Source organism: Mytilus californianus, unplaced genomic scaffold (genome assembly GCF_021869535.1).
Source record: "Mytilus californianus isolate M0D057914Y unplaced genomic scaffold, xbMytCali1.0.p SCAF_1, whole genome shotgun sequence".
Classification (NCBI taxonomy): Eukaryota; Metazoa; Mollusca; class Bivalvia; order Mytilida; family Mytilidae; genus Mytilus; species Mytilus californianus.
The window spans coordinates 128,552,939-128,833,293 of NW_026262581.1; the positions used below are offsets into that span (position 1 = coordinate 128,552,939).

Sequence of the window (280,355 nt, forward strand, 5' to 3'; positions counted from 1 at the left end):
GAACGGTAGAACGAACAAACACAATAAGGAATAAAAGCACAGACCGGAAAATGAAAAGTCCCCACAATCGTTTAAAACTTAACTGATAAGTATACGGAACCAAAAGCGAACTTAATGATGATGTACTAGTGTAACATACACAAATCAAACGTAGTGATAGCCCTGCTAGTAAAAAACGAGCTGTAATATTTTTACTTTGATGTATAAGATAAATCAAATAGAGTTCATTATAAATCTGATTAAAACAAAAAGTCTTCAGAAAGAAGTATATACAATGGAATGATTTACTTTTGTTGAATTAAAGGTATAGTTTTTCCAACAGATAGTTGGCAATCAAAGTGCACCAATTATTTACCGCTCTTTGCAGATTAAGCATCCATCACCTTACAAAAAAGTAAGAACAATGCTTCAACCATAAATGGACGAACGACAGACAAAATAAAAAAAACGAAGAAACAAACAACAGTTCGCAAAACACAACACTGAAAATTAATATTTAGCAATACGACCCGTCAAAAGGCGGAGATGAATTCATGTGCCCTGGAAGAGTAGTCAGTTCCTGTTCAGCTAATGTAAGGTCTCCATCATGGGTTAGTTGATCGTTGCCCCGTGATTCTTTGGTCTCATTGTAGCATGCTAGCCAAATAGCGAGAGGTAGTTGGTCAAACCAACAACTGTACAATTTGTATTTGTTCTTTGTCCACTTGTCCACCTTAAGAATTCGGACTCAGCGTGGTTTTCTATATGTATCCAAAAAAATAGGTATATTCCAATGGCATTAAGGCGCCCATAAATGCGTGTCCTATTTGTTACTAGGTACTTCTGATACCGAATTTGGTCAACACTAGGCAATATAATCGATATGGGACAGGATATCTTTGCCCTGTCTAAATTATGTTTTCCTCGTTATATTCTTTTTTCACTCTTTCTATTCATAGCCTCATCTATAATTTTGTTCTTTCAGTTGTTTTGCCTTGTTTAAAGGGTTGTATCTGTTTTCCTTTTTACCACAGTAGTTTTCATTTTAGGCCCATAATACCGAGTAAACTAGTCTCAGTGCGTTTAAGTGTATGCCATGATGACGACTGCTATCATTTCTATTATTGTATGTTTATAACTGAACTGAACGATTTTTGAACTGACTCACATTTTGCATTCCACTGAGACCGAAAACACGATTTATCGATGACAAAATCAACATTATTCTAAAGAAATAACACAATGATAGCTGAAGCATTATTACCTAAATGTAATGAAAAAGGCATTTTGAAGAAAGATCGCCAAAAGTCCCAAATGAAAAAGAGTAAATATCATTGAAAAGTAATCAAGGACAATATTACGCAAATTTAACATCATCATTGCTGATTAATTATGACATTAAATGCGACGAGTTCTGCAAAACGAGCGGTACCTAGAAAAATGCTGTTAGATAAAATACAGAAGATCTGTTGACTTTATTGCTTGTCGGAAATCTTTTTCCTGTACGTTTACAATATTCGACTGTTCATCAAAAACCTTTAACGAAACAGTATAGGACCATTTTACCTTCATATGATTCCAATATGCACTGTAGTTACAGAAACAAAGCGTCAAGGTTAAGTCGACTGTAAAAACAAACAATATGATTTTTTCTGAGCAAAACATGTGTATATGTAATGCAAAACAAAGGACATGAAGTACTAGTATTCAAATTCATGACACAAAATGCCTCCACAATCTTGACAAAACCAAATGCAAATATGAACAGCACTTTAATTGCTGTCCTTCCTTTTAAATCACAGTGAGGCCTTCAGAACGGGAAAAAAACTCACACTATTGGATATTTAAGACGATCCCTTACTCTGGTTTGAGTTGTATTCTTATCCAAAGGTCAACCAAGCTACAAAATATATGTTATGTAACTTCGCAGGAAAATATAAATAGTGCAACTGTTTTAGGTGGGCTACATAACAATTTCGATAAACAAACTGGCAGAAAGAAAGAAGAACGTACTGCACAACCTAGAATCATAAAGAGACCCATATTCTGCTAATTTGATAGAAATACATGCACTTGACGATACCAAACGTAAATGAACAGCGCTATTATTATTGTTCTTCATCTCAGTCAAATCACAGCGGGGACTTTAACATGGGACAATAATTCAAACTTCACTGCAAGTTTTGGATGGTTTCTAGTATCCATTTGAGTAGATTTATTTGCAAAATGTCGATCACACATTGAAGAAAACAGATTGGCGTGGAATCTTCAAAATATTAACTATATTGGGCAATAAAAATCTAACAAATACTATCATGAATCTTACAACAAAAAACATAGTCACAACACAAAAACACTACAAACACAAGGCACATCAAATATCTTGTCGACAACTCTGGAAATTAGGAAATGAAATGAAAAAAGTATTTAGAAGTGCTTTTCTGAATTTCTCTTCATTAGGACCGCTCTACCCAACAAAGTCAATGATGTATAAGTACTCGAATGAGTGATGACCAACAGTGTCGCAAAGAATAGCTAAATCCATCTAACCTCAGATTCTTTTCATAATTTCTAATTCTAAGAAGGGTATGATATAAATCAGGAAATAATGTATGAATAGAGAACATGATTCGAGTGAAATGCAAAACATTATCCACTGGTCGAAATAAAAAAAAATTAAGTAGTGCACAAAAAGAGAAGTTATCTGAAGAATAGATACGCACTAACTGTAAAAATATATGAGCATACATTAAGCGCGGGAAAGAAATTTACTGCCTCGACAAAGCATGAAAGACAATTTCTTTTTAATATATTTGGTGGTGTATAAATTCACGAAAAAGATAAAATAATTCCTACAGTGTAGAGAACAGCCAAATACTTCTAAGGTCGACTTTGTGTGAGGGAGTTGCAACATTAGTTGACGCACAATTACAAACATTTATGAACTGAAAATTTACAAACAAAATGTACTAAGCTTATCATACCAATAATGAAGAACTGCCTGATGGGCAGACGCTACCATTAAAGAGACGGAAACTTAACCAGTCGCGTACCAACTCAGTAGAAAACCATTGGCACAGGGCCTGTTTCTAGAATAAACATCATTAGGTTCGCTCGTGACCAAAATTTTGGAAAGTTTGCTTTTTCCTGAATCCTTTAATTCCTGGTTATAACAATTTCTGCATACAAGCATATAGGAAATATGTATTTCTTCAAATACTTGATTATTCAAATTCGTGGTTGAACTATATCAGCGAAGTTCATAAAATTAGTACACCAAAATGATACGGCATCCACAGATATAATAAATCTACATGATCACTGGAGTTTCAGTTTTGATCAAGCCAATATCTTGTTGTTATGGCAGACCTCTAGAATTGTACTTTCGTCTGGAACAAATATTTGATAAAGCAGGGTATACAACATATTTTGTAAGAATTTTACTAATGACAATAAATTCTGACAGCATAAATATAAAATTCCAATTGTAAACTAATCCGTCAGAATCGAGTAAACGTAAATTCTGACCACATCACAAAAAATAAACGTAGGTGATAAATATTTAAGATAACTATCAATCCGTGAATGATAAATATTTGAGAACAGTATCCACCCTGAGTACAAGATACAAGCTGGACGATGTTGACGTACATACAGGTGTTTTGGATATACAACATTTTAAATGGAATAATATTGACATTAGCATTTTGGGGTAGGTAGTTTAACTATGGTAATAGGTAGAAAATGTTACAAGGAACACACGTGTTTGATACAAAAATAAATAACTACAAAATAAAAAAATAAACTCATTTCATAAATTTTTCACATAAGTTAATACATTTCAAATAACTATGCAATAAACATGGAAAATAGTTTTTGTCTATAACTAAACAAATTAAATTAACCTACACAGCATCAAAGCATAAATATAACATGAGAAAAAAAGATTTTTATATGAATATACATATTGAAAATAATATTTTTTTACAGGAAATACTAAACCAAAGACAATGTACTCAGCAATTTCTGAGAATAAAACATGGGAAGAGGCTGACAATTTTTGCGGAACTCACTTTGATCAAGGACGACTTGTTCACATCAAACAGTACAATGTCAATGACATGTTTGCTGGATTTACAGAAGGCCCATACTGAATAGGACTGAAATCTAAAAATAATAAATGGTCATGGATTAATGGTAGGGTAACAAATATAATTTATTTGTATATTTTTACAGCTTTTACATATTGGTATATATGTTTTTACATATTTGTTCACATACATACCTAAGCTTCAAAGAATGTCTACCTAATCTGTATTTCTAAGTCTTGATCAAGAATATGCTGATAAAACACGTGAAAAGCCAGAAAAATATGAGCTGATAAATTGATTGAAAGCTGCTTACCCAAAGAAAGAAGCTTTTCTTGACAATGTTGCATTTGATATCAACCCTTTTGTCGAAACTTCCTTAACTATGTTTTCATTTTAATTTTGTTTATTTGTATGTCTTTTTTTCTTTAGCCATGGATGTGTCTCTTTTCGACTTGTATGTTTTAAAGTTTATTTCTAACCGTGTTATGTATTGCATGACTTTGTTAATTTATAGTTTCCGATTTTCGATATATGTTTTGGTTTTTCATGAAAATTACATACTGTAGAAACCGGATTTTTAAATTTCAACTTTCTCAGACAAAGTTCATCTCAGAGGGCTTTGGTGGTTTGTTTAGTTACTTTTTATTTTTTTAAATATGCTCCCAAATTTTACACAATATTTGGCTTATCAGACTTATAACGAGCGTACGAAATAAAGGTTATTACAGAAACAAGTATTGATTTCAAATTTTATCTGAAGTTGAGGACTGGACATACCATAGCCTACATACAGCGGTTTTCGGCTAAATTATACTGATTAACAATCATTCGTTTATCCTTTTGTACATAAATCAGTGCATTTGTTTTCGTTTTTTGATTCTTGGGTTGGATCAGCTCGGTTTACCCTCAATTTCGAAAGGGATTTGTGACGTTCAAATTTTTACGTTCATGTGTTATTTTTCCGATAGCCTTTTGACTAATATTAAGTTTTTCTTAACTGCTTAAAACCTTCTTTTATTTATTTTCTACCATCAGCTTTCAAATATTTTAAAAGACATTGCTTTGTAGTTATCGCGTTATTATTAATTTATTTTAGGTGAACCCTTTGTTGATGGAAGTTACGGGTGGAAAAGAGTTACGAATCGAAAACTGAACAGTGACGGGTGCATAGCATATGTCAGTTCAGATCAATGGAGTATATCTGCGTGTAACTCTTGTCAACATTTTATTTGTCAACACAGTAAGTTAACAATTTAGGCATATCCCAAACAGTTTCAAAGTTACTTTTTTTTCGATATTCATATGCAATTGTTCATGCTTTAGTTTCATGCAAAACAATAAATACGTGAGATCACTCATTTACTTAGATGTTACTTTGAAATGTAAAACTTGAAGAAAAAAAACAAATACTGACATATTCCATAGATTTCCAAAAGTATGTCCAATAGTACAATAATAGTCATGTTAACAACTTATATTAATGTTCTGACAACAGTATCTATGTACGGCAAGTTTGGATTGACACTTAAATTTACAAAAAAACTATTCTTGAACGCGTTAAAAAACACGCCATTATATCATCAGCATGTCGGCACAATTTCAAATGTCCTGGAAATAAAAACTTCGTGAAACATTGACCTCTGATGCATTATAAATATGAATAAGACCAAAGCAACATCATTCGAAAACCAAGGATATTTATAGGGAAAGGAAGTTGAATTTAAAAAAAATATATGCAATAAACTTTTTTCACAGAAATTAAATTTCCTCCATCTTCATTTCAGCTTAAGTTTAAATGTTTTTTCCAGCCAATACTTCATTAACTTTCACAGGCAAGCCTACACCAAGTTCCCACAAGACATTAGAATTAACGACTGTACAGAAAATGAATACTGTACAGATGTCACACAGGTCAGTTGGCCAAGAATTAACAGCAAAGTCCATTAACCAGCAGTCATCAATCAAATTTTCGACTTCTTCAATCCAGCGAACACAACAAAATTCGAAAGTAACAGTTGCTCAGTCTTCTCAGAAATACACTTCATCAGTCGGAACAACAATACATTCATCGACAAAAGGATCAAACATTTCGACGACTATTTTAAATTCAACGTCTGGTTTTAGAACAACCATTTCTACTACTCCAACACGACCTTGTATAAAGTCTCACTCTCAAAATTTTACATTGTCGCAGAATTTAAAGACGCATTTAGCAAGGAATATAACGGAAAGCCAATCAACAATTCAAGGAAAACAAACAAAGATAAAGCCTGCACAAACATTAACTAAAACATCGACAAATCCATTGGCTTCTGTCGTTGTTACGACGACATTAAAAACCACGCAAACATCGAAAAATTCCTATACATTAACAATCATTCAAAGAATTAATAATCTATTGAAAACCAGAAACGTTACCATGAATCGAGTTTTATCGACTGTCAATAGTACACAATCTGTCAAAGGAACTAAGACTTATGGAGTATGGTTAAAAACGTCTAGAAAAACGGTACACACAACAAACATTAGACCAGCTGTAACAGAAGCTCCTACAGGTACAAATCAAGGTAACCGCCTTACAATATTTCTGTTCTAATGTTTACATACGTTTTTCCACTATATCTGAAGCTACAGTGAGAAAATGTATACTTGCAAGTTTTAATTTTAGATCGTTCTTTTTTTTTCCCTATTTATTCTGTTGTCATGTATGTTCCAACTTTACACGCGCAACCAATTTCTAAGATAATGTTTATAAACTAAATGACCACATGTCTGTCAAGGAATGTCTGAAAAAGCCACTGGAATGGTTATTCCAATACGTTATAGGACTAATCGGAATTAGAAAATATTTGATTTTGACTCAACGTTTCATGCGACTACACACATACGCATATGTTTTTTACAGTAGGAGTCATCTTGGAATTAAAATTGAAACAAATAGATATTCAGATTAAACATAGAAAAATAGACTAAATTTTATACATATATAAAGTCCCTTGTTTCCAATATTTTACTGTTACGCTACGCTAATTGCTATTCTATCTCACGCCTTGTCAGCGTATTATTTTAATATGAATTCGGTTAGAATCATCGGTATAGGGTTATTTCGTCTTCAGTCATAGGTATATATAGTTATATATGGTTTAAATTTGGATACGTTATGAAGAGCTATGCACGTACTTTATTTTTTTCCTTTTTTTTAACACTCAAGTTGATTATTACACATCTTGCTGTTTAACCATAAAACTTGTTGTTCAGCATTCCATCAAGTACACCTGTTAAATTTACCACTAAATATCCAGGGAAACGCAATTTCTTCAAACATTCGACTTGAAAAATCCGGTTGAACACATTACACTTATCTTTTGACAAGCCTCATTCATACAACCGGAAAACATTTGTATTTGATCTCCCCTGACATTTGTATTTGTATTTGATCTCCCCTGACATTTGTATTTGATCTCCCCTGACATTTGTATTTGATCTCCCCTGACATTTGCTTTCTATATAGATATGATGGTAATTAAATGTTTTATAAATTGCTATGCAAGTCTATGACCTTTTTCAGATGCGGACCTCGTTCTGATATTGGTCCTTGTCTTGACCTTACCACTTTTTGTTCTGTGTTGTATAACACTAATTTATTGCTTATTAAGGTAAGAGTTTAGTTTAGTTTGTAATAATTAATTTTTTTTAACTTAATATAAAGGGATTTTCGGAAAAACGGACTTTAATAAAGTTTTAAATACACTTTAATCAAATTGTTTCTTCTTGTCTACTTGAAACTGGACAAAAAGAAAGTAGATCTGAATAATTATAACAACACTTGTAATCTTATATTAATCATATTTCTGTTTTCATACGTGTCTCAAAATATTACCATATTTCTGTTTTTGAACCATAACAATTGTGAAACATTTTCAGAACAAAAAATCGACGTCGTTGGAGTAAGAAGAATGACAGAAAATGCACTCGTTCTTATAAGTCCGAAGAACCTTCCAAATTTGATAACAAACAAAGCAACAGATCCTGGATTACCCATTGGTTAGCGCACACAAATTCATCATTCCAATCGGATCCCTCAAATATAAGCCTGCCACCAGATTATGCTACTGCTAAGAAAATTTCTAAAGAAGCATATGATATTCCGAGGGCTTCTCTTCACGGAAGCATGGATAAATTATCGCTTTATTCTGAATCATCACGCACAATAATTGAACCAACTACAGACTTCCTCGACCCGTATGTACACAGCTCCCGATTTAACAAAAATACTAGTGGCATCGTATTTATTCCATTGCGCGATTATCCACGTTAAATGCAGTGTATTGAAGGATGCTTTAAAATGATCTGATTTATAACTTTTAACTTTGCATAATATGTTCACTCTACAACCAAGAGCATTTTAATAATAACCTTTTGTTCCATGCATTGCGTGGGCTTACTAAGTAACTTAAGAGTTTCAAGTAGCTTCTACATGATACAATACTGTACTCTCAAGAATCAGGTCCTAGTAGTTAACAATAGAAAATATGGAAAGTGGAATATCAAATTTATAACCATGCAATATTGAAACGGCTTTTGTGCAAGTCGTTGAAACTATTTTTAACAATTATAAATGCTGGTCAAGGATTTATTATAAGATACTATACAAATCACTTGCTGGTATAATTTGTTTAATAAATGTATCATTATTACTTCTTCAATGGGTTAGTAAATGTAATTTCGAGCATCTTGTCTGATATTTATACACGGTTATTTATACAGAATGTGTTTTTGAAGCATTATATTTTGTCTTTATACCTATCTAACTTCGTAATAAATAGCAAACATTACAACATGAATCCTGTGAGGTTATCCGTCGTTCAAGACCGTATGGTGGCATCAGCATGTTTAGGTGAGCTTGTTTTTCAGGGAGTTTGTTTCATTGACTTTTATTCCAAATCACATTTTACTGAGTGTTATCCAAAACCAAATTTTACTGAGTATTTAATTGGCCTATCAACTGTTTTAATTCGAGTGCCACTGATGAGTCTTGTGACGACACGCGCGTCTGGCGTACAAAATTAGAAGCTCTGTATCTTTGACGAATTTTAAAACCCATTGTGTCGATGCCACATCTTGTGTGTGTTTCGTCTCGACGGTTTCTCCAGCCCAGTAGTCAGCACTTTTGTGTTGACATGAAACCTCATTGATATGGTAATTTTCTGTAAATGTACTGTACATAAAATGTTAAATTATTCGAAACACTCCGGTTCTTCTACCCCCAGGTATAGGGTATAGTTTGCCTTACTGTATTTTCGATTTCTTTTTTATTTAAAGCTCTACAACTTCGTATTTAAATTGGCCAACCAACTGTTTTAATTCGAGTGCCACCACTGGTCAGTCTTATGTAGACGAAACACGCATCTGGCGTACAAAATTATAAGCCTGGTATCTTTGATGAGTTTTACTGATATTGTAATAAAAACATACGTCTTGAGATTCTAAAATCTTTTACTTTGTTAACTAAATAATAAGGGATCAGTTAAATTCATAACCTTCGTCAATTGCATTTGGTTATATGTTGGTTACTTAACGCCCAAGGTCATGGAGTCGGAAAAATAGAAAATACAGAAAATGATATCAAAGGTATTTAGTCGGGTACACTTCCATCGGAAAAGAAACCAAATAGCCCACTTAACATTTCATCGAAGACTTGAGCAGCATGAACTCATTAAAAAACCAAGGGTGAACTCGGGTGCTTTGTCACTAATCACAACAATCGAATGCCCATGATATGTAAAAATCTTTAAAAAAAAAGACACAACAAAGAATCAAGATCGGGGTGTGGTAACGACAACTTTAATTTTTAAATATCATGTATTTGTAACAGTCAACCAAGTGGTATGCTAGAGTCGGTAACACTTTCGAAGAAATAACATTTTATAATTTGTGTTCAGTAGAGTGAAGGTAGGTCCAGTTGTTCAACAATAAATGTATCATGTGAAATCCGAACAAAACAGGCCAATCATTGCCTAAAATTTCTTGTTTATTGAGTATCGGTTGGTTTTATTGTAAATTTCCAATAGCTTACTATTCTATCAAGCATGTTAGACAACATTAAATACAATAATAAGTCGGTCTGAAAAGTAAGGGCACAGGCAAAAGAGCAGAAGAGATCGAGTAGGAAGAAAGTGCCGCCAGCGTTTTCCAAAATTGATAATTTGCATATAATTGCATGAACAAAATTCATATTTCATAAAATCTGGAACATAATTCATTGTTTGATCAACTGCTTGAGTATATGTGTCTCTTTTATGATTGCCAAACTTGAACGTCAAGAACCACAGAATGAGGGGCTGGTTTCTGCTATACACCAGACGAATATCTCAAGAAAGCACATCCAATGTGAACCATTACTGGAAAGTGTTTTGAAATTCCAACAAGCAAATCGACATTGAGAGATTTGAAACTAATAAATGGACAACGCCAAAAATATAACAAAAATACCGAACCCCAAGGTAAATTCAAAAAGGGGAAGTCTATAAAAATTAACAAAATCAAACGTTAGACTTTATCAACCATCAGAACGAATGGAAAACAATTGTCATATTCCTGATTTGGCACAGGCATTTTATGAAGAAAATGGTGGGTTTAACCTGGTTTTATAGCTAGCTAAACCTCCCACTTGTATAACAGTTGTTTATAGTTTCGTTAAATTAACAAATTGGGTGAGAAACTCAAACAGACATAATAGGTTAATGTAACACTAATTGGGCTCCAGGAGCCAAAACTGTGTCAATATGTGCATCTAGACTATTATAACACATATACATTATAGTAGTCTCAAATGTGCATAATGAAACGCTATACTACTTAGAAAGTGCAATATAGTATGTTAAAATCGGCAGTGCCATAAAGGACAATCATTGGCCTTTATTAACAACACAAGATATACTTTTAATGTGTCTCATTCATTGTCTTCTTTAAAACTGACCATGTTTTTAATCCAAAAAAAAAACAATAAAAAACACAAAATCAAAAATATAACTTCTCCAAAACCATTCATTTTACCTGATCAGTTTGAAATTATAGTATCTTTTTAAAACTTTTGTAGTCCAGCAATATGAAAATGTGATTTATAACACTGTGCAGATATTTATAAAGCATCAGATATCAGTACATTTTTTTTAATTTCATCTTCATATTTGCTTTCGGTCGTCTTTCTTATTTAAAAGAAACACTACAATATGTCTTTTTTCAAAGGTGTCAATTTCAGTAAAAATTTTCCGTTTCCCCATAAATATGTGTAACATCATTTGAGTAAAATAAATTGCTTCGCCGAGCGCAGCTGGATACGACCGCAGAGGTCCAACCCTGAACAGTTGGGGCAAAAATGGACGCAATATTCGCGCTTGATACAGGTCTGAATTTGGATTGTAATTAAATATTTGACACATAAAAGGTTTCTGACACAGAATAACTGTAGTCAAAGACTAGAATTGGTTATGATTTGAATTTATATTCAATTTTTTGCTTTTGTGCAATACACTTTGCTGTTGCGAATTGACCCCCCTCCCCCCACAAATAAAAATAAAAAAATTACCCCCCTTTTTTTTTGCTTTTGTGCAATACACTATGCTGTTGCGTATTACCCCCCCTCAAACCACCACACACACACTTTTTTTTTGCAAAAAAAATAATATTTGAAGAATTTTTCTTTTTAATTTCTGAAATCTGAAATGAGAAAAAATTGACCCCCACAATTTCTTTTTACCAACCCCCCCTTTTCCCCCCAAAAAAATCATTCCCTCAAGATATGGTCATAATCTCAATTCAAATTTCCAATGAAGTTTGCAACCATAATTACCCATTTGAATTTACCATAGTGCTAACTTAATCTATTTTATAATAGAATTTAAAATATGGTTTCAAATCTTTCATATGGATTTTTTTGTAAAAAAAAAAGATGCAACATTTGCAGATATTTATACTGGTCTTCCTTTATAAATATGCATTTCCTTAAACATAATTTAAAAGCAGTGTAAGGAGGTAATCAAAACGTTGTATTTTGATTACCTCCCTTACACTGCTTTTAAATTGTCTTAATTGTTCATTAACCATTACTTTATACATGATTTAAAAGCAGTGTAAGGGAGGTAATTCAAATGATGTATTTGAATTACCTCCCTTACACTGCTTTAAATTATGTTTTGCACTAATGTATTTGTCCATTAACCAGGACACTCTTGTTTTTCCCCCTAATTCCTAAACGGTTTAAGCCATAACCCCCCAAAGCAAATCCTAACCATCCCTTTGTGGTAAGGAAACTTGTGGTATAATTTCAGAGAGAACAATACACCGTTCCACAAGTTATTGTCTGGAAACTAGAAAAATGCTTATTTTTGGCCCCTAATTCCTTAACTGTTGGTACCATAACACCCAAAATCAATCCCAACCTTCCTTTTGTGGTATTGAACCTTATGGTCAAATTTCATAGAGATCCATTCACTTAAACAAGTTATTGTGCGAAAATCAATGTGTCTTCGGACGACGACGACATACCAATATACGACCGCAAAAATTGTTTGCTGTCGTATAAAAATTGATTATGATGTCACATTGACATCCCAATTATTTCTTAGACAAAATACTATTTGTCAATTTCATGGAGACAAACAGGGGTCTTACCATATCTCCTCATTTATATCTTCAATATACCTTTGAAAGAAGTAGATGAAGCCCTAATAAACTGCTTCGCTGAGCGCAGCTGGATACGCCCGCAGAGGTCCAACCCTGAACAGTTGGGGCAAAAATGGACACAATATTCAAGCTTGATACAGGTCTGAATTTGGATTGTATTAAATATTTGACATATTATAGGTTTCTGAATAACTGTAGTCAAAGAACTTGAAATTGGTTATATGAATTGAATTTATATTCAATTAAAGATTTCTTGCTGTTGTGCAATACACTGTGCTGTTGCGCAATACTTAGTAAATCTGTTGTCAGACTATAAACAAATAAAGTTCAATTAATTCTCAATGTCATATTAGAAATTTATGAAAATCAAAAGGGAGCTTACGTCAATAGATATAAACAATTAACCAAAGTTTCATGAGAATTGCTGACAGCATTTTTGAGTTATTGTCCGAAAACTGGAAAATCCCCCTTTTTTTAATGAATAAAACCCCATAACTCAGAAATGTAAAATGTAAAATTAATAAAATTCTAAACGGAGCTTACATCAATAGATATAAACAATTCACCAAAGTTTCATAAGAACTGCTGAAAGCATTTTTTGAGTTTTTGTCTGAAAACTGGAAAATCCCCCTTTTTTTAATGAATAAAACCCTGTATCTCGGAAACGTAAAATCTAAAATTTATAAAAATCGAAAGGGAGCTCATGTCAATAGATATAAACAATTCAGCACAATTTCTTGCAAGTTGGTGAAAGCATTCTTAACTTATTGTCCGAAAACTGGAAAATCCCCCTTTTTTTAATGAATAAAACCCCATAGCTCGGAAACGTAAATTCTAAAATTTATAAAAAACGAAAGGGAGCTCACGTCAATAGATATAAACAATTCACCAAAGTTTTATGCAAATTGGTTAAAGCGTTTTTGAGTTAATGTCCGACATGTTGACGACGGACGGACAGACGGACGGACAGACGGACAACGGTATACCATAATACGTCCCGTAAACGGGCGTATAAAAACACTAGAAATACAGCAAAGTGGGCATGATTGTTTCACTCTCAGGGTCAAAATCTCTAAGTTGTCAAATCGTTCTGTAATTTGGATTTTAAGAGTCTATAGCATACTGTTAATTCAGAAATTATTAAGTGTTTTTTTTTTTATCTGAATAATGCGACTGTGTGAGTATCGCGATAATAAGAATGCGCATTCTGATATCTGATACATATATCTGACTGTATTCAGATTTTCCTTAAATCGCAATAATTAATCTCACATTTTAGTCCCTTCTTTAAAAATAGCAATAATTAAAGGGTCATTAGCTGTCAAATTCATGATCACCAATTTGACTCAAATTCTAATATTTGATTTATAACCTACTAAAACGTATATCAAACTTACAAAAAGTCTAAAATAAACAAATAATCCATTGACTCGATAATATGTATCAACATTTCGTGTGTATTTTTGTATAAACGCAATCTAATTAACGATCGATGTGACCTCCTAAGACTGCCGACAGTCATATAACCCGATATAAACATAAAGATATAAATATATAGTGAAGCAGAACACGTGCAATAGGATTTTCCAGGTCTGTTTGATTTCATTTTATAGGTTAAACAAATATGTTAATCATCGTTTTTACCTGTATAAGAATGAGTTTTTGTGGATCGAATCAGTCAACAAATGGTTTACCCTTGTTTCACTTTCAATGTTGACATTGAAGATTCTTTTCTTTTTAATAGCTTACAAGTGAATAATTCATCAGCGGTGTTTCTTAGCTTATTTTGACAAAATTGAACCAAACTGGCTGCTAAAAGCAAATTATTATTTCACTATTTCACTTTCATTTATGATTGAACTTTTTATATCTCGTAGCTTAAAATGCAATATTGTTATCTCCATTCTAAGGAAACTGACAGAAAACAACATCATACATTTAAAATCTGTCATACGTCGTCTGCGCTTAAGCATACGTTTTTATAGCATGAATTGTGAATTGATGCCATGAAAATTGGTGACGTTATCCAATCAAAATGAACGTTACAAACGATGTTGCATTAGAATGTCCCTTTAATGCATGCAATAATTTCTGAATATACAGTATATACATAAAATATATTTCTACAATTTAACAATTTTTCTGTTAAATCAAATATCATTCACCGCTACACGGAGCTGTTGAATGCATTTTTTACGCAAAATTGCAAATTTTATCTATTTTTGGAAAATTTTGCATATAAAAAATCTAACCAACAATAGATAACTTGCATCCCAAAGACAATATATAGCTTTACTGCTAACAGAATTTATGTTTTTTTTCTACATTTTTTGGATATAAAATAAGACTTTTTGAAATGCATGGCCCTTGTGTGAAATCAATTTTTGGGAAATTGGTCCCGCCTCTTCTTTTGACACTTAAAAAATTAATTTATAAAATAAAAAAATATAAATTGTGTAGCTGTCCTTCATCCATTGAAATAACTTTAGTAGTGATATTGATTGATTGAAGGTTGCTTAATGTGCAGTGACAAATTTTACATGCATATCGGGGAAAATAACATCTTAATGAAATATAAATATACCTTACTTTGTACTAGGCTAACACTCTGAGCCAGATTGTTTACATTCTAGTTCACAGAGTAACAGTCAACAGGAAGACAAATCACGTACTCAGATATATTATTTTAGCATAGCCACCCAGCCTCTACTCTTATTCCTTAATGTAATTTGCTAAAGAAGCAGAAAAATAGTAATTTTAAGGTCTATACTAAGCTTATCTATTAAGTGATTAAACCAACAACGTCCAGCTCTTGAGGTGAGCATGCTACCATGAAACCAATGAGACAAATGTAGTGGGAATCTATGTGATTTTTTTAGTTTCTTTAATTACCGGTATGTTTTATTACCTGATGGGGACCACAAAGGGAATCTCTGGTCTATATCAAAGTCATCACTCACTCATCGTGGTGAGTGACGACTTTACCTCAGTTTAGTTTGTGGCCTTGATTTGTATTTTCTTGATTTATGGTTTTGAACCTTGTAAACTACTGCTGCCTCAATTCATCAGAACAATATTGTAATGTTTGTTTTTACTGTGATTTTACTTTTTAGAATTTCACTCCACCATAAAATTTGTTACACAACTGAAATATCTTTCAACAATTGGTATGTTAAGAAATTCAGCTGAATATTTAATTGTAAAGATGAAGAGGAATTGATATCTGATGGGATGCCTAATTATTCTTTCTTTTTGCACTTGCACTACTAACATTAATGACTTGACTGTAGTTCTCCTAGTGCAGTTTGGTAAAATTTTCGCATAATTGTACACTATGATTTATTGGATTGAATTGTAATTGTGTCAGAACTCTAAATGAAATGTAATAAGTCAATCACAATAATAATTTGGTTTTGGGAAGAAATTTTAAAATCCTTCAAATCATATAAACCTACCTCTGGCCTTTATATTCTTTCATCTTATTGGAATAACATTGCAATTTTCACATCTGACCAATGAGGAAAAACAATGAAAATTATAAAAATTGAAGAATGCTGAGGCAATGGAGGAATGAAAACACAATGAGATGATAACAGACAGGGGAAGTAATATTTAAATGATTTTTTAATAGTTAAAATTCAATTCTGTTCATAGCTGTAACCTGCTGCTATTCCTTTACTTCCCTCGACTGCATCACTAACTTCTGTTTGACCCAGATTCTGTTCTAATCCTTTCCATGAACGTGATGAGAAGAACTCCTCTACAAAGATATTAATATATTGCAATCGTAAGATTCAGGAAAATTGGTAATAGATTATGACAAATAATTACATCAATGAATTTTGAAGATACAAATCATTTCGTAATCACTTGGGCAAATAAGATTCAAATTGACACCCTTGTATCTGTGATGCAAGATAAGTATATATGTTTAACAATGAAATATGCTGAGGACCTTTAATAACCTTTGATAAATAGGAGATTATGGGAGATTTGATAGCCCACTCCCAGATAAAATAAATCGCCTAGATTAAACAAAAATGTCCTGACTCATTCATAAAACACGGATCCTAATGGTCAGTATTATAAACAAATTGTATCATGAACAATTTATATTTATGATAAGTCCATATGTAACTATAACTTGTTAACCTTTACCAAAAGAGAAAGTTTGATAAGATTATTTATCACAGTTCAATTCTTCAACCCTTTCAAAGTTATAAACATATAAATTATGGATTTAATCTACAGTCTGGTCACTTAAGTGCTGCCATGTCATTAGTGATATGTGTGACATCATAACATGTTATAACTGAAATATTTGTTTTAAAATTGCATATTTACTTTAAGTTTTTGATAAAAAAAATTGAATGAGATAGATTCTTACCCCAAAGGATATTTTCTGTGTATAAGAAACTTATAGCAAAAGATCTTTTTAGGTAAAGCTGTTGCTCTTATCTATTTTTTTTTAAATTATGGACAAGATCTCGCAAGAGTGCAAATGCTGAAATGTTTAGTACAATGTATTACTTAATTTTAGTTGAAATATGTCAAGATAACGATCATATTACAGGTATCACAAAAGACTAACATTATCAAAATAAAATTCAGATGAACCTAGTCTTTGTCAGATGGAAATGTACAACTTAAAATGATTATTTACAAGAATATAGTTAACCTATAACTTCATTATAGTATCTGAAAAACTGACCTAATCACTAAACCTTAAAATTGATTATTGAACCATGAAAATGAGGACAAGTTATAAGCCTATAAGACAGACATGCACAGCCTTCACGATAAACTTTTGAGTCCACAAGTCCGAAGCTCAATTTTTTGAAAATTTTAGTTGTTTTCTGTTGGCTTGTAGAGAAGAATTTTACAAGCCTGAAAGCAATTTTACAAGCCATGGCCGTAGTACTTGTGGTTAAGCGTGAAGACTGCATGCACCCCTTTAAATCATTCTAATATCCTACAAACAAATGTATGGTGAACATATGAAGGATATATTTGATAAATATATAAAAAAAAATTATTTTCAAATTCATACGGTAAAAAAAGTGACCATATCATACTTTCTCGTTCATTTGATAAGGTCAAATATAAGAAAAGAATTGACTTTAGTATAATAGGAACTATTCAGCTTATTTTCAAAATTATCATAAGATTAAAAACCAGTTTAATTTGTGATTTTACTGTATACATTGTCCTTCTACAGAATCCTTCAAAAATTTGAAAAAACAACAACGAATTATCAGTAAAAAAATCAAATATATTTTTCACAAAGATTCCATAAAAAAAAAGGAAAGAAGTAAAGTTTGATGGTAATTTATAACACATATCAAAAAAGCTGTTCATTAGTAGTCTAAAATTTATTACATTTAAATACATTTTTTGTTTAAATCTGTGTCAATGACTAAAACCAAGGTCAACATTATGATTTATTTTGCTGCTTAAAGATATTGATCTTTCATGAGGTAAATATTAAACCTAATTAATATATTTTTTTCAAACTGGCTTGGCGTTCACGGTGTATTCAAGCCCAAATCATTATTTCTTTCCCTTTCATAATGAAATTTGAAGAGTTTGAATAAGATCAAGATCTTAGATAGTTCCAGGTACCAAGTTATATTTTTATATCCATCAAAAAAATATATGTCAATACACCTATACCTGATTGAAATAATGATTAAAAGCATTTGGAAACAACACAATCAACTAAGCCTTTCTCATATATACTGAATGAAAAAGATTACTTCCAAATGTGAAAATATAGAATACGGAGTTCCTTTGCCTATCTATACCTGATTTGTTTAGGTATTTTGTAAAATCGCATCTGAACAAAAAAAAATTTCTACATTGTCAAGAAACATAAATGTGAAAATGCCAATTTCCATTGCCCACTAACAACATTATAGCATTTCAAATAATTTTGTCACACCTGGATTATAAAGTAAAACAATTTCTTGCATATGGTTAGAAAAAGGTAAAACATGGATCTCTGAAAACTTGATGATTCAAACCATTTCCAACTGATTTTTACAGTTTGTTCTTTTGTTGTCCGGGTCACTGTCCCAGGTAAGGGGAGGGATGAGCATTTACAAGTTTAAACCCGCCACATTTATGTCCTTGATTCAAAATCAGGAATCTACAATTCAGTTGGAATTGTTGGTTGCTGTCTGTTTATTTGTTTTTGGTTTATTGTTGTGTCAAAAAACAAGTTGTTGGTTTTCTTGTTTGAATTGCTTTGCTTTCACAACTGACTAAACAGTATGGGTTTTGCTCATTGCTGAAGGCTGTACAGTGACATGAGTAATTTACATCCATATATTTTGGACAATGGTGGATAGGTGTCTCATTGGCAATCATACCACATTTCCTTATTTTCGTATTAGTACCAGGTCACCAGTTACAAGTTTTGTATTAATGTGAATTTCTTTTGCTCATGTTTTAAAATCAAAATATTAAAATAATTTCAGAATACACTGTTGTTAAAATAACTAAAGTAATTTTCAGATTTTGAATACCGGTATTTTATCTAGACAAATTATTGATATAGTCTTCAACTTTTAAGGCTGTCCCTTTAAGAGTTGGGAATTGGTCCCATAATTGAAGTGGTCACTGATGAGTTGAATTAAAAAGATATTACAACTCTCCAATACACAGATATATGTCTTACACTAGAGCAGTCTCTCAAAAAATAAATCTCTTGAGATGTTTAAAACCATATATCAATTTCATATTACTGACAGAGGTGCATAATCTGGTTTGGTGTGTGTTTTTTTTAACTTAAATCATCACATCCGTACTGGTCTATGTTAAAACGTAGAACATTTGTAGGTGGAACCAAAAAATTGTCAATTTTTATAATATGAGAGATTTAATTTAATCTTGATCCCATTCACAGAAAATCAATTATTCAACAATTTATCAAGTTATATCTCTATCGAGATAAATATTCAAATTTGGTCAATAAAAACACATTTTACAATCATAATTCTTTTTTGTCACTGTGCAGACTTTAAAGCATAATCTAAATATTTACATCCTCTTCATGATAACTTTATTTTCAAAAAATGTGTATACTGATGGGGAGGGGGGTTTCAGATGGTATCCAAAGTATGGTTGCTTATTGGTGTCTTATAATAATATGTCAATAATTGTAACTGTTTTCATTTGTATTATGTAATAAGTGAACATAAATCTGTAAGATTTTTTTCTTTTCACAGCTTTTAAATGAGGTGAATATGAACAATTGGGGATGTCAAGTAAACATCAATGAGACAGCAACCCAACTACACAAAAACACTAAACAATAGAATAGAGAATGGAAACGGGGAATGTGTAAAAGGGTCAACAACCTGACCAAAGAGCAGAAAACAGCCAAAGGCCACCCATGGGTCTTCAACGCAGCGAGAAAAAATCAAGTCAACTAAACCTGGCTGAATTTACCTGCATTTTCTGCCTTTACAGTTGTAACAGCCATTGCTTCGTTTCTGGTGACGATTGATGTTGATGTAACCTCTGGTTGTGTCACATGACCTATAGTCCTCAGTTTGCCTGTGATTAATGATACGTCAGTAGTACCTTCCATGTCAGAATCTCCAAGGGGAATATAGTCTGACCCATCTGAAACAGAAGATTTTGCATCATTAATATTATAAAATGTATAGAGAAGTAAACATTGATGAGGTCAAGCCTAATTTTAAAGAGGCAATATCTACAGTTTTCACAATTTTCAAGTAGCCTATAATAAACTGTCCCCTTTCATGCCTCAATTCAAATACTGACCTGAAATTAGTGTTATTTTTACTTTTAGTAACTCTCGTAACGTGAGTAATCATTTTTGCATAATCAATGAGCTCCTTATATATTGTGAAGTATTATGTGTATGATGGTCATTTCTATTTGTCTTATCAGTTGTTATGTAAGGTGATTTCCTCAGTTTTTTTTTTTCAACTTTTGCTTTTTGATACTATCTTGAAGTTAGTTTCCTTTCCTTTATCTTAGTGTATTGATCATGATAGGGGTCTTCCTAACATTATGACATAATGTTGCTGTTCATCCTCATTATCATCATCAGACGATTTTTTTTTTTTACTCATCATGAGTCCTGAAAATTACACAAATCACATTTTTTCATTGATATCTATAAAGTTACCACTTTTTCACAGCTTCTCAGTTTTATGACTTCCGTTGATATTTCATTTTTAAAGACATTTAATGCTTAAAAGCTTGCATTACATCTTATTTTCATAAATTCAGGCCAGGCAATGTGTTGCCTAAAATTTCATTGAGACCCCAGACATCCAGAATTCATCTGTTCAGTGACTTTTGGCATTCTTATTTGAAGGTAATCTATTGCACTCCCCTTACTGTCCCTCCTTGAGTTTATGTCCACTTTCATTGGTGACATAATAACGGTATTCAATTTTCAAATAACAAGATAGAATAAGAATAATAAGAATAAGAATTTTATTAGTTTAAAATCCAAACAATAAATTGTTACTAAAGAAAAAACATATAAATAACAAAACGATAGACAGAAAACAATACAAACATGTAGCATTAAAAAAAATAATAAAATGCTTCGCTGGGGCGCAGCTTGATACGACCGCAGAGGTCGAACCCTGAACAGTTGGGGCAAGTATGGACACAACATTCAAGCTTGATACAGCTCTGAATTTGGATTGTTATTAAATATTTGACACAGCATAGGTTTCTGACACAGAAAGAATGTGGTCTAAGAACTTGAATTTTTTTAATTTACCTATTATGGTCCAATGTCCAAAATCAAAATACATGGTTAGATTCAGCATATCAAAGAACCCCATATATTCAATTTTTGTTAAAATCAAACAAAGTTTAATTTTGGACCCCAACTTGGACAAACTTGAAAACTGGGCCCATAATCAAAAATCTAAACACATGTTTAGATTCAGCATATCAAATAACCCCAAGAATTCAATTTTTGCTAAAATCAAACTAAGTTTAATTTTGGACCCTTTGGACCTTAATGTAGACCAATTTAAAAAAAACGGGACTTAAAATTAAAAATCTAAATACACGGTTAGATTTGGAATATCAAAGAACCCCAATAATTAAATTTTTGATGAAATCAAACAAAGTTTAATTTTGGACCCTTTTGACCTCAATATGAACCAATTTGATAGCGGGGCCCACAAATAAAAAATCTAAATTCATGGTTAGATTCAGCATATCAAAGAACCCCATATATTCAATTTTTGTTGAAATCAAAAAAAGTTTAATTTTGGACCCCAACTTGGACCAACTTGAAAACTGTGCCCATAATAAAAAATCTAAACACATGTTTAGATTCAGCATATCAAAGAACCCCAAGAATTCAATTTTTGTTAAAATCAAACTAAGTTTAATTTTGGACCCTTTGGACCTCAATGAAGACCAATTTAAAAAACGGGACCCAAATTAAAAATCTAAAAATACGGTTAGATTTGGCATATCAAAGAACCCCAATAACTCAATTTTTGATGAAATCAAACAAAGTTTAATTTTGGACCCTTTTGACCTCAATATGAACCAATTTGATAGCGGGCCTACAAATAAAAAATCTAAATACATGGTTAGATTCAGCATATCAAAGAACCTCATATATTCAATTTTTGTTGAAATCAAACAAAGTTTAATTTTGGACCCCAATTTGGACCAACTTGAAAACTTGGCCCATAATCAAAAATCTAAATTCATGGTTAGATTCAGCATATCAAAGAACCCCATATATTCAATTTTTGTTGAAATCAAACAAAGTTTAAAGACTAGACCCTATCTTGGACCAACTTGAAAACTGGGCCCATAATCAAAAATCTAAACACATGTTTAGATTCAGCATATCAACAAACCCCAAGAATTCAATTTTTGTTAAAATCAAACTAAGTTTAATTTTGGACCCTTTGGACCTTAACGTAGACCAATTTAAAAAACAGGACCCAAAATTAAAAATCTAAATACACGGTTAGATTTGGAATATCAAAGAACCCCAATAATTCAATTTTAGATGAAATCAAACAAAGTTTAATTTTGGACCCTTTTGACCTCAATATGAACCAATTTGATAACGGGGTCCACAAATAAAAAATCTAAATACATGGTTAGATTCAGCATATCAAGGAACCCCATATATTCATTTTTTGTTGAAATCAAACAAAGTTTAATTTTGGACCCCAATTTGGACCAACTTGAAAACTGGGCCAAAAATCAAAAATCTAAATACATGTTTAGATTCAGCATATCAAGGAACCCCATATATTCAATTTTTGTTGAAATCAAACAAAGTTTAATTTTGGACCCTTTGGACCTTAATGTAGACCAATTTGAAAACTGGACCCAACATTAAAAATCTAAATACACTGTTGGATTCGGCATAACAAATAAATAAATGTGATCAAAGATTTTACAAATCTAATGCGCCATACTGTGCTTTTAAAGATTTCTTCTTGAAATTTTTCAATATTTGAAATTAGAAAAAAAAATAATATTTGAGGATAATTTTTTTAATTTCTGAAATCTGAAATGAGAAAAAATTGACACCCCATAATTTCTTTTTATCCCCCCCCCCCCTTTTTTCCCCAAAAAAAATTCTTTCCCTCAAGATATGGTCATAATCTCAATTCAAATTTCCAATGGAGTTGGCAACCATAATTACCCATTTAAATTTACCATAGTGCTAACTTAATCTATTTTATAATAGAATTAAAAAATATAGTGTCAAATCTTTCATATGGATTTTTTTGTAAAAAAAAAGATGCAACATTTGCAGATATTTTTACTGGTCTTCCTTTATAAATATGCATTTCTTTAAACATGATTTAAAAGCAGTGTAAGGGAAGTAACCAAAACGTTGTATTTGGATTACCTCCCTTACACTGTTTTAAATTATCTTTATTGTTCATTAACCATTACTTTATACATAATTTAAAAGTAGTGTAAGGGAGATAATTTCAATGATGTATTTGATTTATCTCCCTTACACTGCTTTAAATTATGTTTTGTACTAAAGTATTTATCCATTAACCAGGACAACCTTGTTTTTCCCCCTTTTTTGCCCCTAATTCCTAAACGGTTTGAGCCATAAACCCCCAAAACAAATCCTAACCATCCCTTTGTGGTATGGAAACTTGTAGTATAATTTCAGAGAGATCCATACACCGTTCCACAGTTATTGTCTGGAAACTAGAAAATGCTTATTTTTGGCCCCTTTTTGGCCCCTAATTCCTTAACTGTTGGTACCATAACCCCCAAAATCAATCCCAACCTTCCTTTTGTGGTATTTAACCTTATGGTCAAATTTCAAAAAGATCCATTTACTTAAACTAAAGTTAGAGTGCGAAAACCAATGTGTCTTCGGACGACGACAACGACGACGCCAACGTCATACCAATATACGACCACAAAATTTTTTTGCGGTCGTATAAAAAGTGTTAATACTTATTACAATACTATTTTTGACAACATGCTTCCTCTATAAAGTTATCATTTCAAATATCTTGATTATATATTATATTATAACATTAGTCATGAATCATACACAGTTCATATATTGGCATTATTGTTGTTTCTCTCATTATACTTTTCACTTATACTGTTAACAATGATAATTAATATACATGTATCACATTCTTCACAAGAAAATATAAAATCAAATTTGTTTTGATTACTCATTGAATTAAAACAGGGGACAATATTAGAAATTTCATTAAACATTTTGATCCTAGGTTTATAAAGTTCTGTACATGTTATGATAAAATGGAATTCATCTTCTATCTCTTTATGACATAAGGGACATATTCTATTTTCTAAGGCTGTTTTATTGTATCGACCACATTCAATAGCGAGCCTCCTCATGGGGTTTTTGATTATGTGATTACTTGGCCGTTTTTATTGTGATTATTTGATTACCAGAACAAATATTTCATGATTATTTGATTATTTGATAATCTAGGACTGTATTTTTGATTATTTGATTATCTTGTTTTAAAGGGGCACTAGCTATGAGATATGAAAATAAACAGCTGCGCCATGAGTGCATGATAAGCCAGTCGTCTTGTGTGTGAATTTTTATGCAATAATCATAGTTTCTGACATACAGCCTGACATGCGAAAACCCCCTTTTTTTTTACAAAAAACTCAATATCTCTAAAATAAAATTTTGAATCAAAACCAAAAAGTATACAGATCTTTAGATTAATATAACTAAGAAGTGTGTAAAATTTTAAGCAATAATCATAAATCGTTTTTGAGATACGGCGCGACATGTGAAAACCCCCCTTTTTAAAAAAAAAAAATCAATATCTCAAAAATAAAATTTTGAATCAAAACCAAAAAGTATACAGATCTTTAGATTAATATAACTAAGAAGTGTGTAAAATTTTAAGCAATAATCATAAATTGTTTTTGAGATACCGCGCGACATGTGAAAAACCCCTCCCCTTTTTTTTACAAAATACTCAATAACTCAAAAATAAAATTTTGAATCATCACCACAAAGTATACAGATCTTAAGATTAATATAACTAAGAAGTGTGTAAAGTTTTAAGCAATAATCATAAATTGTTTTTGAGATACAGCGCGACATGTGAAAAAAAACACTCACCTGTTTAGTTACTGTTTAGTTACTAAGTCCCGTAACTCAACAAGTTTTAATCTTATTTTCACCAAAATGTTTCATGAAATTTGGATAATTCGTTCTCAAGTTACGGTGCGACATGTTTACGCCAGACAGACAGACAGACAGACCGATAGACGACATTTGTATACCATAATACATCCTGTCAAAATTTTGACGGGCGTATAAAAATTAGAATATGATTTCATTTGGTTCAATCATTAATAAAAGTGAAATAATGAAATAATAATTCATTTTTAGCATCCAATTTGATATAATTTTGTCAAAATAAGCAAAGGAATATCGCTGATGAATTATTCACTTGCAAGTGAATAATTCGATCTCATTAAATCTGTATTCATGTGACCTTCAATTTAACCCATTAGCTAGAGATTGTTTTTTTAACCTATAACATGAAATCAAACAGACCTGTAAAAATCCAATTGCACGAGGTCGCAATCTATTTCTATTTATGTTTATGTTTATATCGGGTTATGTGACCGTCGGTAGTAATTCGGAGGTCATCTCGATAGTTAATTAGATGGCGTCTAGACTAAAATACACACGAAATTCTGATATATATTATAGAGTACATGCTTTCTTAACTGTTTATTTCAGACTTTTTGTAATTTTGACATAAGTTTTAGTATGTTAAAAATCAAATATGAGAATTTGAGTCAAATTGGTGAACATGAATTTGACAGCTTGTGCCCCTTTAAAAAATAATTAATGATTATGTGATTATATTTGCCAAAAAATTTTTGATAATGTGATTACTTGGACACCCCCATGAGGGGCCTCAATAGCTAGCATACATTACTTATTCTTTTTTTTGCATAATTTTTTGTAACATTTTTATCTAAATTCAATAAAAGGTACTTTTCAAGTTCATGCTTTACTTTAAATTTTCTGTAGGCGCTTAGTTTATTTCCATTTATTGAATTATCATCATTAAAGAGACTATTTTTCCAAAATATAATGTAATTTTCATTGAGCTTCTTCGTTAGGGCTGAAAATAATCCTTTTTTAGAAAAGGTACATTGATTTTCCCAAACATGAGTGAAATTCAATTTAAATAGTAGCATTTTAATTTTTGAAGCAAATCCATCATTTAACTGCTTGATAACTTTATAAACATTATATAATAATTACATTACATGTATGTTTCATTATAATACGTTATTTTGATTTGCTAACAGCAATCTTGGGTCTTCTGAAATTGACCTTTATTTCAAAATGAAATGTAACATTCATGATGACACGAACTTCTACAATAAAGTGTACAGGTTAATAAAAGACAAGAGTGCACACGCTGAAATGTCTCGCCTTCTTTACTAATCATTGATATTATGTTGATAGTCCTAATTATAAAGCTTTATTACAACTGTCACATAAACTTAACATTAACCAGGAAAACTAAACATTGACCAATAAACCATGAAAATGAGGTCAAGGTCAGTTGAACCATGCCAGGCAGACATGTACAGTTTAACAATTCTTCCATATAACAAATATAGTTGACCAATTGCTTATAGTTTAAGAATCAAAGCACGAAAGCGCTGTAAAGGCAGTTAATTACAGGTTGTGTGTATTTTAAGTCCAGTTATATCATTATCTTGCATAGTACAGTGTACTTATCAGAGGTGGCTTTCAGTATTTAAGATTTAGAGTTCTCTAATGATATTGAATAAGTTTTATGAATGTCATATTCTGAGCACTATATGAAGGCGATTGTTCTCACTTGTTTATGAACTAGTGCATTATGTCCAGTTTGTACCTTTTTTATCTATGTTTATAGTCAAATTAGTTATCAAAGGTACCAGGATTATAATTTAATACGCCAGACGTGTGTTTCGTCTACATAAGACTCATCAGTGACGTTCAGATCAAAATAGTAACAAAGCCAAACAAGTACAAAGTTGAAGAGCATTGAGGACCCAAAATTCCAAAAAGTTGTGCCAAATACGGCTAAGGTAATCTATTCCTTGGATAAGAAAATCCTTAGTTTTTTCATTGGCAATCATAACACATCTCCTTATTTATATAATGATCTATATTCAACGACCTCAGGTACAAAAAAAATGTATGTAACTAAACTATGATGGGAAACCTTTGACTTCTTTCTTTATATAAACTTTTGATTTGATACCATAGAACTATGTAGAGTAAATGTACATTGCAACATGTCAACTCTTTCAACTCCAAGCAAAATTATATTTCCAAGCATAAAGTAATTTATGAATGAAATAAAATGCTCCGCTGGGGCGCAGCTTGATACGACCGCAGAGGTCGAACCCTGAACAGTTGGGGCAAGTATGAACACAACATTCAAGCTTGATTCAGCACTGAATTTGGATTGTAATTAAATATTTGACACAGCATAGGTTTCTGACACAGAATGAAAGTGGTCTAAGATACTTAAAAAAATTTAATTTACCTATTCAAACCATATCATTATTATTTGCTTTTATATATAAATCAGAAATAACCAATTTAAAATGGAAAATTTTAAAGAAAAAAAAGAAAAAAGAATCCCCCCCAAAAATTTTTTTGAACCCCCTTATGATTCATCACCCCAAAACTCAATCCCAGCCTTCCCTTTGTGGTATGGTACCTTGCAGTACAATTTCAGAGAGATCCATACACTTGAACACAAGTTATTGTCTGGAAACTAGAAAAATGCTTGTTTTTTGGCCCCTTTTTGGTCCCAAATTCCTAAACGCTTAGGGCAATTACCCCCAAACTCAAACCCAGCTTTCTCTTTGTGATATGGAACCTTGTAGTACAATTTCATAAAGATCCATACACTTACACACAAGTTATTGCCATGAAACTAGAAAAATGCTTGTTTTTTTGCCCCTTTTTGGCCCCTAATTCCTAAAATTTGGAGGCAATTACCCCCAAAATCAATCCCAGCATTCCCTTTGTGATATGGAACCATGTGATACAATGTCAGAGAGATCCATAGACTTACACACAAGTTATTGTCATGAAACAAGAAAAATGCTTGTTTTTTGCCCCTAATTTCTAAAATTTGGAGGCAATTACCCCCAAAATCAATCCCAGCATTCCCTTTGTGGTATGGTACCTTGCAGTACAATTTCAGAGAGATCCATACACTTGAACACAAGTTATTGTCTGGAAACTAGAAAAATGCTTATTTTTGGTCCCTTATTCCTAAACTTTTTGGGCAATTACCCCCAAACTCAATTCCAGCTTTCCCTTTGTGATATGGAACCTTGTAGTACAATTTCATAAAGATCCATACACTTACACACAAGTTATTGCCATGAAACTAGAAAAATGCTTGTTTTTTGCCCCTTTTTTGCCCCTAATTCCTAAAATTTGGAGGCAATTACCCCCAAATTCAATCCCAGCATTCCCATTGTGATATGGAACCTTGTGATACAATGTCAGAGAGATCCATAGACTTGCACACAAGTTATTGTCATGAAACTAGAAAAATGCTTGTTTTTTGCCCCTTTTTGGCCCCTAATTCCTAAATTTTGGAGGCAATTACCCCCAAAAATCAATCCCAGCATTCCCTTTGTGATATGGAACCTTGTGGTACAATGTCAGAGAGATCCATACACTTACACACAAGTTATGTCTGGAAGTTACAAAAATGCTTATTTTTGGCCCCTTTTTGGCCCCTTATTCCTTAACTGTTGGTACCATAACCCCCAAAATCAATCCCCACTTTCCTTTTGTGGTATTGAACCTTATTTTAAAATTTCATTGAGATCCATTCACTTAAACTAAAGTTAGAGTGCGAAAACTAATGTGTCTTCGGACGACGACGCCAACGTCATACCAATATACGACCACAAAAAGTTTTTTGCGGTCGTATAAAAAGGAGTTCTTAATTAAGAAATAAACTGATTTGCTGAGCGCAGCTGGATACACCAGCAGAGGTACTACCCTGAACAGCTTGGGCAAAAATGGACACAATATTCAAGCTTGATACAGGTCTGAATTTGGATTGTAATTAAATATTTGACATATTATAGTTTCTGAATAAATGTAGTCAATGAACTTGAAATCGGTTATATGAATTGAATTTATATTCAATTAAAGATTTCTTGCTGTTGTGCAATACACTGTGCTGTTGTGCAATACTTAATAAATCTGTTGCCAGACTATAATCAAATAAAGTTCAATTTCTTCTCAAGGTCATATTTGAAATTTATGAAAATCAATAGGGAGATTACATCAATAGCTATAAATAATTCACCAAAGTTTCATGTGAACTGCTTAAAGCATTTTTGAGTTGTCCAAAAACTGGAAAATCCCCCCTTTTTTAATGAATTAAACCCCATAACTCAGAAATGTAAAATCTAAAATTTAGAAAATTCTAAAGGGAGCTTACGGATTGATAATTTAGTCTTAGATGCAAGATTTTGTTATCAGTTGTTAGTGGCTTTGAACTAGCTATCAGTAACTGCGAGTACTCTCAGATTTGTACTTAGTGTCTTTTTGTTGTTTGGATGTACAACTACCCGACCACGTCCACTTGTATTTGTATTTATCCATCTGATGAGTTTAGCCTCTTTCAACTGATTTTTATAGTTCTTTCTTATATTGTAGTGTTACACCACTGTCCCAGGTTAGGGGGAGGGTTGGGATACCGCTAACATGTTTAAGCCCGCCACATTCTGTATGTACATGTATATGCCTGTCCCAAGTCAGGAGCCTATAAAAGTGTAATTCAGTGGTTGTCGTTTGTTTATGTGTTGCATATTTGTTATATTTGTTCATTTTTTTACATAAAATAGGCCGTTAGTTTTCTTGTTTGAATTGTTTTACATTGTCATTTCTGGGCCTTTTATAGCTGACTGTGCGGTATGGGCTTTGCTCATTGTTGAAGGCCGTACTGTGACCTATAGCTGTTAATTTCTGTGTCATTTGGTCTCTTGTGCATGTGTGGAGAGTGGTCTCATTGGCAATCATACCACATCTTCTTTTTTATATTTACATCAACAGATATAAAAAAATTCACCAAAGTCAAGGTGAGACAACAAAACTTAGTTGTAAGATCTCTGAAATTTTTTACAGGGTACGAGTTTTTCTCATTGTTGGAGATTGTACAGTGACAGTAACACCTGTAACTGCTTAAACCCATTTCTTATGCACTTTAGTTTGATAAACTCACTGAATATCATACCACATCTCCTTATTTTTATATGCATTACAATTTACATGTGCATGTAATTGTAAATATATATATATCAGAACAAAATTCATTGCGTCACTTTTATTTATGCATCCTTTGGCACAATACAATTTCTAAAATTACACAACATAAAACAACTAAATGTTATTTCAGATGAAAGTTTTTCAGTTCCATTCATAGGATTTATTAGAATTTTGTATGTTTTGCCAAGTCCAATAATTCGCTCTATGTGACATAGAGACATAGTTGACTAAACCACCAGGTGTCGAACATTCAAGAATTTTCAGTGTTTCTGTTTTTATTTGATGAAAAGGTTGCCTGAGCTCCAGGAGCTTTAGGTTTTATCACGGGATATTCTGTGCTGTCAATAATAATCCAAGTCGTAGGAAACTTTAATTTGAAGTTGGATGGTGAAAAACACCTGACTAAACCACTAGATGGCCAAGTGTTAGCCTCACACCACTGTTTAGACATAAAAACAATCCATGTATACACAATATTCTTAACACTAGATTCAATCTAGAATCTAGACAGTTCAAAGTTGGTTGTATGATGCCTCAATTTCATCAAAGTCATAAAAAAACTGATTTTCAACTGACACCCTATCAATTTGAAAATATATGTATCTCAAACAATGTGCTGCTGGACCAAGTGTGGTAAAAACAAATAAAAATTTAGTATACAACTCTAAACCGGTATAAAAATGCATGGCTGTGTCACGTGTCTTCATTTCAAAATTCTCTGCTGAAAACATAGGCATTGATGGTGTTTGCGTAATTCCATCTGTGAAGCTCAACATTAGCTCGGCAGTTGGTGGTGGACAGTCATAAATCCTTTCTGCAGTATGAATGACTTCTTCAGGAAAACCAACTTTACAATCAAAACTTTCCTCTAGATTTCTACTACAATATTTATCAAGTTTAGTTCTTTTGTTTTCACAGGAAACTGCCCTGATTTTTCTTTTTGCGGACGATTCAGTCTCTTGCTTGGTCCAGGAAAATAGGCTGGGAATTGCAGTAGACTTAAGTCTCTGTATGGTGGGTTTGCGCCCTGAAAAAGGTTATAAAACATTAGTTTTTTTATAATTAAAAGAACTTCCATTAGCAATGTATACTTTGTACTACCTGGCGAAATATTAACTAGATTTATTCATTACAATCTGGATAAAACTATGTTTGCCTGATTCAATGTATGTTATGTAAATCCAAAGGACAAACAATGAGAGACTTATGCAACAAACGTACATTGTTTGTACCTAAATAACTATAATATAGATGAGAGCATGTCATTGTTTTGTTCCTGTTAACATTGTCATTGATATTTTTCAAGAAAGTCTATGAGGCATAGCTTATGCATTCCTGTCATTACTACATTAGCATAATTACTGCTAAAATAATTCTCAGTATGATATACCTCTTGTAAGAAATCATTATAATTGTAGCAATCACCAAAAAATCTCAAACAGATCACATTGAATCGTAATCCAAAAAATTATGACGTCTTGAATTACCCACCCCCTTTTATTCTAAAACGATAATTGCGGTTGTAAACAGACTTTGGTTTATTCGCATGGCGATTACATGTATAACTTTATATTTCACAAAGAAAATAGAGTTTTACCATGAATAGTTTCCTGCACGTAGTCTTTTTCAGTAAAACGTGCCTTGCAAACAACAGCTGATTGAGATGGACTCCACGATATCATCGTGTTCTCGTCCAATCTGCGTATGGGCCATGGCGTTGATCCAACTTTTCCTTCTTTTTAAGTCATTTGGAAATGCATGTCCTCCTCTTAAATGACATCCAGGTACACAACAACAAGTACTTGGCATCGTTAATTAAAAATATAACTGAAATAGTTGCACAGTGCAGAAACCGGAAGTAGAGGAACAGGATCCGCTACCACGGCGCCACCTATTCAGGAACGATAATTTGCTACTTTATATAACTGCGAAAATAACGTTCGACGGGTTCACGTGCATAAACAGAAATGCGCTTTAAATTGTATAATATAATTCATGTTCAGTCGACCTTTTATTATTATATCAACGACTGAAATGATTTATAAACATCTAGATTGCAGATAACACTCGAAATTAACCCGAGCTCTTTCCACACGGAATTCAAATAATTCTAGTTTGTCAATCGGTTGACTGCTTATAATGCAAAATACTAATATATCAAAAGTTTTTAAAACTAACAAAACACAATGATCGTTTCTCTATTTCCCAATGTAAATGAAATGAAACAAAAAACATTTTATATCGCAATAAGAAGAGGAGAGAATTCAACATTTCCGGATCTACTTGGAGTCTAATGACCCCCCACGTAGATAAGTTGGATACCGCGGAAGGAAGGATTAACCCGGCAACTAGAAAGGCATTAAAGCACTGCCTTTAAAAACAGACCAAAACACAAAAACTTAACACTGAGCAATGAACCATGGTGAGGTCAAGGTCATATAAAACCTGCGCGACTGACATATAGATCATAAAATATTTCCATACACCAAATATAGTTGACCTATTGCATATAGTATTAGAAAAAAAGGCCAAAACTCAAAAACTTAACTTTGACCACTGAACCATGAAAACGAGGTCAAGGTCAGATGACACCAGCCAGCTAGACATGTACACCTTACAATCATTCCATACACCAAATATAGTAGAACTATTGCATACAGTATAAGAAAAACAGACCAAAACACAAAAACTTAACTATAACCACTGAACCATGAAAATGAGGTCAAGGTCAAATGACACCTGCAAGTTGGACATGTACACCTTACAGTCCTTCCATACACCGAATATACTAGACCTATTGCTTATAGTATCTGAGATATGGACTTGACCACCAAAATTTAACCTTGTTCACTGATCCATGAAATGAGGTCGAGGTCAAGTGAAAACTGTCTGACGGGCATGAGGACCTTGCAAGGTACGCACATACCAAATATAGTTATCCTACTACTTATAATAAGAGAGAATTTAACATTACAAAAAATGTTAACTTTTTTTTCAAGTAGTCACTGAACCATGAAAATGAGGTCAAGGACATTGGACAATGTGACTGGCGGAAACTTCGTAACATGAGGCATCCATATATAAAGTATAAAGCATCCAGGTCTTCCACCTTCTAAAATATAAAGCTTTTAAGAAGTTAGCTAACGCCGCCACCGGATCACTATCCCTATGTCGAGCTTTCTGCGACAAAAGTCGCAGGCTCGACAAAAAACTGGATAGAAATCGTGTTTTCATGATCCTAGCAAAAAATGTAATTATAAGTATTGAATGCTTCTTTTAGTAATTTTATAGGGTTGTAAAAGCGATTACTGTGTGCACATTTTTAGAATGAAGCGCTTCCGCACTTCATACAAAATGTACTTCGGTCAACGCTTTTACACCCCAATAAATTTACAAAAAGCATTCAATTCTTAAATAAAAGACTCTTTTTCATTTGAGTTTAAAATCTGTAACCAAAATCCTACAAAAGACTTTAGGGCCTATATACCAATAGGGTACATTCCCAGTTCAGCTTATAAAGCTGTATTTACTGCCTTTGAATTTACGTTAAGTAGATTTTTTGCAAATTTGATTTGGAGTTTTACTGATTCCATTGATAAATATTGAGAATGAGCATTTATTCTGTATTCTGACTTTATGTATTATTACCTGGTAATATATCCCTGAAATCTGTGTGATAATCTCCAGTCCATTCTCGACTTCTGTTACATGCCATCTCCATTTCATACACTGATACAACAGGCTTATAAAACTCTGACGAGTCCAATAATGTATTTTCTGGACATGCAACTAGCACATATACATCCACTTCCAAGAAATTTGCAAGTTTAGGAACATTTAACTTTCCAACAACAAATGTATAACTTTTCTTTCCAGCTTGTTTGATTAAGCTTTTGAGTCGTTCTATAACTTTAAGATAATCAGCCACACCTAAAGTTCCCACTACGATACCAACAATGTTTGCATCTTTTGCCTTCTCCACCATGTAAAATCTTTTCATTAACATTCTGTTTACATTAGAACTTTCTTTCCTTAGTTCAAAGTTCAATGGATTATAGGTATAAAAACAGCACTTATTCAAGGTCATTATTAAATTCGTCAAGGTTAAATTTTCTTGTCCTATATAAAGCATCATTGCACTATCTAATGACTGGTTTAGAGGAATTTTAAATGATCGGTTGCATTTACATATAGATTTCTCTTGAGAAAGGTCATTTGACAAACTGTCATGGCAACTATTATTTGAATCACCATTTCCTGATGGAAAATTTAGTCCTGACACAACAAAGTTATGAAAATGATGTTTCAATTCTGTAGCAATAGCATCTGAAAGAGAATATCTAATGTATATATACCATTGTATGCCTGAAATCTATGGTATTTACCTGGAGAAAATCATTCTCACTACATTAACCAATACATGACACATAAAGAATACACAGAGAAACCTGAGAAATTTTGTGAGGAAAATTGACATTTGCTACAAGAAACCAACAAATGTATACTGAACAAGGAAAATTTTAAATGTTACAGAAAGTAAACAAGTAAAACTCAAATGTGACCTGTAACTTATAATTCTGTAAAAAGGAATAGAAAACTAATATTTTACTAAAATTACATTTGCTACAAGAAACCAACAAATGTATACTGAACAAGGAAAATTTTAAATGTTACAGAAAGAAAACAAGTAAAACTCAAATATGACCTGTAACTTATAATTCTGTAAAAAGGAAAAGAAAACTAATATTTTAATAAAATTGTCTAAGTAAAAAGACCTTATTTAAAATTTTAAATATAAGCCAGATAGACCAATATCTGTATCGATATCTTCCCTGTAACTATGTATTACACAACTTTGAATAAAAAACACTAGATAAACAGTTACAAGAAAAAGCCATAAAAACTAGCATTATTCCTGTAATAAACCTCCCCTACCAAATGTTTTAATTTAAAAAATGGTTGCAATAGATAGGTTGTTGCACTGGTGAACAAGGAATTTTGATTATGATAAAGTATGGATTCATAGCCCAGTGAGTTCAGAGGAGAAGATTTGTAAAACTTTACAGACAGACCAAAGCGACAAAGGACAGAAGATGTAAAATGATAGCAATAACTCACTCTGGCACTTTGGTTTATCCTGTGTTCCGTTGAAACAGATTTTACTATTATAGGAAATATGTTAAGAAATTTTAAATATACATGTATAAGCTATATCAATATCAGGTATTATATAGACCTATTTTACATAGCTGAAGTAGTCAGAAACCAGTTAAAGGTAGCACGGTAGTATTTGCATTCCAGAATTTAGGTTGCTCTTTTGTGTACCCTACTTAAGTCAATGTATCTGAACATTATGATTGGACAAAAAATACAGTATCAACTGAACATACTTTCCCAAACTGAGGGATGAATCAGGTGTAGAAAAATATGAAATAATTTTACATACAGATGAAAATGATTTTTTGAGAATTTTTTTAAATTTTGTATTCACTGCACGATAAAAGACCTAAAAGCACTAGTGGCCTTAGGTTCTTAAAGATAGCAAAAAAAGTAAACGGTCATGATACATATTCAAATTCATTTCTGAATAGTAAAATGAAAGTACTTCAGTAAACTGTGAATGTAGAATTTTTAGCAGTGTTAGAAAGTGGTGAAAATTCTAAAAAGGCTATCATTATCCCTTATGGGCCAGGAAATACTACCGTGCCACCTTAAGGGGGATATACATGTTTACACTAAATCAATGAAGGATTTTTTTTTACCTATGCAATTTGTAAGTTTATCAATAAAAAGTTGATTAAGGGCAACTATGATAAAAACATCCCTTAAATTCCACCCCTGGGAGTGAAAATTGCTGATTCAGCAAATGTTGGCTGATCTGTGGGTAATAAAGTAAAAATTTACCTAGAAAGTAGAACTTCATTATTTTTATGTAACTTGCAATACATTTTTAACTATAAATGCTCGCTTTAACTTTTCGCAGTGTCTGACACATGTGCAACCACTGGAATTTGAGACGCGACATATTTTATTTGCCTGTACATCCTATTATTTTCACCGAAATAAATAAATTGCATAATTTCTTATTTTTTTCCATACAAGTACAGCTTTACTAGTTTTCTTTAGGTTTAATTTGTAGTTCTGTGGTAACATGACACCAGTATGAGCTTTTTTGCAACCAGCAAGTGGTGAAGGGGTCCTTACTTATTCATTTAGCCCTCATATTTGACTGAAATAGAGATAGCAATAGGGGTTTCTTTACACTGACAAGACATTTTTTTTGACAAAGAATGTAATTATGACTGTTTATCAGCAAGATTAAATAGTTTATTCATTTTCCATGCAAATGTCATTAATTGTTTTGATTTTCTGACAATGAAAAGCAAAATAAAGGTAAAATGATTATGTAAGGGGACATAATTTAACTTAATGCATACATGAGAAATAGACAAACAGTCAACTTAGAGATATATTCTAGTACATATATTGTCAAAAAGATTTTAGAATGATAGTTAACTGCCATCTAAAGAATCTTGTTATGTTGCCTTCATAATCTGGAAATGCTTAAAGTAATGTAAGGCATGCTGTAAAATGTGGAATGGACTTTAATATCATTTTTCATGATTTGGTGCTTAAACTGTTTCTTTCAGTCAGATTAACTATAAATAGAGTTGGCAATCCAATAATTCCTCCTGAATCACCATGTTTGACTTCTGTGTTGATTTGAAACATCATATATTTGGATTTTGTTCACTCCTTAAGTAAAAATGGTAAGATGATAAAAAAATGAAAATCTGCCAGCTGGGGTAGGGGTGTAATCTTTCATTTTTTTTTGGTAAGAAATAAGTGCAGACTAGTATTCTTTATTGTAATATGTTACATAGTAAGAAGGCTATGCATCATAGGTGTCATGACTGATTTCAAGTTTGAAATGTCTTGGTTAAGGTAGCACGGTAGTATTTGCATTCCAGAATTTAGGTTGCTCTTTTGTGTACCCTACTTAAGTCAATGTATCTGAACATTATGATTGGACAAAAAATACAGTATCAACTGAACATACTTTCCCAAACTGAGGGATGAATCAGGTGTAGAAAAATATGAAATAATTTTACATACAGATGAAAATGATTTTTTGAGAATTTTTTTAAATTTTGTATTCACTGCACGATAAAAGACCTAAAAGCACTAGTGGCCTTAGGTTCTTAAAGATAGCAAAAAAAGTAAACGGTCATGATACATATTCAAATTCATTTCTGAATAGTAAAATGAAAGTACTTCAGTAAACTGTGAATGTAGAATTTTTAGCAGTGTTAGAAAGTGGTGAAAATTCTAAAAAGGCTATCATTATCCCTTATGGGCCAGGAAATACTACCGTGCCACCTTAAACTATAGACTGATACCTGGTTAAACCATGATTAGAAATCATTGAATGGGAGATAACTCTAACTACACAAAACATACAATGTATCTAACTAAAACATATAATTTTTCACAGAGTTTAATATGATTTAGGACATGCAGTTAGAAACTCCTTGTAAAAGCAATATGATTCTGATATATTTAAGTACATAATTTGCAGCTTGTATGAAGTTATGAACATGATGAAAAAATTAGAAAACATAAAAATCTCAAAACCATCTTGTGGCTGCCTCAACCACATGTAAAACAATTTCAACCAAACAAAGACAAGTTGAGCTGAAACACTTACATGTTTACCACTTCATATTTATCCTTATATATTGTGAAGTATTATGTGTATGATGGTCATTTCTATTTGTCTTATCAGTTGTTATGTAAGGTGATTTCCTCAGTTCTTTTTTTTCAACTTTGACTTTTTGATACTATCTTGAAGTTAGTTTCCTTTCCTTTATCTTAGTCTATTGATCATGATACGGTTTTTCCTAACATTATGACATAATGTTGCTGTTCATCCTCATAATCATTTTTCATTTAACTTTTGTCATCTAAGATAACCAAATTAAAAGTATTTAAAATGCATAGAATAGAAGTAGATCAACATTTAGACTATTATCTAACTTGAGTTATCACTGAATATACAGTAAAAATAAGAAGATGTGGTATGATTGCCAATGAGACAACTCTCACCAGAGACCAAATGACTTAGATGTTAGCAACTATAGGTCACCGCACAGAGTGTTCAGAGTTCCCCACTGAATTATAGAATTTATGGAAATTATTAATTCCTGTTACAATCTAGTCTTTTCTACTTAAAGTTTTCTAGTTTTATTATACAAAAAAATTGGCTAAAGCTGTTTTTAACTTATAAGGATATCTTAATATATTAAATGACTTGCAAAAAATAAACAAGTTTGTTTATATTTTTAAATATTATCCTCCTTGTGTTTAAATGTTTTCTTTAAAACTTTTTCTGTTTATAATCAACATACCTACAACATGATGATAGCAGGTATCATACAACAAAACAATAAGTTTATCTTTGTCTGTAAATATGTCCTTGACCTTTGACACAAGATCAGGAACATCTACTGGTGATTGACCAAAAACAAACTTTACAGGGATTCTACGAGTAGGGCTCATACAACTATGGCCATAGTGAATAATACAGTCTGCATTGTAATGTTCAGCAGTTATTTCGTCTACACAACAACTAAAATATAAACAAACAGCAAAAATTAAAGTTAAATTAAACTATTCTTGAGTTCAAGAGGTTCAAAACAGTTCATAAGTGTATGAATCTTCCTAATTTGTAACTTTAAAAAAAGATGAAATTGACAAAAAGATCATATGAAACTTTTTTTGTTCAAATTTATCTTCAAGGTTTTAGACAAAAAAATTAAATAAGATTTTTTGTTTTTGTTTCAAACATTTATAAAAGCAGAATATTAAAATACTATTTTGCTACTAGCAGCCATTTAGGTTCAATTTTGACAAAATAAGCTCAAAAACATGGCTTATGCATTTTTGGCTTGCATGTCAATAATTCAACCTCATTTAGATCTGTATTCATGGAACCTTTAATATGGTCCTTACCTGAAGATCAGTTACGCATGTGCTAAGCATGTTCTGTTATCAAAAAAGAAAAGAATATTAACATTGAAAAGTGAAACAAGGGAGCCACCGAGAAAAACCATTATGTTGACACATTCAGATCACAAGAATTATTCATATACAGGTAAGACGATAATTTACATATATTTTACATCTATAACATGATATCAAACAGACCTAGAAAATAAGTATCAATACTTGTGTTAAATTTGTTGTTGGGTTGCTCATTCACTCACATATACACCCATATATTCCTACAAATATTCAAAATCAAATCTAGTATTGCTTTATCAGCCACCCAAAAATTATTCCTATGTACAGTTAGAACTGGTCCAAAAGTTTAAGAGAAAAAACAAAGGTGTTATAACAGCAACAACACAGACTGGGCTTATAGGGTCAGTGGGCTAGCAGAGGAGAATAAGTGGGTTTTTATCATTAGTCTACAAACATAAGACTTGACAATTATTCATAATCAAAATTTTATTTTTATAAACAAATCAAATTGGGACCCTGATTTTTCTAATATGTATGTTTTAAAGTGTGTATAATAAGATGTTGTACATGTGGACCATGATATTCTCCATGGGTACTTAGTCAGTTATCTCATTTATCAAATTATCTAGGGGAGACAATCTTAATTTTCTCCCTTTTATCCTCAGAGGAAATGGTCTTTCCATGAAGGTCACATTAAATACATCTGTTGTGCACATGTAAATTGGTGCCAAGCAGTTTTTTTTATAATTTTCTTGAGTGTTTTGTACTTTTGTTTCATCAAATTTTTTGTCTCAAGCGAACAGGATGAAGGATATCCCAGATACACCTGTTCTGCATCGAGGAAATTGATATCAATCTTTTTTTTTTGCTGTAAGATAACTGTCATTACTGGAATCTAACTTCTATTGTCTGTGGAAAAAATTGTTTTTTGCTAGTTTTTGAAATCATGGTTTCAGTTTTAGTACATGACAATCAAGGGAAAATATATCTTTCAATGGGTATTAAAATTGTTCATAGTAAAATCTACAAAATTTTATATTACACTGATATGAGTAATACATGTACATCCACAATTCATTACTTCAATTCCAGTAAGTTACTTAAGTTTGGATAATTGGTTGAGTTCTTTTTTTTCCCAAGGGGAGATAACTTGAATGGAAAAGACATTTCTGCAGTCTTTATGTGCAAATGTTGCACCCTGCTACTGTCTTTCACCAATAATTTTGAGCAGCTAAATTGATAGGACAACAGATAAAAGAATTCTTATCATAACTTCATGAAATGACTTTGGTCCTTCAGTAAATATATGATAAGTGTAACATTACCTGCCATATGATGTGTCTCCAAGTATAAACACTTTGCCCTCTATTTGACTTTGAATTTTGTCAGCTATGGGTACAGAGTCTTTCATCAATTCATCAGGCATTTGCAATGCTATCTATGATGATATAACACAAATAAGCAAAAAAAAATGTTGACAAAATTTAAGTAATTATGTCCTTTCCAATAAAACTTGAGAACTTTGTTAAAAAAATAATTGATTAAATATTTGATTTATTATAATTATATATAATTGAAAAAATTTGACAAGAAAAATCAAAACTGTTAAGTTTTTGTCACAATAATAAAAATACATCTGCAATCAGGAAAGATTTACATATGATGTCATAATTGGTCAGCTGGAAATATTTACAATCTTAATTTTAACTGAATGAGGTAAATAAAAAATATTTATAGATAATGCTCTTCATATGTATGGACAAACATAGTATTTTTTATGATGTGTAACAGACACAGGAACATTTCCATAACAATTTGTTTTCCAAGATTGCGGTTTATTTTTCCGGAAGGAAAGACATCTTAAATTGTATTATAACAGGATACTTTACTAAAACTGAAATAACATTTTAAATCTTCAAAGATTGATTGATTGACTGTTGGTGTCAATTAAATTGGAGTCAAACATGCACGGAAATCTTCAATATAAAAATAAGGAGATGAGGTATGATTGCTAATGAGACAATTATCCACTAAAGTTCAAATAAAGTGGATGTAAGCAATTATAGGCAACTGTATAGTCGGCCATAAAAGGCTCTGACATGAAAAATATGAATCAATTCAATTCAATTGAGAAAACTAACGGCCTAATTTATAACAAAACAATTTACGTAAAGTAAATATGACAGACATGAACTAACGACAACCACTGAACTACAGGCTCCTGACTTGGGACAGGCACATAAAGAATGTGGCAGGGTTAAACATGTTTGCGAGCACTCAACTCTCCCCTAACCTGGGACAGTAGTGTTACAGCACAACATAAGAACAAACTATAACTAGAGGCTCCAAAGAGCCTGTGTCCCTCACCTTGGTCTATGTGCATATTAAACAAAGGACACAGATGGATTCATGACAAAATTGTGTTTTGGTGATGGTGATGTGTTTGTAGATCTTACTTTACTGAACATTCTTGCTGCTTACAATTATCTCTATCTATAATGAACTTGGCCCAGTTGTTACAGTGGAAAATATTTTGTAAAAATTTACAAAAATTGACTATAAAGGGCAATAACTCCTTAAGGGGTCAATTGAAAATTTTGGTCATGTTGACTTATTTGTAGATCTTACTTTGCTGTACATTATTGCTGTTTACAGTTTATCTCTATCTATAATAATATTCAAGATAATAACCAAAAGCTGCAAAATTTTCTTAAAATTACCAATTCAGGGGCAGCAACCCAACAACGTGTTGCCTGATTGGTCTGAAAATTTCAGGGCAGATAGATCTTGACCTAATGAACAATTATGTCCTTTTCAGATTTGCTCTAAATGCTTTGGTTTCAGAGATATGAGCCAAAATCTGCATTTTACGCTATGTACTATTTTTTAGCCATGTCGGCCATCTTGGTTCGCGGGCGGGGTCATCGGACACATTTTTTAAACTAGATACCCTAATGATGATTGTGGACAAGTTTGGTTAAATTTGTCTTAGTAGTATCAGAGGAGAAGATTTTTGTAAAAGATTACAAAAATTTACGAAAAATGGTTAAAAATTGACTATAAAGGGCAATAACTCCTTAAGGGGTCAACTAACCATTTTGGTCAATTCGACTTATTTGTAGATCTTAATTTGCTGAACATTATTGCTGTTTACAGTTTATCTCTATCTATAATAATACTCAAGATAATAACCAAAAACGGCAAAATTTCCTTAAAATAACCAATTCAGGGGCAGCAACCCAACAACGGGTTGTCAGATTCATCTGAAAATTTCAGGGCAGATAGATCTTGACCTGATAAACAATTTTACCCAATGTCAGATGTGCTCTAAATGCTTTGGTTTCAGAGATATAAGCCAAAATCTACATTTTACCCCTATGTTCTATTTTTAGCCATGGCGGCCATCTTGGTTGGTTGGCCGTGTCACAGGAAACATACCCCAATGATGATTATGGCCAAGTTTGGTCAAATTTGGCCCAGTAGTTTCAGAGGAGAAGATTTTTGTAAAAGTTAACGACGACGGATGACGGACGCCAAGTGATGAGAAAAGCTCACTTGGCCCTTTGGGCCAGGTGAGCTAAAAATCAGTTCAAAAAGTCTTAACTCATCAGATCGATACAAAGCAGAAAAACATCAAACATAAACACAGACTGACATGGCAGGGTATTTATCCATCACTCATCCCTAACAACAAAAAGGACACTAAGTACAGATCTGAGAGTACTCACAGTTACTGACAGCTAGTTCAAAGCCAATAACAACTAATAAAAAAATCATGTATCTTAAGACTAAAATATCAAAGATGTTCTGAAGCAAACTATAATTAGAAAAATTGACTTTTTTATAAACTTGTTTATTTGGAAAGTAAAGATTTCTTTTTGGGGTATAATATGACTCATATCAAAATTCACAACAAAAAATTAGGCTCACCTGCCTCTTTGAGCCACCTTTCTAAATTACTGTTATTCATCATTAATAATAAGGTAAGAGATGTCACAATGCCACAAGGTACACCAAATCCTGAGAGAAAACATGGAGAATTTATACATACATTACATCAAATGACAGATATTTTATAATACTCACATGTTCATATAAACCATACCTTTTTAAAATCATTTTTTTGTATCCATTTAATGCAATCTTGAATTTCGTAAAATTTCTCTAGTAAATCTTTAGACACATTTCCACCAGAATAAACATCAAGTTTTCTGCTAATTACATCTTCATCAGGAGAACTGAAGTTAGCAGTCATCTTCCTTTCTGAAATTATACCAGATATCATGTTTGTATCTGACAATGTAATAAATTTTGGATGATTAACTGAAACTATATTCATGTATACGTGTACATCTTCCTTTCTGAAATTATACCAGATATCATGTTTGTATCTGACAATGTAATAAATTTTGGATGATTAACTGAAACTATATTCATGTATACGTGTATGACAAACAACTACACAATGAAAGAATTTTTACTAGTAGTCTATAGTGGATACTGCAGTACACGACATGAGAATCTACAAATAAACTTAACAGTATAAAAAGTAATCTAAGAGTGAAAAACAGTTTTTATTGATTCCGTATTACAGGTAAAAAAAATTCTGTGTCCAGCTTGAGCAAAGGCAAATAAAAATTTACACATTGGAATATTTTGGAACTACAATGCATTTATCATGTTTATGTGGACGTAGTCACCAATAACAGTAAAAAAAATAAATAAAATGAAAAATCAATATACTAATAAACACAAAATTGTTAATTTTTTTCGTTTAACAGTTGTGCTTGAGCATTACCCTGTTCCTGTTTTGTTGACAGGTGCTGCCATGTTGTAGGTTATACAATTTCCCATGCAAATTTGTAAATCAGATTACCAAAAAGGATAATGACAAAATAAAATGAATTAAAATTCGTAATACAGCTTTCGTCTTCTTTCACAGGTAACACCTGCCTCATATTACTACTTCACTTCAGTTTTTTAAATGTCCTTATAATTATCACTTCTACTTCTCCTTCTTCCACTTGATATTGTCCACTCAGTGATACAGTTTAAATCACCAATCAGAAATGTCAGATATATCTATTGTCCCTCTATTGTCAATGTCAATCAATACAGTTCACTTCAATTAACACCTATGGGGAAGTTCTTAAACCTCTTTTCCAACTTTGTTGATTTTGGCATCTTCTGTATGAACGAAAAAAAGTGCACTGCAAATTCCAGTTTAGTTTGAACAGGAACATATATATTGTCATTATTGACATATACTGTTCCCAGGTTTGAACTTTATATATCTATGGCATGCTATGTCTTAAAACTTTTCCAGATACACAGGTTTTTTTGTACTCAGAGTAAATTTTGAGGTGAAAACACAGCCAATTTAGCCAAAGGATTCACATGAACCTTAACAATGACAGTGTAATTGTAACAGTAAATTTGGTCCGGTAGTAAAATTTGTCCGCCAGACTTTTTTTCCTAGTTAATCAAGTCCATGACCATTATTTTACTAGGAATTTAAGTCCCAGGACAAATTTTCCTAGGTAAATAAGTCCATAGCTAGTAAAATATGTCTGGTACTTATTTTCCTAGGAAAAATTGTCCTAAGACTTGTTTTTCTAGTAATTTTTATTATATTATAAAAATTATTGAAAATAAAAAAAAAAAACATATTTTTTTAGTTAAGATTGGAAAGTTTCATTAATTTTTTCCTATTTAAAATAAAGGACATGGTCGGATGTTATAACCAGATGTCTCTGTTATAACCTAGGCATGTTAATGACATGGACATGATGTCCTAGGAAAATTAGTCTGGGGACATAAATTTTATTAAAATATTAATACACAGCTCTAAAACAATATTAAAACATAACATTTAAATTTAACTTTCAAAATAAAGGGAATGGACATTTTTACCTAGGAATATTAATAGCATGGACATGATTTCCTAGGAAAATTAGTCTGGGGACATGGATTTTATTAAAATATTAATGCACAACTCTTTAACAATATTAAAACATATAAATTGAATTTCCATTGTTTACATGTAAATAAGTTGTTTCATTAAAATTTTTCTTTTAAAATAAAGGGCATGGACGCTTTTACCTAGGAATATTAATGACATGGATATGATTTCCTAGGAAAATTAGTCTGGGGACATGAATTGTATTAAAAATATAAATACACAACTCTTAAACAATATTAAAACTTAACATTTAAATTTCCAATATTGTTTAAATGTAATTGATTTGTTTCATTAATATTTTTACTATAAAAAAAGGACATGGACGTTTTTACCTAGGAATATTAATGACATGGACTTGAATTCCTAGGAAAATTAGTCTGGGGACATAAATTACTAACATCGGACTAAAAATACTAGTAAATTCTGTAACCATGGACTTTTTATACTAGTAATATGTGTCCGCCCGGACATATTTTACCAGGACAAATTTATCTCTTACATAATGACAAAATCAGTCTCGGTATTCAGCCTTTTTTTTTTAGGATTCCAAAGTGAAAAAAAATTCAGTGTTGGGCAACACAGTAAGTTATCTCTATAAGCTATTCAGATATTTGGTTTTCTCACCATATAATGTAGCCAAATATTAACTCATGGCCATTCAAATTGTTGTTCTGAATGTATTTTTTTTCTTTGTAACATGTGGTTCAGTGTAATTTTGCTTATACCTAAAATAATGTAAATTTCAATGATATAAAACGTTTAAAAGATCTTTATTTGTAAATTGAATTATAATACTTTCATAGATGTCGGGAATTACTAGCACTGTCTCCGGATAATTAAGATAGGAACCCAATAAGAAACCATTGCATGTGCACTGCGGTTAACTTATAATCCTCTTAAGATGGAAGGAAGATAAGATGAATAGAAGTTATAAATATATATATGGTGTGTACCAGCTGTAATTTGTATAAAACATGTTTTGTATTCTGAGACTTTCGTATAAGCAGAGACATATAATACAATGTCTCTGGTATAAGCCAGTTTAGTTATAATAATTGGTGACACAAGTTTGATTTCATTTTCAATAATTAACCAGCTTGATATTTTAATGGCTTTTTAAATCATAAAAATTTATAGTTATCTTAACCTATGTCATATTTACTCCAACCTATCTGTTGCAATACCCTCGCCTGCAATACAATACCGTGAAATGCCAGTAATATAATGATAAAATACACTGTTCTCTGCAGGTGGGTTGTTAACATGTTGCAGAAACGCCCCTGGAAAGGCAAAAGCTTGTGGTATATATGTAGGACACTGACTGCCATAAGAGGGGGCCGTTCCAGTTATGCTTCAGTGGTCCCAAAATAATCAACCAAATTTTTCCCACAAAGGGGGGGGGGGGGGCACCTTGGTCCCCCTAAATCCGCCTCTGAATTCATGAACGATTGTTGCCTTAATTTTGCCCTAGCCTTATATTAGTGGTGAATTCATGAATGATTGTTGCCTTAATTTTGCCCTAGCCTATTCAAAAAGTAGACTACAATGTTCGGTACAGTTACGACTGGAAATGAAAAAAAAACTTGATTGAATAAGGAGACACCAGGGGTGCTTAAACGTCATACAAATATGAGTATCCCCTTGCCTAAACCATCAAATCAAGCCGAGTTAAGTAGTAAAAAGGGAAATTCGGTTGGTTGCTAAACTGGATTATCGGAGATATTTTTTATCAAAAGGACGGCTTTTATAAACATAACATGTTTTTTAAAGGAGGCAAATGACATGCGCAATGAGATATATCTTGCATCTGATTATAAACAGTCTGGGTATTTTGTAAAATGCCCGAAAACTTTAGGCAATTTCTAAAATGCCTGTAAGATATATTGACTAATTTTTTCAGGCATTTTACAAAATGCCTGGAAATTTTGAAAGGCATTTTGTAAAATGCCTGAAGTTATTTTATAGATTGAAATATTCACACAAACCGACTAGCAATTGAAAGATTGAAAGTGTCGAACAACAGAGCAGCTTTATCTATCAGTGATACTTGCTGAATTTGAAAGCTTGCATCTTAAGTGTTTTAATAATAAAAATTAAATTCTACTGAATTATTCAAAATTCCTACAATCACCGAACTCGACAATTATTTGTTACTTCATATAATGTTTAGATGGCAGGATAAGTAACACATTTGTCCTGTTTTTTTTTGGGGGGGGGGGGGGGGGGGCCCACACATAAATATCTTTCCAACAGATTCGGCAAAGTCAAAGTCACATTAGCATGATTAGGTTGTCTGACATCTGTTTGCTTATCAGAGCAAGTTTAACGGGCTTAAGCAGACATACGCCAGTCGGGTGATGCATCCATAGCAGGAGACGATGCATCTTTATTTGTCTCTTCTGAATCGATTTTCGAGATTTTAACAACGGTTAACTATATTGTCCCATTAATGCATCCGATTGTAAAGACCCAATAATTGAATTCCCTTGGGGCAGTGAAGATGAAGATACTCATATCTTTGCATCACAACCAAACACGGCAATGTATGGCGAAACCCTTGCTATATATAGAGGGGAATCCGTTTGGTTGTGCAGGATGTATAAATTCGAGGCAACTTATCTGTCCCTATCCAACATACCTCCATTTCATGTGGCAGTCAAAATTCCTTAAATATGCATGACATATTTGCTATTATTATACTTCGTGTCAAAATGCCAGATTTTGATTGGTTAATACGAGGGAGACAATTTACTCTATCCTTCGCCTCAGTTGACCATGGTTTCTCGGGGTAACAATCTGCTCTATCACCCTCTCAGCTATGTGTTATTTATATACTGAATGCAAACAAACAACAATCAGTAAATAAAAACATGCTTCTTTTTCTTCGCTTCACATTACACACTTATGTTTTGAAACGAAAGTAGACAAACGCTTTTAAAGCATCATTTTGCAAACAGACCCAATATTTTAAAATTTCAAGATCTTATAGCAACAACCCGTCTGAACTAAACAAGTTGTGCAAATTTATACGAATAATCAATGAATGCCTAGATCCTCCTGGGTAACCACTTTATGTCTCTACTTTACATTTGTACTTAAGTTTATAATATGTATGTGAATTTATTTGTATTTGTCTCTATACCATTGTTCTTTGGATTACGAGAATAAAGATATATAGAATCTATATTTCAAAAAACAAAATCGTTTGTAAAATTTGTTCTATTGTAAGAAGAATTTGTCCTTCTGCCATTATGACTACAAGATTATAAAATTACCATCTGAAATACAGGGTAAGAACATTTAACGTAATTTCACTAAACAAAGAATTCAAACTTCCCATTTGGTTTTTGAAGAATTATTTAATTTTACAGAACCATTAGTTATTTTCTTTGCAAGATATCGTGTTTTTTGTCATATACATCTTGATTCTAATTATTCTTCTTTTAAAGCAAATTTCCTTAAACTGAACAGGCAATTTGTTGAATTTTGTTTCTAAAATTTCAGTCATTTTAGAAAATGACTAGGTATTTTTAGTCATTTCATATAATGCCTATCAATATTAGGCATTTTATAAAATGCCTGAAAATTCAGTAATTTTACAAATGCCTAAATTTAGAAAATGCCTATGACATATATATATTTGATTATATGATTATTGGTTATTATGAGAGTGTGTAATGCTATTGTTCTGTGCTGTTTTGATGCTCACCAACGTATCGTGGTAATTCACCAATAAACTATTTGAACTTGAATTTCAATCAGTTTTAAAACCAAAAGGACCAAGCAGACAACACTACACACCACGAATGACAATAAAACACATTATCAATATTTAATAAGAAAACGTATATCAGCAAACTTCAGGCAGCATTAATTGCTGGTGTCTTTTAAAAACTGACAACAAACATTGCCATTTGATATTTTCAACACTGTATATTTACTAATAGTCGTCCGACTCAAAGTAACTAAATGCTCAATGACTCAAAATCCGTGCCTGGACAAGATCTGAAAATGCGTTGAGTTATATATTTGAAAAGGGGAGTTCATGGCACTTATGGAGATTTTCAAGTGAGAATTTAAAACAAAACAAGTTAAATCGAAGGATGACCTCCGGACCACAGGAACAACCAAAGTCAAATTCAAATTCAAACTCTTTTTGTTCCTATTCACGGGGCCCTTCATACTAACCTTCATACTAACCTTTTCACTCCGCTCACTCTGATTATGTTAATCAGATACAGTACAGTAGAACATGATCATATACGTCCAATTCGTAACAAAGAGAGATAACTCTGATTGTTATAATTAACTTTTTATTTTTTTACCAAGTAGATAATCATTATAATTCAGTATGCTGTTTTCTTAAATAATTTATCTTTAAAAATTCACACAATAAACATAAAAATGTGTTGTCTTCATTTAGAATTATCCATATAAACAAGTTTTTGTACTTAGATATTTACACAGGATTTGTGTAGTGCAAATCCTTGGTTAAATTTGGGACATTGAAGTAAAAAGTGTACTCGTCCTCTGCTTGGTTTAAATCACAGAAATGACATAGCCTTTTACATCTGGGAAATGGTTCTGATTCTGATTCTAAGAAAATTTTATTTTCTCTCACGTCTTCAAGTGTCTAACCTTAGACAAAGATTACTTATTCTGAATTTAGAGAGCATTGACCGGATAATTTTATTTAGAGTTATCTTTCTTCAAACAGAAACTCTAATATATTATCGCTCACTCCTTCTGAGCCTATGTGGCAAAAGTAGTTTTTTGAAATTAAAACTCGATTAAATGCAACCATTTAAAACATGAAGAACTTATATTATATCACAAACTCTAAAATGACAGCTTTTTAACCGGCAAGAAATAGATTAAAAAACAGTTTGCAATTTTATATAATACTACAATACTTTTATGGAATCAAACTGTAAACAATTTCAGCAGACAGGCGCGTAGCTGCCTTTACGCAAAAAATCATTTGCTTGCACATTTTTTTTGTTTAAAGCCCAAATCTCTGATGTCGTCTCTAGCAGTGACTAATAAGGAACTATATATCCTTCAATATTCGCAACCTTCTCAATTCTAGTTACAATGCCAGTAACTACATCAACTACTGAACGGTCATTTAGTGCATTACGGCGACCGAAAACTTCTCCGTTCAACCATGGTACAGGACAGACTATCTTCGTTGGCGCTCATACATGTTCACAAAGAAATGGATATCAACACCGAGAGAGTTCTGCGATCATTTGCCTTGGCAAAAAATAGATATATTGACTTTCGATATTAATATACTTTAAGTCTTACATGCAGTATTAACATTTAATAATACAGGCTCAATACAATCACCTTGAAAACATCTCAGATTTATTTCCCTTACTTATAAGTCAAGACTTGAAGGTGGCCGTTAGATTTCGTATTCCTATTGTCCGTTCGTCCAAAAGACTATTAATTCACCTGGGGTATCTGTGTCCCAAATGACCTTCTACCGTTGTCGTAGAAACCTCTCCTTTGATTTGAGAATGACTTTCGTGAGAAACACTACGGGTGCCTTGCAAGAAGCAGTAACTGCTTGCCCTTCCGGAGCACCGGAGGTCGCCACATTGTTGTTTTGGGTCCGTGTTTTTTTTATCTGTATTTAGTTTTCAATGTTGAATGTTTTTGTTTCTCCTTTTGTGTCTTATCTGTTCCCGGGTTTGTCAATTGTCCATTGATTAACGCTTCGGTTGTCGACTCTTCCTGGTCTTCCCGTTTTATAAAATTTATTTTATATTTGAAAATAACCATGTTACTAATATAAGCAGCAAATTACGGAACTCACTAGACTTTTACTATCGTTTCATGAAAATATGGTATAGTAAGAAACAGATAGGGTATTTTTCATGTTCAAAGCAGTCACTGTAATTACTCATATGCCCGAAGCTTCATGGGGATTCGCTTCCCTGGACCACCGTATACGATGCTGCCCTGGATCCCCGACTAGGGTGCTACCCTGGACCAGTTGGGGACTTTGAGCGGTCCATAGCCTTCTCCCTTGCCGAATCACTATAAAGTCCACAAGTATTCACAAAATAGGAGTTTGGGCGTGAAGGAGTGATGTGAATTTCAAAAGCATGGCATACCGGGAAAATGCCCGAAAAAAGTAATCATTTTCTCCATAAAATGGTCCAAAAAAAATTTTCGCCTCGCTTCGCTCGGCGATAGTTATGATTGCACTTTATTTAAGTCCAGCTACGCCCCTGGCAGACGTTACTTAACGCATCGTGAATAGGCGAAACACGGGGTTTTGCAAACTACATTATTATTTGTTATTGAACATGGTGCGCTTTAAATACCAGGTTATCACTGAGGGTAATCAGTAGTACCTTTCACTATCGGCCGATGAACCTCCGTGGCCGAGTGGTCTAAGTAGTCGAACTACTGTATCACTAGCCAGTCAACACTGAGTTCGAATCCCGCACGTGGTAGGTGCTCTCGACTCCAATCTTAATTGACTAGGATTGTCAGTTTTCCTACCGAAGGTCGGTGGTTCTCTACGGGCACTCCGGCTTCCTCCACCAATAAAAACTGACCGCCACGAAATAGAACAATGATGTTGAAAGTGGCGTTAAACACCAATCAATCAAATCAAATCACTATCGGTCGTTTCAGTCATATCAATATCTTGCTCTCATCCGATACCAATTTCTCTCGATTTGCTTCAATCTTATGACAATCTGTAATTTAAAAAAATCTGTTAATTTTGGGACTTTATCTTAGCGTGGGTGAAGTGTATGTACGTTCTAAACTAAAGGAAATGTACTCCTTTTCAATTCAATAGATTCAGTGAAGCTATAAATGAAAGAAATAATTTGTGTATCTAAGTGTAAGGGATACGATATAACATTGAATTCTTTCTACCCAATATTACGTAACAGAGGACAGACTCACGAATGAACAAGCACGGTTGTTTATTTTTCTGCAACAAACCATAAAATATTACATTTGTATGCCCATTACGGATCGTAAACAATTTAAAAGACGTTCTTGATTTTATAGTTACATATGCAAGACATGACACTAAGTGTTGACACAGCAAAGAAATGTTGACTTATCTGATAAGGTCAGTGAGTCAGTGTTTGTTTGTTTTGCAATTTTAATCTACTTCATTTATTATTTAATCTACATTTTTATAGAGCCTTTTTAAAATATTTTAAAATTTAACAGGTGAATTTATTAACAGTCTATCGACTTTGAACTAACCATTTTCGATTATTATCACTATAATCAAACTAGCAGAACTGATTGCCGGTAGCTTATACGTTCTCAAGGGGTAAGCATACTTTATTTTTTTATTTCTTTCTCTTTTGATATCACATTTTGCATTGTATTTTGTCTATTAATACATTCTAAATATGCATCGAGCTTAACTTACCTTTTAATCTGTTCTATTTGTGATAAATAAGGGGTCAAGTAAGGTAATGCTGTCTAAATTGCTACGTAACGGTACATGCACTAACGAATTTTTTCTTCCACAAAGGGGTGATTGTTGTTTAAATAAGATAAAATCGTTGTCAAATGCAACACTTCTTTAATATATCCAGTAGAAGATTTAACAAAAGTATTTTCTGATTGTTTGTGGTTGTAATAGGTAAGTAAGATAAATTATACAGTTTAAAGATTATGTGTGGGTGTTTAGTTGGAATAACTTCAATGTAAATGTGGTGAGTATATCTCCTAATTTTTCATTCTAAAAATTCCATTATTTTAATCCCCAAAAGCTTCTTTCGTGCTGAGATCATTGGGTGGAATATATTCTTACAAGTCCAAGTTTCAGTTGTGTTTATTTTATTTATATGCGGAAGTTTCAAAATGGGAGTGACGGTACACTGAGTATTAGGGGAAAAGGGAGTGTCAAGGGCAAAGAGATGGCATGATAACTATAAAAATAAAGCTGATCATCTAGTCTTATCTACGATATTGTAAAAACGAATAACAGATGTGGCATAAATAAAATTGAGAATGGAAATGGGGAATATGTCAAAGAGACAACAACCCGACCAAAGAGCAGACGTCCAGTAAGACAACAAATCAAAAATATGAAAATATGAGAAAACCATTAGAGATATATGAATAAAAGGAGATGTTGGATATGTATATGTCATTGAGTGAGCAACAAGGATTAACATAAGTCTTCATCAAAAGAGAAGTATCTATACCATTTCACAAGTTTTAAATGTTTACGAGGCTAAACGAGACGTAAATACATACGACAAAGATTATTCAAATCTGTACAACATCAAGATTACTTAAAGGAAAAACAGTTAAAAAAAACGAAGTTCTTTGTTTGGGACAGAAATAATCACATGTGAATACTAAACCCTTCCTTTTGTTTATAATGATCAATATAACAACAAAGGTTAACGACTTTGAGATGAAGAACAGCAAAAAGAAGCGCTGTTCCTTTGCCTTTTGTGTTTTTGTTTGGTTTTTGTTGTTGCTGTGCATGTACTGATTTTGTGTCATGGATGAATACCCCATATCCTTTATTTTTCTATTATAAGCACTTAATTGTTTGATATTGGTATGACACACGACACAAACACAGGTATAAGTAAAACAATATTAATTCATACTGTAACAAGAATGCTTCTTCTAAGAGCAAATCCAAAGAACTTATAATCTGTTGATTTAGAAATAATGCCTTCTTATATTCTCTTATACAAACAGCCGTACTTCTGCGTGTAAATTTTGTTGAAGAACACGATCTGCTCTGGAGAATTTTTAGCTAAAAACGGGATGAAGGTTTTGACATTTGGACTCTTGACTTCAAAATGTAGGTATGTAAATAACGTACGGTCAGCATGGCATCAAATTTAGCGTTCCTATTACGACTGGACATGACTGCGTATTTAAAACATGCTACTTGATTGTTTTAATTTTATGGATTGTATCAATGAGTTATTAAATTTTACTATGTGTTGCATACTTTAATATTTATTGTACTGATACCTATAAGCTGTATTGCTTTGGAATAAAGAATATAAAATAATGCATCCAGCACAGTCAAAAGGTCCTTTTTATGGGTGAGTTGTACCCTTCAGACAGAGAAACTGGGACACATTTCTTTATTCTGAAGTACCATGCATCTTCTGTAATAACCATGATAGCTGTAAAATTTCTCTACTCCGAAGTACCCTCTTGGATCATCCTGATAACAAGGTATGAATAGGACAAAGACCTCTTTTAACGTCAGTTTAGAATCAGAGTAAGATCAGGTGGTGAACAACCAGAATCAATAACAATATCTCTTGTGTCCCTATATTTTAATTACACTTTCTGAATAATGTATCGGTGTCATTTTGTTTATAAATTGTATGACTTGAACTGGAAACTAATTAAAACATTGAACAACAAATACAGGCCTTTTTATCCTTAGTCTTTCCATTAGTTCATCTGGATCAAAACATTTAAAAACCTGAATTATTAAGACAGATAGTGTCGATTGTAACTCGAAAAGGTTTTGTTGATAATATCCAACTTTGGCTTTTATGAGGTCTCGTAATAAACTGTGATTCAAACAGTAAAAGAACAGAGGGGTACATATAGTTCCTATCGGAATACCAATCACTTGACAATTGGTAAGCGCAGGTAATATTGTTGATTGGCACTAAAGAAAAGAACTTGATGGCCAGGACGATAAAAAGACCATCTGAGAAACGGAAAGAACAACATCACTTTCCAAAGTCATCACATCTCCCCAAACCAAAAACGGTATACCTATAATATAATGTACCACAACAAACTGCACCAACTACCAACAACCTGCTCGTCAAAGAAAACTATAAATACAAACAAGGACAAAGCGATGAACAAAAGAGTGGTTTGAAGCTTGAAATAGTACTGACTCAAACTATTGTTGGATTGAAATCGTCAAGCAAATACTATACCATATATCGTTAGAGTGAACAATACAACAAATAAATCCTGCACCATGCAGCTTCCAAAAATCTGTCTTCAGAAAGCACGGATTAAAAAGCAGCTGATCAACTTGTAATTACATCATCGAGGTATTACGGCGGTTTACATAATCTTTTCCTTGTTACCTTTCTGGAGTTTTTCCATGTATAACATTTAAAGATAATACATGGACTTTGTATTATTAATCGGAGGCACACACTCTGTACCAATCGGAATCTAATTAATATGGGCCAAAGTGTGTTCTGTTAAGCAAGAAAATGAATTCGATTTCTGTGCACTTCCATTAACATTGGTTATTATTTATTCTAAAAAAAGACTAATCATTATTAGTTTCGAAAGAAAGACTTATCATTATTAGTTTCTATAGAAAGACTAATCATTAGTTGCTTCTAAAAATAGACTAATCATTACTTGTTTCTAAGAAAAGACTATTTATTTAGTTCCAAACAAATACTAAACATCATTAGTTTCTCAAGAAAGACTACCAATATGAATAAGGTCTAATTTAATGGAGCGACAAGGAGATTTTCAAAAATTTTTATCATCAAATTTCAGTAACATGGATTTGTTGGTGCTATTTAAAAACTGTTAACAAACATTGCCATTTGGTATATTTAACAATGTGTTTCCACTTTTAAACTTATAGTCAGTCGCCTGGCTTACACTTTATGCTCAATTGACTCAACATACATGCCTGGACAAAATCCGAAAATACATTGAGTTATAAATGTGAAAAAGAGGAATGTATGCTCGTTTTGCAGATTTTCAAATGAGCATTAGAAAAAAAACCCAATTATAATCATGTTTAACCGAGCAGTGCAACGGACTTTTGCTTTAGAGTTATCTTTCTTAGAACAGAACTAATATTATCGCTCATTCCTTTCTCATTATCGCTGTCTAATATTCAAGTCCAGTAAAGTTTTTGAACCTCAAACTCGGTTTAGGGCAACCATTTGCAACAGAATAACTTATATTGTATCATAAAATCTAAGACGGGAGCTTCTCAAATTCATTTTTTGTAAGATTACGAGAATTGGTATAAAGTGTTCAACTTCGAAAATCATTACTGATTCCATCGTCCAGATGCACCAAGTCAAACAGATATTCAATAAAAGTAACAAACATTTACACTATTTCATAAAATGGTGAAAGGTCAGCGATGCGATAGATACAAATTAATATTAAGTTTATCTAGCATATTTACCTTTTGCATTACAGAATAAGGCTTCTTATGAGTTGCAGCAAATGAATTTGCACTCGGTTTTTTTCAAAGGACAATTCGATTAAATAAGAAAACTTATGTTTGACAAGAGTATGTGGAAGTGTAGTTTATATAGTCGACTTCATAGCTGTAAATCGAATTAAAAGGACCATCAAACACACGTATAATTTATCTAAAACATCCTTGATCTTGATCTGGATATGGTACGGTGACACGTCCGACGAACATTATTACACCGCGCATCATGTAGCGATTAGTCCAAATATCCCCTCCCTAACAATATCTGCAAGTGATCTGACTTGGTCTGTTGAAGATTCTACCTTGTTAAAAATGTCCATGATATTTAGTTCCATTCCTTTATAGTATTCGTAATGAAGCTGAATTTTAGTGAATCATTTCTAGTTGGAGACGTTAGAGAGGGGGTCTTTAGAAAAGGGTAATTATGCATGGATTTGGTGATTCGTCCAGGTTTTTTCATTGCCCTGTTGGTATATGGGCTTGATTGTTGGTTCCTTTGAGCAAAAGTATTATCCTCCTCTGTATAATTTTTGTTTTAGTGGAGATAAATTTGGGTTTTCCAGAATTGCTGTCAATAATCCAGGTTCATAATCTCTGTTATTTGATGTTTTAAACTGGGCCGCTGTCTTTTGGACATTTTCTAATTTTTCCGGGAGAAAAGATTGATGGGAATCCCAGGCACGGCACTTGAATATTCAAGGTGGTATAAGTATATAAGTAATATTGCACTTTCGACTTCATAGCTGTAAATCGAATTAAAAGGACCATCAAACACACGTATAATTTATCTAAAACATCCTTGTGGTACTCCAGATTCTACTTTCACTTTGTCAGATGTTTCTACTTGTGTTCTGTTTGTGAGAAATTTCTAAGTTCTAAAGCGTAAATAGTGTAATTTATGTTAGAGTAGACTGTAGACCACCTTGTCAGATGTTTCATCTTCGATTTACTACTACTTGTAAACATCCTAGTTGAGTCTCACAGCTATGATATTTCCTGAATGCGTGCTGTCTGTTATTGAGTATGTCTTGGAAATAAAAGAGCTGCTTAATCTTTGAATATATGAGCATAAGGTTTGAACATCCAAATAGTTCATAAATTGTTCTGGTCTATATCGGGGACATTAAAATCATCAGCAATTTTAGAAGTCACTCTTAAGTTGATCAAGTTTATTTTTGAATAGCTACTCCACTATGTTTCTATGTTTTCTATGTTTTTTTTTCAGCTGTGCAGTTTGTGGTCTATCGAGTACACAAATTGTGATAGGCCGAGCTCGGAATCACTTCCTACAGTCTTTTGTAGGTCTGGCTGTAATAGGTAGATATGATTTCATGAACGACTGGAGCCTCTTGTTGGCTTTTGTTAGTATTTGTTCTTGTCTATGGCTACCAGGTCATTTGTTGTTTTTTTAAATTTATAACACGTGATAAGTCTATATAAGCTTGTGGTAGCCTTATGTCCCATTCGGGATGAAGAGGATAAGTAAGTAAGTAACATGATAAGTCTTGCTTCTTTACGCTTTGTTTGTAAACCTTTCCACCCTAGTGATGTTCATGATGTTTCTCACATTGGATCTATTGCTATGTCTGCTGATTACGGACGTCTTTGTGTTTTTTTTTATTTTATCGATATGGTTTTGCTGATACATGCAGGTCCCATACTGTCGTGGCCAATGTGTGGTCTTACTAAGTCTTATAGGCATGATCTTTGATGGATTTGGAGCTGATGTCGAGGTTTCGGTGTAGAAAACCAAGGCTTCGACTTGGTTTACCTGTGATATTGTTTACGTGTTCTCTCCACCAATCAAGATCAATTGTTATGGTGCAGCCCAGGTACCTAGTCAATGTTCATGCTACAGAGTATAGCCATGAAGCTTGTAAATATAAAAAGAAGATGTGGTATTATTGCCAATGAGACAACTCTCCATAAGAGACCAAATGACACAGAAATTAACAACTATAGATCACCGTAAGGCCTTCAACAATAAGCAAAGCCCATACCGCATAGTCAGCTATAAAAGGCCCCGAAATGACAAATGTAAAACAATTCAAACGAGAGAACTAACGGCCTAATTTATGCACAAAATAATGAACGAAAAACAAATATGTTACACAGCAACAAACGACAACCACTGAATAACAGGCTCCTGACTTGGACAGGCACATACAGAATGTGGCGGGGTTAAACTAGTTTGAAGGCGCCAACCCTCCCCCTAACCGGTAACTCCACTTCATTATGTGTTTTTCCTTTTTTGTGATTGTGAGGATGCTGAATTTTCAAGAAGAAACTTCATTTTCCAAAGTTCTTCCCATTTTTCCAGTTTGTCCAGGTCTTCGTGGCGTTAATGGTAGTTGTTGTCTGAGTAAATGGTCAAATAAACTACTGTACATATCGTCTGAAAATAGTCTAAATGATGACTGGAGGCCTTGTGGTAAGTCTTTTATGTCAAAAAGAAATAGACTGCATGGGTCCTAAATCTGATCCTTGTGGTACTCCAGATTCTACTTTCACTTTGTCAGATGTTTCTACTTGTGTTCTGTTTGTGAGAAACATGATGATAATATATGTGTTTAGATATTTTTCTGGTTGATCTGTCATTAGTTTTTGTTTCTTTCGCAATCTCGTTACTGAAAGGACATGCAGTAGAGAAGACAGATTAGCATTGATCATTTAGTATGTTTGCTTTATTAATTGGATCTGTTTCTAATTTGCCATTTTCTTAGTAGTGCTACTCCGTTTTATCCTTTTCGTATGTTTGATAAGGTCCAGAATTTTGTTCTTAGTGATGTTTTCTTCTGGAGTTATTATGTCCTCTATATATGTCCAATAAGTTTGTCTTGATTTTCTTTGAAAACTTTCCTTAAGCTGCTTATATCTTTGATATCAAAAGGATGGTTTGGTTTATTTTATTTCGGAGGCTCAGCCTCTTTGCCTCATAAGTTATATATTTCCTGGGGATCCATTTTTCCCCCTCTCAGTGTCTTACAGGTTTGGGAAGGTATATGTTGCCGTTTGTACTGCTTTGAAGACCTTCTTTGAACATATTCCTGAGTGTATTGATATTTTTCTTTATGTTCTAATTTTCTTCTCTAATTTTAGTATACAGCAATTCATAGTCTCCTTTTGCGCTGTCCCATTTCGCACCTCTATACAGTTGGCTTTTTCTTGGTTTTTGATTGTTTGTCAATGTATTGGTGTTCATTTCTGCACACACAATATTATGGTCTGAAATTCCTGGTATAACATCTATTCTTATCATTTTACTTTGAGAATACCGCACGTGGCGGGTGCGTTCGATTCCAATCTTATTTGACTAGGATTGTCGGTGGTTGGGCACTCCGGCTTCCTCGAATAATAAAACTGACTGCCAGAAAATAGCAAATTGTGCCGTAAGTGGCGTTAAAACATCAACAATCAATTAATCAGTAGTTTGACTAATTCCATATAAAAGGTTGAAGCCACTTTCGATTGAATATTGAAACAATCAAAGATCTATCACCAACACCCTGTTTTCCAAACGAGGATCCTAACAGTATAATACAAAAATACGGAAGTAATATTAGACAACCATTTTGAGGGTTAATGATTTATATTATGAATGAATACAAGCTGCAAATCAGCCTGAACACTAATACGGAATTTATCACGTTTCCGATCGATACTGCACTCCGACCTCCGGATGACATCAGCTCATTACCATTGCATTTTGTGTAAGCCATATTTGACGACTCGGCAAGGAAAATACACATGTAACAAGTTCTAAATCTTCAAAGGAGTTCGAAAATATGTAGATATATAGGTAAGTAACTCGTGTTGTACTAGACACCACCATGTTTATTTCAGTATCGACATTGAATCACAGAACAAACAAACTCGACCGGTTTCGCGCACCTGCATATATTTGTCACATGAATGATCTACTTCAACACGTTATTTATTTTATAGGGAACGTAATGAGGAATATTCTAGTAGTTTATAATGGCACATTCCCCTGATTATTTCTTCAAAGAGTATGGATTGACTGACCAGTCTCCCCTTAGTTTGTTACAGCTCGACCCGGCAGACAGAGCTGTACTTAAAATAGCAGGTAACGTAGTCACTAATTTAATTGCTTTTATTCTGATTAATGATATTCATATTATTTATCATGTTAAATTCATAATGATATGCAAATACATAAAGTATATCTGTTATTGTTCCTGTCTATGACTATGTTTTCAGATGACATCATAGGTCACCCACGTGGTGTATATTTTGACTGGTGATATAAATAAATATATTTGTATGAAACAGGGTAGATTTAATACCTATGCTGTCAATCAAACTTATATTTATTAAATGTTTACCTTTATGTCATATGTCCTTCACCAGGGCCACTTTAAAAAACTGCTATCCTGCCAAATTTGTTTCAAGTTATCTGCTCCAGGTAAACTCACCTGAGTGATTACATGGGAAACTAAGACCTTTATATTTACCTGTATCAGACACATGTGGGGTGAATCCCATAGGACACCTTACTTTCTCTTACATCTGGTCAAAACTGCCAGGATTATCAAACTTGTAAGGAAGTGTGAAAGTTGTCATGAAATAAAAAAGTGTTGTTTGCATTGAAAATGATCAGCATGTGATTTATCTATGGATTAAAGTTTACATTAAAGGGAGGTCATTGTTAGTTTTATGATAAAGGAGTTGAGATACATACATCAAATAAAAAATGTTTAATTAGTGATAAAAATATTACAAGTGATGGAGCAATATTCTCCTACTTTTGACCCAGCGGAGGTGCCTCCCTCTCCGCGAGCCATGCTACAGTATGAACAGAACAGAAGAAAGGAAACAGGTAATAGTTGTTTACTTTATATCAGGTGCAAACATTGTAAATTTAAATATAAATATGATAAAAGACCTTTTACAAAAATTAGTCATCACTTTCGTACATATGGGTAGAATGTGGATTTCTAACAAGATTTTAATTAATATCAAATAAACATTTTTTGCAAGGGGGGGGGGGGGGGGGGGGGGACTGTACACTAGGTTATTTAGATTAAAAAGTATTGAATGAACATTTTTTCTAAAATTGAAATACTTCAGAAAAACAATGTAAGAGCAAACCATTTAATACATGCTTTAAAAGATCATTCAAAAAGTATCTGGTGTACTATTTTCAGCATGAAATAAAAGTTTAATTGATGCAAAAGATAATTGAAGATACAATGTAAGTACAAGAAGAACTTGAAGCTTGACCTTCATGTTATACATGGACCTGAATTTAATGTTAATTGAAAATATAGACTCATTGACTGAATGAGCAAGATTATCATGATTATTGGTTAGCATAAAATTTAGCTACATTGAAGAATGGAAGTTGAAAGATGAAGGAACCACATGATGCAAATAGTGGTCCACAGGACAAACAATCAATCAGAACTATATTTCCAAAGAGTGCATTTCATTTTATATTTTCAGATGTAAGAGATGCAGTCCAAAAGAAAACATTTACAAAATGGGTGAACAAACACTTGTTAAAGGTAAGACTGACAAACTGAATATAAACTTTGATGGTTTAGCGTGGTCACCATAATCATTATTGGAAGGTCTAATTTACATATGAATTTAGTATTTTACGCATAACTGCATCATATGGATAGGAATATGACTTCACATATTTCTGCTTGGATGGATTTCTATTGCTCTGTGTAGGTAATAAATTTACACATGATAAAACTCAGCAGAAAAGTGAGAAAAGTTTTCAAGATGCTCAATTATAGATTTAAAGTTTATATAAAATTCACAAAAATGTTTTATCATATGAACAGAATATAATAAACATATGATATGGTCAAGAACAGTATTGTTAAATATTAGCCGATTTAAGATTCTTCTCCTTGGGTTGGGGATTTATGACTGACTACACACACAAGTCTCCCGGGGTCAGAATGTAAGATATTCAGTGTTGTGGCTACCATGTGTACAAAGTAATTATATTTAACCACATGTACAAAATAATGTACTTAATTGATGTTACTTATTGTTTTCAAAATGCAAAGTAAAAATCTAAAAATGGTAGCATCAGATTAGTAAACATAACTTTTACTGTAAAATCTGAAAATTACAAGTTACAGTATATCTTCTGTAAGAAGTTGAAAATCAATAACAAAGTTGTCTGGAAAATATATAATACATATTGAAAGGGACAAGAGTGTCAAAGATTTTGGCTTCAGGGATAAATCTATTGTTTATTAACATATGTGAAGGGGGAAATGTTGTATTGATGAAATCAGTGTTTACAGATTTAACAATTGCATGACATATGACAAGATTTCACTGATGATGTAAAAACATGGATAACATTTTCTTGTATCTCTCTTCTGTTTTCAATACATTTTGATTTTATTTTCCTTCTTTACATTGATGGAATTATATAAAATAAGTCATCCATGTACTATGTAGATTTTATCCCAAGATTAGTTTGAATGTGGCTGATAGTTATCACTATGCCCTGAAATTATTGTCAATTATTGGTATGATCAGGGTAATCTTTATACAGTAGTAGGTAAATAGATTAAGGTATTAAATGTAATAATAGTAATTAAATGTAATAAAAAATAAACATTTTGATACATTTGATAAAACCTGACTGGATTTTAACTTCTACAAGACAAATCAATAAGTTTGATTCCAATCTAATTCCCAATTAATTACATTTTGATATGTGGTAATCATTTGTGATTTAAATACACCTTCAATATAAGTTTTTATAGGAAAATGTGTGTAAATTTATGTATTTAAATTTCCAGAGTCATTGAATACTCCAAAATGGAAAGACAGTTTCTAAATTTTTGAAGAAAAAATAATTTTTGCAATGTTCCAAGATTTGAAAGAGAGATCTGTTCCAATTTGCCCAGAATTGTTGAGGCAATTCTCTGAACAAAGTGGAAATTTAGGCATTTTTAATAAAAACATATATATGTAAGCAGAACCACAATTAGAAACTGAAAGTTACTAGAAATACAAACTAATTCTTCCTTATTTAGTTTGGTTGTCTATATTCATGGTCATTTTCTATTAAAGTAAATAAAACCGCCTTCTCTGTCAGATGAACTACCATTTTCATCTCTGCAGTTTTGTGTTATCTTTGACAATAATGATATGGAGTTTATTTTGTATAATAAGTAGCTGTTGGTTTTAGCCATAAAATGGATAAATACCAGTGTCTACTACAGTATGAAAGAGAAGGGTGGGTTATAGGTGACATCTCATGGTGTTAAAGTATGATATATGAACAGGGATAGGAGGGGTTGATATTGTCAGTCAGTAGTCATTTATAATCAGTGTCTGACCACTTTAGAAGTTCACCTTGTCCATTCTTCATTTATATCCTAAGGTATCAGTTTGGGTGGCACCTTGATTCATTGCAATAGAAAAATGTATTTTTTCACTGTAAATAGTTATGGGGACATATTTGTGTTGTGAAATGATGTTAAATGATAATTTATGCATGCACATTCCATTGGTATAATAACTACTTTATTAAACAAATTATTCTGGGTTGACTTTATGTAACTTGTGGATCTTTTGTTAATCTTTTGAGTCTTAAAGTCAATCGACACTCCAGGTTTAAAAAAGTGCGATAAACTGTCTAAAAAGGAACATCTTTGAGAATGAGTAGGAATTTTGTGTTGTGAATTAATACACCATATCATTTCTCTACTGTAAGATATACAGAGCTGTGGTAAAGATTTTTTTCAAGCACAGCAAAGTTATGGGGTGTTCTGATTAATTTTATTTTTTAAATCAGTCTAGTCTTGATCAGATAAGCATAAGTTATTCACTAATCCGTAGAAATGGTCTGTCCCAAACAAAATCATTACAATCTTGTCCGTAAGCAGTTAGGTAACTTCAAATAATTTGTATACCCTTGACTTATCTATTAATCTTTTCCACCCTAAAGAAAAACTTGACTTAAAAAAACAGTAGCTGTGAAAATGTTATCCATTTATGTAGGTGTTAAGTACCAGTTTGTCAGTACAGGTGAAAATATCAATAAAAAGATCAAAATATGAAGCAGTAATAATCTTTGAGACCTTGTGAAATTTTAGACATATAAAACTAATAAAAACTTTTCTATTCATTTTTATAAAACTAGGTGTTCCTTACAGTATAAAATGTCTGTAGGCTGTTAATGTCCTTGACCTTGAAGTAACACTTTGGATTTCAGAAAATCTCCATTTAAAGTATTGTATATCAAGGCTGTTACATAACTGTAAAGATAATAAATCTAGGAGTTTATGATGTAAAGTTATGATTAATACAGATAATTTACTATAGGATGCAACCTAAGTGGATTTTTTTCATGGGTTAGGCTAATGTAGATGGATATATATATATATATATATATATGAAAAACTATACTTTCTAATTTTTCTGACTGGTGACAAAGTTTTAGACTTTTGCATGCAAAAATGTGTAGGAAAACAATCTTATATGTGTTAAGTGTTGCAATTTTTTATTATTAATTTTCTGCCCACTAAGTAGTAATAAAGTAGATTGTTGTTGGAACTTCCGATGGGTGTAACGGATGGCAAATATTTTGTATGAGAAGTCAGTGTGTTCCTTGTTCAATGTTTAACCCATTAAGTCAGTGCAAATATTTTTAAAGGTCAAGTTGTCAATCTTCAATAAATTGTTCATTCAAAAAATTATGAAATACTGAAAAAAAATTGGTTAAATTTAAAACAGAAATGGCCTCCTAAAATACTAATTGAAAACTGAAAGTGAAATCAAACGGAAAACTTGTTTACTTTCATACAGGAAGTTTTAAATTGAGTTTGTAAAATTGGAAGAATACTGACCATATGAAATTATTATAGTGAAACAGGCCCCACTTTGAAAAATGTCTCGATTATTTTTCTACATGTATGGTTTACATGTGCTATAAATAGCTCCAAGTCTTTATTAATGACATTTTATATACAGATGAATTAATACTAATCTCATAAATATGTCATAACGTAGAAGAGATTTGTAAATACAGGTGCTAAGTCAGATCAAAGTGATGTAAACAAAACACCTGCAATATAGGACATCCCTTTTGTTTCTATTCATTGATAAAGTATATAAATATTTATGGTTAAAACTATGGATGTTCTGAAGGGTTAGGTTCAATAACATGATGATTTAATGGACAGCTGATACTATATTTTGGACAATAAAAGTGATAAGTTGTTAGTGTTATTAAACAAGCCTTGAGTAGTTTAGATTGGCATTGATTTGTATATAAACTGGACTTGATACTTTTAAGATTGGTTGAAAGTAGTTTATGTGTTGGTTCTGTCCAGGTATAAAAGATTAGCACATATTGGCATGAATTAGATTGCAAAGAGCCAAGGTTGTTAATAAGAGGGGCTAAGTGCCAGGAATACATGTACTATTTATCGTGCGTGTATTGTAATTGATAACTTCAATTATGATTCTGATTATAACTGCTATTACTTTTCTTAATTTTTGGCAGAGCCAGTTACTTTGTTACATTTCTATGGCTTTTTGGTGTTGCCTATTTCTTTTTCATTCACTTCAGCATAATTAAGGTTGTCATTTTATAATTATACCCATTCAAAATATGCAGGGAAATAAAATTGTATTTATTTAAAAAATTCTCATTCTTATCAGTACAACTGTAGGAAATGACAAGCCACTTTACTCTCTAATGATAAAGGGAAACATGGTATGTTTAAAAAATACTGGAGAGCATAGGATTTGGTCTGATACTCCTGCAATATTTAGATGATGTATGTTGAATTCTTGACAGGGAAATACACCTAGATAAGTAGACATGGATGATTTTCTCCACATCATTTTTCAAACTTTGGGGGAGGGGGGGATAGGAGTTTCCAACATTCTGACAACCCACTTGGATCAGCCTAATGTGTTGATTTTTTTACAAAGAAGGACCAGATTATAAACTCAGATGAAAACTCCCATGTTAACTAGAAATAATTTTATAAAAACATAAAAAGATACCAGGAATTTCAAGAAAATAAGAAATTACAACAGTCCAAACCAACCACCAACAACCGACTCCTTTGAGAAAATAGAGGTATAAACTAACAACACATGTTTCAGATAGCCTGATTTGTTACAGGTACAACATACACCATTATGGTCCATATAATTACTGCATCTATGAAAATGGTAGGGTATTGTCTGTGTGTTTGTTTTTTCTACATTGGCTAGAGGTATAGGTGGAGGGTTGAGATCTCACAAAACATGTTTAACCCTGCCGCATTTTTGCGCCTGTCCCAAGTCCGGAGCCTCTGGCCTTTGTTAGTCTTGTATTTTTTTTTTAGTTTTAGTTCATTTATATGTTTCGGAGTTTAGTGTGACGACCATTTCCACTGAACTAGTACACATTTTTGTTTAGGGGCCAACTGAAGCTCGCCTCCTGGTGTGGGATTTTCTCACTGTGTTGAAGACTCATTGGTGGCCTTGGGCTGTTTTCTGCTCTTTGATGGGGTTGTTGTCCCTTTGACACATTCCCAATTTCCATTCTCAATTTAAGTTGTCTAGATAATGCCTTTAAAAACCATTTTAGATGATTTGATTGACATACATCATATTTCTCTTGTATTCTCTGAAGAAGTATAAACCATGTGGTAATATCTCTTTTTACATTTTTTATTACTGAGAAGATAATTGCAAAGTGAAATTGTATAATAACAGAATATTTGACAGTGAAGTATGTAAATTTGAATGTTATGTAATATATGTGTGGGATACATTGTAGGTTTGATATATCAGTCACACCCAGGGATGTGGTTTCTTTGTGTTTCTGTATTATGATTATTTAACATTAAAGTCATCTTATAATTTATTTAATTTGTATACTATAAATAAAGGAAATTTGTCATAAACATTAAAAGAGACCCAACTATGTATATTAAAGTAAAATAAATCACAAGATTGATTTCACCATTCTGGTTTTAATGAATGAAAAAGAACCAGAGGTCTGTTTCAAGGCTTAATTTCTGACCCTTCCCAATGTACCCTTGAGACAGGCAAAATTTTAAATCATTCTCCAGCTCCACTGGCAATACAGTGTTCGCCTGAAAAAATATTGAAGGCGAATAGATAAATAATGAAATGCATTCATTTCTTTATGGGTTTCATACATGCTTGCCACTACTGTTTGGTGTAGTATGTTATATTTTAAAATATTTTTTTTTATTATTCCTGTTATCCATTTATGCATTGGAAAATTTTCACAGTAAAAAAATAAATATTTTTACTTTGTGTTCTTGTTGAGAATAAGGGGAGGGGTATCTTGAAACTGAAGATGCTAAAAATCATACATTTTGATAGGGAGGCACAACAAAATATACCATATTGATGGGCACTGGGTGCGGAATACTGCACTGGAGATTAAGGTAACCAACAATCAATCAATTAACTGTACAAATGTATTTTCTATACTTTATTCTTTTAAAAGGGTTTTTTCTATTGTATATTTTGTTCTAAGTTTTATTCTAACTTTTAGTGTTGTTGGTTTATTTGATGAGTAAATCTCTTCAGCTACTTGAACTTATCCACATATATATATTGTATTTTAAAAATATTTTAAAATTTAATCTACTTCAAAGCAATACCACCCTTTCTTTATTGACACATAAAAACCTCAGCCATCCTGGATGGTTTTTAATTAAAAAGTAAACAGTACAAAATGGGAAAATATTTGCCTGAAGATTAATATAGAAATTTCTATGATCAGTTTTACATCATTCAAATTTTTTTTGCTATATCGGACAAGAAATGATATTTGTACAATGTAAACAAATAGGGTTAATTGATAAAAAAAAGTATACACAAGAAACACTCATATTTTCTCATATATACTTGACGTTTATGATATTTAGAAAAAAAAATAATGAAATTCCATTGTTTGTTGAGAGTGTAGTTTCTGAGATACTATAGAATGTAAACTCATCAATTAGATGCTAAGTTTTGTGATCAGTAAAGAATTTCCTGTTTCCCAGTTTGTCTTTGTTACAAATTTGCAATAAAAAATTAAGATCTTTTTCAAGGTGCCAGGAAGCAAGAATACAAGTATTCGTACAAAATATGAATAAAAATGATGTGGGGTATACATCAATGAGACAGCAACCCAATGATACAAATTTACAAAAGATAATGGATTGATTGTTGTTGTTTAACACCACTTTCATCTCTATTAGTTACATCATGGTAGCCACATTTTGTTGGTAGAAGCTGGAGGACCCAAAGAGAACCACGACCTTCAGCAGGAAAACTGGCAATCCTAGTCAATTCAAGCTCACCTTGCCACAAATGGGGTTCAAACTCACAACCCCAGTGTTAACAGGCTAGTGGTCACTATAGATGGACTAATAAGACCACTCAAACACTAGAGGAATATACAAGTCATCTCAAGGTCATCAGCATTAGACTTTTGTCTGAACAATATTTCAAGCTCTGAATCTCTTTGAAATATTGGATACATAAAGTTTTTAACAAATTTAACAAAAACTGTTAAAGCTCAATCATTAACACTAAATTCTAAATAACATAAAGTTTTGGCAGAACTAAACCACTAACTAGTGGTGAAGAAAGTAGTCATGAAATATAAATATTGGTTATAGAAGATGCTTTAAAAAATGAATTTAGAAATATTTGTATGTATATATTTTTATGCCTCAGCTGCAAGGCAAAGGGGGCATTAAGTGTTACCCTTGACATTCTGTCTTTCCGTCCTTCTGTCCTTTGTGTCTGTCCCATTTCCGTTTGAAAAGTAAGCTTGAGCGGGAGGGAGGGGGGGCGCGTTCATGTCCTCAGACACATTCTTCTTTATTTTTTATATGTTTGTTATGAGGTTATAAACCATTTATATTGTCCTGATTTTCCAGTTAATTGCCTCTAAACAATATATTTATGACATTAGTAAATTAAATGTTAACCTTTGACCTTGTCAGTAGTATTATCTTGTTAAAGTATAATAGAAATTCAACTAACTGTAGGTATTTTACATTAAATTTAACCTTTAAAGTCAGTCTAACAGTGTCTATTCACAAAGCAAATATTATGTACTATGTACCAATGGTTAGTTAAACAGAAGCTCTTTGTCAACTCTGACACTTTATAACTTGTCAGAAAACCCCAGGTCATCAGTTACAGGTTTAACAGTGTCATCAGAAATATTGCACAGCAAGCAGCTTGTCTTATTATGTAGGCAATCTCTTCAAACAACTGTTATCCTTAGGATTTCTGTTTAAATATTGAATATGTCACGTTGACTCGGAATCTGCATTAGTGTGTTTAATTAAAAGCAATGTTCTTGTTGTCTTGATATTTGTTAAAACAAACTAAGGATAATGTTAGAATGTAAGTTTAGATATTTCTTCACGATTTTTCATTTTTCCGTGATACATAAACTGACAGCTTATGAACAGTAAAAGCAAAATTGTTTAATGTTATCTCAGTTTTCATGTTCTCATGAGATATCTCTTGTTTATTCATTGATATATATCTCAGTGTATGGTCAGAGTTGTCATGTTCACATATACAGTGTTATCTAAGTTGATTGTCATTTATATGTTTACAGTAGAAGTATTTTCTGTTCAAGTTCAGTGGTATGGTGTTGAGTTGACCTCTGGCATCTCAGTATATGGTCAGTGGTATGATGTTGACATGAGATCTGACATCTCAGTATATGGTCAGTAGTTTGATATTGACATGAGATCAGACATCTCAGTATATGGTCAATGGTTTGATGTTGACATGAGATCAGACATCTCTGTATATGGTCAGTGTGATGATGTTGACATGATATCTGATGTCTTAAGTATATGGTCAGTTGAATGACATTGACATGAGATCTGACATCTCAATATATGGTTAGTGTTATGATATTGACATGATATCTGCCATCTCAGTATAATGTCAGTGTTATGATGTTGACATGAGATCCGACATCTCAGTATATGGTTAGTGTTATGTTGACATGAGATCTAACATCTCAGTATAATGTCAGTGATATGATGTTGACATGAGATCTGACATCTCGGTATATGGTCAGTGTTATGATGTTGACATGAGATCTGACATCTCAGTATATGGTTAGTGTTATGATGTTGACATGAGATCTGACATCTCAGTATATGGTCAGTGTTATGATGTTGACATGCGATCTGACATCACAGTAAAATTTCAGTGATATGATGTTGACATGAGATCTGATATCTTAGCATATGGTCAGTGTTATGAGTTGTTGACATGATTTCTGATATCTCTTTGTATTATGTTGAGATGAGATGTGACATCTCTGCATATGGTCAGTTGTATGATGTTGAGATGAGATGTGACAACTGTTTATGATCCGTTGTATAATGTTGATATGAGATGAGACATATTTGGTATGTTCATGGGAAATTCTTGAAACATACAAAAAGTAACAATACAATTTTTTTTTCATTTTCCTACAGACATAAAAAGGAGTTTAAGTAATTGGATCATGTTCTTCATTAACACCTAACCAGAAAGAATCAATATAAAAAGATAGCATTCCAATGGAAAATGTTGCTAGCATCTGTTGTTCTTGTTCTTCATTGGAAAGTAGATTGTAAAATAACTATTATTATTTAGTCTAATTTTGTGAAGATGTCAAAAGTAATATTCTTATTACGTTCAGGCTATTAAAACCTGCATTTACCTTGTACAAGTATCATATCTATGAAATACATTAAAACACATACCCAAAAGTTGTTATTAGAAACATGTTTTAATATTAAACTGTAAATTTCAAACATACAATATTAGCACTGTTTGTTATACAATATATATACTGCAGAGTAACTTAAAGGCTCAGAAACTTTTGATACATTTTCGCAACACATTAGATTTGGTTTGAAGTTGTAGTCTCCGTTTGATGGAGAAAAGCATGTTCTTGGAATCTGATATAATGTTCACCAAAAATATTATTAAATGTTTAATGGTTCTTAATTTTTTTTTTCTCTGGATGAAAGATGTTTATTCTTGTGTAGTAATCTTTGACGAGTTTATGTAGAACATTTTTTAGACTTAGGACTACCTTAATACCATATTGGCACTTTACCTTTATTGTAGATCATATGGGGATCTATAGATGTTCATACACTTTTAAAAGGAGTTGGGTTGCTGTCTCATTGACATTTACCCCTCATCTTTTATTCACACTGACTACAAGAGATGAATAGATTTATTAGGAAAATACATTATGCAAAATGTAGAAGACAATTTTGTTAGTTTCTCATAATTCTAAAGGATTATTTTGTTTGTTCTTTGAGGGTTTGTTTTTCCACTAGAGGACCTGCTCAATGGTATTCTATAATAAATAAGTTGTTATGTCTTGTATATAGGTCAGTTAAGTGTGTCAGGTTGTTTTAGAAGGGCTAATGAAGTATAGTGTATGAAAGTATTATAAACATTTAAGGGTGGATAAAATATTTAAAAACTAAACATAGAGATATACCCTGCAGGTTGGATTCATAATACTTTGATCACAGATTTCTTTATGTTATACAAAGGCTATGTAAGCATTTCTAATCTACAGGGATTAAAATCTACATTCCTTTATTCTTAGCTATGAATTTCATAAATCTTTTATATATTATGAATAACTTTTTTTCAGCCTTTTTTCTACAGATGATTTAGTAAGTTTAATGTCCCAGGTGATCCATACCAGTATTTATTTTAATGAATCTGTTTTTCACGCTTTGTAAATAATAAAGAAAGGGCTTAATTTGGTTTACTGATTTTTCACCATTTTAGAAGGAGGTTCAATATTGAAGGTTTAATATCATGGGACAATGACCTTTAACATTGGTTCTATAATGGCTTGATTGTATTTTGATACTGTGAATATGATTGATTTAATTCAATGAAATTGTATACAAAGAAAAGTATAGGTACAAAACTGACCATACGTTATATATATATTTGATAACACAGACCCCTCTGACCCTACATACTTGACAACAAGTTGTCTATCTTGAGGAAGATTATGAAAACTTATATATTCTGTAATTTAGTGGGTCTGTTCTTCAAGTTTACATTTACTGTGTTAGTAACTTAAAAGGTTGATTCTACAATTTGCCAAAGGTCAATAAATATTTGCCTTTTTACCTATACCCCTTTATTGTAGCAAACAAGATATTTGGTACAGATTTTGCAATAAACCTGTCAAATAGAGAGCTTTATATGGAAATTAGCCATTCATTTTTGGGTTTGACATAGCACTCTCTTTGCCCACCTGTGGTAAGTCAGTTTAATGCAAGGGTCCCATCAGAGAGATTGAGATAGCTCTCTCCTGTTGGTGTTTCAAGTCAAAGTTTTTATGAAGGGTCAGTCAAAATTGTGTATCAATGAGCTTCATGTAGGTCAGTGTTATATAGGGGGTAAGTTGACTAGTACAAAGCAGGGAATATTCATACTTCAGTTGTATTTTATAGGCCCAACTATGCTTGTAATATTAGTTGCTGGACATTATATACCCATCAATCCATCTAGAAGAAGATATTTGAGGAATCCCATGAAGGAATACAAGCTGTTGGATACTAGGAGGTCCCAAATTAACCAAAATAACCAAATTTACAGCAAAAGATTTAATTCTACCCAATATCCTTTCCTAAACATAAGTCCACAATTTGTTACACACAATTCAAGATTATAGTGGAGTTGTTCACATAGTTGAAGATTCTATAGTTAGTCATAATTTTAAGCGATTTTGGTCTCACTTCTTTTGTTTTTACTCAATAGAAGATTATTTTTTCCTGATCTGCTGCCTATTTGAAGATTCTTAAGGATTCAACTCTGTAGTTTTCATACTGCTGAATGATTATTTTGACCTTAGTTTTTAGTTGTTCATACAGTTAAAGATTATTATGGTTGCAAGTGTTGGATTGCTCTTCACAGTTAAAGAATAGTTTAACCTTTCCTCAGCTGTTAAGGTGTGCCAATAGTTAAATTTTATTTTGGCTTCAGCTGTATATAATGTACAGCAATTGACCAAATTGGTCTGACATCTAACACACTTTTAAGACACTTGCTGAGTCTGTGGAATGGCCACAACAAGTCCCCCCCCCCCAAAAAAAAAAGGCGACCAGATGTCATTGCAATGTCAGACTAACACAGTAAGGAAATATTCTGCATGCACCTTATGTAAGGTACTTAAATAATATTCTATGCCAAAGATAAATCTGTCAGATTTACGAGGATATAAAAAAGGTTAAAAACTGTTTTAGTGTGAGATTTTTATTGACTTACACATCTTACCACCTGATAAAGGTGTTATTATAAATTTGTTACTTTCCAAGCTATCTGTATATTTTATCTATATTTGCCAATACAAAGGTTTTATAATAATCAGTCAGCATACTATTGCCAATGAATTGTTGACTGTTAAAGGTGTAAAATATAGGAGAAATAAAAACTTCTATCAAAGATAGATTATTTCTGTGATTTATCCAAATCTAATTTCCGAGGAATATGAAATTATCATTGGTTTATAGACCATCTTATGATTTATTTGAAATAACAGTGATTGAATCATCTTTTTATCATGGTTTGATCACTATTCCCAAATTGACAATTCTTTAGTTATGTAATTCTTCTATTGTTTTATTACTAGGCTGTATTACCACAATCAATAACACAGCAGACACGATCATATGTTTTAAGTCCATTAAGGTCTATCTGTATATCTTCTCTGAAATGATTTAAATACAATTTCTTCATGTAGTCTGAGGTTAATCTTATTAAATGCTTCAAATCAGAGGTTGGACTAACAGGAACAACCTCTGTATAGTCCCTGATTGTCCAGTTAGTCTTCTTTACACATCTATTTTGTTTGTATGGACAAACTTTTAGTAGTCAGTGGCGGATCCAGAAATTTTTATAAGGGGGGCCCACTGACTGCCTAAGAGGGGCCTGTTCCAGTCATGCTTCAGTGATTCCCTATACATGTATAATCAACCAAATTTTTTCCACAAAAGGGGGGCCCGGACCCCCTGAAAAACCCTCTAAATCCGCCTCTGGTAGTTGCATTTGTCACTTTACAATCAATATTTCTCCCATTAACTGGTGGCATGTTGACAGTGACTATACATTTAGAAAGATACCAGGAGAATCATTCAAGTCTGAGTTAGCTATGTGTTTTTCAGAGCATATAAATAGATTGGAAATCATTTTAATTTCATATTGTATGCCAAGAGATAAACGATTGTGATCCTATTCAGTGATAAACATATTGTCTAGAATTTAAACTGCATATAACAAATTGACACAGAGTAAACCTGCAACATATGTTGTTTGGCACAGAATCTTTGTTGGCAGTCTGCTTCAAATATTTCAAAGAGTTTATGTAATATGCAGGATTAGTTTATTTTTGGCCTCTAAAGTAATATGTTGCTGATAACCACATATTTTAGTGATCTTGGTGGTCAGGGCCAGTTGATAAGGGTTAGGGTGGTACAGGGGAGGCAGTACTGAAATAGAAAACAAAGATCCATTTGTGATTACCAGTAGCTTCATGTCAGAAATTTATGGTTCAGTGAATGCAAGTTGGTATACATGGCAAATTTCAGACCAGTGCTTAAGTCATGTTAAGTTTAGAGATTATGAACCACCATATATTCAGAATTAAAAAGTTGCAAAAACTATCAAAAGTTTGAAGATGTGAAATCATAATAAAGAATTGATATATATGTTGTCAACAGTGCAGTGTAAAATCATTGGTCCTCATCAATTGAATTTTCTATTAAACCAGATGCCTCTCTAGTAATACCCAGCAATTAGATTGAGACAGACTGCTGTATATTGAATGTTTTTGTTGATACCAATTTTTGTGGATGGAGGAACAATTGTATTTTTGTGGATACAAAATGTACTTTATTTCAAGGATTTGACATATTCTGCACACAAGTCTATAGGAAACAAATATTCATTGTTTACCGTTACCAGTGCATTCCACAAAAATAGCTTTATTGGCTGAAGAAAGAAATGATTTGGTCATATTGTACTCAGAAGTACATAAAAAAATCAAATAAAGTTCATCAAGATATCATACTTAAAATAGTACGTTGGTCATTGTTTTAGTATTAAATCACCTCAAGTCATCTGCACCTGTATGTCAACCTGTGTTGCCATGTGTTGGGACAACTTGATAGACAGGTATCAATTAAAGCTTATTAGCACTCAGACATTAGTGTCAATAATAAGGCTAAAAAGGTACTTGTAGAACTACATTTTTCTTTGCAAAGAAGGTATAAAATAATCAGATATGTATTTAACCATTGGTTAGTTTGGATGTTTTATTTGCAGTATTAGTATCCTAAAACTTTTTGATTTTTTTTTTCTAAAATGTTTTTCATACAAAAAAAATGTTACCTCTACTTCATCAGTGAATTTAGAACATTGAAATGAAAATGTAAATGGAATCAGTATATCATTCTCTGTGGATTTTTATCAGTAACATATGGTTCCAAGTCGATTTTTTAAGTTTATGCATATAGAAGAAGATATTTTTTCTGATGAATCACTGGTTCTTGATAGTAGTTGATAGCTTTTGCTGATTATTTCGCTTTTATTTCCCCAAAATTAGTCGTAATAGCTCAGATTCACAGGAGTCCTTTCCAGTGCAAATGAAACCTGAAATGTTTATAATATCGAGCAAGGCATTGAAAATTATAAAATTTCCATAAATACAAACATATATATATAACCCTATATGGGAATGTTATACTCTCTTTACAATAATGATTTCTCACATTTCAGAGTATTCCATTTAATAGTAATCATTGTAAACATGTTATGTACATAAAGTTCAGTGATCCATGTCACTATTAAATCTGGTAGTAGGTGGGGCTTGCATATGACAAAGGCCCCGATCAAGCTAATGACAGTAACTGTGAATGACTTGTAGTATAGATAGAGTTACCTTTCCTTGGCTTTAAAGCCATCTTATATTAACTATGTTTACATAATACACCATTATTTTCTTTGATAGCAACATAATAATGAACATAGTTAAGCAGTTATTCGGTATTTCAAACAAATACTTGACTGTTTATTATTTAGGGAAAAAACTGCTACAATTATTAACAAAATTATGCCACACCCATATTTGATACCAATGTTTTAAATAAGGGCATTATTGACTAACTAAGTAAGGATGCTTTATAGGATACTTGATAGTTTTGTAATAATCAATACTGTATACTGAAAAAAAGTAAAATGAACAATTACAACAGTTCGAAATCAATTGATTTTTTTACATAGATAAACAATTTTATATGGTGTAGATAAATAGAATAAATACATTGTAACATAGCCAGAAACTAAAAAAAAAGTCTGAATCATAAAATGTTGTATTGCCAGGATAAAAAGAAATGTTTGTAAATGCCAATGTGACAGCAAGACAAGTACAAAAATGTATGAACGTTTTAAGATTACCATACGTTTTTCAAAAATGGGCAAGAGATGACAGAATATGACTAAATTCAAGTTGCCTTGAGTTTATACAAGTTGTGAATAAATTACCCTTTGTCATCAACACCATATACTCATGCTACTGCATTTTCATAAATTTAAATTTCATTGCAAATATATTGAATTGTTACAAAGTCTAGATTTTTTTGTATCTTGATTTATGTTAAATTCACCAAATGTTTCAGTGGTATGATTGACAATGAGACAAATATCCATCGAAGTTCAAATATTGTGGATGTAAGCAATTATAGGCAACCTTTGTATGTATTTTATGACCCCACTTCCACCTTTACTCTATATATATAGATACCTTCCCCCTGAACTCCATATATAGACACCTTGTGACATTTCATGCTAGGGTTAAATATTAGGTATCATGAATTATTAAAGATGATTTACAAAAATAAAGGTGTCCAAATTTAAACTGTGTAAAATAAGGGGATCTGTAAAACTAGTAGTTTAAACTACATTACTGTTATTCAACTTTTGAATTGAATATTTGGGAATCGGGCAGATTCAGGCGGGGGCGTGGCGGGCGTGCGCCCCCCCCCCTAAAATTTGCAAATCATGGGTTGTCCTCATCTTGAAAAAGAATATTTCGATAATTTTACCTCAAAAAATTTAAGTTTGCGCCCCCCTAACCTAAAATCCTGGATTCGCCCCTGGGAATGTCTTATGATGTAGCCCAGTTTTACCAAAGCAGTAAACTTTATGCAGAAACAAACTTTTTTTTTCATTAATGAACATCTTAGCAATTTGGAAAACTACTCAATAATCACATCAGGGTTTTCTTGCTATGCCTGTTTGTTCTATTAAACTGAAATCCAAGAGTTGTTAAATTTGGTACAGTTTTAATATAAAATCATAGGAATAAAATTACAGACATGGTACTTTTTTGTTTAGTTTGTTGTTAAGTTTGGTACAGTTATAATATAAAATTATTAGGATAAAATTTAAACTAAACAGTATTTTATTTAGTTTAGTTCGTTGTTAAAATTTGATTGTTTTTACTCAGTGGTCTCCCCTTCCTGTCGACTACATGCAGCACTGGAGGTTTACACAGGTATATCAGCATGCAGAAATAAATTTCTTCCCTTTGTTCCCATGTGGGCAAAACTTTCCATCAAAAAGTGCATGTTTATTATGAAATATTTAGTATTTAAATTGTTGTCGTAAATTGATGTGTAAAGAATTTTTATATGTGTTGTTTTCCTTGCTGTGACCTTTTGCTTATGTCAGTGCATGATAATTTTTACCCTATACATCTCCTTCTTTGTAAAAGACATGTTTATAATGATACCTTTTTCTGCTTTGTACCTCCTGGAAATTATGTTGCATTGGTAGAGGTTTATTTGATTGTAATACCTAGTCTATGTAGATAATTTCACATGTCCTTGACATGTCATACATAAGGACCTATAACAAGAATAAGAATAAGAATATTTATTGAATCCAATTAAAGGGCCTATTTCCGAGCATATACATATATATATATATATATATGACAAACACTACTTCAATAGTTGAGGGACATGCAACCTCTATAATTCATAAGTCAATAAAATGGATGAAATACTGGTAATTCTCCAATACTGGCCAAGTTAGTGTTTTGTTCAATATAGAACTTAATTTTTTACTTTCTAGAAGACATCATTTATAATATTTTGTTAGGTCTTCAAAAACTTCATACAATCTATAGTACAAGGGCTCTTTAGACCAGGACATTGGAATGTTAAGAAAAACCAGAAAATCTTGGGCCGAAATAAAAAACAACCTAAAGAGAAACAATAGATCTCAAAATATAACACAGAAAAATAAATCTTAATTTGTACCAACATAAACATATACCTTAAAAACAGAGATGAACAGAGACAAACTAAGGATCTTCAGATTAGACAGTTTCTCCTGCTTTAATACTGGCACCTAATCATAGTAATGATTTAGGAATGTACGAAAATATGAAAAAATCAACATGCACACAGAAAGTTTCAATTAATTGTTTTTTAGTTACAAAATATATTTGATACAATTACATCACTCTTCTTGTCAAAAACCTATATTTAAAGGAAGCTTATTGTCAATTGTAATAGATGTGAAACCATATGTAGACTCAATGTTAAAAGCTTCCTTGTGCATGTATCAATGTCCATAACTTTATAAAGAACTTTTACCTTTAGTGTATTGACACATCTGTTATGATTAATATATGAATAACGTTTTCTGAATGGCATGTTGTGTTGTATCAATCAATTTTATAGTAACAAATTTATCTTCCTATGATTCTCTGTGTATGTACTGATGTTGTACTGCTGTAAAAGTTAGAATATTTTATGTTTGGTAAAAATATTTGTTTGTACTTTGTTGTGACACATCTTAGTTAAGTAGAAGTAATTTATAATGAGAAACAAATTATTTATATAGGAAATATGTCATATTTGATAAATTGCAAAGTTTTAGATATATAAATAATATCAGACATATATATAATCCTTTTATACAGTAATTCAAAGAACTTGCTTCAAGATGAGTCATACATTTTTTTTTCTTTCCATATTTTGGAGTGCATTCAAAGGACATGTACATACACTTTCAATTATGCTCATAATTTATTGCTGCAATTAATTTATTCATGTCAAATATAGAGAATCATTTATCATCATTTATTGTTCTTATGCAGTTTACGTGCAGTATTTTGCATTTTTCTTATCAACTGATTTATTTGCATAATTGCAAAATGTTTTTTCCTCAAGTGTGTATGAGAGACCATTTTGCCAACTTGCATAGTTATCATGAAAATTTATGTTGAATTGTCCTTTTCTTATTTTTTGTCATGCTGGTAACATACCTCCTAAATTTGGGTTAATTGAATTATGGTGTTTGTTGGGCTTTGATTTTATCCTTGACAAAACAGATTCTGAACATTTTTAGACTGGGATAATTGAATGTGCTATTGTTTCACCAAGAAAATTATATGAAATATGATTTGGTAGTCCATAAGAGGTCTAAGTATCTACAGTTGTCCAGAATAAATGAGAACATTTAGCAAATATGCAAGCTAGACACTAAGATTCCATCTTTCAGTCATACAGATTTCATTGTAAGGATTTTCATGTAGTTGAATTTGTCACATCTTACGTCAGCTGAGGTTAGTAAAGAAAGATGACAATAACAATATGATAAATTCCCTCACAAGTTGTGACAGATAGGACAAATTTGGATATAAGACCTATTGTTCAAATTTAAATTTAACTTTGTCAGAACAGGATTTTCCTTTATTATATTATTACAGTGACTACCATATTATTGATTGAATCAACAAGTGCAATTATGTCCTAGTACAATACTTCTTATCTCTCATATTATCTTTCAAAGTTCAGTTGTCAAAGGACAACTTATATGCTCAACACGAACTTTTCCAAGAAACATTGCATAATGAATACTTATCAGTAAACAGTCTAAAGTCTTTTTAATCTTTAAAGACGAATATAATTTTCGATGAAAACAGTATTAGGTTTTTGTACTTTTAAGTATTGAATCACTTAAGGTGATGAAAGTGGTTTATTTTCAAACATCAAATTAAATATTTGTAAAAGTGATATTGCATTCCCATTTCTCTCCAGAACATAGCCGAAAAACTACCAGCCTGACATTCATTACTCAACAATTATTAATATAATAATATGAACGGTAAATTTTAATTAGACAGTAAGACAACATCACAAAAAAGGCAAAAAAGACATCGCCATGTCAGCATACCATCTACAACAATAGGCAAGTGTCTGCACCATATGTCAAGGTCACCAGACAAGTAGTAGACAGATTAAACAGACAATATACAATCATAGATGTTTGCCTTATGTCTTCTGTCTTTCTCTCTTTTAGAATTGAAGTTAAATTTAATATTTTTCTTGTAATTTTTTCAGGCTGGCCGTAGAATAGTGGATCTATTCGAGGACCTCAGAGATGGACATAACTTGATATCATTGTTAGAAGTTCTTGCACATGAATCTTTGGTAATTAAAATTGCTGTTATACATTATTTAGGTTTTAGACAATGCATGTCAGATTAGATTCTATATCTAAATCTGAACTATAATAATATTCCCATATACAATACTTGAAATAAAATTTTACTGTATACAAATAAAATTCTGTATAAAATGCCATCAAAACACACAATTATTCTAAATGTTTATTGTACTATTATTATGCAATTCTCTTTGATGGCATATACATTGTTTCAAACATACTTTGGTTATAGCATTTTTAATACATTTGGGGGGGAAATTAATACATGCTTCCAATTAAGGTAAGGACTAAAGCTCATGGTAAGGTGTCCAAAAGTAGTAAATTGCTGAAGTATCTGTCTCCATGGTAATATTTTATAACCTGTTTGTAACTGGAATAATCAAGTGTCAATATTTTCAGTGATAGAATATATATTTAGAAACAATGTGTGCGATCAAAATGAATGCTTTTCAAAGTCACTAATAAAATTTGAAAGTCAGCCGTCTTGGCTCTCGGACATAAATCTTGACTCAGTTTTTTGGAGTACAAAACAGATTGAAACACCAAATCCAGTATTTTGATTGGTTGAATTCTGAGTCTGAGTATTCAAAATGTTTATGACCGTAAGGCCTGGTATTATTGACCACTAAGAAGTGGCTGAATTAAGATTTGTTTATTAGATAATTTCTATTACAAAACAGTTGTGAACTATGTTGTTGGCCAATAACTGTTGGTTTGATTCTTTCACAAATCTGTTGCCTTTTGGCAGTCTGTTTTGGTACAATAGATAATTCATATCAAACAAAGTATCAACCTTAAAGTCAGTTATTAATGGTAATATTAAACAGAGTATCAACCAGTCAGTTATTAATGGTAAACTGTCATGTCTTGTTTACCAACATAAATATATACAGTTGTTCATAAAGCATACAATGTCAAGCTTTTTTATATGAATAAAATATTCATTATAATATATGACAAAATGCATTGCACCTAAAAGCATTGAAATGACAAGTATCTGTAATATACATGCAATACACAATTAATCATCACTTCATTTAGGAATCTGAATAGCATGTTATGAAACTCTTTATGAAAATACAAATGATGTGAACATAGTGCATAATGAAAAACTGAAATGAAATGTCGAGTAAAATTTGTTAATAAGAAACACTAAAATTAGTGTACTGATATATGTATTTGATACATAATTAGATATTTAAGTCTGAAAGGTTTATTTTTTCACAATAGATAATTGCATAATATTTACTTTTATTTGATAAGGTATACATTTACATATATATGTACTTATTTTGTAGCCAAGAGAAAAAGGTCGTATGAAGTTTCATAAAATTCAGAATGTACAGATTGCACTAGAATTCCTGCGAAGAAAAGGGGTTAGTTAATAAAATAACAATTTTTATCCAGTTTACTTTATATACAGTTTGTTAGCAAGCTATCAAGGCAATGATAATTTCTTAAGAGCATTTACAATCAATAACTGTCCATCATCTAAACAAGTTGTTAATAAACATTACAGATGACTAAATATCTGAAAAACACACCAAATACTAAATGGTTATACATCACCAGAAACATTTAAAAGAAGATCTTTTCCTGATAAAGATGATGTCATTTGAACAAAACCTGCTGAGAATCGTCATTTTTGTCTCGCCTTGACGGAGTCAAAAAGCGAGACATAGGTATGCTGTTTCCGGTGGCGGCGGCAGCTTCAACAATGTATTAGTTTGTGATTAGGTCTAGTTCATGGTGAACCACTAGTGGTAGGTCAATGATATTTGGTATGCAGTTGTATTAGCATTGGCACATCTCATTATAATGGAGATTATTTTGCCCCACCCCCTCAGTCAAGGTCTATTGACTTTGAAACTTTGCTTAGTTTACATGTATTAGTTTGTGATTAGGTCAGTTTATGGGGAACCACTAGTGGTAGATCAATGATATTTGGTATGCAGTTATATTAGCATTGGCACATCTCATTACCATGGAGATTATTTGGCCCCGCCCCCTCAGTTTTGGTCTATTGACTTTAAAACTTTTGCTTAGTTTACATGTATTAGTTTGTGATTAGGTCAGTTTAAGGGGAACCGTTAGTGGTAGGTCAATGATAATTGGTATGCAGTTGTAGAAGCATTAGCACATCTTATTTCCATGGAGAATATTTGGTCCTTACTTCTCAGTCATGGTTTATTGACTTTGAAACTTTTGCTGAGTTTACATGTATTAGTTTGTGATTAGGTCAGTTTAAGATGAACCACTGATGTTAAGTCAATGATATTCAGTATGCAAATGTATTGGCATTTGCAAGTTTCATTTCCATGGAGATTATATAACCCAACCCCCTAATTATGGTTCATTGACTTTGAAACTTTTACATAGTTTACAAGTTAATGTTTGTGTTTAGGTTTGTTTAAAGGGAACGACTTATGAAAAGTCAATGGTATTTGGTTTGCAGTTGTATTAGCATGGGCACATCTCATTTCCATGGAGACTGTTTAGCCCTGTACATTCAGTCATGGTTCATTGACTTTGAATATTTGCATAACTTGCATGTTAAAGTATTGTAATTTTAATTTCAACATTTGCATTATCAAAATAACAAATAGGCGAGACATATCTCTGTGTTAACAGTTTATATTTAATTGCTGCATATCATTTCTTTGTCTAGTTGTAATATATTTATTTCTATTGTCCTTTAGAAATATGAAATATGATTTTATGTATCATGACTCGTTAATTTTAATTTATAATTTTTGAAGCTGCTTTTATAAAAGGGAAGTGAACATTTATTTTATTATTTTCTTTTATTAAAAATTTAGATAAAACTGGTTAACATCAGATCTGATGAAATTGTGGATGGAAACCCTAAATTAAGTCTTGGATTGATTTGGACAATCATTTTACACTATCAGGTAAGTTTCAAGAGAGATAACTCTGTAGGTCTTCTGTTTGCTGCCAAAGGGAGGTAAGTAGTATGGAACCAGATGAATTTACATGACTATTGATTACAAGATTAGTAATATAATTGATTTGTGCATTATTGTATAAAATTGTATGTATGTCATAAAATACTATACGAATAGAATATTGAATTTGAACATGATCAAAGGCATGAACTTTAGAATGTAGAGCTGACTAAGACTGGAACAGGAAATTTATGCATAGAATATCTCAGTATATAAATAAAAAGCTTGTGACAAAATCCAAGTTTGATATTAATGGAAAGTTTGCCTACCTGACTACTTAAGGTTTGGTGTACTTACTTACTATATACAGAACAAGGGACATGTACCAATCCTTCCTTATCACAGTATTTACAAAATTTACTTGGAACACTAGTTTGTGGGATATGCACTAACTGTGATCATTTAACATTCATAATGGGGACATATATACTAAATATAATCTTTTCATATCACATTAATTACAAGTTTGTTCAGAACACTAAGTCTACAGGTCATATATTAATTATAATCCTTTTGTATCACAGTATATACAAAGTTTGCCTGGAACACCAAAACTTGGTTCAAGTACTAACATTGTAAGTGTGTGGTGGTGTTTATTTTGCCTGCAGTGGATACTAATTTGGGGTAGAATGTGGATACTTTATACAAGAATAATACCATCCAAGGATTTGAGGTGGCTTTGGAATGGCTAGATATATAGGCACATTACTGGATGGGAGAGGCTCATTTAACTCATGCCTGCATTGTGTCCCATCCTTTATCATATCGTAGAGTTAATCATTAGTTTTATGTTATATATGGGGTACCTCAATTATACAATCGCTAACATGAGGTCCTGTATTATTTTGTAAAAGAGTTAAGTCTACACTTCTGGCATTCATTAATGCCAATGCCATTACTGTTCATTATTAATCCATCTTGAAAGTTGATTCAATTCTATTGATGGTGAGTATAAAGGGAGTACGTTCGTTGTGAATATCCATATAAACAGACAGATCTATGTATTTTAGACAGCCTTTCTAGATAGTCAGTTTATTGTGAAAGATATCGTGGCTCCTAAATGAACAGTATCAATTGTTCTCAGTGTTTATTATTTTACTTTGACATAAACACAAATGGAATTCAAAATTTTAAAGTTAAAAATTCCATAATGAATTATGCCAAATAGGATTATTGTACCCTGTCTTCAAGAAAATTTGAGTAAACCACAAACACTTTTTGTTTTGTTTTGTTTTAAAGATAAACAGAACAAAAGGCGTTTTCTCTTCATTATTTGTAATGATCAATAGATTAAGTATGTTTTAATATTTGAAATTTAAAAAAATGCTTATGATTTTAATCTGCAAAGGGTTCAGTGCCCCATGGTGTGCAGCTGTTGATTACAGTCAGAGGATACATGATTTATCTTACAATTGATATTAAATACATTTTATTTACTATCAATGATTGAGTCATTTGTCAGCCATTCTTTCTTATAACAAAACCATAGGATAAGTCGTAAAATTGCAAAAGAAACCTTTTTAATCAAGAAAGATAACTCTCACTAGATGAGCCTGAGGATAAGACTGTCAGATTATCAGTTGATGAGGGCTTTGAATAATGATATAGCACTTAGACTGTCATCAATTGTTTACTTTGGATGTTGATATAGTGACGTGAAGGTCAGAGAGGTCACCTTTGAAGGTGAAATAGATATTGAGTCATTGGCAAGTTAGCAGCTTATATTTTTGAAATTCAGTCTCTGCAACTAAAGAGAAAGCCTATGATTCCCTGTAAAGAAATGTTTTAAATCTGATCTTTTTTCTAATACCAGATTTAAAATTACATAATGTTTAATTGCAGTGTACTTTTCTTGTATGCATGCAGACCTGATCATTGAACTTTGCATATGCAATCTAAAAACGAAAGGCAGGAAGGATGTTTTGGTTGTATAAATAGTAGTAACATCTTTATCCAGGTGATTCATCAAAACTGTGGTCCAAATCAATTGTTTATAGTTCAGAGTTAATTGGAGGAAAAATATTTTTTGCCTCCTTTGTATGCTTTCATTACCAACTCACCTTAAAGAAGATTACATATTGACTCCTAGGGTAAACTTTCTAATCTGTGATATTTCCCCTGTAAAAAGAAACATATGTTCACACAAGTTTCAAGTTTGTTTATTATTAATGCTAAGATATTGTCTATATCATTCTTTTAATCTCACCAAAAGAAAAAAAAGTAGAAATTTTTGAAATTGTATCTGCTGCATTCAAACCAAAGCAACTGGTAACCATGCAGGCATTGGGATTTCTTAGTATAGGAGCACCAAGGCTGTAATGAGATCAGTTTATAATTACTTTGATAAAGTATTGACTCCTAGGGGGATAAATTAATGTAAGTAACAGATATTATAATCATCATAGACACACAGATTTCTATCAAATCTCAGCAATGATTCACAATTCTAAAGATAAAAGTAAAAGTATAGACATTCCTCTTAAATCAGCCACAGACATCAATTCTGTAGATATATTTTATATTAAAAATTAATAAATAGATAGTTAAGGTGGTGTCATTATGACCTTTAGTAAACCATGTTATTGGAATTAAGAAGCATTTTTGCTTTTTAAAATTGCTATTTCAAATGTTGTTTTTTTTAGTTTCTTTGTCATATGATCATAAATTAGTTTTATACACAAGTATCTAACACATCATTTCAATATCTCCTTTCACTGAAGCCATTCATACTAGAAAATTGTTTTGGGCTGTATTTTTTTGCACATATCCAAGAATGATAATAGATTCTTCTAATTATAGAAGATTTCTAACTAGTAGCATGGATAATTTTATCTTGGCTGGAGTGAAAAAATGTAGTGATGAGTTTTTGGAATGGGTGGATAAAGAAATGATGTTGGATATATTTCTTCAATGAAATTCAGCATTAAAAACAATTCACTAACCAAAAAATTAAGACACAAATGCTACCAAAAGAAATTGGGGGTTGTCTCAGATGCTCTAGAAGAGTAATCAGTTTTTTCAATCAACACTGAGGTACAGTCTGTGGGGAAAGATTTTAAACTTGAATAACTTTGTCAAATCTTCATGGAATTTTACAAAACTGGGACAGAAGCTTCTTCGTCATTAAGAGATAACAAACTGGGCAAAATTTATACTTTTTATTTATTCCTTTTGCTGTTTTCCTCCGACAAATTGACTTATTTTAATTTTATTGCAGTCAGCATTACGTTTTTACTCCGATGGCAGCAGTTACAAGGAATACAAATTTTTGTAATCCTATTTTTGTCTGTGCATCTTCACTTATGATTTTTATGTCGATCGATACATATCTTATTCCTTTTAATTGTTTTATCATATTTTTCCTTATTATGTGCAGATGTTCTTAAAATAAAAGGATTTGGGAGTTTCACTTGTGAGGTCAAATGTTCAGACCAATAATGGAAAACTACAAGTGGTCCAATTTTTTATGGCTTATGCAGTGAGGGCAATAGCCATTATTTTCAAAGGCAGCTTATGTATTGTAATGTATAGCAATCCTTTAGCATCTATAGACATACAACATCATTAAAAAAACATTGCATTTATTTTAGTCTCAGTAGTGATCCTGGCAATGACATCTTGCTTTCTGCAATACTTATGGTGGAAACGTATAATAAAATGTTGTAATTAGTCTTATGATGTTGTAATTGCAGATGGAAGATTCTTTTACCTGTTATATACTTATATCTCATTAACAATGTAGGCATTGTAAACAAACTTTCAAATTATAGAAACATGTGCCAATCATTCCCATTTAATTTTCAAATTTTGGCAGAAATAATTGGCACTTTCATCCCAACTTTGATGTTCTAGTTTGTTTTGTGTTATTTCGTAGAGCTACCTACACATAATATAAAACAACTTTTGATATGATTGGCAAATGAAAGGAACAACTACAGATCACCAAATGGTCTTTTTAAACTTCATGTGTTAAGATATTTTGCATTATTTACAAAAAAATAGACATTAATTATATGTTATTGGCATGATGTCATTAATGTTTATTTAAGTTTCTTTTTATAAACTTCTCTAGATATTGCTGAGCCATAGAAAGGTTAGAAGTTATTTGATTTTATCCAAATGAAAGTCATCCCTACATGAAAGTGACAGAATTTTGTTAATTTTCCAGATATTGTTCAACTGAAATCCTGCCTATAATTTTGTCATGCAACCCCTTTTCTTGATTATTTTGTGATATACTACTTTTCTAAACCACAGATTTTCCTCTGTCTCAGTGTTACCTATATTTTATGCATGGAGAATGATATTGTACGCAATATAGTTCCAAGAATCAGCTGATTTAATCATTGAGTATAAAACCATCTAAATATTTTAAATTTTCATGTGTGTTTGGACATTACATGTGTTTTGAAATAGCTGTATAAGTATTCACAGTGATAGAATTAGTTATTGTCCTCCGCGTGATGCAGGGGACATGGAAATACCATCTGTTCCGTCTGTCTGTCAGGTCTTGTTAGTACTATCACTTGCACAATTCTTGCAAGATTTTTATAAAACTTATATCGTAGGTTTATATCAGCAATGTCTCGGACAAGTTCAAAAATCAGTGCTGATCAACCATTTTTTATACGATCGCAAAAAATTATATATTGGTATGACGTTGGCGTTGTCGTCGTCGTCGTCCGAAAACACATTGGTTTTCGCACAATAACTTTAGTTTAAGTGAATGGATCTCTATGAAATTTTACCATAAGGTTCAATACCACAAAAGGAAGGTTGGGATTGATTTTGGGGGTTATGGTACCAACAGTTAAGGAAAAAGGGGCCAAAAATAAGCATTTTTCTAGTTTCCAGACAATAACTTGTGAAACGGTGTATGGATCCCTCTGATATTATACCACAAGTTTCCATACCACAAAGGGATGGTTAGGATTTGCTTTGGGGGGTTATGGCTCAAACCATTTAGGAATTAGGGGTAAAAAAGGGGGGAAAACAAAGGTGTCCTGGTTAATGGACAAATACTTTAGTACAAAACATAATTTAAAGCAGTGTAATGGAGGTAATTCAAATACATCATTTGAATTACCTCCCTTACACTGCTTTTGAATTATGTATAAAGTAATGGTTGATGAACAATTAAGACAATTTTAAAGCAGTGTAAGGGAGGTAATCCAAATACAACTTTTTGATTACCCCCCTTACACTGCTTTTAAATTATGTTTAAAGAAATGCATATTTATAAAGGAAGACCAGTAAAAATATCTGCAAATGTTGCATCTTTTTTTTTTTTTGTAAAATCCATATGAAAGATTTGACACCATATTTTAAATTCTATTATAAAATAGATTAAGTTAGCACTATGGTAAATTTAAATGGGTAATTATGGTTGCAAACTCACTGGAAATTTGAATTGAGATTATGACCATATCTTGAGGGAAAGAATTATTTTGGGGAAAAAAAGGGGGGGGGGGGGGGTGGTAAAAAGAAATTGTGGGGGGTCATTTTTTTCTCATTTCAGATTTCAGTAATTAAAAAGAAAAATTCTTCAATATGCAACAGCATAGTGTATTGCACAAAAGCCAAAAAAAAAGGGGAGGGGGGGGGGGGGGGGTAAATTTATTATTTTTTTGTATGGGGGGAGGGAGGGTCAATTTGCAACAGTAAAGTGTATTGCTCGAAAGCAAAAAATTGAATATAAATTCAAATCATATCACCAATTCTTAGTTCTTTGACTACAGTTATTCTGTGTCAGAAACCTTTTATGTGTCAAATATTTAATTACAATCCAAATTCAGACCTGTATCAAGCACGAATATTGCGTCCATTTTTGCCCCAACTGTTCAGGGTTGGACCTCTGCGGTCGTATCCAGCTGCGCTCGGCGAAGCAATTTATTAAAAGAGTTTTGCCCCTTTGAAATATTAATTATATGGAAAATTTCATTGTTAACGCTCTCATGTGTACAATTCTGGCCACATTTTATATGAAACTTACATCATAAGTTTATATCAGCAATGTCTTGGACAAGTTCGAAAAATCAATACCGATCAATTATTTGTAAAACCTATGAAATATTAATCATATGGAAAATTTCATTGTTACTGCTCTCATGTGTACAATTCTTGCCACATTTTATATGGAACTTATATCATAAGTTTATATCAGCTATGTCTCAAACAAGTTTGAAATTCAGTGCCAGTTAAAAAAATTAAAAGAGTTATGCCCTTGAAAATATTAATTATATGGAAAATGGCATTGTATTTGCTCTCATGTGTACAATTTTTGCCAGATTTTTATCAAATTTATATCAAAGGTCTATGTAAGCAATGTCTCTGATTAGTATGGAAATCAGTGCTGATCAAATATTTTTAAAAGAGTTATGCCCTTGGAATATTAATTATATTGGAAATTGCATTGTAATTGCTCTCAAGCCTTCATTTCCATAAGATATTTGGAAAAAGTTTTAAAGAGCAAAAAAAAGTGTTTTTTTATTGCCCTTGGCTAGATAAAATATGTGCAATGCGGGACATTGAAAATCTGTTGTGTTATTTTTTTTTCTAAAATCTGCAAGTATCCATGGAAGTATTAAGAAAACAAAAAAATGTATTATTATTTAATAGGTGGTCCATCATAAACGTCAATTTTGTTTGTTTGTTTAGTTGTACAAAATCCAAAATAATATCTCCTAAATGTTAAAGTAAAGGCACTCTTTTTCTTCATCAAATAAATTCTCATAACCTGTAACTTGCAAGTAAATGTAAACTGATTAAGAACAAAAGATGTAAAAGATTTGATAGAGAGAATTGAAGTATGGGCACAGGTTGTGATAACTAAGTTTCTTCATGTTTTTGTTAAAAAAAGTGAAAGATTAAAGAAGATAAAAAAGTTTGATGAAATGCAGATAATTTTGTTGTTTGTTGAAATTGCCTCTTTTTTGGAAAACAACAATATATATATTTCAAGGGGATTCTTGTAATTAATTGTTCTTAATAAAAATTAGGCGGCTGATTCAAAAAGTGAAGTGTGTGTATTGATATTACTGAAGATAACGAGCCTGTCGTGTTTATACAACTACAGATGGTGATGCTGTACTAACTCACATCATTGTGTAGGAGATACTTCTGATTTTTCTCTTGATTATTTTCTGCTTTTGTTAATTTGGAAATATTTTGGGTTATTTATTTATTTGTTTTTGTTTTGTTCTGTTGGATATATTATCTGCTGATTGAGATTACATTCATGGAAAAGAAAAGATTTAATTTTAAATTCACTTCCAAGTTGAAATGGAATCGGTCAAAAGAAAAGGAAGAAAAGGTACAGTAATTAAATGATACATTTATATTAAAAAGTTTATTGTTAATTAGAAACAAGTCTACCTATAAAAAAATGGTAATCATTGATTGATAATTTTCAGTGCATATTCTTGTTTTGAGCATACATAGTAGTAAATAAATTTTACAATTTGAATCCATTTAAAACCTAAAAGAATTTTTCTTTTGTCTGATAACTATGGGAAGGTGTAAAGTAGCTGGAACATAAATAATTAAAAAAAAAACAAACTGTTCTTGTTGCCAGTAAAGAGAACAATTTTATTACAAAATAGCACTGACCCTCATATATGACGTGTATAATTCATACACAAAAAATTGTAAGTTTTGGTGCAAAATATAAAAACCAAGAAGAATCATCTTTGGTTCTTTTATTACAACAGTAGCAAAGATTTTGTACTGATACATGGTTGACTTAATTACCTCCTATCCTATTAGTTTTATGTATGAGCCATTATAATTGGGAAGAACTATGTAGAAAATTAGCAGTCACCATCTTGTTGTTAGGGAAGTCAAGACAGATGTTTTTGTTTTGTGTCAGAGAACTTTGTCAAAACTAATTAGCACTGAAAGTAAACCATTGTACTGGTATTGTTTGAGGAAAGTTTTGTCAATTATTGCTTTATTATTGTTACTCTTGTTGATGATGCTTACTTCTCAGCAGTCTGTCTCAGTTTGTAATCTTTTCAAATTGGAATAAAATTATGTCTTTCAAATGAAGAGGTTGGTTTTTTATCCAATTATGTTTCATTTAATATCAAACAGCATCTCTATTCACAAAATATCTTAAGATAAACAGACCGTAAGTCATTCGCATTTCAGTATATCTTACGATAAATTTTAATTGTAAGATTTTTGTGAAAAGAAAATCAACAACCTTTATACTAGGACTCCATCTAACTATCTTGCTGGTCAAAGTTTTGACAAATTAAGTTAGCAAATAATAGCCCTAACAACGATAAATGCTCATTATACTCTATAAATTGTGAATACAATCACACTCAATATGAACAAAAGATATTGCAAACTATGATCCCAGGTACCCTGTCTAACACTTATAGGTAATCCTTGGGGTGACCTGTCCTACCAGTTATTTTTACTTTACTCCTAAAACCTGTTCTACCAGTAATCCTTTGGGTACCCTTTATCCTTTAACCTGCTCTAACAGTTGTAAGAAATCCTTAAGATAACCTGCTCTAACAGTTGTAAGAAATCCTTCAGATAACCTACTCTAACAGTTGTAAGAAATCCTTTAGATAACTTGCTCTAACAGTTGTAAGAAATCCTTAAGATAACCTGCTCTAACAGTTATAAGAAATCCTTAAGATAACCTGCTCTAATAGTTGTAAGAAATCCTTCAGATAACCTTCTCTAACAGTTGTAAGAAATCCTTAAGATAACCTGCTCTAACAGTTATAAGAAATCCTTTAGATAACCTGCTCTTACAGTTGTAAGAAATCCTTAAGATAACCTGCTCTAACAGTTATAAGAAATCCTTTAGATAACCTGCTCTAACAGTTATAAGAAATCCTTAATATAACCTGCTATAATGGTTATAGGAAATCCTTATTATAACCTGCTATAATGGTTATAGGAAATCCTTCAGATAACCTGCCCTTACAACTATAAGAAATCCTTGAGATAACCTACTCTAACAGTTGTAAGAAATCCTTTTAGATAACCTACTCTAACAGTTATTAGAAATCCTTTAGATAACCTGCTATGACAGTTATAGGAAATCCTTCAGATAACCTACTCTAACAGTTGTAAGAAATCCTTTAGATAACCTGTTCTAACAGTTATAAGAAATCCTGCTGATAACCTACTCTAACAGTTATAGGAAATCCTTCAGATTAACTGCTCTAACAGTTATAGGACACCCTTTAGATAACCTGCTCTAACAGTTGTTAGAAATCCTTTAGATAACCTGTTCTAACAGTTATAAGAAATCCTTCAGACAACCTGCTCTAACAGTTATAGGAAATCCTTCAGATAACCTGCTCTAACAGTTATAGGAAATCCTTTAGATAACCTGTTCTAACAGTTATAAGAAATTCTTCAGATAACCTGCTCTAACAATTATAATAAATCCTTTAGATAACCTGCTCTAACTGTTATAAGAAATCCTTCAGATAACCTGCTCTAACAGTTTTAAGAAATCCTTAAGATAACCTGCTCTAACAGTTATAAGAAATCCTTCAGATAACCTGCTCTTACAGTTGTAAGAAATCCTTAAGATAACTTGCTCTAACAGTTATAAGAAATCCTTTAGATAACCTGCTCTAACAGTTATAAGAAATCCTTAATATAACCTGCTATAATAGTTATAGGAAATCCTTGAGATAACCTGCCCTTACAACTATAAGAAATCCTTGAGATAACCTACTCTAACAGTTGTAAGAAATCCTTTAGATAACCTGCTCTAACAGTTATAAGAAATCCTTTAGAAAACCTGCTCTAACAGTTATAAGAAATCCTTTAGATAACCTGCTCTAACAGTTATAAGAAATCCTTTAGATAATCTGCTATAACAGTTATAGGAAATCCTTCATATAACCTACTCTAACAGTTGTAAGAAATCCTTCAGATAACCTGTTCTAACAGTTATAAGAAATCCTGCTGATAACCTGCTCTAACAGTTATAGGAAATCCTTCAGATAACCTGCTCTAACAGTTGTATGAAATCCTTTAGATAATCTGTTCTAACAGTTATAAGAAATCCTTCAGACAACCTGCTCTAACAGTTATAGGAAATCCTTCAGATAACCTGCTCTAACAGTTGTAGGAAATCCTTTAGATAACCTGTTCTAACAGTTATAAGAAATCCTTTAGATAACCTGCTCTAACAGTTATAAGAAATCCTCTAGATAATCTTTTCTTTAAGTTAAAGGTAAACCTTTAGATAACCTAGCTGTTCTTGCAGTTATAGAAAATTCTTTTGGTAACCTGTTCTTACATTTCTAGGTAATCTTTCAGGTAGCCTGTACTGACAGTTATAGCCTTATAATATAGGTAATCTTTCAGGTAACCTATCTGGTTCTATCATTATTTAGAAGACATGTGTTCCATTATTATAATGTTCAACAGCAGTGTTTGTGTTGTATTGAACATTATAAGATTCAATTACAGTGGTAAACCAATGTATTGAAATATGATCATTAAAATGGCATTACAATTAGATTGATGAAGCATGTGAAACCATGATACAGTGAGTCATGGCTCATTATAAGAGAAGTAGCTAGAAAGCTCATTTTAAGAATAGTAGCTAGATGCTTACTTTTTTATGACATTCATTATTGAATTGCTGTCCTTATGGATTTATTCCATACCTCTTATTCACAGAGGCTAACTGTTCTTAGATTCTAACTTATAACTGTTTAGTTCAAACTAGTTATTTCTTAGTAGGTATGTCAGAGAACTTGTCTTGTTCCCATCGAAGTATGGGCTTACTAACATATTTATAACAAAAGAATTTGGTAGTGTTTGTCTATAACAAATTGTTGACACAATATAGATTTTCACATAATCCAATCTGTCAAAGTTTAGCCCTTTATACTATATTATTGTCAGAAGTCAAAGGTCATTGACACCTAGAAAATGCTAGTCTGCTCCATATAGCTTAAATCACTTCTTCTCAAATATTGTATTTCTTTCAATAATGAGGTCACAGGTCAAGGTCAGGTATTACCTAAAGTGAAAAAGGTTATAGGCTAAGGCTGCTGCTTGGATCTTTTATGATCACACTTTTCACAAAGGTTTTCCAAAAGACTTGCCTTTGTATATATTTTAACACAAATATTGCTTAATGGTGATGCTGCATTTGCTCTGTCTTTAATGATTCCAGTATAAAGGGGCTGGGAATCATATTGAGATGGCCTGATATTGATTTTACACCAGTTATTTTCATACCATGTGTCATCAACCAGTCTTTATCTTGTCTTTATCAAACGAGGGAAAACTGTTTATTTTTTTTTTATTCAAGCAACATTAAGGTAGTCTATTCTTACAACCAATGGAAATGATATATTCTGATCTAATGGATTTTCTTTTAATCAGAAAAATAAGAAGATTCTTTATGATTGAATTAGTAAACATCCCATCAAGATTCATATTAATGGATAGTGTATGTTCATTAATTAATAGGGTCTTCACTTTTTAGTGTTTAAGAATCACTTCAAAAAGAAGTAAAATTGAAATGTATGTGTTACTATGGCAATCAAACATGTAGTTAATGCCATTGATAAGGATGTTAATTAAAGGTTACATTACAAGGTGGAGTATCTGTTGTTTCAGGATGTCAGAATTGCACTTTCTACAGATAAATGTCTGCATTGCAAGGAGTTGTCTGTGACACATGGCCATTGCTTTGTAATTTGAATACATGGAGGCTTTGTGTAAACTATTTACTTGTTCATTGGGTTGGCTATTGTTATCGTTTCCAATGGTCTATTTTCAATACTTTGTTTCTGTCCTGACATTTTGATATAGTTGTCATTAGAATGACATAAGTCAAGAGGATTCCAGCAATTCTGCCAACAGATAATTTTCAATAGGTCAAAGAAAATAGTCCTCTCTCTAGGAAAGTGTGATATCCTCAACCTGAAATCATCCATGAAAAACAGTTAGTATCAGTATCTTAGGGTCAGTAAGGGCAAGGTGACATACTTGTGATACATGTGTTTGCCAGAAACTAGTTAAGGTACTTGAAATGACCCCAAAATATTAGAAAATGCAAGTTGAAAGTTCTGGGTAGTATTTAAATTTCTCTTAAGGATTATTAAAAACATTATTAAAAATTAATGATATTATGACTGATTATTATGTTCCATTATGGTCCAGTTAACTGTCAGTGACCCTTCTATTAAATGGACATACAGAATATTCATTCATGCTATTTCATGCTACTTTCTATAAGTTATACTCATTTAACAGAGTATTCATTCATGTTATTTCATGCTACTTTCTATAAGTTATACTCATTTAACAGAGTATTCATTCATGCTATTTCATGCTACTTTCTATAAGTTATACTGTTAAATATTTAACAGAGTATTCATTCAAGTTATTTCATGCTACTTTCTATAAGTTATACTCATTTAACAGAGTATTCATTCATGCTATTTCATGCTACTTTCTATAAGTTATACTGTTAAATATTTAACAGAGTATTCATTCATGTTATTTCATGCTACTTTCTATAAGTTATACTCATTTAACAGAGTATTCATTCATGCTATTTCATGCTACTTTCTATAAGTTATACTGTTAAATATTTAACAGAGTATTCATTCAAGTTATTTCATGCTACTTTCTATAAGTTATACTCATTTAACAGAGTATTCATTCATGCTATTTCATGCTACTTTCTATAAGTTATACTGTTAAATATTTAACAGAGTATTCATTCATGTTATTTCATGCTACTTTCTATAAGTTATACTCATTTAACAGAGTATTCATTCATGCTATTTCATGCTACTTTCTATAAGTTATACTGTTAAATATTTAACAGAGTATTCATTCATGTTATTTCATGCTACTTTCTATAAGTTATACTCATTTAACAGAGTATTCATTCATGCTATTTCATGCTACTTTCTATAAGTTATACTGTTAAATATTTAACAGAGTATTCATTCAAGTTATTTCATGCTACTTTCTATAAGTTATACTCATTTAACAGAGTATTCATTCATGCTATTTCATGCTACTTTCTATAAGTTATACTGTTAAATATTTAACAGAGTATTCATTCAAGTTATTTCATGCTACTTTCTATAAGTTATACTCATTTAACATTCCTATTAAGCTGCTCCTCATATTGGTAAAGAAAAAAAATTGCATGAAGTGGTTCTTTTCAATGAAAATCTAAAAAAGTGAATTTTTATTAAGCCTTTGTAAATTATTTCTATCTTTTCTTTCATTTAAGTGTACTCTGTAATAGATTATGTGTTATCCATCACAACTTACATATAAGTGATCCCTTACATTGTGCTTAATGTTTATAAGTGCATAACTAATGCTTTAGGGTTTTTGGTTTGAAGTGTAACAAATTTTATGATTAAACTCAAATTAATTAGACTATGTAAATACATAATTAAAACAGATTTTATTAGATATTTTCTGTATGTGAAAATGTTTTCTCAGGTATTTATTTTCTTTGTATTTTATATTAATTTTGACAAGTTATTTAAGCTAAAGGGCCAATATGAATTATACAAATAAAAATCTTACATTTCCAAAATATTATCACAGATGTGTCATTATGATTGCATCTCAATCTAAAAAAACAGATGGTGTTTTATACACAGTAATGTGGTTATCATAGTAACAGCTTTCTTTATTAATCAGTTCTTTTTTCTTTAATAAATGCATTACAGCCCTGTGACTGTCTATTGATCTATTAATCAACAAAAGTCAGCATTTGAAATATGAATTATTCCCCTTTGATTTTTTTTTTTTATCTAATTGAAAAAAAGTTGTTTTCTTTTCTGTTCCAGAAGTTAATTAGCATTATTTCCTGTTTTATCTGATTTTTAAACCTGTTTAATTTGATTTGTGAAGACTTTGTGAAGCGTGGTTACAAACTTAAAAAAGATGTATTATGTGATGATCAAGTGATGTAATAGCATAAACACGGACAGGTGAAAGCTATAATTTGGCAATAGTTTCCGGTAAAATACATGTTCTTGTTTAATATAATTGCCTACTAATTTGTTTTAGATATAGGGTCTAATTACATCTTAAAGGAAAGTGATTCTACATGACAAATTGCATATTGTTTCAATGATTTTTAGATTAACACTTTCTAAAAAGGTGATGATGGATATTATTCACCTTGATTTACTGCAAACTACTTCTTCCAAATTGAAAATGTTCTCCAATGAGATAAGAAAACAAATCTGGTAATCTATTTTATGGCCACATTTTTTCAAAAAAGAAAAAGTTATAGGGTAATAAAAAACAAAAAATTGATATGAGTAATTTAACCAAAATTTTAGATTCTTCAATAACTCTGGTATATATTTTTCGGGTTTAAAAAACACAAGGAAGCATGCACCATCAATGTTATATAATTGGACAACTGTCCTTTACAAATTAAGATGTTTATGTTTAAAACTACATGGTAACATAAAATAAGAAAATTGCTGAATTTGAATGATTTATCAATGTATATGTATGTTTAGCTGTTCAACAACTTGTGAATAGCAAGCACTTCATAATCCAAAAACAGACAAACATAGTGTTTACACTGTATAAAACACAGTATTAGATAATATTCTATAGATAATTCATGCCCCTGAGGGCCAAATGACAATTTATGGACTGTGATATCCTGGCCTTAAAAGTATGTGGGCTATGTGTTTCTTTATTCTACATTGGCTAGAGGTATAGGGGGAGGGTTGAGATCTCACAAAACATGTTTAACCCCGCCGCATTTTTGCACCTGTCCCAAGTCAGGAGCCTCTGGCCTTTGTTAGTCTTGTATGTTTTTTAATTTTAGTTCATTTATGTTTTGGAGTTTAGTGTGACATCCATTTTCACTGAACTAGTACACAATTTTATTTAGGGGCCAGCTAAAGACCACCTCCGGCGCAGGATTTTCTCGCTGCGTTGAAGACCCATTGGTGGCCATCGGCTGTTGTCTGCTCTTTGGTCAGGTTGTTGTTTCTTTGACATATTCCCCATTTCCATTCTCAATTTTATTAATCAAAAGATCCATATAAGCCGTTAGTGACATTTTTAGTGTGTATAGAAAAATATATTCTTTGAACTATGTTATTGTTTCACAATGTTTTATGCACAAAACACTTAAATACAATCCCTATATTCTGGATTATAAAAGGGAGTAGAATGATATTTTTTTAACATTGATATATTGTTAAATTGTCAAGTTAGTTTTTATGCCCCACCTAGGAGCATTATGTTTTTCGATCTGTTCCGCTTCAGGTTAAAGTTTTTGGTCAAGGTAGTTTTTGATGAAGTTGAAGTCCAATCAACTTGAAACTTAGTACACATGTTCCCTATGATATGATCTTTCTAATTTTAATGCCAAATTAGAGTTTTGACCCCAATTTCACGGTCCACTGAACATAGAAAATGATAGTGGAGTGGGGCATCTGTGTACTTTGGAATATACTTACAGAATAAATAAAAAAACACAGAATTTTTCTCAAAACGTTTGTTTCCATATATGATGTACAAATACATTATTGTTGTTTTGATACATATGTGATAATGTTAATTAGATAATTGGGGGCAATGTTAATTAGATAATAGGGGGCAATGTCAATGGTTTAAATAATCTACAAAGAACCCTAGTTTTTTTAGATAAAGGAGAATCTGTTCAGAACATTTTGCTCTACTTCCCATACTATATTAACCATTTAGTAAGACAGCTCATATATAATTTGTGGTAAAAGTTATCCCCTTTAGATTTGACTCAATAGCTTGTGCTTAAAAGTTAATGAATGTCTGAAGTGTTTTATGTCACTAATATTTTGCAAGTATAAACAATTGATTAAATAAATTACCTGTGTCTAATGTGCTTGTACTTTTACAAAAACAGTACTGATATTTGAGAAAAGTAATGATTTATGATGTCTTCTTACAAAAACAAAACTGATATTTCAGAGAAGCAATGATTTAGGATGTCTTCTTACAAAAACAATACTGATATTTCAGAGAAGCAATGATTTAGGATGTCTTCTTACAAAAACGATACTGATATTTCAGAGAAGCAATGATTTAGGATGTCTTCTTATAAAAATCCCAAATTAATTACAGACTGAAAAAGACATTTAGAGGTCAAAATGTTTGCATAATTAATTTTTATTGCTGTTGCATTGTTTTCTCGCTTGTATGTATTTTATTTAGTACATGTTTTCACACATGTATTTGCTTTTTGTCTGTCTTATCGAGGTGTGTGTACATTTATGTTTATAGTTAGGTGATAAGATAAAAGTTATTTCTATAATTTCAAGATAATACGGCTAATTTTCATATTTATTGATAAAGTGAGGGCTATTTAATGTACTGTTGCCAAAAATATTGAATTGTTATGAACAGTCTAGAACAATACAAATATATCATCTTGGATGTATTTGGTTAAATATATCCAATATATAATTTAATAAGCTGATTAACACTATTTGTATTCACCTTATAATTAATTACCTTGCATATATGTATGACAATGTAATATTAAATATAACAATCTGCAGATCAATGCAGTTATCGTCTGTTGAATGGATTATGCAGCCATTTTCAGAAAAATATGTTCTGGGATTTTCAAGAACAATGCTGAAACATTTCAAGCTCATTTTAGAACACCGGTGTTATATTCTTGCTTTTGGATAAATGGAGAACTTTTTGTAAGATTTGATGGAGATTATGTAAAGTGTAAGACTTCTCAGACACCACTAAGAGTAAGTCATTCACTTTCATTCAATTACAAGAAATGATTAGTCGACAATCTTCTGTATGTCTCCACTGGTTTCGCAATTCTTTAATCTTTCTTTATTGATTTGTCTGTCTTTTGACTTTTAATTGGTCATTTATTATGTTCACAACACTTTGACATTTTCCCCATATTAGTAAGTTTTTCTATATTAATGTGTGTTTCATAATTCATACAACTACATATTCATCTTTTCATTGACTCATTATTGGTGACCTTATTTTATAAACAATATTTCATTCACAAATAAAAATATTTTTCTTGACATTTTTTGTTTACATCAAAAGATGCACCCTGCAGGTAAAACATACTTTCACTTACAAACAACGCCTTTTACTTATATTTTTAATATGCATCTTCAGGACCTGTATGGGCCTTCTATCATACATCATCTTTCTAAATCATACAGGTACATTTTTGTGTCCAGGTGTGTCCAGTCATTGGGTTTGGGAATCCTAGTGACCACTCAAATAATCATTATCACTAGCTTGTTAATCGGGACAGTATTTTCGCTTTTCATTTGATATCGTTCCCTATCTTGGTCAGTTATCCAAAGTTTACCTGTGCTTGAATCAGTAGATAGTTGTCGTGCAGCAGATTTCATCTATGTCATTCATATAGTTTCGATATAAGGATATGAATTAATTTAGATGTAATTAGTGATTAAATAATTAAGATGTTCTAATTAAAACACTGTCATACCTGATATTTTTACCTGGCTTATAGTATTGATTGGATTACCTGCGCATTGTTTGAAGTTTTTGTGTGTTGTCATCGTTTAAATACCTGGCGAATGTCCGAGGAATATATCATACTGGGATTTATTTAGGTAAAAGTGTGTGGACTCTGGCTAATTATTTACGATGATACAGTGGAATTAAGGGTGGAGGGTGGATAGTATAAGGTGGTGTCAAGTTGACATTTTGCAATGTTTAGCTGTTTTAAAAAAAAGAAGAAGAAAACAAAGGGAAAAGCACCATTACAAGTTCCTAGGAGTCAAACTGATGTGGCTTCAGGTTCTAATCAGGTAGGGAAAATAATGATATACAGGACATTCTCAGGTTAATTACCTGACAGAGGTTACTATCCAAAGTTCATAGATAGGACAGCTGTTAATACTTCCTGCAAAATGTCTTATTTTTTCTTATGCTTCCTTAACTTTCTTGGTTGTAATGAAGACTACATTCTAGAATTATATAAAATAAGGTATTTTTTGTCAGATATGATCGATGGCACATGATGCACTTTTATGTTTTCTTTTCATAATAAAGTTGGCAACCCACTGTGCAAAAACATTTTCAGAAATACTATTTAAATATGACATATTTGTGTTTTTTTCACCTCACATATTTCATATATATATGCTTATTGGGAAAAAAAATATTGAATCTTCATATCAATTTTATATCAGGCTTAGCTTTTTTACCAGGCTAAGAAAACAAATATTGACTGTTTTTTATTGACAAAGTTTATGATCTAAAATCTGTCCTTTTCTGTGGTAGAAAAGCTGTTTGGATCAGTGAACTTTTATTCATGTTTTTTAAACTCTCTTTGTGATTATTCCTGAGGTATTCATGTTCAGGTGTATCCTCCTTCATTGCTACCTGTATCAAAGAAAATTTGAGATTTATTTGCTGATATACATAATTTGCTTCTCTGTATGTAGATAATGACCTACATTTTAAGCAAATACATGTTAATTCATATTATTGTTGTTTACATATGTCACATAATGTGTAGAAATTAGAATTTTCTGCCTGGATAACCTCTTTGAAGTATTTACCCTCTTAAGGATAATATTGGACACAGTTTAGACAATAAGCCACCCAAGTTATATCCCCCTTGTAATTGAATAGATAAACTTAAACCAATATTGACCATCATGTTGTTTAATTTGGGTTGACATTCTATAAGGTCAACATGATAATATGAGGACTGTGATTGAAATAGGATTTGTAAGATACTCAGTTGCTGCATGCTTTAGACATTTTTGAATTGTAGTACTGTACAAATCTGTTTTGCCCTGCACATGCCGTTTTCACAATTCTGTTCTGCAATAGTATCTGGTGTCTTGTTGGTTAAGGGGCTATATGCGTAAATCTGATATATATATTATATATAGGTATTGCTGCTCTAGTTCACCTTGTTTTAGCATTCAAAATTTATATGTAGAGCAAAAATGATCCAAATAAAACATTGACCTGTAAGATTACCGTCATACCTTAAGTTAAGGAATTCTGTGACATAAATCAGCATTTAACTATCAGAATGATACAATTACACTAAGTCAAGATCAAACAAATAGGGTAGAATTGATTTGTAACTACTGTATAGATTAGTCCTGATAGTACTCACTCAATTTGTCACTAGGCCAAGGTAAAGTCTACTAGGTTGTATATGGGTGGCCTAACAACATCATGTGAATACCATTTGTCAATTCATTAATAATATATTATTATCATTACTTAAATATAGTATAGAGATAAGAACAGGTTTAACATGGGCCAAATGTTTTTACATAAGAACAGTTTTAACATGGACCAGAAGTTTTTACATGGGTCTTTAAAGTACTTTAATGAAAGTGTTTAGCAGAAAGTAGTTGTTTTCAATGTTATATTTCAAAAACAAAGGGGCAGAAGTTTCAAAAGAATTGAGAATTGAAACGGGGAATGTGTCAAAGTGACAACAATCCGACCATAGAGCAGAAATTGCCACCAATGGGTATTCAATGCAGCGAGAAAATCCCGCACCCAGAGGCTAGCTTCAGCTGACCCCTCAACAATAATTTATACTTGTTCAGCGAAATGGACCCCACACTAAATCTGAAACATATAAGACTATTTAGTAAACTAGTAAACATTGTGCAAATAATTTGTTTGGAGTCATTGCTTAGGGTATTGGGCTAATATTGAAGGTATTACATGAAGGCATACAGGGTTTTCATTTTTATATGACCGCAAAAAAATTTTGTGGTCGTATATTTTAAGTTTGTCTGAACCTTTCTTGCAGAGCTTGCTTTCTTTTACCAAAACAGTTCAGAGTGTATATTATGTCATTATAAGGAAGGAAAAAAATCAATCTTTAATGGACAGTTCTAGACTGATATTTTGTGTCGTATCTGATGCCCTTTTGACATTGATTGCGGCCAATGTTTCCTCATTAGCAGCTGTTGTATATACTTATATCTTTAATCTTATTGCAAAAGGTACATATGAGAAGACTTCATTATATTGTATTTTTTGTTCTAGTTCAGAAAATACCATTTTCAGAAAACTTGCATAATTCAGATGACAAATCATAAATATCTGATAATGTTTGAATATTTAATTATTTGAACTGCACACACATAACAATAATTTGTTTCAGTCAATAAATTCTCTATTGATCGACTACCAGCTGATGCGTACCATTTTTATTATTGAACTGTAGACAGCCTTTCTTTGTTTTTTGTTGCTGAATCATGATTTGGATTTGCACATGTCTCAATTGTATCTAATGGCATGGGTTACTTTACGTCAAGAATTTGTTGTTAGTTCAGCCCTCTACATATTTGTGAGCAGATGGCTTGTTTCCTAAGTCTATTAATCTTATAGGATTGTAACTGTATTGTGGTCATTTAAAAAACAGAACTTGTAAACAAAAGTTAAATGCCTTATACTCACCATACCATAACTCTGGTTTAATATTTATAAATATATGATCTATTACACTTTATCATGCTAATTGTTTTATTTTCTAATCTTCTTTGGTATTATTATTACCAGCAATTTTAATTTAATACTTCCAGTGTTTATATTATTACATTTAAAATATTTAGGACTGATATACTATTAAATAAACAGCCTTATGCCAGGTTGTACTAATTCAATTTAGTATTTTTTTTTCATTTTCTAGCATAACTTTGGTCAAATGTTTTATAGAGATAAATGGCAAAAAAAATGTCTGTTTTCAAATTGTCATTTTTAATAATTTTTAATAATACAAAAATTAATTAAAAAAGTTTTGTCCTTCAATGTAAATAAAAACATGGATTTATCAGTGCAATAAATATATAAATCAGGCATCATATTTTCAATGTTGAAGAGTAAAAAGGATATATTAAAAAAATATTTGTTTTTATCTTTCAAAATTTGATAGAACAAGTGACATATAAGTGGTTTGAAAATTGTATACACAGTTTATATGGAATATATTTCAGATATCATTCATACATGTAATCCATACAGAGGCCAAATTAATCTATATCCTGTGCAATAAATATTTTAAGATATGGTTGAATTTGTATACTCAATTTTTTTTTATCAATGAATTGATTTAAAGTTTTGAAAAATGTTTCTTTTTTTACAGATCTCAGAGATAGTAGTTCCAGGACAACCTGAGGACATATCCTCTAAAGAAGCTTTAAAAATTTGGGGCCAGAGAACAGTTGAGGGATATCCTGGGGTCAAAATACGCAACTTCACAAACAGCTGGAGAGATGGAAAAGCTTTCCTTGCCATCATACATAGAAACAGGTAGAAAAAAAAACTGTATAAGATGTTTACTTTTATGTGTAATAATTTTTGGTATATTAGTTGACAATTGTGTGAATTGATTGATTGATTGATTGATTGGTGTTTGCTTTACACCACCTTATTACAAAAAGGCTAGATTATGGCGAGACAATTTGTGAAGGTCTTAGGCTAGGGGTTACAGTTATGGTCATCCAATAACCTCAGGTCAAAATTTCTGATCTTACAATTTGAAACCCATGGTCTTGTGACAGTCTTGCAACCACTGCATTTTGACAAAACCTGCTGATTCACTGTATCTGAATGCCATATGGTTTAGTGGCAATAGTTATGGTCTGTTAGTTGTTTCTTAGTTTCTTTTTTGCTGCTTCAAAACTGTATCAAATACTTTATGTTTAAAATATGTGCATAACTAAGCCTAAGTACAATGTAGGATGGTTTTCTGTTGACTGCATACAGTGTGCATTATAAGCAGTTGAGGTAATTTAAGTACTGTTAGTTGTTGAAAGCATTATAAGCAGTTGAGGTAATTTTAGTACTGTTAGTTGTTGAAAGATAAAAAATTATCTTTTGTCCTTATTTATTTTCAAAATAAATATGCATAAGATTGACTGAGTTATTACTATAATACTATATAATTCTGGCCATCATTCAGCTTTAACATCTTGAAAATAACTGACTTAGGATATAAAAATTCATATTTAGTTTATTAAACTAGGTTAATCCACTCCCACAGTAGTAAGCCAAAAACAAACAAGGGAGTAACTGTACCCACCATTACACTGTTACAGTGGCATCTTATACAAATAGTTAACTTCAGTCACATTGGTGATCATTGTATGACCAGATCATTCCTTGTATCATTGTATAATAACACCAACATAGTCAAATTCTAGTTTGGTTGTTTTTACCTTCACAATAAGCTCAAATAAAACTAACATGAGAACTATCATTAAGATTGTTGGTCAGTCTCCTTGTTCGTCAACCTAGACATTTACCACCTACATACAAATTTATTTTAGACCACAAAAATGTTTGGATGTGGCTCATTCTTACCTATGCATTGATTGGTTATGTAGTTTGACTTGTACTTCTGTAAGGTCATATACATCAGGATGCCATTCAATGTAATTGGATATCCTGCATTTATCATGCTTTACCATGAAATAGAGCTGATCATAATGAACCTTCTTTATACAAAATAGAGCTGAAATGTATACATGTTATTCCTCAAGGTCACCCTATAGAGCTGATCATAATGAACCTTCTACATACAGAATAGACCTGAAATGTATACATGTTATTCCTCAAGGTCACCCTATAGAGCTGATCATAATGAACCTTCTACATACAGAATAGACCTGAAATATGTACATGTTATTCCTCAAGGTCACCCTATAGAGCTGATCATAATGAACCTTCTACATACAGAATAGACCTGAAATGCATACATATTATTCCTCAAGGTCACCCTATAGAGCTGATCATAATGAACCTTCTACATACAGAATAGACCTGAAATGTATACATGTTATTCCTCAAGGTCACCCTATAGAGCTGATCATAATGAACCTTCTACATACAGAATAGACCTGAAATATGTACATGTTATTCCTCAAGGTCACCCTATAGAGCTGATCATATTGAACCTTCTACATACAGAATAGACCTGAAATGTATACATATTATTCCTCAAGGTCACCTATAGAGCTGATCATAATGAACCTTCTACATACAGAATAGACCTGAAATATATACATGTTATACCTCAAGGTCACCCTATAGAGCTGATCATAATGAACCTTCTACATACAGAATAGACCTGAAATATATACATGTTATTCCTCAAGGTCACCCTTTAGAGCTGATCATAATGAACCTTCTACATACAGAATAGACCTGAAATATATACATGTTATTCCTCAAGGTCACCCTATAGAGCTGATCATAATGAACCTTCTACATACAGAATAGACCTGAAATGTATACATGTTATTCCTCAAGGTCACCCTATAGAGCTGATCATAATGAACCTTCTACATACAGAATAGACCTGAAATGTATACATGTTATACCTCAAGGTCACCCTATAGAGCTGATCATAATGAACCTACTACATACAGAATAGACCTGAAATATATACATGTTATTCCTCAAGGTCACCCTATAGAGCTGATCATAATGAACCTTCTACATACAGAATAGACCTGAAATATGTACATGTTATTCCTCAAGGTCACCCTATAGAGCTGATCATAATGAACCTTCTACATACAGAATAGACCTGAAATATGTACATGTTATTCCTCAAGGTCACCCTATAGAGCTGATCATATTGAACCTTCTACATACAGAATAGACCTGAAATATATACATGTTATTCCTCAAGGTCACCCTATAGAGCTGATCATAATGAACCTTCTACATACAGAATAGACCTGAAATGTATACATGTTATTCCTCAAGGTCACCCTATAGAGCTGATCATAATGAACCTTCTACATACAGAATAGACCTGAAATGTATATTACTTCATTAGACTATTTGTTAAAACAGAAATTCCATTTTACAACTTGGTCTTCTTTTTCTTTTTTATGTCTTTGTATTATTACATTCAATTTTACAGTTAATCCTTATTTGGCCACAAACTGACAGTTGAGACTTCATTTTGTAATTACCTTGGGTATTTTTACAGAGTTTGGTATTTCATTACAAAGTTTCACTTTCTTAACAAAACCTGTTAAACTCTGAATAACATCACTACCTCAAATTAATTGCCTTATTAAGTAAAAGATGAGAAATACCTTAGCTATGTTGTTACCTGTATTTAGAGAGATTTTTGTGAAAGTTTTCATTTACAATAAAAGTGATAAGGAAAATTACAAGTATTTGATGTCTGTATTTTATACAATGTAACCTGAGGATTGATATAAACATCAAACAAGATTTATGAAAGTAACACTTGTCCAGGAGCTAATTAAACATTGTTATTAAGTGATTTATCTAATGTTATGGTAGGCAATACACATTAAAAAGTTTAAGTGAGTGAAGAAAGTGTATAGTAATACTTTTATCAGATGAGAAGAGATATTTATGGTAAAACAAGATGTGATGGATTTCATTATTTATTATATAAATTGACAGATAAGAAACAAAAATTGTACTTTCCATAAAATATACAGCCCATAACATAACTACTTCTGTTTCACTTTTAAAAATTCTGCTATTCCTTACTTCTTGTTCTTTTTCTGTTGGGATTGGTTTTTGTCCATCCTAAACAATTGATGTCTGATCTTTGGTATAGTCTCTGTTGAGTTTTTTCACAACTTGATTAGACTCTGATAAAGAGATAGTACAGTATATTTTAGGGTTTATTTGATCCTGTAAATTTACCAAAAATAAAACATTGTATGATTATATTACTTATCATACTTTTAAGCATGAAAAGAAAGGCTTTCACAAATGGGAATATAACTAGACTTTGATGACATGATTTGACTGATGTTGTTGAAGTGAGATCATTAGCTCAAGCTAAAGAAGTACTTCCCTAGTGCAACTGCTTACAGCTGTCTAAGTATCTAATACTGAAGGGAAGCAAAGCAATCCCATCACACAGGAATGAATACACAGTATCCCCTCTTTTCCATTTGGTTGTTTTGTTGCTGTCTGTTGTCATTAATGCTGCTATCTGTCATTTGAATAGTTGTAATATACCATAAAGAGAGGAGACATTATTGGGTTTCCTGGGTTGTATACTTTGGTATGTTAACTGTTTTATACCTCTCTTCTTAGTACTATAAGGCTAAGTTTGTAAACGTGATATGGAGAAAACCACCAGTCGTAGTGAGCAGCTATAAATGTTATAATGTGAAGATTTTACTATAGTTGCAATCAGCTTTGATGATAAAAGATGGCTACTTAGATTTTGGTATATGTAATTAAATCAGAAATGACTTAAATCAAAATTAGGAATGGAATGGTTCTTAGATTAGTAATAAGAAAAGGAAATTGGCTTCAGTTGACATAAAACTTAAATCAGCTACAAAAATACATAATATATACTGGAAGATCAGCAAAAATGTTGAAATTATTACTAATTTATTATTGTATGATAGAAGATTTACTCAAGCCTGCTGAGATTTGTATATCTAAGAGATAGTTATGATCCATTAACTTTAATTACATTTCATCATTGCTCTACAGTTAAACCAGTTTTCATGATCTTTAGCTATTTTTACTGAAAGTTTAAACAAAAATTGTTTAATTTAGTTTTAGCGTCTAAGATCATCTTTTCTTTGGTCTGAAAGTTCATGTATTAGTTGTATGGACAATGATCCGCCATATTTTTTATCAATATATCAAGTAAAGGTCTTTTTATGAAACTAGACATGACTGTCGAAAAAAGTAAGTTATTCATCATGAATTACAGGTCAGCAGAAATAGATTGGTGCACTTGAAATTACATGAGTTTAAGAATTTTTCAGGATTCTCTGGTTTCTGTCATCCCTAAAACTAAGTATAATATACATAAATGTAAGGGGCTTCGGTGGCCAAGTGGTCTAAATAGTTCTACTACTGTATCACTAGCCTGTCAAAACTAAGGGTGATGAGTTCGAATCCTGCACATGGCAGACACAGTTGACTCCAATCTTAAGTGACAAGAATTGTCAGTTTTCCTGTTGAAGGTTCTTTCCGGGGACTCCGGCTTCCTCCATGAATAGAAACTGACCGCCAAGAAATAGCCAATTGTGCTGAGAGTGGCGTTAAACACCAATCAATCAATATATAACAAAAGAGGAACAGACATGGGATAAAGTTTTAAAAAAAAACCAGTTAAGTCAAATAACAGTGGGCCTTTTTAACCATTTTACTATAGCCATGGATATGTGTCTTCACAGAATCATATTGATATTAACTATGTTTCCTTTTCAGGCCAGATTTGATTGACATAAGCCGTACAAGACACAATAACAATCGGCAAAACTTAGAGCTAGCATTTGGTACAGCAGAAAGAGAATTAGCTGTCACAAGACTTCTTGACCCTGAAGGTTGGTATCTTATTATACATATCAGAAAGTTGGTGTGCAATATCTAGCCATATTTAAAAAATAATTTACAACTTATAAAGACTCGTTGCGATTTAGAGATTGACTCATTATTTCATCAATTATTATTGTTGAAAGGGTATGGAATTGAATTGAAAAGAAAAAAAAAACAACAGTTTATATCAGAAAATATAGTTCTTTACTGCTGTTCTTTTTTCTTGACTTATTGGGAAGTCTTCAAGTGATGTACCAACAAGCGCACGTGAAGTTTGCCCCTAGGGTTAGCTTGCATTGACTTTTCATAATGAAAGATAAGTGTGTGAAGATGAGAATTTGTTGGAGTAATCAGTGTACTGTGGATTCAGTAATGTTTGTTGAATACCTTTTTGTTGTTTTTTACTTGGAAAATTCTAGAAAAATAAGTCTTTCTGCAATGAGGACACATTCTTAAAGCAAGAGTCTTTCTGCAATGAGGACACATTCTTAAAGCAAGAGTCTTTCTGCAATGAGGACACATTCTTAAAGCAAGATCTAGATATCCTCTAAGCATCAATTGCAGTAGTACACTTTGAAACTCTCCCTTAAATGCTTTAAATGTTCTTGAAAGTTCATACATCTTTAGAAACAGCATGAATCCTAGACATTTCATGAGATACCCAAAGCAGGCCCAAAATAGTACCTATAGTTCACACATAGTGTAGATTGTCAACAGTGGTGTTTAAGTACTTTGCTGATATATGTTGATGTTGGGTTCAAGAAGTTTTGGGTTTAACTTACGAAGATCAAAGAACTTTGTAAATAAACTTGTACTTGAGAAAGAAGTGTTTAATACCCTTATTCTGTAACCTCCAGCTGTTTGTACTTACTTATTAGTGAGCTGGAAAAGTCTAAAAGTGCATGTTTCAGAACAATTTGATGAAACACCTGGTCTAAAAATATGGACAGAATTCAAAGATTTGTTAGAAAAACTGACAGGTAAAATTAACAGGTGTAAGAGATAGGTGGCTTAATAACATACTGCTCAGTTCACATCAGGAGAGAGTCTTTAATTATTCTGATTGACCGAATTTAGAACAAAACGAACAATTTCTTTTTTGTTATGACAATGAACAAAGTAACTTGTTCAGATTAATGTTTTGACACTGTATGACATACCAGAGCTATGATACCTGACTCTGGATAGACAAACATCTTTCTATTGTTAAATGAGATACCTGAATGACTCTCCTTTTATCTATTGTGGGTATAAGTTTTGTCGACCTGATTAAAATTTAAAATGCTTCGGTTATTGAATTTGTAAATACATGATATTTGTATAAAGGAGTCTTATATAGCAGTGCTCATTATATTTTTCTGGATAATTTGAAATAAATAAAGACAGGTGAAATAGTATACCTGTTCAACTTCTACCTACCTGTAAATTATCTACCTGTATTGTGTATTGACAATTTAATTGTTGAGATATTCAATAGGAATGATTTCAGTTATATCATTAAATTTAACATTTGGATGTTAATTCTTTAAACACATCGTACAAAACTATTCTTAGCTGTTAACTTGTATTATATCCGATAGATATTTAAGGAACAGGGGCAATAAATCACTTATTTCTATTAAACATTAAAACTTTTCACACATTAAAAATTTCCTCTCAGTTCATAAAGTTTCACTTATTGGATGCATTCAAAGTTTAAACGGTGATCTTAATGTTATACAAATACGATCTAGGATGGGTAACTAAAGATATTATATAAGTGATGTATTTATTTGAGATGAATTTGTGTAGAATTTTTGTACACTTGCATCAAAAATACTAAAATAAATAAAGACATCATTTGCTTCAGAGAGGAACAGACTTTGCCAAAGCTTTAATTAGCTGACTTAAGGTAGATTCATGGTATACCGCCATCTTGGATTGTACAATCTCAGTACAAAAATGGTCTAGTTATTTGCCCAAATCTGCAAATTTGGAGACAGATTTGCAATTTAATGGTTAGATTGTTTATTTATATAAAGAAAACTTGGTGATTTATTGTATTATTCAAAATATTTAAACAAATATCAAATTTTGTGTTTTTAGAATCATTTCTTTCAAATAAGCCATTTAAGGGGAGATAACTCTTTTAGTAAAAAATATATACTGGACTGATAGGGAAATTTTTAATTTTTACATGTAGCAAGAAACCAAGTTCGGTGACACCATTTTTTCTTTTTATTTTCTTAAAACATATTATAAAACCTATCTTCTTACAATTTATTTCAATATTCTATCTCATAGAATTTTTTTTATGCACACAAATGTGTTTTTTCATGAACAATCTAACCAAATTTAGGCAATTTTCAACGACTCATAGCTTGGAAAATAGCACGGTGACCCATCCTTTTTATTATATTTTTGAAAAAAGCATAGTAAAATCTTCCTTTTGGCAAAGTATAAGAAAATTCTATCTCAAAAAGTATATACTTATGATCTACCTTAACAAACAAATATTCTGAAAGATACATTTGTGTAGTATTAAAAATGTTGATATTTGTTATATGGTTTATTATCTCGTTTGCGATGAAAGTTGCAGAATGCGAGACCTAAGGATTACAGACTTACAGCCGTGACAGCGACAGCATAAACTATTTGTATAAAGTTTATATTTTAGAAAGTAGAAGAACTGGATGCTTCATACTTTGTATGCAGATATCTTATGTTGCAAAGTTGCCGTCTGTCATATGTCCAATGTCCTTGACCTCATTTTCATGGTTCAGTTACTGCTTGAAAAAAAAATATAGTTTTTTTGTCATGTGTAATACTCACTTATTATGAGTAATAGGATAATTATATTTGGTATTTGGGCTCCTTGCAAGGTCTACATGTCTGTCAGACAGGGTTCACCTGAATTTGACCTCATTTCATGGATCAGTGTTTGTAGTATGGAATGATTGTAAGGGGTACATGTCTGTTAGAACATTGATAAAGTTAAGTTTTTGTGATACTTGTAGTAAAACCTTCATACCACAGACTTCAACTTAAATTCAATGATAAGTAAAACAGGCGAGACATTTCAGCATGGGCATTCTTGGAGTATTCACCAACAAGCAAGCACCATTACAAAGATACCTGTCCTGGAAAATTAATGAACAAACCACAAAAACAACTTCTGCAAATTATTTAAGCTGTTAAAACTTTACAACTCTACATCAGTGTTTTAGTTATGTCAGCTTACAAGTCTTTTTAAATTCAATATCTGACAGTACTCGTTGCTCTTTGCTGATTATTTGTGTTCTCTTGATTTTCATAACAAAAATTTTATCTTAAATAGACTGACAAATATAAGGGCCATTTAACATTATTGAATATTAATAGATAGGGTCATTGTATTCAATAAGTAGAAATTTGAGATTTAATATTTGTTTACCTCACTGAAAATGTAGATTTTGGCTGTCAATTGTTTATATGAGGGATATCAATTACTAGGGAACTAATGGACTATAAACTTTTATTGTTGTATGGTACATACAGGATACTGTATTAAGTATCACTTTACATATTGTCATTAAGTTTTGTAATTCATGGCAAATTAATTATGATGAATTATTTATTATTTAAGTAGGTAGTGATCAGAGATCCTTAAAACAGAGTGTTAGTAGGTTGAGGACTCTAATAATTGACTGTCCTTCTGTAAAATACAGGACAAACTGACTACTGCAATTTTTATGAATTATATATACCAAAAGCCCCTTAAAGAAAGAATAAAAGTATATTTCATGATTCAGCAACTTAATTGCATGACAAAACCAGAAAAAGACATCCAGAGGTTTAACTGTAAACAAGTGCCTGTACCCTGATGTCAAGCTCAAAATCTCACCTGAGTCCTTGTCAAGTTGTGTATAGAATTAAGAGAGACTAGCAAAGAGCTGACATCAACACAACAGTTGTTTTTTTGGTTCTGCTTATGAGATCAACTTACTATCACTGTTTGTATATAGTACACAAATAAAATAGCTACGGATGTATCATGTATACATAGTTGTATTATCACAGATGTGGACCTGGTTGACATTTTAACTCTCCATAACAAAGCTAGTATAATGTTTGTTTTGTTCCTTAGATGTGGATGTGTCAGAGCCAGATGAGAAGTCTATTATTACTTATGTGTCCTCACTGTACGATGTTTTCCCAGAGGTGCCGAGTGTGGAACAAACATTACGTGATAATGTAAGTGTTTTATATGCTATATTTTTTGTTCTTAAAGGTGCAGATTATGGAATAAACATTACATAATAATGTATGTGTTTAAATGTGCTCTCTCTATGCAATGTGTTTCCTTAGCTATTTTTTGAAGTACAAACATTACATGAGAAAGGAATTCAAAAACAATGAGATTATAAAAGTATTCCTATGTGACAATGTTTGCCATGTACAGTATGTTGCCAGTAGTCTTAATGATAAATTTGTGTATCCCTCCTGTGAATAAAACACCCCAGTAGTACTTGTCTGATAATTGAATCTGACTTAATACTTTTCAATATTTTTTGCAGGAACGTCAAATAAAACAAGAAGAATACCGAGATTTAGCCAGTTCATTATGTATGTGGCTAAAGGAAGCAACCAACATTATGATGGACAAGACATTTCCAACAACACTGATAGAAATGAGAGTGAGTGTCAATGAAGGAACATAATGTGTATGGCCTATATTGTGGCATATTGATTTAATTTATACATGTCTTTCAGTCTGTAAGCACATACATCAAACATGTTGTCAGCCAGTCATTGTCATTTATCCTTGTGGCAAGGTTACAGTTTCCAGATTAGTTGTGTTACCCAGTTACTGTACATAATAGGTTTTTAATTTTTGGATATGGTCTTATGTCAGAAATAATAAAAAAGATATTTGAAATGGGAATTTATTATATGGATTACATGTGCATCTGTGATGTTTCGTTGACCTTGATCTCTGTTAAAGAGTTCAGTGCCTGGAATTAAGATTAAAACACATAGTTAAGATAGTGCAATAGATGATACAGATTTGTGTGTCAGTTCCCAACTTCTCATTGATTTAATGTTCAGTGATTTAAAAAGTAATAAAAATATTCAGGAATGAAACACATAGTAAAAAATGAATTAACTGTAGCCAAATTTTTTTTTAAAAACTTTTTGAGAAATTGATCACTTTCATTCCAGAAGTCAATATTAACATAACAAGAATCTGACATTGTTTTAATGAAATGAATAAAATCTTTTGGAAGCATATAATTTCTATATTTTATAATCTGTTATATTTTCTGTTTCAGTCTGTGCTAGCAGAATGCAAAAGATTTAGAACAGAAGACATTCCACCAAGACTTGACACCAAACAAAAACTACTACGCATATATGATGAAATACAGGTAAAAGGTCTTCTTTGGCTTCAATTACAGAGAAATTATTAAGGGATGAAATATGCATGTTTTAACATTTCTGTATCGAGATAAAACATTTTAAATTGGTTTTTAATCACCTAATATTCATTAAACAGACAATTGTTTTGGTCATCATAAAAATCATGGACCTATATACTTTACATTGCAGGGTCTGGGACCAAGCACAGGAGATATGGGTATCCCTGATGAATTCCACCCCGATAATATCAACAGACTTTGGAACAGATTTACATTTGCCCAACAAGAAAGGGACAGCCTAGTGCAGTCAGAAGTAGTCAGGTAAGAATTAAAGGAAACATTATGTATCCGGTCCTCTTAATCATATAGTCTTTCATTATTGGCCTTAAACACAGTGTCAACCAAAGTGCAATTGCAATAGTAAATATATGAATAGTGTATATATATTTGATTTTTATGCCCCCGCCGTAGTGGACGGGGCGTTAAGTGTTACCCTTGTCTGTCCTGTCCTTCTCGATCGTCCCATCCATTCCTGTCCATACGTCCCCAAAATTGGTTTCCATTCTCTAACTTAAGTTTGCCTCAACCAAATCTTGTATAACTTATACACAATGCTTATTGCCACAAAACACAGATCAGGTTCGAAATTGGGTGGCATCACATTTACCGTTCATGAGTTATGCCCTTTATAAACATAAAAATTGCTGAATTTGTCATTTCTGTTCTCTAACTTTAGTTTGCCTCCACCAAATATTATGAAACTTATACACAATGCATAATTATAATCACAAAACAGTCTTAACTACATGTATTCTGCATCTGTATGTGGAAGTTGACTTGTGCATATTTACAAGCGTGTGCATCTGTTGCCGCAAAGACACATTCTCCATTTATTTTTTTAAGTAGAAATCTGCATATTATTATACCCAACTCTAGAAGTAGGGGCTATATTGTAATCACCTTGTCCTCTCTTTACTATGATTCTCTGTCTATTGCTCTGTCCATAGGTTTGTCCAACAAATATTTTCATCACACTTTTCTCAAAAACTAGAGAATATAATGACTTTATATTTGGTCAGCAGCTTGACATTGATGAGCTGAAAAGTGTCAGCACTTTTTTTATCTGTTGGATACCTACTTCCTATTTGCAGATACTTTGAATTTTTCAATATGTTGAATGCACTTAAAATTATTTATCACACAATTCTCCATTAATTGATACACTTTTTTCTCAATTGATTATGTATAAAATTCTTGAATGGTCATTATGTATTACAATTAAAAAAGACCAACATTTAATCCAATTATCATTTGATCTTAGACTTGAAAGGTTACAAAGATTGGCAGAGAAGCTTCACCGAGACTGTAAATACCAAGAGGACAAGTTAGACGAGGTTGCAATTGGAGTGTATGAAGAACAAGGTCGAGTTGATGTTGTTCACCCACATGAAGCCAAACGTAAATGTGATGCCCTTGATGAGGCCCTTCGTAATATTGAGGAGAATGCACGCAGTATGTTTCGTGATGTACAAGCCCTCCAAGATGGAAGGTTTTCTACTGCAGAACAGCTAAGCAGAAGGTATGCTACAATGTCAATAATGATAAACACCTCTAGATTCAACAAAGATGAAAAGTACAAATGTCAAAATAAGAGACAGGGAAAGTTGTACAAAACATCAATCTTTAAAAATCACTACATTACAACTTAGACATTGTTAGGAAACTATCTAACAAATGGAGAGATTTTTTGATAAAATGACTGAAAAATCATATTGGTTTTCTCCATCAGTAATACGGTGAACCACAAAATCTTCCTATGTTTCAAATACCAAACATTACGTACCCAGTGCCATGATTTTCAAAAAATACATTAATATTTGGCAAATATTGATATTAATTACATTTTCAAGAAATTAAGGCAATTGATTTTAGAATTTTAGTTTATTTCTTTGTTATTGTTATCTTTTAAATTTTGTGTTACTAGAGTTTCCTCCATTAAGTCAAGAGTATCACAGTTAAGAACTCAGCTGTTTGGTGAAGTTGTACAGAAACTTATATCTAAGTCCTATGTCGAGGAGGGAGTGACCGTTACCAGGAGGAGAGAATATGTAACAGAAATTAGACCTACAGATATGAACCCAACATTTAAACATGTTCATGAATGTTTGTCATGGGTAGAAAATAAACAGGTAATGTACAACTGGATTTTCAATGAATCACCACCATTTGAAAAAAAAAAGGAAATAAGAAATATTAAGAAAAAAGTGCATTTTCCTATGTGTTTTAGCGAAATGGTAGTACTTTTAAAAGAAACAATACAGCATAGTAAAAGTAAACACACTAAAGGAAACTTTAAAACTGGCTCTCTTGATTTACTCTAAGCATGAGTTCAATTTATCAGTACTTAGTGAGTTATTTTAGTTCTGTCTTTTTATCAGTATTTACAATATTAAAGAGTTAAGTATTTTTTTCAATTCATTAATGAGAACTTTTATAAGATTTTGTTGTCAGGAGAATAGGAAGAAAAGAAGAGTTCAATATCTGACTTGGTAATGAAGTATAAGTGTTGTTTTGTTGTATTGCAGGCAGAGCTCGAGTCAAGAGAATACGGTACAGATTTATCTACCGTAGAAACCCTTTGTAGTTCTCATCAGTTAGAGCATCAACAAATACAAAACTTTCGCATAGAAATTGAAAAATGCATTTCAGATGGGGTGAGTTGTAACTTTGGTATCAAAGCAGGTTTTAGTAATTGGTATCATTTATAAACCAACAAAAAATATTCTGAATTGTTTGTTTAATCAATACAAGTTTTACACAAATATACAAACTGTACAGTGACTTATATCTGTTTACATCTATGACATTTGGACGCTGTCGAATAGTTGTCTTGATTATGATCTTGATTGGATACGATGTCACGTCCTTAGACATTGGCAATCACACTACATGTCCTTACTTTTTAAACAATATAAGGAAAAGAGTAATCTAAAGATTATAACCTGATGTTTTCAGAATTAGCCTATACCATAGTATATTATGTTCTTGAAAACTATATTATTTGTGACCTTTTCTAAGCTGTAAATGCACATCTCCTTCACACTGTATCTATTATATGATTGTTATCACTATGTCATTAGTAACAACAAGTTATTTTTTACAGAGAATTTTATCACCAGAAGATCAGAACTTATATGCAGAATGGTTATCTAAAGTCGAAGTGGCTTATTCTTTATTAATAGTAAGTTCTTATAGTAAGATAATTGAATTGTAATTGTCTCTGTCAGTGATGTAATAACACAAATTAAAGTGACTTCTCAAACATTATAATATTTGCCGTAATTAAGTATGTAATATGAAAAGCAATAGGAATATAATGATGTAGGAAAATTGTGTTTAATTAATAAGTAGATTCATTTATTATGTAATGAATCTGCATTGATTATGAGCAGATGTTTGCTACTTTTGTGGTAAATAGCTTTCATAAAACAGGGTTTGTATAGAAATTGCAAAAGTACTAGAAACCGAAAGTAAGAAAATGAAAGACTTGAAAGTCCTTGATAACCTAATTGTTCAATAATCCTATGCGGGATAAACGGCTTATTGACTGTTCTGGAATTAATGGTTTCAGTCCACACTAAATTACTTTTTATATGGATTGATAATAATAATAATAAAAGTCATTATCTTGTTAAATAGTTGAAAGTTGAAAAATAATGTTTTTGAGAGTCTTTGCTACACTGATTATTATCAACATATGTTTAACACAGAAGAAACAGAATTTTATAATTATTCGATTTATATGCATGAAATACTTGCCAATGGACATAAAGCAAACAATAATCAGATCAATCTTTTAAAGAATATAGATCATGAATTCATGTGCTGGTCATATAATGATTGTGTGAATATTACTTTTATTGTAAGAGCTAGAAAATTGAACAGCTGGTCCTTGAAAATTGGAAAATTATGCTATGAAATTCCTTTAAATGTCCTTCTATTTTATGATGAAAATGTGCATGAATCCTGATTTTATGTTATATGTAAATATTTATTGGTTTTAAAATGTTCCAATTCTAGAAAACCTCAACTAGACGTTCCAGAAGCTTGGATTCTTTAAGAGAATTCTTACAGACAGCCATGCAGGAACTGATCTGGTTGAATGACAAAGAAGACCAACAAGTTACAAGAGAAATAAACATGAATACAGACCCTCACACCACAGATGGTGCTTATAAGGTAATTATCATCATATAAGGCTTATATATCTTTGAATTTAAATTACACACACACATACACAAATAATGAAATAGTTGTGTAAATAAAACATATATTTCAGAATAAAAAAAAAATTAAAAACCTGAAAAAAAAGTTATATATTATTGTATAGGCAATTATAACAATCTAGCTTTCAGCATGTCATTGGTCAACTGAAAAAGTGATTGGCCAACATACACAGTTAAAGATCACTAGTCTTTCACCATTTTGCTGCCAATTATTTCACTCAAGAAAAATTTAGCAATAATTTTAACCAACAAAACATTACACATCATTATTATAATCATGAAAATTTACATATAAAAAATTAAATATCTATGTCACTATGCTTAACGTTGATTCTGAGAGTATTCCACATTATCAATGGAATTGGATGTAGGTTGTTTCCAAGGGTTACAATGAATTTAGTTACCATCCCAGGATTAGTATTAAGTTGCTTAATGAATTTGGTTTGTTGAAATTTTCAGTCACCACTTCAAAAGGTTTGAGTGTTTACATGTTAGGCATTTGTAACTAACGCTATCTTTTAGAGTGTCAACTAAAAGCATTCTTTTCCAAAAAATATTATACAAAAACTCCAAATATCAATGTCACTTCATCACCATGCATGATTTCCGTTCTATCTCAATGGTTAGTCCAATATAGGCATGATGTAATATTGCTTTTAGAACTTGCATGTTGTTAGGCCAGTAAATTGACTTTGAGAATAACAAATATTTTATTGCCCGAGTTTGACAATATAAACCAGTGTTGTTGGATGTTCTGGAATGTTAATGTACAGAAGATGATTTCTTCAGTAAGTGTCCTTCTCTCATTAGATGTTCTGTGTGAACAGCTGAACGTAATGAAACACTGTTTATAAATAGTGCTTAAAAAGAAAGCAATTATTGAATATGTTCACAAGATCACATATTTGTATTGGAAATTGGTTTTCAAAAGATTGATGGTAAAAAAAAGAATTAGGCTATCCATGATATATATGTAGAAGTACTATGTACCAGATAGCAAATTTTAGCATTTTTGTTTTTGTTTTATTTTCTTTCATTTTTTAAGGGGGGGTATTTTCACAGAGTACCCTCATTTAGCATTTGTTCATAGTTTTTTTTTTAAATTAAATAACTTTTATAAACAGTGTTATTGGCTTTTAAGCTTCTGATAGTCAACCTATATATAGCACATCACATTTGCTGACACAGAGCATGATCAAAACTTGATGATTTTACAGAAATTATTGACATACTGTACTTCAAGTCCATTTCCAATACCCACACATATTTATTTAAAATTTTTTGAAAATTCAGAAAAATAATTTCAAATTCTATGAAAATGTACATTTTTCACCTCATATCAAAATAGATTTAAATTTGTATCAAGAGTGAATATTTAAAAAAAGTTTTATTTACAAAACAAAAATATTTGATGCTACAAATAATATCATGAGGTTTAATTTGATGATTTTTATTGTTACAGAGTTTGATCCATGAATTGGAATTGAGAGAAGTTCAGTTCAACTCTGTACAGGAGCGAGGAACAGCGCTAGTTCTTGACCGACACCCAGCAGCTGATACAATAAAAGCCTACATGGAGGAGATGCAGTCACAGTGGTCATTACTGTTACAATTAACATTATGTTTGGAATCCCATGTTAAATCTATCACCACCTATCATCAGTTCTTTCAAGAGTGTCGACAGTGCGGATCTGAAATGACTCAATGTTCAGAACTTCTTAATACAATATATGGACAAGAAAATTTAAGCATTGATGATGCCAAAAGACAAATAAGTGATTTACATAAAATGCAAGAACAGTTAACAGAATTTGATAAACAAATAGCAAACTTGATCCAGACTAGTGATGAAGTTATTCCATTAGAAAAAAGAACTGAACATGTTACCTCTGAAAGTACAGTTCAATGTTTATGTACATACAGACACCAAAAGGTTTGTATAGTTCATGTTTATGTACATACAGACAGCAAAAGGTTTGTACAGTTCATGTTTATGTACATACAGACACCAAGGTTTGTATAGTTCATGTTTATGTATATACAGACACCAAAAGGTTTGTACAGTTCATGTTTATATACATACAGACACCAAAAGGTTTGTATAGTTCATGTTTATGTACATACAGCCACCAAAAGGTTTGTATAGTTCATGTTTATGTACAAACAGACACCAAAAGGTTTGTACAGTTCATGTTTATGTACATACAGACACCAAGGTTTGCAAAGTTCATGTTTATGTATATACAGACACCAAAAGGTTTGTACAGTTCATGTTTATATACATACAGACACCAAAAGGTTTGTATAGTTCATGTTTATGTTCATACAGACACCAAAAAGTTTGTATAGTTCATGTTCATCTACAGACAAATGTCCTTTATTAGAACAGTACAATTTTTTGTGGACATACAGATATCCTTAGATTAATAGAGTTTTTATATGTTTTAAATTTATGTAATAGCTTTCATGAAACCTACACACAATATTTTATTCACAAATAGGTGGGCAGTGATTAGTTGTGTGAGCAGTTTTAGGATCTGTTAGATGCCTTCTTCCTGTTTTCAGATAATTAAAAATGGGGGGAGTTTGCTTAGCAAGACAATGCATGAATTCTTGTTATACTATAAAATATTGTTTCAGGAAATATTACAGAGAGGACAAGAATATGAGTTATTAGATACTTCAAGCAGAACCAAGTGGAAGGTAATTGGTTAATTGAAATACTTGTTTAACAGGGAATATGAGTTGAATGAATTTTATATGGCGTTAAAAGTTTTGATAGCTTTTGGATGAGATTTTAAAACTAGACAATTGACAGTCAACTTAATTGATCATAAATTTGGTAAAATCAAAGACTTTAAAACTTGATACTTTCTGCTTCTCTACCAAACACTCAGCATTTAGGATTAAAATTAAGACTGATTTGCAGGCAGTCTATTAAAGTGAATAATGTGTCTGATTGAAGTGATGTTTCCTGTAACCTGTAACCTTGTGAGAGAAAATGTCAAACTTCTGACAAGGTTGTTATGGTTAACATATATACATAAGTTTTGAATAATTATAACAGAGAGAACCAAATATTTGCCATTAACACCGAATTCTAAAATTGAAAAAAAAACTATTATGCAAACAAGGACTGCTGTCCAAGTTTCTGACCTGCAAAAAGAAGACAAATGTGGGGGTAAAATTTTTGTTTTAAGTCATAAGCCACATTTCTTATCTCTGCAAAGTGCAAAGAAGAACATTATTTAGAAAACACCATTAATTTAGTAATATTGAGATTTTATAACAACAAAACACCTATAAATATCCTTTTAAAAAATTTCTTCTAGGAAAATTGCAATAGTTCTATAAATATAAGGTTGGTTAAAATTTTTTCAATATTATAGGTTGCATTGTCAAATGGTGATGAGGAATTGTTGCCATCTATATGTTTTGTCATTCCCCCGCCAAATAAAGATGCCATATCACAGGCTGAGAGGTAGGTCACACATATACAGGTATATGATACTTTTATATCTTTTTCTTAGATGACAAAACTTTTAATGTAAAACAAATGTGTAGAATTTACAGTTACCAAATAAAAATCTTACTGCCTACAAATTATGGTATATTTTGAAAGCAACTTAAATTAACAAAAAAGAATTTACTAATTTGCTGTAAGATCTTGAATGTTGAAGGCCAATCCTTTTAAAAAATCAACTGTTTTGCGCTGGTCTTCCTTGATGTTTAAATTGTGTGGTTGTTTTTTGTAGGCTTCATGTACAATTTGAACATTTACATAGTTTATGGAAAATGAGACAGAGGTCCACTAAACACAACATGATATTGAATACAGTCAGGGTCATAAAGAACTGGGATCTTAAACAGGTATTGAAGTTATTTTTAACCACTGATAGAAGATTAAAAAAGAAGTCGGACCTCCTTGCAGTGCAACTATGTTTGAACTCTAAAAAAGAAAAGGGAAAGAGATGTCTTTGAAAAATTTTCATGATGTTTAAAATGTTTTTTTAAAGGTATATTTCAATGAAACATTTCAAATTCAGTGTTCAGAATATTTTTCTCTCATCTACATAAAATTCAGTAAAACTTCAGCTTTTTTTGCATATTAAATTATATAATGCATAGATTGAGAAAACTAAATTATGTAAACAATCTTATACTAAGACACTATAAAGTAAAACAAAGATGAAAGTTAGAGAGAATAGTAAAAGCAGTAATGTACTAGCACAAAATGAAATACTTATGATGTAAATAGTTAAGTTTTGAAAAAAGGACACTTAGTTACATTTTTTTTGTTTTTTTTTAGTTTATGAGTTTAGAGCCAGGAAGGAGGGAGATGTTTTGGAGAACTGTAAATGAAGATGCTGAGAAGTTAATCACAGAAGTAGGAGAGACCACACATGAAATGAGAAAATTAAGGGGAGAATTAGCAGAATGTAACCAAATCTTTCTAAGTCTTTCAGCAACTGCTCAAGAAGAAGGTAAAGAGCTGTTTATTCTAGTTGCCAAGAAATATTTTTAATCCATAAGTCAAAAATGATTTAAAAATAATGAAAAATTATGTAAAAATAATTTGCATGTATTGTCATATTCTTCATTAATAAAAGGATTTTACCACTTTTCTTAGCTGTGTTAAGATTTTTCATTCAACGATGATTGTTACAGTTTGGGGTATTAATTCCATATGTTTTTTAGTCGTGTTTTATGTATCAGTGATTATTACATATTATACAATAAGTCTATGTATTTATTCAATATGTCATGTTAAGAATACCACATATGTTAGTTATATGTTAAAAAAACTGATAAGTTATAAAACCAAAAAAAATGGATACCACTTTGAAAAGACATATTTATGTTTAGATGCTCTTAAACTTGTGACTTATACAACTTAAATAACATAAAAGAAAAGTCAGAATGACATGTGGAGTACTAAAACTGTCATTTAAATAAAAATCATTATGTATAAAATGTTTCTTTTTTTTTTTTTTTTTAACTTATAACATTATGTTGTATATTTTGTACAGAATCACATAAGACAAAATCTCCTGATCAGAAGCTTATCCATGAAGTTGATTCATTTAATAAACGTTTCATGGACTGTGAACAGGAGTTGATGTCGAGACTCCAGGATCATCTACCTCGTGACAAACTTGGTCTTCGTCATATCGTGGAACAACAAAAGGTTCGATTAATAAACTATTAACCACATCCTCTATTTAGAAAATCGTCCTGAATATGCATGAAATATTTGCCACTGGACGTTAAGCAACCAACAATCAATCAATCTATTTAGAAAATGTTTAGCTTAAAATGTCATTTAAGATAAAACTAAAAGTATGTCAAGATACTTATTATAGATGTTGAATATAAAAAAATAGGTAAGTCTTATTTTGTTAAGTCAGCTTTCTGGTCTGAATCAAATTAATTTTTTTAATTAACAAAAAAATTAAAGTTCCATAGTAATGTTTGTTGCGTTAATTGCTACATAACCAAAATTAGATGCCAAGACTAGTAGAACTTATTATGGTTTCATTGATATGATAAAAAACAAAATGTGTAAGATATTACATCAGAATAATAAAATCTTCCTACAACATGTTTAATAAATAGAATTGAAATAAAACTTGTTTTACTTCAGGTATGGGAGGCCAATGCTAGCGAGTTAGAGAATGGAGTTGATGTCCTGAAATCTACCTATGCAAGTCTTCCTCATAAATCTCATATAGCAGAATCAAAATATCATGCTGTAGTACAACGTTGGGATCAAATAAGATCTCTCTCACGGGTTTACTTAGATAGGTAAATATCATGCTGTGGTACAACGTTGGGATCAAATAAGATCTCTCTCACGGGTTTACTTCGATAGGTAAATATTATGCTGTGGTCCTATATATAGTTTTACCTTTCCAGGGTAAAAGTCGTACTAGTAAAACACTTAAATGCAATATGACCTCTCACATAGGTCAAAATGGGGCGATACAACTAAGGTCAAATATGAATCTCAGATTGGTAATTATGTGATGGAAACCATTCCAATTTACCATAAGATATGGTTGAGCATGGTCTGTAAAATCTGATATAAATTTGAATTCTTAAAAGATTGAAAAATTCTGCATAATGTTCATTTAGACAGAAAAATGTGTCGGTTCATTATTGGAATATCCAATAAAATACCTCTTCATAGTTTACCAGTATAAAACCTCATAAGCATTTTTTCTTGTTTCAATGGTAGAAACCTCATAAGCATTTTTTCTTGTTACAATGATAGAATTTATTTGTAATGGAAGTTATTGGTTATTTTTTACAGATTAAAAGCAACAGATTCTTTATTAACTGGCATAGAGCAGATGAGACAGTTAGTAGCAGACTATGAGATAGCTCTGGTGTCACATGACAACATGTCAGCTGATCCGGATACATTTAGACAAGTTCATGAAGAACTCCAAGTATGTATCTAATACTCTTTGTTGATATTTTAAAACTGTTTTTGTTTATAATTTAACTTTAAAAAAATCTTTTGATTTACTTGAAGTTCATTTTTATTTCCATCAAAGTAACAGTAGATATAGAATTAGATTTTAGATTTTCAAATATATATTTTCTGGCTCTGTTTAAGTTTTGTGTGAAAATGATATTTCTGACATTAAAACCAATTATTGATGTTGGCAAGTAAAACATTAAATTACATGTTTTCCTTAATTTTCATTTTGAAGTCATATACTGTTATTTTTTTTATGAACACTTGGTATATTTTTGTCAAAGTCAGAAGGATGTTACAATATTGAAGCTTGTTTTCATTAACCATTGGCTAATTTTCTAGGATTTAGATTCATCTATACAACAGCAGCAGCCAAAGTTAGATAGATTATCAAAAGATGTAGAAAATCTTAGAGTTCTTCTAAAACACTGTCGACCAGGCACATCTCGTCACAATGATCTGGAGACTGTTGATAAGGAGGTTGATGGCCTCAGACAACGATGGGAACACATCATATTACAAATTGTTGAAAGGTACTTTTCCTAGAGGATAGAAATTTAAATAGAAACAATCAAGTTAATGAATTTATTGTATGTGGCTGTCACTTTTGTAACACACTGTCAACGATTTGATAGGTTTTTTTTTAATTCACACTTCTTTTATGAAATTTTGATAGGCTTTTTTTTATTAATTTTTTGTCAAGCTTAAAATTTCGCGAATGCGAGGCAGCGATCCTAGATTCTATCGGCGGCATCAATATTTAGGTTCAGTCTGTGGTTAAAGTTTTTTTGGACATCAATAACTTTGTCAAACATACATGGAATATTATGAAATTGGGACAGAAGCTTGTTTATGACCAAAATACAGTATCCAGAGCAAAATGGTTCAAAAGGAATTAAAATGAGGGAAATATATATTTGGTGAAAGGATTTAATGATCTAAAAATCATAACATTAAGAAAAGGCTGTATTATTAACACAACTCCCTGCTTATCTCAGTCAGGTTAGTTTTAAACAATGCATGGGATAAGAAAATAGTTTATCAATCACAAGCCTATTGCATTCTTCACCAAAGTGACTGCCATTGAATTTATATTGATAGAAAATGGCTTTTAACTTAATGGGAGGAGATAAACAGTTTTATTTCTTTATAGTTATAACCCATATAGAAATTTAAATAGACACAGTAGAATTTATGTTTTAACATGTGTCAATTAGATTTTTTAATTAATTGAAAATTAAAATTTGATTGTAAAATCTATATAATTACAGGAGAAGAGTATTCGAATCTTCCTCTAACTTATTATCCCTGTATACCAGTGGTGTAAAGGATGAACAACAATGGATGAAACGCCTACAGATGAAAATTAATCAATTACCTCCCCTTACAAACAATATCGAGGAAGTCCAGCAACAGATTGAACCATCTATGGTAAGGTTCAAACCACATATATGCATATGTCCATCAACTATCTTTTGTTAGGCTTGCACAATATTACATGCAACAGATTGAACCATATAAATATGATGATGCTTCATCCATATAACATACATAAAATGTCCATTATTTGGATTTTAGGTGACATAATGATATTTGGTCAAAGAATTTTAATTTATATTGTGAAAATTTTAGATTCATTGATGAATAAGAATGTACAAAATGATTGATAATGCTTTTCAGTTATATTATATAGTTTCTATTGTGAAATTAATTTATCAAAGGTATATGATAGATTTGACCTTTAAAAAAAGTGCAGCATATAAAAGATATTTTTATAGTTAATACCTGTATAGCAGCATTAAAATTCTGTCATTTCTGATCATCATTAAAACCCATGTTTTCTTATTTTCAATCTTTGAAATTAGGAACAAAAATTCTTGTAAACAGTTGTCTTGTTTTCTGCTAGTCAAAACATTTCCTGAGCTTATAGAATAAAGAATAATATTGTAATATGTTTCATTCTTTTGTCTTTTATTTGTATCCATTATTTGTTTTTAGGCAATATACAATGGTCTTGGAGAACACCAGCACCAGTTAGAGTCAGTAAACAAATATGGAGGACAATTTATCAGAGAGGCTAAGGTATACAATTAATCTAGTAGATACTAACAGTAGAATATATGTCTTGTTGGTATGCAAGTGATAAAGTGAGCGTGATCTATGTAGTATCTCTACTAATTCTCTGCCAAATTCTTTCCTTTTTTTCTCTTTGTTACTTTTTTCTGTGATAAGAGCCTTGATTTCAGGGTTTTTGCTTACAGCACAGCTTTTAATTTGGGTTTGCCTTTCTTAGCACAATTCATGCACGGCTTGACTACTTCCTTCTTCCATCGATTGATGGAGGGCAACCCTTGTCTAAGTAGTCGCTTACCAGTTGTTGGTTTCCATGTAAGTAGTCGCATACCTGTTTTGGTTACCATGGCGTCGATAGTCACCCAAACTGAAGGAGGTGAGATTTTATCTATCTAGTATGTAACATAATATGCTAAACTATAACCATGCAACTAAATATTATATTTGTACACTTTATATATGAATGCAGTGACTAAATTATATAGGCTATAAAAATGTTAATAGATTACAATTCATTGGTGTTTATAGCTACTGTATTTGCTGTTTTAAATTTCATTTAGCTATAAATAGGTCCTTAGTTCAGGGGGTATTTGAAATCATCACGATATGATTTATTTTACCAAAGTACTGACAGTTACTATGCTTATGGTTAACACCTTTTCAACTGATCAGTAGAAATACCATATTGTCTATCATAAGTTGTCAAAAGTTCAGTTTATTGATTTTTTTTTGGTGTGAAAAAATTGCTGAACAAGTTTGAATTCTGGTTTTCTTTATCTGTGAATTCTGATTAATTTGAATAAGATATTTGAAAGAAAATTAAACCATACAGTTATACAGCAAATACAGTATCATATTTTGGCATATATTTTGAAAGTCATTAGGTTATTTTTAGTAGTATGGTTGCAGATTTAACATGGCTTTGTAGTGTGCTCATGACATTGCAGTGCTTTTGCTTTTATTATATATACTAAAGTAGTGCCATATCTAAAGCATTATATGATGCTACTTTTGCTTGCATGGCTTTGTGCGTTTTAGTCTTAGCTCCTTCAGTGACAGAGAGTTTTAAGGCAAACTTGTCAGTGCTTTTCTTTTGTTAAATACAATATCATTTTATCAATGGCTAAAAGAAGTTCTGATATGGCTGTTATATCTGATGAAAGTAATTAGTGAATTACAATCATATTCTTGAAGCATTTCATCAGTAAAGGATCTGGTATGTTCCCTATAGTAAAGAGATATTGGCATACAGAAATAGGTGGGGTCATCAAAATTATGTGAAATCTTTTTGTCTGTTTTTATATAAACTATAAAATATATTCAATGATAAATGTGTATTTTATGTACAGTTTCAAACAACTTTATACATGTATATTATATCGTGCTAGAATTATTAAAATGCTAACTATGCTTGGCCTAACTAGAAGTATTTGCTTAATATACTGCTCTGTAACACTTTTGTTGAAAGTTGATATATTTTCACTCAAAGATGCTTCAAAGGAAATATTTGTTGTTGTCACCAAGGCAAGAGTATATGATGGGTAGCACTTATTGTAAGGATAGATTTTGGTGTTATGCATATAAATAATATTAAATGATAAAAAGTGTGACTAAGGGTAAATAAGGTTTATTTTGCTAATTGAATTTTAAGATTTCAATGCCTGTATTTAAAGAAGAATAAACTATAACATAAGATGTTGATTTAAAAAGAAATATGAATTATGCAAATAACAGTTATAAAAACAAACAATAAAAGTTGTTTTTGAAATTTCACAAAATATCATGCAATAGTTTTCAATAAGCAAAATTGTAAATTTGATTGTAGATTTACGACAGAAGATTACGTCAGTACAAAACTAGCTTAGAGGACATTGATGCTGCCCTTGTAGAAAGTATGACAAAGAAACAAAAACGAGAGGATGGAGCAGAGCGAGTGAAAACAGAACTTGACATAGTGAATAAACAATATATGGATATGGTGAAATGGATTAGTCACAGACTGAAGGAAATTACAAGGATTTTATCTGAATCAAATGTTAATTTGAAGGTATAGAATAGCAACTAAATACTTTTATAATATTGACTCACAAATATATTACAATAAAATGAATGTGAATTACGCAAATCAGCCAAAAATAAATTTGCCTTGAATGAAAGAAAAATACTCTTTAGGGCTATTCCATTAAAATGTATGTGGGAGGGTAGGAAGGGACTTTCAAAATATCCCTACAACCAAGAACCATTTTTTAGATAATTTTGCATAATGGTAATAGACGCATACTGAAAAAAGACCCATGACCCACATTCTATAATTAAACTTCCCTTCCTACCCTCCCACATACATTTTAATGGAATAGCCCTTAATGATGTATTGTAGCTTTGTCATTTATACTACAAACAACTGTTGGAAAATTCCAAATCACTTGTCAAAAGATTGTCCTTCAATGAAAGTTACAAAGGCAAGACATAGCAACCCTTCATTCTGTCTCCATTGTCAACATTTAGGCTCGATCTTTGGTTAAAGGTTTTTAACACTTAAATTTTTTGAAGTTTTAAAAAACTTGGAAAGAAACTTTTTCATGATCAAGAAATAAAAAAACTTTTAGCATATTTGTTTCATTTTCCCATATTTTACAGATAAATGGACTAAAATATTCCCAAAAAATTGGAATTTTGGGCTACCATAATTTCATAATCATGAAACAAAGTCTAAACAAAAAATCTTGTTGAAATTTTAGAATGAAATTTACATGAGTTCATCTGTTTCAACAAAGTTGAAATATGGGGCCAAGATAGATCCTTATACTATGTCTTTTATTAAGTCTCCCAAACGAAGTTTGGGAAGACTTATTGTTTTTGCTCAGTTCTTATTATTATTATTATTATTCTTCTTCCTCTTCCTCTTCCTCTTCCTCTTCCTCTTCCGCCGCTTTTAAATTTGAACTTGTCCGCACCCATTCTCCAAAACCGCTTGTCAGATTAACTTAGGGTTTCACAATATGTTAGACTAACATGTCTAGTGGTGCAATCAGGGTTTTGTTTGTGCAATGGGGTTTATAAAGGGGTACTTTGAGGGGCAAAAACAAAAGAGGGTTTTACTATAGAACCCTATGGGATTTTATTTTTTAAAATTTTCAAATGATTATAAATTGAAAACCTTTTGTGATAGACACAATCTTTTTAATTGAAAATGTTCTAAATGATAAAACCCATTAAATGAAATACAGGGTTAGTCCTCAGGGGTCACCCCCACCCCCTGCCATTTAAGAATGTTCTAATACCTTGTAAGTGGTCAAGATCCCCACCCCTAAACCATATATATTCTGGTTTGTCATGCTAAGATGGTTTGAATGATATACAGGATTAGTCCCCAGGGGTCACCCCCACCCCATGCCATTTGAGAAAGTTTTAATATCTTGTAAAAGGTCGAGATCCCCACCCCTAAACCATATATATTCTGGTTTGTCATGCTAAGATGGTTTAAATGATATACAGGGTTAGTCCCCAGGGGTCATCCCGACCCCCTGCCATTTGAAAAAGTTCTAATATCTTGTAAATGGTCGAGATCCCCACCCCTAAACCATATATATTCTGGTTTGTCATGATAAAGCACATGAAATAAAATACAGGATTAGTCCCCAGGGGTCACCCCCACCCCATGCCATTCAAGAAAGTTCTAATATCTTGTAAGTGGTCAAGATCCCCACCCCTAAACCATATATATTCTTGTTTGTCATGCTAAGATGGTTTGAATGATATACAGAGTTAGTCCCCAGGGGTCATCCCGACCCCCTGCCATTTGAGAAAGTTCTAATATCTTGTAAATGGTTGAGATCCCCACCCCTAAACCATATATATTCTGGTTTGTCATGATAAAGCAAATCAAATGCAATACAGGGTTAGTCCCCAGGGGTCACCCCCACCCTATGCCATTTAAGAAAGTTCTAATATCTTGTAAGTGGTCAAGATCCCCACCCCTAAACCATATATATTCTTGTTTGTCATGCTAAGATGGTTTGAATGATATACAGGATTAATCCCCAGGGGTCATCCCGACCCCCTGCCATTTGAGAAAGTTCTAATATCTTGTAAATGGTCGAGATCCCCACCCCTAAACCATATATATTCTGGTTTGTCATGCCAAGATGATTTGAATGATATACAGGGTTAGTCCCCAGGCTGGACCAAACCAATTTTCACTGGACTTTGCTCAATGTCGGGCGACTATGGGAATTACGAATTATGGGAGCTTCGTTTGGAAGACTTCGTAACAGCATCCTGTTACAATCATTTCTTGTTCCATGTACTTTTAAAAACCTACAAAAGTTTGTAAATCTTTGACAGATACTAGTCTGAGTTATAGACATGTAGACCAGAATAAACCATCACTTTGGGGTGATTTACAGGTGTTGCTGTCTTTAATGTTGTTTACACTTTTACAATTGTAAGAGTAATGATTTTCCTCCTTATCTGAAATTATCTTACAGCATTGGAATTTTTTAAACCAAACACTTCCAATTTCACTGGACAAGGCCAATATGAATAATGATGATTTTTATAAGATGCATGGATTTTCTTTCCTTCCAATAAACTGTGAAAATTCTTTCTTCTGTTGGATTCTTTATTATCTTTCTACAAGTGTTGCAAAAACCTGCCAAAAACTAAGAAATAACAGTATGCATTAAGTTTTATGATAACACACTGACTAACCTATGTTTGATCTTTTTCAGTTCCAAATGGTTATAGATGAAGAAATTCCATTATTACGTACATTCCGTGCAGAACTTGCCAAAAGATCATCCATGTTAGTTGATGAGGATATGGAAGGATATTTTCATCAGTTATCAGAATTTGAAGGATACCCAACACCAATGACAACCACCAATGGTTATGGTGGCAAATCATTTGTTAGTAAAGTGACAGCTATGGTGGATCGTCCTATCGGTACCTCTACTCCACGCATGGATAAAACTGAAAGTACCATGGACAGTATGGATGTAGATGATAGTCCACGAGTTCAAAAAAGAATGATATCACCTCCACTTTTAGCACCTAACCGATTGTCCATGAAGGTTGCTAGTATTACAAGTGTTCAGGCTTTACATCAGAGTGCTCCACCTGAAGATCATATGTCCAATACTTCACAAATATTAGTGACAGTTAAACAAGAATGTATAGCACCAAGTCAAATGACATTGTATGTGTCAGCCATTCTTAATCCTCAGACAGGAAGACAAGTTAGTTTAGTGGATGCTATTAAAACTGGATTGTTTGACTCTAGAACAGGGTTTTATGTAGACCCTTTAACAAGTAGAAGGTTATCACTACAAGAAGCATACAGTAAAGGTTATATATCAGATGGTTTACTGCAGCAGTTGAACTCACCTTGTGGACTTACAGATCCTGTTACAAATAGGCAAATTCCATTATTAGATGCCATGAAGAAAGGAATATTTGATCCTGTTAAAATGACTTACAGAGAACCCAACTCGGGCCAGAACATTCCATTACATCAGGCTGTGTCTAAGGGTCTGATCTCACAACAAACTGCAACAAACCTAGGAGGAGATGGGGTAACAGTTACCACTATCACACAGTCCCAAGCTGTGTTTGGTAGTGCTGATCTATCAGTACTAGAATCTGCATTAGGACTAGCTGATGCTATAGAAAAGGGTCTGTTTGACTCATCAACCGGAAAGATCATTGATCCATTATCAGGAAAAAGTATGACCATTTTAGAAGCAGTTGAAAAAGGACATTTGAACCCGTCAAAGAAAGAAATAAAAGATCCTGCATCAGGAGAATACATTTCACTAGTGGAAGCTGTGAGTAAAGGTCTGATTGACCCAGAATCTGGATTATACATCAATAGGTCAAATGGTCAGAAGTTACCCTTAGACCAAGCCTATCAGAGACAGTTTCTGAGTAAACCACTTTACCTACCGAAGGCGATTGTAGAAGGATCGATAACAGAGAAAGGTCACTTAATTGATCCAAACTCAGGTCGTGTGATTTCATTTTCTGATGCACTTGACAATGGAGTTCTAGATGACAGTACAAAATGTGTGATGATTCCATCATCTGGAGAGGTTTTCTCAATTAGAGAAGCAATAGAAAATGGTATCCTTGATTCACGAGGATTGTTTGTATCACCTGGTGCAGAACCTGCCCAACCTATTGCATCAGCTGTTCAGAAAGGCTACTTAAAATTGGTCAGTGAGGAAGTCCTTTTAGCAAGACCATGTGTAAAGGACTCAGTTACAAATAAAATGTTGACAGTACCAGAAGCAATGCGAAAAGGCATAATAACAAGCAATGGAGATTTTGTTGATACAAGAACTGGACGGAGAGTACTACTTAGAGCTGCAGCCAGTCAGGGGTTGGTAGATAAAGATGTGGTAGAAAAATTGACACGTGATACATCCATGAAGGATGCAAGCGGCAAAAATGTGTCCCTTCTCAAAGCGATACAGATTGGAATGTTAGATCCAGAACGAGGGGAGATAACTAATGCTAGAACAGGAAGAGTAATGACTCTGAACATGGCAGCTAAGGAAGGAATTATATCAACAGATGATGCTCAGACTGTGCTAGAGGTTCTAAGTCCAGCTATTACCTATACCTCTGTTCAAACCAAACTACAACCAGGTAATGAAGAGGTCAACTTTCGTCCAATATCTGTATCAGAAGCCCTCTCTCAGGGTTTGTTGGTGGAAAGAACCGGAACATTTCGCGATCCTCACACAGGGTCAACAATGCCTGTGGAGGAAGCAATACAGAAGGGACTTTTACGACTGTCCACAGAATGGCCGCCAACATCTCTTCAAGTGGAGAAAGACGAAGAAAGCTCTGAAGAAATAGAATTTGATTCTTTTGATTCTTTACCAGAGCCAGGAGCTTCCAAAATTCAATCCAAGATAGTTAGGAAAGGAAATGAGGGCTTCTCCTTCACATCAACAACAATTTCGAGACCTGCCATTGCTGAATCGGTGGTGAGCCAGACTCGCCATATTGAAGTACAAAGCATCACCGATCCACGTACGAAGGAGAGGATATCTCCACAAGAAGCAGTTAAAAGAGGAATATTAGATCTATCAAAAGGATGCTTTATACACCCACTGACTGGTCATAAATTTACTATTAATGAAGCCATAGCCAAAGGTCTTGCCACAGGACGAGAAACAGACAAACCACATACATCTGATACATCTGTTAAAGAAATCCGCTCATTTGCAATTACTAGTGTCATTCATCCAAGAACAAGAGAAAAAATATCTGTTACAGAAGCTGTCAATCAAGGAATTTTAGATAGAGAAAGAGGACTGTATATGACATTTGATCAACAGGGCAGAAGAGTGTCTATACCTATCAGTGAAGCTGTTGATAGTGGATGGGTTCTGGCTGAGGATATTGGCACTATGCCTGTAGCTACAGGGGACATTCTCAGAGAGACAAAAACATTCCAATTAAAAAGTGTCAAACATCCAATTACAGGAAAATTTGTCCCTGTAATTGAAGCTGTGAAAGATGGTATCTTAGATGAGGGAAATGGATTGTACATAAATACAAGAACTGGCGAGAAATTATCTGTACCAGATGCTATTGAACGAAAACTTATTGATGCTGAGCTCACATCAGTCACTTCTAATGATGAAGGGGATGGAAGCAAAATGACCACTACAAAAATGACAACACTTATGGTATCATGGGTTGTACATCCGAGAACGGGTGAAACCATATCTATACAAAAAGCTGTTGAGGAAGGAATAATTGATAATGTAAATGCTCAGTACATCAACATTGTGACTGGTGAGAGGATGTCCATTAATGATGCAATAGAAAGGAAGTTAGCTATTGCCACTTCAAACATAGAAACTGCTCAAGATCGTCATGAGATATCAAGTATACACATTACTGATGAACAAGAGACATTTGAAGCTACATTGGTAGAGGAAATTACTGCTGAAACAGTTTCTTATAGTATCAGCAGTGTTATTGACCCAAGGACAATGAACATGATCTCATATGATGATGCCGTCTTGAATGGCATATTGGATATATCAGAAGGACTTTACATTAACCCAGGTACAGGAGAAACTCTGCCAATTAACACAGCACTAAACAAAGGCCTGATCCATGCTGATGTCACAGGCAGATCAAAGGAAGAAGAATTACTACATAGTGCTTTCAGTGCTGGAAATCTGCCATTCTCATTAAAGAATGTCACTTCTGTGATCAATCCTAAAACCAGAGAGCAAATATCCGCTGTGACAGCTATAAAGAATGGTCTGATTGATGCTGAAAATGGAACATTTCTGGATACCAGAACAAACAGTAGAATACCATTGGAAGATGCATTAAAACTAGGCTTCATTAGTCTATCAAAATCAACAGATGCAGCTGATATTGAACGACTACAAAATATTTCAATGGAAGAACCTGTTCCACCTTCTATGACAGAAAATGGTATTGCCCCATCTGTGGTTGATATAAAACTAGAGCGGTCAGGAGCTAGAGATGAGGACAGGATGAAAAATGACAGTTTTGATGAGGTTCTTAATTATACCACAGACGTTGAACAGAGTTATGATGGCATTGATGGTGATAAAGGAAGGACACCACAACTTATAATGGAAACAACAGAGACAACGAGAACTAGGGGTGATGTCAAAACTCTTCAATCAGAATCTGTATCAGCACCTTCTGGATTCTCATACTCCGAGGCTCTTCATGTAGGTCTTATTGATCCAACATCAGGGAAAGTCAGAGATCCAAAAACTGGTCAACTACTTACGTTAAAAGAAGCTGTCAGTAGAGGAATTGTTGATATTGATAAACAAGCGATGATAAGTCTTACTTTAGATAGACCTGTGACTCTGAAGGAATGCTTCAATAGGGGATTAATAGACAGCAATACTGGTCGTGTCAATTATCCAAAATGTCAGCAACAAAATATCATATTGGGGTCACAGTTTAGGTCACAATTCTCAAAACCAGGCCCTTTGAATCTACTAGATGCAGAAAAAGCACAACTTATTGATGAAAGAGGACAGTTATTGGAGCCAATTTTGGGAGAGAGGATAACAATTCAGGAAGCTGTAAATCGTAATATTGTTGATGGAAATTTGGTTCTGATAGTTGATGAAGCCTCTGGAACCAAACTGCCACTGAAGACAGCTTTACGACAAGGAATTATAGATGGGAAAACTTGTGAAGTGACAAACACTGCCACTGGAGAAGTAGTGCCACTGTCATCTGCTATACAGCAAGGACTTGTTGTTGACTCACTGGATCAGAAGAGAGGAACAGTTATGGATTCATCCACTGGAGAAACTGTTCCCATTGAACAAGCAATACTTGATGGAAAGCTGCGCTCTGATGAAGTCACTATATTGGATTCAAGAACTGGTGAAATGATTTCTCTGGATTCAGCAATGAAGAAAGGACTGTTCGATAGGAAATCTGGGAAGATTAAAGATTCTAAGACTGGAGACAAAATGACTGTTCAGGATGCACTGAAATTTGGACTACTAGCCGTCGTTGGAGCACCTATTTTGGCAGGGAAAGTAGTCTATGATGCTGTAAAAAGTACAAAGACCAAGGGACCTGTTATAAAAGAAGTTACAGAAATAAAATCTAAAGGCCCAATTATAACAGATGTGACAGAACAGGAAACAAATAAGACTGAAACAATTGGAAAATTTACATTGAATGGGGAAGGTGAACCCCAAACTACTATTATATACGCTAAACCTGGAGATCGTATCAAACCTACAATGAAACTTCCTACTCTTCAGAAAAATGAACCTGATTTAAATGGACCTGAAAGTTTTGTGGTAAGTCCTGACAGAAGTAGATTTTCTCAGAGTAGTACTTCTGAGACGCTAGATATTTCTCATTCTTCGCTGCATGTAAAGCCTACTATGGGTGTTTCATTTTCTTCTGAGGTTGAGGGATCTTCTTTTTACAAGCCCTCCTACCCTTTATCCCCTCCTTCCTCATTGGTGAATGGTGACTCCAAACCTTATGGCAGCAGAGTTTCTGATAGTATTTCTGAACAGACAATAACTAATACAAGCTTTACAAGTTCTCCATTTATATCTAAGGATAATCTGACTATTGATTGGAATGCTGGAAAGGTCATCATGAGGTCAACTGGAGAAGTAATGACTGTACCTCAAGCAGTACAGAGAGGTCTTTTGGATTCTGATACAGTAGAGGAACTAGCAGAATCAGCTGATTTACAATCCAAAACACCAGCCATAGATGTTAACTGGGATGAAGGAACCATTACTCTCAAGGAAACAAGGGAAGTTATCTCAATTGATGAAGCAGTAAACAGAAAATACATTGATTTATCAACTGCGCAAACATTATCAATGGTGGTAGGAAAAATGCATGATGTTGAAACTAAACAACCAAAAATGCTTTCACAAGTAAAATTTTCTCCTGTAGAATCAAAGACTGTCTTTCATGAAACAAAAGTCACTACTGAGGAACAGAAATCAGGAAGTTTACCTAGATATAGTTCATCATCGAAAATTTTACTGAAAGGAGAAAGAGAGCCTGTATCACTAAATGAACTTGTTTCTAATGATAAAAATGTCACACTTAAAGGGAAGATTTCTGTTCCAGGAAAACATAAACCTATTACTGTTCAGAAAGCTATTGAGGAAAAGTTAATAGACATTGATAATTCTAGTGTTTTAGATCCCAAAACAGGAGATCTAATTTCATTGAATGAAGCAATCAGGTGTGGAATATTTGACCCTGAAACAGGAAAGCTGAAGCATACTGGAACCGGAGAAAAGATTACATTAAGAGAAGCCTTTTATGAAGGTCTGATACCACAACCAGGATTTAGTGTTACTACTTATCGTGAAGTTCAAAGTGAGATCGTTGATCATCACTACTCCATAAGCGATGCCATAGACCAAGGAATGGTGGATGAGAGAAGTGGTACATTCAGAGATCCAAAAACTGGAGAAGTTATGTCATTAGGTGCAGCCATATATGAAGGTTATATCAGCCCTCCAACTTCACCTCACAGAGAAGTTGATCGTGCTGAATATAAATTCACTAAAAGTTCACCTGTCAAATTACGTCCAAGATCAAAGGAAAAACCACCAAAAGAAAATCGTTTGTCATTCTCTCAAGCCTTGAACCGTGGCCTGATTGATGTGGAGAGTAGTAAATTTACTGATCCCTCTACTGGTTCTAGAATTGCTGTTCTAGATGCTATTAGGAAACAGTTGATTGACCCTGACGACGAAGTGCAGGAAACACCAGAGGGCTTCACTCTGACAGCTGCATTAGCTGAAGGTGTATTTGATGACTCGACAGGTGAATTTACTGATAGAAAAACAGGAAGAAAGCATAGTTTACAAGAAGCCATTCGTTTGGGATTTATTAGTGGGGATAGCAGTATTTATGATGTAAAATCAGGAAAAATGATGACTCTCACTGAAGCATTGAACATGGGAAGAATTGACCCCAAATCTGGAAAATTTATCAGTAAAGACTCTTGTATCAGAATTTCATTGAAGGATGCTGCTAAAATGGGTCTTGTTGCATTTGTCGGTGCTCCCATTTATGGAGCTATGAAAGTAAAAGATTACTTCACCAAAGATAAGCCTGTATCTAAAACATTATCAGTATCTCTAGACAAGTCTGTACCAATTGATGTGCAGTCTACTGTCGTAACTCGCACTGGTCCTGATAATTTAGAGATTACAGAATATAAGCACAAAAAAAACAGAGATGGAGTGGGTGACTCTGATATCTTAGAATCATCAGAAAAAGTTTCCTGTAAAGTTGATATTCGTGGTGTGAGAGATTCAGCAGGAAGGAAGGATGTCAGTCTTGATCAGGCTATTAGGTCAGGCATTATAGACATACAACATGGCACATATAAGAATTCGCTGACTGGTCAAGAAATGAGCATAAAAGAGGCTCTAGATTATGGGTTCATTGATGGAAAGGTTATGGATAGTGTGACTTTGAAAGAACAGACTTCAAAATCTGGTGTCAGTGCTGATGTCATGTTCTCAGAAAAGAAGAGAATGTCCATTGTATCAGTTATCGATCCAAATACAGGACAAGAGCTGAAGTTACATGATGCTGTTCATAAAGGGGTCATTGATCACGATGGTAAAACATACTTTGATGATGAACATGGAAGAATCATACCCATCATGGATGCTGTCAATCAAAAACTTGTCAGAGTTAAAGATGTAGATTCTGAGATGAAAAGCACAGAGCTGTATGGAGAATCCAAAGAAGATACAATTACTCAAGTGAAAACATTAAAGATAAACACAGTTGTTGACCCAGCTAGTGGTCACAGTCTCAGTCTTCAGGATGCTGTCAAGAGAAATATCATAGATCTACATGCTGGTGTAATAGTGAATTCGAATACAGGTGAAGAAATACCAATCAGTGAAGCTTTGAAAATGGGATTAGTCAGTGGAGAAAAATCTTCTAATACAGAAACATTTGAAACAACAAGTCCTGACACACTCCATCTCAAATCTGTATTTGATGCTGATCAGGGACAGTTCATTCCAGTCAAACTTGCCATAGAAATAGGCATCATCAACCCAAAAACTGGACGTTATAAAGAAAAAGATGGAAGCTCTATTCCAATAACTGAGGCTGTTCATGAAGGTAAAATAAAAGCAGATCAGAAAATGGTACGATCACCATCTTCAGCAGAAGTCATAACTGAAAGACGTACTTTTAACATTCAAACAATAGTTGACCCTAGAAGTGGACAAACCATACCAGTGCCTCAAGCTGTTCAAAGTGGAATTTTGGATTTGAAATCAGGAATAGTCACAAATACTCAAACAGGAGAAAAATTAAGCATACCTCAAGCCATTAAACGTGGGTATGTGCGAGCTGACTCTGTATCTGAAGAATTAGAAGGTCTTGATGGCAGCAAACCTATCAATAATGTCAAGTCGGTTAAAGATCCAAGGACAGGAGAGTGGCTGTCAGTAGAAGAGGCAGTTAATAGAGGTGTTTTAGATGGTGGGCTATGTAAATACCTGGACAAACATACTGGTGAAACACTGGAGCTTGAGGATGCTGCCAGGAGGGGTTATGTCCAGTTAGAACAGACATTCCCTTTTGTGACTACAGTTAAACGAGACTCCATGACAGTCAAAGCTGTCATTGATCCTAAAACTGGTACCAAGATCCCACTACAGGAGGCCATCAGGAAAGGAATATTTATTCCAGATAAAGGAATTGTTATTAATCTGAGAACAGGAGAGAGACTACCATTGTTAATGGCGGCAGAAAAAGGTCTGGTAGAAATAGCAGCTGGTAGTTCAGAAAACATTGTAACTGTAGGAGATACCATGATTACTGAAGTCAAGGATCCATTTACTGGCAGAACTATGTCACTTGATGAAGCTCTGAAACGAGGTATTGTAGACAAAGATAAACATGTCTACTATGACCCTAAGACAGGAGCATCAATGCCACTGGAGGATGCTCTAAAGATTGACCTGATTAAGGGAGAAAGTTTACAACAAAATGGAAATGTTGACAAGGAAACCAAAGATGTGAAGCAAATTAATGTCACAGGCGTGCTTGATTCATCTACAAACAGACAGCTGACAGCTGACCAAGCTATACAAAAAGGTATCATTGATGCTGATATGACAAAATATTATGATGCAAAGACCCGGACATTTATACCCATGGAACAGGCTTTACAGGCTGGTCTAGTATCTGGTGTTGTTCAGACAATTAAAACAGTGCAGACAAAAGTTAAATCAGAAAAACCAGCAATTACATACAATATATCCAAGATCATGGATACATCTCAAGGTCAAATGATTGATGTAGCTGAAGCTATAAATAGAGGAGTACTAGATGCAAAGGGTAACTACAAAGACACTCGCAGAGGAGAAACGATGCCATTATCTGATGCAATGAAGAAGGGAATGGTATTAGCCACAGAGGTTGATGGTAAAATATCAATGTCACCTGCCAAAGCTACAGAGAACTACACATTTAATGAGGCACTTAGAAGAGGTTACATAGATGAAGAAAGAGGTTTGTTTACACATCCAAAGACTGGAAAGATTTACACTGTTGATGAAGCTGTTAGAGCAGGCATGATTATTTCATCCACATCTCAGCCATATGAATATTCCAGTCCAAAAGAAGATGGGACAACTATGTCATTTCAGCAAGCTTTTCAACACGGAAACATTGATCCAAAAAACGGGCAATTCGGAGGCAGGGACAGGAGAATCCCCATGTCTATTGAAGAAGCACTTCAAAGGCAGTTCTTGTCTCCGGTAACCAGACAAAACACACAACAAGGGGGATCAGTAGTGTTATTGAAAGCAAGCCCTCACACAGCAGATAGAGGAGCTGTTGTTTACACAGACATAGTTGATACAAAGATACCAATAGATCAAACTAGTTATGATGAACAAGTTACCATGACTACCACAACTATACCTGGTAAGAGTGACGAATACAAAAATGAGCCTACATTGACTGTTAGTGAAGCCTTTAAAACTGGGAAAATTGATTTGGAAACTGGAACATACAAATACCCCAATACAGGGGAAATAATGTCTGTTGATGAAGCTGTGATTTGTGGCTTCTTGTCAATAGATAAAGCAGAAATGATTGATGAGCATATTTACCAAAGCAATGAAAAATCACCTATTTCCATATCAGATGCCATAACCCAAGGACAGATTGACTTTGATAAAGGAACCTTCAATGACTCTCAATCTGGAGATGTAATGAGTCTCCATACAGCTCTACAAGCTGGTTTCATTCAACCCAAGGTCACTTCTGATAATGAACTAATTACAACTTCAGTAGACCAGTATACAGTAGTTAAAGAAGGGTCACCATTTGCACCAAAAATGGATGTTAAAGTCATAAATGGTGAAGTGATTTCAACAACATCAACTGAAATTCAAATCACATCTGGAAGTGCTACATATGTCACTAAACCTGGATTTATGGTGGATTCTAAGGGCAAAGTCGTAAACACATCCACAGGAGATATAATGTCCTTATCTGAGGCTGCAGCTAAAGGTCTTATCTTCACAGAAAGTACTGTAAGTAAATCAGAAATAAGATTTGCTAAAGGTAAAATACCGTCCTTAGAAACTGAGCAACAGACTCAACCTGAGAGTACAACATTCTTCACAAAGCCTGAGTATAAAGTGGATTCTAAAGGCAAGGTAGTGAACACAAAAACAGGTGATATATTACCATTGTCCGAGGCACTAGCTAAAGGTTTAGTATTTACTGAATCTACTGCACTTACAACAGATTTACATGTATCTGAAGGAAAAGTCAAGCAGCCTCTTGTGAAGGCTGATGTTACATTTGTCACTAAACCTGGGTTTGTAATAGACTCTACAGGAAAGGTAACACAAACAACAACGGGTGATTCAATAACTCTACCTGAAGCAATAAAGAGGGGTTTGGTGTTTACTGAAACCACCACACCTACAAAGGATCTATTTATCTCTGAGGAAACAATGGCTCCATCTGTTGTGGAACAACAAACTGTTAAGCTACGATCTAAACCAGTTAATGGTACAGCTGTAGACCACAAAGCTGATGAATTTGATAGTGGTGTGAAAGTGACTGGTAGAAGATCTTTGGACCGTTCCACTCCTTTTGATGAGGTGAGTGTAACTAATGCATGGTTATTAATAGCTTTAAATAGTGTAATGGTGTGTATGTTGTTATATATTGGGAGGGATATATTAAGTCATAGAATTTCTGAAACTTAATTAATATATATAAGAGTAATTTTTGATAGTATACTGTGTGAGTGAGTCAAATAAGATAAGCTTTTACAAAAACCTAATTTTTTCAAGTATATTTTTTTGCATATATTTTTTATTGCCAATAAGTTCTTTTAAAACTGAAATATGTTTTGTTCGACATCTTTAAAGGTTTTTTGGTTATCCGTTCAACAAAATAAGTTAAAAAGATAAGACTAGATCATAGTAAGTCAATTATATAATACACAAATAAATGGTAACCATTTTTTACTGAAACTTGAAAACTTTTTAACCTGTAATATTGAATTGTTCATGGTTTAAGTTTGATTTTTATCAAAAGATGTGAAAACTGCATCAAGTTGATTCCTTAAGTAAAATTTAAGGTAGAAAGACGTCAGAAGAAATTTACTTGCCATGTTAAGTGTATTTGTTATTATTTATTTTTTATATAGATATATATTATATTTCGTTCTGTTTTGTTAACTACAATTATATCATAACTAGGTGTTTTGTTGATTACAATTGTATTATAATTAGTTGTTTTGTTGAAAATGATTGATATTTACATGTCTAGAAAGGTACATACTTTGTATCTGAAAAATATACAGTATCTGAAAAATATACATTTAACCTTTTAGACTGCATTGTACTGGGCATAGGAAAATTAAGTCCTTTTGATCTGAAAACTGAAATCACAATATCATTCTTTGTGTCTGGTTTGGATATAAATGAAAAAAAAATACCATATACACTTCACAAAACAGATATCATCAGTTATAAATCTCAACAAAATTACTTCTAGAGCAAAACATATTGCATATTACTGTAAATTCAGAAATTATTGCGTGCATTTATTATTGCGATTTTTCAAGAGTGGACAAAAATGCGAAATTAATTATTGCGATATCACGAAAATCTGCATACAGATATATGTAACAGACATCAGAATGCGAGTTCTTATTATTGCGATAGTCACCCAGTCGCATTATTCGCATTAATAAAAACCTCGCAATAATTTCTGAATTTACAGTATTCAGTTTTACCAGTGTCGAAATATTGGTCCAAAATCAATAACTAATTGCCCTTTCCTGTTTTAATATGAATAAAAAGAGATGTGGGGATTACGTTAATTAGACAGTAACCTAGTAATACCACTATCCAATTGGCATTTTAAGGGCAGCATACAGGTGTCTATACAATATATGAGCTGTGTCAGATAGAAGACGACCTTATGCAAATGAATATCAAAAAGTTTGACCTATTTCGGGTTGAAAAAATCTCTATGCAAAGTCTGTAAATGTTTAAAAATTGAGTTGATATAAAGACCCTTCAAAACAGACCAAAATTCATCTTTTATTTTGTATTTGATAGTTCCAAAATCAGAGTCTTATACATGTAGATCGATTTCTATCCGATGCATCTCATATCAAGCTCAACATTGTTCCAAGTCTATAAAAGTTGTAAATTAAAAAAAAAAAAAAAATTATAAAAAATTTGCCATCAACACCAAATTCTTCAAATAACACAAAAAAAACCATTTCAGAATAATTATAAGACAACCATTGAAAGGTTCATGTAAATGACAGGCACATTTATATGTAGCGGGGGGTATTTTTTTCCATAATTCACATTTTAGCTACAGCTAATTTGGCTTGCTGATTGTTAATTTATGTTTGACTTTTTGAGAATATATGCATTGGAATAGGTTTATGTTTGATTCTATTATTTGTAATAAACATTCTTATATATGTTTCTTTGTAATTTAGTTATATTTATGTTTTATAGATGTTGCCAACTTTTCTTGCTACTTTTTTGTGAATTATTCATTGATTTTATTTGTCCACAGACATTAAGATATATACTTTCTCTTCAACAAAATTTTAAAGATAAAAAATATCTGTAAATAAGTTATTGGATGCAAAGTAGATTCTGTATTAGATTCAGAGTTGAGTATACATAGATACCTTTTTACCACTGTATTCATTTTTATCAGGGAATATCATTTTGAATTCTCAGTTGAAAATTTTACCATTGTGCAGATATGGAGTTATGATAAGTATTGCTATTTTTTTTTTAATTCAGAGATATGATTTGGCTGACTTAGACATCATTTTTAAAATTTCTTTTAGAAAAATAGATTATGTTGAAGAGAAAGGGTAGTAATTTTTCTGTCAGAATATGCTCTCAATGGAGAAATTTCAGGTTGGTGCACTGGAAAATGATACATCAAAAGAACAAGGAGGAAGTCCAGTTAAAAAACAAATCTTTTCATTGGTTGAGTTATACAACAGGGGGTTGTTTGATCCAAACACAGGACTTGTTACCGATCCAGTTACAGCTTCCAACTTTTCTCTTGGGGCTGCTGTAAAACATGGACTTGTTGATGCTGTTAGCACAGAAGTAAAATTCTTAGACACAGGAGATTTTATGGATCTTGATTCTATTCTTGAATCTGGAATGCTTCAAGAGCAAAAACTTCAAGTTGATTCAAATACTGGAGAAATTTACATTGGGTCAAGTGCTGAAAAGATCATGATTAATCAGTTGAAAATGAAATGTGAAGGGAGACGTTTGAGTCAGCCAATCAGATCTTTCCTAATGAGTGAAAATCGTAAATTAGATTCAGAAACAGTAGAGGATAAAATTATAATTGACAGTGCAACAGGACATAAATTAACATTCAAACAGGCCTTAGATTGTGGAATATTAAAAGTGATAGATGAAGGATCCTTTACTAGTGGTGAAATGTCAGATCGGTGTTTTGTCCGTGATACAATAAATGAAAAATGGTGCTCATGGAGCAAAGCTTTAACTCTGAATATTGTAGTTGATAGTGATACAGAAATTGATTTGAGGAAGTTATCAAAACAAAGCAAACATGTTTCTTTTGAGGCTGATAAGCTATTGTCTAGTTCAAGTGATAATTTCTCACGTGAAAAACGTAAACATTCAATTGATGTGTGTTTAAAAGCAGATCTGCCTGTGACTTTAGATGCTGTGATTGACAGTGGATTATATGTTCCAATCAAAAATACTGTAACCAATATAGAAACAGATGAAGAGGTATCGTTTAGTGAAGCACTTGAACTTGGTCTGATTCACATAGACTCTTTAGTTCGTGATCCAGTCAGTAAGGATATATTAACTCTTGGTGAAGCTATTGACAAACGTATTATTGATCCTGTATCGGGCAGAATGATGTTATCATCAGGGCTTCCAATTGCACTTAACTTTGCCTTAAGTAAAGGTCTTGTTGTTAGATGCAAGTCACCATATCAGCTGACATTGTCAGAGGTTATAGAAGAAGGACTTTATTCTAAAGACAAGGAAAAATTCCTATCACCAGATAATGAAAATGAGCTGGCCTTTTCTGAAGCAATATTTTCTGGTATGTTAGATTCTAGCTTGATTCGTGTCAGAGATACAAAGGAAGGCACTATTCATGAGTTAGATGTAGCGCTCCAGAAAGGACTTATAAATATTACATCTGGAAGGTGTGTAGACACAGTCTCTGGGAATGTTCTCTCATTACTTGATAGTATTGAAAGAGGAATATTGATTGATTTGTCTAACCAGCCAAAGTATGGAGTTATGGATATTATTGAAGAAGACTTGATAGAGGAGGATGGGGCTTTTGTTGATCCTGGAACTGTAAACCCAGTATCATTACAAGCTGCTATAGACAGTGGTCTCATTGATAGAACCGCTTTCTTAGTTCGTAACTTGCAGTACCAAACATTGGTGACACTTGATGGTGCATTAGCAGAGAATATTATTGACCCTCACACTGGAAAATATAAGTGTTCTGATAAAAAGAGCATTACATTTACAGAAGCTGTTTCTAAGGGATATATTGTACAAAATTTAGGCAGTACTGACTTAAATCTTGTTGATGCTATACATCAAGATGTTTATAATCCTATCCAGAGGAAATTTACTGACCCAAGGACAGGAGAAATTCTCAACTTTCATGAGACCATTAAATCAAAATTAATCAAATGTGAAGATATTCTTGTCAAAAATACAGAAACAAATGAAATAGTTCCATTTAATGATGCCACTGTCTCAGGACTTGTAAACATTGAGGAGTGCATCATTCATGATATTTTAAGTGATGAGTTTTATGATTTGAAATCAGCATTGGACAAAGGCTTACTACATCAGGCAATACACTGTCCTGGACTAGGACTTGTTGAAGCTGTCAGGTGTGGTATCTATGATGTTGACTCCAAAGAAGTCATAGACAAAGTGTCAAAAATGTGTATAGATATTAAACAAGGAATAGAGTTTGGAATTATTGATTTATCACAAACGTTAGTCAAAGATGTTAAATTGGACACATTTGTACCATTGGATGTTAGCTTTAATGATACATTCTCAAGGTCAGAGAAGAGAACAATATATTCTGATGACCTTGACATAGGAGAGAAAATCAGTGGAGATCTTATAGTGGATATTCCATCTCATGGATTTACAATACCCCAAATAGTCAAAATGGGTCTATACAACAAAGATACAAAAAAGATAAGTGACCCGAGAAATAATCTAAGAATGACATTGTCTCAGGCTATTGTATGTAAATTTGTAGACGATAAAAACACTAAAGTGATTCTAATTGACAAAGGTGTAGTATCTCTGAAGGATGCTATAAAGTGTGGGGTCGTTGACCCAGAGACATGTTACTATATGGAAAACTTGTCACCTCATGATACAGTTTCAATGGGACTAATTATTGATAGTTTTGAGGATGAAATTCGACCAATTTTGTCTACAGTAGACACACTTCTGAAAGACTCAAAAATAAATCAGTATTTGGAAATGAGACAGATACTAGAAACAAGCATGTCATCACAGACTGAACAAAATAGACGCAGACATTTTACTCAGCCACAGTTTGGTATTCAGAGGGCTGTTGAACAAGGAATATTTGAAAAACATCGCTGTACCTTTCATGATCCAAGAACTAATATGTCTGTTACCCTAGGTGAAGCTTTGAAAACAGGACTGATACATAGGATAAGGTCACGAGTAAAAAACCCAGAAACTGGAAAATTTGTTTCATTGTCTGAAGCTGCGGACAAAGGAATTATTAGTGATAAAACAGCATCTATGCTGGATAGGAAACATATGAAGACATTCCCACTAGAAAAAGCCATTGAGGAACATATGGTATTAGATGTACCTTTTACAAGAGTTACATTAGATGAAGCTGTGCATTATGGACTACTGAACATGCATACTCTTCGTATGCAAAGTATGACCAGTGATGATCGTGTGCCATTATCAGAAGCTATATTATCTGGGCTAATTGACAATGAAGAAACATTGATTAAGGATCCTGTTGACAATACTATAATGATCTTGACTCAAGCTGTAGATATGGGAATATTTATCCCACAAACAGCACAATTAAAATGTGGAAATGATCAAACTATGGATTTAGTAACAGCTATAGAGAAGGGATTTATTTTGAATGGTAGAAGTCTTTGTAACATTCTGAAAGTATCTAACTTGAGACAAAGATCCTCAGAGAGCCAATCTTCCCCAAAAAATGTTCATACAGAAAGAGAAAAGATTATATCACAAATCTCTTTCAAGAAGCCAATTAAATTTGGAGAAGCACTTCGTCTTTGTTTGATAAATACTGACACTATGGACTTTACCCTACATGATGATAAATCAACTCTTCTAGAGGCCATTGATAAAGGAACTGTGGATGTAGATAATGTCTCTTTTTATGATGAAACTTCTGATGAAAGGATTCCTTTGACCTTGGCATTAAAATCAAATATGATTGGTACAGGTGATCAGTCTTTACCAGAAGGGATTAGTTTTAAAGCAGCATTAGATAAAGGACTATTGGTTGAGAGGTTGACTCCAGCCATTAGTAATGACCAATTGGAAAATGAAGAAAGTGAATGGCAGAAAACTTCAAAGGGTATCACCATAGATACACTAATAACATCGGTCTCACAAGAAAGTTGTAGAATAGGAACTCTTTCAAATGCCATTCAAAAAGGTTTGCTTGATGATATAACTGGAATGATAAAAGATCCTTTCACTGGTAAACTTCTTACAATTCAGGACAGTATACAGAACCATCTGATCAATGCTGGAGCCAAAGAAATTTTATTTGGTGACAAAGTGATATCTTTGTATGACGCTATTAGTGACGGTGTAATTGACCCTGTTCATGGGAAGTATTTAGACAATGGAATATGGAAACCTATCACATCAGAATATGTTAGCAGAAATATTATACCAGCAGCATCAGCAGATCAAGTAGATTCCAAGAGTTCGGTTGAAATTTACGTTGAAGAGATCTTATCAAGTGATCAGAACAGAATCAAGCTGAGAGAAGCGTTCTCATCTGGGATTTTAAACCAATCAAATTCCAAAGTCATTGATCCTGATACGATTCAGCCAATTACATTGCGTCGGGCAGCTAGTTTGGGGATGATTGATGTAAACACTGGAGATTTTAAAAACCCACAATCTGGTGACACAATAAGTTTAGCCGAAGCTGTGGAAAAAGGATTCATCCTTTCACCAAAAGGCTTAAGTTTGTACAGTGCTGTCAACCAGGGACTTTATGATGGTGAAAATAGAAAATTTGTTGACCCTAGCACAGGGAAGGAGCACTCCTTACGTGAAATGATTGAGATGGAAATAGTTACATCACAGTGCCAAGAAATTCGTGATTTAGCTAGAGAAGGTATTATCATTACCTTACAGAAGGCCATAGACAAAAACATTATTGAATGGAATGAGAATGTATATGTTAATCTAATGAACGACAAAGTCTATAGCTTCAATGATGCAATAGCTGCTGGTTTGATTGTTAGTAATATTCCTAGGGAAGGATTACGTGAAAGTCAGAACAGTGATGTACAGTTCCGTGGTCCTAGTCCTCACAGTTTTGAACATTCTAGATATAAATACCTGGCAGAGGCTCCTATGGGGCCATTACTTAACAGACCTCTTAATTTGGGAAATCGTTCCCGTGGAAGTAGTTCATCAGATTTATCAAATACAGATTCATCGGGAACTGACAAAGATGGATTGTCATGGTTACTGCCTCTGTCATCAGATGCTATCAGAGAGATCATAGCAACAGCAAAGAATAGAAAGGAGTCGTCCAAGAAAGATGAAAATGATGGTTTTAAAACAGAGAAAGATGAAATTGTTTCTGATGTTAAAGATGATGCTTTCGAGGAACCTGACAGTGCTGATGAGAAGCCCTTACTAGACAGTAAAGCTGGCAAACCAAAACAGAAACAGGACTTATTGAGGACTGTATTGGAGAGTAAAATGACAGCTGTACGGAAGGTAAACAAAAAGCATGGGACATAACTCTGTGTTGGCTTCAACCTTCTGTTTGAATGAAATAATTGATTCATGAATTGGATGATAAGCAGTGTGTTACCTGTTTCTGCGTTATGAATGGATTGCAATTTATATTTTTGACTACCTTTGAATGAAAACTTGTTGTATGCAAAATAACTTCTGTTCTGCTTTATAATACCATGTGTTAAGCATGTGACATTAGTTCTTATTGTTTTGCATGGTGACCAGTCAGGATTATATTTCTGTTTCAAAGCTTTTGTGAACTTGAGCTCCAGAATCCTGCATGATATGATTGAAACAATCCTTTACATAAAACTTTAGTTTTATTTTGTTACGAGTGATATATTTTATGGATGTAAATATATGAAATAATTTTGTATTAGTTTTAATATGTATAGTTTTTGAATGCATGCTCACTGCTGGACTTTCAGTTATATGAGTTAAAACACATTTTTTATTTGAATACAGGTCATTAAATTGATCAAGAAAACAAGTTAAATGGTATAAAGGCCTTAAAAAGTAAAGAATTTCAGCAGTGACTTGAAGTTTAAATGCATGATTCTTAATGCATTGGTTTGCATATCTTGACAAATCTAATGATTTCAAACAATATTGTTGCTGAGTTATTTCCCTTAGAAGAAAGTCAATCAGTTCCTGACAAGAGAAAATTTTGTACATATGACACACATGTCATCTATTTGAAATAGTAACAGTAAAATCATCTTACCTATATCAAGTTTACAGATTTTTTCTGGGGGTCAGAAACGAGTTGTTTTTCTTGAAGGGAAATAACTATTTCATATGATGTTTAAAATGTAAGTTTGAAAAATACATTGTAGATTAAAAAAAAAAGATGGTTTTGTTAAGAAGAAATATTGATTATAGACTTTATTACTGGAAAAAAAACAACATTTTTTTTCAAACCTGATTAGTATGAACTGACTGCATGTGAGAGAGTAGACTCTTCCTTGATAGAAACTATAATAATATTCTATGTAGATCTTAATCCGGATTGTGATGACTACACTAGAACAAGTGAGTCCATCATTTCTTCAGGTAATAAAGAATCTCATTTAATTTAAATTATGAACACACTTTCTGTCATTCATATTGGACTCTGCTCTGAGGATAAAAATGAAACAAAATTTGTTATGGTTTAAATTTGTTCATAAACAATGCCAAAACTAATCTTCTTTGTTTCCAGACTATTCATCACATTGGGGTTTGCTATTCATAGCAATTAAACTTTGTGATAAATTAAACTTAATATTAAAACATTCTAAATGTTTCTTTTAAAGACCATACTTTGATTTAACAATTCATGTGATACAAATTTATGATCCATCTTATTTCATTCTAGCACTGTGTGAGCTTTAAAAAAAGTTTTTGAATATGTTGTAAAATTTGCCAAATCTACAAATAAAAGTGAATAACTGAACTGCTTTAGAAGCATGTACTATAGTTATGTATGCAGTGATGCATGGTTAATATTATATTAACATTTTTTATTGGTTTGAATTTTTTTTTGAATTCCATTTTCTGTCATGTTTTATCTTTTATTGCATGTTATTGCTGCTTTAGTTTTATCATTACCAAATAATAATTTTAAGTTTTTAGCAATTAAAAGCTAAGAGTTTTAACATAATCACATACACAAATTTGATGATGCATTTTATCCTGAAGTAAATGAATTGAATTAAAAAAATAGAATTTGACCTTTTTTTATCTCTCATTTAGTGCACATTTTACTGTTTTTTTTCTTGCAAAACATCACAGATATCTGCATGCACATGTTTTATAAGAGCATATACTGTTTATTAAAAGAAATGATTGAAAAAAGAGAGATGTAGATTTAAAGTACAGCAAAACTATAGGTTTTGAATGAACAGATAGATATCTCAACAACCTTGTCTTATTTACCAAAGCATGAACACAAAAGATGATCTTGCACTTTAACCTTTCCAGTTTGCACATCGTATGTAATTGTTGTACTGTGTTTGCTGTAAATAGTGTTAAAAAGTGTATATTGATCAGATATATTTGAAGGCAGTAAACCAGAAATGGCATACTTTTTTTCTTTTTCTTATATCCAAAAGTAGAGTATTTCAATCTTGAGAAAAGAAAGAAATGATTTAAGACTTTACATAGATTTTTCATATAGAAGTATGAATATTTTGGTTAATTTCATTTAGTCATATTGGTAAAATGATTGATTTAGGAATAGGGGAAAAGACATCTATGAATTGTAAGTATTTTTACAATTGATCGTAAACTTGTTTCTGATGGAGTAAGTTACAGCAAACACAACCATTCTTTTCATTGTGATGATTTTTCTGTCTATGATGTAGTAAAATCAGCATGATAGTTATTATTGTGATTTTATTTTACTACTGCACACGTGAGAATGTAATGTATACATTTAACAATTATCTTGTTTGTTCTATTTTCAGTGACTTGGTGGTAGTCAAGCGGGTGCCTGCTGTTCCCTGCACCTCCTACCTAATTTTTAGCTTGCTCTATCTCTCTTTTTCTTTTTCTCTGCATGCGAGTTAGTAGGCTTGTGTTTATATTTGAATGTCTTACATTTATTCTTTACATATATATTGAAATTACCCCCAAAATAGTTGGCTTTTTATCTATATACAGAACACCCTTGTGTTGGTTTTCTTACTTTTTTTGATTCATTTCAAATTATTCCTTGAGTATTACATATTTAATCATATATAAAATGATGCCAGAAAAAATGTAGAAACAGTACCTGTAGTTCAGATTAAAAATATGCAATTACTTTTTATTAATAACTTATTTTTAAAATGAATGAACAATTCCAATTAACTATTAAGTATAGAGCATGTTAAGGTTTGCCATACCTAACACATAGCACTAGTGATTTCAAGATTTAAGCAGTGAAAAGAAAGTCAAATGTTCCAGCTTTGCCTGAAGTTGCTTTTTCCAAAATTCCTGCTTAATCTAAATGTTAACTGCACTGTTTGTGTTGATATATATCAACTAAAGCACTCTAGGAAATAATCCATTCAATTGTTTCAGGGTCGATTAGTGGATTCCTATGATAAACTTGGTCAGGACCTAAACAATGAACTAAATTGGCTGTCGGATGTTGAACAGCTTCTTAGAGATGATCATCCAATTAGTGATGACCTGGACAAGGTTAAAGGTCAACTACAAGCTCAAAAGGTATATTGAGTTTTGTAATAAAAAAAAAAAGTTTTAAACAGATATTCACAGAAAATAGTTAAACAACTTCATGAGATGAGACTTATTATTTATCCTTGAAAGACTTGTAAACCATAATTATATTGCTTCTTAAATTTTGTGTCTTTTCTGTAAGAGCTGATAAAAATGACTCTTTAATAAGGTATTTGTGAACTTGATTATTGTCGAGCCTTCGACTTTTGTCGAAAAAGCGAGACATAGCGATCCTACATTCCGTCGGCGTCGTCGTCGTCGCGGCGTCCACAAATATTCACTCTGTGGTTAAAGTTTTTGAAATTTTAATAACTTTCTTAAACTATCCTGGATTTCTACCAAACTTGGACAGAAGCTTGTTTATGATCATAAGATTATATTCAAAAGTAAATTTTGTAAAAAAAAAATTCCATTTTTTCCGTATTTTACTTATAAGTGGACTTAGTTTTTCTGCCAGGAAACATTACATTCACTCTGTGGTTAAAGTTTTTGAAATTTTAATAACTTTCTTAAACTATCCTGGATTTCTACAAAACTTGGAAAGAAGCTTGTTTATGATCATAAGATAGTATCCAGAAGTAAATTTTGTAAAAAAAAAAATCCATATTTTCCGTATTTTACTTATAAATGGACTTAGTTTTTCTGCCAGTTAACATTACATTCACTCTGTGGTTAAAGTTTTTAAAATTTTAACAACTTTCTTAAACTATCCTGGATTTGTCCCACACTTGGACAGAAGCTTGTTTATGATCAAAAGCTAGTATCTAGAAGGAAATTTTGATAAAATTTTGTTCCATTTTTTCTGTATTTTACTTATAAATGGACTTAGTTTTTCTTCCAGTCAACATTACATACATTCTGCAGTTTAAGTTTTTAAAACATTTATTAGATTCATAAATTATCCTGGATTTTTACCAAACTTGGACAGAAGCTACTTACAATCAAAAGATAGTATAGAGAGGAATATTTTTATTAATTTTTTTCCTCATTTTTGTTGAGCCTGCGATTAACACCAAAAGTAGGCGAGACACTGGGTTCCGCGGAACCCTTACGAATTTTTTTTCTATGGGAACTAACCCTAAAACTATATATATATGTTCAAAAGGATTTCAAAAGAATGAATACAAATTATATTTGCAGGATCTTATCTTAGACATACAACAACATCAACAACCAATAGCAGCTCTGATTTACCAGACTGAACAGCTACTAGAGAACCACGAGGAAGAGCTAACCCCAGAACAGGTCACAGAACTTCAAAATCTCACATCAAATCTCAAGTCAAACTTTGCTAAATGTCAGAAAACCTCAAGTACACGACTAAAACATCTGACCACAGCCTCTGATGAACTGGCCAAACATGAGGCAGAGCATGAAAAGTTCTTAGAATGGGTTGTCACAACAGATAATGACCTGAGAGCTCTGGAAATAGAAGCTCGCAATCTGGACAGTATAAAACAAGTTACAGACAAACAAATGGTAATATGAATTTTTGTGTAGCAGATCATTTTTAACAATGACTATGAATGTCCTTGAGTTGATAAATGAAATTGGATATGGTACTGGTGTAGTACTGTGGGTTCATTTTTATTCGTGGTATACCAATTTTCGTGGGTTTCATGGGTCACAGCGAACAACGAATTTAAGAATTCAACGAAGAATAATCCCGAGAAATGTGTATGGAGTCGGATGTTTATTTCCGGTTATGTTATGCAGTTCTAGTATAGTGTTGACTAGCAATAAACATTGTAACATAACACATGTTTTTATTGAAAGAAGATACAAGTATTTTGATTAAATCAACAATTAATATATCGAATATCAGTGATAATTTACTTTTTAAAATTGATTAAAACTGTTCATGGAAAATAACTGCAAGTTGTTAATTACCGTGTCATAGTTTGGTTTACTGGTGATTAAAAATCAATAGGATTAAGTACGGGGATATTGCCCGTAGGTAATATGACAGGAACATTTATTTTCACACCTTTTACTTATATGACTGTTTATTATATCGTGATTAGGGAACTGAGCTTTCAATCATAGAATTTTGAATGCCTTATAAAATTCCGACAAGAATCTATAAATTGTAAAACAAAAAAATAATTAGTTGTCTTTGTCCATTATTGTAATAGAAGTTTTCAATGAACACTTTAACCTAGGATGACCAAGCGAGGATTTTGACAATTCAAAACTTTTTCAATGAATTCCTTCTTTTTTGTTTGTTTTATTATTGATCAAACCAAGGAGGTTATATCATCTCCAAAATCAAAAAGAAATCCACGAATTACGTATCTGATTTTTTTTTTTTTTTTTTTGTAATCAGCGATCCACGAATTTACGTATACCAGGAAACGTCTTTTTTTCTCTATCCACAAAAATTGATACCCACAAAAATAATTTAAATTTGATAAAAGAAATGTATTCAATAAGCTGTTGGGATTTAAAAAGAATGTGAGTGTTATCTTCATAAGGTTAAACTTGCAATTACAACCTTAAAAGTTCTGATTCACCGTTATTATAAACTACATATTTTTCATTTTTCGTTGATTTCCCCTTAATTTATAAAGTTAAACAATATTGAGCTATATTTTTAATTTCTAATTATATATTTTCACAGAAAATGATGAATGACATAATATCCCACCAAGCTGACACCAGATTCTTGACAATGACAGTACAGAAATATATGGAGGAATCAAAGGTTAGTTAAATACATATGGAGTGGAAGACATATGGGCATGAGAGAAATTTCAGTGACATACATAAAAATAACAGTTTTTCATATAAATCAAACTTTTACAACTGACAGATTTAAAAGGTCTTCAAAAATATCCAGAGTCCACACCTTGCAGCAAGTTCAGATCAGCTGTAAGATGGGCAAGCCTTATTCTTAAATAATAGCTGTAAATATCTTGAGAAAGATTTATTTAAGTAACCAATAAATTACATAATATAAGAGAGAAGTCATTCTACAAAAACTGTCAGTCACATTGGCTTGATATTATTGTGACTTTGTATAATCATCATTATTCTGAGGAATAAGAAAATACTTCATTTCAGCTTTAAACAAGGAGTTATTTGAATCTGGAATAATTTTGAATTCTGGAAAATTAATAAGAAATGTATGATGAAAACTAACCAAATTTAGGAGGGTTAGCCATACATGCATGGCTAAGGGGGTTAGTTAGTTCATACTGAACTATTAGTGAAAGTAACCTGAACCTAAGCCATGTGCGCATGGCTACCCTATTTAGTTGGGTTAGTTTTCATTTTACATTTCTAACCAATTATCCAGAATTGAAAATTATTCCAGAATCAAATAATTCCTTGTTTTTAAGACTATATGATAAATCTGTTATGTCATGAAACTTAAACTTGTTTCAATTTATATTTAAAACTAGCACCTGTGTTAATGTACCTGATTATGCAAAGTTGATATTTATTTTATAGAAAAATAGAAAAATTACATATTTTTTACATCCTTCTTTTTAGCTGCATAAACTGGAAGTAGATGCCTTTAAAGCTAATCGTAGAAAGACTTCCCGTCTCAGCTGGATAGGAATGGAGGGCATGGATGCTGAAACCGTAGCTGAGAGGTTAAAGGATACAACTACAAGATATGATGAAGTAAAGTTAAGATGCAGCTCATTTGGTGACAAACTATCTTCTGTTTCTGCTAAACAGAGAGAATTCAATGACAGCACATTTAAATTGTTATCTTGGTTGACTGGTACCGAAGAAAAACTTTCAGATTTAAGACAGGAACCAGGTTCTGTTGATTCTGACAACTTTCAAAATCAGATGGAAATGATGAAATCCTTAAGTAGTGATGCAATAGCACATAAGTCACAATTAGAAGAATTAGAAAAATCTTCCCGAGAACTGATAGCTGATCTGCACAGTCTGGCAATTGAGACTTCCGATATAGATGGGCTACAAGAAATCATATCAGATATCAGTGATCGACAAGAAGAAGTTGTAGCAGAAATTCATGAAAGGACAAATAATTTACAAACCGCTCTTACAAAGTCACAAAATGTTGAAGATGCTTTGGACAATATGTTGACATGGTTACGTGACACTGAGGGTGCATTGAACAATCAAAGACGCGCAAGTCTCAGTCGTTATAACTTGAATGAACAATGTCAGAATTTAGATCTAATCAAAGCCGATATTGACAGTCACAAACCTAGTATAGAAGCTATCAGAAATGAAGCTAATGAACTGATCAAAACTTGTGAACTTGACACTGCTAAAACAATAGAGGCCAAAGTTGGCAATCTTGAAGCACAATTCCATACTGTGCAGAATAAATGTAAAACCAGAAATAAGGACTTACAAGAGCTTTCAGAAACTTTGGAAGAATTTCATGACACACTTGATAAGTGTAAACACTGGATTGCAGGAAATACTACAACATTAGAAGATCGGGAATGGAATAAAAAACCAGTAGAAACTGTTAAAGACATTGTTGAAAAAGTAACCTCTGAAAAAGAAGACAAACAAAAGATCATTGAGGAATTAAGATCTCTTGGCCAAGCTCTGGTAGAAGATTCTAGAACTGGAGAAGTTGGTGCTGTCAAGGAATCTCTGAGTGATTTAGACAGACGGTGGCATGAAATGGTGGCATTGCTATCTGAACGTGAACAAGAGACACTAGAGAAAGACAGACAAGGAAGTGAATATGAAACAATGAAAAAGAATGTAGTTGATTGGTTAACTAAGGTGGAGAACAAAGTCGATGGATTTGAACCTGTGGCTGTAGATGTTGATATAGCTGAAAACCAAATAGAAGAATTACAGGTATGTTTATCATCTTGTTTGGAGGATGTCTGTATACATAAACTAAATCATGCTTAATTCTGCAATTGTTATGGATTTATCGATATATTGTAGGCAATAACAAAATTGAATCATATGGGATTTTAAAAAAATACAAATGCTAATTCAAGAATTCAAATGTGGACATGCTTGCGTTAATTATTTCTGTTTAATGAATGATCACATGTTGAATATTTTTTTACATTTGAATTTCTTGGATTAGTAATTCTATAAATTTTACTTGTTGGATAGTATTCAGCATTAGCATGTTACAGTAAATTAAGTATAAAGTAAAAATGTGATACATGTATATTTTTTTTTAAAGATGTGTAAAAAATAGTACCGATAACAGGCTACTTGGTAAATTAATAAATGCAAACAAATTTCTTTGTTTTGTTTTAGCCTATGTTACAACAATACCAACAATATGCTGAAACTGTTGATGAAGTAAATGACCTTGGGGCAGCTTATGATAACCTTCAAAACCCAGATACTAGACCTAGTAGTCCATTCAGAAAGATTATGAGTAAGTACATTTGTATAATCTAAAAAATCAAAGTTTTACAAAACATGCTAAATATCTATTACAGTGAAACCTATCTGATCTGAACCCTTTATAAACCAGTAATCTGTCTACAATGGACTGGTGTATCAGGACATAAAAAAAGAAAATCCTTTAAAATTCTATCATTGTGTTAACTGAACACCTATTTGACATAAACAAATTATTCATCCAGCAAAGGTTTTGATTTAGACAGGTTTTACTATATCTCTAAATAAGTCAAAAGTGTGATTTAGACAGGATTTACGATATCTCTAACAAAGTCAAAAGTGTGATTTAGACAGGTTTTACTATATCTCTAAACAAGTCAAAAGTTTGATTTAGGCTGTTTTTACTATATCTTGAACAAAGTCAAAATTGTGATTTTAATCTTATTTACTTATGATATGACTTCCCTTACACAGTAGAAAGTAAAAAAACTTTTTTTAAAGAATGTTTAAAAATAAATGGATTGCTTGAAAGATAAATTATATGCCAGCATAATTCAGGAAAATATAGAAATGTTTATAAGTGTTAATCTGTGGTAATGAAGATATATCTGGATATGACAGATAACATTGGTCAATTACAAACATTTGTATTTTGTTGATTGCTGTGACTGTATATAACATGACATTTGTTCTTATTTTTAGGAGGCAGAAGATTATCCAGTCTAATGTCACCAAGAGTCCGAAGTCCATCCCCATCATTTACTTATCCATCCTCACCATCACCTAATGTAATCAGTCCTGCTAGTGATTCTAGTGGATTCAGTAGTAAAAAGAGTTCCAGTGACAACTTTAATCTAGAAGGTAAATGTTTTCCTCTGCATAAGGATTTTCATGTATTTTATTCAGAAGTAGTAAATTTAACTTGGATTGAATTGAGTATCATCTATAACATTTTATATCAGTATCTTCAATTTTTTAGTCTTTATTGTGTAAGAGACTTGTTTGCTGTTCTGTGTTTCTGACTTAACTTACTTTTTCATTTTCATCTATAAAGATCAAAATATTTATTTTATACATATTGGCACTCATATTTTTGATGATAATGGAATGTTTTTACAGATTTGACAGAAATCCAACAAGAACTGGTTGACATTAATCATCGTTATGACCTTCTTGGTGACCGACTGGCAGATCGTCACCAAGAGCTACAGAACATGTTGTCAAGTACCAAAACATTCCTACAGGATGTGAATGACCTTATGACTTGGGTTGATCTTAAGGAACTGGATGCCAGCCTGTCTCCTTCCTTACCTACAAGTGAAAGGGAGGCTAAGAAACAGTTGAAACTTCAAGAGGTAAGTTATGATATTAAAGTGACAGTAGCAGTGGGTTTTATCAGATGCATTTACTGAAAAGTACTACATGACGTTTCTACCATTATATCCTGGCACATTTCTCCACTTAATATAGCTAGCTATTTGAAAAATTAAAAAAAGGTAGATAAAATAGGTAAATTAATTGTTATAATTTATATATTCTTTATAATGGAATACTAGATTACATACACTTAATTTAGATGTTAGCCTTTCTTCATACAGCATATCTGATACACCAGATGTTTATATGTATCGAATATTTTATCCCTTTCCATCACCATTTAATAAAGAAGGAGTGGTTCATTGGTAAAGCAAAGCTCAATGTGACTTGGATCATCTGAGTGTGCAAGATTTACAATAGAAATTTGAAGTCTTGTGTGGGCTTAACCCACTGTAGAGCTTTGCATGGTTTATAAAAAATAAGTATTTGATCAGAAAAGACTTTAAATATATGCAGAATTTGAAAAGATAATGAAATAAAATAAATTAGGTAAAATAAAGCATGAAAGGTTCTTTTCATTTAAATTAAATTTAACTCATTTTCCTATTTTACACATTACCAAATGAAAATATTAATCAATGAACTTTTTTCTATACTTGCAGACTCTACATAAAGAATTACTTGAGAAAGAGGCTCTGATTGAGGACATCAGAAACAAATCTCAAGAACTGATGAAGACCAAGAAAGGTGTCCCAGGAATGGATAGGGTTCAACAACAGTTTGCAGAATTAGGTAACCGTCAGCCATGTAGAAGATTTTATGAATTTTCTTTTCATATTAAATGCAAGTTTTCAATATCCCTCTGTCAAGATTCTGTCAGTATGCACAGGAAAATAAAACTATAATGTTAATTTTTACTTATATAAATATGCAAACTCTTTTAGCCTTAATTGTAATGATAGATAGAATAAAGCAATTTTTGTCTACTTATTGTACCCTGCACGACACGTTGCAGGGGACATAGAAATACTGGGCTTCCATCTGGTTTTGTTAGCCCTCTTACGTGTACAATTCTTACAGATTTTTATAAAACTTATATCATCTGTTTATATCAGCAATGTCTTGGATAACTTCAAAAATCAGTGGCGATTAATTATTTTTTAAAGACTTGTGCCCCTTTGAAATATTAATTATATGGAAAATTGCATTGTAAGCGGTCTCGTGTACTATTCTTGCCAAATTTTTATAAAACTTATATCAAAGGTTTATAAAAGCAATGTTTCGGACAAATTCAAAATCAGTGCCAATCAAATTTTTTTTAAAGAGTTATGGCCCTTCAAAACATTAATTATATTGCCTTATTGGAAATTGCATTGTATTCGCTCTCAAGCCTTCATTTCTCTTAAGATATTTTTAAAAAGTGTTTTAAAAAAAATTTTTTTTTTAGTCATTGCCCTTGAATAGATAAGATATGTGCAGTGAGGGGGACATTGGAACTCTGTTCTTTTATTCCAGATGACAAATGGTTGGATGTAAAGGTTGCCTCAGAACAACGTAGAAAAGCCTTAGAGGGAATGGTATCAGACATCAGAGACTTCAAGGATGCTGGTGTACATCTACAGAAATGGATAGCTCAGAAAGAGAAAATGGTGGCAGTACTGGGACCAGTAGCTACAGAACCATCCCAGATCCACAACCAACAAGAACAAATTAAAATCTTGAAAGAGGAAGTGGCTGGACAGGAACCAACGTATGAACGTTTAATCCAGAGTGGACATAGCATCCTGGACAAATGTCAACCAGACTCCACAGATGCTGCTCATATCAGTGAGAAGATGGCAGTTATCAGTAAAGGGTGGGACCAGCTCAGTTCACGACTTGGTGACAGAGATAAGACACTTGTTGCAGTCGAGGGAATGAGTGCTGAATTTAATGAAACATTGCAGTCACTACATGACTGGTTGAATGACTACACGGAAAGAGTTGATGGAGTAAATACTCAACCCACCAATCCAGAGGAACACCAAAGACAGATACATAGATTACAGGTAGGTTATGTTAGCACATTTAAAATCTGACTCAGCGTGTCTGTCTAGTACAAGATAATATATCAAGTGGTGATGTAGGATTTTCCTTTCAGATACAAAAGTTTCATTAGATTATGTAAAACATGTAAAAAAAACAATTAAGATGTGATTCTAATTTCTCTTATTTTCAGTCATTGGAAGGTGAACTTGTAAATCAGCAGCCGTTACTGAGCAAACTGAAGGAGCTTGGTAAGAAGGTTGGTGACAATACCAAAGATCTTAGTACTAAATCTGAACTGAAGAACAAAATATCAGCCATAGAGAAACCAGTCACAGAAATGGAATCTATACTTGGTAGGTATAATAGGAAGGGAAAAAAGCTTTGTATAAAAACATTAAAGTAGAACAGATTTGACATTTTGTGTTGTTTTTTTTTAATCAGACAGTGACTCTATATAAGAAACGACAATTTACAAATATAATCCATTTTTAGAATATTTTCTTCATTTGAGCATGTAATTTTATACAGAAATTCACTGTGTTGACTTTATTGAATCATAAGCACTTAAAAAGGTAGTAGTTTAGATTTATTGATGAAAAAAGACTATAATTACTAGTTAAAGGTTATTGATCTCATTATTAGCTGCAAAGAAGACCAGTATAGAACAATCGAGTCAAGAAGGAGAACAGTTCCAAGAAGGTTGTCAGGAAATACTGGACTGGGTATCTGATCTCCGTGGTAAAATACAGAAACAACCACCTGTGTCTGGTAACCTTGACCTCCTGAGAGAACAATCTCTACAACAAAAGGTAGGCAATAGACTTGTACTTTGTGATGTTCTTGAGTACATGTTATTTTTTGTCTCGCCTGCAACAAAATTAAACTCTTTATATAAAGCTTTATATTTTAGAAGGTAGAAGACCTAGATGCTTCATACTTTGTATGCTTATACCTTCTGTTACAAAGTTTCTGTCTGTCATATGTCCTTGACCTAATTTTCATGGTTCGACTACTGGCTGGAAAAAAAAAATTGTTTTTTGTCATGTGAATTTCTCACTTATTATGAGTAATAGAATAACTATATTTGGTATATCGGTTCCTGTCTGCCCGACAGAGTTCACGTGACTTTCACCTCATTATATGGATCAATGATCAAGGTTAAAGCTACGTGTTAAGGTCCGTTTTACAGATACTGTAAGCAGAAGGTCAACTATATGTTGTGTATGGAATGATTGTAAGGGGTACATGTCAGTCTGGCAGGTTTCATCTGACCTTGACCTCATTTTCATGGTTCATTAGTCAATGTTAAGTTTTTGTGTTTTGATGTTTTTTTTCAATTACATAAGCAATAGGTCAACTATATTTGGTGTATGGAATGATTGTAAGGTGAACATGTCTGTCTTGTAGGATTTATCTGACCTTGAACTCATTGTTATGGATCTTTAAAAATGTTAAGTTTATGTGATGCTTGTAGTGAAACCTTTATCTTTAAGACTTTCACATAAAATCAATGGTCAGTAAAACAGGTGAGACATTTCAGCGTGTGCACTCTTGTGTTATTATACCCCACGCAACGAGTTGCGGAGGGTATAATGTTTTTGACCCGTCCATCTGTCTGTCTGTCCGTCTGTCCGTCCGTCAGTCCATCAGTCCTGTTTCTTGTCATCGCAACTCCTCTCAAACCACACAACAGAATTTCACGAAACCTTTTTAGATAATAAGGACATACTATATAGATGTGCATTTCGACAGGAAATTACAATTCAATTCTTTTTCTAGGAGTTACGCCCCTATGAACTTATTTACTTTAATGTACTACTGCAACAGTTTGTCATCGCAACTCCTCTCAAACCACACAACAGAATTTCATGAAACATTTTCAGATAATAAGGACATACTACATAGATATGCATATCGACAGGAAATTACGATTCAATTTTTTTTCCAGGAGTTACGCCCCTTTGAACTTATTTGCCCAATATACTACTGCTACCTTTTGTCATCGCAACTCTTCTCAAACCACACAACAGAATTTCATGAAACCTTTTCAGATAATAAGGACATACTACGTAGATGTGCATATCGACAGGAAATTACGATTCAATTTTTTTTCAGGAGTTACGCCCCTTTGAACTTATTTGCCCAATATACTACTGCAACCTTTTGTCATCGCAACTCCTCTCAAACCACACAACGGAATTTCATGAAACTGTGTAGATAATAAGGACATACTATGTAGATGTGCATATTGACAGGAAATTACGATTCAATTTTTTTTCCAGGAGTTACGCCCCTTTGAACTTATTTGCCCAATATACTACTGCAACCTTTTGTCATCGCAACTCCTCTCAAACCACACAACGGAATTTCATGAAACTGTGTATATAATAAGGACATACTATGTAGATGTGCATATTGACAGGAAATTATGATTCAATATTTTTTTCTTATACAATTTTTTTTTCTTACACTTATTTGATTTTTCCAATGACAATGTGGGGACGTGGGGTATGTGAGCGCACTCACTAAGGTTCATTCATTAAAGAGTCAATTAATTAAATTGTTTAGGTATATGATTTAAACAGTACTTGAAACAAAGAACAAGCAACTTGGTTATGACCATTTTTACTTTTAAGATTGCTTCATCTTTTAACAGTGAAATGTAATAATCATACAGGCAAAATACATGAAATGCTGAAGATTGTTATTGCAAATAGGGAAAAAAAAAACTGTAATTTTTAAGAGGGGTTTTTTTTTTTTTATTTAGTTGATCACACAAGATATCCAAGAGAGAGGTACTGAGGTAAGAGATATCCTTCGTAAAGGTAACAAATTACTTGACACATTGCCTCCATCCAGACATGCTAAAGAATTAGCTGAGAAGTTAGAAGACATTAAAACAGAGTGGGAGGAGTTAAACAGACAGGCCTTACAGAGATCACAGCAGATCGAGGCTAGTCAGAAACATGGCCAGAACTTCCAGGAACAGCTTGACAAGATATTGATGTGGCTGAACATTGATAATGAAAAACTTGCTAATATTGTACCAAAAAGTTTAGATAAAGATGTGGTGGCAAAGAAACTCAAGGATGCTCAGGTAATATATCTATAAGAAAGATACTCTGAAATCAATACAAAAATTAGATTTTGTTGGTCCTCAATGATAACAGTAATACTACATTAAAGTAGTATGTACTATTTAATATTATCTTTGTTCAGTCTGCTTCCAAAACTTAATCAATAAGAAAAAAGTCAAGGTTGATGTCAAGAACATTGAATTATACATTGCCAAGTTTGAGATTGAAAAAGTACTGTTTTAGCAAAAGCAAGTATAGTTCAGAAAGAGAGAGGGAGTTTGTTTTAACTTTGTTTCATCAAGATTGTGATCAGTTTTATTCTTTATGTACAGGCACTGCAGACAGATATTCTTAAACATTCCCATGACCATGACAATTTGAACAGAGAGGGCCAGTCATTGGTTGGATTAGTTGATACAGATCAAAGTCATGTTACCGACTCCTTATTTGATGCCAACAAACGATGGGAAAATCTCAGTCAAGGTAACCAGAACTATTCCTCAGATTTATCATTATATTATATGTATCTAAATACACATCTGATGCAATCCTAAAACAAGAACTTCTAATGTGATTTCACAATTTAAATGTTTTACCTTGTAAAACTGGAACTAGAATTATTTTATATTTCCTTTCAATTACAATATTTGTAGAAAAATAAGAAAATGTATTGTTTTAAGTGTTTTAATTGTTTAATGAGTTAAATTATATAGAAAAAACGTTTTGGAGGCTCTGAAAGTGACCATTAGAGGCAGGTGACCGCTGAAACAAGGTGACCATTAAGGCAGGTTTGACTGTATTTGTAGAAAAACAAGAAAATGTATTGTTTTAAGTGTGGTAGTATCAGTTAAACAGTTAGATGATTTATTCGTGTCAGTATTTTATGTTACATTTATTTAACAACACATAAGACATGCAGATTTGAATATTTATTTATTATACAGCTGTAGCAGACAAGATAGAAGAATTAGAAGACTTGTCTCAGAGACTGGAAGAATTCCATGACAACATGAGAGAATCAGAGTCTACGTTAGATAGATACAAAGATAAACTTGACAGTCATCTGAAACAGGGTAGTTCATCTAGAGATCCCAAGCACATAGATAAAATTAAGGTAAATAATACTACAGGAGTATCAGTATATTTATCTCAAATTCTCTTACCATTTATTATTCACTAAAATTCCTGCAATAAGTATAGATTATAACATGCCCTTTTCCATATTGGCCCTGGTATCGTCCCGAGACTCCCATATCGGCCTCGAGGCTTTAGCCGAGTGCCGATATGGGTCGAGTGATGATACCAGGGCCAATATGGAAAAGACATGTTATAATCTATTTATCACATATTTAAGTTCTGCAGAAAAGAGAAAAAAAATTCAATTATAACAATTTAATGAAATATAACAGGTAAAATCTTTAAAATTTTTATCACAAAAGTTTTATCACATTTTCAAATTTACTTTAGTTTTCATCATTTACTTCATAGAAATTAATTGTCACATTTCCACTTATTTTGGAATATGGCAATACACAATTGCCTAATTCTCCGGCACTTTTTAACCACTCCTAAGTCTCCTTTAGAATTTTAATGTCACTTTCAGTTTTTTCCTTGTGTTAGTGTTTTTCATTTGCTCTACAAAGTCTGTCCTATCGCTTTCCTCCACTGCGATGAAACGAGCACCGTCATTGTTCGCCATTGTCGTTAAGGACGCAATGACGTCACGTCATTTGGAATCAGGGCACAATAACCAATAACCTCTTTTTTGCCCCGGGCAATTTTGAGGTTATTACATATGCAAAACTCAACGTATTCGTAACAAATATGTGATAACACCTTTTATTGTATAGCAAATCTTGAAAACTTGTCACGGATGACATCAAAAATTCTTAGCTACATATATATCATAGAATATTTATACCCCCGCTTTAAAAAAGTGGGGGTAAACTGTTTTACCTCTGTCTGTCCATCCGTCCCATGAATATTTTTCGTTGCATTTTTCTCAGAAACTACATCATAAGGATTTCTGAATTTGGTTTCAGGGTTTATATAAGTCAGCTATACTGTGTGATGCGTTTTTCTGATTCATCACTCAACAACTTCCTGTTTACCGAACACTTACATATTTTTACACTATTAAAATTATCCACTTGCGGCGTGGGTATCATCAGTGAGCAGTAGCTTGCAGTTTCACTAATTAGTCTTATTTTAGGTATATTTGTAATTGACAAATAACCAGTGAGAATTCAGTTAAAGCAATTTAGTAATTTATTGGACTTTATCTAACACAGGCATGGCAAGAAGATGTAGATGCCATCACATCACAGATAGATTATGCTGAGGCATTGCTGGATGGGTTACAAGTCCAAGGGGATATCACTGCACCTCTTGTCACCAATCTAGAGAAAGCTAAACAAAAACACGATCAGCTCCAACAAGAACTGGCCGATTTAGTGGAGGAAATGGAGAGTGGTGCTATGGTTCTAACACAATATCAGGTAGGTCAGAGGTCAAGCTCATACCTTGTCATAAAATCCATTCATAAGTATGAAGTTAAGGTGCTCATATATCGTGGTGGCTTAATTAGAGTGGAGAATTAAAACATAATAAACAGCTTGAATATTTTATCAGGAAAACAAAGACTAAAATGTTTTATTTAATAAACATCATATATATTAATACTGTAACTTCTTTTCCATTACATAAAAACCTATTTCCAAACAAGAAACAGTTACTGGGGGTTAGTAAGTTTTTTGTCAGATTTATTAAAAGAAAATGTATTTACAGGATCTTGTCCAGAATGTAGGTTCAGAACTGGCTCATTTAGATGCAGAATTTACTTCACTTGATCCTATTGGACGTGATGAATCCATGCTTAGAGGCCAACAGAGGGAAAATGAGGTTAGTATAATTCTATTTATTTTACATTAAAAAAAAGAACATTTTAAAAAAATATTCATATAGTAAATTGTAAATTTTTTCTTGTATTTTTTTTTTATTGATATTTTACAGTAGATTAAATTTTGAGTATAGTGGTCAACATTTAGTGTATCAAATATCCCCCTTTTTTGAGAGAAAAAAAACAATCTGTTTTTAACTTTAACCCTATGAAAATGTGCCTAGAGATGAGAGTCAAACTCAACAGGTCATAAGGTTTGTTGTCTGCATGTTTGGAATAATAAATGTTGACTACATTAAGGGCAATTGCACTCCAGTTTCTTATGTTATCATGTATAATTATATTTTAAAGGACTTAGTGGTAGAAATAGAGGTATGATATTTGTTTCTGTTGCTTTGCACTTGTATGATGATAATGACCAAATGTTTGAGTGCTTTTAATTTAGATTTGTGGGATTAATCAACCAGGCAGGGACATTGTAGGCAGATTTAAGACTTGGAAAATAAAATGAATAACATCTTTATTAGTTTGATTGTTAAAAAATTATAGAGAACCTTATGTCTCTTATGTTCTTTAGGTCAAGTCAAAGTAAATGATGGTTTTCTTAATTTTAATAGATTTTAAAATATCAAAGGCCTCCAATGAATAACATTATTTACATTTTGGTGTACGAACAGTGAAATTGCCGCCAATCCTTCAGATTCTGAAATAGTAAATTGATCACCAAATGGCAAAGAATTACTTCGACTTAAACTTTAAAAAATTTTTAAAAGTACACAAATAATTTTTGAAAGAAGGATGCATAGATGTCAACTGATATGAGGGGGAGCTTCTCAATATTTATTTCCTATAAAATTTGGATACTGTCTGAAAATTGGTTAAAGGTTTTGTTTATTAATAGTTTGAATAATTTGAATTGTGGTTTTAAATTGTTTAACTGCAAAAACTAAGATTGAATAACAGAAAACAAGGCTCAACCTTTAGGAGGTTTGGAAAGTTGACACCTATGATGATATAAGTCTTAAGCCTGTCTATTAACCTCAAATGTAGTCAAACTGGCTTCAAATGCACAAAGCTGCTAGTGAAACACATTTTGAATGAGTTATTTAAAAAAAAAGTCTATTAATATTTTCTGTAATAAACTAAAACATTCTGAAGATTAGTACGTTGTTATTCTTGAATTTCTAGTCAATTTTGTATAACATTGATATTCAATGCATCATGCCATTTTACAGAATGTCTGTATCTTAGTAAGTTATACCTGTCAAATCTTTAGTTGACTGTTTGTGAAAAAGGAAATATATACACCTCAATGTTCACAGCATGAAATTAGCTTTCATTCTAGAACACTACCATTTTCTAAGTTTAGTTTGTTCAATTGAGTGTTTTCACATAGGTTCCATTGTTCTGGACTGTACTTTAGTTCAGTGAGACTAGAGAGACAATGAAAAAAAAATCAGTTTTTGTACATTTTCAAACTACTTTCAAACTCTCAAAGAAGTCTAAAAAAAATAACAAATAGAAGAAAAAAAAATATTCTTGAAATCTCAAATGAGTGGGAAAATATTGAAAAAAACTCAATTTTCTCTGATTACAAAGTTGTATTTGCTATTGTTTAAATGGCTTATGTTGCTGATGATTTTATACATTTTATGGCATAATTTTTGCCAAGCACCATTCTTATAAAGGGTTCTCACTTTGTTTAGCTTATATTTTATGTTATTGCTAGTATGGGAAAGTGAAAAATAGCTTCAAAGACACAAAACAAAATGATCCTGTCAAAAATTTATTCTAAAAAGCCTATTCATTTGGAAATAAGTTATGCTGATAATTTTATCTTGGTGATGCTACTTTATTTTTTGTGTATATAAAAATATTTTTCTGATTTGAGTATTTTTACTATGATCAACAATTAACATCTAAAAATGTGTAAAAAATATGTATAATGTAATTAAAATATATGTTATTTGTAAGATAGTGCTAGATGGTTCTCTTTTGAATTTTCTTGTGTTTGGTTAAAAGAAAGAGAACATTGATAAATTGTTAGACATCAAAATGTATAAGGCATATCATAAAGGGTAAACGTTTTAATTGTTTTCTTAAAGATATCCCTTTTCTTAAAACATAAATGAAAAAAAAAAAAATTCTGCAATACCCAGTAAAACTTAAGTAAAAACAAGCCTATAAACTCATGTATTTATTCCATTTTCAGGAGTTTGTGTCTAAGCTGTATGACATTGAGGCTAAGATAGATGACGTTAAACGTAAGACAGATGGACTCAAAGCATCGGGTTACCTTACCGATACTGGTGTTTTATCTCCTGTAAGTTTAACCTCAAATATTAATGCTTTCCTGGAGCTTAGTTTGCCTTAAAGAACTCATTTTACATGTTTATTTCAAAATGTCAAACAGATGATCTTTTTAGCATGAAGGTTCTAGGTTGCCTTGTACTTTTCTTTGTTAGATTTGTGTTCAGTTATTTTTCTGTTCCAAAATAAAATTTCAACACAATATATTTGTTGCAGATGAAACAAATTCAAAAGCAGTTTGATAACTTGAAAGACAAGGCAGAAAAACGTAAAGAAGACCTTGATCAAACATTCCTTAAAATGGAAGGTGTTGATGATAACCTACGTAGGATGAGAACTAGCATTGATAGAGCCTCAGCAGAGTTAGACATGCATGAACCAATTGGTCATGATGTAGAACCAATCAAAAGACAACAAGAGGAACTTAAGGTATTTGTATAAAATGTCATCATTTCAAAACAACAGCTATGTTGTAATATTACTGTTATTGGATTGTTTACATTAAATCAGAATATATCTTCATTTTTAGCTCACCTGGCCCAAAGGGCCAAGTGAGCTTTTTTCATCACTTGGCGTCCGGCGTCGTCCGTCGTCGGCGTTAACTTTTTACATTTTGAACTTCTTCTAGAGAACCACTGAATGGAATGAAACCAAACATGGCATGAATGTTCCTTATGAGGTGCTGACCAAGTGTTGTTACTTTGTAGCCGATCCATCATCCAAGATGGCCGCCAGCGGGGGACTTAGTTTAACATAGGACCCTATGGGAAATGCATACAAATGACTTCTTTTAGAGAACCACCGAATGGAATGAAACCAAACATGGCATGAATGTTCCTTATGAGGTGCTCACCAAGTGTTGTTACTTTGTAGCCGATCCATCATCCAAGATGGCCGCCAGCGGGGGACTTAGTTTAACATAGGACCCTATGGGAAATACATACAAATGTCTTCTTTTAGAGAACCACTGAATGGAATGAAATTAAACATGGCATGAATATTCCTTATGAGGTGCTGACCAAGTGTTGTTACTTTGTAGCCGATCCATCATCCAAGATGGCCGCCAGCAGGGGACTTAGTTTAACATAGGACCCTATGGGAAATACATAAAAATGTCTTCTTTTAGAGAACCACTGAATGGAATGGAACCAAACATGGCATGAATCTTCCTTGTGAGATGCTGACCAAGTGTTGTTACTTTGCTGTTGGTCCATCATCCAAGATGGCCGCCAGCAGGGGACTTAGTTTAACATAGGACCCTATGGGAAATACATACAAATGTCTTCTTTTAGAGAACCAATGAATGGAATGAAACCAAACATGGCATGAATGTCCCTTATGAGGTTCTGACCAAGTGTTGTTACTTTGTAGTCGATCCATCATCCAAGATGGCCGCCAGCGGGGGACTTAGTTTAACATAGGACCCTATGGGAAATACATACAAATGTCTTCTTTTAGAGAACCACTGAATAGAATGAAACCAAACATGGCATGAATGTTCCTTATGAGGTGCTGACCAAGTGTTGTTACTTTGCAGTCCGTCCATCATCCAAGATGACTTAGTTTAACAAAGGACCTATGGGAAATACATACAAATGTCTTCTTTTAGAGAACCACTGAATGGAATGAAACCAAACATGGCATGAATGTTCCTTATGAGATACTGACCAAGTGTTGTTACTTTGCAGTCGGTCCATCATCCAAGATGGCCGCCAGTGGGGGACTTAGTTTAACATAGGACCCTATGGGAAATACATACAAATGTCTTCTTTTAGAAAACCACTGAATGGAATGAAATTAAACACGGCATGAATGTTCCTTATGAGGTGCTGACCAAGTGTTGTTACTTTGTATCCGATCCATCATCCAAGATGGCCGCCAGCGGGGGACTTAGTTTAACATAGGACCCTATGGGAAATACATAAAAATGTCTTCTTTTAGAGAACCACTGAATGGAATGGAACCAAACATGGCATGAATCTTCCTTATGAGATGCTGACCAAGTGTTGTTACTTTGCAGTTGGTCCATCATCCAAGATGGCCGCCAGCAGGGGACTTAGTTTAACATAGGACCCTATGGGAAATACATACAAATGTCTTCTTTTAGAGAACCACTGAATGGAATGAAATTAAACATGGCATGAATGTCCCTTATGAGGTTCTGACCAAGTGTTGTTACTTTGTAGCCGATCCATCATCCAAGATAGCGCCAGCGGGGGACTTAGTTTAACATAGGACCCTATGGGAAATACATACAAATGTCTTCTTTTAGAGAACCACTGAATAGAATGAAACCAAACATGGCATGAATGTTCCTTATGAGGTGCTGACCAAGTGTTGTTACTTTGCAGTCGGTCCATCATCCAAGATGACTTAGTTTAACAAAGGACCTATGGGAAATACATACAAATGTCTTCTTTTAGAGAACCACTGAATGGAATGAAACCAAACATGGCATGAATGTTCCTTATGAGGTGATGACCATGTGTTGTTACTTTGTAGCCAATCCATCATCCAAGATGGCCGCCATCGGGGAACTTAGTTTAACATAGGACCCTATGGGAAATACATACAAATGTCTTCTTTTAGAAAACCACTGAATGGAATAAAATTAAACAGGGCATGAATGTTCCTTATGAGGTGCTGACCAAGTGTTGTTACTTTGTATCCAATCCATCATTCAAGATGGCCGCCAGCGGGGGACTTAGTTTAACATAGGACCCTATGGGAAATACATAAAAATGTCTTCTTTTAGAGAACCACTGAATGGAATGGAACCAAACATGGCATGAATCTTCCTTATGAGATGCTGACCAAGTGTTGTTACTTTGCAGTTGGTCCATCTTCCAAGATGGCCGCCAGCAGGGGACTTAGTTTAACATAGGACCCTATGGGAAATACATACAAATGTCTTCTTTTAGAGAACCACTGAATAGAATGAAACCAAACATGGCATGAATGTTCCTTATGAGGTGCTGACCAAGTGTTGTTACTTTGCAGTCGGTCCATCATCCAAGATGACTTAGTTTAACAAAGGACCTATGGGAAATACATACAAATGTTTTCTTTTAGAGAACCACTGAATGGAATGAAACCAAACATGGCAAGAATGTTCCTTATGAGGTACTGACCAAGTGTTGTTACTTTGCAGTCGGTCCATCATCCAAGATGGCCGACAGCAGGGGACTTAGTTTAACAAAGGACCTATGGGAAATACATACAATGGAATGAAACCAAACATGGCATGAATCTTCCTTATGAGATGCTGACCAAGTGTTGTTACTTTGTAGCCGATCCATCATCCAAGATGGCCGACAGCGGGGGACTTAGTTTAACATAGGACCCTATGGGAAATACATACAATTGTCTTCTTTTAGAGAACCACTGAATGGAATGGAACCAAACATGGCATGAATGTTCCTTATGAGTTGCTGACCAAGTGTTGTTACTTTGCAGTCGATCCATCATCCAAGATGGCCGCTTAGGGGGGGGGGGGGGGGCTTAGTTTAACATAGGACCCTATGGGAAATACATACAAATGTCTTCTTTGAGAGTACCACTGAATGGAATGAAACCAAACATGGCATGAATGTTCCTTATGAAGTGCTGACCAAGTGTTGCTACTTTGTTGCCGATTTACTGTTCAAGATGGCCACCAGGATATTTTATTAAATAACAGGACCAATATTAATCAAAATTTGGCCTCAATCATTATTTGGGTATCTGTTATGATTTTTATCTATCTTTGCATGATTTCTAAAACCAAAGTAGAGTCAGGTGAGCGACACAGGCTCTTGAGAGCCTCTAGTTTGTATTGAGTTTAAGTAATGGTAATTTTTAATAATTGTCACTTACCCTTTTTCCAGATTATTTCAGCTATAAAGGGAAAATCGGTTACTTGTAAGTGAAATAAAAAAATGATATCTAGGTAAACTTTTACATAGTAACAACTTTTTCAAAGCATTGTGTCATTTAATTCACAGTTATACCAGAAATCTGTATTGGAACCATTATTGAAGAGGGTAGAATCTGTTCAGGGGGATGCTCAGACTCTTGTACAAACATCAGCCCCTGGTGTCAATACCGGAGGCCTGGAATCAGATCTAGAAATTATGGTTGATAAGTGGTCAGAACTGAATGAAAAGGTACAGAATACATATATTTCATTACTCTTAGGCTTTTGAATATGTATCTCTTTGAACTCCAAGTTTTGAATTAGAATTTAGTTTGGATGACTATTTTTGTCATGTTATTAGATGTTTACGAGAAAATGATTAGCATCCATTAGTAGGAAATTAGCCAGAAAGAACTTTGTTTTAATCGACTTTAATATACTACTTGGATCAAAAAATGTATGAAGCTTTTTCAACGGTGTTGAGATAGATCTAGTGACAACAAGCATGAATGTAGATAATAACTGCCCTTATAGAGAGGAGATTAGAAAAAATAAATAAAATTTGCCTGTTTAAGAAGAGGAAATGAAAAGCATTTCTTAGCTTCTAGATTATAACTAACAGCTTGTTGCATGAATTTTAGGTGCTGGAACGTGAACATAACTTGGACAATGCATTGTTACAAGCTGGTAAATTCAATGATGCTTTAGACTCACTACTGAGTTGGCTTAAAGAAACTGAAGATATGGTACAGAACCAAAAATCCCCATCCACTGACTACAAAGTGGTTAAAGCTCAATTACAAGAACAAAAAGTAAGTAAGAAAGTGGTGATGACTGGTGATAAGTGATGTGACTTGTACATTTAATACCATTTTGTACTATATGTTTTCATTGTTGAAGTAAGGATTCAAACTTTAAAAAGTGATTATCATTTGTAAAATGAATATAGAACTAATATTTGTTTCAACAGTGGAAATTAATAATCAATTATAAAATTATCAAATTTACAAAATCACAAAACAGATAGCTTAAATGTATTCAACATTTTAAGAGGGATAATTTAAGACTGGACAGTTCACTATTTAGATACAGCATCTTGATGAAGTAAATTTATCGAACAAAACATTTTTTCATTAGCTGATAAAAGATCAAATTATACTGCCATTGTTTTCAGTTCTTGATGAAGATGTTAGACGACAGAGAAAGTAGTGTTAAATCAGCTAAACAACTTGCTGATAATCTATTGAAAAACCTCGACTCCAGAGAACAAAAGGCTATACAGAATCAATCAGCCCAGTTACAGCAACGATGGGATGTGTTACGTCAGAATGCTGCTAATCGTTTAGACAAGTTAGAGGACGTGGTTGGATTAGCTAGGGACTACCAGGAAGTCAGGGACCCTCTGTGTCAGTGGCTAGACATGACAGAGAAAAAGTTTGCTGCTTTGGAACCATCAGCAATGGATACTGAAGGCATAGAAAATATCATTACTTCACTAAAGGTAACTATTTATATCTCAATTTAGATTTCTATGGTTAAAATTTATAGTTTTATATGTGTCATCTTTAAATGTATTATTTAATTCAGTTGATTTAGAGAAATATATTATTATAAGCTCAGTTTATTTGAAATATTATTAAACCCATGTTACGGAAATTGTCTTTAGAAAGAATAAATCCACTAGTTTTTAGGCATTTGATATGTTTCATTATCAGATTTATAAATATTTTGTGTAAGAGTGCTAAATAATTGCGTAATTACAGGATATGGAAGCTGACATTGCTAACCAAGAATACAACTTCCAGAACTTAGGAGATAAATCTGACAACTTACAGAAATATTGTTCAGGTATACATTTCTATATACTAAATACTTTTGTATAATAATAGACTGTGTGGGTGAAAAAGAGAGACCTTAATACAAGCACAAAATGTTGTCATGACTTTACTAAACTTGAATAATTTTATTTAGTAAACTTAAAGAGCATATTATAAGTTGATGGTAGTATAAGTCAACAGAATTTGATCCTATTATTTTGAGTCGATTAAGAAGGATATTCTAGAATAAGACCAGCAATTATAATATCGTCATGGATGGATTATTTATAACCATATTTGAAGTGGAAATTAAGAGGATGAGATGTTAATATTACAAGCAAATACTACATAGATATAAGGGACTTTCTCTTCAGTGTAACTTTCCATGTACTGTTTTGTAGAGAATTGATTCTTCAAAATATAGAAATATTGTGTAGGTACTACTTTGTTTAACTAATTTTTAAGAACATAATGAATGAAATTCACTTTATATAGGTAAGTTTTAGGTCAGAGATTGAAATACTAAAAACCAAATATATATACAAAGTATGTTAAAGTTTAAACTAAAGAAATAATATTATAGGACAAGATGCTGATACATTAGATAAGAAAACTCAAGGATTCCAGAGTAGATTCTCAGATCTTTGTAACAAAGTCTCAGATTCTACTGAACAAATGGAAGAAGCATTACCTCTTGCCAAAAACTTTAATGAAGCACATGCCAAATTCTTAGACTGGGTCCTTTCAGTAGAACCACAACTAAGAGCCAAGGAAGCCACAGGACCAGAAGCTTTTGAACAAGTACAGGTAAGACCAACTATTAATAGTATTAAAATGACTAAGGAAAGTTTAAAGATTCAAGTCAAAAAATTATTCACAACACAATTACAAAAAGGCAAACCATGATATAAATGTAGTTAGTTTAGCATTTGTTTATTTAAGAAAGAATTAATAGCAGGTTGTTGTTTAGTATTATTTCTATTCTAATATGAATAATAATAAAATACCAGAATTTGTGATCCTTTAAAAATTCAACATATTGTGAAGTTATTTTCTGTCTGTCATAAATCATTGAGTATATTAACATGGAGCATATCACAAAGTGAAAAATGAACATCATATAAGAATGAAATGTACATATGTATGAAATAAAGATACAGTAAACTGCTAAGATCTTGAATCCCATTGTTATCGATCCATGTTTTTCACCTTTGAGCTGTGAACACAAAAATGAAAAAATTTTAATTTATGAAAACAGAATTGAAATTGAGGATGTTTTAAATTGTTTTCTTGAAGTACATCTACTTTTACTTTTGTTTTAGAACTTTGTTCAACAGTTACAAGAAATTCAGCCTGTGATAGAGACACTGAGTAATGATGGTAGCCTGTTAGCTGAGTTGGCTCCTGGTGATGCTGGACTTAGAGTAGAAGATACTATCAATAAAAACATGAAACGATACGATGCTGTGAATGACAATATACAGAGGAGGTCACAGAAACTTAGATCAACAAAACAGAGGTCGTCTGAGGTAAGGTCAGGGGTCATATAAGATACATAATATAAAGGGCATATGAGGTATGAACAGCGTTCATGTAAGAGTTATAATTCAGAGGTCAAAATGCTGGATCCACAAAACAGGAGGTTATCTTTGAAAAGACCCATAAAGCATAGGTCAAAGGCATAAAACAAGAATCATCTGAATGAAGAAGTATACAAAATGGATTATGGAAGTTAAGATCTTTAAAACTGTGGTCATCTAAGATTAGAGCTATAAAACAAAAGGTTATCTTGAGTAAGATCCTGAAAACAGATGTCAGAACCATAAAACTGTTATCATTTGAGGTACAATTTAAGAGTAAGAGTAGTATATAAATAATAGATGAGTTCTTTGGTTTTATTGCTATGTTAGCGTGTTGAGTTGCTTGGGAAGAACAGTTCTATATAAGATGTTACAAAATTGAAAGCTGATACAAACAAAATCTCTGAAATTTAACAAGTAAATGTTAAAAAGGTCAATGCTAGAAAAATCATGACAAAATATAAAAAGTAGTAATAAGTTTTATTAATGTTGTTTTTAGATTGTAAATGATATGAATGACTTGATAGAATGGTTTGATGATGAAGCTAAAAAGATCAAAACTGCTGAATCTGTTAGTAGTGATCCTGTCAAACTCAACAAACAGATAGCTGAACAAAAGGTATGCTTCAAGTATACAGACAAATAGACTGGTCATCATGAATTATCATGTCATAAATGGCAAAAAGTTTCTACTTTTAAACAAGACTGTGTCTTAATGCACATGCATAGTAACATACTATAATGATAGAGCCAAATATCTGTTGACTTCATGTCTATTTTACATCTTTTAAAATTGTATTTCATGAGACCGGAATTTGCTTTGGAAAACAGTAAATGCACTTACACATGTATACATGAATATCAATGCCATAAAAGTTTGATTAAATCATTTGAGCAACCATCATTGTAAATAATTTTACATATTACAGGCAATTAATGACGACATCAACAGCCAGAAAGCAAAAGCTAGAGAGTTCATTACCAAGGGTAAAAAGTTGTTACGAGAATCATCATTTGAGGATGATCCACAATTAAGAGAAAGAGTTGAACATTTAAAACAGAAAGTAGATGCTGTAGGTAAACTAGGTGTAGACAGATTGAGTCAGCTAGAACAGACTCTCCCATTGGCTAAAGCTTTTTATGATACACATCAGGATCTGGTCACATGGTTCACAGAAGTTAATCCTACCCTTGCTGAGTTGGATGTTATGTCTATTGATGCAGATCACGTAAAGAGACAACAAGATCAAGTCAAGGTATGACAAATACTTTATTTCAAACATATTTATTCAATTCATTTTTATTCGGAACAATTGTCACTAGTAAAGTTTTAAAAGTAATGAATGAACGAAACTCAAACAATATATCAACGCTTTATTTGTGCAAAGACACTACTATCATGACTTGCCAACAAACTTCTATGCATTAAGTAAATGATTTCGATTTAAATATGATGATCTCTATTTCATTAGGTATTAAAGCAAGAAGTACAAGACTACAAACCAGTGATTGACAGACTTAACAAGACAGGAAATGCCTTGGTCAAACTTTGTGGTGAACAAGATTGTCTCAAGGTTCAGAAGATGCTTGATAAGGACAACAAAAAATTGGATGATATGCGAAACTCTCTGAGAGACAGATCAATGTCTATTGATGAAGCTTTGCAGCAATCAGCTGAGGTATATAACGAACACCAATTTAAACTTTAAACCTTATTTTTTTTAATTTTATAAATAAGATGTTACGATTTTAAGACTCTGAATTATAAAACACGAAAAAATTAGTGGACCCAGGAGGTGACTTAGAATATGATATTGATGCCTAATGAATTATTAGCTGGAGCTTATTGTAACAGTAATCATATTGACTCCAAAATATTGTCAACAGACAGCTACACCTAGTCAAGACCACAGTAATTTATTTCAGTTTAATAATGTTTTAATAGTTTGTATCTACTGAATTCATACTGTTATTGTACACATATACAATACATTGATACTGCTAACACACACATATTCATGACCTTATCAATAGTTTTTGTCCAAGGATTAAAAACTGAAGATTCAGAAATCATTTCATTTATGCAAAAATTATAAACACAATTTCATGAACTGCTGCAAATAACGAGATTGTAATTTAAAATGACAGTCCAAATTAATGGAATACTAATCCTTTCTAAGTAGTAAAAATATAATATTTACCTGTTTGACTTCTAATTGTAGTTTACAGACAAATTGGAAGACATGTTAGAGACTTTAGCAACAACAAGTGAACAAGTAGAGAATGCTGAACCTGTGTCTGCCCATCCAGACAAACTGAAAGAACAACTGGCAGAAAATAAGGTTACATTCGTTTGAATATTTCTGAAAAAAAAAAACCCATTCTATGCTATCACTCTTTTTTCAACTTTGAATCATAACAACATGTTTTACAATTACTTATTTCATTTATAAGTTCTAGCTGTGTGTTCAGACTGTTAAAGACAATATGCAGGTCCCTATCATATAACAAAAACAAAATAATTTAAGCTATCATTTGGAGATCGATTATACAATGATTTACCGCCTCGGTGGTCTCGTGGTAGCGTGTTCGCCTCAAGTGCGGGAGGTCGTGGGTTCGAACCCCAGCTGGGTCAAACCAAAGACTTTAAAATTGGTGTTTGCTGCTTTTCCACCATGCACGCGGCACTAAGGAGTAAGAGCAAAGACTGGTTGGCTCAGAGTCAGAATAATGTGTCCAGGTAAGGTGATATGTCTTCCTGCGGACTGTTACCTTGTGTACTAGCACGTTAAAAATCCGGCTCAGCATGTCAGTCTAGTACAAAGCAGGGTTCTTATTTATATTACATTAACATGTTCTCATCCTGAATTTGCATATTAATTTGTCACTGGATGTTAAACAGCCATTCATCATCATCATTATACAATGATTTCATTATTGCAGTGAGAAAGTTATCCAATGTTTGAATATATTTTCTAGTACTCAAGTGGAAGTTGACAAATCTCGAAAAATATTTTATAATACTAAAATAAATTTAAATAAAAACTAATAGTACAAATATATTTGTAAAGTTTGAATGATTCTTATAGGCATTGTTGGAAGACATGGACATGAGACAGACTGCTTTACAGTCCATTAAATCTACTGCTGAGGACCTTATTAATCAAGCTGGCAGTGACCAGGATGAAGCAGTCAAAGGTAAAATGTTCTTATATGGAATGCCTTGGATTAATTTAATAAAAAATATGTTTAAAAGAAGGGACATAATAAAGAGATACTCTTTGATTTGTCTCCAAATAGTAAAGTTGATCCTTTCAGTAAATTCATTTGCTACTCGGACCTTTTTCGTTTTTTTGTATCAATATGTCACTGTTAAAAAGAAAAGCATTCTAAACAAATGTCTTCTGATTTTAGATGTACAACAAAAGTTGGGTGAACTGATAGATCTGTATGAGGGTATCAAGGATGCCACACATTCCCGTACTCAAGCTCTGGAAGAAACACTGGATGTGTCAGAACGATTCTGGGATGACTTACATTCTCTGGCTGGTACAATCAAAGACCTACAAAATGCCATAATCCACCAAGAACCTCCTGCTTTAGAACCAGCAATCATTCGAGAACAACAGGATTACATGGAGGTACATTTCTTACTGCATATTTATCATTATGGGGGGGTAGGGGGTATGTAGATGTAGTGATTGGGATGTTCCCCCTTTCTTCCTACTTTTGTAACTGCTACTGCTTTTGAACCTTGACAGAATTTTTGAAACTTTTACAGAATCTTAATGATGTAGTTTTGCTCCTTCTATTTCATATCTTCATCCAGATTGTTTATGTGGTTTACTTTGGCATGATATGGACCTCTACATATCCACACACCATAGTGCACTTTCGTATATGCTTTCCTCCTTAACCCCTATTACATTGTATTGAAATTTTCTTATATAAACCATGTAATGCCATTGTGCATCTCATATTTAGTTTTTTTATCCAAATTATTTTGAGGTTTCCCTAAACAAATTATTTCCTCTGCTTTATGTTGGGACAAGGGATATGATATTGTGAGCTTTGCTAGCAGTACCTCTAGTTATTAGTTTATTTTTCCTTGAATTTCCTAGTATATTGTAAACCACAAATTGAAATACTATATGAAATACCCATTATAATAGGAACAAATGAAAAAACCATGAAATAAATTATCCTCAAAATTACAACTTTTTAAAGTTGAATAAAACGATTCAGAAATAAACATTCTATACTTACAATTTACAGTCTCACTTTCTTTACAATTGATGTTTTGTGAAATGAGAAATGTTTTGACGTATGAAGTTCCCATGATCAAACAAGACAAACATCATTTGTGAATTAGTATAATGGTATCTGTGAGGGAATATATATGTCTGCTTTTGTGTATTGTACATGTAAATGCATCATTTGTTCAAAATTTAACATTGTTGTTCTGAATTGTATTCAAACACTGAAGAAATGATTTACTGATGAGACCTCATATTTAATTTTCAAAAATGTTTATTACTAGGCACTGAAAGATGACATTGAAGCAACCCAGGCCGACATAGAAGATGTCAGTCAGACAGGGGAACAGTTGGTATCACTGTGTGGGGTTCCAGAAAGGCCAGAGGTGGAGAAGAATGTGAACGACCTTCAATTGACCTTAGGAAATGTGGCAGACAAGTTTGAGAAGAGATCTAAAGACCTCGAAGTAGCTCTGACCAAGGCTGTTCATTTCCAGGATGAACTGATGGTAGATATGACCTTTTGCAGTTTAATTTTGATTTACAATTTTATATTCAATCCTAAAAACTTCAGTTTTGCTGTGTCAGGCAAATTTCTTTTTTACCACCTTTTCTGTAAAAGAAACAGTGGCCATTGTACATTTTGGCACTTAGCATTCATAGACGAAGTTCAATCCAGAAAGAAATCTGAACATAGCAAAGCTATGTTTTGCCTGTATATGTAAAATTATTCATAGAATAACATATCAATTTTGTTCTTTTTAATTTCTTTCTGTATCACAAACCCCAATTCATGAAACTCATTGAATTGAAAATATTTCTTTAATATTTTTACATAATTTTGTTGTAACATTTACAATTTAAATTGATGTATTACATCAATCAAGAAGACATGACAGACATGTTCTTGTGTTTCATTATAGAAAATATTAGTCTGGCTGCAGAAGAATGAGGTTAAAGTGAGAGAGTTTGGCAATGTTGGAACTGACTTTGATACCATCAAAATTCAGTGGAACCAAGTTAAAGTGAGTGAAATCAATTTGTAATATTGACTCTAACTTTTTATTTAACCCCGCCATGCATAAGATTTTAATTGGTTATTTTATATGGTAAATTATTGTTTAGGCTATCTGTCTAAAATAACCACCACCCATCAAATTTTAATAAAAATGCCTTTGAACCCCTCTCCATTAATTCTGGAAAAGCCGTAAGAAAGAAAAAAAGCATTCTGCAGTATCAGTACTGACTTTGATACCATAAATATATAACGGAACTTAGTCCAGGTAGGTCAAAGCATTGTTTAATACATTAATTGATTGATTGGTGTTTAATGCTACTTTTAGGGCTATTGTGCAATTTCGTGGTGGTTAGTTTTTATAGGTGGAGGAAGCCGGAAAGAGAACCAACGACCTTATAATATGACGCAGGTTTCTTCAAAAGTGATGATTTTCTATAAATTGTTTGAAATTTCACAGTGATATCATACTTTAACTTTGTTTAAACTTGTTTATTTACTTTTGACTTTAATTATTTATCCCTTGTAATTTTTTATTAACTGTGTATTTGCATTCAGGTGTCACAGGTCAAATTTTATTCGTTCATTGTGTGTTAATTTACGTTTTTTGATTGAGTTAAGCCTTCCAATTGATATTTTATAGTGTGTTTTTATTCTATGTTGTGATGTTATACTATTGGTTCAGAAAAGGGAGAAGGTTTGGTACCATTAAAACATTTAATCCTGCTGCAAATGTTTGCACCTGTCCTAAGTCAGGAATCTGATTACAGTAGTTGTCGTCTGTTTATGTAGTTCATACGTGTTTCTCGTTTCTCTTTTTTATATAGATTAGACCGTTGGTTTTTCCGTTTGAATGGTTTTACACTAGTAATTTTTTGGGGCCCTTTATAGCTTGCTGTTCGGTGTGAACCAATGCTCCGTGTTGAAGGCCGTACCTTGACCTATAATGGTTTACTTTAATAAATTGTAACTTGGATGGAGAGTTGTCTCATTGGCACTCATACCATATCTTCCTATATCTAATTGGTAGAAAAACTGACAATTCTAGTCAATTAAGATTGGAGTGAAAGCACCTGCCATGTGCAGGATTCGAACTCACAACCTCAGTGTTGACAGGCTAGTGATACAGTAGTTTGACTAATTAGACGACTTGGCCACCGATGCCCTTGGTTAATACAGATATTGAATTCAAAAATCAAGTGTTTAGATGCTGTATTTTAAAATAATTTCTTTGTATTAATTCAGGACATGAAAGCCAAAATAGAACCAAAGCAAGTTGATGTAGAAGCATTAAATCAGAAAGCCAATGACCTTGCCAAGGACAGCACTCCAGAACAAGCAGCCATTGTTAAAGAACCCATGTCAAGTGTCAACAAAAGATGGGATAATTTACTGGAGGGACTTGGAGATAGAGAGGTAATGTATTGACATTGATGAATAAAGGGTAAATTGATGCAACATTAAGGGTTGGGAGATCAAAAGTTTATCTAAGAAGAAAAAAGGATGGAGTTTGAAGGACTGGGGTATAAGGAAGTTTTTTCTTTGGATTATTAAACCAGTTACAAGATATGCATTAGAATGTTAGAAATATTTGCAAATTGCAAATAATTTGCACTCAAGATTAGGTTCAAATGAAATTCTAGAGAGTAAATGGTAAAAATTTAGTAAGATATATATAGGAAGATGTTTTAATTACATTGTTTGAATTTCCATTTGCTCTTTGTTTAATGAACATTTCTTCCCTGAATTTTTTGTATTGATAGTGTGATATTCTATTGTAGAGAAAGTTACAGATGGCCATGCTGAATGTTGGTCAGTTTGAACATGCTCTCAATGAACTACTTGCCTGGCTTGATAAAACTGACCAGTCTTTAGATGATGCTACTTCAGTGAACGGTGACCACAAATCAATAGAAATAGAACTTGCTAAACTCAAGGTAATTATTAACTTTAATATTACACTTATAAGTAGTCCTTATTTTCGTTAAAGAAGGAGAAAAGTATGCAATTTTTTATTTTAAAGTACTATTCTGGTATCTGGATTAATCATTCTTTGGGTGCTAATTTTAATAGTTTTTGTAGGTTCAGGTGAACCACAAATTTAAGTGCTCAACAAAAACAAGTTTCATTAAGACTTGTAAGAAGAATTTTTCCTCAATTCATTAAAATCAATACCCTACAAAATATATGAAGCCAGAGTATTTAACTTGTTTTAAGATTTGTCTGTAGAACTATGTTATATTGATATACATATATGAATTTGACATGATATAGCCATTTTATGGTGATGTGGTTTTAAAGAACAATAAGTGAAAAGGTAAATGTTTTCCATGTTTTCAGGTCATTCAAAATGACATCGATGGCCACAAAGAAAGTGTAGATTCCTTGAAAGAAGCAGGTGTTCGTGTGGTTGCAAAGGAACCAGGTACTGACTCTCCTGTGAAAAGGAAGCTAAATGAGATCAACACCATGTGGGGCCGTGTACAGGATAAATGTAACAACAAATATAAACGGCTCAAGGACGCTCTTAGAGAGGTAAAAACCTTGGATTTTGGACTTTGACATTTCTGTATAAATTCTCTGTAAATAGATTTTATGGTCGAAAATAATGAAAATTTAATTATTTGCCCAGGAATAATAAGACAAATGAGCTTATATGTCAGTATAGTTTGTTAAAGATTACTTTTTATCTCATTACCTTGGCACCAACAAGAGTTCTAGCTCATATGTCAATGTAAGAGTGTAATATGACAAAGTTTTGTATATTTATCTTATTTGCTTGGGACCAACAAGTCATACTACCTCATATCTCATTGTGAGAGTGTAATTTTATAACACATTTATTATTTTTCAGGCCAAGTCCTTTGCTGGTGATCTACAAGACACATTGGCCCATATGTCAGAGTTGGAAGATAATTTGATAACATCAACACCAGTTGGTGGCTTACCTGAGACAGCCAAAGAACAGTTTGAGAAATTCATGGTGAATACTAAGAACTTTTATAAAAATATCATTATTTTTTGTTTCTTTTCAAGGAGAATTTAGTTTTACAGCTCTTCTATAAAAGCATGCAAAGCAAACCTTTGATCAACTTGCTTGCTATGTTTGTTTGGATGTTTGTAAACAAAAGGTAGATAGTCTGTTTCAGTCTGTTTACTATATAAAGGAATTTGATTGGACAATAAACATTAACTTCATTGCATTTCAATTTTTATTGTCCAATCAAATCCCAGTATATATAAAACAGACTGAAACTCCGCCTACCTATTGTTTGCAAACATCCAAGCAAACATAGCAAGCAAGTTGATCAAAGGTTTGCTTTGCATGCTTCTATATAAGAGCTGTAAGTTCACTCAGAGATCTAGAATTTATTTTTACATCTTGTTTTGAAAAAAAAATATGTTAGAACATAGCATTTGTTACTAATCATTATCAGTTAAAAGAACAGTATTTGGTACTTATTCATTAGAACATACATACATCATAACTGAATTTGTAAATGTTCTGATATTCTGATGTTTAGCTTTCAAACTGTTCTGTAAATAAATGCATATATATACGAAGAATTTTGTGTACTGTAGCATGTGTACAATGAACTAGACAACACAGATAGAAGGATAGCTAAACTGACAGAAGCTGGAAACAAACTGGCAGCTAAAAAGTCTGACACTGCTGCTAATAGTATCAAACAGAGTCTGGCAATACTACACCATAGATGGGAAAATATCAGGACTAGAGCTGAGGATAGAAAAGTATGTCATAGTGTGATTGGTTAATTGCATTTAAGATTAGACTATCATTTGCCCAAATATTGCTTCACTGTCTTGATTTGTTCTAAAATTTATATCAGAAAGAACATCTTAGTAAGATTTGAGTGTTTTAAATATTTTCCAAATCAAGGATTAATTTGAATTGTAAGCTTTATTAACTGGTATGTATGGTTTTGATAATTGATAATTTCTTTAAAAATGAAAAAGAAAAAAGAAACATAGTTATCAAATTGATGACAATCATGTTTATCATTATTAGGCTAAGCTAGAGAATGCTGTAGGACAAGCCAACAGTTTCAGTGATGACCTTAACAGGTTTATAGCCTGGTTAACAGACACAGAGAAGACACTAAACAACCTGAAACCAGTCAGTCGTCTGCTTGACAGAATAGCAGTTCAAATTGAAGACCACAAAGTAAGGAACTTGCTAATTATTTACATTTTATAATGGTTTGCCATACGAAGTTCAATCAAAATGCCTTTAATATGTTTCTTGTAAATTATGGTGAAAATATAAAATGATTCTGTAATTCTTGAGATTTTTCTTACTGTTTAGTGTTGAAAGATGTCAAACATTTGTTTTCACATGACATTGTTAACATTTTTAAATAGATAAAGAAAAATACTATTCTGTTTATTATTTCAGTAGAAATTGATTCAAATGTTGATTGCTTTTCATTTATTTATGGTTTATATTTATTTCTTTGTCAGGCCTTACAGAAAGATGTCAGTAAGAACAGAGAGACTATGATAGCTCTAGACAAGACAGGAACACATCTAAAATACTTCAGTCAGAAACAAGATGTCATCCTGATCAAAAATCTTCTGGCCAGTGTTCAACATCGCTGGGAGAAAATTGTATCCAGGAGTGCTGAGAGAACCAGGCATCTAGAGAAGGGATATAAAGAAGCCAAACAGGTAAAGAATCATATCAAAATTGTTGTTTTATTTGGATGTGTATGTTGTTTTAACTTTCATCTTTTATGATACAGAATTTATACATTTAACATAATATCATGCAAACATGGTTTTAATGAGAAATAAGAATATCAATATGAATAAATTGTAGTAGGTTGAAGTTTTGTATGCTGTAATACAGTAGTATCAATCAATATTTTTAGTTCCATGCAATGTGGAGAGAGTTACTGGATTGGTTAAGAGAAGCAGAGAAGACCCTAGACTCTCATCATCAAGTAGGAAATGATCCAATCAAAATAAAGGCTGAGATTGCAAAACATAAGGTATATAATCATTTTGTATTCTAAGAATTGTTCCTTAAATATATATATGGAAGGTTGATAGTTAACAGATCGGTATTGAAAAGGTTGAAATATTTTTACAACGTTTTTTCTCATGAATACAGAAAGTATAGATCGGACACCATGAATAAGTTTGTAAAGATAAATTGTTATCATACATAGTTTATCAATTTTTTTGATGCCATGATTCACTAAATAGGGAATTTTTAAATACTGAATATAAAAATAAGGAGATGTGGTATAAATAGACTGTATAATTTTATTAATTTGTATATTATTTAAAGCCCGCAAACCAATACATTTTAGGGAAACCATAAAATGGCATAACTTAATGAAGTTCTTTCACAGAATTAGATAGTCATTGACGTACACTCATTGCTGAACTGGTCAGATTCAGGATCATATATTTTACTTTTTATTTGCAGGAATACCAACGAGGGATTGGTACCAGACAGCCATTATATGACAGTATCAACAGATCTGGAAGGACATTGAAGGACAAATGTCCAGCAGAAGATGTCACAGATATACAAAAAATGTTAATAGAACTGAAAACTAAATGGAACACAGTCTGTAGCAAATCTGTTGACAGGTAGGTGCTATTATTTATTTAGTTTTGGAGATTTTTTAATTGCCATATGTTTATTGTCTGTAATAAACTATTAAGAGCTGTGAAATGAAATATTTTAGATCTTTAGAAGGCAGCTTTAAAAAAAAAAATTTGAAACAATGACTTTGAATTGTTGGAATTCCACTTTCTTCTAAATCTTGTGAATGTCTACCATCAAGGCAGATGGTTTGAGGAGTCTAAATTGTTGGCTGGTCAATTCTCTAAATCACTACAAGATTTATATTTTTTTTCAGGCAAAGACAGTTGGAGGAGGCTTTGTTGTTTGCTGGACAGTTTTCTGAAGCATTACAAGCTCTGTTGGACTGGCTGGGTAAGGTAGAACCTACTCTGGGTGAGGATCAACCTGTTCATGGAGATATAGATACAGTCAATAACTTAATGGAGTCACATAAGGTAAGGTCTAGAAGAAATGACAGATGTTATCATTTGTATATTGTTTTATTGTATAAGTAGCAGTATATTTTGCTGAATAAATCCAATCTTGTTTGTTTACTTATCTATTAAGTCCAACTTTCCTTTTCAACTATTAAGTACCGTAGAAAGGCTTGTATAGTCCGCGGTTTTATTCTCCAAAATTGGACCTTCTAGACGGGGTGCGGACTATAGAGTACAATAAGCAAGATATAAGAGAAAAATTTCAATTTCGCGGACGAGGTGGTTTGTTTACGTTCCGCCATCTTTGTTATTTATATTGTAGAGGGCGCTCTTATATTTTTTCAAACTAATAATTTTAACTCATCCATATTAATAAGTTATTTCTATTCAATATCAAATAATAACTGATAAATATAAAAACTAAACCTTTCATTACAAATTTCTCGTTTCTTTTCAATGCATTGGTTGAAATAAACTGGTATCTGCTTGATTGAAACGATACAAACATAGTGAAAAAGACAACCGTAAACCAGCTTAGAATTTGTAAACTACAAAACGTAATCGGTTATTGTTCGTTCCGTTTTGGTGTTTCATACTGACTAATATGGTTTGTATTAGCTTAAGACCATTCAAACATTAATGTGATAGATATATTAAAGACTGTTTTACAAAAGGATGGAACTTTTTTACTTTCAAAGTCGTATTATAGTGATATCTGTTATGTACGGATTTCGACTCTCACCGGTTAATTTCTTCTTTTACACGTGCTTTTTAAACTTCCTGTTTAAACATACACAAGTTTCTAAATTGTTTTTTAAGTGAAATAAACTTATTTTAACAATCATGAAGCGTTCTAGAATCATTTACAAGCAGTTTCAGCTTCTGTTTGGTGATGGAAAACAGGTTTTTCCAAGAAAATACCGCAAACGACCGCACAGGATTTGAAATTACCGGAGTTTCATTAGACCTTTTCTAACAGTTACAAAAAGTTTTTTTACCTAAAATTTCGTGGGGAGAAGGGGGTGCAGACTATGTACCAGTGCGAACTATACAAGCCTTTCTACGGTATGAATAAAATGAGATATACATATACATCAATGAGGCAGCAACCCAATGACAAAAAAAATTCAAAAACACATCTAGATGGCAACATACAGTTGGTGTCTATAAATATATGTCAAGCTCTAAATCATCCAGAGTCTGTAAAAGTTGTGTATAAATTAAACAACCAAAGATCAACAACAAATTCTCCAAATACTAAAGAAATTTAGACATGACATAACACAACTGCTGATGAGGTTCCTGACTAGGGACAGCCACAGGAATATGTGGAGGGGTTAAACAATCTTTTTGAGATCTCAAGTTTTTAACAGGATAAACAGTAAACAGATATAGGAAAATGTAATATGACCTTTTATACTTTCTCATTGTTTTCAAGGCCTGATTTTTACATCCTATAATTTATGGAAATGGCCAAGCTTACTATTTGATTGACCAAAACAGATTGATCTCAATTCGGTTTTACTTTACAACATATTCTTTCTTTTTAAAGGCATATCAGCAGGAACTTGGTGCCAGAGCAAATACAGTAGAATTTGTAAGGAAACGTGCCAAGGAATTAATGGATAAATCTGAAGGTGACATGTCACAGCAACAAGCAGAATTGATAGAGTTATCTACCCTGTGGGATAGGGTTTGTAAGCTGAGTGTCAACAAACAGGAACGACTGGAACAAGCACACAAACTTGTAAGTATAGAATCTCTTAATAAGAGTTATCTTTGTGACAAAGAGTTTCCAAGTTGATCAAGTCTTCACCTGTCATTTGAAAAATTGGTTCTCTGGGATAAGATAGATTTTGTTGTTTACTTGCTCAAAGTCAGTGGTTAAAAAATTATCTGCTTTCTTCCAACAGATAACTTAAAGACACAAAATTGTACAAATGTATTAAAGATGGGGTTAAACCTCAGCAAATAAACAGTTACAGGCAATGTTTGGAAAATCTGATAACTTTTGAAAAGTTGCCTAATAAAGATGTTTTATGGCAAAATAACAATTTGATGAGGAAATTTTTGCGGCAATTGTATGAGGACAACAATCCTAGTTATTAGTTGGTAATTTGTCTATCAAGCTTTTCACTTATGTTCAATTTATAATAAATAATATTGTATATGTTTAGGCTGAAGAATTCCACAAGAAAGCCCAAGGACTGTTGGAATGGCTAGCATCAGCTGAGAGACAACTAAGATATAGAGGTCCAATACCTGATGAGGAACCTGCTCTAATCAAACATATAGAAGACCACAAGGTAAAAAATAGAATGTCATAAAGAACATTATGGTTTGAAGAAGTTAAGGTCAAGAAATAGGATGTACAAAAATATCCACATAATGCATAACATTCTGAACAATTTTAAGACCAAGAAATTTTGTATGGTAATTATTATATATGATAGTATGGTAATAGATATGATTTTAAAAAAGGTACAACTTAAAAACATACAAATGTGTAGGAGAAAGTGAATTGATTATTTAAATGTGTAGTGTTATAAATGGTGTCATTTTGGTTTTTTTTTCTTCAGAAATTTGAGGAAGAACTAATGAGACAAGAAGCTCACCTGAGAGAGACATTGAACATAGGCCAGGATATAATGAAAAGATGTCACCCTGATGCCCTATCCACACTTAAGCATTGGCTATCTGCTCTTAAAGCCAGATGGGAAGAGGTGGGTATTGTTAAATATATTTTAGAATTCTACTGTAGGAGAAATGGTGTATAGATGTATGGTTTATCCTATTGTGAAATTAAGTTTGTCCTATAGTGGAAGTTTATATGATTATTAAGATCAGCCATGCTTACTGATGACAGATTATGGTAGTAAATTACTATCTCTGCATTTGTTACTGGACCCTGATAACAACTGTTCATCTGCTATGGTTGATTTTTAAAGACAAAGTTTTACACAATGCTCAATATTTTCTTTTTTCTCTTCTGTGATATGCAAACTTGCTGAATTCCCAATTTTTGCTTTACAGCAGGTTTGTTCCATTAACCACTGGATTTATAAGCAGTAGTCAATTGGATGTAATGGTTTAACAAATCACAAATAATAAGACTTATTGTCAATGATAAATGTTACTATTTTATACCAATTAGAAATTGAGTTAAATTGTTGCATGATAAAAAAACTAATACATATCTCTTTGTTTCAGTTGACTGGTATGTGCAAGACCAGAGGTAAGAAAATGGCTGAAAACCTATCAACTGTCAGATCTAATACACGACTTCTGGATGATCTGTTAGCCTGGTTGAATGGAGCAGAGACAACACTGATTAATGTAGACCAGGAACCCATTCCAGGGGACATTCAGGTCATCAATGACCTCATCAAAGACCATCAGGTACAGTATAAATACTCTCGTTTCTGGATTGGTTTTGTTCATTTTTTGTTAAAAAGTATTGCCTTCTTGATTTCATTGAGAATATAAAATTTGTGGTTTTGATTTACCAAAAAATTCCAGAAAATTGGCATCCATAATCAAATGTAATTTACAGTAACCATAACCGGAGAGATAGTTTGATGAATTACAAGAAATGTAGTTTTCTCATTTTTATATTTACAACTTTGATTCTGTTTTTGTTGACAAATTTACACACATTTTGAGTAGTAACAAAAGCCCCTTGTTATAAGTCCCTCCTGACAGAGACCATCCCAATTTTACAGTCTTTTTAATAAACGAGTACTATTTTCTTTATTTTCAAATCCTCAAAGAAGAAATCACCTCTTACAAGATCACATTTTTCTGCTGGAAGAATGGCCTTTTGAGAGGGAAAACTGTTAAATTAAATGACTCGTCTTGTGTGTAACCTTATTTGGGACTTGCATTTTACATGACTTTTGTAGCACTTCATGAATGAAGTATCGAGTAGACAGCCTGATGTTGACCGTTTGATAAAAGCTGACAAACAAAGAACAGCGTCCACTTCAGAACCAGCATCATACATTCCAGTATTGAGAAATACATCAGGAAGACACACACCTGTCAAACTAACTCCCAGGTAAATGGTCTATACTAATCAAACATTATCCATTTTCTTAAAGTTATGCTTATATCATAACTGTTTGGTAGTACAGTAATAAGTATTGCATCAGTGTGCACAAGAGAGAAAGAGGTCTTGAAATTTCTCTGTATTAGATCTAAAGAAATAAGGACATATAAATCAATGAGAGCAACCATTAAGAAAAAAGAAAAAGTATCTGTGATCAGTTCAGCATATGGAATACTTCTTCAATATATACATGAAAATAATGATTAAATGTGATGTGTATGTACTTGTATAAATATGAAACATTTAGTATCAAAACTTTTTTACCATGTTCCTAAGTTTCAATAAAAAACAAGTTTTCAGGTGTAAAATATGAATATCAATACATTTATAGGAAAGACACAGACAGTGGCAGAAGAACACCTGAACCATCATTCAGAAATCCTAGAACTGGTGCCCTGTTTAACAAATGGCGAGGAGTGTGGTTAATGACAATGGACAGACAACGGAAATTACAGGATGCTCTGGATCATTTGAATGAAGTCGAAAAATTAAAGAACTTTAGTTTTGATCCATGGAGGAAAAGGTTCTTGCAATGGATGAGACATAATAAATCCCGCATTATGGAAATGTTCCGTCGTATCGACAGAGATAAGGATGGAAGAATAACACGCAGAGAGTTTATTGATGCTATCATATCTACAAGTAAGATTTATATATATTATCTTGACTATCAAACATATAATATAAATTTGAAGCCCACTTGACAACCATTTTATTGTATACAGAAGTATATAACAAAACAAATTTTTTTTTTTTTAACTGAATGATGATTTCTTGATATTTTCTTTTCAGAATTCCCTACAAGTCAGTTAGAGATGGACATTGTAGCCAACTTGTTTGATCGCAATGGCTCTGGATTAATTGATTACAAAGAATTTGTGTCTGCTCTCAGACCAGATACACACAAAGAGGTAAATCTTCTCTGAAACTGGAAGGCGAAATGTTTTGAAACTTTACAGGTTTGATGAAAAGGAGACTCTCTACATACTGTCCTCGTTAAAGGTTAATTTAAAGGCAAACATGACAGCATTGTTTACATATATGACAGCATTGTTTACACATATGACAGCATTGTTTACACATATGACAGCATTGTTTACACATAGTTCCCATTAAAACTCTATGGAAAGTCACATGTTCAAATAAACGTATTTACACTTTTGGTATTTAGCTATATTTTGCCTCCGAATGACCTTAGATCTACTCCGAATCACCTTTTGACGTCAGGCAACAATCACTTTTTAATTGTGACGTCAAATGTTTTGAATTATGATGTCAAAGTTTACGGGAACCTGTGTGATTTTACGTAATGGCGGACAAATTTGCATACAAGTGTAAATACGTCTATTCTTTTTGTTCTATTTTCTATTTTCTATGTTCAATATTTTCTTATTTACTAATGGATGTATTTGTCATACTTTGAATGGAATTAACATTTTGAAATGAAATTAATTTTACATTTTTGTTTTGTTTTTCAGCTTGATAAAAATTTGACTGATTCAGAAAAGATCCACGATGAAGTACATGAACAGGTGTCGAAATGTACCTGTGTAAAACAGTTCCGTATCCACAAAATAGGAGAAGGAAAATACAGGGTATGTATTGCACAGTATCATGGCACGATATTTATTGTATGTTTCCACGGGTATTTCTTAAAAGTTTGTTTTCAGAGAATTTGGGTTTTATTCTGTACAGGAACAGATAGGTCATCATAAACGGTACTTGAAAATAGAATGGGATTTTTTTTTTTAAATGGTGAAAGGAATATGACAGTATTGAGGTTAGTTAGTCTTGCGCTACAAAGAAATAAGTCATTGTAGTTACCATAGCAGGTATGTAAATTATTATACAAAGTAAACAAAATTGATTAATTTATATATTATATTTGTGTAAAACAGAGCTAGAATATGTTATGTAGTTTTTAGAAGGTTACATTTATGCACCAATTTTTTTTGCTAATTGCTTTGTGAATATTGCAGCCAGATGGGGAAAATAATAAATGACAGATTTTAAGATTTGGATTATTAATTTGTATAAAAATTCACAAATTTCAACTGTGTGGAAAAGATAAATTTATGTTTCTAGGGTGATGATACCCTACAGATTATATGTATAACGGTGAGAATCGCACAGACAGCATGTGGCTCATGTTGGTAATGGGCTAGCACTGTGTGTCACATGTCTGTTTCCATGGCGATTGTCACTAGGCGTAGGCTTCAACACCAATGCTTTGACATTGTGTTTTGCTTCGTTTTTGGGAAACGCAGTGTTTGCTCCTCTTTCAATTGCCGTCTGTTTTCTCTTGGGTTTTTTTAAGATTTTAATTTTTTTTTCTTTTAATAAAATCTAAATATAAACATTTCATTAAAAATAGATCTGACTTATGTAGCTTAATGGAAGAAATCAAAATCTTATTCAAATGAATCATGTTACAATGTATGTGACTTTAAATATTTTTAAATTCTTTGATGTACATTGTAGTTGTTATTGCCACATACATATATAAGGTTTAAGAATATGTTTTTCATACCTTTGTTAACAAAACTTAGTATTGCTTGCTTAAAAAGTCAGTCATAGTAGCTATTGGTTAAGGGGCACAAGCTTCATAGTTATAGATAGCCTTAAACTGTTTGGTGCTGTTGTTTTTGATAAGGCAGATTAAAAAGTACACTGAAAAGCAATAGTTTGCAGTTTATGATTTTCCTTTGAAATAAATTTGTATTTGATTTACAATTATTGAATTCAAATAGACAATTGCCATGGAGACATAGATTTAACAGTTAGGTCAGTTTTGTGTCTTAGATTAATCCTTAGTAGTTTAAATTTTGATTTAACTTTTTTAAGTAGTTAAATAATTCATAGACTTTATTTGTGTCTGATGATTGAAATGTATACCGGGTATGTTACCATTCAAACAATAGATTACGTTTGTTTATAAGAATCAGTGTGTAGTAAACATGTTGGGAAAAGCAAGACAGTAAATTCAGAGTATGCAGTAGCATTAAACAAGGCTGCATTCTAATATCCTTTACATGTATCTGAAAATACCAACTGTATGCATTGAAAAGCATCCCAAAAATAGGACCTATCTCATCAAAAGTCATTTTGTTTGCTTAAAACTTTTTGTAAAAATTGAATGCATGCCCTACACAAATAGATTGAACAAAACAAAAAAGAAAGACTTCTTGTAAAGCACAAATGCTACATCCAGCATTATTGTTATTTTGCTTGTTCATAACAAACAAATAAGGACAGGAAAAGAAATACTATATGTAGAAAACCATCTACTGACTATTGTGTCACATAGAAAGTTTTGGGCTATGTAGCAGTTTTTCCCATTTAGTTATTTACATACCTGCCAACCTCTGAAACCTTCAAAGAGGGAGATCTCCCTCTCAACTATGACGGCTGAGGGGGAGATTTTGCGCGAACGACATTTTCAAGTGAAATATATGACGTGTTTATTTATAAATCTACGAAACACATATAAGAGTTAATAAATATACTTTGTTTCTTTAAATATGGTTATATCCTACAGAAGGTGTGTTGCTTGTTTCTTTCCTATTTCATCAATTTTGACATTTGAATCCCTTCCGGACAACTTTCACTCCAGATACCTCTGTTATAAGAGAGCAATCATGTTGTCACAGGTGCATTTTGTGTGTGCACATATCTATTTCACTAAATTTGGTTCAATACATATCTTATAAATTTCAATATAAACATTGAATAGATGTATAGATCTTTTACGTGATTTTTAAAATATAATTATTTTTTTTGTCTTAAGGCATACAAAATCTTTTAATTGCCATCCTTTTATGATTCTTTGTTTAATTTGTATTTAGTTTATATTGTTTTATCAATTCACTTTATTTTAAGAAGGGTAACTTAAAACAGGATTAAACAGGGGAAGTAACCCGAAATTTCTATGAAGTGTTTTGCTTGAAGCAAAAGTCGTTAATGATCGTTAATTAGTACTATGTTTGACACCCAAGCTGTCAAGTGAAGCCATTTAATTTCACATGGTCAATGATTTACAGGTAAAACAACCCTCATAATGAGACAAAAATGTAATTAATGTTGACTTGTCATTCAAGGTTAAAATATCCCAAAGCGGGAGATTCTATACTCCCGCAAGGGAGGGTACCGGCAAGCGGGAGATTTCCCGAATTTCGCCATTTGAGCGGGAGTCTCCTGCTCAAAACGGGAGGGTTGGCAGGTATGGTTATTTAGATAAAACCAACATGCTTGTTCATTTGTTACAAATGCTCAATCAATAAGTTGACTTTAAAAGACATTGACATTTTACAGGTGTTTGTATTCATTTGTTTATTTAGACCAAAATAGTTAAAAAGCCTTTTATTGCATTCAGAGTTATGGATACGATTTTCAAGGAAAGATTTTTTTTCAGATCGATACATCAACTTATGATGCAAGCATTACGGTAAAAAGTACATTTTTCAAAGCTTTCATTTACTCTCCAAAAATAGCATGTACTTGCTGGTTCAGTCAGCAAGAAATCTTTAAAGATTTACAAATCTGCTGCTTTTGCATCTGGTTTTACTTAGAAGTGAAAGCAAAATGTATACCTATGCATACAAGACAGGTCAGGGTATGGCCTTCTGTAAACTGTTCTTACTTAGAACGTACATGGATTATTAAAAAAAAATTTTTTGTACTGTATTTGTCGCATACTTCTGTAACAAAGGCAGGTTTACATTCATTAACTTATAAGCTAACTGAAGATTCTTATTAAGACAACGGCAAAAGCAAGATGATGATAAATGAAAAATGATTCACTTTTAGTTCTCATTTCCTCAAGAAAGAAAAGACATAATTTCATTTTTGAATAAATTTTAGGACAACTTATGGTATACCCGGTATATACAAATACATCTTTTGATATGATTACTTTCATTTCCCACCAAAATTTGTAAAATGATATTCCTCTAAACAATGATGCATGATTTAGCCTGCAGGTAGGGTGGTCCATTAAAGTAAAGAAAATGCCCTTTCTAATGACTTCACTATACTTTACATATTTTTATTTATGCATATTTCTTGACACCAGTTGACAAAACTTAAAAGTCACTTCCAGTTCAATTGACAATGAAATGTCATCAAATACTATTTATACCGAAATGTTTTGTGAAATATATATTTTTCACTATTTCATAATCCTTTTGGTTTTTTTCCTCTTCTTGTTTGCATGATGTTGCCTATTCTGAAGGGTATTTTATCTCCCAAAGGGTCCATCACTGCTGCAAGCTCTGTTATTTGTGTCAGTATACATTCCAAATAACAGACCCACGTTTATGGAAAAAGACTTACAGATTCATTGAGAATGAATACCCAATATCATAACTGTACATTTGCTTTAATGTGTAATGCATATTTTTTACAGTTTGGTGATTCCCAGAAGTTAAGATTAGTGAGGATTCTCCGTAGTACAGTAATGGTTCGAGTCGGAGGAGGATGGGTGGCACTGGATGAATTCCTCGTCAAGAATGATCCTTGTAGAGGTAGGTCTTACAAAATTTATTATTTTAAGCAAAAGGTTCATGGGGTTTAACATACTAAGTCACATATTAACATTGATGGGTAAGGGTTATATTGATAATCAATGCAGAATGTTTTAACATGTTTATCATAAGTATTCAAGATCTTCTAATGATAAAATTCAAGGGTAGTGCTCACTGTATACAACACTTTATAACCTCAGTGCAACTGGTAGATTACAACACTTTATAACCTCAATGCAACTGGTAGATTTGGGAAGATGCTTTATATTTGAAATAAACATAATCAGCTTAATATTTCTATAAAAACTAGCAGCGATATGCAATACATTTATATTCTCCTGCAAATCTATATCTTCATTTCATGTATGCCATTATTCTTATTTCTGTAAATCATGTATGTGATATGGCTATATAAAAAGTGCTGTACATTTTGTTTGGCTGAGTACACATGTATTGCACGACATGTATAGACAGTATATATGACATGTTTATATTCTAAACACAGACCTTAGTGAACACTTTGAGTCTTGTCCAGTTTGTAAGTAGATACAACGTTCCCAATGGCCAAGTTTAGTTTGTCACTTCAGTTCTTTTCATTTTTTATGGTGGAAGTCACAATATATATTGAATTTTTATTTGCATGCTATTATTCCGATAATTGTCCAAGGAGTTCATACTGCACATTGCACATAACTAAAATATTGCATGATGTTAATTTTGCACTCAAGTATGTCTTACATGTGATATGAAATAAAACATTCAATTTTTAAATGTATTTTTTTTTGTCTTAATAATAAACTATACAGGAAACTCATTTAGGCCATTATAAAAAATGATACCTAGATTCTCATCCAGCTTTTTTTTTAAATTGGTTTGTTGCAAGTTGATATTTTTTGCCAATTTTGGAAAAAATTCCTACCAAAATAAAAGATAATAGGTAGAAATCAAAACAATATTTTTTTTTTGGCTAATAAAAATTCAGGGCAAGGGGAGGAGAATCTAGTGAAAAAAATTATTATGCCCTTAAAAAGATTTTTTTTTTAAATATTCATCTTTAGGTAAATAGAAATCCAAGGCATTTGGACGGAATTGTACAGTTCATTTGAAAAAATTGTTCTTACTCATATTACATAAGAACAATAAATCTCATGTATGTTATCAAGTCATTATATGATTTCATTCAATAAAGTTTTCACACCATTATATATCATCATAGTTCTATATTATCCTTGATAGCAGTATGAATCCTTGACATTATATATAAATTTCCTCCGATATTGAGGGCAATCATTTATTTTGCTTGTATTCTTCAATGTTGCTTCTTTTTCTTTCCACAAGTGGGACTGCGGAGACGAATCCGTTTCAAAGTTGCAGTAGTAAACCCAGAGGACCTCAGTATGTCTGGCATCTTGTTTTATATTAATGTTGTCTTGCCAGAGTTATTTCCCTTTATATGTTGTGAATAATTGTTGGTATTTTTCAATTTGCTTTTTCGCTGGAATGGTTACTTGCTTCCCATGCTAGTTAATAAATTTTGAATGATTAAAGTTTACTTTATGTTTAAATTTTTATTTTTTGAATGGATATGCTGTTTTAGTAGTTTAGTAAAAGCTTATTATTTTGAGAAGGAAATTTTTATATTTTAGTGGAAGGAAATTTTAATAAACAAATCTAAATCATTTGCAGCATTAGCAATTTTTACTAAGTAGAAAAGTGGGTTAAAGTTGCTTAAATGTGTTCAAAGAAACATAGGAATGAGAAAAGCAAATAGTATTTGAATGTTATTATGCATGAAATTAGCTCAGAAAGGTTAAACTACTTTGATCGCTGTGATTTTCAAGGTGATGAACCATGTATGACACCTCATTCATAATGGTAACAAAACCAAGGATTGATGGAGTTAGACATCATTTATATTCAGTTTCCCTTTCAGCTTTGAATTGATGTTGTTCCAGACTAACATTGTATACTAGAAATCCTGATAACAGTAACATTCAGAAAAATGTTGTTTGTATTTTATACACTGATTACTTTCCCATGTTGACTAACTGATATGTTGCCTGACCATGTTGACTAACTCATATGTTTCCTGACCTTGTTGACTTACTGATATGTTGCCTGACCATGTTGGCTTACTGATATGTTGCCTGACTTACCTTGTTGACTAACTCATATATTTCCTGACCTTGTTGACTTACTGATATGTTGCCTGACTTACCTTACTGACATATTGCCTGACCTTGTTGACTAACTGATATGTTGGCTGACCATGTTGACTTGCTGATATATTGCCTGACCATGTTGACTTACTGATATATTGCCTGACCTTGTTGAATTACTGATTGATTGCCTGACCCTGTTGACTTACTGATATGTTGCCTGACAATGTTGACATACTGATATGTTCCCTGACCACGTTGACTTACTGATATGTTGCCTGACCATGTTGACTTACTGATTTATTGCCTGACCATATTGACTTAATGATATATTGCCTGACCATGATGACTTACTGATATGTAGACTGACCATGTTTGCTTACTGATATGTTGCCTGTCCATGTTGACTTACTGATTGATTGCCTGACCATGTTGACTTACTGATTTATTGCCTGACCATATTGACTTAATGATATATTGCCTGACCATGTTGACTTACTGATATGTTGCCTGACCATGTTGGCTTACTGATATGTTGCCTGACCATATTGACTTAATGATATATTGCCTGACCATATTGACTTAATGATATATTGCCTGACCATGTTGGCTTACTGATATATTGCCTGTCCATGTTGACTTACTGATTGATTGCCTGACCATGTTGACTTACTGATATATTGCCTGATGTATTGCCTTATCATGTTGACTTACTAATATATACTGCACTATGTTGACATACTTATGAATTGCCTGGCCATGTTGACCTACTGATATATTGCCTGGCCATGTTGACCTACTGATATATTGCCTGTCCATGTTGACTTAATGATATATTGCCTGTCCATGTTGACATACTTATGAATTGCCTGGCCATGTTGACCTACTGATATATTTCTGTACTAAGATACCAGTCATGTTATAGAATGTACTATTTTTACAACTCCTGTATTATGATGACTTTCATGTGCAACAAATTATAAGTTTTAAATTTGAGAAGATGTTTAAATTGTTTGCTAGTTAGAATTTTACTTTGTTCAAATATGAATCCAAAAATGGAAGTTATCTTAACAGCTGTAAGAAAATTGAAATTTCTGTGATTGTTTTTATTGAATAAAATTTAGCATAGAAAATTAAGTTGAAATGTTATTTAATGATTATTATATTTACAGCTAAAGGAAGAACAAATATTGAATTGAGAGAACAATTTATCCTTGCCCAAGGTGTCAGTCAATCTATGACAGGATTTACAGCTAAAAGTCCAAGTGGCAGTTCTTATTCTGGTAGCTCTACACATTCTGCAGGAACATGGAGCACACGATCACCAAGTTCTGCTACTGGACCCATTACCAAGGTTAGTATAAATTGGGGCTAGTGATGATGAAATATCTGAATTTTTTTTTTTCATTATTCAAACATTTAGGCTTTCTTGATGACTAAAAGTTTTTCATTATGAATAATAAGGTTAAAGGACAGTAAGGTCTGTACCACAGCTTCATTATTGAGAAACAATTTGAACTTAAAAAGTTCTTCACATTGTTTTGGATCATGAACCACCAAGTACTGCCACAAGATCCATACCAAAGGTGAGTCTAGTTACAAGTCAAAGTGACAGTTTTTAACTCCAATCACCAAGTACTGCCACAAGATCCATTACAAAGGTGAGTCTAGTTACAAGTCTTAGTGACAGCTTCTAACTCCAATCACCAAGTCCTGCCACAAGATCCTTTACAAAGGTGAGTCTAGTTACAAGTGTTAGTGAAAGTTTCTTACTCCAATCACCAAGTACTGCCACAAGATCCATTACAAAGGTGAGTCTAGTTACAAGTCTTAGTGACAGTTTCTAACTCCCAATAACCAAGTACTGCCACAAGATCCATTACAAAGGTGAAACTAGTTACAAGTCTAAGTGACAGTTTCTTACTCCAATCACCAAGTACTGCCACAAGATCCATTACAAAGGTGAGTCTAGTTACAAGTCTTAGTGACAGTTTCTTACTCCAATCACCAAGTACTGCCACAAGATCCATTACAAAGGCGAGTTTAGTTACAAGTCTTAGTGACAGTTTCTTACTTCAATCACCAAGTACTGCTACAAGATCCATTACAGAGGCGAGTCTAGTTACAAGTCTTAGTGACAATTTCTTACTCCAATCACCAAGTATTGCCACAAGATCCATTACAGAGGCGAGTCTAGGTACAAATGTTAGTGACAGTTTCTTACTCCAATACATCAACATATTCACTGAGATGAGGGATTATTTGATCTCCAAGTTTTACACTAGAACCTATTACTGACTACACTAGAACCTATTACTGACTACACTAGAACCTATTACTGACAGTAAGGAAAGTTATAAGTCTTAAATTCAAGTTTTTCTAATTGTTTGATGCTTGAATTGTAAAACAATCAAACAGGTGCTTAAAGAATATGCTGTAAATGCAAAACAATGTGTACATCTAAATACTAATAAATACAATGTATCAATAAGATATTTGATGAATAATTACTATTAAATTGAACAGATTCAAATATTTTTTGGCTTCGTTGGATCTCTAAATCATGAAGAAAATTCTCCAAGCCATACTAATCTGAATTAAGTATCTCTACTACTGGTAAATGGTCTTGTTCTGTGAAATATTTTTTCATGATTATTTAATTTCTGTTAATGCAATCAGAGGCATAGGAAAAGGAATTCCCTTGCTGTTCCAAGGGTAAGCTAACTATAAATATTTAACATGTCAAGATGATTTCAATGTAGTGTTAGTTTTTTCAATTTTGTGCTTTAAACAAATCAAGATCATTTCAGGCGACCTCATATTTGTTTATAGTTTTATCATAAAGGTTTTACTTGAAATTTTTTCAGATATTAAAATAAAAAACTTTATGATTCATTGTAATACAATTTTGACAAAGGAAGAAATAAGATTCTTTACTCATTAAACGTTTAATACTAATGTTTATTTCCAACATTTAAATTAATGCAGCAGAGGACAAGGAGAGCTCTCTCCGTACCGAGTGTAAGTAGTCTATTGGTTTGGATGATGTATACGTTATATAAGGAGGATAAACATGCAAACATATGTTGACATGTTATTAAAGTTTTCACACATTACATGTTGCCATCTCTTCATGCTAGGATACAGTAACCTGTTACACTGGATTAGAAGTGAAGACTTGAGAAGTTGTAGGGACCATGGGAAATTTGTTCATAAGATATCAAGCCTTCAGAACATTGTCATGTAACATATAAAACAAAAACGAACTCAAGTTGACTTTTAAACGAACTTTATTTATCTGATCTATTTATAACTCTCTACTTTCACTTTTCTTTATTTCTCTCACCCAGAGCAATTCACATTGTGACGTCAAATTTAATGTACCAAACTTTGTGTTTCAGTACTTGATTTCTGTATGTAAATTGTCCTAATCACACCTGTCTTCAGGCGAAACATGTCGACCAGCATTTAAAAAAAAATGCAGTCTAATGAAGTGTTGTTGTCACATTGGCTCTTTATTTGAAAATATTTTTTAAATTTATTGACAACCCTGCATACCAAAGTATCCACTTAAGGAGTCTATAAGAAAAGTAAACACAACAGCATTGGTTCACCCCATTGAGTTTTTTTTTTTTACCTAGGAAGAAATAGAATTCTAAACTCATTTAACGTTTAATACTTATGTTCATTTCCAACATTTAAATTAATGCAGCAGAGGACAAGGAGAGCTCTCTCCGTACCGAGTGTAAGTAGTCTATTGGTTTGGGTGATGTGTACGTTATATAAGGAGGATAAACATGCAAACATCTGTAGACACGATGTTAAAGCTTGCACACATGTTGTCATCTCTTTGAAATCATACAGTCAAATTCTGTAAAACTTAATTTGGTAAAACAAGAGTTTGGTCTCCTAAAGAAATGTTTAATGTTTTTTAATTGTGGTATTGAGCATGGTCTCAGAAAGCAATATGTGTTAAAATATACATACGGTATGGGTTTCTCTCATTGTTGAAGGCTGTAGGTTGCCTATAATTGCTTACACCCACTTCATTTGACCTTTGGTGGATAGTTGTCTCATTGGCAATCATACCACATTTCCTTATTTTTAATTAGACTTGTTACATTTAAGAGGCTTATGTTACATCTTTGCTTTATCTTACTGTGGTCCTGATCTCCTGTTTTTATGCCCCCGCCGTAGCGGAGGGGGCATTAAGTTTTACCCTTGTCTGTCTGTACGTCCGTCCGTCTGTACATAACTCTGTACGTACGTCTGTACGTCCAAAAGTTGGTTTCCGTTCTCTAACTTTAGTTTGCCTCAACCAAATGTTATGAAACTTATACAAAATGCTTATTACCACAAAACACAGATCAAGAATGAATTTTTGTGGCGTCACTTTAACTGTTCTAGAGTTATGCCCCTTTACAAATGGAAAAATTGCTGAATTTTTCGTTTCCGTTCTCTAACTTTAGTTTGCCTCATCCAAATATTATGAAACTTATACACAATGCTTATTACCACAAAACACAGATCAAGTTTGAATTTGGTTAGTTTTACCGTTCTTCAGTTAAGTCCCTTTATAACTTTATATGATATGCAAGCAGGGGCATCATCTGTTTCCCATGTTAATAATACAATTAAATAGCTGATTATCAGAACTATTAATGATTAACATGATGGCACAGTTCATTCAAAAACATTTTTACATTTTCTTATTCAAATGTTTCTTTGACAGAAATGAAGTATCTTAAATTTATATCTACAGATAAGAGAGAAAACCCAGTACCCAACACCATGGCGACAACGGATGAAAAACAGCCCTGACGTTGAAGTACGACAGATAATGTCTGGTGATAGGATGAGTAAACCTAAAGTCAGCAGAGATATCATGAAAAGCCCAGGTCAGTATAGGCTTACAGGTCTTCAAAAACAAATAAAAAATATTGGATATTCAGATACATGGCTTTGACTTTTAGAAAATTAATGTGGAATATGTATTTTTTGTTATCTTTTTCAAAGTAGAGTATTGTGATTGGGGATCATGATTTCAAGAAATTTATCTCTTTCTGTATTAGTGTGATATATTTATATAAATTTATCAATTATATCACTGATCCAGACTTCAATGTTTTTTTTTTTCATCTAATTACAGAAACCAGGTTTTAGGTGATCTTTTTGAAAGGACTTTTTTCTAACAAAAGCAATTTCAACTTATTTAGGAGAGTCAATGAATAGTTATTTAGCCTGCAATTTCATACAGATGCAAATTGAAGATTTTGTAACAACAAGAAATACAAAAATAAGCCTGAATTAGATTCCCTATCAAAGTATTTTAATTGGATGATAGACAGCTCCAAGTTTTATTGTTTACCTGACAGTAATCTATCATTTGAAGTTGTTTCTATGTGTAGATGGTTTACCTGAGTAATCTATCTTTTGAAGTTGTTTCTATGTTTAAATGGTTAACCTGACAGTAATCTATCTTTTGAAGTTGTTTCTATGTTTAGACGGTTTACCTGACAGTAATCTATCTTTTGAAGTTGTTTCTATGTTTAGATGGTTTACAGTTATTAACACTAACCAAAATTAAAAAGCTTTTGAGGGAAAAATCAATAAAATTATGTTGTTAACAATAATTTTATATCTTGAATTTTCATCCAGTATATGAAATATAGTGTTGGTTTATATTAGAAGGGCTAATTAGAGGATAGATAACTATTATGCAATAGATTAAGCTTTCTCTAGGAAAAAACTTCTTCATAAAGGGTATTTCTTCTTTCAATTACTCAAAATAAGATATTACGGTTACAGAAACCTCAATAAATTGTGTATGTATGTTTTGTTCTTTCCAGCTACCCCTGTAAGTCGCAGCTCGAGTAGAGCTAGTACAAGTAGTCGACCACCAAGTCGTGCAGACAGTGAGGCATCAGAAGCCAGTGAACCAGAAATCTTTACAACAGTGCAACAAGAGACAAAAAATCTGGGTGGTCGTAACACCACAACTATGACATACCAAACTCATGTGATACAAACACGTAGAACTTCAACCCCAACATCAGCCTCCAAAAAAGTATCAAAAATACCAAAACCATCTCCAGCACGGAAAAAATAATTCATTATTCATATAGGATGTTTATTTAATTTTGCTGCTTTAGTTCTCGTAAAAGCAGACTATCGGTATGCCTGTAATTATGACATTTTGTTACCATGTTACATGTGAAACCTGCAAAAAAAAGATGGAAATACTTATAATATGGGAAAATTGCTAGGTTATTTAAATATCAAGCTTGTGATATTAAGCATTTAGATCATATTCCATTGCTGTCATTAATTATATCTTCATTATGTGATACTAAATTCCATATTTTTGTTATATGTATATAGTTATTTATACACAGATTAAAGCTTTATAATTGTATATACTAGAGTAAACAATTTTTCTATCTTGTTTGATGTGGAAGAAAGAATGCATGTTATTAGATAATTGTTTTTGAGATAGTTGAAATGATTGGTTACTGTTTGGTGAAGTCTTGAATTTGATTGGTGTATATTTGATAAAGGGAGAAACTATTAAATTGGTGCTGCTGCTGTTGTTATTAGATATGAAATCATTTCTCCCTTTATCAGATTTTCAAGTCAATGATGCAAAATTGAGTACTTCAAATTATTTCTTCTTTTGCTAAATAACAGAAAAGTTTATCAATCAGTTGACTTTATATGTATTTTGTAATTTAGCAACAAATTTTTATGATATGTCTCTGACATGTCTGAAGTGCTATATCATTCCTATGTATGTTGTATGAATGGTTACCATGACTACAGGGTGTGATTTTTTTTAGTATGTATATATTATCTATATATATATATATGTACTGCCTTGCTATATGTAAGCAAGTAAAAGCGACACAATAAAAGAATCTCACATATTTGTATAGTATTTGTTACCATGCCAACACAGTTAACTGTCTTGAAACAGAAGGGATGAAACCATCAATCTTGGTCTAAAAAAATGCCCAGTCTACTAAGAAGTACATGATGTTCCTTGGCTTTTTTTTTTTTTTTTTTTTTACGCATAATGATTTTGTGTATAAATTGATACACAATATCATCTCTTATCCATCACATTTTTCACTCACCTGGCTAAAATAGTTAGTGTGGGCTATTTCCATTACTTGAACCTATTGAACACTTTCAGCAAATATTGCATTCATACCGCTTATTAATTACTTCATAAAAATAACTGTTTTCTGCTCAATTTCCAGCCCATCGGAGTAGTATGATTTTATTTTATGTATATGAAAAAAGGAATTATATGGGTTATATGTTAGAGACAACAACCCAATGACAAAAAGACATCAGAGATTTGTCTATACAATGTCAAGTTCTAAATCTGCTTGTGTCTATAAAAGTTGAGAATAAATTTAACAGGCAATCATAGATCTGCATTTAACATCAAATTCTCCAAATAAGGAAACACATTAAGATATGACATAACACAACTACTGAAAAGGTTCCTGACTTTGGGACAGGCACTTAAACATGTGGTAGGGTTCAACTAGTTTTTGAAATCTCAACCGTCCCCCTTTTTTGGTCGGATTGCAGTGTGGTGATGTCAGATGGGAAGCTGGGAAAACTTGACACCTAATATGTGTAATCAACTCCTCCTACTGTTTTAACCCATATCTCTGAAATTCATAGAGTGATCCACATATATTGAAGTTGTGCACCTGTTATTATGGTATTGTTTGAGGAATTTTCCCTTTTTTTCAGACTTTGGAACTTAGCCATTTCTTCAGAAAAAAATTTCAATAGATTTTTTAGTCCCCTACCGACGAAGTCAAAGGGGACTTTAGGTTTGCACTCTGATCGTCTGTCTGTTCATCCATCCATCCGTCAGTCCGGCAAAACAGTTTTCCACACTTTTTCTTTGTGCTTGAAGATATTTGGTATATAGTTTAATCATGACAAGTTACAGATCAAGTTCGAATTTTGTTCTGGTCTAATGATTTTGTTCAGAGTTATGGTCCTTTGACTTAGAAAATTCACTCAAATAATCAGTTTCCCGCACTTTTTTTTATCATGCTTAAAGATATTGATTTGATAATTGGTACATAGTTTTATTATGACAAGTGACAGATCAAGTTCGAATTTTGTTCCAGTCTGATGATTTTGTGCAGCGTTATGGTCCTTGGATTTAGAAAATTTACTCAATTAATCAGTTTTCCGCCCTTTTTTTTTGTCATGCTTGAAGATATTGATTTAATAATTGGTATATAGTTTTGTCATGACAAGTTACAGATCAAGTTTGAATTTTGTTCCGGTCTGATGAATTTGTGCAGAGTTATGGTCCTTGGACTTAGAAAATTCACTCAAATAATCAGTTTTCCACTTTTTTTCGTCGTTTTTCATTGACTTAATATTTTTTATATAGTTTACACCATGATAAGTTGCGGATCAAGTTAGCATTTTGTTCTAGACTAAGAATTTTTAACCGGTAGGGGACTATGTATTGCCATGCAATACTCTCAGAATGCTTGTTTTTTTTAACTTCCGATCTTTGGAACTTTACAGAAAGTTTGCAAACCAATTGAGGCTGTGCACCTTTCATTATGGAGTTGTTTAAAGATTTGTTACTCATTTTTTAAATGTTTAAAGGAGCATTAGCTTATAGATAAAAATAAAATATGATTTTTTTTTGTTCAAACTTTAATGAAAGTGAAATAGTTTTCGCTTTTAGCAGCCAGTTTGGTTCAGTTTTGTCAAAATAGGCAAAGAAACATCGCTAAAGAATTATTCACTTGCAAGTGAATATTTCGACCTCATTAAATCCATATTCATGTGAACTTCAATTGAACCCCTCAGCTAGAGATGGATTACGCATGAACTAGGCATGTTCAGCTATTAAAAAGAAAAGAATGTCAACATTTGAAGTGAAACAAGGGTAAACCATTTGGTTGACTGATTCGATCTTCAAAAACTCATTCTTATACAGGTAAAAACGATTATTAACATATTTTTATACGACCGCAAAAAAATTTTTGTGGTCGTATATTGGTATGACGTTGGCGTCGTCGTCGTCCGTAGACACATTGGTTTTCGCACTCTAACTTTAGTTTAAGTGAATGGATCTCTATGAAATTTTACTACAAGGTTCAATACCACAAAAGGAAGGTTGGGATTGATTTTGGGGTTATGGTACCAACAGTAAAGGAATTAGGGGCCAAAAATAAGCATTTTTGTAACTTCCAGACAATAACTTGTGTTCAAGTGTATGGATCTCTCTGAAGTTGTACTGCAAGGTACCATACCACAAAGGGAAGGCTGGGATTGATGATGGGGGTAATTGCCTCAATATTTTAGGAATTAGGGGCAAAAAAGGGGCAAAAAACAAGCATTTTTCTAGTTTCAGGACAATAACTTGTGTGTAAGTGTATGGATCTTTCTGAAATTGTACTACAAGGTTCCATATCACAAAGGGAAAGCTGGGTTTGAGTTTGGGGGTAATTGCCCTAAACGTTTAGGAATTTGGGGCCAAAAAACACATTTTTCTAGTTTCCAGACAATAACTTGTGTTCAAGTGTATGGATCTCTCTGAAATTGTACTGCAAGGTACCATACCACAAAGGGAAGGCTGGGATTGAGTTTGGGGGTGATGAATGATGAATCATAAGGGGGTTCAAAAAATTTTGGGGGGGGATTTTTTTTTTTTTCATTTTTTTTCTTTTTTTCATTTTTTTTTCTTTTAAAATTTTCCATTTTAAGTTGGTTATTTCTGATTTATATTTAAAAGCAAATAATTATGATATGGTAGGAGATACACACCAAACAGGATGTGTAAATTATTATATATAATAAGTATTGTGCAATAGCAAGAAATTTTCAATTGCACAGTAATGCACAATAGCAAGAAATCTTCAATTGCACAGTATTGCGCAATAGCAAGAAATCTTCAATTGCACAGTATTGCGCAATAGCAAGAAATATCCAATAGCACAATATTGGGCAATAGCAAGAAATTGTCAATTGTACAGTATTGCGCAATAGCAAGAAATATTTAATTGCACAGTATTGTGCAAAAGAAGATACTTCATATAAATTGCTTATTTCTTGACCAATTTCAATGGGGTTTTATTCTTGAATTCTTGGGGTTCTTTAATATGCTGAATCTAACCGTGTATTTAGTTTTTGGATTTTGGGCCCCGTTTTAAATTGGTCCACATTGAGGTCCAAAGGGTCCAAAATTAAACTTTGTTTGATTTCATCAAAAATTGAATTATTGGGGTTCTTTGATATGCCGAATCTAACCATGTATTTAGATTCTTAATTTTTGGTTCTGTTTTCAAATTGGTCTACATAAAGGTCCAAAGGGTCCAAAATTAAACTTAGTTTGATTTTAACAAAAATTGAATTCTTAGGGTTCTTTGATATGCTGAATCTAAACATGTCTTTAGATTTTTGATTATGGGCCCAGTTTTCAAGTTGGTCCAAATCGGGGTCCAAAATTAAACTTTGTTTGATTTCAACAAAAATTGAATATATGGGGTTCTTTGATATTCTGAATCTAACCATGTATTTAGATTTTTGATTTTTGGGCCCCGTTATCAACTTTGTCCACATTGAGGTCAAAAGGGTCCAAAATTAAACTTTGTTTGATTTCATCAAAAATTGAATTCTTGGGGTTCTTTGATATGCTGAATCTAACCATGTATTTAGATTTTGGATATTGGACCATAATAGGTGAATGTTCAATTTAAAATTTTTAAGTTCTTAAACCACATTCATTCTGTGCAGAAACCTATTCTGTGTCAAATATTTAATCACAATCCAAATGCAAAGCTGTATCAAGCTTGAATGTTGTGTCCATACTTGCCCCAACTGTTCAGGGTTCAACCTCTGCGGTCGTATCAAGCTGCGCCCTGCGGAGCATTTTATTTAAACCTATAATATGAAATCAAACAGACCTAGAAAAATCCAATTGCACGAGTTCACTATCTATATCTTTGTTTATTATTTTATCAGGTTATATGAGCGTCGGCTGTCTTCGGAGGTCACCTCGATGGTTAATTAGATGGCGTCTAGACTAAAATAAACACAAAATGATGATACATATTATTGAGTCTTTGCATCAAAAATTGTTTATATTAGACTTTTTATTATCTAGATATACTTTTTATATGAGAATTTGAGTCAAATTGGTGAACATGAATTTGACAGCTAATGCAACTTAAAGAAACAATCTGTGCAACCCAGCCATTGTCTGTCAGTAGATAAAAAGAAAAGATAAAATACAATACAATAAGAACCAAAACAGGATAAGCGCTTAACTCTAAAATAATGGTTTATAGATATCAACAACATATAAAAATAGATAACAAAGTATACTTTATTCAAGAATGCTAGCAGTTACTGAGAGTACTTGACTTGATGATTAGAAATCATGCTGTCCTACGCCTAATATGGATAGGTATACTTCAAAAAGGATTTCATACAACAATTCCACAATATATATGAAAATAAAAAGATGTGGTATGATTGCCAATGAGACAACTCTCCACCAGAGACCAAATGACAGAAGTCAACAACTATAGGTCACCATACTGCCTTCAACAATGAGCAAAACCCTTACCACACAGTAATCTATAAAAGGCCCAGAAAAAGACAACAAACAAATGTAACACAATTCAAACAAGAAAACTAATGTCCTGATTTATGTACAAAACAAAAAACAAACTAGACAAAGCGATGACCCCCACTCTGAAGTAGCTGTATTATAACGAAGTCAATGTGGGACTTTCTTTGAGATATTATTGTGTCTGGGAGACACAAATGATGCCCCCGCAGATGCAAAGTTTTATTTTTAAATACACAAAGTTGAGCATGGGAGCACATAGGTCTATGGTTCACTGTAGGAGGAGTTATCCGGAAACACTTATGCACCTCTTATGCAAGTAAATACTCAAAAAAATGACAAAGTTCATCTATCTCCCAAAAGAGCAAATATCAATAAAAATTAATACCCTGACCACATGCACACCTTCAATATATGTACAAACAGCCGGCAAAGTGAAAACTTCCTAGCATTCAAACTAGGAGTTATCTGGAATAGCTATATACCCATAATGGAACGTAAGGATGGAGAGACGAACAGGGGTAAAACAATATGCCCCCCAACTTTCAGTTGCAGGGGCATAAAAAAACAAATATGATATACAGCAATAAATGACAACCACTGAATTACAGGCTCCTGAATTTGGACAGGCACATACAGAATATGGAAGCTGTAAACATGTTTGCTGGTGCCCAACCCACTACATAACCTGAGACAATGGTGTAACAGTACAGCATCAGAACAAACTATAAAAATCAGTTGAAAAGGGCTTAACTCACCAGATCGATACAAAGCACACAAAAAACTAACAAAAACACAAAAGACGCAAAAAACAGATCTGAGAGTATTCTCAGTTACAGAAAGCTAGTTCAAAGCCAATAACAACTTATAAAAAATTCATGTATCCAAGACTAAAATATTAATCTGCACACATCCAACATCCAATGGATTTAGTGTAAAGATGTCATTTACAGTCTGAGAAAATCAGGGCCTTGTACAAAGCCAAAAAATAGGTATGGACAGATTGTAGGACCTATGTCTACATTTGTGTATTAAAATGTAAAAGTTTTGACCAATTTATGACATCTAGATCCCAGCTTTGTTCTTTAGTAATGACAATATTATGTTCATCAATATCAAAGACTTTTCTGCAAACATGGGCATAGTGAACCAACTGAGAAATATACTCTACCTTAGAGGAGCCAACAGAACTCCACAATCATTGAGAGACAGAACAAAAAATTGGAAAGGCAAAGTTTGGTTCATCATACATTTTAGTGTGGGTATTTCCATATAAAATTATAATATCAAGGTTTAGAAAAAGACATTGGTCACTGATAATGTTTGATTTAACAAGAATTGGGATTCAGAACCGTAAAGGAATTAATCTGGAATAGCACATGCACATTTACTTCTCATTGGAATACCAATCACTTTTGTTTACCTTAGCTCCAGAAGGAAAATACATAATGGCTTTAATCATTTCTTTGTATGTCCAAGATGGGTTTTGTAAGTTTTATTACTTGAAAGGGAATAAATTGTAATGACTGCAACAAATATAGTTACACCCAGATTCATCTAAGGACTATTTATTTAAAGAGGAAAATTTCTCTTTAATAAAATTATGTAGTAGTGTAGTATAAAAGGAGGAGAAATCATAACTGACAATGGATGATAATGATTGTTGGTGTTTAAAGCCACTTTCAGCACTATTGGCTATGTCATGGTGGTCAGTTTTTGTAGGTGGAGGAAGCTGGAGTCCCATGAGAGAACCACCAACCTTCGACGGGAAAACTGAATAAATGTTAAATGAGTAGTCACATGAAGTGATTTTTGCTGTTACTGTCATACTTATGATGACTTATGAAAATAATACTTTTCTGCTGTTCAAATCAATTTTGCTTTTCAAGAACAGATGAAGTGAAATAAAAACAAAATTATGCAGAATTATTCCTTGGAAGATGCTTACTAGGGTTGCTACTTTAGTCCTGAATGAAAAGTCAAATATGGCTCCAAGAGGCCACAAAAGGGGTCCAATTGGTCCTAAATTCAAAGATCTTCCAAGAACTACTGAGCCATTTGAAACCAACCTTGTAGAATGTGTTCCTGTAAATCGAAAACTTGATGAAGTCTCCAATGGAAGATAAAGTTTACATTGAACTGAAAAAACTTTCTATTTTCAAGCAAAATTGGTTACTGTCCCATAACTGGTAAAGCAAATCAAAAAATTTCAAAATTGAAACAGCTTTCTTTCACCAATCCAAACAACTGCAAGATTTGAAGTAAATTGATCCAATCAAAATTGAGCTAGTGCACTTCACATGAAAATGCCTAAAACTTGACAGTTAGTCAAATAAATTTTCAAAGTCTTAAGAAAGCATGCTTTCTCTAATCCCACCAACAATATTGAGATTGAAGTTAGTTGATCCAAATATGATCAAGTTTATGCATGACATGTGAAAACTGCTATACCTTTGGAATGACTTATCAGAAAATTTTCAAAATTTAAAGGAAACTTAATTTACCAATTCCACCACTAGTTTGAAGCTTTAGGTAAAACAACATTTGAAAAATTTACATAAATCTGACAGTGTAAGTCCCATAACTCTAGCATGATAAACCATACAAATTTTCAATAACAAAAGGAAGCTTACTTTCTTACACCTCACAACAGAGTATAAGTTCAAATAAAATGCTTCGCTGGGGCGCAGCTTGATACGACCGCAGAGGTCGAACCCTGAACAGTTGGGGCAAGTATGGACACAACATTCAAGCTTGATACAGCTCTGAATTTGGATTGTTATTAAATATTTGACACAGCATAGGTTTCTGACACAGAAAGAATGTGGTCTAAGAACTTGAATTTTTTTAATTTACCTATTATGGTCCAATGTCCAAAATCAAAATACATGGTTAGATTCAGCATATCAAAGAACCCCATATATTCAATTTTTGTTAAAATCAAACAAAGTTTAATTTTGGACCCCAACTTGGACAAACTTGAAAACTGGGCCCATAATCAAAAATCTAAACACATGTTTAGATTCAGCATATCAAAGAACCCCAAGAATTCAATTTTTGCTATAATCAAACTAAGTTTAATTTTGGACCCTTTGGACCTTAATGTAGACCAATTTAAAAAACGGGACTTAAAATTAAAAATCTAAATACACGGTTAGATTTGGAATATCAAAGAACCCCAATAATTCAATTTTTGATGAAATCAAACAAAGTTTAATTTTGGACCCTTTTGACCTCAATATGAACCAATTTGATAGCGGGGCCCACAAATAAAAAATCTAAATTCATGGTTAGATTCAGCATATCAAAGAACCCCATATATTCAATTTTTGTTGAAATCAAAAAAAGTTTAATTTTGGACCCCAACTTGGACCAACTTGAAAACTGGGCCCATAATCAAAAATCTAAACACATGTTTAGATTCAGCATATCAAAGAACCCCAAGAATTCAATTTTTGTTAAAATCAAACTAAGTTTAATTTTGGACCCTTTGGACCTCAATGAAGACCAATTTAAAAAACGGGACCCAAATTAAAAATCTAAAAACACGGTTAGATTTGGCATATCAAAGAACCCCAATAATTCAATTTTCGATGAAATCAAACAAAGTTTAATTTTGGACCCTTTTGACCTCAATATGAACCAATTTGATAGCGGGGCCTACAAATAAAAAATCTAAATACATGGTTAGATTCAGCATATCAAAGAACCTCATATATTCAATTTTTGTTGAAATCAAACAAAGTTTAATTTTGGACCCCAATTTGGACCAACTTGAAAACTGGGCCCATAATCAAAAATCTAAATACATGTTTAGATTCAGCATATCAAAGAACCCCATATATTCAATTTTTGTTGAAATCAAACAAAGTTTAAATACTGGACCCTATCTTGGACCAACTTGAAAACTGGGCCAATAATAAAAAATCTAAACACATGTTTAGATTCAGCATATCAAAGAACCCCAAGAATTCAATTTTTGTTAAAATCAAACTAAGTTTAATTTTGGACCCTTTGGACCTCAATGTAGACCAATTTAAAAAACAGGACCCAAAATTAAAAACCTAAATACACGGTTAGATTTGGAATATCAAAGAACCCCAATAATTCAATTTTAGATGAAATCAAACAAAGTTTAATTTTGGACCCTTTTGACCTCAATATGAACCAATTAGATAACGGGGTCCACAAATAAAAAATCTAAATACATGGTTAGATTCAGCATATCAAAGAACCCCATATATTCAATTTTTGTTGAAATCAAACAAAGTTTAATTTTGGACCCCAATTTGGACCAACTTGAAAACTGGGCCAAAAATCAAAAATCTAAATACATGTTTAGATTCAGCATATCAAAGAACCTCATATATTCAATTTTTGCTAAAATCAAACAAAGTTTAATTTTGGACCCTTTGGACATTAATGTAGACCAATTTGAAAACTGGACCCAAAATTAAAAATCTAAATACACTGTTAGATTCGGCATAACAAATAAATAAATGTGATCAAAGATTTTACAAATCTAATGCGCCATACTGTACAATTAAAGATTACTTCTTGAAATTTTTCAATATTTGAAATTTGAAAAAAAAATAATATTTGAAGAATAATTCTTTTTAATTTCTGAAATCTGAAATGAGAAAAAATTGGCCCCCCACAATTTCTTTTTATCCCCCCCCCCCCCCTTTTCCCCCAAAAAAAATTCTTTCCCTCAAGATATGGTCATAATCTCAATTCAAATTTCCAATGGAGTAGGCAACCATAATTACCCATTTAAATTTACCATAGTGCTAACTTAATCTATTTTATAATAGAATTAATAAAAATATAGTGTCAAATCTTTCATATGGATTTTTTTGTAAAAAAAATGATGAAAACATTTGCAGATATTTTTACTGGTCTTCCTTTATAAATATGCATTTCTTTAAACATAATTTAAAAGCAGTGTAAGGGAAGTAACCAAAACGTTGTATTTGGATTACCTCCCTTACACTGTTTTAGATTATCTTTATTGTTCATTAACCATTACTTTATACATAATTTAAAAGCAGTGTAAGGGAGATAATTTCAATGATGTATTTGATTTATCTCCCTTACACTGCTTTAAATTATGTTTTGTACTAAAGTATTTGTCCATTAACCAGGACAACCTTGTTTTTCCCCCTTTTTTGCCCCTAATTCCTAAACGGTTTGAGCCATAACCCCCCAAAGCAAATCCTAACCATCCCTTTGTGGTATGGAAACTTGTAGTATAATTTCAGAGAGATCCATACACCGTTCCACAGTTATTGTCTGGAAACTAGAAAATGCTCATTTTTGGCCCCTTTTTGGCCCCTAATTCCTTAACTGTTGGTACCATAACCCCAAAAATCAATCCCAACCTTCCTTTTGTGGTATTTAACCTTATGGTCAAATTTCAAAAAGATCCATTCACTTAAACTAAAGTTAGAGTGCGAAAACCAATATGTATTCGGACGACGACGCCGGACGACGACGCCGGACGACGACGACGACGACGACGACGACGACGACGACGACGCCAACGTCATACCAATATACGACCACAAAATTTTTTTGCGGTCGTATAAAAAATGTAATCAAAGCATATGTAGTTGGTATGCAATATGTTAACAATTGCAATTCTAAAGGATTAACTCCTGTCACTTTGAAATAAGAGATCATAAGAGACTGAAAATTGCTTTTGTGGTGACCAATGGTAAGCAAAGTCAGAGCAATGGAATATCATGATATTTCATGTATGACAGGAGTTTAAATGAGACAATTGTAGTCTAGCTGATCTGACATTGCAGATAGCAATTTTCAGACAGACATCTGGTTCTTAAGTGGATATGGGTTGCTATTTGAAGCAAGATATCCTTGTCAACCAGTAACCAACTTGTTTTTGTTCTTTAAAATTTTTTAGAGAAATAAAAGAACAGAGTTCCAATGTTCCCTGCGTTGCATATATTTTATCTCTCCAAGGGCAATAACTAAAAAGGTACTCTTTTTTTTTGTTGTTTAAAACAATTTAAAAATATCTTCGAGAAATTAAGGCTTCAGAGCAAATGCAATGTGATTTCCGTTACAATTAATTTTTCCAAGGGGCATAACTTCTTAAATATATTTGATCAGCACTTATTTTCGAAAGTGTCAAAGACATTGCTGATATAAACCTATGATATAAGTTTCCTCGTATTCTGGCAAGAATTGTACACATGAGAGTGCTAAAAATGCAATTTTCCATATAATCAATATTTCCAAAGGACATAACTCTTTTAAAAATAATTGATCGGCACTTATTTTCGAACTCATTAAAAACATTGATGATATAAACCTATAATATAAATTTCATAAAATTCTGGCAAGAATTGTACACATGAGAGCGCTAACGATGCAATTTTCCATATAATCAAAATTTCCTAGGGGCACAACTATTTCAAAAATATTTGATCAGCACTAATTTTCGAACTCATCCAAGACATTGCTGATATAAACCTATGATATAAGTTTCATAAAATTTTGGCAAGAATTGTACACATGAGAGCGCTAAAAATGCAATTTTCCATATAATCAATATTTCCAAGGGACATAACTCTTTTAATAATAATTGATCGGCACTGATTTTCGAACTCATTACAAACATTGATGATATAAACCTATAATATAAATTTCATAAAATTCTGGCAAATATTGTACACATGAGGGCGCTAACGATGCAATTTTCCATATAATCAAAATTTCCTAGGGGCACAACTATTTAAAAAATATTTGATCAGCACTAATTTTCGAACTCATCCAAGACATTGCTGATATAAACCTATGATATAAGTTTGAAAACAAGCTTTCTGTGAGTATTGCATGGCAATACATAGTCCCCTACCGGTTACAAATTCATTGTAATGGAACGAAATTCTAACTCAGACAGACAGACGGAGTGCAAACCTAAAGTCCCCTTCGACTTTGTCGGTAGGGGACTAATAATCTGGCAAGAATTGTACACATGAGAGCGCGAACGATGTAATTTTCCATATAATTAATGTTTCTAAGGGCATAACTCTTTTAAAAAAAATTGATCAGCAGTTATTTTTGAACTCATCCAAGACATTGCTAATATAAACCTATGATATAAGTTTCATGAAAATCTGGCAAGAATTGTTCACATGAGAGCGCTAACAAGACCTGGCGGAAGGACGGACAGACGGAAGCCTGGTATTTCTATGTCCCCCGCAGCGCATTACGCGGGGGACAATGAAGGCTTCAGAGCAAATGCAATGCGATTTTTCATTATAATTAATATTTCCAAGGGGCAATAACTCATTAAAAATATTTGATCAGCACTTTTTTTCGAAAGTCCCAAAGACATTGCTGATATAAACCTATACTACAAGTTTCATAAAATTCTGGCAAGTATTGTACTCATGAGAGCGCTAACAATGCAATTTTCCAAATATTTAATGTTTCCATGGGGCATAACTCTTTTAATAAATTGCTTCGCTGGGCGCAGCTGGATACGACTGCAGAGGGTCCATCCCAGAACAGTTGGGGCAAAAATGGACACAATATCGCGCTTGATACAGGTCTGAATTTGGATTGTAATTAAATATTTGACACATAATAGGTTTCTGACACAGAATAACTGTATTCAAAGAACTTAGAATTGGTTATATGATTTGAATTTATATTCAATTTTTTGCTTTTGTTCATTACACTGTGTCTGTGCCAATTGACACCCCCCAAAAAAATAAAAATAAAAATTAACCCCCTTTTTTGTTTGCTTTTGTGCAATACACTATGCTGTTGCTTATTGAACCCCCCAACCCAAAAAAATCCCCAAATATGTGAAGTAATTTTGTTTAATTTCTGAAATCTGAAATGAGTAAAAATTGCCCCCCCCCCCCCATATTTCTTTTTACCTCCCCCCCCCCCCCCCCCCCTTTCCAAAAAATTCTTTCCCTCAAGATATGGTCATTATCTCAATTCAAATTTCCAATGGAGTTTGCAACCATAATTACCCATTTAAATACATCATAAAAGTCTTAAATAGATAATTCAAAAGCAGTGTAAGGGAGGTAATCCAACATTGAACAATTTTGTTTTTGGATTACCTCCCTTACACTGCTTTTAAATTGTCCATTAACCAGGAAACCCTTGTTGTTTCTCCTTTTTTGCCCCTAATTCCTAAACGGTTTCAGCCATAACCCCCAAAGCCAATCCTAACCATCCCTTTGTGGTATAATTTCAGAGAGATCCATACACTTCAACACAAGTTATTGTCTGGAAACTAGAAAAATGCCTTTTTGGACCTCTTTTTGGCTCCCAATTCTTAAACTGTTAGGACCATAACCCCTTAAATCAATCAAATAAATTTCTATTTACTTATACTAAAGTTATTGTCCGGAAACCAACTGTCTTTAGACGACGACGATAACGTGATACCAATATACGACCACAAAATTTGTTTGCAGTCGTATAAAAATAATTGATCGGCACTGATTTTCGAACTCGTCCAAGACATTGCTGATATAAACCTTTGATACAAGTTTCTTAAAAATCTGGCAAGAATTGTACACATGAGAGCGCTAACGATGCAATTTTTCATATTATCAATGTTTCCAAGGGGCATAACTCTTTTAAAAATAATTGATCTGCACTGATTTTCAAACTCGTCAAAGACATTCATCAAAGGAACCTATGATATAAGTTTCAGAAAATTCTGGCAAGAATTGTACAGGAGAGCGCTAACAATGCAATTTCAATGTAATTGTTTCCAAGCGGCATAACTCTTTTGAAAATAATTGATTTGCACTGATTTTCGAAAAAGTCTGAGTCATTACTGATATAAACCTTTGATATAAGTTTCAAAAAATTATGGCAAGAATCGTACATGTGAGAGCACTAACAAGACCGGACGGACAGACAGACAGATGCCTGGTATTTCTATGTTCCCCGCAACGCTTTGCACGGGGGACAAAAATTATTATTTAAGAGAACAACTCCAATAAGGGGTCTTTTTGCTTACTTAAGTTTCTCTCTATCTATTATTATATTTTTTCAGATACAAGGCAAAAATGCAAAAAATTGGTCAGAACCATCATGAATGGGCAATAACTCCAATAAGGGGTCATCAGACGATTTCAACTATTCAACTTATTTGTAGATCTTGTCTTGCTGATCATTTTTGCCTAAGTTTTTGTCTATTTTATTTTTTTAATTATTAAGCAAAAAATTAGTAAAAATTGTCATTAAAGGGCAATTACTCTAATAAGGGGTCATCAGACGATTTCAACAATGTTGACTTATTTATAGAACTTATCTTGCTGATCATTTTTGCCAGATAAAGTTTCTCTCTATCTATTATAATTTTCAAGATAATGGGCAAAAATTTAAAGTTGGTAAAATTCGTCATTTAAGGGCAAAAACTCCTATAAAAAGTTGTCCAACAGTTTGGAAGTAAACGGACAATAGTTAGATCCCATCATTCCAAACATCTCTGCCTTTGTCAGATTTTCTCTATTTATAGTGGTTTTCAAGATAATAGACAAAACTTGCATTTTATCCCAATGTCCTATGTTTAGCCTTGTCGGCCATCTTGGTTGGCAGGCAGGGTCATTGGACACATTTTGTAAACTAGATACCCTAATAGTGATGGTGGCCAATTTTGTTTAATTTAGATTAGTAGTTTCAGAGATTTTGTAAAAGTTAACAATGACTACGGAGGAAGACAGATGCCAAGTGATGAGAAAAGCAGCTAAAAAGTTAGATGATTTTAATATACTTTTACAATTGGCTACTTTTCAACAACTGCTGTCCAGGTATTTGATATACTGGTCCTACAATTTGGTTGCTTGCTGATGTTTTCAAATAAGATTAAAGGTCGTGTAAACATTAAGGACACTTTATAATTATTAATAGTTTTTGCAAACAACCTTCATTTTTTAAAATTATATAGAACCGAAGCTATTTTCCTCATTACAAGCTTTTTTTTAACAATGAATGTTTTAGTAGCATTAATACTATCTGTATACTGTTGTGACATTGTCAGTTCATCCAGAAATTCAAACGTTTAATCATCATAGCTTGTGCCAAAAGCACACATAATTATTGCTTTATAAACACTTGAAAATTGAATTAATGTTAGAATGTATATCAACACATTTTGGTTTTTTTTTAAAAACCTGAATTTTAAAGACTTGAACAGGCTGACAGGTGGTGTTTCCCAAGCATGAACTTATTAACCTGCTGACAACAGAATCTAGGGTATATTAACAACAACTACAAATGTATATAAAAACCAGATTTTGTGTTTATTTGCTAAAATATAAATGGATACAGTCTGTATGCCACTTTACTACACCACTGTGTAGATTTCGAAAACTTTATCAGGGTGCAAGTTTCCATTTTAATGTAGTAACCAATGGTAACCAAGTTAGATAACTCTGTCAACAATTAATAACAATCAGTATTTCATTACCTCTATTTGTTAAAATGAATTATGCATCAAAGAGATTCAATTATGGAATATAAATGATTATAAAAATTAGGACACAAGAATAATCCAAGTATTCAAAAGGATTTTCAACTGTTTCTTTAATAAAATAAAAGTTAAAGAAAATTTGTTATATTTTAGATCCACCTCCTTAATGAATTTCCAATTAATAAGGCACTTCATGTACCACTTCAAATTGGTTGCATATTACATATTAAATTTCAAACTCATATCTTAAGCCAATATACTTGTATTCTTGTGATTTAAGAAAAAAATAATCTAATCATGCATCTTTCATGCAATAGAGGTTTGACATATTAACAGAAAACTTGGGATGAAAGTCTATATGTCTTAATATTATATACCCTGACACAAAATCACTCATTAAAATACATGTTATTTTTGTATCATTTTTTTAAAATATACAAAAACACTAAATCAAATGTTTAACAGTATAAAAACATAACAACAGACCCCATTCTGTATAAATGTGATCACAGATCATAGACACATTAAAGTGTCCAAAACCTTGACATCTTGTCAAGGTTCCACCCCCATCTCATGTACGTCTCACACTCGAAAAATAATAAATTAAAGCATATGTATACAAACTTATTTACACTGTTTATGATCGCTACACTATACAGTAACACCAGCTAATGGAAACAAAATATACAAAACAACATGATATAACAAGCATAACAACATGGTTTTCATGCAAAGGTTAAACTGGCTGTTACCAAGTTCAATGTTTGATCCCCCAAGTAATTCTTTTGGCTAAGAAATTTGGCATTAATGTTCTAGGCCCTGTTTTATTAGAAGCAATTATTAGTATTTCTTCAGAAAGCATCAGACTGTTTGAATCACTTATCTACAAACAGAATGGACTGGCCTATAATTATTGTTTTAATCTGAATTACTTTTTCAAAAACAGAATGTATTTGGGTCTATATTTATCAGGTTGACCTTTCCTAATTATAAAAACTACTTCTATAATGTCTTTCTATTTTGATTATTATCGAAATTCAATGTTTCAGAATAATATAGACCAAAGGTCCTTACAATCATAGTATACTGAAAGGACACAGACAGTTCATAAGCCTATAATCTTTGTAGAATAGCAACAGCAAGGATTCTGCAAATTCTCAAATAGCATTGGACTTGAAACATAATGGAAGGGTAACAAACTATCCGAGAATACAACAAATTCTGTTATTTTCAATGTTTGTAAACACATCTACTCCAGAAAATCAAATTTCTATCTAAAGAAAACACGGCTAAATTAAATTTCTAATGATGAATATATTTAAGCTATGTAATACACAATAATTCCACACTGAAATTTGATATGACAACTAGTCTGCCAAGACATGAGGATTTCCAACATTAACACTTTTTAACAAATTGATACTAAAATGTATATTAACAGAATGTGGTTTTCTTTTTTTTCTTTTTTGTTGTTTCATGAATATTAGTTGAAGTCTTTTTTATGTTTTCAAAACCCATCTAGTTTTCATTTTTGATCATTTCATGAACATTTGGAAGATTTTACCAACAAGAATATACGTTAGAAAAAATTGCATTTTATTCTGTTGTTCACTTAAATATTTTCCAGTTTTCCAAGTAAATCTTTGCACAAAATTACATTTTAAAAGTTTCCTGATTAAATCATTTTAAAAGCTTGGCTTACTTAAACCAAGGTATGGAGAATAAATAAAAATAGCAACTTATTAACAACTAGTCTAACATAATATCTACTTCTTTGTTAAAATGCAAATTAACAGTGGCAAGAAATTTAACAAAGATTTAGACACTAATAATAACAAAATAATAAATAAAAACAAAAATTTACAATGTAGATATACAAATGTGGATTTCATACACGATGTGGCTAATCTATAAATAAATAATAAAATTAATATAAAAAAATACAAACATGATTGAAGATAACAAAATGCCATTTGTTGTACTATTTACACGAGTATTAACACACACAGCAAACTACCAGCACTACACGGTCTTATTCCAACAGTTGCATGATCTTTGATTTGTTCATTGAAAGCCCTTTGCGATTTAATAATTTACATATATATACATGAATATATTGCTTAAAAATCACTGCAAAAAAGTGGTGAATTTTTAGCAATATGATCTTGAAAGATGAGATTTTATATATTTGGTGACATGATAAACATATTCATTAAAACAAGTTGTAACAATTCAACAATGTACAAACTTCCATATACAAAGTGCATATTATTTTAATTATGTGCATACAGTGAGGTAGATATGATATAAATTGGAGGAAAGATAAAACTATCAAAATTTTCATTTCTTAAACAAAACAATATCACAACAATGGGTCTATTTTCTACTGCAAGATCATTTTCTTCTTTTATGGTACATCAATTTTCTTCAAATACAGAATACTGACTTTATAGATAATTTTTCATAAGCTGGACAAATAATATCAAAATATTTAATTTGACAGAGAAAGCTGTTTTATAAAATTATATTCTGAATAAATAGTTTGTTTCAGACTGGGTAGAATTATCTTTACTTTATTTTGACCAAGATCTATTATCTACAGAATTATCAAACATAGCAGTTTCAAATTAGAAATTTAGCTGTCAAAAATAGGTACAAAGTAATACTTTCCAAACGTTTTCAATTATTTCAAGGTGAAGAGTTATTTCGTAAATACTACATATATTATATCATTGTTTATTGTAATATTGCATCGAATAAGAATAAAAATCTTAAGACATGTGTTATCTTCCCAAACTTGGTGAAACATTCCGTGGGCTGCATTCTATGGTATAAATGATCATCTGGAATAGTTTAGTTTTGCTCCCTCCAAATTCTTTGCTAGACATAAAAACACCCGCTTATAATTGAAGCTAACATTAAAGGGGTTAATTAAGAGGCAAGGTACTCAATTTCTCATCAATACAAAGGCACGTTTGTTTTCTTGCATACAATAATTGTTTGTAGGACACTAGCATACCATTTCTATTGGAGAAAGCAAGACGACAATATTCAACACTATGTTCATATCACTGTAAGCCATGAACAATTTTTGACATAATACTGTTGATTAGTTTTGTTCACTCAGTTTACTATATACTCAGTTGCCATATTGAGGTTTCACTATTTAAATTGCATCTACTTCAAAAGAAAAGGTGACAGAAAGAGATTTTATAATAACTAATACAACACCGGGTTAGAACAGCCTCATTGGTTTAACATGATATATCTAATTATTGTTTAATAACACAAAACAGGAAGACAATTTATTCAGCAGTTTGACAAACAAATTTCAACAAAACCACCAATTATATGAACTTAAAAAGTCTTAACTTAAAGAAATTATTTTGTAAAACATTCACACAAATTAGTTTCAAATATTCAATTCTATATTTTATGTTATTGCTTTCTGAAATAACACTTAGTTTTAATTTTCTTTAATCATTAATAACTTATTTATCAAATATTTCCTTTTGATTATGTTTAACATTTTGAAAGTTACAAAAAATTTACAATTTTATGCTTGAAACCACAACAAACATGAATTAATGTGTGTGATAAATTTATCTAACTGATCGCTAATAATTTTTAATTAATTTGAACTAATTTTTTATAATTTTTTTATTTCCTGATCTTTTGAAGAAAAAATTCTATATAATATGAAAAAGAAAATAAATAGAAGGTTATAATATTAAATACAGAATATATATTACAGATCACAGTTATAAGGGGGTAGCACTTTGGACTAGTAATGTTCACACAAAAAATGACGACTAGTTTTAACAATCACTAACACTTACAATGTTGCATAGTATTTTTAACAATGGATATAGATATATATATATTTGGCTGTTAATATCACTGTAGTAATACTAAACACAAATCTGTAAAGCTTTCAAATGCCAGGACAAACAACCAGCATATGTACAGGTCCCCTGGGAACAAGGTGGGTGTGTCATGTCCCCAAGGGAGGCACACTATTATATCACAGCTCAGCACCCTAAGATTACTAATGTCAAGTTGGTTGTGGAGTCTGTTTTGAGGGTTCTTGTGGACTTGGTGGACCTGGTGTGGAGTGGTGTGTGTGTGAACCTGTTGATGGTCCACTGTTGGTACTTGAACCCGATGCTTCTAAACCATCACTGTTATGTGAGTTGTTATAATATCTCTCTGAAATATAAAGCAAACAGAAACATAATAACATATTTACTTCATTCTGACAAAAGACATTATATAATTTTAAGCTCTCTGTATGGTTTTCATCACTGAAGACCATCAAGTGAGCTTAAATTTTAATAATAATTAGAATACATACCTATATCTTTAGATAATTGTATACAAGTAACCAATATCAGTAATAATGACAGCTGTTAATCTCTAATACCAAATGACAAAATTGAAATAATTTTGAACCATCAGCAAGAATGAAATTAATGGGTTATGATAAAAGCTCCATGCAGGTCTTAAAATATAACCCTGTATAAAACATTTGAATTTTTCCCAGTCTTTGCCTTTTAATTTATATACAACAAGAATAATTGTCCATGGGACACCATGCCCCAAGCACATTATCACCCTCCATTTTCCTTGAACCTTGGAATAGGTCAATACCCTACTTTGGCATTTAAATAAAAAAGTTTCTCTCATAATGAATATATGTTCTAAGTTTAAAGTTGATAAGACCATAAACTATTGCAAGAAGTTTTTTGAAATTTGCTGTTTTACAATTTTGGAAATTATTTTAAATTAAGGAATGACGTGCATAGTTCTGTTCCTTGTCTTAGTTTGGCTAAATTTTTTGTTTATTTTTTGTTTTATAAGCTCTTCAACATTTTTATTTGTTTTTTTTTTAAATATTTTAGCCTCAGGCATCATTAAGACATTAATTGTCGAAATGCACATCAGAGGCAGTAAACTTGGTGCCATCAATGTCATTAAACCAAAACTTAAACCTACCTCAAACTAAAAACATTAAATCTTATTTGGCATGGGTAGTTCACATCATAATGAATGTAAAGTTAATGTGACCACAGCTACATTAAACCAAAATTTAATCCTGATAAAGGACAAACAGAAAGACAGACAGAGGTGCATAATCATTTTTAATTAAATGTAAAATGTGTCCATGGGACACAGATACCCCCCCTTGTAACTATACGGAAAACTCTGAAATTTACAATTAATAAAGGGACATAACTCATTTTTAATAAATGTGGATGATGATGCCCCCGCTTGCATATCATATAGTTATAAAGGGACATAACTGAAGAAAAGTAAAAGTGACGCTACCCAAATTTATACTTGATCTGAGTTTTGTGGTAATAAGCATTGTGTATAAGTTTCATAAAATTTGGTTGAGGCAAACTTAAGTTAGAGAACGGAAATGAAAAATTCAGCAATTTTTCCATTTGTAAAAATAACTCTAGAACAGTAAAAGTGACACCACCAAAATTCAAACTTGATCTGTATTTTGTGGTAATAAGCATTGTGTATAAGTTTCATAAAATTTGGTTGAGGCAAACTAAAGTAAGAAAATGGAAACGAAAAATTCAGCAATTTTTCCATTTGTAAAGGGGCATAACTCTAGAACGGTTAAAGTGACACCACCAAAATTCAAACTTCATCTGTATTTTGTGGTAATAAGCATTGTGTATAAGTTTCATAAAATTTGGTTGAGGCAAACTAAAGTAAGAAAATGGAAACGAAAAATTCAGCAATTTTTCCATTTGTAAAGGGGCATAACTCTAGAACGGTAAAAGTGACACCACCAAAATTCAAACTTGATCTGTATTTTGTGGTAATAAGCATTGTGTATAAGTTTCATAACATTTGGTTGAGGCAAACTAAAGTTAGAAAATGGAAACGAAAAATTCAGCAATTTTTCCATTTGTAAAGGGGCATAACTCTAGAACGGTAAAAGTGACACCACCAAAATTCAAACTTGATCTGTGTTTTGTGGTAATAAGCATTGTGTATAAGTTTCATAACATTTGGTTGAGGCTAACTTTAGAGAATGCAAACAAAAATTCAGCAATTTTTCCATTTGTAAAGGGGCATAACTCTAGAACAGTTAAAGTGACACCACCAAAATTCAAAATTCATCTGTATTTTGTGGTAATAAGCATTGTGTACAAGTTTCATAAAATTTGGTTGAGGCAAACTAAAGTTAAAGAACGGAAACGAAAAATTCAGCAATTTTTCCATTTGTAAAGGGGTAGAACTCTAGAACGGTAAAAGTGACACTACCAAAATTCAAACTTGATCTGTGTTTTGTGGTAATAAGCATTGTGTATAAGTTTCATAACATTTGGTTGAGGCTAACTTTAGAGAATGCAAACGAAAAATTCAGCAATTTTTCCATTTGTAAAGGGGCATAACTCTAGAACGATTAAAGTGACACCACCAAAATTCAAACCTGATCTGTATTTTGTGGTAATAAGCATTGTGTATAAGTTTCATAACATTTGGTTGAGGCAAACTAAAGTAAAATAACGGAAACGAAAAATTCAGCAATTTTTCCATTTGTAAAGGGGCATAACTCTAGAACGATTAAAGTGACACCACCAAAATTCAAACTTGATCTGTGTTTTGTGGTAATAAGCATTGTGTATAAGTTTCATAACATTTGGTTGAGGCTAACTTTAGAGAATGCAAACAAAAATTCAGCAATTTTTCCATTTGTAAAGGAGCATAACTCTAGAACGATTAAAGTGACACCACCAAAATTCAAAAGTGATCTGTGTTTTGTGGTAATAAGCATTGTGTATAAGTTTCATAACATTTGGTTGAGGCTAACTTTAGAGAACGCAAACGAAAAATTCAGCAATTTTTCCATTTGTAAAGGGGCATAATTCTAGAACGGTTGAAGTGACACCACCAAAATTCAAACCTGATCTGTATTTTGTGGTAATAAGCATTGTGTATAAGTTTCATAACATATGGTTGAGGCAAACTAAAGTCAAATAACGGAAACGAAAAATTCAGCAATTTTTCCATTTGTAAAGGGGCATAACTCTAGAACAGTTAAAGTGACACCACCAAAATTCAAACTTGATCTGTGTTTTGTGGTAATAAGCATTGTGTATAAGTTTCATAACATTTGGTTGAGGCTAACTTTAGAGAATGCAAACAAAAATTCAGCAATTTTTCCATTTGTAAAGGGGCATAACTCTAGAACGGTAAAAGTGACACCACCAAAATTCAAACTTGATCTGTGTTTTGTGGTAATAAGCATTGTGTATAAGTTTCATAACATTTGGTTGAGGCTAACTTTAGAGAATGCAAACAAAAATTCAGCAATTTTTCCATTTGTAAAGGGGCATAACTCTAGAACAGTTAAAGTGACACCACCAAAATTCAAAATTCATCTGTATTTTGTGGTAATAAGCATTGTGTACAAGTTTCATAAAATTTGGTTGAGGCAAACTAAAGTTAAAGAACGGAAACGAAAAATTCAGCAATTTTTCCATTTGTAAAGGGGTAGAACTCTAGAACGGTAAAAGTGACACTACCAAAATTCAAACTTGATCTGTGTTTTGTGGTAATAAGCATTGTGTATAAGTTTCATAACATTTGGTTGAGGCTAACTTTAGAGAATGCAAACGAAAAATTCAGCAATTTTTCCATTTGTAAAGGGGCATAACTCTAGAACGATTAAAGTGACACCACCAAAATTCAAACCTGATCTGTATTTTGTGGTAATAAGCATTGTGTATAAGTTTCATAACATTTGGTTGAGGCAAACTAAAGTAAAATAACGGAAACGAAAAATTCAGCAATTTTTCCATTTGTAAAGGGGCATAACTCTAGAACGATTAAAGTGACACCACCAAAATTCAAACTTGATCTGTGTTTTGTGGTAATAAGCATTGTGTATAAGTTTCATAACATTTGGTTGAGGCTAACTTTAGAGAATGCAAACAAAAATTCAGCAATTTTTCCATTTGTAAAGGAGCATAACTCTAGAACGATTAAAGTGACACCACCAAAATTCAAAAGTGATCTGTGTTTTGTGGTAATAAGCATTGTGTATAAGTTTCATAACATTTGGTTGAGGCTAACTTTAGAGAACGCAAACGAAAAATTCAGCAATTTTTCCATTTGTAAAGGGGCATAATTCTAGAACGGTTGAAGTGACACCACCAAAATTCAAACCTGATCTGTATTTTGTGGTAATAAGCATTGTGTATAAGTTTCATAACATATGGTTGAGGCAAACTAAAGTCAAATAACGGAAACGAAAAATTCAGCAATTTTTCCATTTGTAAAGGGGCATAACTCTAGAACAGTTAAAGTGACACCACCAAAATTCAAACTTGATCTGTGTTTTGTGGTAATAAGCATTGTGTATAAGTTTCATAACATTTGGTTGAGGCTAACTTTAGAGAACGCAAACGAAAAATTCAGCAATTTTTTCATTTGTAAATGGGCATAACTCTAGAACGGTTAAAGTGACACCACCAAAATTCAAACCTGATCTGTATTTTGTGGTAATAAGCATTGTGTGTAAGTTTCATAACATTTGGTTGAGGCAAACTAAAGTTAAAGAACGGAAACGAAAAATTCAGCAATTTTTCCATTTGTAAAGGGGCATAACTCTAGAACAGTTAATGTGACGCCACCAAAATTCAAACTTGATCTGTGTTTTGTGGTAATAAGCATTGTGTATAAGTTTCATAACATTTGCTTGAGGCAAACTAAAGTTAGAGAACGGAAACCATCTTTGGGACGTAAGTACGTAGGTACGTTCGTACGTACGTACAGAAGGACAAGGGTAAAACTTAATGCCCCCTCCGCTATGGCGGGGGCATAAAAATATGTGATAAAGATTAGTTTCATTCAAATTTAATGAATTTTCAAATGACTGTTATATAGCATTTGTTTTAAATTCAACATACCTTCATTGAGTAAATGTTCCTCTGAGTTGACTCCATAGAAATTGGATAACATTCCATAATCCATGTTCTCATCAAGTGATATAAAAGGGTTTGTCCATCTGGGGATGGGTGTCGATCGAGGTGTTGTCCTGGGTGTAGCAACTGGTGAAGCTAATAAGCTGAGTGTTGTTGGACTTATTACTCCACTTATGGCATTCATACTTACAGGACTTATACTGGGGTATGAGAACATCTGAAATTATACAAATGATATCATAGTAGACATATACTGGGGTATGGGAACATCTGAAATTATACAAATGATATCATAGTAGACTTATACTGGGGTATGGGAACATCTGAAATTATACAAATGATATCATAGCAGACTTATACTGGGATATGGGAACATCTGAAATTATACAAATTATATCATGAGAACAGAAACGAACAAAATTTAGCAACTTTTCCATTTGTAAAGGTGCATAACTCTAGACAGTTAAAGTGACACCACCAAAATTCAAACTGGATCTGTGTTTTGTGGTAATAAGCATTGTGTATAAGATTCATAACATTTGGTTGAGGCAAACTAAAGTTAGAGAACGGAAACAAATTTTAGAAAGTACTGACGTATGGACAGACAAGGGTAAAACTTAATGCCCCCTCCACTACAGAGGGGGCATAAAAATCGAGACAACCTTTTCTTAAAATTGTAGAAAATAAATGGAGAATGTGTCTATGGGCCATAGATCCCCCCGCTTGTAAATATGCATGAGTCAACTTCCACATACAGATGCAGGATTCATGTAGTTAAGACCGTTTTGTGATTATGCATTGTGTATAAGTTTCATAACATTTGGTTGAGGCAAACTAAAGTTAGAAAACGGAAACGAAAAATTCAGCAATATTTATGTTTATAAAGGGGCATAACTCCTGAACGGTAAAAGTGTCACCACCAAATTTCGAACTTGATCTGTTTTTTGTGGTAATAAGCATTGTGTATAAGTTTTATAACATTTGGTTGAGGCAAACTAAAGTTACAGAACGGAAATGAAAATTCAGCAATTGTTTATGTTTATAAGTGGGCATAATTCATGAACGGTAAAAGTGACGCCACCCAATTTCGAACTTGATCTATGTTTTGTGGTAACAAGCTTTATATATAACATTTGGTTGAAGCAAACTAAAGTTAGAGAACAGAAACCAATTTTGGGGACTTACAGACGGGACGGACAAGAGTAACACTTAATGCCCCCTCCGCTATGGCAGGGGCATAAAAATAGTAAAAAGATACCTACTTTATAAAAATATTTATCTTTAACTTGTTAACCTGCACAGACAGACTTTTAAATTGTTATATTCACAAAAGGACAATATTTCTATATTGAGTGTTCATGTGACAAGAGCAGACGGGTGACCTCGAAAACTTAGATGTGAAAAATAAGTATATTTTGGGAAATTGTAACATGCTAAGGACTTTATGGAACACTTCAAAATTTGGTGACCCGAAAGATCTTTAGATTTTGTATGTACATGATTTTTTCCAATTTTTTTTTATCAATATGCAGCAAAGATTTACATTTTTTAGATTTCAGTTTCACAAGCTTCTAATGCAATTATACCGATAAATACTGAACATAAAACATCGTGTATTTGCATGTATATTTCTAATAACACAGTTTAACAAATAATTTCTTTAAAATGTACAATTGTTATCTAGGAATAATTTTTGATCAGTATCGTCACGGCATTGTTTTTTTATTGATTTTCTCGACTCTATCATAAGAAGAGTGAAATTTTCTTTTGATTTCGTTCACTAGATTTCCCACTGTAATACATTGTTGACGGCACCAATGCCAGAAACAGCATTCCTATATCTAGCTTTTTGACTCCAACCAGGTGAGATAAAAATTGGGAAAGGGGCAGATATTTGACTGTAAGTTGTGGGTATAAGAAGCCCTGTCATAACTGGTTTACAACCTTAAATTTTGTTCACATTTTTCATTATGGGTAGTTTCTATGTCCTAGGCTTAAGTTTCCATCTGATATTGAAATGCATACAACTGTGATGTTCCCTTTAAAGGCAATGACTAGTTTATATACTTTATTTCTATGAAACCAAAAGTTCAAGCTTCAGTCAATCAATTCCAAAAAATGTACTCACTTGATGTCCCTGAGGGTGGATGTGTGCAAACGCATGTTCTGGTCTACCAAGTACAGAGAAAGGACTGGTCATAACTGTTCTGTTAGCTGGTGGTGTGTCAGGAGACGTACTAGTAGTGTGGTTACTGTTAGAGGAACCTAAAAGAAAAGAAGAAAAAAATCTTAATTGTTCTTTTTTGCTGTTGGTGCCTCAGAAGTGCTTGTAGTTTGGTAATGTTTGAAGAATCTAAAAGAAAAAGAAGTGTAAACTGCTTTTTTTTTAAGAAGTGCTTGTAGTTTTTGTCTTGTTTTTGTTGAAGGAACCTTATAACAATTAGAACAGGTCATAAATTGTTGACATAGAGATAGGTTTCACCTGTATGTAATTTGATTGTAAAATGCAAAAGTTGAAATAAAATAATACTTTTAAGTGGAAATTATGCAAAATATTCAGTCAACGAACTGTGCCTGAAGGTACAGAGCCAAATAGTTAATGTAAAAATAACATATGTCAATGCTAATATAACTGCATACCAAATATTATTTACATTTGTAATCATCTTCTGTGGTTACTCATAAACTGACCTTAATACAAACTTTAACATATAAATAATGCAAACAATTCAATCTTAATAGACCATGACTGAAAGGGCTTGGCCAAATAATCTCCATGGAGATATGCCAATTCTTATACAACTGCATACCAAATATTATTGACTTATCGTAAGAACTTCCCTCTTAAACTTACCTAATCACAAACTTTAACACGTAAACTATGCAAAAGTCTAAAAAAAGTCAATAGACCATGACTAAGGGGTTGGGTCCAAATACTCTCCATGGAAATGTGCCAATGCTTATACAACTGCATACCTAATATCATTGATCTACCAAAAGTGGATTTATGCTCCCCTTAAACTGACCTCATCACACAATTTAACAAATTGTTAACGCCGCCACTGCCAATGCCAAACCGGAAACAGAATACCTAAGTTTTGCTTTTTGACTCCGTCAAGGTGAGACAAATATGATTCTGTTAGCTTGTGGTATCTTAGGAGAAGTGTTGGTTACTGTTATATGATCAATTCAAAGATTACTGAAATAGATTCTGATAATGCACTCCCAATAATAAAATTACTGAATATTACAAGTACCTTTAAAATTTGAAAGAAAGAAACTGTGTACAAGTTTCAAAGATTCGGTTGAGGCAAACTAAAGTTGAACCGGAAACCAAATATATCATGTCTCTTTAATTTTCTTTCTGTAGGAAAAGTAATCACCCAATTACATATTCCCAACAGGTTACAACTTATACCTACACGAGGGAGCAGGGATTATTAAAGATTGCTCACTTGTTACTTATACCTATATGAGGGAGCAGGGATTATTAAAGATTGCTCACTTGTTACTTATACCTATATGAGGGAGCAGGGATTATTAAAAGATTGCTCTCTTGTTACTTATACCTACATGAGGGAGCAGGGATTATTAAAGATTGCTCACTTGTTACTTATACCTACATGAGGGAGCATGGATTATTCAAGATTGCTCTCTTGTTACTTCTAACTACATGAGGGAGCAGGGATTATTAAAAGATTGCTCACTTGTTACTTATACCTACATGAGGGAGCAGGGATTATTAAAGATTGCTCAATTGTTACTTATACCTACATGAGGGAGCAGGGATTATTCAAGATTGCTCACTTGTTACTTATACCTACATGAGGGAGCAGGGATTATTAAAGATTGCTCACTTGTTACTTATACCTATATGAGGGAGCAGGGATTATTCAAGATTGCTCACTTGTTACTTATACCTATATGAGGGAGCAGGGATTATTCAAGATTGCTCACGTGTTACTTATACCTACATGAGGGAGCAGGGATTATTAAAGATTGCTCACTTGTTACTTATACCTGCATGAGGGAGCAGGGATTATTAAAGATTGCTCACTTGTTACTTATACCTACATGATGGAGCAAGGATTATTAAAGATTGCTCACTTGTTACTTATACCTACATGAGGGAGCAGGGATTATTAAAGATTGTTCACTTGTTACTTATGCCTACATGAGGGTGCAGGGATTATTCAAGATTGCTCACTTGTTACTTATACCTACATAAGGGAGCAGGGATTATTCAAGATTGCTCACTTGTTACTTATACCTACATGAAGGAGCAGGGATTATTAAAGATTGCTCACTTGTTACTTATACCTACATGAGGGAGCAGGGATTATTAAAGATTGCTCACTTGTTACTTATACCTACATGAGGGAGCAGGGCTCATTAAAGATTGCACACTTGTTACTTATACCTACATGAGGGAGCAAGGATTATTAAAGATTGCTCACTTGTTACTTATACCTACATGAGGGAGCAAGGATTATTGAAGATTGCTCACTTGTTACTTATACCTACATGAGGGAGCAGGGATTATTAAAGATTGTTCACTTGTAGCAACTTATACCAATCACGAGGGAGCAGGGATTATTAAAGATTGCTCACTGGTTACAACTTATAACCACATGAGGGGGCAGGGATTATTAAAAGATTGCTCACTTGTTACAACTTATAACCAAATGAGGGAGCAGGGATTACTAAAGATTGCTCACTTGTTACAACTTATTACCACGAGGGAGAAGGGATTATTAAAGATTGCCAAATGGATACAATTTATACCCGCATGAGGGAGCAGGGATTATTAAAAGATTGCTCACTTGTTACAACTTCTACCCAAATGAGGGAGCAGGGATTATTAAAGATTGTTAATTTGTTACAACTTAATACCACATGAGGGAGAAGGGATTATTAAAGATTGCTCACTTGTTACTTATACCTATATGAGGGAGCAGGGATTATTAAAAATTGCTCACTTGTTACTTATACCTATATGAGGGAGCAGGGATTATTCAAGATTGTTCACTTGTTACTTATACCTACATGAGGGAGCAGGGATTATTAAAGATTGCTCACTTGTTACTTATACCTACATGAGAGAGCAAGGATTATTAAAGATTGCTCACTTGTTACTTATACCTATATGAGGGAGCAGGGATTATTCAAGATTGCTCACTTGTTACTTATACCTACATGAGGGAGCAGGGATTATTAAAGATTGCTCACTTGTTACTTATACCTACATGAGAGAGCAAGGATTATTAAAGATTGCTCACTTGTTACTTATACCTACATGAGGGAGCAGGGATTATTAAAGATTGTTCACTTGTTACTTATACCTACATGAGGGAGCAGGGATTATTAAAAGATTGCTCACTTGTTACTTATACCTAAATGAGGGAGCAGGGATTATTAAAAGATTGCTCACTTGTTACTTATACCTACATGAGGGAGCAGGGATTATTAAAGATTGCTCACTTGTTACTTATACCTACATGAGGGAGCAAGGATTATTAAAGATTGCTCACTTGTTACTTATACCTACATGAGGGAGCAAGGATTATCAAAGATTGCTCACTTGTTATTTATACCTACATGAGGGAGCAGGGATTATTAAAGATTGTTCACTTGTAGCAACTTATACCAATCATGAGGGAGCAGGGATTATTAAAGATTGCTCACTGGTTACAACTTATAACCACATGAGGGAGCAGGGATTATCAAAAGATTGCTCACTTGTTACAACTTATAACCAAATGAGGGAGCAGGGATTACTAAAGATTGCTCACTTGTTACAACTTATTACCACAAGGGAGAAGGGATTATTAAAGATTGCCAAATGGATACAATTTATACCCGCATGAGGGAGCAGGGATTATTAAAAGATTGCTCACTTGTTACAACTTCTACCCAAATGAGGGAGCAGGAATTATTAATGTACCACATGAGGGAGAAGGGATTATTAAAGATGGCCAAATTGATACAATTTATATTCATTTGGTGGAGAAAGGCTAATTAAAAGATTGCCCACCACTGGCACCAGTTATAACTTTTACTGACTTGGTTCAGCAGGGCTCATTAAAGATTGTCCAATGTTTACAACATAAACTCATTTTGTGATGCAGTGCTCATTAAAGATTGCCCATTGGTTACAAATTATACTCACTAGGTGGAGCAGGGCTCATTAAAGATTGGCCACCACTGGTTACCGGCAGTCCATCTGATGTCCTCATAATGGCCACTGGTCTGGCTAGGTTTGGAGGTGGTGGTGGGGGTGGAGGCAACATCCCAGGAAAATAATGTGCCATCTTTGCTGGACTTTTCATAGATGGTGTAGAGGAGTTTGACTTGAAAAAGCAAATATATCTTTACAAATCATCCAAAATCATTTCATGTTTCAATATATTTTTTTAAATCTATTTTCATGTATTTTAAAAATAGAGTTTGTTAATTAAGTATAACAGGGCTCACCTAAGCTTGTAACTAAGGCAAAGAATTTGCTTCCCAGCTAGTCACTTAGCTTTTCCTGACCATCAAAATGACATTATGTTGACCTGGTTTTCAACTAATCAATTTCCATGTCTGTTAATATTTGTTATGATGTAACAGCATTTCCTGAGCACCTGAGATCACCCCGAGTTTTTGGTGGGGTTCATGTTGCTCAGTCTTTAGTTTTCTATGTTGTGTTTTGTGTACTGTTGTTTGTCTGTTGGTCTTTTCCTTTTTTAGCCATGGCGTTGTCAGTTTTGAATATTGTTTTTGGTATCTTTTGTCTCTCTTTTACCAGTGTAGAAATTTAAATAGAGAGACATTTTACTTCTTTAAAACGTAGTGAAAGCCTTTACTGCTGACTGATCATACATTCTATGAAAGTAACATTGTTTTATGGCTTATGCAAACCAGTTACAGTGTTTTCTAAGCCGTTGTTACTTTGACCTTTATCAAACATTTCTGACTTTTCCACTTAATAAATTTGTTACTTCAATGAACCAAGATTAAAATTATCATCAATTAATGTTTGACATATTAGATGCATTATGAACATCCTATAGCTATTTCCTTCCAAATCATGTGTCAAGGATTGCTATCCTATAGCTATTTCCTTCCAAATCATGTGTCAAGGATTGCTATCTTATAGCTATTTCCTTCCAAATCAAGTGTCATGGATTGCTAATTTTGTCAATTCATCTTCTGCCATCTTCAAATGTCAAGCACTGATGGGAGGCAGACTGATAATGACTAATACAAACTTGTACGATAATAGACAGAAGAATAACTAGTCTAAAAGTGAAAATATGCATTCAACGTGTATACAGATGGTTTGTAAGAATGCCCTAATTACAGTTTACATACTAATGCAAATGAATTTTTTTAAATAACTGATTTAAGTTAGTTAAATTTGTTACATATCATAAGGGCTGTTTCATTAAAATATACATGGTACCCAGGGAAGGCACTTTCAAAATGGGGTAACCACCTATATAAGCAAATTAAAATTACACTTACATTTCCACTAAATGCAAAAACACAGATCACATCCACTCATAGTTGAGATTTGGAAGTGCATTCCCTGGGTCCCATGTATGTTTTATGGAACAGCCCTAACAAGCAAATATTAAAGTGTTACTCTTTATACCTTCATTTTTTATTAAATTTCATTTATTAAATTTTACCTGGCCTTGAGAATTTTGTGCTTCTTGGCATACAAGCGAAACAAAATCAGAAAATGTATCAGCTCCAGCATTTTCTTGAAATTTCATATTTGCTGAATGAGGAGGGGGTCCTGCACCTGAGGATAAAATCATCTGTTGTTGCATTCCTTTAAAAAAAAAAAAAAAGGTAAAAATTTGTACTCATTTTAGAAACATTATTTGCTGGCATGTTAACATACAGTCTCAGTAGACAGTGGATGAAGTAATTGTGAGTTAAATACACCAATACTAACTTTGTATATGTAAAAATGTGTTTATACACCAATGTGATATCCTATTTATCTGATTAAATTATACAAGAGTGCACACACTGAAATGCCTGACTTGCTTTACTGATAATGATTGAATTTATTGCTGACAGTCTTTAAGATTAAGATCCTACTACAGGTACATTATCAATGAACCATTAAAATGAGATCAAGATCAGATAAACCCTGTAAATACACAATCATTAGGTAATGACCCAGGGCGTCCAAAAAATATTTGTGCCGGCCAGACATTTTTTGTCTTATCCCGATTTTGATCCCTTAAGACTACGTAACAAAAGGCAATCATGCTTATCAGTTGGGCATCATATAAACAATGAATGATTGACATAAAAACGATATTAAACTTGACTTTTGATACCAATTCGCTGTACTGACGTAAACTGTTAAATTGACAGTGCATCATTAGCGTTCTAATATCTGCCTTAGAATCTTTATTTGTGCAAAATAACGTTGTCAAAATCATCCCTGTCAAAATCTTTACTTTCGTTTTTGAAGGTACATTTTCTCATACCCGATGTTGACTTTACAATGGTAAACCACGATCCAGAGACGGATATGAAAAATCTGTGTACGTTTAAAAAGCACAATCGAGTTTAAGTAGCTCCTTCCAACGTTATATCTTCAAGAAAATACTTGAAATGAACGTTAGATAAAGGTATCAATGATAATTTTAGTATTTTTGAAGAATTTGGATGCATAATTAAATCTCACAACTGCGCACATGCGCACACGCGTACTTTGTGGTCCTGACGATTTTTTCGCTTAAAACCTTTATAACTACCTTTTAAAAATTTTCATCAAATCATATTTATATACATATTTTTGATAATTTAAATCTTTTTGATTAAACTAATTAGATGCAAACCGCTGAAATTTATAAAAATAACTTCAAATAGACCGATCAATGTCTGGTACATATTAGTTTACCTGTTACCTGAACAGGTAAATTTCAACTGTCTGACAACTAATTAACCTTGACTGTAATTAGAGGGTATTAAAGTAGGATTTGTTTTGATAGTACTTATTCACCATGTCACTTTTATGACCGGAAATGTGGCTGTTTAAGGTAAAAGGTTGGCTCAAAAAGATCGCAAAAACTTCAATTTTTTTTCGGAATTATGTTAAAATGGCAAACCTACGTTAAATGTCCGTTTCAGGTTTGGCACAACAAGTCATATTTATAATTTATCGGTCATGTCCGGAAAATATGACCGTTTTGGAAGCCCTGTAATGACCCCAGCTGAAGGAAATTTACAGGTTAATACAAAACTTTTAATTAATAGGCACAATTTTAAATGAGAAATACTTCCAATAATAAACTAAGCTTTGCTTCTAATTTGCCATGCAGCTTCAGAGAAAAAGATTTTTAAGAAGTTACACAGATGGACAAATACAGGTGACAGACTTGGAGGTTGATAGCTCACATTGGCTCTATGCTGAGAACACCTCATAAGTGAAATACATTTATGAAAACCTTTTTTTGTTAATAAATTGTTATACCTAATTATATTAATATCATCAAATGATTAAGAAAGGCACAATTAATAAGTAATAAAATTGGAATTGGTATATTCAGCAAGACAATTAAAATGTTAATATGTCAATAATAAAAATGCAGGCAATAATCAGCTGGCAATAATGCAATATAAAACTATAATTAAATACATGAATAGTATTTTTATGATAGATGAAATGAACTAGGTTTTTTTTCATGCTATTTTATAAAAGTCAACAAAACAGTTGTAGAAAATATAAAACTTGTTTGTAGTTTTAGATACTGGTGGAAAATTGGAGCCTTTGGCAAGCTTTTCTTTTTTATTACAAACAAGCACTAATAAATCTCCTTTTTCTTCACATTGTACAATAATGTATGTAAATGTGTTTACATTGTTACCTATCATAGTCAAATCATTATTGTTCTTCAATTTCTTCTTTCTGGATGTTTACTAAACATTTTGACTTCAATAGTTTATAATTTGCCCTTAAATTTACATTGATGATTTACCACAATACTTTATATAAACAAAGATTTGTACTCTTAAAACAGCCAGTAAATCCACTAATTGCAGTATAAATGATTATATTTTTACTTTCTTTGCTTATAAAGTCATCTGTATTGTCTATTCATTTGCAACAGGGTGCTAGAGTACAGCATTCTTTGTGATTCAGGGATGCTCTACCCCATCTATTCTAGGAAATGTATCTGATAATTATGGTTTTATTAACATAATCACTGTTGTTAAAATTAACTGAATATAGTATCACACTGCAACACTAGTACAATTATACTGGTAACAGGTCAATTAACATCATATGGTGACAGGTTTCACCATAAAATCATAATATTAATCAAATCTAATATTTATTTTTTTTTATTTCAGCAATGGAATCTTTCAGCATGGTTACAAATTATATGAATTAATAACTTATTGCAAACATCATTCATGTACATAAGAGCTCATTTCTGTTTCATGTTGTAGATGGAAAATGATAAAAATGCTCAATAATCAGAAAATTTGAATGGTTAGTGATTATAAATTGAGAGAATTGTTGGTATTGACCACATGGTGGACTAAGAAGACCATTGACTTACAATGATCATCATACTGATAATCATCAAGTACAAATTCTTGTATATGTTCTGGAAGAGGATTGAACTCATACAGGAATCTTACAAGTTTAAAGCAAAAAGATTACCCAAGCAAATTTAATCTACTGGTACAGGAGATAAAAAATCCAAAATTAAACAAGGATGCACACATTATCGTGCTAAGCATACCCCCCACTCTTCATTCCAAGTACCGGAAAACAGAAATTAGGAGACAGATCTTAATAAAATGCTCCGCTGGGTGTAGCTTGATACGACCGCAGAGGTCGAACCCTGAACAGTTGGGGGCAAGTATGGACACAACATTCAAGCTTGATGCAGCTCAGAATTTGGATTGTGATTAAATATTTGACACACCATAGGTTTCTGACACAGAATGAATGTGGTCTAAGAACTTAAAAAATTTTAATTTACCTATTATGGTCCAATATCCAAAATCTAAATACATACACCGTTAGATTACGCATATCAAAGAACCCTAAGAATTCAAGTTTTGTTAAAATCAAACTAAGTTTAATTTTGGACCCTTTGGTTCTTAATGTAGACCAATTTGAAAACGGGACCACAAATTAAGAATCTAAATACACGGTTAGATTCAGCATATCAAAGAACCCCAATATTTCAATTTTTGAGGAAATCAAACCATATCATTATTATTTGCTTTTATATATAATCAAAAATAACCAACTTAAAATGGAAAATTTTAAAGAAAAAAACTAGAGGCTCTCAAGAGCCTGTGTCACTCACCTGACTCTACTTTGGTTTTAGAAATCATGTAAACATAGATAAAAATCATAACAGATACCCTAATAATGATTGAGGCCAAATTTGGTTTAATATTGGTCCCGTTATTCAATAAAATATCCTGGTGGCCATCTTGAACAGTAAATCAGCAACAAAGAAGCAACACTTGGTCAGCACCTCATAAGGAACATTCATGCCATGTTTGGTTTCATTCCATTCAGTGGTACTCTAAAAGAAGACATTTGTATGTATTTCCCATAGGGTACTATGTTAAACTAAGTCCCCCCAGGTGGCTATCTTGGATGATGGATCGGCTGCAATGTAACAACACTTGGTCAGCATCTCATAATGAACGTTCATGCCATGTTTGGTTTTATTCCATTCAGTGGTTCTCTAAAAGAAGACATTTGTATGTAATTCCAAAAGGGTTCTATGTTAAACTAAGTCCCCCCCCTGGCGGCCATCTTGGATGATGGACCGACTGTCAAAGTAACAACACTTGGTCAGCACCTCATAAGGAACATTCATGCCATGTTTGGTTCCATTCCATTCACTGGTTCTCTAAAAGAAGACATTTGTATGTATTTCCCATAGGGTCCTATGTTAAACTAAGTCCCCCGCTGGCAGCCATCTTGGATGATTGACCAACTGCAAAGTAACAACACTTGGTCAACACCTCATAAGGAACATTCATGCCATGTTTGGTTCCATTCCATTCAGAGGTTCTCTAAAAGAAGACATTTGTATATATATGTAATTCCCTTAGGGTCCTATGTTAAACTAAGTCCCCCCCTGGTGAACATCTTGGATGATGGACCGACTGCAAAGTAACAACATTTGGTCAGCACCTCATAAGGAACATTCATGCCATGTTTGGTTCCATTCCATTCACTGGTTCTCTAAAAGAAGACATTTGTATGTATTTCCCATAGGGTCCTATGTTAAACTAAGTCCCCCGCTGGCGGCCATCTTGGATGATGGACAGACTGCAAAGTAACAACACTTGGTCAGCACCTCAAAAGGAACATTCATGCCATGTTTTGTGTCATTCCATTCACTGGTTCTCTAAAAGAAGACATTTGTATGTATTTCCCATAGGGTCCTATGTAAAAACAAGTCACCCACTGGCGGCCATCTTGGATAATGGATTGACTGCCAAGTAACAACACTTGGTCAGCACCTCATAAGTAACATTCTTGCCATGTTTGGTTTCATTCCATTCACTGGTTCTCTAAAAGAAGACATTTGTATGTATTTCTCATAGGGTCCTATGTTAAACTAAGTCCCCCGCTGGCAGCCATCTTGGATGATGGACCGACTGCAAAGTAACAACACTTGGTCAGCACCTCATAAGGAACATTCATGCCATGTTTTGTTTCATTCCATTCAGTGGTTCTCTAAAAGAAGACATTTGTATGTATTTCCCATAGGGTCCTATGTTAAACTAAGTCCCCCACTGGCGGCCATCTTGGATGATGGATCGGCTACAAAGTAACAACACTTGGTCAGCACCTCATAAGGAACATTCATGTCATGTTTGGTTTCATTCCATTCACTGGTTCTCTAGAAGAAGTTCAAAATGTAAAAAGTTAACGACGACGGACGCCAAGTGATGAGAAAAGCTCACTTGGCCCTTTGGGCCAGGTGAGTTAAAAAAGAAAAAAAAAAAAATGCTTGTTTTTTGCCCCTTTTTGGCCCCTAATTTCTAAAATTTTGAGGCAATTACCCCCAAAATCAATCCCAGTCTTCCCTTTGTGGTATGGTACCTTGCAGTACAATTTCAGAGAGATCCATACACTTGAACACAAGTTATTGTCTGGAAACTAGAAAAATGCTTATTTTTGGCCCCTTTTTGGCCCCTTATTCCTAAAATTTTGAGGCAATTACCCCCAAAATCAATCCCAGCATTCCCTTTGTGATATGGAACCTTGTGGTACAATGTCAGAGAGATCCATACACTAACACACAAGTTATTGTCTGGAATTTACAAAAATTCGTAAGGGTTCCGCGGAACCCAGTGTCTCGCCTACTTTTGCTGTTAATCGCAGGCTCAACAAAAATGAGGAAAAAAATAAATAAAAATATTCCTCTCTATACTATCTTTTGATTGTTAGTAGCTTCTGTCCAAGTTTGGTAAAAATCCAGGATAGTTTATGAATCTAATAAATGTTTTAAAAACTTAAACTGCAGACTGTATGTAATGTTAACTGGAAGAAAAACAAAGTCCATTTATAAGTAAAATACGGAAAAAATCAAACAAAATTTTAACAAAATTTCCTTCTAGATACTAGCTTTTAATCATAAACAAGCTTCTGTCCAAGTTTGGTACAAATCCAGGATAGTTTAAGAAAGTTGTAAAAATTTTAAAAATTTTAACCACTGAGTGAATGTAATGTTAACTGGCAGAAAAACTAAGTCCATTTATAAGTAAAATACGGAAAAAATGGATTTTTTTTTACAAAATTTACTTCTGGATACTATCTTATGATCATAAACAAGCTTCTTTCCATGTTTGGTAGAAATCCAGGATAGTTTAAGAAAGTTATTAAAATTTCAAAAACTTCAACCACAGAGTGAATGTAATGTTTCTTGGCAGAAAAACTAAGTCCATTTATAAGTAAAATACGGAAAAAATGGATTTTTTTTTTTACAAAATTTATTTCTGGATACTATCTTATGATCAAAAACAAGCTTCTTTCCAAGTTCGGTAGAAATCCAGGATAGTTTAAGAAAGTTATTAAAATTTCAAAAACTTTAACCACAGAGTGAATGTAATGTTTCTTGGCAGAAAAACTAAGTCCATTTATAAGTAAAATACGGAAAAAATGGAATTTTTTTTTTACAAAATTTACTTTTGAATATTATCTTATGATCATAAACAAGCTTCTGTCAAAGTTTGGTAGAAATCCAGGATAGTTTAAGAAAGTTATTAAAATTTCAAAAACTTTAACCACAGAGTGAATATTTGTGGACGCCGCTGCCGCCGACGACGACGACGACGCCGACGGAATGTAGGATCGCTATGTCTCGCTTTTTCGACAAAAGTCGAAGGCTCGACAAAAATGCTTATTTTTGTCCCCTTTTTGGCCCCTAATTCCTTAACTATTGGTACCATAACCCCCAAAATCAATCCCAACCTTCCTTTTGTGGTATTGAACCTTATGGTAAAATTTCATAGAGATCCATTCACTTAAACTAAAATTATTGTGCGAAAACCAATGTGTCTTTGGACAACGACGACGACGCCAACGTCATACCAATATACGACCGCAAAATTTTTTTGCGGTCATATAAAAAGTACCCATACATTACAACTCATCACTGCCAATCTACTGATCAAATATGTAGTCATTCTGTTCAGGAGTACTGGTAAAATGTGTGACTAAATTTTTTAAGTTCATTCAACATATTGAAAAATTTCAAAGTATCTTCAAACAGGAAGCTGGCGTTAAATCCATCTGAAACAAGACCAATACAGGTCTGGACCTGCGTCACTGCATGAAACTGAGGTAACATGTATACCAGAGCATAATATCATTCCCAGACCAATTATTAAAATCATTTACTTCAATAGCAGCCAAGAAAACTTTCACAAACATTTTCCTTGTACAATGAGTGTTGTAAATTTCAAACTATCAGCAAAAAGGCTACACAGCGAAAAACTTTCCTTGTATAATGAGTGTTAAGTATATAAAATTTCAAGGTATCGGTTAACAGACTGTAGACGCAAGTACTGCTTATTTGCTACAACTCAACATTATCCAGCTGAAGACCAAGTATTTAATCTTTCCCTTTCATAGAAGCCAAGAAAACTTTGACCATAGTTTTCTTTTGGACGAACAGACTGACTGAGTCTTGTAGTAACTAGACCTGCTTCCACCTGTGACTACGCAGGCAAAAGCTCACATGTTACAACTCATCACTGCCAAGCTGCTTACAAAATATATACTCATTCTGTTAGAGAGTATTGGAAAAATTAAATTTGATTAAATATATTCAACAAATTAAAAAAAAATCAAGGTATAAACGGAAAGAAGGTGTTCAATGCATATGAAAAGTGCTCTTTTTTCACAACCTATCCCTATCCTTACTGATTATGAACTCATTCTGTTGCATGATACCCGAGAAAAATGTCAAGATTCTGACCAGTTCTGAACTCATTCTGTTCCATGATACCCGAGAAAAATGTCAAGATTCTGACCAGTTCTGAACTCATTCTGTTCCATGATACCTGAGAAAAGTGTGACAGGAATATTTGTTGGACTAACGGGCAGATAGACAAATTGCTTGTAGCCCCAAATTCTTGAGTGTGAGTATGATAACATCATCTGAAGTATATATTCTGCACAAAACAAAAATATGTCAGTAGAACACCATGTCCAATTAGCAATCACAATTCCATGTTCAGTGAACCACTAAATCTGGGTTATAACCTTTTTGGCATATTCTGAAAGATTGTTTATGTTTGCTTTTTCCATATTTATTTTTTTGGAACAACCAACTGGCACTTCTCATTGGGTAAACACAATATGTATAAGTGTGGAGTGAAGGCAAAAGCTTATCTTATAAAAGGATTTATTATCATGTGGGGGTAACAACCAACTACATATAACTCTACTATCTTAAAAAAAAGTGAACCATTCATGTTTTCTTATGAGCTAGTGTCTCACTTTTAATTCCATGCTTGTAACATTCTCATCAACAACATGAAGCACAAAAAAGATCTTAACTATTTTATAAGAGACAAAATTAGAAAGGTTATATCTACCTGGGGATGAGGTTGATCGTGGAGGAGTTGGCACACAACGGACTGGGGTAAAATCGCTGGCTTTACTACTATGGATGATGATATGTGATGACATGACTGGTGGGCTATGAGTTGTGATACCTGTGTACAAAAGCCACTACAAATCAACCATATATCTCCTTTGTTCTTATAAACAAACATTTACAAAATCTATCTATTTTATTACTGTCTAATAATCTATTGAATATGGGGATTTGTAAACATTTAATGAATAAAAATATTGTCTAATACTCAAGAAACTACCCCAACCAAAAGTGTTGGTGCACAAATCATTCATCAGTTTTAAAAAAGTAATGCTATTAGATGCTTTTAAACGTCTGTTTTTTCTCTCTAAAATGATTTAGTTCTTGTGGTATTTTTGACATTATAATCGGGCAGGTTTTTTTGGTATCAAATTTTATCCATTGCTATATAAAACGTAAAATGTATAAAAATATGTCATCCCCAGACTTGTTGGTACTCATTCATAGATAATAGAGAAATCTTTTTGTAATGCTGATAAATAAATAAATCTGTCCACCTACACAAAGTGCAGGATTATATGTATCAATAAATTCTCTCAAACCTATTTCATGTACTTGAAGGTTTCTTTGAAATTCATTCTTCATAAAAAGGGTAAAGTCTTAATTTTCAAAATGATTGAAACATTCATTATTGTTGAACATTTGACTATTTCAAGAACAAAGGAAATATGTGGGAAATGCATGAAAAATGATATGTTATATAGTTAGCATCACAACAAAGATATAAACATAGCAAATTCTATAATAAGTATTGTTAACATTCTTCTTGGTTGAAATACATGCAAATGTTTCTTCCTCTTGAATACATGTACATGTACCAAGAACACAGATCTAACCTAAAGAGAATGGTATACATGTTTTATTTGTTAAAATTTTTTTTAAATTTTGCCATTTAAAATTGTAATCTTCTTCCACTACATAAAGTTTAAAATCCTCTACTTAAGCAAAGATGTCTATCTACTTGTACTAAATTAAAAAAACAAAAACAAAAAAGAATGCAGTAAACAGCCAATCAGCCTAATACATGGTTTTAACCTAGCAACTTTTGTTTATTGAAATCCAACTATCTTCAAACACTATATACATTGCACTAACCTGAGTCTTTAATAATATATTACCAATGTAGTTTCACATTACATTACACTAACCCGAGTCTTTTTAAAGATATAAACAGTTTCACAAACAGGAAATAATTTCAAAAAGTAAAAAAACTTTGTAGTCTGTGTTTACATCTTATCAAAATTATAACTTATCTTGCAGTCTATCGTCAATTGAACTAGGTAATCAATGTAAACTTTTACTCATCTCATAGTATTAGCTTATATTTTGATGACTATAATAATATTAGTTTCAAGTTTACAATGTAAGAGCTAAAATTCTTATTAAAAATGTATGTTCTTGTTGAAAAACGGATCTCCATAGAACTGTGGTTTCTGGCTAAATTCTTTAACTAGAGGCTCTAAATGCCTGTGTCGCTCACCTTGGTCTATGTGCATATTAAACAAAGGACACAGATGGATTCATGACAAAATTGTGTTTTGGTGATGGTGAAGTGTTTGTAGATCTTACTTTACTGAACATTCTTGCTTCTTACAATTATCTCTATCTATAATGAACTTGGCCCAGTAGTTACAGTGGGAAATATTTTGTAAAAATTTACAAAAATTTACAAAATTTATGAAAATTGTAAAAAATTGACTATAAAGGGCAATAACTCCTTAAGGGGTCAATTGACAATTTTGATCATGTTGACTTATTTGTAGATCTTACTTTGCTGTACATTATTGCTGTTTACAGTTTATCTCTATCTATAATAATATTCAAGATAATAACCAAAAGCTGCAAAATTTTCTTAAAATTACCAATTCAGGGGCAGCAACCCAACAACGTGTTGCTTGATTGGTCTGAAAATTTCAGGGCAGATAGATCTTGACCTAATGAACAATTTTATCCTCGTCAGATTTGTCTAAATGCTTTGGTTTCAGAGATATGAGTCAAAAACTGCATTTTACCCTATGTACTATTTTTTAGCCATGTCCGCCATCTTCGTTCGCGGGCGGGGTCATCGGACATATTTTTTAAACTAAATACCCTAATGATGATTGTGGACAAGTTTGGTGAAATTTGTCTTAGTAGTTTCAGAGGAGAAGATTTTTGTAAAAGATTACAAAAATTTACGAAAAATGGTTAAAAATTGACTATAAAGGGCAATAACTCCTTAAGGGGTCAACTGACCATTTTGGTCATGTTGACTTATTTGTAGATCTTACTTTGCTGAACATTATTGCTGTTTACAGTTTATCTCTATCTATAATAATATTCAAGATAATAACCAATAAACTGCTTCGCTGAGCGCAGCTGGATACGCCTGCAGAGGTCCAACCCTGAACAGTTGGGGCAAAAATGGACACAATATTCAAGCTTGATACAGGTCTGAATTTGGATTGTAATTAAATATTTGACATATTATAGGTTTCTGAATAAATGTAGTCAAAGAACTTGAAATTGGTTATATGAATTGAATTTATATTCAATTAAAGATTTCTTTTTGTTGTGCAATACACTGTGCTGTTGCGCAATACTAGTAAATCTGTTGTCAGACTATAAACAAATAAAGTTCAATAACTTCTCAAATGTTATATTAGAAATTTATAAAAAAAACTAAAGGGAGGTTATCTGAATAGATATAAATCAGTCATCAAAGTTTAATGAAAACTGCTCTAAGCACTTTAAGGATATTGTCCAAAAACTTGAAAATCACCCCTTTTTTTATGAATAAAATCTTGTAACTCGGAAACTTAAAATCTAAAATTTATAAAAATCAAAAGGGAGCTTACAACAATAGATATAAACAATTTACTAAAGTTTCATAAAATATGCTGAAAGCATTTTTGAGTTATTTTCCGAAAACAGGAATATCCCCCTTTTTGTAACAAATAAAACCCCATAAATCAGAAACGTATAGTCTAAAATTTATAAAAATCAAAAGGGAGCTCATGTCGATGGCATTAAACAATTCACCAAAGTTTCTTGCAAATTGGTGATATTGTTTTTGAGTTATTGTCCGAAAACTGGAAAATCCCCCCTTTTTTAATGAATAAAACTTCAAAATTCGGAAACGGTAAATTCGAAATTTATAAAAAACGAAAGGGAGCTCACGTGAGTAGATATAAACAATTCACCAAAGTTTCATGCATATTGGTAAAAGCATTTTTGAGTTATGTCCAACATGTTGACGACGGACGGACGGACAGACGGACAGACAGACGGGCGGTCAACGGTATACCATAATACATCCCGTAAACGGGCGTATAAAAAAGGCAAAATTTCCTTAAAATTACCAATTCAGGGGCAGCAACCCAACAACGAGTTGTCCGATTCATCTGAAAATTTCAGGGCAGATAGATCTTGACCTGATAAACAATTTTACCCCCACGTCAGATTTGCTCTAAAATGTTTTGGTTTCAGAGATATAAGCCAAAATCTACATTTTACACCTATGTTCTATTTTTAGCCATGGCGGCCATCTTGGTTGGTTGGCGGGGTCACCGGACACATTTTTTAAACTAGATACCCCAATGATGATTGTGGCCAAGTTTGGTTAAATTTGGCCTAGTAGTTTCAGAGGAGAAGATTTTTGTAAAAGTTAACTGACGACGGACACCAAGTGATGAGAAAAGCTCACTTGGCCCTTTGGGCCAGGTGAGCTAAAAAAGAAAAGTTTTGGTTTTAGAAGAAGATGACAACAAGTCTATATACTGGAAATATTACCAACAATCCACTTATCTATTATCAATGAATAATATAATGTGTTTTTTTTAAAAATCAAAGTCTTACTTCATGTATCAAAAAAACTTACCCATGAAGAAAACATTTATGTAAATTTACTTATGTTTCTGGGATAACAATTACATCACAGTGGTATCTTTACAATGTACTAAATGAAACAATTTCTCAACAATGGCAAATGAGTGACTCAGTTCAGTGCAATGAACTACTGATATAAGTATTTTTATTTGTCATGTTTGTAGGTTCAAATTTCCATGGTTTATGGAACATCACAATCTATGAAAGTTACGAATTTTACCAGTAGCTTGACAGTATAGTGTATATGAATTTTTTTTAGGAACATTTTTTTCACTCCTCATGCAATGTCTTCTTACAAAAAGAGAGGCATACAACAAAATAAACAAATTTGTTAATAGTTGACTAAAATTGTGGTAACAGAAAAATACCTCATTCAAAACAGAATGTTTACAGATTAATCAATATGTCAATTATACTGACCTGGATCCATACTATCGCCTTGCCAACCTGCTGAGCTATTTCCACTCAGATTTGCCTGAGATTTTCCATAGTAACTACTCATTGACTCACTTTCATCACCTACACTTTCTACCTCATCGTCTGCTGACGAAATAGAACTCATAGTTGTACGTTTTAATCGTTTGTGAGGGTTCCCTGAAGGACTCAGGGCAGGGCCATTTTGAAGACCCTGCTGAACATGCATCACTATGTCCTGGGCACTATAGTTATAATAACTGGGACTGTCCATTTGTTTTGCTGGGGGCATCATAGGATGTATTCCATTCTGCGGTAAAACAATAGATGCTGCAAAAAGATTGATATTGTCTGAAAATACATAAAACATTAATAGCTATTCAGTTTGTTTAAAAACATAAATTATTAGTCATAACATAGTTATCAGATATAATGTCTCAATTTCTTTTTAGAATACAGAGTTTATACTATTGGTTCCATTATGTTGGATGATTTTGTGTATTTGTGTTTTGAATATGCAATTTTCTGTATTTAAAAGCTTTTCTTGTTAACTACATACAATGTAATATAATTTTCAGTTTAAAAAATCCCTTTTTGCTACAATATGCAGGATTCTCGCTCCTGGGCAACTAGGGCAAAGAAGTCGCTTTTCCATCCGTCAAATGTTCAGCTGCATTTAACTAAAATTACCATAGAAATAGGTGTAAACAATCCAAAAATTGCAAACTCAGTTGTGTTTTAACATTTATAATAAAGAGTGAACTTGTGACCGAACAACACCGATAATTAACTCATGCACTTCATGCATCATGAATAAATGTATTGTTCAGTCACTCTTTGAATATTTTTCTATACTTGAATTCTTGGATTAAATAAGTTATTCTATATTAAATTTTCAGGGCAGAGGGGAGGTTCAAAAGACAAAAGGGAAAAACAGTAATTAGAGTTTGAATAGGCTATCTCAGTGAGGATTCTACTTAGTCAAAATTATCTCCCATTACGCCATCTCATTTTTCAATCGTAAAAATGAAAGCCAATGCAGGGATGAAGCGCTGTCAATTAAGCTCTTGAAAACTGATAAATTTATCCTCATGGCATGATTACGATCCTTGTATGACAATTACATTTTTAAAGACAAAAGTATCTACTAGCTATTAAGCATAATCTAATGTACTTTTATACCTTTAGCCAACTCAAAAACTATTGGCTTATCGTTTTGGGGGGAATTTTCAAAAGTTCAAAAACACTAAAAATAATTCTAATTAAATATTTTGTGGAAGGGCAGACTAAAAAATTTCAGAGTTTGAAGACTAATTACCCTTGATAACACACACAAAAACTGAACTTTTTTAAAGTTATGCACAAAAAAGATCCACAAGTAAAGTCTGTAGTCAAGTACTTTTAGTGAAAATTTGTTATTCAAACACACCTTCTCCGTTGTTATGACTCATTCGAAAGGTATATCACTTTTCAGGTTTTAGTACTGTGAATGTTTAATGTTATCATATCAACCTGTAGCCTAAATATATGAAAATAATAGAATCTGTACTCAACATTCTCTTTTCAATGAAATTATTGCCGGTTTTAAGGATGTTTTCCCTAAAAGCTGTTGTCGGGGGCAGGAATGCAAATTAATGCTCCAATAAGATCAATCTTTTTACCTTTCTGTGGATTTTTTTCAGTGGAATTCATGCTTATGCACAATAAAGATCCACATTTATTTGCACCTATAGCTACCACAATCGACTGTTTTGTGAAAATTTGTCTTTTAATCTAAAAGTTAACAAATATCTTGAAGCTCCATACTATAATTTAAGTAAATACACGTATATAAGATGCATAAAATCTTAAATTGTGCACCTACATTAAACTTTTAAAGCCCACCGAAACAGGTGTAAACAATTCAAATATACCAACATGGCCAATTTTACCTTCTCTAATAAAGTTCAATTTCTTATGTTTAATTTCAACTGGACAATATAACACTTTTGACTTTTGCATTCAAATTAACAAAATAAATATAAACATTACATATAAATAACAAAAAGTCAAAAAAGTTTTTTATATTTCAACTTATATCCTCGTTTCTTTTCATATATTCACACCTGATAATTGAAAATAACAGCAGAATAAGAATACGCCAAATGGTTGAAAATAAACATGCAGTGAGTTTCTACACTGTCTCTGGTTTAAGAAGAGACAAGATGCTATTCAGGGCACATTTCCCGATACGGACCCGAAAGTAATCCGTATTTCAAAATTCAATTTGCAACAACTTTATATTTTTGTGAGTTGGGAATGGTGCTGTCAGTTGGCCCCAAATACTATAGTAGCGGCATCCCTGAAGGACAAAAGGTCCAACCACCAAATTTTATAACAATTTAAACAATAACAGGTTCACACTGCTAAGCCAGTCATTGAAAACTCGTGTATTCTAAATGTTTTATTCTCTTTTGCAAACCCTTACCAAAGACCTTTTTAAGTTTGAATATTGGACCCACCATATTCTGTTATAGAGAACAACTATTTTGTGCTTAAGTTTTGGTGTTTTTATCTTATAAATTGGTGTTTGACCCATTGACCAGTTTTTGTTCTGGAGTTTTCTCTTATAACTGCACTGCAACAAAATTTCACATTCCCAATTTTTTTTCCACACTCTAGATAAAGAGGAATAATGTTTTCAACAGGAATAAGTACATGTATTAGAAAATATATACATACGTCTTGTAACCCGTAACAATTCTCTTGCAGAAAATACACCTGTGGCCGAGATGCTGTCATTTCCTGATACCCCTGAGTGAATATTTCCAGGCACTGTCAATCAAAGTAAAATTATTACCAACAATTCTTAGCTCTTATCTTTACTAACTAACTACATAACCAACTGAACTTCTTTCATCTTTGTAGAAATACGAAATCCTGTATTGTGTATTTTAAGGGTACCGGTACATCTTTTAAAATAAGTTGCAGAGTAAATTTCCAATTAAGTTATTTGTTGGTCCACATGCTACAACTCATCCATTTAAATGTCTATGCAACTACTTTATCAACTACTGCTCTGTGAAGAATAAATTTCTTACAATATATATACATAATGGACATAGCAAAACAGTGAATAGCATGATATTACTGTGATCCATTTCTCATCTGCAATTGCATTCTTTACACTTATATTGACATATCTTTGTGCAGTTTGTGTAACATAGGAAGAAATCATGTGGTCTCAAAGGCAGCTTACAAACTTAACAATAAGTTTATCATAGGTTTTTTTAACTAATTAAATATATATTACTCTTGTTTTTAGCAAAAATGAGTTTCTGTACATTTTTAAACTGACTTATTTTTCTCGACAATACATTATTTCTCAAGTAGATAAGATCATAGATTTCTTTATGCTTTCAGTACCACTCGATAAAAATTGCCATATTAAGTAAATAACCTGTCATTTTTGTGTCTTGAATTTTTGCAAAACATATTGAAAGACATCTATATTCAGCACGGTGCAGTCCGATGTATCTGTGCACCTAAGACTTTTGGCTTCATTTTGGTAAACTCATAAAACCAATAATCATATAATATGGTATGTACAAATTCATGACATACTTTAATTTCATAATTTCTTCTTTAAGTATGTTTTCACCCTAAATATTTTGTGTAATGTGTGTCAAAAATTAGGAAAATTAGGCTAAATATGGTTAATCATGGTATTGCATTTATAAATTTCTGCTTGAATTTATCAATTTTAATGTTTTCTGTCCCTTTGGAAGACTAAAAAAAAAGCAAGAACGATTCTTTTTGTGTTGCATTGCAGATGTGAAGAATTCAGGTAATGTGCGATATCATGGGCCGTGCGGACACAGGGGACTCCAGTGTATATTGTAATTGTATTACCTTTGATATCATGATCATTCATCTGCATGTCAGCATAATCTGATCTGGGATCTGGTACTGTAAATTGTAGAAATAACATTAATATATACTAGTATAAAAACCATATCAAAAATGTACACATACATTTTTGAAGTATGGAAATAACTTGAATATATTCTGCTTTTGAGGTAATACATAAAAAAATCTGTTAATACGTAAATGAATTGTTAAACATTTGTATAACAACATTTGGCACTTTCACCTTCCAACAAATGTATTTGACACAACACTTTCCTTCTTCCTTGTCTTTTTTTTTGTCTTCACTTTTCTCTTCCTTATAGGTTAATTTTAAGTTATTTTGTGATAGAGATGCACAATGTACAAGCTATTGAATCTTACCATAACTGTCATACAGTATGTCGATAAAGATTTACTTCCTCACTGACACTTATCATAACTGTACACAAGTTAACTGTCAAAACATGATTGTCCTCCCTTTCAGATCTTACCATAACTATCTACATAGCAGTCCAAATAGAGATAACTTACTACAGGAACTTTTCATACATGCTATTGTCTACATAGCAGTCCAAATAGAGATGACTTACTACAGAAACTTATCATACATGCTACGGTCTACATAGCAGAGATTACTTCCATTACAGAAACTACTATAAATAGTCTTCTATTCTCTAAAAACAATAACTGTGTATAAAGTTAGACTTCTTTTCCCAAGCAAATTTTGTGTATAATGTGAATATACATACTGTGTATAATGGTCACAAAATACAAATATAATTACCTAACGGTGTGCAAATAATTTAAAATAGAGATATATGTACACTTCCCTTGCAGAAACTTACCATAACTGTGTATAAAGTTAGCCAAATAGAGATCTAATTCCCTCACAGACACACTTATATGATGAGGATTTACACATAAAGCAGGGTTCATACACTCATGTGATTTTTCTAATCGTTCACCATCAGTACTTTCCAGTGGAATAGCTTTGAATAAAATCACCATGACAAGGTCCAATCTCCACACTTTGTCTGCTTGTCTTAAGCAGTCTATTCGTCTCATTTTTCCTTTTTGATCGGGATTACTTGTTACACAAACTGGAGGCCTTTTTCCTGTCATGCTTAACACAAAATCTTCTCGACATTCCTGGGTTATATCTTTCCGTAACTTTGCTAATAATCTGGAAGCCCATTTCTGTTTGATTTCTGGTTTTTCATTCTGGTGAAACAAGAAAAATCCATATTAAACTGAGCATCATAAATACAGTTAAGCATCTCTACAATTCAATGTGTATAAATAAAAGGAAAAGTGGGGTATGTGTTAATTGGACAGCAACTCACAACAACAATAACTATAGTCATGTAGAGGTACAGTTTTCAACAACATACATGTAGGTGTCTATTCAATATGTTCATCTCTTAATACTTCCCCATCTATAACTAAGTTGTGAATAAAATAAACAGTAACTATCAGAGATCAACCATCAACACAAAACCTTTGAGAGTTCATGATAAAGGCTATTCCATTAACATGTGTCATGCACACTGAAAAATGTAATTGTATGATTAAAATACTACCATAAAAGTTTGTAATGCAGTGAACATTTCCAAAATGTTATTTTAGAAGAACATTTGTTACTACATGTATAAATTCAAAAAATGATTTTCTGGTGTTGATTGGAAAGGAAAATACTTTTTGTGTTTTCAGAACCGTGCACGTGACAGTTTATTGTTTTTGTTTTTTGTGTCTTACAACTTGTATAAAAGAGATATTCAGTTCACTGCAAGACAGCAAACATTGATTCATTTTAGTTTTATTTTAACAAATGTAGCTACAATTTCAACACATAACAAAGTTTTAAAGCTGCCATGATCAAAGATATTTACCTAATATTCACAATATGATCGCTGAAATATGAACATAAACTACAGAAGTGTTAATAATTCTTAATTGATATGATGTTGGGTGCCTATTCATCTCATTATTTATGCATCAGGTTTATTTCCTGAACTTTGCAGACACAGCAAGAAAAATGACCCCGATAAAAACATGTGCTTTTTGTTTTCAAAAGAATTTGATTATTTCTTTGAATTAAATGTATGTATTTGACACCATTTATCAAATTATGTAAAAATAACAAAATATAACAAAAGCCTGTACCTGTATATTATTAGAAAAAGGTTCTCAAACAATGGCTATATTATACACTTGTTTTTTCATTTGTATGACAAACAATACAGATAATATATTCATGTGTTTGTGAATTGAATTGGGGCCATTGTGAAGGATACACCAGAAGAATAGTATTAAACTGTAAGAAGTTGTTATTAATTTCTTTTAAGTTGAGAGATCTCTGCCCGTAAATCAATAAACATATTTATTTTGGACAATAACGATTTGAACATGGCACGATTTGATTTCATGTGATCGGAATAATTTAGAAATATAAATATTTCACACACCGTTGTATTGTTGGCTACTTCTGTGTGACTTTGACTGTGTGACAGGATAATGACCGATTTCTTTGCTGTTATTTATTTTCAATTTACAATACCTTGTCTGCACCTCTTTTCTGTTCCTTTTTCTCACAGAAACTGTCAATACAAGTTTCATTTCCCTGTATAACATTCCTCTGTTCGACATTTTCCCTTAGAGGGACAACATGCAATTGCGCAGTGAGGACTGCTGAGTTAAGGTCAACATAGTCATATGAATAGGGTTGGCTTCACATCAAATTTTTTGTCTGGTAGACAAAAATTAATTTCAAGTGTAAAACGGTAAAAAGCCAGTCTGCACTGTTAGACACTAGACCAATGCCCCAGGCTAATTTTTTTTTGGACTAGTAAGTATTTGCCAAAGTTTGTATAAACACATAAGAAAAATGTCAGAATATTGGTTTTAGGACTAATAGTTGGAAAAGATTTTGGTGCAGAAATGCTAAATGGAAAGTAAACAATGATAGATTAATTTATACTTAATCAACTTTTTGTACAAAACCCTGCATATAAGTTAAAAAAATAATAAGTAGCTACTATCCATTTAAATATATATACACAGACATTGGCAGAACCAAAAAAATCAAATATTTACAAACAATTTTTTTTTTCTCAAACCACAAAAATGAATGAATCCACTTTTTGAGAACATGGCATGGAGTATTTGTCAATACACAAGATATATTTTATGTGTAAACTTTGAGAACATGGTATGGATATTGTTCATACACAAGATTATAAGATATGTATATGTAAAATTTGAGAACATTGTATGAAATATTTGTTATACACAACGATATGTAATATGTAAACTTTGAGAACATGGTTTTGATATTTTATTGATAAAATATTATTACATGTATTCCCAATTAGCCAGTATACTACATAAAGGGTTCTCTTCGTGTATGCAGAACCATGAACATGATTAAATTTCAAAAAGTGATGAGTCACTTTTTAAAATGGTGAGTCCCAGCTGATTTTGATGAGTGGATCATAATTGCATCACTGTTCACCTTTCTCAGGATTTGTTTATCTTTCACAAAGCAATGAATGAAAATGAGAGTCAGTTTTCAGTTAAAATATTGACAACAAGCACGTTTTGGGACACTTTTTGACAGTTGAAGATTAATCTTGATGATTAACAGGACTCAGCTAGTGTTATCAGGATATGTCCTACTATGAACTGGTTCGTGAATGAGGCATCCAGGCACATGTACACACCTTAATGAGAACCCTGCATATATTGACTTATTTTCTTACATGTACAAATGTACCTTGAATTTGTCCTTGTACATTTTCTATTTCCTATTCTGAAATGAATAGCAACCATCTACATGTACCTGTCACATGAAATTTACCACAAAAAATACTGAATCTAAAGCTTGTTTTTTTGTTTTTATCCTTACTTGAAGTTCTTCTTTCACACGTCTCTCTTCTTCCATATTCATTCTTTTCTCATGTTTTTTGTAATACTTTCTTTTAGCTGCCTGTAAGTTGAACCATGTGTAAGAGAATGCCTTCACATGAGGCAACAGAGCCTCGATAAATGGGTGGAATTCATCCTGAAAGTAAATACAATCTTGTATGAAAGTTTTTTTTCAGCATTATTTTGTTAATACACAGTAAATATGAGGTCTGACCATAATGTTTGATCAGTGAAGACTCACTTCTGATGTGTGTCAGTTTATACAAGGTTTCCCTAAGATACATAATTAGGGTAAAGTCCTGGATCTTATAACTCTTTGCAGATTTTGACAAGAGCTTAGGGTTCTCACTAGGAATTTTTTTAAGGCGAGTCCTAGAAAACATCACTTTTTGCAGTGACCAGTCCCAGTTGATTCTGACGAGTTTATAATATACAAACTCAACAATTCTGTGCCCTCAGAGCATATATGTGCAATTCTGTTTGGAACAAATATTTTATTAAGAAACACTTTTAACCATCATCAACCTTGCTACATTTTCACAAAATTGAAAATCTTTCTAGCTAAGATTTGGATGGGCCACCCTACTATCTACATTGTTGTAAAATGTAATTACTTAAAATGGTTCCAAAATTATAGTCCCTAACGGTAAATTTTACAAAATATTGGAAACCAGGATCTTGTGATCAAGCTAATTACCAACATGTACATGTATCATCATATCTACTTTTTTTAAAGTATGAAACAGTACGACATTCATACAATATGTTTAAATGACAGAAAGATTAAACTTCCAGGTCAAGACATACAGGTTTGACAAATATGGCAAAGTCCAGTATTACATAACCTAATTAGCAATTTTAATAGAATAATTGATTTTATTGCTATTGTTAAGCCAGTCGCATTATAGATTTCACCATCAAGCAAAGCAACAAATGATGATGGATGGATAGATGAATGGGTGTTTACCATCCAATGGCAAATTTTATATACATATCAGGACGGGAACATGTTAATGTGATATGAGTATGACCCCTGCTTTGTACTAGACCCTTTGGGCGAGTTTATTTATCTACTCTACACTTACTCTGGTTATTCTAGCGCCTGTGCGCGCGCAATGTTTTACGTGAACGGAAAACTCGATACTAGAGTAACTCTCAACATGGAGGACGAAGTTGACAACAACATGCAATGTTTCATGTTCATATGGAATATGAAGGGCCTAGACAATCTAGCAATGGCTAGACACACGCAAATGAATAATTTAGCTATTACCATTGCATCATTGCTCCTTAGACCCCATGTTTCACGGATTACATGCTACGCAGAAACAGTTATTACAATATTTGCTCCTGTTGACTTTCAATCTCATTTTAGGATCAGCGCACAAACATTCGAACAAATATTAGATGTTGTAAAAAACGATCTCGTACCAGATATTGAGGGAGGGAAAGTGCCCATTTCACCAGACAAAAAACTTCTTATATGTTTATGCTATATGGCATATATGGAGTCACATCGCGAAATTGGTCACTATTTTGGTGTATGCAAGGCTTCAGTTTTTAACGTAACCAAGACAGTTGTAAATGCTACATTAAATAATCTCTGTTACGTAAGTTATCAGTCTAACTACAGACTAATTATAGCTATGCATAATAAGTAGATCTATATTGTCTAACCAAATTAAATCTACAGTGCATATATTAATTTCTTTATCAAATAAACTGTGGAGAGAGGCCGAAACAAAGTTCTTCGGACTGCTTGCCTCATATGTTTCAATAGCAGTATTTAGAAAATCTTCTATCGGTTCAGTTGTTGGCAACTCGTCAGAAATTTTTGCCTCATTTAAATAATTTAAGTACGTGATCAGGTACGTACATTTCTCTTGCATGATGAAGTTAAAAATAATAAATATGCCACATCACACGTATTTGTTCTTTATCGAGTAAAATCGATAATCTGCAAAGATATTAACATACTGTGTAGATTTTAACAACTGCATCTTGCATGTTTTCTTCTTCAGACGCCATCTTGGAACTCGAGGAATCGTGGTCCAGTGGTGGGTTGAAGAGAGTAAGTCGATGACGTCACTCGAGTGCATACTCTATGCGTTTAATTTTCACTCGAGTTACTCCACTACTTACCCTAGAAGATAAATAAACTCGCCCTTTGACACATTACTCAATCTCTAAGTCATTGAGTCTGATCTTTTGCTTAAATGTTCATTGCAAAAGAATAGTAAATCTTTGGTTTGATCCGGCCAGGGATCAAACCCACAACCTCCTGTATATAGCTACAATCAAGGTGAGATTTACTATTTCCCCTTTGCAATGAACATTTAAGCAAAAGATCAGACTCGATGACTGAGAGATTGAGTAATGTGATCTATATCTAAATAAGACTACAAAGTAAAATTGAGAGAAAAATGAGAAAATTGTAAATCTATGCGATCTTCGGCGAAAAAAAACCAATTCACACATGCAGAGGCGCAGTATCATCTTACCATGGTCATCTTTTTCTAACTTTCATATCCGAAAAGTTAAGTTTGATCTAGGTGGTAAGCAACAAGCAAACATGTAGTTTTCCATTATTAATCAATCTGATCGGAGACATGTTTAAAAGATATTGAGACAGAAAGAAGATTATCTTTGTAATGATAAGACTCTGCTAATGGTATCTGGGCATTATTTAATAGCATGTTCAGCCAGAATTCAATTACTAGGGGAATGTGCAAGGGCTGTCATTATCATGAAAACAGTCAAACCATTTGAGTCTGTAGGCCAAATCTTTAAAAATTTATCAGTTAAGGACAATGAAAAATCGTTGTAAAAAGAAACTTTACTGAATGAATAGAATGCAACAAGAAAAAAAGATTTTGCACAATTGCTGGCAAAGGTCAAATATTTAAAATTTTCTCTTACTTAAGGGGCATAATTGCAACAAAAAAAGTATTACTTTAATAACAATTTCATTAAATTGTTCAATATAGGATTTCCTTGTGTAATTGGTAATCTATACTGGTAACTATACAAATAAGTGACTTTTCTGATGTTCATGCTTGTATTTCTTTTCTTGGAGTACTTTATAGTTAATTTTCATGGGTATAAGCGGCAACAATCTAATCATTCGCTTGGTACATAAAATTCGCTATATGACGACTAGGTACGACTTTCTCGGTCAAGATTTGTACCATTTGCACAAAAGACAAAATTGTTAAGTATGAATGTGGTAATTACGACCAGTAATTCATATCGAAAGGAGAAAATGCACGTCAAGACACGAACACTGACTTTTCCGAGCATCCGCCATTTTGAAAAATAATCCCTCACCATTCGATCATTTTCAAAGAAAACACAAATAATATCACTACTTTTATCTATATCTAAATAAGACTAGAAAGTAAAATTGAGAGAAAAATGAGAAAATTGTAAATCTATGCGATCTTCGGCGAAAAAAAACCAATTCACACATGCAGAGGCGCAGTATCATCTTACCATGGTCATCTTTTTCTAACTTTCATATCCGAAAAGTTAAGTTTGATCTCTTCACATGTGTTAGCTGATCCGTGCAATTTAAATATAGTTTGTTACATCAATGATGTTTTCGCACTGTTTATTTTCTTCCTCTGGTACAAATTCTGGGAAGTTGGCCAAACTTTTCTGACCCCAGTTCTCCTCTAATCAACTATGGCGTAGTATGTCTGAGACGGGACTATTGTTGTTGTCGGCTTCCATATATGGAACTAAGCGAATCACTCCTCCTTTGAAAACCAATCATTTTGTGTATTCAAATCTGTCAAAATTGATTGACAGACAATTTCAAAACAAATAAATATCGAATACACAATCTTTTAAATTAACTGATTCCTCATTTAAACAATTTTAAGACACCACTTTTCATTTACTCTCATACAACTAAGTAATCGCTATTATTTATTAGAATTGGCAGTTTTGATTTTTATAAATAATACATAAAAGGCATTAATGACATGAGAAATGACTCAACATTATTTTAGATATTATCTCCAGGGTTCTGTATTCCGAGGTGGAATTTTTAAAGTTCTGTGGTGTTCTGTTGTCTCTTTATTATGCACGTCAGTGCACTTTTATTGAATGCAGATGTTTCCTAAAGACGGACTGACTAAAATCAAACTCAGCGCTTGTTGCCGGGATGGACCCCCCTTTTTTTTTCTTAGTTTAGTAATTATTCCCCTAAAGTTCAAATGTTTTCACTTAGTCAAAGTGTTTTTGCTCTTATCAATGCGATATTACCATCACAGTAGTTTAATATATGCTATCCCTTTATTTTACAGTGGAAAATAAGAACCGAGGGAAAGCAAGGATTTGTATATATCACTATACAAATCCTTGTTGGCAGCTAGCTTCTTCAGGAACCGGATTCAAAGCTGAATGTGAGTGTCGGGCAACACAGAATGTTCTCTCTTGGCTTTTTACATTTGAGAACGTTTGCAATATTATACAATTAAAATTACGTTCAACTATAGGCGTTGTTTCGTTCCTTGGTAGAGCATGCATTTTAGGGCAACATTGAATCCCTCAACTGTGTTGGCCGATGATACTGATGTTGGTAAATTGTTCCAATCCCTGATGGTCCGTCGAAAGAAAGATTGGCCGTAGGCATCTGTACATGTTCTTTCTTGGTAGAAGCGGTTTTTACTTCTGATGGGTTCAATTATTGTTGACGGTCTATGTCGATTAGATCATGCTTGATCTTGACTAGCATGCATGATCAGTTTGTTTTCCTCCGTTATTCAAGGCTTCCCCATTTTAATGTTTTCACCATATTTGCGACACAGCCAGGTGTTCGATCTGTGTAGTCAGTGTTCACAAATCTTGCTGCTCTTTTCTGTACCTCAGTGCTCTATTGCCTTGATCTTATTCTTGTTTGTTGGATCCCTTACTGTGCATGCATATTCCACTGCCGGTCTTACCATGGATACATATGCAGCTGTCTTTACAGGTTTTGTGCAGCCTTTGAGATTTCTGCGTATAAATCCTCATGTTCTTTTTCCTTTACCAACTGTATTATCTATGTGTTTATCCCAGGTTAGGTTGTTACTGATTGTTACTCCTAGGTATTTTCTAGCTTCAACTGTGTCTAGAGTATGACCGTGTAGTTTGTATGTTGTTTGTATCACTGGTCGATTTTTCTGTGATATTCTTATGACAAGGCATTTTTTTTGGCGTTAAAACTCATTTGCCATTTGTTTTCCCAGCCTTTCAATGATGTTAAGTCTTTCTATATAAGGTCACTGTCTGCTTGGTTGGTGATGGTACGAAAGAGTAGGCTGCCATCGGCGAATAATTTGTTCACTGAGTGATGTAGTTGCTGTTCTGGTATGTCATTAATGTAAGTCAGGAACAGTAACGGTCCAAGAACTGTGCCTTGCAGTACACCAGAGAGTACTGGTACTTGCGTGGAGATAGCGCCCTCAAGTAGTACGTTTGGCAAGCCGTTTTACTATTTAATCTGACTTTAAGATATCTCATATAATATATAAAATATCTTATATAATCTAGTTTTATAAGATATCTTATAAACTTTACAAGATATATCTTATATACTTTATAACCTTGTAAGATATCTCTTATATTTTATAAGATATCTTATATAGTTTAGGAGATATCTCATATAGTTTATAAGATATCGTATAAAGAAAATTATATAAGATATCTCATAACCTGTATGAGATATCTTAAAAACTATATGAGATATCGTATAAACTATATAAGATGTCTGATAAACTATATAAGATATCTTTTAAACTATATGATATATCTTATGTAATATATAAGATTTTCTTATATAATATATATCATATTGTTTAAAAGATATCATATATACTTTATCAGATATTTTCTAAAGTTTACAAGATATCTTATAAAGTATATCAGATATCTCATAAACTATATGAGATATCTTATATACTTTATAAGATATCTTATAAAGTATATAATATATCTTTTAAAGTTTATACAGACCTATATGGATATCTCATATAGTTTATAAGATATTTTATAAATTTTTTTTTTATCTAATATATCTTATATACTTAATATTCATATAGTTCATAATTTATAAGATATCTTATAAAGAAAATTTTTTGAGATATCTTTTAAATTATATAAGATATCTTATAAACTATACACGATATCTTATAAACTATACACGATATCTTATAAACTATACACGATATCTTATAAACTATACACGATATCTTATAAACTATATAATATATCTTATATAACATATTTTATAAACTATATGAGATATCTTATAAAGTTTATTAGATATCTTGAAGTTAGAATAAATAGTAAAACGGCTTGCCATAAGTACGCTCTGTTTCCTGTTATGTAGGAAGGAGCGAATCCATCTGTTGGTTTTTGGGTTGCCGCCGTAATATTCCAGCTTGTGTAATAGACGGTGATGTGGTACCTTGTCAAGTGCTTTTGCAAAATTTAGAAGGATGATGTCTACTTGACAGTTTCTTTTTGATTTGATGCGAAATCGTTGATGGTTATGATCATTTGGGATTCACAAGATCGTCTTTTGCGGAATCCGTTTTGTGCATCAGTAAGTATTTTATTTGTGTCAAAGTGGTCCATTACGTTGATATGTATAATATGTTCTAGATGCTAAGTGCCTTTCGTCTTTTTTGAAAAGCGGTATACATGTGCATCTCTTTAATCATGCGGGACTTCGCCAGTGTTCAGTGATATAGGTCTGTTAAAATGGGAGCAAGTTGGTCTGCTGCTACTTTAAGTATAAAAGATGGTATTGAATCAGAACCAGTGGCTTTATGAGGTTTAAGATTTTTTAACAGTTTGTGAACTCCGTTGATGCAATCTAATGTCCTTCATGGTGGAAAATGGACTTCACCCTTTATTTGGGAAGTTATTAAGGTTTTCTTAGTAAGTACTGACTGAAAGTGATCATTTAGAATGTCAGCTGTGCTTTTGTTGTCACTTTGAAGAAATCTCATTAAATTTTTTAACGGTGCAACTCCTGTCCATTCTTGTCCTTTGCTCTTGATATATATCAGAGCTGACTTCTTCCATATATTTCTTGTTCGCTTGACTGATTTCCCATTTTTTTTTATTTGATTTGATTTGATTTGATTTTGTAGTCTTTTATACCTGTCCTTGTCTCTTTTCTTTTTAGTTTTTTTCTGGCCTTCTTGAGTGCCTTTTGTTTTTTGTTTATTTTGCGTCTACTGATTGTATTAATCCATGAATGCATTTGTGTCTTCCTTGAGTAATTTTTGACGGTATTCTTTTCAATATGGTGGTTTGTATGGCTGTTTTGAATGCCTGAAACAAAGACTCAACATTTTTGTCCGTTTTTGAATGTTGTTATGAAAATTTTAAGATCTTCCTTTATTTTGAGAATTTTGGCTTTTTTCCTTTTTCGAAATTTTCCTTCTGATTGGTTTAGGTTTTAGTGACTAACAAGCCATATCTAGGAGGACGATGTCATGGTTGTTGTTTCCTATTGATGGTAAAAGTTTGCATCTTAATTTAAATGATGGGTGAGAAGTAAGATGTTCTTTTTACGCTTTGAAAAGTCCACAATTTGTTCTAGCCCATTGTCGGATACGACCTCTAAGAAAGCCGGATTGGTTCTGGTAGGATCCTGTCCATGGACTATTGTTTGTTCTGCCCAGTAAATGTCTGGTAGGTTGAAGTCGCCACCAATAAGGAATATACCTGTTTGATATTTTGCTCTGTTATTTATTTAGTCTTTCATTTTGTTTAGGTAAGTGTCGTCTGTTTTATTTGGTGGTCGATATCTTATATAAACTACTGATATTGTAATATCGCATGCACAGGCACTTGTCTCTTAAAAAAATACCTTCAGAGACAAGTGTCTGTGATCGCATGGATAAGAACAAGAACACTTTAAATAAGTTGAATTAAAGAATATTTACTAAGAAAATTTAAACACAAAAAATATAATTATAACTAGAGGCTCTAAAGCTCTAAAGCTCTAAGAAAATTTAAACACAAAAAATATAATTATATTTAAACACAAAAAATATAATTATAACTAGAGGCTCTAAAGCTCTAAAGCTCTAAGAAAATTTAAACACAAAAAATATAATTATAACAAGAGGCTCTAAAGCTCAAGCTCACCTAGGTCTATGTGCATCTTCAAAAATGGACATTCTCCACATTATAGACTATAATATAACTTATGACATAAATCTCTTTTTTTGCTGATCATTTTTATGTCTACAGTTTCTCTCTATCTTCTATAGTGTTTGCCAAAAACATGATCAGAGTTAAAAATAAAATCGTCATTTCAGGGCAGTAACTCCTATAAGAAGACAATTGATAATTTCACATACGCTGACCTCTTTGCAGATTTTTTTTTTTAAAGTTTCTATCTATCTATTATAGTTTAAAAACAATAAACAATAAGACAAAAACTTAGTAGAATTGTCATTTATGGGTAATAAATTCTATAAGGAGCCGGCTGACGATTTCAGCCAATTCCACTTATTTGTAGACCTTATCTTATCATTTTTGCTATTTAAATTTCCATCTGACGCAAAAAAAATGTATAAAATGGTATCCAAGGGCACTAACTCCTATAAAGAGTTGTCCAACGAATTCAGCAATATCATCCTATTTTAGAACTTGTCTTGCTGATAATTTTTTTTTCGTCTACCTATCTGTTATAGTTTCAAAATAATATGCAAAAACGCAAAAAAAAATGGCAAAAATTATCAAAGAGCCACAACTCCAATAAGGAGTCGACTTACGATTTCGATAATGTTGACGTATTTGTAGATCTTAACTTACTTATCATTTTTGCTATTTAAAGTTCCTATCTATCTATTTTAGTTTGCTAGATATTAGGCAAAAATGATAGAGAGAAAAATGGAAGAAATCGTCATTAAAGGGAAATGACTTCAATAAGGAGTCGACTGACGATTTCAGCCACTTGACTTTTTCATAGATCTTGTTCTTCTGATTTTTGTTTATTGACAATTCTCCCTTTCTATTATAGTTTTCAAGGTATAGGCAAAAATGAACACAATTCGTAAAATTCGTCATTTAAGGGCAATAACACCTTTAAGAAGACGTCTGACGGTTTTGATGTAAATGAACAGAAGGTAGTTCTTAACAATCTAAACATTTTTGTATCTGTCAGATCTTCTCTATCTATAGGTGTTTTCAAGATAATAGACACAACTTGCATTTTACAACTGTTTTATTTTTAGCCATGATTGTCATGTTGGTTGGCAGGCGGGGTCATGGGACACATTTTTTTAACTACATACCCAAATGATGATTGTGGCCAAGTTTGATTACATTTGGCCCAGTAGTTTCAGAGGGAATTTTTGTAACCGTTAACCGACGACGACAACACCACGGACGACGAGCACGTCGACGGACGTCGGACAGCAAGTAATGAGAAAGCTCACTTAGCCCTTTGGGCCAGAGGAGCTAAAATAAGGGGAGCCATCTACCTGTGGAAACAAATAAGTCCAACTCATTAACATTTGACTTCTTTATACACGGAAAGAGACTCCAGCTCGAACCATCAGCTAAATAACTCGGAATGAACATGCACAGCAACATATCTTAATGATATTAATAATATTTATTCAATAAAATATCAAGCTTATAAGTTTTACAATACACAATATACAATACACAAAGACATACTAACACATACTTGATAAAATAGAGCATTTGGTGAGTATAGTACCTTTTGTGTACGGAAAAAAATTGCTGATATTTTATCAGGGATAACCCATAAGGCTCTGAAGCTTGTTTCCAATGGGGTCCCTTCATGTAAACCGCTTATAGTTTCGACATACAAAAATGATTACACAAATTAATCTGACTTAAAACTTCAGATAAACCTAATTTAAATAAAAAAACAAATTTAATAATATAAAAAGCAGTCAGATGAAGCCGCACAAGTACTCTTTAACGCTAATTTTGAATTCATTTATTTTTTTAAACATTATTTGGTAGCATATTCCAATCTTGTATACCATTATAATAAAAAGTATCTTTTTGTTGACTCTTAACTGGTGGAACCCAGAAGTTATATTCACTATTTCTTGTGAAATGATTATGACAATGTCTCACCTTTTTAACATTTGTATACATATAACTAGGACAATGATGGTAATAAATATTATGAACATGGTTTAATCTCAATTGTTTAACACGATTTTCAATATTAACATAACCAATACTATTCAATACATTATGGTCAACTTTTGATCTATATCCAGTATTCTTTATAAATCTAACACATTTGTTTTGTAATACTTGTAGTTTATCTTTATACTTTTTACTGACACCAGCATACCATGCAGAACAGGCATAGTCATAATGACATTGAATTAAAGCTGTAACAAAAGTCTTTCTTGAATGTTCTGATAAACATTTGGCCTGTCTGTATAGGAACTTCAATCTTGAGTTTATCTTTTGTATAATATTAAAAGTTTTTCTCCAGAAAGAGAATTATCAATACCCAGGCCTAAATATTTCACAACTCAGGCCTAAATATTTCACACAATTCTGTGATGAAATTGTGTGATTATTACAACAATAATCTTGGACCAACAAGCATATAGATATACAAAAAAAAAAATAGGTGAATTCCACCTGTGTCGGCTTTTTTACAAGAATCTTTCGCGGTTGTCCGCCCAATATCAAAGCAAAATTCTACAGCACACCTGTCAGTCCTCGTTTTGAGTATGCACCAAAAGTCTGGAGCCCATATCCAACTGCAAATATCAATTAGTTGGAACATATCCACGGACCAGATTTGTTTGCAATGTCTTCAGCGATTAAAGCAGTGTAACGGAAATGCTTTGAAGTTGAAATTACAAGCTCCTGACTGGGGACAGGCACATCATCAGTGCAGAATGTGACGGGGTTAAACATATTTGCGGGCGCGCCAACCCTCCCACTAACCTGGGGATAAACACCCGTCGAAAAGACTTCAACACATTAGATCTATACAAAGCAGAAAAACAACTAACAAAAATACAAATGACACACATACAGATGAGTACATGAGAGTACTCGCAGTTACTCAAAGCTAGTTCAAAGCCAATAACACCTAAAAAAATCTTGTATCTATGTCTAGACAGATACATATTATAATTCAACAATTTAAAGATTACACAAACATAAATGAAGTATTTAAGAACCTGAAAGAAATAATATAATACAGAGCAATCATAATGCCCTTAAATTTTGGTTTATTTATATTTAGTCTTTTACATTTTTTTTTACTTTTTTCTTTCTCATAGGCCCATGTTTACTTATCATTCTCATAATTGAAAAAAATATGCTTATCAAAAAAACAATTCCTTTCCCATGCATTCAACAGTATGTTTCACAACCACTGGACATATAAAAGGGTCGCATGTTCAGTGAGAAAGCTACAGATAAATAATGATGACGAATTTGTGTTTAACGTGCAGTGGCATATAATACAATTATTATACATGCATTTTAGGACACGTGCATTTTAGGACACATGCATTTTAGGACATATGCATTTTAGGACACATGCATTTTAAGACATGAACAAGTGATCGTCTAACGTGATATAATATTTTTATTATGAGTCGATGTGATTTTCAACCTGCTAATTCACAAGTTAACACAGGACTGCAGGAAGACATGTAACTCTAACTAGACACATTTTATATTCTGACTACGAGCCGACCGGTCTTTGTTCTTTAATACCCCTAAATGCCGCCTTCTTAGCGAAGACTGAACAGCAATAGCCAGTTTTCAAATCAGTTTGGTTTGACCCGGACATGGATAGAGCACAAAACCTCCCCAGCTTAAGTCGAACAAGCTACAACGAGACAACCGACAGCTACACTATAATAAAGCATAACGTTCATTATACCTAAACTAAACTAGAGGTTATAATTAGACTGTGTCGATAACCTAGGTCTATGTGCATCTTCAACAATGGACACTCTATAACATTGTGGACTAGAATAGAATTCATAACAAAAATCTCTTTATTGTTTATCTTGTATTGTTCATAATTTTTCTCTTTACAGTTTCTCTCAATCTTCTTTTGTTTTTGCCCAAAACACAAAAAACGATAAACAAAAACGTCCTTTAAGGGCAATCACTCAAATATCTACGATTTCATCGAAATTTGACTTATTTGTAGATCTTGTCTTGCTGATCATTTTTGTCTATACAAGTGTCTATCTATCTTTTATAATACAATACGTGTTTATGGGATAAGCTAAGACCAAACATTTTGAAAAGTAAAAAATTGGAGAGCATATACAACAAAAGTTAGGAAACTGGTTTTAGTGGAAATCTTATCAAAGTCTAAGAAGACAGACGTCAACCGTTGAGTAAGTTTTCACATTTGTTTATTCGAACAGTTGGGTTGAAAGAATGGAGAAAGAATCATCGTTTCACATCCTAAGTTAGATCAGAAAGTGTAAATGTAACAAGAAAGTTGGATAATTGGCTTTCACATTAGTACAATTTATCTCTATTTAATGTAATTCTTACTACAGAAGGGTAAGCTTCACAACGCCCCATTACATTTAGATCGTCTAATGATGATGATATCCGAGAGCAGAACCGGTCAGTTAAGCGGTTATCGTTCTTTTCCACAAACCATGTTAAACTAATGTGTTTGCAATGGTTTAAATTTTAACGCAAATAAAAACTCTTGATGTTTGAGAACTGCACAATGACTTGTTCGGAAGGATATTTGTCATATATTTGTATATGCGTGACTGCCGAAACTCGAATTTAGATGATATTGCAGAACATACGGTTATCCAAACCCGATGAAGGAACCTGGTTTATTAGAAGAGTCGATTTTTGTCTATCTATTTATATATATATATATATATCAAAAAATAAAGATGATGATATGTTTGCAAATGAAAACAAAATGTGATAAAAATCGAAGGTAAAACCAACAGCCTGATTTACGCGGAAAACAATAAACGAAAAAAAAAAAGACCAATTATTTGTACTACAGTCTCAGGTCAAAAGTGTTTCACCTGTTCCAAATTCCTCTATTATTTCATATAAAATTATATTTTTTAAAACATTGTAACAAGCTATTTTGAGGTCCGATTGTTATGAAATTTTTAATGTTAAACTCACAGATGTATACAGTCTTGTGATTATTATAAAATATATATGATATGTCATTACTGAGAAATCATTATTTGTATACAAATATTGAAATTAAGTGTATTTTCCCCCTATATAGCCATATGGTGAAGAAATTAATATTTGTCTTTATAAAAAAAATAAATCATAAATATATATCATAATCATTGCAAGAAACTGCAGAAATTTCTATATTTAAAGAACAAAAATTCTTTCAATTTGGACAAAAAATATCTTCAGTAGATTTTTTATTATAATGTGTTTTTGTATGAAATAATAGGTGTGCAACTTTGACCTAAGACAATGCATATATGGCAGACTATAAGTAACGTCAACGACTGTACTGGCTTGAGATCGGCATGTAAATAATGTGGCGGGGTTAACCATGTTTGTGAGTCCCAAACCCTGACCTGGGACAGTGGTCTAACAGCACAACGTGAGAATATCATGGAAAACTAGAACAGTCAAAATTAGGGAAAGGTTTTATTGATCAGATCGGCATTGAGTACAGAAACAACTAACAAAACACCTATAACTAGAACAGTAAATTCAGTTGGGAAAGGTTTTATTGATCAGATCGGCATTGAGTACAGAAACAACTAACAAAGACCTATAACTAGAACAGTAAAAATCAGTTGGGAAAGGTGTTATTGATCAGATCGGCATTTAGTACAGAAACAACTAACAAAAGACCTATAACTAGAACAGTAAAAATCAGTTGGGAAAGGTGTTATTGATCAGATCGGCATTTAGTACAGAAACAACTAACAAAGACCTATAACTAGAACAGTAAAAATCAGTTGGGAAAGGCTTTATTGGCCAGATCGGCATTGAGTACAGAAACAACTAACAAAACACCTATAACTAGAACAGTAAATTCAGTTGGGAAAGGCTTTATTGGCCAGATCGGCATTGAGTACAGAAACAACTAACAAAACACCTATAACTAGAACAGTAAAAATCAGTTGGAAAGGCTTTATTGATAAGGTCGGCATTTAGTACAGAAACAACTAACAAAAGACCTATAACTACATATAAGACGTGTCATATAAAATTACCATTTTTAGTCAAATATGTCAATTTCAACATGTTTATGAAATTAGAAGAGACATTTCTGTACTAAATTTTCAGATTATATAATTTTTTATTCATTTATCAATAAAACCAACATAATTTTGAAATGATTGAACAATTTTACTATTTTTTTAAATTTCTGGGTCCAAATAATGGCTCATATATCAATTATAATAATAAAAAAGAAGATTAACTTAACCGTTTATTGTCATTGATATGTGGCTTGCGTATAAGGGTATAATAAGTAATGTTCAATATCGAGCTCATTTATAAGTCAGGTCTCGATTCTAGATGGTCAGCAAGAAGTGAGATCGTGAAGCTTTGCGTAGCCTGTTTTTTTTCTCATTAGCAAGTCCTGTCTGATTGTGACACTAACGGAAAGTGTCAAGTGTCCGGCAAACGCGAGATAGCCTGTGTAATAACCTTTTGTAAAGGGAAATTCGTTACCTATTGTCAGGCTAAATTGATCTTACATCAGAATGTTTATTTACTAGTGGCAGTCAAAATTATAACTCCTGGGTCTGTCATATATTTGTTTTTCGTAAATTGCTTTGTTATAAATTAGGCCGTTAGCTTTCTCAATTGAAATCGTTTTATATTTTCATGTCGGGACCTTTGTAGCCGACTATACGGTGTTTTTTTTTCTCTCTTTGTTGAAGACAGTACGGTTGCCTTTACATGTAATTGCTTACACCCACTTCATTTGAATTTTTGTGAATAGTTGTCTCATTGGCAATCATACCACATCTCCTTATTCTTATATATTTATTATTTCAATTTGGAAGCGGGTAGTAACTTTTGATCCCCTGTGAAGCAATTTGCAATAATGTCGTCTTGTAGACAACACAGAGATCCAATCTTCATTAAATTCTGCCCATTGTTAACCACGAGAAGTGAATTTGTTATAGGGTTGAGGTCAAAGTATAGAGTCAGAATAATGCGACCGGTCAGATAAACATGCGGACCGCTACCTTGTAAATGACAGCTAGCCAAGCAAGATGAAAGTTCTTTTAAGCGAGTTATACTTGTAAACACATACTTTTTACATTTGTTTATAGTATATATATGCTCCAGTTCTAAATATGTATGCGACAATTGAATGGAAAAGGCCAAGGTAATTTAATAACATAAAAGAAAACAACAATTCATAATGCGTGCATGAAGTTACGCCGGGGGTGCTACACTTGTTTTTCCCTCGTTATTTTTTCTTTCCTATTGTTAAAAAGAACAACGTTTAGATTTAGATATATATTGAGGTAAATATAATTCAATTACAAAAAGACCATGATGATAGTGTTAGCCTTGTGCACGTTTATTATATGCGATTGCAGCTTTAAACTTATTGAATGAAGACACAATACTTTATAAATTGCCCTCTAAGCTTGGTCCCCTGGCGGAAGAACACCTAAAATGGCCTTTAGTTGCAGTATTATACTTGTCATTATGAAGTGCTGCTCAAATCGCCAAATGTTTAACATAATGCACTATTCAACTTACATTTGTAAGAGTACAGTGATTGTTCGTATTCTCTCTGTTCTTTTACATTGTAAGACTATGTGTAGTGTCTGGAGCTTGTTAGCACTAGACAGGAACGAGCCGTGAATCATATGGTTATTTTGTTTTCCTTTGATCATATATTTTTGGTGTTTTAGTCTTCCAAATATAATTAAGTAAAAGATAAAAATACTAACGCAAAGAAACTAGAATATGGAACGAAATTACAGAATTTCTATAATCGAGGAATCAAACCTGTGTGTCAGTTCTTATCAGTGTTCGCTAGTGTTTAAGTGAAGAGGAAGGACCAATATTTGTGTTAGCATATATTAGATAGACCAATCTTAATATATTGACTACTCTGCAGGAATTTGTATATAGCATGGTCTCCAATTATCGTGAGGATTTTTGTGTCGTTTGGAGGTTGTCACATTGACATATAACCCACATCCTTTATCCAAATTTCATTTTCAGTTGCTATATAACGTGGCTTCATGCGTAGACATAAAACAAAGAACTGGTAATTGCAATGTCCAGATCTTCACAATTCAGCTAAACGGATAGTAAAAAGAAATGTTGTTCAAATATGCAACTTTTGCTTTGGAAAGATTGTAATTTCGTTTTAAACCTTAAATAGCAGAAATATGCAGCAATTGCATAAAATATAAAATAAGGGCATTTCAAACAAATATTTAATTTGCACAGAAACAAAGGTGTTGTCATAAAACATAATATAAAATTTAATTATCGTTAAGATCAAGGATGTAAATAGGCAATATGATTGATTGATTGTTGATGGCTTAACGTCCAGTGACAAATATTTCATGCATATTCAGGACGAGAACAAATTAACAAAAATACAATAGGGAAGACCTGTAAAAGAGGCCCGGCCGTCCGGGATGAAGATCAGGGAAATTTTGACTGCCACTGGAAAATGAGGGTATATTGTACAAGGACAGAAATATTTCCTTGCTACAGGCCACTTACGGACCCCTCAAAGTGGTGATGGGCCTCTTAACGTGCAGTGTGGCACTCTTTTTACACGATGCATCGGATTTAACATTCCCATTCTGACCGGACGTGGCTGTGTACATCGGACACCCCACTTTGGCAAGGGTCGGAAATAGACCAATGGGACTATAATTGTATTCCCCAGTCGCCCTTGGGGGTATATAAAGATTTTTTTCCTAGAAATTCTGCAATGTAGAATGAAATGGGTTTTGCCATTTTATTACTTTTGCAAACAAATTAAGATTTTCAATAATCAAATGACGATTAAAAGCACATCTTATATTGAAGAGAGATACCATGACAACATAAAGGATAAAGGGAATACAGTTCAAAGGTGTCAAATTCATAACTGCACGGAAACAGGATGACATGTTGTTCAGCTATAAATATACCGAGAACCCATTATTGAGGAGATAAAAAATTTACTTGTATTTATTCATATATTAAAAAGCTATCTATGAAATGATTGTCTTAAATGTTCCCATCCACATTATGTTTGTTGTGGCCAAACGCTGTAAATGTCCAACAACGACATGACAGCATGCTAAGTATTTAATCTATATACAATAATGGTCATAAAACAACTTACCGGAGAAAAGTTTTCCATGGGTACATTCCTGTCCGGGGGTCGAAGAAACCCGGAATGGGGGTCACGAATGCACATCATAACCCACTTAACCTCCTACCCCGCTAACAAACAGCACATTTAACCAGACACTGACTTACATCCGTAATAAAGATAGATTGTTTCTAATGAGAATGGGGTTATGACCTCTGTTTTGTTTGATCTTCTGATGCAGCAGTTGATCAATTTATAGCTTGCATATTCTTCCCAATAATTAAATATATGGCTTATACTGACCTCAAATAAATATATACAGGTTTCGGATTGGCATATTAATTAGCGCTTGTGCATCAAGTAATATGCATTTTTTGTTAGCTATAGAGACGATTTGCGATTGCTATAGTCGAAATTAAGGGCACATTTTGATACGACCAAAATACCAGTATCATTTTTATATCAATTTATGGACCTTTCATTTGTTACAACAACCAGTATAAATTAAAACTTTTTTAATAACTAAATCCTTTCTTTAAACAGCAGGCCAAGTAATTCTTAATAAGTTTGGACATTGAGAAGCAAACAACACAGAACATCCCGAATATATCATTTACAATACTAGTATAACATAGCTATTGTAGAGAAACATACATACATGTATAAAAAAATCGCTCGATCGCTCCCTTATTTGTACATGAAAGAACAAGTATTCAATTTGGAGTGGCCTCATGTAATAATATTCATCCGTGTCTTCTGTAGTTTACAAGAAAACCAGGAAATACGCACTAGTACCTCCGACAACCGGACAACAGTTAAATATTTACGTGAAATTATTGCTAATCAGGAAATACTATCAATTCTGCGTTTAATTTACCTCACTTGTCGTTATTTCTTTTTTTCTTTATTTTGGCTTGCCCAGTACCAACTTTCGCTTTTCAATCAATAGCCTTCAGTGCAAGATCCCCATGGATAAAAAAGTAATTAAACACAATAGTATAGTAAGCCAACGTTTCAAAGTTATGCTTGTTCTTCAATTGTCTCAAACTTATCAATCATTACAACTCTTACAGTAATATGCAACATTTGCCACTGGACGTAAATCAAACAACAAACAATTCTAATTAGTAAATTCAATATTAAAATAAACGGACGGAAATATAGGTGTTGATTACTTTTTGATAGGATCAAGGCTGGAACCAATGATTGGATC

General features: G+C 32.5%; 4 protein-coding genes and 2 long non-coding RNA genes across 16 annotated transcripts; 2 read left to right on the forward strand and 4 right to left on the reverse strand.

The window, feature by feature from the left end:
* The first annotated feature begins 5,884 nt into the window (after positions 1-5,884).
* On the forward strand, positions 5,885-8,076 carry LOC127734095 (uncharacterized). The gene is made up of 3 exons (XR_007997421.1): positions 5,885-6,637; positions 7,639-7,726; positions 7,995-8,076. It is a non-coding gene; the product is annotated as an uncharacterized LOC127734095 (long non-coding RNA).
* Positions 8,077-16,361: 8,285 nt separating this feature from the next.
* LOC127733999 (2-(3-amino-3-carboxypropyl)histidine synthase subunit 2-like) lies at positions 16,362-53,082 on the reverse strand. 2 transcript variants are annotated; one of them, XM_052243509.1, is made up of 7 exons: positions 52,995-53,082; positions 43,721-43,878; positions 40,941-41,053; positions 39,000-39,220; positions 34,240-34,917; positions 20,208-20,384; positions 16,362-16,515 (listed from the first exon to the last, which is right to left on the reverse strand). In XM_052243509.1, exons 2-7 carry the CDS (start codon positions 43,868-43,870, stop codon positions 16,394-16,396), a joined length of 1,461 nt encoding a protein of 486 aa, XP_052099469.1. In that variant the 5' UTR covers positions 43,871-43,878; positions 52,995-53,082; the 3' UTR covers positions 16,362-16,393. The 2 variants fall into 2 exon arrangements, with proteins under 2 accessions (XP_052099469.1, XP_052099458.1); XM_052243498.1 differs by lacking the exon at positions 52,995-53,082 and adding an exon at positions 46,202-46,290.
* Positions 30,729-32,864, reverse strand: LOC127734039 (uncharacterized). The gene is made up of 2 exons (XM_052243596.1): positions 32,189-32,864; positions 30,729-31,618 (listed from the first exon to the last, which is right to left on the reverse strand). Exons 1-2 carry the CDS (start codon positions 32,271-32,273, stop codon positions 31,104-31,106), a joined length of 600 nt encoding a protein of 199 aa, XP_052099556.1. The 5' UTR covers positions 32,274-32,864; the 3' UTR covers positions 30,729-31,103.
* A 7,371-nt stretch (positions 53,083-60,453) lies between the features above and the next one.
* Positions 60,454-209,453, forward strand: LOC127733914 (microtubule-actin cross-linking factor 1, isoforms 1/2/3/4/5-like). Of its 6 annotated transcripts, XM_052243382.1 has the most exons (91): positions 60,454-60,579; positions 60,726-60,867; positions 62,247-62,308; positions 78,325-78,372; positions 81,233-81,322; positions 82,637-82,714; positions 84,158-84,250; positions 105,438-105,604; positions 110,534-110,649; positions 114,747-114,853; positions 115,177-115,296; positions 115,933-116,028; positions 116,210-116,340; positions 117,341-117,598; positions 118,004-118,208; positions 118,605-118,733; positions 119,183-119,260; positions 120,100-120,258; positions 121,768-122,238; positions 122,946-123,008; positions 123,695-123,786; positions 124,061-124,175; positions 124,615-124,789; positions 125,336-125,493; positions 125,950-126,110; positions 126,619-126,757; positions 127,132-127,322; positions 128,061-128,220; positions 128,788-128,871; positions 130,688-130,909; positions 133,593-144,539; positions 146,844-151,970; positions 155,037-155,183; positions 156,336-156,674; positions 157,816-157,899; positions 158,691-160,001; positions 160,422-160,545; positions 161,214-161,372; positions 161,631-161,866; positions 162,491-162,620; positions 163,344-163,876; positions 164,047-164,209; positions 164,499-164,665; positions 166,624-166,953; positions 167,266-167,416; positions 167,878-168,047; positions 169,225-169,431; positions 169,721-169,834; positions 170,184-170,204; positions 172,045-172,155; positions 172,359-172,571; positions 176,126-176,287; positions 176,679-176,849; positions 177,212-177,538; positions 177,801-177,885; positions 178,438-178,661; positions 179,177-179,383; positions 179,934-180,053; positions 180,364-180,690; positions 180,907-181,113; positions 181,657-181,776; positions 182,524-182,632; positions 182,849-183,075; positions 183,975-184,199; positions 184,614-184,715; positions 185,951-186,121; positions 186,487-186,642; positions 187,046-187,240; positions 187,560-187,688; positions 188,288-188,458; positions 188,736-188,891; positions 189,188-189,394; positions 189,598-189,717; positions 190,161-190,327; positions 190,600-190,759; positions 192,294-192,488; positions 192,919-193,047; positions 193,321-193,464; positions 193,952-194,140; positions 194,644-194,798; positions 195,181-195,491; positions 195,642-195,760; positions 196,328-196,444; positions 200,254-200,371; positions 200,877-200,909; positions 203,703-203,884; positions 205,210-205,245; positions 205,519-205,551; positions 206,243-206,275; positions 207,293-207,428; positions 208,380-209,453. In XM_052243382.1, exons 2-91 carry the CDS (start codon positions 60,759-60,761, stop codon positions 208,637-208,639), a joined length of 31,296 nt encoding a protein of 10,431 aa, XP_052099342.1. In that variant the 5' UTR covers positions 60,454-60,579; positions 60,726-60,758; the 3' UTR covers positions 208,640-209,453. The 6 variants fall into 6 exon arrangements, with proteins under 6 accessions (XP_052099342.1, XP_052099350.1, XP_052099352.1 ...); XM_052243390.1 differs by lacking the exons at positions 78,325-78,372; positions 200,877-200,909 and adding an exon at positions 201,710-201,766; XM_052243392.1 differs by lacking the exon at positions 200,877-200,909 and having other exon boundaries at positions 60,455-60,579.
* LOC127734089 (uncharacterized) lies at positions 202,566-203,696 on the reverse strand. Its single transcript, XR_007997417.1, has 2 exons — positions 203,414-203,696; positions 202,566-203,297 (listed from the first exon to the last, which is right to left on the reverse strand). It is a non-coding gene; the product is annotated as an uncharacterized LOC127734089 (long non-coding RNA).
* A 14,984-nt stretch (positions 209,454-224,437) lies between the features above and the next one.
* LOC127733960 (nuclear factor 1 X-type-like) lies at positions 224,438-265,558 on the reverse strand. 5 transcript variants are annotated; one of them, XM_052243464.1, is made up of 12 exons: positions 265,333-265,558; positions 261,821-261,976; positions 258,762-259,137; positions 257,920-257,976; positions 256,750-256,842; positions 254,035-254,358; positions 249,686-249,805; positions 241,258-241,403; positions 239,751-239,931; positions 235,710-235,846; positions 233,567-233,798; positions 224,438-228,839 (listed from the first exon to the last, which is right to left on the reverse strand). In XM_052243464.1, the coding sequence occupies exons 1-12, from the start codon at positions 265,339-265,341 to the stop codon at positions 228,685-228,687; spliced, it is 1,986 nt and encodes a 661-aa protein (XP_052099424.1). In that variant the 5' UTR covers positions 265,342-265,558; the 3' UTR covers positions 224,438-228,684. The 5 variants fall into 5 exon arrangements, with proteins under 5 accessions (XP_052099424.1, XP_052099412.1, XP_052099430.1 ...); XM_052243452.1 differs by having other exon boundaries at positions 254,035-254,379; XM_052243470.1 differs by lacking the exon at positions 265,333-265,558 and adding an exon at positions 264,342-264,390.
* Between the last annotated feature and the right edge of the window lie 14,797 nt (positions 265,559-280,355).

Bases quoted from the DNA above. Each gene is read 5' to 3' on its own strand.
- LOC127734039 (XM_052243596.1), bottom strand. From the start codon at position 32,273: ATGATATCGTGGAGTCCATCTCAATCAGCTGTTGTTTGCAAGGCACGT. The intron at 31,619-32,188 runs GTAAAACTCTAT...AACCTTTTTCAG, and splicing joins CGTGCAGGAAACTATTCATG to GGCGCAAACCCACCATACAG.
- LOC127733999 (XM_052243509.1), bottom strand. From the start codon at position 43,870: ATGACTGCTAACTTCAGTTCTCCTGATGAAGATGTAATTAGCAGAAAA. The intron at 39,221-40,940 runs GTAATGTTACAC...TTTATATTTTAG, and splicing joins GGAGACACATCATATGGCAG to TTGTTGTGTAGACGAAATAA. The intron at 34,918-38,999 runs GTATGTTGATTA...ATTCTCTTTCAG, and splicing joins CTGCTATCATCATGTTGTAG to ATGCTATTGCTACAGAATTG.
- LOC127733914 (XM_052243382.1), top strand. From the start codon at position 60,759: ATGGCACATTCCCCTGATTATTTCTTCAAAGAGTATGGATTGACTGAC. The intron at 157,900-158,690 runs GTTAGTTAAATA...CCTTCTTTTTAG, and splicing joins AATATATGGAGGAATCAAAG to CTGCATAAACTGGAAGTAGA. The intron at 177,886-178,437 runs GTATACATTTCT...ATAATATTATAG, and splicing joins CTTACAGAAATATTGTTCAG to GACAAGATGCTGATACATTA.
- LOC127733960 (XM_052243452.1), bottom strand. The intron at 259,138-261,820 runs GTAAGGATAAAA...TTGTTTCACCAG, and splicing joins GTGTGAAAGAAGAACTTCAA to AATGAAAAACCAGAAATCAA. The intron at 235,847-239,750 runs GTGAGTATAATT...CTTTTCTTTTAG, and splicing joins AATGAGCCCTGCTCCACCTA to GTTCCTCTAACAGTAACCAC.